Here is a 210,113-nt window from a genome sequence, read left to right on the forward strand (position 1 = left end):
TGTAAACAATCATATATTAATATTTAAACAGCCCCAAAATGAAGACATTTTAAATCAAAAACATTATATTATTGTGGCATATTTGTAAAGCATTGAATATCTAAAGCTGGCAAATCTGTAGACATTTAAATTAATCCGAATTAATGTGTTACATTTGACTACATCTGACAACAAGCTGGGGTGGCCACTAGCCAGGCATTCTTTAAGGGTGGCAGCTGCCACCCCATGGCACCCCTCTGGATCTGCCCCTGGTAGGTAGCTGGTAGCTTCTAATTTACCATATAGACATGAAAAATGCTATTACTCTTCTCATCTAACTCTCAACAAGAAAGCAAATAAGTATATTTCCCAAAAAACTATTTGTAAAAAAAAAAAAAAAAGTTAATTTGGTGAAAAACAGATTTGAAATTATTAAAGCGTCTAACAAGCCAGTTTGTTACTTTATAATGATAAGGTGGTAAGTTAATTAATCAGGTTTATTAGCGGTTTAGCAGTCCACCATAACCCATTACATTCAGTCTGACAGGGAGAGTTAGAGGCCACCAGAGTGTAATGTATTTCAACCACATCATCACTGGTCTGTTATGGAGTAGCTATGGGGGCGGGGGTCACCCCACAGCATTCTTGATAAACATCCTGTCACTTTCTAACCCTGCACATCTGCCATACACACCTTCCTCTCTCATCTGTCAGCTTCATTTTTTTTTTTCCACGGGAGAGCATCCACTCCAGCAGGCAGACCTCTTTGTGAAACATGGCTCAGTTCAGCCAAAGAGTGCAGCCCATGTGAGCAGACAGACCAGCCCTGGAGGGATTGTTTTTTATCAATCGTGCATCTCTTTTACCACATCATTTCCTTTGCTTTCACTCCCTTTGGGTCATGTCAGTAGAGTTTGCTTACAAAGCAATTACGTGATCAGTGTTGTGCCATGTAATAATATCCTTTATACTTATTATAAAGAAGAAAAACATGACTTCTGCTGTGGTTATTTATAGAGCAACCAGATACCAGCATCCTGTCATGAGAGCAGGATTTATAAACAAGCGCAAGAGCCATAAACATGGGTACGGTTGGAACAAAGAGAAACTGAGAATGACAGAAAGAAAACAAAATCATACTTTTATTAAGTTGCGGTGTCTAGATTAGGAACTATGTCTGGTTTGGTATCTTCCCCTCCTGCCCACGTGGACAGACATGAGGTAGCGAGGCTGGGACTGGAGCCCAGTCCCTGTGCTCTCACCACAGCACTCACTGGCATCTCTGAGAAAACAGCTATAAAACAGAAAATATCCCCAACACAGATGCTGACATTCCTCACCACCATCAAACCCCCCCTGGAAAAAAGGGGTCTATTCTATTCTCTGCCATACCACTGATGCATGTGCGTCTGCAAGAGTTTCCTTAATTCAGCAGGGATAGGTTTTAGTGAGGAAAAAATGTGATGGTTTCTGTTTCGCCCAGTAAGGCCGTGCAACTGAAAGCAATCATCAGGCCTAAACACATCAAGCTGGGGAGACTCAGAAGATTTTGAAGGCTTATATAACCAACTTTAGGGGCTTTGACTTCTGGGTACATTTTCATCCACCATTGTGCGATAATGCCTGTTTATTTTTCAGCCTTCACCAAGGCTGTGTGTTTCGCCTCATTCAACGGAGAGACCAGAGGAAAATAATTTATCATTTTAATCGCAGGGGAAACACAATAGAAGGAATCTGACATTTACTCAGCTTGTAGGTAAGTATATTGAAATCTGGATAACATTAGGTGTTATATTGTAACACACTGTTATATAAGGTTACAAGGTAGGAACTTTAAAGAAAACGCCTGTTTATTTTTCTAATCTTTTCCCTATTTTCTCCCCCTGTTCACTTCCTGCTCCTTCTGCATGGCATTTCGGCTTCCCTCTAACCTTGACCCAGCCGAAGAAGCAGCTCAGCTCGATACAAAAAGGGAAACGCAGGCTCTGTGATATACTGTGACCTTTCACCTCAGAGCCAGGTCCTAACCATGATTCAGCCCGAGCCCTTGTCTTGCCTGGTTTATCCTTCCTAATGAAGGATAACATTAGGGAAGCTGTGCCCCCCCCAGTGAAGTCACTGCTGAGGTCTTGTGACCACTTGACCATAAAATCTAGGATTTATCATTTGATGTTGAGTCTGGTCAGGCTGTTATGCAATTTTTCTAATGCTTTCAACCTTATGGTGAGCTCACCTGCAAGGAATCATAAAGACACACACAGTGTGAACATGGGCCTCTGGTTTTCCTTACGATAAGATAAGATCAACTATATTAATCCCACGCCTGGAAAAAGAAACTGAGCATACGGACAGACAGCAGAGAAGTGGATTATACAAACAACATGTTTGAGAAATTCCTGTGGGTGTTTTGATACTTTTTTTTCCAGCATGAAAGCTTGTCACCATTGGAATCCATTTTAACAGAATGAATTCAAGCTGCTGTTTTCTGTCTGTGAGGAAAGCATTTAACAGCCACCTTTCAAACCCACAGGGGGTGAGAGCTTGATACTCAAAAGATAGAATTTAGGTGGAGCACCAGTTTTAGAGCATTCACAGCCTTATATAGTGTGCTTTTGGCACCACGTTTACTGTTTTGTGACTGCTTTCTTAATGGCAAATATGTAGACTGCAGAGGTCCAGAATTAGGGAAATTTGTCCTACGAAAGCAAATAGAAGCACCAACAGAAACTCAGAATTACTGTAAGTGAGTAAGTCTTTAGAAGCCCCTGTAAGTAATGAAAGATAGGACAGAGGGAGATCTCAATTAATTTGTTTTAGGAATATTTAAAGATATCTTCCTTGTATTGACACACCCTGTAAGTTTTATGAGCAGCAGTGGATGATTTGTGGACGGTTTTTGCCTGAGGTTAGAGGAAGATTTGCAGGAAAGATTTAGAATTAAGAAAAAGTACTTCCACCTCATCTGCATATTTTGAAAAAAAAAGTTGAATCCATATTTATTTATTATTTTACAGTTGATATTTCATAAAAACAGAGTAGCATCAAAATCACATAGAGATAAGATGGAAATACAACATTATCTATTATAAGTATCAGGTTGCTATTGGGTAAACTAAACATGATTTTAATTAGGTTTAGTGCACTAAATTATTTCATATAGTTTTTGTTTTGCTACCTTTATTATGGGAAACACAATGACCAGAAGTATTTCATCATAATCTGTTATTTTAGATTGATGTAGTTAATGGCATCTTCTGTCTTCTTTTTATCAAAGACGCTCTGACTGAAGGAGGAAACTTGCTTACAAAAGTTCATCTATAATCTTATATCATATATGATATAGTCTTATATCGTCTATATCATCTTATATTTTGTAATCGTAATATGTGGGCAGAAAGGAAAATTACAACAACAATTATTGATGAGGTGAAACAATCCCATACATTTGGAAGTTTCTTGCATAAAAAAGGTTGCAGTTCAGCAGCAAAAGTCCAAGATGGAGAAGCACCTGAACAACTATGCTGATCATAGGATGACATTTTTGACAAAATGATAAGAATTACATATTGTTGCTGGAACTCTTATTAATAATAAGGTAGCTGTAACTGACCCCTCGTAGCCTCCAACTTGGTTCAGCAGCTGGCTCCTATCACTCCTTTGGGCCAGAGGGGTTTGAGTGCTCTTCGATGCTGAATTGCCTCTTTGAACATGACACACCACAACCCCACACATCAACACATCGCAGATGGACATAAAGTTGTCCTAGGAGAGGGATCGCAATCTGTGGCATGCACTCTGCGCTGCATATTCCACACAAGTCTTCAAACAGGGGGTGGATGGCTAATGAATGAGCTAATGTAAACTAAACTGCCCACCCAAACGCTGAGATAGACTCTCCCTCGGGCCCTCTGCATCTCTTTCTGTCTTTCCATTCATCTCCGCTTCCTTTCCTTTCATCCGCCCGTCTTTTCTTGCCTGTTTGTTCATTCCTCTCTTCTTCCCATGTCTTATTATTACTTCCTAAACCTCCCAATTTACATCCTTTTCTTACCCACCCAAGTTCTGGTGCCCTCAGAGCTCAGAGAGGTGGAGAATCCTCCTCAAAAGTTAACATTGGGCTCACCAGCTCCATGTGAGCCTGTGGAATTTCCTATGTAGTTTGCCTGGCAGGTCCCTCTCTCCTCCTGAAGGATCCCACAGACACGTGTGCTTCTGTATACATGTCACAAAGACCAGGGCAGAGATAGAGGAGGCTCAGGCACGTGTAAAGACAGAAAAAGGTTTGAGGGGAGAAGTGGGGCAAGTTAGACAGAAATGGGGACTGAAAACCCTGAGCTACAGTATGCACGGGCCACGTGACTCACTTTATTGGGACTACTTGACCTCCACACACATGCACCCACCCCCCAAGCCTTGCACACACACAAACAAACACTGCGCCAGACACACAAATAAAATAATACTGTGGCTGGATTGCTATAAACACAGGTATTCATTCACTAAAGCAAACAAACAGAAAACATTTCAACATGCCAAGCTTGGGAAATGATTAAGCAGCATTTCCTCTCTTTTAAATGTGGAAAATATTCTTTGAACTGGACTCATTAAAAGCTGTCAGAGTGTGTGCAAGCTGAAAAATGTGACTAAATCCATATTTGGATGCACAATTAAACAGCCGTTCCTCCTCGCTTGTGCTAAAAATGTTTCTGCCCTCATCCAGAATATCTGTCTTTTTAACAACGTCCATGACATATGTAGCCCTGTATGAGGAAACACAGACATCTGTAAACTCGCCACAGAGCAGCAGCAGCAGCAACACAGATCCAAACTGACGTCTGGAACTAAGCGAACAGTCACATGGTGAACATCACATACACATAAATACCCTGCTATGTAAAAATATAAATCTGTGTAAAGCCTGCAAACAGACATAGACAAGGACATTCAGCAAGTTGACATATTTCCACTCTCTCCTCCTGGTAAAACTCCAATCAATTTATCACAGCTGAGCCCTTGAATCTGTTTATTTGATCTCCAGCAAGGACATGACAACCCAAATTATTTGGAGAATAAACACTGTCAGTGATGATGCTCTGTCGTCGTGATTCATTTCAATTAAAACTAATGAGCTGATTTTGCTCTTACAGTGACACTGGTGGCTCTTATTTATCCAATCGGAGTTCCTACTGTGAGACAAATGAGACAAACTGAAAAGTTTCCAAGTTCATCCCTGGTAAAAATAAATAAATAAAGAAGCTCAATCTTGTGTACAAAGGAACCAAAATTAACACTCTGCAGGATGAAGGATCTCAGCAAAGACAGTGTTGATCCTTTCACCATGGTGAGATTCACAGTGATGTGCCTCCTCCAGACACATAAAATAAACACAGTTACAACTGACATTCCACTTAAGAAAGAGTGACCCAGGTCAGATCAGTGTTTGGGCATCGCTGCCATTCCACATACTCCCTCCTGAGTCTGTCTAAAGTGTATGGATGTGTGTGTGTGTGTGTGTGTGTGTGTGTGTGTGTGTGTGTGTGTGTGTGTGTGTGTGTGTATATGCAACTGTGCATGCCAGGCGTATCTGTGTGTACACACACGTGAACTCAAAGTGTGTGTGTCTTAGAAAATATGCTGCTTGAATCGAACGTGCTCTGAAAATAAACCGAAGGGTCAACAAACAAGACAGAGAGAGGGAGTCTGTCAATGTGTTGCTGTGCGTTGGAGAGGAGGGGTTGTGGGGTGAAAAAAAATGTGCTTTCCCCTCTGTTTTCCTGTCTTCCGCGGGAACAGAACTCGCTGACTTTTCGGTGAACTATCCACTGTGTCTGTATCATGGGGAGGACACGACACGCACCCAGGGTTTGGTTTGGAGGAGCTCAAGCCCAGGAAGGAAGCTTGCCCTTGGGGTAGATGCCCTTGGGAGTCAAGGATCTGGAGGTCACTCAAGACAAGCCTGTTAAATTCAACATCCACCAATGGAGAATGTATGTGGAGGAATGAGCAGAATCTAAAAGCAAACAGGCATTCTGCAAGAATGTTTAAACATTTATTACAAGAAGTCATCAATCATATCGAACACAAAAATAAGGTTGTCAGTGTTAACTGCAAAACTATAAATTACTGAAACTACGATGACAGCTCATCCTTGACAGGTTTACTCTTCTGAAAGAGAATAACAGACAGGGTCTGTGGTTCTTTGAGCTAAATGATAACATGGTCCAGTGCTCATGATGACAGATATGTTTATTTTATTATGTTAATGCTGACCATGTTTACCATCTTAGTTTAGCATGTTAGCATGCTAACATTTGCTTAGTAGCAATAAAGACAAGTTAAAAGCAAAAATATATATAATTAGTTTTGCAGGTATTTGATCACAAACCAAAGAATTAGGCAAATTAAGATAATAGCATCCTTTATTAATTCAAATTTAAAATGTATCTTGCACTAGAAGAAAACCCTGGGGCTGACAAGGATCTGGTGTGATAGGATACTGGACCATGAATATCTGTATCAAATGTTTTGCCAATCCAGACAACTAGACTTATATATATATTTCACATGGTGCCAGATGAGAAGTCAGAGGATCACAAAAGCCATTAGGTTTCATCCTCTGGTGTCTCTGAATATCTGTAGTAAGTTCCATGAAAATCCATCTTATCTGTCAGGTATTTCAGTCTGTGGTGGAACAACCAACATGACTATCCCAAGAGCCACATGCAGCCTGGTCATGGCTTGTTTACTTGCTGCCACCTAGTGTTATTTTACATAAACAACAAAAACGTGAAATGCCTCCATCTGCTTTCAGTTGCAGAACAGTTTGGATATTAATATGAAACATGCAATGTTGTCATTTAAAGGGCCAGTTTAACACATGTAAGCCACTTTATGGATTAACACAGTGTGGGCTCAGAAACTACAAGTTTCAGCAGAAATCCTGTGGGAAAAACAGGAAACTGAATCATTTTAATAAACACAACCCTTTTTGATTGTTTTGTTCCATTTTTTCTTCATGTAATCCTGTTTTCTTTTTAAAGCCCATATGTGAAAATACTAAAAAAACAGCTATGAATTTTTTTTTATTATACTTCAGTATTTAGAAGATGCAGTACTATAACTTTTTAACCCTAAACAGGTGGGAGAGAACTGAAAAAAAAACAACATATGCATCATTTTCAAAGAGAATCTTTAATAATGAAAATGCACGAGTGGTTTAAGAAACATTATTTCACAAAATCATCATAGACAATGTGTTTTGTGCTACTTTAAAAATAATAATAATAATAATAATAATAATAATAATGGAACATGTAGCATTTGTTTTTGGTATGAAATCAGAATGTGAATGCTTGTGCACAACCTGCTAGGATGGATCTCGAATGATTAGCAGTATTTTTGCTATGTTGTTCTCTTAAGGCCACTGGGAGGAATAACGAGGTCAGAGCAGACATGTAACACACACACACACACACACACACACACACATGCATATTCACAAGGACGTCCCATTGATCAAATGTCTTTTAAGGACATGTAGTCACTACAGGGGATGCTACATCACAAAATAATATATTACAAAAAAATAAAAAAATACTGTCAATCAAAGTAATTCTCAGTATTTTAAATTGAGCTCTATTTGTTTCATCATTTCACAATTATGCTTATACCACTAATAGAAATGACACTCATATCCTTATTAAACAATGAATTTAACCAGGATCCGTCAATAATTTCAGTAAAATGTGTCTACTGCCATTTCTTGATTTGTAATTGATAGCAACTGGTAGGTAGTGATACAACACAAGCCTTACAACGTACATGTACAACTTGGATAAGTAACTCAAGTATTCCAACCCATAACTCCTTGATGACTTAGTTACTCATCAAACAAAGTTATTACCTGTTGTAAGGCAACTGAGCCAGCATCCTCACATGCTGAAAATGTTTGATGCTAGAGTCAGGAAGCAAGCTGGAAGGTCCAAAACACAGCAGCTTGCACTTATAAGAGAATTGTGAACTGGATCCATGGGCATTCATTAAGCCTTGTGATAAAAGAGTTTTCCCAGTTGGGGTCAAGATAAAAGACTTGTTAGTTTGTTGTGGTCCACGGGCTGCATAACCAACTCTTTGTGTCTCACAGTGAGGTTTCCTTGGATTCTGGCACAACTGGTTGGAAAGTCAAGATCTCTGTGAAGGTGTGACCTAAAAAGAGAAGAACAGCAGGACACTAATCAATAAAACACGACAGCTCATATTGTCTTCCTCCTTTCCCCTCCATCCTTCACTGACTTTATTTATGTTTCTTTGCTTTGCTTCCTAATCAACCTTACAGCTCCTCCCTTTCATCCTTACGTTTCCACTGGTTCAGAGGCAGGTCTGTGTTGTCTAGTGAGTGGTCGTACGGCTGCGCCTCCGTCTCCTCCTCTGGGTCTCTGAACTCGGAGAAGTAAGGCAGCGTGAGAGCCTCTGCAGCGCTTACCCTGCTCTCCGGATCCAGCAGCAACATGCGCTCCAGCACAGACACAGCTGAGGAAAGAGCGGAAACGGGAAATCAAATCAGAGTTTCACCTTCAAACTGATAATAGATTAAATTAAAAGGCTGAGCACATCCTACCCTGTGGTTCAGTGGTGGAAAACACCTTCTGCAGGTCCTTCTTTTCCACCTTTGGAAGACTTTTGATGTAGCTTTTGGCCTAAAAGACACAAATTATTACCATAATAGGACTGTGTGCTGATTTTGCCAAATTGTGCTTCTAGTTCAGAGGATTTGGGAACATGTTTAGGTGCTACAACAAAATTATGGAGCTTTAAGTTCTCGCTGTGAACTCACTTCCTCGGATTCTAGTTTTGTTATAAATTCCTGAGTCGGTGTTCCTGTGGTCTTCATGATCTCAGTCAGCTGATCTAGGTCTGAGGACCAGGGGTCAAGGGTCAAATGTGTCACATATACAGGGACATTTTTTCAAACAAATTCCTCCGTCTTTTAGCTCTAGGAATGTCTGTAAGGTGTCAGTGGAGGGTCACCGAGGTAGAAGGATACGGTCGCTGCCTTTAAAAAGAGGTTTTCCTTGCAGCATCTCCGCCATGATGCAGCCCACAGACCAAATGTCCACTGAGAAAGAATCAGAAAAAAAGACATTTCAGACTTTCTGTTTCTGTTGCTGTAGCCAAGTGATCAGCAGCAAAATATACATGCATTACAGCAAAGCACCTGCAAACTAAGGTAAGGTGTTAAGAGGTTGCCATCTAGTGGATAACACTTATTATTACCATCTGGTTCAAGCTAACAAGATGTGATTTGAACACCACATCCTACTGCAATGACAACGAAAATCTAACTGAACATTGTTTAAAACATTTATTTGTAGGCCCATTTTACAGTAATGAGGTGTGTTTTTTAGTGTATTTACAATTCAGTGGAGTTTGTAGTTACTGTCTAGACTCGCCATTCTCACTCCTACAGAGAAAACTGTTGCAGAAGGGGAATATTTACTAATATCTCTACTGACTGTAGCCTCAATAGACCAGAATGTGTTGCAAGCACAAGACATGTGCAAGATATCTACTAAAACAACAAGACTCTGCCTGTTCACTGAAGGTTGTAAAGGTCACTCTGGGGAACGTAGTAAATCACTCGCAGAAGCGGAAGCAGAAGTCCTGAGTTGAGGGCAAGTGAGTATACTCAAACAACTAATACATGCTACATCATAAAGTTACTTGAGGATTCGGTGCTAATGGGGAACACTGAACATGACACAGTGATGAAAGATGACGGTGTGAGAGTGGGTTTTTCCCTTTAATTAGCTCTTCATTACCAGTCTGAGTGTAGTGCATCCAGCTCAGGATGACCTCTGGGGCTCTGTACCAGCGAGTCACCACGTACCCCGTCATCTCGGTGTCAGTCTGCCGTGCCAAACCAAAGTCCAAGATCTGACGGAACATGAAATGAAACACAGTGGAATTAGAAACAAAATGTACGTCTTACTCATACTGAGGTACCAGGTGTGGTAATAAGACTTTAGGGAAATTCTGGGTAATGCATTGACGGTTTTACAGTTATAGATTTTAACTCGATAAATTAAACATCTAGGTGACATCTTGTGTTTGTTTGGGTTATCAGAGTGTACATGTGTACCTTGAGTTCGCAGTCTTGGTTGATGGCGAGATTTCCTGGTTTGAGGTCCTGCCAAAATTGATATGAATGAAGACTATGACTATATATGAAGCAAGAGGAAAAGAAGAATCCAGCCATAACAGTGTAATAAAATGGGGAGTGTAAGGTTGTACAAGAAACACCAACTACATAACAATTCGATTAACAATGTATGAACACAATCTTTATCTCACACATACAGGGTGGAAACACACACATAAAAGACAACTTACTCTGTGAATTATACCAGCAGAATGAATGTACTGTAATAAAAGAATACAACAGGGATTTAATCAACAGAACAATCAAGTGGTAATAAATGATCCACAGTGTATCATCAAAGTAGAGTTCTCCACCTTAAGCCCTTTGAGCATCTGATAAACCAAATACTGAATTTTTTCTTCTGACAGCTTCTGCAGCTTCATCAGTTTCCCCAGATCTGTCCCCATGAACGGCATCACCAGATAACTTGAGGAAGATGGAAACATTATGAGTTGGATACATTTCAACTTGACGTGAAAAATGTTTGACAAAACCTTTGTGCACAGGTAAGTTATATGTTAATATAGCACAGCATAAAAATGCACTTACAAGTCGTGGAATATGTCCAAGGAGAGGGCAGAAGTAAACACATCTAATAGGCCAATCACCTGCAGACAGAAATATACCCTGTGTTACACGAGTGGAGATCATCTTTTGTCCTTTTGGTGGATTTTATACTAAGGAATGCTGTCGTGATTACTGTAAAATTTCACTCATGTAAATAGAAATACAGTCCTTTCTGAGGGCCTGGACCCCTTTCCTATGTACTGATCATGCCGTATCTCACATTTTCATGCTTCATGTGCTTCAGAAGCCTCAGCTCCCTGTAGGCTCGCTTGGCGAAGAGCTCCGACTGGAAAGGCCTGTAGAGCTTCTTGATGGCCACTTTGGTTCCTGTTCTGGAGTCCACTGCCGAGCTGAGGGCAAGAATATACCAGCCGGTGTGAAACAAAATATACAGCAACTGTATTCCAAAGAACATCGCCTGATCTGTGACATGGCCAGTATGAGGAAATAACCAAATCTGAGAACTTCTTTGTAATGGGGGGCGGGGAAATGATCCCCCATCCTCTGATCTGACGATTTATCTACCTTCTGATCAAGAATGTTACCATCACACACACTTACACCTTCACACACACACACACACACACACACACAGCACCCTCTACTATCTTTTCCCCTCATCTGCTAGTAGTGATCTGGCTGTATGGCGGCTCCATCTCCAGCCTGTATCTGAACATATATTTTCAGAGTTGTTCATGCGTTCTTAAGCTGCATTGAGTCCGTCGGAGCAGTTTAGTAGCCGCCCACAGAGTTAATCATTGATAACAAAGGGGGCCGAATGCGTCGAGACGCACAAAGGTGCTAGAAAAGCTGCTTGTCATTGTCGAGTATCAATAAACTTGGGTGAGCGCACCCATTTCACCCAGAACCACCCCCTGCGCTCCACATAATTCAACAATGTAAGAAACGAGTAGAGATGACAGGGTGATTGTGGTGAAGCGACGGTCGGTGCAAGTGTCTCCATCATATAAGGAAGTGAAGCAGCATGTGTTCGGCGGAGCGCAGATACTTTTTCTTTTGTTCGGCTGTGGCACAGTGCGACGGCCCGTATGGCACCATCTGTTCCGTCGCTTTCTTTGTTACCGCGCTCCACATAAACCAGCAGTGCGTTCGGGGTTACAGCTTCATCCAGTTAAGCAGAGTTCACTTACCATACCGTCCCGTACGCTCCAGTCCCCACCTGCCTCAGATCCCGGTACCGCTCCGGTACTTCCCATGAGGTTTTGTTGACTTCTTGGCGGTAATAGCCGGGTCTGACTCGCTTAGACATCCTATTTTCTTTTTGAAAAAATCAAATAAGTCGTCTAGAAGAGGTTCTTCTTTGGTTGTTTTGTCTCTTACGTCGCTACACACCCATTGTCCCACCTATGCACTCACCCTCGATCATTGCGCAGCTCTGACTGTCAGCCGCTCAGGGCGCACCCTGAGGTCACCAAAAGCCACTCCCGAGTCCTGCCGGAGGACTACAATTAAAAGGTGAATAGGAGACTGGAATGTAAGTAATATGACACTGGGCTGACAGCATTACTTAAAACTGCGTTGGGAGGTGCGCACTCAACCTGAAAGTCGGCAAATCTGGCCAGGTTTAATGGCAACACTCATGGACACGCTCATCAGTGCTGTGCTGTTTTGTTCAGGAGTAGAAGCTTGAGACTTGCTGGGACATGAGTGTAAGTGACGCCGTGGGGTGTAGACACACAGCTACGTAGGCAAGCAGTTTCATGCATCCAGGAAACAGAACAAGGAAATCACAATAATATAAATGAAGTGGAAATGACTTTATATACATATTAAAAGTTTAAATGTTTGCCTCTAACGGTATAGAGTCATTTCATGTAAAGGTCATTTAAATGTTATGTTACACAGAAAAAAAAGAACAAGGAGGTCCTAAAATGAGAAGACAGGTATGGCAGGTATGCATTTAGTGCAAAGGAAAAAAAAAAAAAGGAGAAAAAAAGACACAATTTCTAGTGACTGCTCTGTTTATTGGAACTGAACAAGACCTGAAGCATATTCATTCATATTTATTAAGGAAAATATAACTCATACATTATCTAATTGCATGTCAATTTCTGTCATTTTTTGTGTGGAAGTCCAGCGTTAGTGGTCTGATTGTGATAAACAAATCTTGAATTAATTTGTCAAACCAACAAACTGATTCTGGTTCAAATAGAGCAAGTTATAATCAGTGCTCATTAACTGTGGTGAAGATTTTTGTTTTTCCCCTTTCAAAAAACCCATGCCTGATAGCATCACATCTGTGGCACAATCGACAATAAACTTCCCCAAATACATTTGTATGGTTCTGACTAAAACAGACAAATTTAACACGTAGTTCCCATTTTTTCCTTTGCTGGACTCTAGATCCACTGTAGTTTTGTTCCGTAGTTTCGTGTCTATGCTCACTGAACACATTAAGTAGCAAAAAAGGTAAGTTATGTTTGTGGCTCTGTGCCTATAAAGTGGTGCTATAACAGTGGTAAAAGGCAATGTTTTCTATTACAGGTCAATATATTGTGCGTGTTTATCTACTGCGGCTTATTGAATCAAGTTTCACTTTCAACCACATGCATGCCCCAAAACATAAAAATATAATCTCTCGCTCTCGCTCTCTCTCAAGAACACCCACACACACACACACTATATTATTTGGTATATGTTGAGTTGACACCCCACAGTTTGTCAGAGTCAGACAGGTCACAGTAGAACTTGTTGTCTGAGTCGTCATTAACAACCGGTCAAACACTAAACGGACAGGGAAAGAGCTGACTTTGTTGGATGTATTTTTCTGCTGTCTTTTGTTGTGTGCCTGATATCTTTCATACACTGCATTATTCTTTGCATTCGGGGAGCATCCACAAAAATCCCACCCTGTCACCATTGTTTTATAGATGACCTAGCCAGCCCCTCATCTTTCAAATTCAGTCACTTCTAAAAGTAAAAGCAAGCTGCTTGAAACCATAAAAGCAAATAATCACGTCAAAGCCATTTACTGGCATATATGGTAAGCTTAAAAGCTTTTTTACCAGATAGTGTTGTCATATTGTAACTATATGGATTTGCAACACAAAACTCAACTCATTCCCAGTCTGCTTTGATTAACATCGGTAGCCTGTGGGGTGTCGTATCTCATGCTAACTTCCCTGATGCTGCCTGCCAAAGTAATAGAGAGTTGCACAGTGACTGGAAGAAGGGGGGGGGGCATAAAAGGTAAAATCAATGAACTCTCTGATCACTTTAGACAGGAAAGCAAACAATCAAGGAAGTTATTACGAAGATCATGTGACACAGATTTCATTGGCCCAAGCTGGGGGCTTGCTGTCATAGGGAACAGGAGTTCTGGCTGTAGATGTAGATGCCTGCTGTTGCTCCTCTCCCTCATCCCTCTCTCCCTGTTCGGTGGCCTCGCCTCCGCCCACCCATGCAGGGAGCTCCAGACCTGGCTGCGAAGAGAAAGGCTTCTCCAGAACCTTGAGGACCCGCTGGACCTGCAGCACAGAGGAAGTGAGAGCAGGTAAACACCCTGAAAGTGAAACACTAAAGGCTAAAGTGAGCAACAGGGAACTGAGTGTAATTTAAGTGCTTTCTAATCATCATCTTGCTGCTTTGACATCACTCTTAATGGAAAAATTTAGTGCTGTAGAAACACTTTTTCCAGTAACATTTTAATTCATTTTCTGACTCAGATGCAGTGACTGAAATGGGTTAGCCCACTTCTGATTTTTGTCCACATGAGTACCATTACTTCTTATTGAGTACTGCCACCTCTGGTGAGCATGGCCCACCACTGAGATTGAGGAGGTATGAGCCTTCCCCCCCGAGTGGTATACAATAAAAGTTGTGAAATAATTGCCTAAAAATAACTTTGACGTGTACCCCTGGCTCTCAATTTAAACACAGCTATCTTAACACTAAGAAAACATTACTGAAAACCTTCAAAAGGTTTAGGGTTATGTTGTGTTTAATTATGCAGAATTAGGGTACAAGCCCCTTTTTGGTCCAACTCAGGCGCTGCTCAGATGTACAACAGTCTAAACTAAAATAAAAGGTGCGGTAAATCAACATTTAAATTGTATGAAAGTATAAGGTATTCGAACAAAATGACAAGAGCATCCCACTGGATCCAAGCCTGACCTCAGAGAAGTCTCCATTCTCAGCAGCCTCAATTGCATTCTGGGCAATGTAGTTCCTGAGTATGACGCGAGGGTTGGTGCTGTCCATGACCCTCACCCTCTCCTCCTGCACAGCCTGCACATCGCACTGGCCTTCCAGCTCCCGAGCCAGACGCTTCCTGTGGCAGTGATAACACAAAAACACCCAAGTCAGAGAGTAACAGAGCAATGGCAGACTCAACACCCATTTCCTCCTCTTTCTCACTGCCCGCCTCCTTTATCAGTCACACTTCCACTCATCACCATCCACCCAGAAAGTCTCTTATCCGGCCCACGCAGTTCCTCCATCCTCTATTCTTGTTTTACATGCCAACTGTGTTGCTTTCTCAGATATCTGGCCTTTCTCCCTCCATCCACCTAAATCTCACCTGTAGCGTGTGATCCAGCGGCTCCACTCCTCTGCCTGTTTGATTTTCAACTCTTCCTGGCTGGTCTCCATCAGGTCTTTCAGTTTGCTGAGTCTGTCTAACTGCCTCGCAATTGTCGTCCTGTCTGAGATCATCTGGAACAGCGCTGGGTTGCTCTGTGCCATAGAGAGCAGCATCGCCAGCTCACTGTCGACAGCAGACAGAGATCGTAACAGTTATAATCTTTATTGGCATGTTGGAGAAAGCAAAGCACCAGTGCTGCCAGTGCGAGCGATTCCGGATTTATGAGGCAACAAGATGAACACAACAAACACATGATTATCTTTATGTGCCGTTCTGTACCACTGACAATGTTTACAGACACTCAGTAAAGATTAAGTTAGGCAGGAAATCAGATAACGTGTTGTTTAAATGTGTTATAACATAAGATATATAACTATATCTGGTTTAGTCAGTGATCACAAGTTTCCCTCAGTGTCTTCCAAAAAAGACCACTCATAATCAGCAGCCTTCCACACAGTAACTAATAATTTTTCTATTCTTGCAAAAACAAACACCAATTTTGTCCTATGGGTGGTGCTAAAAGACAGGCCATCAGCACATCACATGCCCTGTAAAGCATGTATGTGCTCAATTATATCATGGGCATCCTAATGTACCTCTTTTGTTCATCATATGTAAAATCTAACCAAAATGTCCAAGGTGACATTTTCTTTTCCTGGAAACCTCACACCAAATCTTATTTTTCTCGTTTTCAAGATACTGCATTTTGTCATGGACCAAACACAGTGTGGCACCCAAGTGTGAAACTATTGTGACATCACCCAGTGGTTTGTGGTGTACAGTTTTGAAGGTTCGAGTTTTTTGCAGCCAGCAGCAGTGATGAACTGCAAGTTGAGCTGTGCTCAGTAGCTGTGCTTGGTTTTACACTCCTCCACCGTAGGCAACCACAGCAGTTCGGGTGGTCACGCACGTTCTTGAATTACAGATAAACAGTACACTAAAATATGTTTCTAAACAGATATTAGGCGAGATATAGGCAATGGAGCAACATCATTTTGATTAATATTTGATCGGCAGAACCTAGTTTGAGAGTTTGATTGCAGTTTTGTGCTGTGCGCTGGACGGACTCACTGGGAATGACCTGTCAATCACAAGGTAGCTACACCTAAAAGCATATCCTGCTTTACTGTCTGTTTTACTCTAAATGGGACCATCATTTAAAACATTTTAAAATGACCTGAAACTAGCGATTAAGACCATAAACTCATTAGGAAACTGTTAACTGAGGTAATAGATCTAATGAGAAGTAGGATTAGTTCCCTATAAGACTCAATTCAATCAGACAAATTTTCTGCAGCCCATGGAGCTGCCCCCTGCTGTCCATTAGAAAGAATGCAAGTTTAAGACACTTCCATGTTGGCTTCACTTTACAGACCTGGAAGCTCTGTTTACTAATTATATACCGTCAATGATGGCACTGGACAGAAGAGGTGTCAAATAGCATTTCTAGCAGGGTTTAAACCGTGCCTATGCTAACACATTAAGTTAAGTAATTCAGTTTTTCTAACAGCATTTACGTTTTATTCGTAATCTCTCTCCCTAAAAGTTTCATTTTTACGTGTCATTTCTGTAATGGCATGACATAGACAAAAACATAGTGTGTTAGTACTGTAGGCAGCCAGCTTGGCTAGCTCACCGTGGATCCATAGTGGGTTTGTTGGCGGCCTTGAGCTCCTCTAAGTTGGCACACTGCTCCAGCAGGAGGTCTGCAGCTTTCCTGACATCCTCTTCTTCCTCACTTTCTCCCGCATTGGGACAAGAAATCTGACTCAAGCTGCGGAAGGTGTTGGTGAAGTCAGCGCCTGCAGGAGGGGGGGCAAAAGGTTATAATGGTGTGATAGGTCATGTTGGGTTCATGTTTTATATGCAGCAGTACTGTATGTGTAAACTGTATTCTCAAACTCTATCCCTCTCACATCCCCATCCCACCTGTGTTGTGCATGGTCTGCAGCAGCTCAGTGATCAGGATCTCGTCCTCAGGCTCGTCCTGATTCAGTAAGCCCAGCTTTTTCCTCATGTTCTCGAGGTAGAAGCCGTTATACAGATCCAGGTACTCGTCCATGACGGCCTCAGCCCGGTCCGGTGGCAGCTCTGGGGCAAGAGCCTCTGCTAGCTTCACCAGATTCCACCTGCAGATAGCTGGCTGGGCCTGGTAGGAGTATCGGCCGGAGTTGTCGGAGGCGTTGCAAATGAAGTCTGGGTCAAACCTGAGAGGGAGCAGGAAAGTAGTTTTCAATAGCCTGATGAGTGATGGAGACTTCATACCCACAACCTGTTTATTATGATTATTTATTTATTGTTTATTTGTGTAGCATTTAAACAAATGCCACACACAAAAACATTTATAACCTAAGCTAATCTGCAATGCCCGACCCTAGCTGGAACTCTAAAGTATTAAAATACAGTGTTATTTCTGCTGTAGCAAAATAAGAAGGCTCTTTTGTCAATCCGACCCGTTGTGTCTGACCTGTCCATAAAGCCGTATGGACCATAGTCCAGCGTGAGTCCCAGGATGCTCATGTTGTCTGTGTTCAGAACTCCGTGGCAGAAACCGACACACTGCCACTGAGCCACAAGTCGAGCCGTACGGAGCATCACCTGCAGACAGGGACCAGACAGTGATCTAACGTTAGAGTGTCGTACTGTATTTGCAAAAGTATCTGAATCGGAGTGCAACTCTTGGGATGCAATGGATGATGTGATTGGTTACTAATTAGATGAGGTAAATGTCAAAAGTCTGTATCCGAGGTTTAATGCCTGGTTAATATCTTAATCTCATACTGAACGGAGGGCACAGTGACTCAGCACATGCAGCCACTGAATCTACAGCAGCTTAACACGGTAAGAGGATCCGAATGTTCTTGGCTTCAAACTGTAACGTCAGGCCAAGATTTGACTATTTGCCCATTTTATTGGCTGAATTTGTATGTTGACGGGTGGGAAGGGAGTGTCACTCCTGTGCTCTGACCTCTCTGAAGAAAGCCACGTTCCTCTCCACCCTATCTGGGTAATTTTGCTGGATCTCGGGGTAAAACATCTCAATGACGTAATCCATCATCTGACCTCGGATCTCATCGCGTCCATAGCTGGGCCCCCGGCGGCCCGTGTGCTCGTCGGTCTCCTTGAAGATCTCAAAGGATCCAAACCTGCTCAGAGAGTGCACAGCTAAGACAAACAACTCTTATGTACACATCTGGAGAAGCGCAGGGATCCGTGATACTGTGCGCTCACCGGAGGAAGGTGGGAGCAATACGGAGGACCACAGAGCATCTCTCGTGGCGAGGGTGCCCGCTGTAGTACACATCTCGAATGACCCTGCTGTCAGAGGTCACGACGGAGCCCGCTCTGGTGGTGGGCACACCCAAGAAGTACATCACCTCGCTGCACAGGAACTCTCTTATACTGGAGCGCAAGACCTTACGGCCATCAGCTTGCCTGTGGAGGACAGAATAAAGACGGATCATACAAAGAAAGGGACATTTTCCTGATGATAGAAGATGATTTGCCTTTATTTATCCCCAATGAGGAAGCTATATTTTATGCATTCAGAGTGCTCAACGTGGTCAAAGCTGAAAAATACTAGATTGCAAAAAATGAAAAGGGGGAATTAAAGTACTTCACATCTCTGGTGCATTTCATAAAAACAGTTAAAAGAGTTGACAGTGAGTACAAACTGAGGCCCACGTGTCTCTTCTAACACCAACACATGCAAAATGATCTTGCACACAAGTCAGCAACCCCTTGTACCTGGAATAAGGAGTCAGTCCAGCTCCTTTCACCTGAATCTCCCACCGGCCGCTCGGGTTTTCCCGCAGCTGTTCGGGATCTTGACCGGGTGGCACTTTCACCTCCCCGAGGTAGCAAGCCGCCCCGTCGCCCAGCTGTCCGGCGAACTGGCCGAACTGGTGGCCGCAGTAGCAGTGAGCGGCGGGCTCGGATCCAGGCAGAAGTTTAGATCCGCTGAGATACTCTGGTCCGAGGGGATCGTTCATGACCTCCTCTCCGCTGAGCCCCAGCAGCGCCAGGGCTTCGTGCGACACAGCCACGAACCGAGGCTTGGTCAGCGGCTGCGGCTTCACCCGGGAGAAACACGCACCTTTCACCTGCCGCACCCCCGGCTCCTCGGACGAGTCCAGGGGAAGTTTTCTGAGGGCGACGTTGTCAAAATCGAGGCGCTCCAGCGGGGAACGACTCATCGATAGACCCATGTCGTCCATCCCGACCGAACCGAGGAGTCTGATCACGGACACACCGGGGAGGACGATGCGAGACGGCCCGAGCCGATGCGCTAGATAAGCCATCCAACCAAAGCCATCTGTCCGCTTGGATCCGCTGGCGCAGTTGTAATAGAAAGGTCGCTAGTCATGCTTTCATAATCCCGCAAGCTACAGCGGATGTTTGTTTCTGAGACGGGCGGTGTTACATTATTATTCGTCCGATCGGAAATAAGCAGTATAGACAGAATTACTTTGGCAGAAAGTCAAATAAATGTCAAACTAAGATAAGGGTTAGATAATAATGTGGTCATTGTTTGTTTGAATCATTACAAATATACAGCTGCGTTACTTTAATACAATAAAACAACAGGATACTGGTCCGTAGGAAACCTGTGACTGGGTGATGTAATATACTGCAACAGGTTTTGCATCACTTTTGAGGCAGAAATACTTAAAATGTTTTAATAATTCATTACAGAAGTTATGATTTGAATGTTTGGTTTGCTAACAATGACAATATCACACAAGGGTTTGGGGGAAAAACAATTTTTTACAACAAATACAGGAATTCATACAGTTTTCTCTTGGCAATTCTCAAACATACAATAGATTAAACCTTTGGAAATGATGTGGGAAGGGATACTGTATTATACTGTTGAGGGACAGAGAGGTATGACTACATATTTTCTTCACTTTCCCAATATACTTATCTCGTAAAAGAGCATAATTTTACCAATTGGAAGACTTAGACTTACTTGCTCAGGTTATCTGAGTTTATGCGTCAGATGAAATGGCACTGCGTCATTCAATAAAGTCTCAAATCAGGTCAGAAAATAACCTCCTTCTATAGCTCTTATAAATACATCTACATAATTTGACTACTGTACATTAAATCACTTAAAATTAAATTTTGGAAATACCTGGAAATGTATGTATTTTTATATATAACCTTGCAATAGTAGAATATCAATAACACGTTGGATTTATTGGGACATTTCCCAAACAACAAAGTTCCACGGATGTCATGTAGCCAATTTTTACACATGCAATTAGAAGCTTTATACTATGGACACAGGTCAATGCCTCAGCAGATCGAGGCAATCTGAGGGTCAAAGGCAGCAGTGATAGCAGTGTAAGGCTTGACCTCCCAACTCTGACCAACCTTAACTGTCGCCTTCCTTCATACTAGCCAAAAACACGTCCATAAGAAATTTCACTGGAAATTATTATGGTCAAATTCAAATCTTAAATTTGAAACTAATTTCATTTTTTTTTTTTTTTTCATCATCTCGATACCCATTTTACAATCAAACTGGTAAAATGACAATGCATATATCGTATGTAAGTACAAACAGCTGGTGCGCTGAATGACAGATGTTCCCATGTGGCGGTTTTTAGAGATTTCTGTACAAGATGCATATTTTTTGTGTCAAGCATGTTCCCCTTACTCAGAGATGGAGCCAGTTCAAGCCAAAATGTGAAGATGCCTCAAAGTAGATGTACAATCGAATATACAAATCACAAGATCAATGCTTTGCTCACCCTGAGGCACATTTAAGCCTGCCCTGCATCAGGTCTCTGTTGAATGTGTGAGTGATCAAGGGGCTATGGTACCGTTTCAATTGAAACCAAGACAACACAAACTGGAGATCTATATTCGGGGCAGCAGTATTTATAAAATAAGCCTATCATATAAATAAACTTGCATTGACCGTTTAGTTGTAGTATGTGTAAGATGCATATAACACATTTTCCCCCCCATTCCATTTAGTTCACCATTAGCCCTTACTGCTGCAATGTGAGGCACTTGTCTGTTGATGTGGGCAGGACTGCGCACACTGGAAATAAATCAATTTTGTCTTTTGCTAGTTTTGAAGAATTTTAAATTGTAGATTTTTAAAGAACAGAAAATAATAGTCAACCTTTCAATTCAGAAGTCACTCTATCCACCAACTATAACAACTGAAGGTTTTTATAGAGTTCCTACACTATATTTTTGTAATTTGTTCATTATAGTTATGACTGACTTGATGTTTTACTTTACTTTCCCTTCCCATTGGCTGCATGTACAGTACCAGACTCAACCAGTCTCTTATAAACTGCTAGACTTGAAATGGGCCATTTACTAGAAATACTGGTTGGTAGCAGAAAAAAGGACAAAGGACTAAGGAGACAACGTTAGAAAAGTGTGCATCTTGGAAGAGGCTCGGTCATATCAGGGCAGGTGACTGAAGATAACTGATGATACTTGTCAAATAAAAGCTCTGTAAGTCATTTAAAAAGGAATGGTGGTGGGGGGAAATATATTCAAAAGGAATTATTGGCATTTGAAAACCTAACAAAATGCAGGATTTGCACAAAATAAGAAAAAAAAAAGGAAAAAAAAGTACTGTCATGGTTTCTTTGGCAGTACAGCCCTGCTGTGTCTACAGGGACACCTCAATACAAGGTTGGAGGCTCTTAACTCTCTGAGGTCCTTGTTAGTTCATACTGTGGGCTGGTGACACCTTTCCTCCAGCCTCACCTCTGGGTTTATTAAGGCCATTGGTGATAGATGCATTGTTTAAATAGATCAACTGTCGGGTCATTGATGGCTTAGAGATGACCAGTGGGGTCAAGCAGGGGGTGGCCGCAGAGTTTCCAGTAAAGATTGGACTCCAGGTAAAGTCAGCAGGGTTCGGCCTAAACTCCCTCCAGCACGGTAGCAAGAGTATCCCAGCATTCCCATCATCACACCCTTTAGGACCGTGCGCAACACCCAGCCAAAACGCGAGGGAGGTGCAACACTGAGGGAAAGACAAAGACAGACTGTCAAGACACAGTTATAATACGCATATATATATATATATATATATATAGTACATCTGTAATTGTGTCAAAACAAAACAAACATACCTCATGATTTCGCTAATGTTGAGCTGCTTCTCCCAGTTTTTTTCTATGCCAGGGACATGACCCATCCCTACAACTCCTACCACCACAGCAGGCACTTCTACAGAAGAGTAAAAAATGTTCTGTTAAATAAACAGTCTACAGTTCTACAACCACATATTCTTATATATTTCTATCACTATGTATGAAACCACAGATTAACTCTCAACTTCAAAAATATTTTCTATATAAACATAAATGATCCAGAACAAAATGCACTGCTGAGAAAGTACAATATGATTCACAGAGAATGCAATCCTGTGGTCTCACTTCACTATTTCTGTGACATATAGTTTCAAACCTTTTTACATACAATATGACTAAGCATTTCTACTAACAGTCTGTAGCAGTTAAACCACGTTGACGTTGGTCGGTTGATTACGCAACAATTCAGTAGCAAATTTGATGATAGATAAACTGCACACAGGAGGTTGACGTGTCCTGTTAGAGAAATCTATATCAAGCAAGGGTATGTCTTTCTGACAATACATTTAAAACAGAATAAAATTCAAACGATAGGACTAAATTCTAATGAGTAATGTTTTTGTAGAACAACAAAATGAAATAAAACACTATTTTATGATGTGTTTAGTGATTGAAGCCATGTATCAACCCATAAATACACGGCAAAGAGGAAAGAATAGGACAAATAAGAACGATGTGATTACTAACTTATTGAACAGTGTAATACGTACTCTGGGCATCAGGGGGGGCCTCCACACAGCGTGTAGCCTGGCGGAGCGAGTGTGTGAGGTAGACGTCTCTTTCAGCCACAATGGTCTGGTGGAGAGTGGGAAACTCGCCGATCATCTCTGACATGGCCTGCTCCAGCAGGTCCTTCTGTTTGCACTTCTCCACGTCCTCTTTACTAAAACATGACACACAGTCCCAACACAGTTGCAGGTTATCAAGTAGGAAGGAGAAGACTTTTGTTTTCTGCTCACACAGTAATTTGGTTATGCACTGTATACGGTCTATACTAAAGAAAGAGGAACAAACAGCCGGATACATTTTTTCTTATCAAGTTTTTTAGGACATCCACTATTAAAAGTCTTTATAAAACAAAGCTTATTCTTAAATATGTAATTTTTGCACTGTAATGTAATTTGGAGACTTTAACAGGAGTTTCAACCTGTTACACAAAATTCAAAGGATCCAGCCCTGAATTAGGGCCTGGCTAACCTTAACAGCAATTTTAAAGTTCAATCTAAAAGATCTCAGAAGACAGACACACAATCACGTTATTCAGAAAGCTTCCAGTCAGATCTCACAGATACAGGCAGTTTAAAAAAAATTGGCAGAGTTGCATGTGCTCTGGAAAATATGTGTGGGTGCACGTTCCCAAGTTCTAAAGAAACAGCATTACCATGATGCTCACACAAATACTGAAGCTGCATTTTGTTCCACACAAAAATTGCTCAAAGCAAGCTCAACCATTGACATTTAAACTCCCTTTTAAAAACATTTGCTTATCCACAAAATGGAAACCTCTGAAGAGAGAACATTAAACTGTACGTTCAGAACCCATTCAGTTCTAACCCAGCCCCTGGTGGGGCACAGTAATCCGTCGGCCATAAACACTTCCCACTGAATCGGATCCTTTTAACGACCTCCCTTTTTAAAAACAGTTTCCCCCTCAAATTTAGTAATATCCTCGTTTTTGGGTAAGTTGTGTAGAGATAAACGGTATCAGGATGAGGGCACACCAATCATGTGGATCACTTTAGGACATCTAAATTTCAGAATCAAGTGCACAATACAGAACATCTATATTCTTTCTTCAACAGTGTCTAATAATAAATATTGAGAAAAACAGTCTCACGACGCAGTGTGGTATGACAAAAAGTGACTAAGGTGAGCTTATACCTGATGGGGTCAGACAGAAAGCAAAGACCCCATGCCAGGCGGGCCTTCTGCCACAGAGTTAGAGCAGCAATGGCCCTCTTGAATGTAACAGGGATCGGCCTGTCGCCAAGGTGGAATTTACAGAACGGCACCCGTCCTGCCTGTGTGGGCGGAAAAAAATTCCAAGATTAAAAAGAGAGAATAAAATAGACACAAAAACATAAAACTATTGCTTGCCTTTTTTTTTTTAAAAACTTCTTTTGTGAGTGTTTTACCTCTTTGAAGGCCTCCCTAAACTCTCCTCCAGGAGCCATGCCCAGCTGCTTCGTGATGTGAGCTGAGACTTTGAGCAGGAGAATCTGCATCAGGCCAGACATCCACCCATTCTGACAAACACACCGAGGGCAGAAATAAGCACTCACAAAAACACAGATTTCCCCCTCAGTGGCCATTCTTTGAGTTAAGCTTTGAAAAACCAAGAAGAGAAAACACACAAGTGCTGAACAGACTAGTAGCTCTTTACTGACACTTAATCCTGTTTATGCATCATATATCAGAGATTTTTATTTCTCCATTAACAATGAGGGTAGGATAATAGGATAAGAGACGTTTCAAATTCCAGTACACCATTACTGCCTTATTCAGATATACAGTATACAATGAAACAGTAAGCGCACTGTCTTCGTTTTATTGTTACTCTTTCTACCGCTTTCGATTCCTCTATTTCTCTTTCCATTCCCTCCTTCATCTATTTTATTGTCTCTTGCGTTTTTTCACACTACGACTACTGTTAATTACCATCACTCTGAAAGCCTGACCTGTTTGATAGCCTGCTGAACCTTATCCAGGTTGATGTCTTTGGCTTCTCTCAGCAGTGTATTCTCGTCCATCTTCAGCATAGACACCCTGTACTGGCACAGCTCCACCACCACCACGTCTGGCTGCACAGCGCGGATTATCTGTGTGAGGGAGAAAATGAGCAGTGGGTATGTAAGACAAGAGACAGAGACAGAATAAGAGAGCATAAGAGGGTGAGAGAGAGACAAAAGGCAAATGAGCAGTGAAGGAGGAAGAAAAGACAAAAAAAAAATCCATGTGGAAAAAGAAAGAAGATTATGTTTGGTAAAATAGGAATGCCATCCTAATTACAGGATATACAGACAGGCCAACTAATCATCACTTCAAGGTGCTACTCTACAGCACTTATATAATACTCCATATTTACAGAATTACTCCATTATTTCACTAACGATTTAACAGCATATCACATTTTTAAAAAGGGTGTAAGTGGTATAGAGTACTGTACAAATCCTGTTGTAAATTTTCATTGGCTCACCGTGGCCACATCCTTCTTGCTGCTGTCACTGAAGTGGGCAGTGCCCACCAGGTATAGGAGGCTGCCATCAGGGGCAGTAAGACAGGACACTGTCTCTGGGAGCTCAGAGGGCGGCTGGCGGCGCTGGGCTCGCAGCTGCCAAAGCATCTCCATTGCTTCACTATCCGCTACACAGGAGACAGTTATTAAAAAGGTCAGAAAATTCAATTCAATTCAATTCAGTTTTGTTTGTATACCACCAATTCATAACAGAAGTTATCTCAGGAGACTTTTCAAATAGAGCAGGCCTAGACCGAACTCCTTAGAAAATTATTTACAGAGACCCAACAGTTCCCACCATGAGCAAGCACTTGTCAATGGCAGCAAGAAAAAAACTTCCTTTTAAGAGGCAGAAACCTCGGACAGACCCCGACTCTAGGTCAAAATTACAAGAGGAAAACTATAGTGTCTGATGTATTACGATATCTTCTTTGATATAATAAAGGAAGGACGTATTTTCACTGTTTTGTATTTCTCTATCAGCTATAGTTAAAACAATTTACACCCCAGTCCTTTTCACATCGATATAAGCTTCACACAAGCAGCACCTCTGCGAATGATGGAGAGTTAAGTTACAGCTGGTTATACGGTTATAACTGCAAAATAAAAATCTGTGGCTCTTAGTGAGGACAGTAACAAAAACATTAAGACATCTGCATCAGGGGGAAAAAAAGAAGTATTTTGAGGTTTGATGTGTAATTATGTGGATATAATCCAACGTTGCTCCAGGAAGTGCATATCCCCTTCTTGTACAGAGCAAAGACTTTATGAGACTGTCATTATTGTGTCATGCAGACTTACTATTTAAATTAGAATCGCCACTGAAAAGGCTGCTGTAATTAACTGTCAGGTTGATAAACTATCCAGTCTCAATTTTACACATTTTAAAAATATTTTATATTAGAAAACATTTTGCATAACACAGACAATGAAATGGAAAAGGGTCACTTTCAGAAAAAGGTATTACACCATCTTTCTGATGAAATACGGCATACACACTGTATTTAAAAAAAAAAAAAAGAAACAGCTTACAGATCCCTGCAGGTAGAGCAGGCAGTCCCTCTCCTGAAGGATTCTCTGGTAGGCTGAAGGACACATTCTGTGAGACATCAAAACAGCAAACAATATCATAGTTTGCAGAAGGCATGTTTACATCAGCACAAGATTAAGAGATTATTCCCGCCCATGTCTGGCCCGCTTGAGAAAGACGGACTGATTGCACATAATTGATATGATATGCAAACTGTTGAGCAATGCATCCCATCCAAAGCTGCTGCAGTGGTTTATTTAACCATGTGTGGGGAAAAACAATAATAATTCAGGTGGCATCTAATGATGTGTGCAAGTCACATGTTTGTGACTGATAATGTTCCCACCTTTCATGTTGTATTGAAGAACTGCATGTACAAATGTACGTGTCAAAAATGCAATTGCATTGGCCTTAATAGAGCCTGCACAGTGACACATGGTACAACACTGGAATAAATCCCTGTATGTTTTAATCCCTTTGGATTTATGAGGTAAAACGAGTTTATATCTTTATGCTGTTGTCCATGTGTTGTATTTTGCGAGTATGTAACTGGTACAAACCTCTGGATTGTTGTCTTGATCCATGTTTCAATCACTGGAAGCTGAGTGTGAAAGAGGGCAGATTGCAGATTGAACAATGTGAGTTTATTCAGCTGTGCGACAGTGCAGCGTTACTGACTGCTGACGCTGCTTTAAGTTACAGGGTCAAATGCTTAAAAACAAACGGAGGGGTGACAGAAATTGATTTATTAATATTTAAAAGACGCAACGCCGTCTCCGACGAGGATATCATTACGACTAAAACACTAGCTAACGTTACACCAGAGGCTTGCGTAGCTGAAGAAGAAGTAACTTCGCCGGTGGGGTAGTCCTTTTGTTATCTAACGTTACTTCCAGGTACTGGGACTGCTCGACGTTTTGGACGGGTTTCAGCTAGCTATGATGACAACAGCTAACAGCAAGCTAACGGAGGCTAGCGAGCCTGGTGAGCAGTTCGCAAAAAAGATACACGGCGAAACGGAATCATTTCACACAAAATGTGGCCACTATCAAGTACAACACATCGGGCAATATGTGGGATAGCTGTCTTGGAACAGATATGAACAACTTACCGAGCAAGCCAGCCAGTGTATGTCAGTGTGTGCTCTTCGCCAGCGCAGCAGGACAGAGCTCTGCTGAAACCAGTGACAGTATGGCCGGTATGGCTGAAAATGACAGCCGCAGTGCATTCTGGTACATGTAGTCATTGGTGTGTTTTTTTTTTTTTTTATTATTATTTTTTTATAATGAAAATGTTTATTTGTTGTAACATTTCACACAGAACAACCAAAGTCGTCTTTCCTCCACCCTTTTCACCAGCATTAAGACTGTGGGAGATTTACCCTCCGCCACTGTCTCACTTTGAAAATCTACACAGAAAATCAGTTATAAGCAGAGCTGTGTTGAAACATATATAACATGCTCTCACACACACTCGTGCTACAAGTCTTAAAGTGCTTTTGGATGCATTTAGTGTGCTTGAATAGTCTAACATGGGGATTTTGACCCAACCAGTGTCATGACAACGAGATGGATCGATTTGTTATTTCCACCAAAAGATAACTGGAAGTCCACAAGTGTGTGTGTTTACTGACTGCCCCAGAAGAAAAGATGAGTATGCATAGGTCTGCCTGTACTGTAGGTAGGCCCCTGACAACAGCACTAATGTCTTCTACAGTAGATGTCATATTGGCGTGAAAGTCAGTGCAGACAGTTCCTTTATTGAAGTTCCTGTAATCATGTATGCAGCTGCAAGAAATGTGTATGGAGAGGTTGTGGTAAGCACCCATCCCCTTGTCACACTCACTCATTCCCTGTAAAAAGTGCTAACATACCTTATATGCTTGGTTTTACTACAAATAACAGACCAACTATTCTACCTATTCGTTCCTTCGTAGCGAATGTTAGCACAATGTGAGACAGGGCAGAACTACTTTTAACGAAATTTAGATTGTGTCGGAGGCAGCAGATGACAATCAAAAGCCTAGTCATCATGTAATAAACCATCCAGTGAGGAACGATTTAACATCTACTCATCACTTCACATCACAGCACTCCCACAAGAAGCCAGCAGAACACAAAAGTCACACACTTTACCAGTGAGACCAGTTCCATTCATCATATTGGAGCTGGTAGTAAAGTCTTCAAGTACCAAACACCCACATCACTGCCTTTTTACTAGATATCATAGATATCTGGATCCTAGTAGACACATCTGAACAATATTGTAGTTATTCATCACCTCACAATGCAACAGTCATTGTAGAGTCTGTTCTTTTGCTGTTCCTTTATATAATATGCCAAATTACCTATTATTAATGACATGCAAATATGGTCGAGTCAAGATCTGATACAAATTCCTAATTAATGGTGAAATGGCAACGATAAAGCCATGAACGTGTGTCATATTTTAAACACCCCACAAACACTGAGTCATATACAGTGTCTATACATGTATAGCATTTTGTGAAATATGATGCTTCAAGCGCATACATTATTGCCACAAATATATTGTGATCTTTTGCATATTAATTGTGCAGATCTCAACAACTGTATTGCGTGAGCTACCTTTCTACTTGGCTATTGGGATAAAGGGACTAAGCGTTATCATATGTGATAAATACATTTTGTTTGAAGCCATAAAACAGTCCTCTTTGCAGATATGCATCTCTAAGGTGTGTGTCTTTTTTTTTTTTTTGAGCTAACTCATTGCCGCTCATTCTTTAATTAGGCCTTTTCAATAAAGCTGACTGTTTGACCCTGCACTATAGCACCCTGTTGAATATCACTGCTGGTTTCATTGGAGGGTGTTAAGCTGTACACAGTCACCCTGAGACATGAATGTGACATCATTTCCTACAGTAATACTCTAATCAGTACTCTCAAATACACAAGCTTTTGTCTTAACCTCTTTAAATCACATTCCCATCTAAAATGCCTACTAGAGTCCAACTTAATTTTTCTCAGTGTCCAATTTCTGCTCGTCAGTCAGCCCAAGCCACCCATCACAGGAGTGCGTGAGTTAATTAAAAGAGTAGAGGTGACTGTTGATAGGAGGTGATTGACATGGTGGTTGTGTGCGCAGAGTGTAGTGTCGGGGAAGGAAATCTCGGTCAGCATTCCCCCTTCTTCAACATTCCCCAGCGGCAATGAGCTCCCCAGGTCTCTGTGCCAGTCTGTCTCTACGGTTTTCTTCATCCTCCTCTTCCTCAAAGAGAGTGTGATGTATACTCAGCAGCTGGTGCGTAGGGGCTCTGGTCAGGGGGGGTGGCGGACACTCAGGATTTTCCGTCTGGGTGTGGGGCTCCCTTTGAGCAGGAGAGGACTTGGGACTGAGGGGGTCCTCGCTGGAGGGAGGGTTCGGGCTCACGCCGTTTACGTAAGTAGAGGTGGGCAGGGTCACTGTAGAAAAGGCAGTGTTGGTCACTTCTGGAGAACAAACCTTAGTTTCTGAAGAGAAAAGAAGGAAATATCACACAGGGTAGAGAAAGAGAGGGAAAAGTCAGCGTGTCCCCCATTTTGAAGAAAACCTACTCTTTCAGGGGTCAGCAATAATTGCGCAGGGAGACTCTGAGAATGTCATGGTGTAGCCTAACAAGCTGGAGCTCACATTCAGCTGTAACCGAAAGCTAACACTGTTTTATTGTGTTTCATTCTCAAAACAGAGCAGAGCAGAATTCTTCTTTTTATTTGGAATGTGCTCACCTTTTGCATGCTAAGACTGATGGCAGCATTAGCAATTTTTTTTTAAGAAATGGAAATTTACCAGATATATGTAGCAACATGTCGTAAATAACCGTGCCCACTGCTTGGACCAAGCTGTGGTTACAGGCATTGGATACTGCTTTTCTCTGTTAGCTAATACTGGTAAATTCCTTGAATATTTGACCCACATGGGTTAGAGAAACGTGAAGTTGAAGTTCTACCCTGAAACAGAAAGAGCAGGAGCGAAGGAGAGATTGGGGTTACCTGTAATTGCGCCAGACACATGAACAATAGTGTGTGTGCCTTCAAGGTAGACTGCATCCATGTTGTGCTCTGTGGGTGCGATTGTGGTCTCCACCTTGGGCTTACGAATGGTCAGCATGTATGGGTGCACATCCAGAGAGAAGTTGCGAGTGTGCTTTTTCTCCATCCCACTTACATCTGTGATTGCAAATTAAAAATGCCTTAAACTGAGGAAGAACATTACAGCAAATAAACAGGTTGTGCATCCGAAGTATGCTTTAACCTACCATGACTGATCATATCTGGATTTTTATATTTCTATATTATCAATGTACAAAGTTCCTAAAGCACATCCAGCAGAAACACAGCAACATAAGCATTCATTTGGAGTCGTGTTTCTTCCTACCCGGCAACTTTTTAGTCAAATAATCACTCTGCTTTTAGCTCTGTTTTGGTCTCCACTAACTCCTGAGAAAATGAGCTATCTCTTTAGCAGCTAAATGCTCCATTATGTTCACCAGCTCGTTGCATAGTGATCCAGCAGTGTTTACTGGGCAAATCAAAGTATCTTCCCTGAACAGCTGCCTGCTTGATGAAAAGCTGTGAAAGTGAATCAAAAGAGTAAAGTTGTGGGCTGTAAAACCAAAAACGATCAATGCTGACAGATGCAAAAGAATTTAAATAAAACTGAAGGAAACTGCAGAGTTGGGTGATAATTGTTACTACAAGCAATCCCTTTAACATAACACGAAGTCATTTGATCCATTGTTAATAAAAGAATATAGATTAGCACAGCTTTAAATCATGTCACAGACTTACTGGTCATAGTACTTCATACCTTTTGTTGCAGGATATTGTGTGCTCTTGGTATCCAGAAGTGGTGCAATGAAGTTGTCTGCCTTTCGTCTGACTGGTTTGGGTTTTTCAGACTTGGTGTTATTTTCCAGACGTGTCAGGGTAGAAGGTTCCTTTACAGGGGACAGAAAACACAAAAAGAAATAATAAATATAAATCCAGGCAGTCAAAGGCACTTAATGTAATGCAATTAATGCACAATTGAAGAATTCTACATATATTGGAAGTGCTAAATGAGGACCACTTCCTTCGCAGAAAGATCTCATCGAGAACTGATATGGCTAATTTGGAGGCATCTTGAACAGACACGTTAGTGCACGGTAATGTGAACTGCTGCGCTCTAATGAACAAGTTCGTAGTAAGTATTCTGTTTCTAGAGGACAGTGGGGTTAGATATTTTTCTTCTGCTGTCATTGATGCTGAATAAATGTTGATGTATTACAACTGAAGACATGGAAATTGCTCTCAGGCAGCTGCCTCACCTTGAACGGCTGAGGAAGAGGATTTGAGCTTGGGATCCATTTAATTTTCTTGCGGGGCCGTTTGATGACTAGCGGCTCACCCATCTCTCCCACTCCAAGATCCATATTGGGATCAAGTGTTTGTATCCCAGAGTCCCTCACAGTGGGTGTAGCATCATGGTTGGACTGTGCAAGCGCAGCCAACAGCTGCCTGACCACATTGTCATACATGAGGTCACTTTCATTGGTGATGAAGTCCAGCCTGTTGAGTGACTTGATGTGGTCCCTGTTCTCATTGCAGAACATGGCCAGTATGTTGATATCACAGAACTGGGACTTCTGCCAGCGACGCCGTGTTTTAATACCAACTTTATGCAGTTTATCAAATACAAAGTTGGACTTCCGCACCACAAACAAGTGCAACAAATTAACCAGGATGATAAGGTTCATGGTGCAAAGCAGAGAAATATCTACTGCTGCCATGATGCGCTGTAGCTGCACTGCAGGCAGCTTACAGTTGACCCTGAGCTTCAGCTCTGCATAGCTGCTAATGTCTGGGGGTTCACCCAGCGCACAGGTGAACTCATTTTGCCTTTGGCGGGCATAGTAGGCGCTCAGGTAGGAAATGGGGATGGAACTGAGGCAGATTATCGCCAGGTGGCGTGCCAGGTAAAGCTTAGCCAGAAAGTTACTTTGACCTCGTCTCTCCAAATATTTCTCAAACAAGTTCTGCTCGGGGCTTTTCTCCTTCTCTGCATTCTCTATGATCTCCCTCCTCTCCTGCTCAGTTATGCCAGGTCCTTTGGATTGGATCTGCTTCTCGATCTTTGGGGCTCGGCCCTCAGCAGCACGATGATAGCAGTTATCTATCTCTTGAAGCAGGAAATTGAGCTCTGAAGTGAGCCGTGTAGAGGCCATGAACTCCCAGCCCAAAGCAGGAATGTACATGATTCCAGCAAAGGCCAGCAGGGCGTAGGGCAGGAACTTGTGTTCAAATAGTGAAGGCCAAAGGTGAGACTCCACGCCAGGTAAAGCATCCCGAAGTTCTGTCCAGCAGTAGCCTCTTGCATACAGTGCCTGGTCTCTGGTGAAGTTGTGTGGTGTGTAACAGTATATGGACTCCTCTGTGGAAAGTACACATAGAAAGACTGATATTAATCATGATTTCAATAAAGTATATTAGCTACATCGTGGATCTTATCAGCTGTGCTAGATTTTACAACATGTGAGCAGTCAGACAAAGTGACAGGTTTAGAAAAAATCTCAGGTTTAACAATTTTATCTAAACCACTTATTTGAAAGTGGAAAAAGGTAAACATACCTGAAGTATCTGTTGTAATCATCCATTGTACTGTTAAACTGCATGTGCACACAACTACACTGAGTACTGTGAAATAGACTCTAACTATTCAATAGCTTCAGTCAGATGTTTAAAACACACACTATAGGTAATATCTTAAATGCTCACTTTCATTTCACTTCCAAATAAGTGAATATAGTTAAACTGGGGATTTGGTGTCCCCTTGTATTTATTGCAGAAACTTTGCAACTTTAGGAAATATCTTGCACCTATCTGACCTCTGTTTCATTTTTATTTGTACTGTATCTCTGAGGATCTTTCACAATAATTCATCTGCTCAGCACAAAGTGCTGCGTGTCTATATAATACTCATTGCTTTTTGAAGTGTCTGCCTGGCTCAGATAGAGGAAGGAAAGAGGAACTCTTTCCTGTCAAAGTTGTTCTCTTATCACTTCTGTATTCATTAAGTACAAATATAAGTGGGCTGCAGCAAGTCCACTTTTAATCTTTGGAAGTAAGTGACACCTGATATTATAGATGGTTGCTATATAAATAAACTTTATCATTTTTAATAAAAACTACTGGAAAAAGTCATATTTAAAGCCAGCATGTATTCTTTTATGTTACTGGTAATAAAGGCAATATGTGCAGTAACATGACTTTGTTACAGTCACAGAGGGCAGGATGCTGTCCTTGTGCTGAGTCATGTAAAAAAATGTTTGGCAGTGGCCTAAATATCATTATAAAACACACACAGTGAGGGAATACTGGGGAACTTGTCTAAACACCCACATCTTTCTGCTGCTAAAGTTAAACGCTCAGTCTCAGATGCTTAATGCTGCTATGCAGAGAGTCTGACTCAGCAATGAACTAACATCTCTCCCATCCATCGCTTCCGCTCTTTCCTTCTACCCAAACACCTTTCTCTTCCCCCTCCCTATAATCCATCCCCTTGTGTCTCTAGAATCTCTCTCGCCTCTCTATAGCCTTTCTGCCTCTCTTTGTGTACTCCTCTAATGCACTTGGCAGTGTTTCCTGCCTTGCCTAATCTCACAGAAGACACAAAGCACTGCATGGCTAACTAAAAATATACTGGGTATAACTAATTTGGATCAACTTGACCTTTATCACATTCTTGTGGAGAGATTTTAGGTGTCTTTATTGTTGCTTTAAAAGAAACAGCATGCACCCTTTGCAGACCAGTGTTAGATGCTGTCACAAATTAAACTTGTTCAAAAGTTATATGAAGGGTAACAGCTGATGTTGTAACTTAGGCATCCTAGCTTTGGCAGTTAACTGTGTCAATGAACCCCCTCTAGTGGCATAAGTCTCACCTGCAAAGTTCCTTGTGAAGACAAGGGTGACCAACAGGATGGGGATGATGACAGTCCCTATAGTAACAACACGATCAAAGGGCAGCTCCAGTTTTAGCTGCACCATGAGACTGGCCAGTACCCCGGCCTTCTCATCCTGAGAGGAGCCGGGCAGGATCAGCTCCTTCAGCTTCTCGCCGGCGAGTAGAGCTGTGGCCATGTCTAAGTTTTGATCGAGGATGTTCTGCATCCGGAACACGAAGGGCACACAAACCACAGCCTCCCTCTAGGCTGGAGGGGAGACCAGACACTCCCTGCTGTAGGTAAATACTCCTCAACACAGTGTGATACACAGGCCCACACACACACACACAAAAATGTGTGGCCAACTTCAGCCCCTGTCACCATGCGTAGGAAAGTGGCGGGTCATACTTTGTGGCCTGTGTTCTTCGGAGCTTTGAGTTTTCTACACTTTCCCGCAGCTTTTCTCTTTTAGAAGAGCAGACATAACATTCAGAAGCACACCACTTGCTCGGTCTCTTCTGTGTGCATCTCCGTGTTTCGTCCCATCTCTACAGTGCCTGGCCACGCACTCTGTGTGGCAGGTTGAGGAATGAGCTGAGTTTAGGAGGCGTCCTCACAATCCCCAGGGAGGGTGACTGCTGGCTGAAGAGTTGTTACGTGAGCTTCGGTCAGGAGAATCTCTGACCAGTCTTTTCCTGAAAGACAGAGGACAAGATAGGGCATTACAGTGTGTGCATTTCTATAAAAGTACAGTGAGGTACAAGATGCCATTTCTGGGAACATATTTATAATAGATAATTTTGCAAGCCATAGTGTTCCTCAGGTAACAGCTCTCTGTTCCTATCCACCGTCCTTTATAATGCACTCGTGTGGCTGAGGACTAATCCTCACTCTGTGGCCAGTGGAGTGTGTCAATGTGGTTACCTCTGAGGGGACATTTGCCTTTGATCGAGCAAGGACATTAAAGGGCATATTTATTCTCTGGAGAGTATGCTAAACTAAATTGATTAAAGGCAGAATTTATTCAGTGATTTAGACAAATGTTCTATTTGTCTTGAGAAATGAACAACCTTATCTTTTTGGACACTGAGTCTGCTCCTCTCTCAGGACTCCTTGCTGGTCATTATCTCTGTGGAACAGCATGTTCATGCTGGGATGTCAGGTGAACCCAGACACTTGTCAGTAGGATATCTTGTCGTGTGTGTGTGTGTTTGGATGTGTGACTAAGTGAGTGAGTGTACATGTATGCATACATACATCAGGATACATAGGCTTGTAGGTTTGAATTGGCGCCTGCTGCATGCCTGTTTCACTTGAAGGTTATGTGAATGTCCTTCCAGAGGAGTGTGAATGCATCAACAATTCTTACCCTCTTGTTCTCCCTCTTCCTCATATTCTTTCTTTCTCCATTACTCCCTCTGTTCTCCTCTCACTTTGCCCTCATTATGCAAACACACAGCTCATCTCTGAAATCCTTCAAAGCCCAGTCCTCTAGTCCAGGGCTCCAAAGTATACTTAATATCTCAGAGAGTGGAACCTTGAGACTGCGGTTTCACAAGTACAATTAGCTTACCCTGGTCCACTTTATAGCACTCTCACCTGCATGGTGAGATAGATCATAAGGGGAGGATTTCTTTGAAATATTATTAGAGAACATTATTCAAGGCTGCATATGTTAATGCTGACATCATGCAGAAGAACAGGATGTCCCTAATGGGATAAGATAACCTACAGTACAGATTTAACACTGTCCACATACTGCCCGGTGACAAATCAGGGCAACTTTATCCATATCCTCAAACACTGTTTCAAGTAACAGGAAAAAACTTTACATAATTTAAATTTAAAGGGGCAGCATCCCATTTTCAGCACTCACTTAGAGGCTGCACTGCTGTCTGTGAGACTCTGGCACCGCTCCAATCCAACAGATAATTCCTTTCAGTTGGGCAATGCTACCAGTGTTTAGAGAGGGAAATCCCACACTTTGGCTACTACAACATCCCGCTTGGCTGTGACCAGTGCAGCCGGCTACAAAGAGACAGAGCTAAGCTGAAAGAGAAGAGCCCCATTCATTCATTATGGATTAGATAATGGCTGGAGAGGGAAGAACTTTCAGGGTGTATAGATCTGACACTTGTTCTCAGACATTCACAAAAACAAACCTGACCCGATAACTATAGCAGACTAATGATACATTTTAGACACATGTGAAGGAATACAGTTTTACACTAATACTGACATAGAAAAACACGCAAAGTATCCCCCACTGTTTTCTCACTTTTGACTCATCAGTAAGTCCCTATGGAAACACTGCAGGAACATCTCATCAGGGTGAGGAGATCATTATGTCCTAGTTAGCTGGTGTTGAGCTAGATTGCCTCTCTCACTGCTGTCTCCTAACAGGTCTGTGAGTCCAGGACACTGGTTAGAATCGAAAACCAGTGGGACCACACTTCCATCAGAGGCATTGCATTGCAGTGAACTGCAGCTGCCTGCAGATGACGAGCCGTTTCAGCACCCGAAACAGCGGATAGCTCCCGAATAGCCAGCCAGAGACGAGCTGCTAAACATCAACTGTAGCGACTGAGTTTGTGAGTGTGTGTGCTGCTCTGCATCTGTGTGTGTGTGTGTGTGTGTGAGAGAGAGAGAGAGAGGAGAGAGTCTCTAAGATGCTCAATACCTGCATCCGCTGCCTACCTGTCCAAACTGGAAAACAGAGACCGGAGAAGCCACCCTCCCGCGCCATGTGCATGCACTGGGGTAAAAAAATAACCAAACAAATCCACTCACCATGTCTCGCTGCATCTCCCGGCACGGTAAGAGTTAATCTGCAGTGCGGGCGAGCAGCTACAGCATGTATCCGAGCACACCGGTTTGTTCCGCCTTTTCTCCCCCCCCCACCCCACCACCCAGCTCCCCTCCCATCCAACCCCTCTCCTCTCCCCTCCCTGCCCTGCCTCCTCCTCGGAAACAAGGGACGATGAGATAACGCATTAAGATCCTCTAGTTCATCACATCACGCGTTCATCCCCGCCGTTAACCGAATGAACGCAGACTTGCTGACAGGGGTTGTGTAAGCTGAGATGCTGAAATATGAATTCAATGATGTTGCCGAAATTGATTAATTCTGTCATCATTTGTTTTAGAGGTTCACCATTGGAATATTACAGATCTAAATTATGAATGTTATATACACAGTGATATTAAAATACCACAGATATTCTTTGTATGTTAAACTCACATTGAGAGCACTAAGGAACTGGCTAAATAGTCTAGGTGGACCACTACCGACCGGCTACCGGCTATTCCTGTTCAACCTAACTACAAGACACTGACTGGTTTTTGCTTCCTCATTGATAGGTTTATCCGGCCTGCCCATCATCTTTGACTTGCCAGAAACACGTTCAGACAACGAATTGGAAACACGTCTGTCATTCATATTCACTGGGTGTGGCGATCATCTTCTATATTAAAGACAGCACCAGTTAGTAGTGGATCATACAGTGGAGGGTAACCCGACTCAAAGTTTGAAGTAAAGTAGAGCCCCCTGCAGCTGCTGATGGAGGAGCCCTCGTTTGATTGCATGGGCAGCTTGTGCTGGTAACTGTGATGTGATCCAGATCTAGAAAGCGGAGCAACCAAACTGAACGGCTTTATTGCAATATATGACTGAGCGATTGTTTTTTTCAAATGTCCCCACAGGATCACTGCCGAACAGGGACAGCGTTACAGCAGCTTGTTAAGTTTGTTTGTAGCCTCCAGCAGCCTTTGACTCTCTGCTGGGATTCTTGTGGTGATGCGAGTGCGCGCTCCCGATGCGAGTGCGCGCTCCCGATGTTCGTCAGCTGGACCCAGCCACAAGTCAGTGTTCCTCAAGCCGGTTTCCGCCGGTTAGGGAAGCCGCACCTCACTACGTCTGCTTCCAAATATAGTCACTTTCTCTTTCTCTCTCTCTTTCTCTCTCTCTCTTTCTCTCTCTCTCTCTCACACACACACACACACGCACACGCACACACAGCATCGTTGCAGAGATCTTGGTGATGTTCATGTCTTAAGATGTGATGCAGCTCCCTCCTTCCTCTTGCGGTGATGCGAAGAATGCAACAGTCACAGTGGGGAAGACAAAAAACACAGCATGTCCTTAATGCATTATATGCCAGTGGCCACTTTATGTACTCCTGCACAATCTGTAAATTCAGCTGTATGTTGAGGTCATAGTTTAAGGTGGTGTTGTAGTGGATTACATTATATTGAGAGCTATTTCTAATGGATTGTTCACATGAGAGGGCTGGATATTAGAAACACCTCTAAATATAATGCAGTGCTGATACTCTAACCTCAGTGCTAAAATATAATTGAATTCACACCTCTATGACAGTGACAAACTCATAGGCTTCATAAAAGTAGACTTTATAGCAGAGCAGTTGTATTGGATTTCACAGGCATTAAAGTCTTAGCCTGTATGTGTAATATTTCCAGTGAATAACATGTTTGTTTAATGTTTTATTGACCTTTTGAGGCTTAATCTTAAATGTCTAAACTATTAATCTTGAATAGTCTTATATATATATCACGTTTCTGGTAAACATACTGTAAATATAAATCACCTATTCTAAACTTCACAGACTGACATCTAAAAATAGTATTATGACCAAACAGTGTTTCCTGGAAAGTTATACTAGGATGCAGGTAAGTTTAAGTGTCATATGTATTTATTGCCTAGTGTACCAACCAATAAACACTGTGCTACAGTTGATGACACACATTTTATTTTTTCTAAATATGACAAATTTTCAGTTAAAACTCTTTACATCAGTCAATAATGTATTTGCAGTGGCCAACTGTATCAATTATCTTGTAATAAACTGTAATAAACAACCTCTATCACACCACTGTGAGAACACACACATACAAAATACAACTCACAGTCAAGAGTGCTAAGATAAGTCAGTGTTCTCTAGTTGGGAAGAAGATCTGCAGTGAATTAAGTCTGCTGCTGATTTAAAAAAGTGTAATTTGTTGTCTTATTTTGGCGTCTATGCAAAGAACTTTCCTATAAATGTGGCTGATTGAGGTTTATACCTTAGAATAAACTGAGCCACTGCCAGGTGATAGATAAGCCAACATGCGTTTCTCATTTTAGACTCTCCGTGCATTGAGTTGGATGTCTCGGATGTATTTTTGTACATATTGACATCCTTTTCATCCTACAGTACAACAATTATACTGACAAAACTTCATCATCCATTAAATCTAGGATGAATTCAGTTGTATGCTTCTACTTTATAGAACAAAGTTAGATATTTTGAGACGTCATAAAACTTTGTGTTTAAGTCTAAAGCATTTTTATACTACTTAACATTGAATCACGCGATTGTTCATTGTACTTAAATGATGTCAATGTAAAAATACTTGTGCTTGTTAAAATACAGAGAATGGTTCAATTCCAACAATTAAAAAACCCCAGAAAACAGACATCAAAGCAAAGTGGTCAAAGCATTATCTATGACAATATCAAAAACCTTACATTCTTTCAAACGTCTCTCTTTATCTTTTATTTCTTTCTCAATCCTTCCTCTATGTCCCTGTCGCCATGTCTGAATACATATTTACTGCTTTTTCTTTCTTCCAGTGTGTTCTGTCTCGGGATTGTACTCTTGTAGCTTGCAGCTTAGAGTTTGTTTTATTCCTCTGTTTTTCACTTCGCATCATCAACTTCTCTGTGTACTGTAGGAGTGTTCATTGGGCCATTTGGACCACAACTGCCTTCCAAGCTCTGTCTTTGTCAAAATCCTGCAGTGTTCCATTGGATGCTTGCTGCTGAGGGAGCAAAAAGGGAAGAGGGAGAAGGAGAGAGAGAGAGAGAGAGAGAGAGAGAGAGAGAGAGAGAGAGAGAGAGAGAGAGATTGGAAAGAAATGAAATGTGGAAGGGGAAAGGTGACAAAAACAGATAATGATGAGATAAATGATGTGTGAAGGATGAGCAACACAATATAATTTTTGCATGTATGACTAGCTCATTGATTTTTATGTTATCCTATTTAACTGCCATTAACATGAGCTATAGCTGCTGAGTCCAACAACTGGAACAGAATTAAATGCATAATTCTCCACATTCTCAAATGTCTATTGTTGGAAGTGGAGAGACAAACAAAGAGAGAAAAAGACAGACTTGTCAATTTGTGCCCACGACTCCTGCTTTTACCAGCCTTACCTCACAGTAATGGGTTGCAGGGTGCATGCTATCACTGCACTCTGGAGCCCCCATGCGGAGCTGACTCTTGTAGGAGGCACAGTGCACCACAGTGGCTGAAGTTAGAACTGCCTGCACAAGCAGCAACACCATCAGAATCAGCAGCAGGATGTCGTAGGATTGCTGGACCACACAGACATGCACGCGGACACAAAGGTGAATTAGATGATTCTCAATGAGATTTGTCAATGAATCAGTTTCCCTAAAATCTATTTCTGTGTTTCTGATGCAAAAGGACCTCAAGGCTGGATAGGTAATGCTCACTAGGAAATCTGCACATTGCATACTATGGGTGAATCTTCACTTCATTGAACTCACCTTGGCTGTAGGCACTTCATGCAGGAAAATTTCAATAAAGCTGATCACACTGCATGAGAGGAAGCCGGAGGCTGAAAAGAGCAGGGGAGACGTCACGCTGCTGATGGCAATCAGAACCTCCACCTGAGGAACACCAGGAAGAGAAAAAAAGTTTATAGAAGTTTAAAGAAAAAGGGAATAGTCCCAGTTTGTTTAACTGAAAAAAATAGTAATGAAGTAATGATACCCATGTTAGGGACCATGTGCAGGAAAACATTAATTTCATAAAAGAAGAGTATTGTACCAGCAGATTAAGCGACTGGCTGATTTCCATCTGTAGTCGTTGGGCAGTTAGAAACAAACACTAATACAACTTATGCAATTAATACAAAAACAAGTTCAAAATACAATAAATACTATATTCAGTCATAAAACCAAACACATATACAAATTTAAATCATTACACCCAGCGCTATGCAATAATGTAGGCAGGTGCCTGGACATGCAGTGCCCTGTACTTGATGACAAGAACCTTGAATCTGACAGGAAGCCAATGAAGACAAAAAGGAAGAGAAGGGGAAAGAACCTAGATTATCCATTATTGAAGGGACAAGACTGAAGCAGCAATAAGAACCTCTGTTTTGTCATCACTGAGTTCAGTTTCTCATAGAGTTTAAGCAAACTATTACAACTGTTACAACAATTTTGGTACATTTTAAGGCTTGAATTATATATATATATATATATATATATATATATATATATATATATATAATTGAATATCATCTGCATAGCATTGATAGAAGATACCTTTAAAGTGAAGAGGGGGGACATATGTAAGTCCAACAGAATGGTACCCATGACCACATCTTGGGGAACACCACAATTCAGAGTGGCAGATAAAGACATATAGTTACCAAAGCAACTGAGAAACTCCTATCAGAGAGGTAGGAGGAGAGCCACTCCAGGGCTCACCCAGAAATACCACTGCCCAAGTTGATCAGCACACTATGGCCCAAAAACACCAGAGATCCAACAATACCAAAACAGAGCATTTTCTGCATCACCATCACCATCCTCATGCATCAAAATATCATTTAAGATACAGCGAAAGCTGTTTTACCACAAGGAAAAGGGAAAAAGTATTAGTTTGGTTCCCAAAACGGATCAGTATTTAAATTCTAACAAATACGGACAGTTCCAAATACATTACTTTAATTGATGTCCACCCTTTAAAACACATTAAGCCCTTATTTAGTGTATTAAACATCTATAGGACTGGAGTCCAATAATATAATATTGTCTTGTACTCACCAGACATTTATTGGGGTATTCTGACACAACGTGACTGGCAATTGCACTGGGAAAACACTGCAAAAGATTAAAGATCAGACACAGAGTTATGTGATTAGGCCAGTAATGGACAGCATCTTTCTTATCCTTCAGAGCTGCAATCTCTGTCATAATTAAAAGTATGATTTATTAAGAAAAACTCACAGCCACAAGAATCCAGAAAAATGTGACAGACAAGTAGGGGCCGGGTAGCAAAGCATCCATGTTGAGTGCAATAATTCCTCCAAATACAGCAGAGATTCCAACGATTATTTCGATCACCTATTGGAGATATTCTTCAGTGATTGATTAGCATTGACCAGACAGACATATCAAAGGGACAAAACTGAAACTGACTCACAGAATATGCCTTAAGGAGTCGAGTGGGGAACACTGCAGGGGTTATAACCACAGGTCTGTCATATGTCACCGGCTAAAAGATGGACCGAAAGATTGAGAGGAGTTAGGATGAAAGATTGAAAGCAATAGGGAGAGACATCAGTTGGGGAAATAGAAACGATCACTCATGCACACACACTCACACACACACACCTTCCTGTGGCAGCAGCAGTCTTCTGCAGAGCGGGCTGACAGGATGACGGTACTGGCCATCAACACCTCCAGCAAAATCATCAGAATGAGGTTAAAGTTGATCTGAAAACAGACAGTGTAGGAGGGAGATCAGAGACACAATAGCAGATGGAAAAGTAAGAAAGAAAAAAATGCTTTATTCTGCACAGTAACATGATAGGTTGACGGATTTACATTGACAGCAGAAGGGTTCACGACCAGTTTACATCCAAACCAAACCAAGCAAGTAGTCGTCACAGCAAATGTTGACACATAGACCACCTGAAAATCTGACACCTTGAAAAAACAAGAAAACATGGGGCCTTCATTAGTATCAAGTATGAATTGTCTTGTGGAAAATTCAATTAAAAATCCATTAAAACATAATTTTCTCTTTTGCCTTTGGTGTGTTCATTGTTTACTCACTGCAACATGTCTGTTCTTGGCAATGGCAAAACTGGCTATGGCTGCAGGGAGGCCCTGTGAAGAACAGCAAGAAATGAGCTGCTGCATTCATCTATTTAGCAGAAATAATGTCTAAAAATGATGTGTCACTGGCATTATGACATCAGTCTAGTCTAAACAATGTGTATAAACTCATTAAGGTAGAGATGTATGTGAATGTGACTGTGATTATGATGGTCACTTACAGAGCCTGCAGCACAGCGTAGGTAGTCCATGGCAACAGGAAACACATTTCCCAGGTACAGAGAGAAACCCGATGTGATGAGCAGACTGCCCTAAGGACACACACAAACACACACACAGGAATGCATTCATACAAATACAGGCACTCATAAATGCAATAAACTGGCTTTGCAAGAAGGCTGACATTCTCTCACATATTCAGACACATGCACACACATATTTAACAAAAAATAATGAATCTTATGTGTCTTGTTAACAAAATATATAAGACAAACTGTTGACATTTAAAAGGCTGACAGGGAGCAACCCCATCATGTCCATCCATATCTATATTTTGTAAAGAACCATTTCAACTCCTCAACTAAATGTGGAAGCACAAAACAAGATTTCATGTTGCCATCCCACCCAAAATTTCTGGATTGGGATACTCATCAGAAAATAGAGTACCCCAACCATTAAAATTTGTGTGTCATGGACTAAATAGATACACCCTGTAATGTGCCTCCCATGTACCTCTCCCTGACCAGCTTTCCTCTCACCCCTATGAGGACACTGTAGAGCCAGGCCCTGTAGCTGAAGCAGGGGTGCTTTACAGGCTCCGGCTGGGCCAGCTGCAGGTCACTGGCTCTCACGTCCACTGTGTAGCTGTCCCGCTCGGGCCTATACCGCTCCCCCCTGTCTGGCCTTCTCTCTGCTCCCCTGTCGCCCCGTCGTCCCAACGTCCCGCTGTCCCTCTCCAGAGTGGACATGTGACTGTAGGTGAACTCCTCTCTGGCTGAGAGCTCGTCGCACTGCATCATTGAAACAGCTGGTGACTAACTTCAATGATGGGGTGGGAAATTACAGCCTCTGGGAAAGGGGGAAGAAAAATTATTTGTGACTGCTGCATGAATACAGGGTCTACCGTATGTCTTTTGACCAGTTTTTAACATGTTTCAGCAATAAGTTTATTTTCAAAATGAAGATTTTGAACCGGAGTACTCCAACAGGGAAATTCCGGAAACAAAAATGTATTAAAAGTGCATTAGACTAAAATAAATGAGCCGTTCAATAATCATGCAGGATCCCCAAAACAACCCCTTGCTTTGTGTCTGCCTGAGCCACCAGGGCACCACTTATTTCATCTTCCTCTTTTATACTGCATCTTTTTCACATATTGCTCTTTCAACACTCACCTGTTGTTGAGTCTCTGGCAGAATCTCCTCAAATATTGTCCAACAAAGGTATCCTCCAACAGCTGAGATCAAATCACCACATGGAAGACAGCTTGTTTTTGTCTGCAGCTCCTTCTGCTCCCCATTTCTCTCCCTCACTTTTACACTCTCTTTCACCCCCTTCTCCTCCTCTTTTTCCCCTCTCTCTCTCCCTCTTTCTCCCTCTCTCTCCCTCCCTTTACACGACGTTTCTCAGAAACAGTTCTGAAAACGTTTTTTTGAGTGCTTCAAAGCGTGGAGCTAAAACACATGGCTGTTGTGCTGCCAGCCTACTTTGTGCCAAAGGGAGAGCGCCTGTGCATGACAACAAGGGGAGGATGAAGGGGCTCGCACTGGGGGCAGAGTTAGTAGGGCAAACACCCTTTTTACACTCCCATTTGCTCATGCACACACATGCACATCAACCCACACACAAAAGTGAACAATAGACACTCAGAAATGAGTTCATGGCAACACAGAAAGTTATGCGTTTAGAAATTCCAGCTCATTGAAAGAAAAATGAAGCAGCCACAGAGAGAAATTCACATAAACTCCATCTTGTACAGTGTCAAACAATTGTTTTCTGGCTAAATAATTGAATGTGTCTCCCTGTGGAGTTCCCCTCCTGACTTCCCTTGGTGTTACTTATAGTGCTCTACTTGCAGCCCAGTAAATTAAGATGCCCAGCAGTGCTTTAGAAAAGAGGCAACAGAGACATTTCCATGGCTTAATCACATGGTCTCTTGCTTGACACAGCTAATCTGATGACGGACAATTTCTGTTTAAAATAAGATTCTCCTAACTACTCCTTCAGGAGTAAATCCTGTTGGATGACGGCATCTCGTGAGTGTTTTCATTGTGTCTATAAGCATATACATGTATGTGCACCTCAGGATTCCATTCAGTCTCTAACACAGTGGAGCATTCTCAGTTCAACATTGTTCTTGGGCGACGGTAACCATGGTAACTCCTTAACAACTGCTGTCACCCCGTCCCTCGCCATTCTAATGTCTCCGCCCAACACACACACACACACACACACACACACACACACACACACACACACACACACACACACACACAAGCTGAAAGAGAGAGAAGTATTTTGCAACAGTTCTTTGGAGACATTTAAGAGGATCTGAGGAACACTGATAAGATGAGACACAATTCAATGTCTGGGAATGTAAAACAAATAATAATAATACAAAAAGCCAGTTTGGACTGGATTGTTTACTCACAGTAATTTGATTGTGAAAGTTTACAAATTCATAAACGTCTAAAACATCATGGAGCCAAACAAACCGTGAAGATCCTGCTGCCCCTGACATTTAAGTCACCAAAGAAAAATGAATATCACTATGATGTTTGCACGTTTCACTGTAGCAGGCTGATACAAAGCCTGGGACAGTTGTTTACAGTTGGTAACACGCATTTCAGTTCACTTTTTCAAAACTCTTCACACATCAATGTGGACGAAATTGTTCTTAAATTCATAAACTGTGAGTATTTACACTCCATTTTGCATGTTTATGTATTATTGTAAAAACATAACACAAAATGACTGTAAATTAGAATGCAATTTGCTATATTCTGCTACATCTACATCTAAAAAAGGAATAAAAGTGCACAAACTCCTAACTAGGAGTGCCATTTCACCATTTTCTTCCAGTCAGATTTCACTTGCAGGGTGGTGTCACTTTTCCTTCCACATTACGCTCCTTTCCTCTACCGCATGATGGATAAATTGTTTCCCTCATGATAAGTTTATGTGCACTGTCCACGTGAGCGTGTCCCTCTTGGATAAATGGTGGATTTCTGGACATAGAAGATTGCCAGGAATGAGTCAGACATGCAAAAAAGATTATTTCACGTGTATTGCGACAGAAGAGGACAGAATGAGAACTCGCTAGATATCCTCTACATGTATTTATAGTGAATATGTATAGCTTTATTGGAATTGCTTTAGTTTGAATTTGGAATTACTACTACAAAAATGCCAAAAAATACCTTTTTGAGCATATTGCAGAATTTCTGCAGGAATTTGACAGAAAGCACTGAATTCAAACTTCTCCTATGCCATGTTTAATGTGCTACATGATGTGAAAAAATGACTCTAAAACTGTCAGATGATGAGAATTAGTTAGTTTCCAAAATCGCTTACTGCTCACTATAAAGGAAACTAGTCTAGTGAATGTCTATTGAGCAGTGGTGAATCAGTGAATGAATGAGTGACTTTAAACAAAACCAAAGTTAGCTTGCTGGGGCTAATTGGAAGTTTTGTTTCACATTAAGAAAAGAAGACATTAAATGAATGAATTGATAAATAAACTTTCAAAGATGACACAATTAAGAGGAAGACAAAAGCCATGCACTTTAAGATGAAGATAATTATTAAGATTGTGTCTAGGAAATTCTAAGTAGCATTAGAATGCCTACTCTATTGTTGTTATTTAGCTGCTTTAGCCATGTTAGAGGAGTTTACAGCAATATATTACAGTATTATGAATTATTAACATTATACACTGGTTGATGTAGTTTTATTACAACATTTTGTCAGTTTTGGAGTGCCATTGAAGGAACTTATTTAAAGGTTTTTCTTTTCTTTTTTTGTCATTGATTTTAGGCGATTTATTCAAGATGGAATTGGCTTGTGTGCAGTTGGGTGCCAAATTAAACCACCTTCCAGCTGAGATCTAACCTTTTGGCTACTGAGAACAAAATAACAGCCTTCAAAATTTTACATCAAACAGAATAATGGATGTCCCCTTGCGGTTGTTTTGGAGCCAGAGACTGCACCAGAAAAATCTAAGAGTGGATTCATAGTATTCTTTATATTAATCTTTATAGAGGAAAGATATATCAAGTCACACATATACAAGTCATGTGTTGTCAGCTGACAGCATCATGTTCCCGGTTCAGGACTACACAGGCCTTGAGCCTCTCACACACGAAATGACGACACCAATTGACTGTTACACATTTAGTGACCCATGCTGATGACGAAAATATTCTCTCCCAACTTTCAGTCGTACAAGTGTGAAAGCAGTTCCTCAATGCAGTCTTCAAACAGAAAAACCAAAAACACAGTCATCCTTCTGACATGCAACATTTAAACATAGATATTTAAAAGATGAGCTTTATGTTTTTACAGCGATATCCAACAATAAGACACATGAGAAAACATCTGCAGCTATATATACATTAACTTACATTATCAATAGCTCTGTTTTTATGAACAATATTTACACAGTAGTGGAGGAAGGAAAAGTCCTCTTTCCCATCCAGTTGCCCGGAGTCACATCATGAAACTTCCTCTTTTGCATCAGTCACATTACAGGTATCTTGTCAGTTGTTTGTCTTGTTTGGCTTTAAAGAGTAATCAGCACAGATAATTCTAAGAGAAAATATACAAATGAATTACTCTGTACAGGTCCACATGTTTAAGCAAATAATCACAACATGAGGCAGAAGTTCTTCCATGCAGCCAGGAAGAGATACACTGATGGCTTATCACATTACGCTGAGGTTGGTTATTGTCTCAACACACTGAGCCATGTATGCAGATGTTCTCACTGTTGCAGTTTTTTGCAACCCTTCCTCCGTAGTCCCACCCGATCCATTCAGTGCAACATGAAACACACAGAGTGTACTACTCAGAAATTCTTGCTGAATGAGGGACATTGTTACAGTAATGTAGCCTATGTTCTTGGCAAATTGTGGCATAATGCAACTATCTTATGACAGTCATTGTATGTTACTGTAATTCATCGTTGACAGATATCAACAAGGCAGACAGACAGACAGACTTGTAACCATCTGTGCTAAGATAAGAAGCATATTAGCAACGGATGAGCTTGACAGAGACAAAGATCTTAACTGGACAGTCCTTCAAGTCTTATTTTTCTCTTTCACTTGTAATGACCTGTTATTCAGATACATTGCAATACAGTGTAGTGTCTCTGGTGTGTCTCTGATAAATATTATCTGCTCAGAAAGGTCAGGAGATCAAACAATGGATCCCTTGGAGGAGGACAGATGGATGGACTGGATGCGAATGGCCAGAGTTTTCTCCAGGTCCTGCAGGATGTCACAGCCGGGGCTGTCTGGAGGCGCATCGTACAATAGCTGTTTGAATGGCTCCAACTCGATCAGGATTACCATGTTCTTTAGAAAGTAACCCTCTATATAGGACGCCAAGTCTGGAGCATCAAGAAACTGTGAAAAAAGGGGGAAAACATGGTTGTTTATCTGTGAATCTTAACACATTTTCAATAAATTAAAGATACATTTTCTGTCTATTTTTGCACCTTAGTGTGGTTGTAGATCTCCACACACGTTTCAGTGTTAATGTTCTTGGAGCAGATCATCTCACAGTGCCTCTGCAGAGCCTCCAACTGGAAGAACTTGGCTGCAGACAGAAGCTGGAAAATAAAATCAACTCAAATTAAAATTTAGAATCTGTTTTACATTTGATAATAAACATTACTGTAATATTTGAACAGTGCAATATCCATAGGTGACCTTGAGATTCTAAAGTGGTTCATACTACAGTATAAAGGTATGTTATAGTACATAACACAGCTGGCAGTGAAAGCTATAATATGGCCTAACCTCCATAATATCAGTGTTCCTGATGTGCAGCGCATCTGTCCCTCCAAAGTAGAGATACTGCATCACCAGCTGAAAGGAAGAAACACACATTGCACTGCTCTTATACAAAGATAAATACAGTATGAATTTCTGAAAGAAGGAATAGAAATGTGTGGTTCAAGTGTAATTCAAAAGTGGCTCACCTGAAAAATATGATATTTTACATTGCTGATTTCAATGCATGTGTTTTCACCACACGGCCTGTTTGCTAGAAGAGTTTTAAACCTTGAGAGAAATAAAGAGGCAGAGAGAGCACGAGAGAAATCACTAGAAAGAGGATTTTTCAGCATTTTATTAATGTTTTTACCACTGAATAGCATGTAGGGAAAGCACGATAAGCCTTGAATTATTTTACAGTAATGGGGTCGTTTTGAAATGAGTTTTCTCCGAGGAAGTTGTGTCAACAACACTTTTGATTGATGTGTCATTTCTATTCAGTCACTTTATGACAGGATTGATTGGTTATCATCAACATGACATGAGAGTGAAATGGAGGTCCTGTCAAGATCCCGGGGGCCAGGAAAAATGAATTTATGGATCAGCAGGAAGAACTGTACAGTACTGCCATCACATCTCAACAGCATATAACACAGTATGTTAAACATTTGGTCACTGTTGTATGAATTAATCTATCCTTTCATACTAAAATGTAATTGATGTTTAAATAAGTGTACCTGTTGGAAGCTGTGAAGAGTAGGACTTTGTGGGCGTAAAAAGGCTTCCCCTCCACCAAAAAGGTCACATCTGACATCTCCTTATTGTTCAGGAAGTGAGGATCTGAAAAAAACATGACCAGAAAAACTTGATGTTTTTCTGATTATCATAAAAAACTAAAAACAAATAGGATGTACAACTTAGCCTCACTAGCCATTCTAGATACATTTCTGCTATTTTTCTATTCTAATCTCTGAACACTAGATGGCGTTATGTGCACTTCTCATTTTCCTGCATTATGCATTCACTAGTAACAGCTGAAAATAAATCAAAACAGTCTTAATTCTGTATTTTTACATTGTTAAACAACAGATTTTACAGTTATAAGACAGGCCCCCACCCAGACGTGACGACTGCTTCCTCTTGATCTCTGCCAGTTTGGGGATAGGGTAAGGGCCATAACACTGGGTGAAGATTGCAGACAGCTGCTGGCTGATCACCTCATTCTGAAAAAAGCACAGAGTAACAAAACATCAGAGGGTGAGGAAAGCTGCTTGGGCGGGCAGTGCTCAGTCAACATCCCAGGAGTTGATGTTATGCAAGAACACAAGCACTTACTGTAATGATCCTCTCCTACACAAACATCCCCAACACAATTACCAGCACAGTGAGAGAGGTTCAACTGCAGCCTTCTATCATCCTATCATGTTCAGCATTCACTTTATTCAAGCAATTGCTCCAATAGACCGCATATTCATGGCTGTCTCACACCTTTGACAGGGGATCAGATGGAAATCAAGCTCATTTCTTACACCCTCTGTTCCTCAGAGATTACTATAATGGGGAACACGATGACAGGTTGAGCTGGAGTAGGAGTGTGAGAAACAGAAAGCCAGGAGAGTTAGGTCTCCTTACCCTTACACCTAACTTTTTCACTTGTCTGTGTGTGGTGCTAAAACTGGGGGAGAAGGAGGGGCAGTGCCATTCAGCTGCAGCAGTGGTGCGCAACACTACAAGCCCCATATGTGCAGTCAGGCTGCTTGCTCTTACTGAAGCATGACGCCAACAAACAGCTATTACATAACAGCCACCTATTCCACCAGGTACAAATATACATTTCACTAACTTCCCCCACAGATAGAACTGAACTGAAAGTAACTGGCCTCAGTTGAACTGAAATGAACTGAATTGTAGAGAACTGTATTTCACTAAAAGGCTGAATGAAGGTTTACGTGGGCCGAGGCAGCAGACTATCTAAAAGATGAATGGCCACTACCTTGATGTCTCTGGTCCTCACAGTGGAGCCGGGGTCCCTGAGCCCCTCATAGAGATGAGGAGATGAGGGTCACTGGCCCCACCATATATCAACCAAGACAGAGAATAGGACTGAAAATGCAGCAATCCACTAAAGGCTAGGATGGCCTGAGTGTACGAGTGTGTGTGTGTGTGTGTGTGTGTGTGTGTGTGTGTGTGTGTTTTGTGTGTGTGTGTATGTGTGAGTGTGTGTGTGTGTGTTTGCGTGAGAGAAGAAATACTGTGGGTATGGAATTGCACACGCATGCGAGTCTATGCAGGTTTGCTTGGCTGTTTCAATTTATGTGTGTGTGTGTTTGTGCATTGCAGTGTTTTTTTTTTCATATCAGCAATGACAGCAAAGCTCATCTCACCGGCAGGCCAATACTAAGCCCAAGACAAAGTAGACAAAACAAACAGAGGTGCTAGACAGGACAATGATGTGCTGGTTTAAATCTAATATGGCCTACCAAGGGGATCATGAGCTTAAGTAATGAGACAGGGCCCCGATCTAATGAGCAGCAACAGAGAGGAGTGGGGGAGCTTGTCATAAATCATTATCACTTTAAGTAATTGATATTGAGTAGGCCTCTGGGGCTGTGTCAGTCTTTGTGAAGCTGATGACCTGACTATGATAATCATATAAAAAAGATGAGCTCACAAAACAGAGCAGATATATTTGAAAGTAAAGAAAGACATTTTTAAAGACTGAAATCAGAATGTAGCTTTGGAGGAAGTTCTATTGATCCTACAACTATGATGCCATACAAGGCGAGTCAAACAACTGAAATCCAAAGTGACTTAACATGTGATGCAGACAGTACCTTGCTGGCTCTGAGGATCTGGAACATGAGAGGCAAGCCGTGCGTAATGAGCTCCTCAGTGTACTCCTCTTCCTCGATGCAGCTGAACTCTTTCAGGAGACCCTGGATCAGAGGCCGGCGGTGCTGATGGAAACATGTGCGCAGAGACTCGAGCCAAGTGTGCAAAGTCCATGGAACCCCTGGGAAATAGTTACATATGAAAACACACTTGAAACATATAAAATGGACACATGCACAAGGAAGGTACAAATGTGGCACACAGAATGTGAACAAACCGAGGCTCCGTATATCTATGGTGATGTCTACATGCCCATGTTCTGAACTGTGGTACATGGCTTCTTTCAGGGCTTTAAGTTTGGCCTTCCCAGTTCGGATCAGGTCAATCTGGGATGGACTTCTACCCTCCAGCTCCGAACCCTCTGCCAGAATCTCTTCCAGGGATAAGACGTCCCCTTTTCCTTTCTCTGTATGGGACAGCAGCTTACGAAATACATTTCTAGAATAACAGAAACACAAAAACAAAAAAGGAATTTAATTTGATTGGTCAGTACAGATTGTAAGACTCTATTTAATTGCTTTTTATTGCATGAGTTTGTGTTTCCTGTCCAATATTTTTGTATTGCATTTGTAATATAAACTACACAGTCACTGAGTGGTGGTCATTACAGATAAAGGGAAATCTGAAAAAAACTGTCTCACAGCTTGGATTGTTATTGCTGCATATAGCTCAGTTTTAATTAACAAGTAGGGTAAGACAAACAAATGCTCATTCATCACTCATAAATTATAGCTGCCCAACCCAATGTAGCTGGTGTGCCAAATACAGTTAGATGCACTTGTGCTGTGTACCAGGTTTGGTGAAAATTAGACAACAAACAAAAAAAAAAGAAACTCTGTAATGCTCTATTTTATTTCAGAATAAATTCCTCATTTGCAAAACATTCACTAAAAAGAGTTATGTAATCTCTTACTAATTATAGGAGAAACATAAATGGCACATTGGCACTCTTGCAATTAATTACTATTAATTAAAGTTTAGAGAGTCTTAGTAAGTGTACACACAGAGAAATAGGGATATCATTTCTGTATCTAAAGGTATAATTGTCAGAAAAGTACCCTGTAAGGTACAAAAAAGGTCCTTAAGGTGATAACTGTGGACCTAATTTCAAAGATACAAAATCACGGTTAAAAGAAAGGAGTACATAATTTTACATTTAACAAGCTTAAGGTTCAAGAAAATGTGACAGCAAATCAGTGATCACAAAATATTGATTTAAATAGAGAGTTGGGTTTATTGAAATAAAAGCAGCACTGGCATTTCGGGCAAGATGCCCTTCTTCAGCGCGTATTGACAAGTGTTGCAGAGGGAAATGCTTCCACTAGCCATTACCATTACTCCAAATTCAATTTAGCTTAATTATCACTGTTTCTAATACTCTGACTTGTTTTTTCTGTATTTATTTAACTTTATTTTATATTGTTGATTTCTTAGTGTGCACAGCAGGACAGCTGGAATGCAAAATGTAAAATGTATACAGGCAAGAGGAAATTAAGGCCCTGTGAAAAAAAGCATTAATAAAACCATAATACTTGAATTGGTAACATTGATAATAATTGGTAATTATATTTTATAAGTCTATATTTTCATTCATTTAAAATGGTTGTGCTGTATCAAGCAACATTGTGAAGAGGTACAGCAAAAAGACAAACAGGAATTTAGTCATGCAGAATAGTATAGTAAATGCTCTGTTGAGATTGTGCTTTTGCATGAACAAAATTGTATGCTAAATTCACCGTATGAGCAGAGTGTGCGTGTGTAATCTGTTTATTCAGTCGAAAGCATGTACTTGTGACTGAATATGTGTGTGTGTTACCTACCTGTGTCCGTGAGCTGCTGCCAGACTGTAGGAGTTCATGTCTCCCTGCGGCGCGGTGGAGATGCCATTACGGTACATGGTTCCCACCATGGGGTCCGCCCCCCGCTCCAGCAACAAACTCACCAGCTCAAAGTTACCTGTGCATGAAAAACGATTGACAGAGCTTATAATATGCATACGCGCACAGTAAGATTTAACAAGAATGAGACACAGGAAATGCAAACATTTGATCATTCTTCTGCATGCACGCCCCACGCTGACATTCAGGTGTTGTTATCAGCTGGTTAAAGAAGGCCAGCTGGTGTTGTCAGCATGCAACTGTACAGTTGGACAGGAGGAAGAGGATGGGAATCACACTGTGTCTCTGTACCTGCAGCAGCCGCCAGCTGCAGCGGGGTATCTGTGTAGTTCTCCATCCCGTCTTGTAAGGACCCTTCCACGTTGGCTTTGGCATCCAACAGCAGCTGCAGAGGTGGTCGGGTGGCGACATAGAGGGAGGTGATGGGAGAAAGAAAGGTTGACAGAGAGAGGAGGGTAAAAGATGGAGAGTCAGTTGGCTGCTGATAATGATTGAGAATGATTAGAAGTCAGTCTGGTAGCTTAGTATTCAGCTTCTCTCATCTGCTGACTGGTTTACATGTATAATAAATCTGTACAGGGAATAGTGGATAATTAATGTTTACGCTGCTAGTTTACAGCACTTCATGCTTCCATTATTTAAAGGAATAGTTCAACATTTTGGGAAAAACAGTAATTAGATTTCTTGCTAGTTAGATGAGAAGGCTGATATTACTCTCTTACATCTTATGTTATATAGCAGCCAGTTAGCTTTGCAAGAAATAGTCCAAACAGTCCAACCAAAACGTCTCATTTACATTTAGTTTTTTGTATGGATTAAACAAACAAGATATCATATGTTAATTAGTTACCTTTAGAAGTGCTGATTCTTTTAACTATTCTTTAAACTATTCTCTGTCAATACTTTTACATTTAAATGCAGCAGTAACAAAAAAGAGCCAAATTGTGGTAGCACTCTAAATATAATATAGTCTCACAGATCTGTTTTACTTTTTTTTATTGATTTGTTATTATTATTTTAACTGTATTTTGTTGCCTATTGTATACTTAAAGTTGTCCTTGTTCCAGTACATAGGCCTGCTCATACAACAGCTGAAAACGATGCTGCAGATTTATCTGGGGGAACAATATGTTGAATATGAGAATGATCCAAGTCTCTCATAACTTTATGTCATCTAATAAGATGAAAATTTATATCCCGGAAAATTGAATGTGAAATGATAATATACCTAATGACAATACACTTTACTCTGAATTTAATCTTTTTAAATAAATTCTTCCTTTTAACTGATGTCCTCAGATATCAGTTGTGTTGTCACATGGCTAAAAACATTTTCCATTCGAATTTAATGATTCAAAATCCAATGGACAGATCATTTAGAGGACAAACTGAATTAGGTAAATGAGTTCGATAACAATTAGACTGCTGTGTTTCCACTTTCGACTCGCTAAATGCAGACTGATCCATTAGCTCAAAAATGCAAATTGACAGGAAACCATGTTGTTCAGACTCAGTGACCGGGTAAATGCCCTCTATGAGATAAAAAGATCAAACTATACATCACAAAACAGCATCTCAATCATTTTGAAAAAGGAAAAATAAAAAAGAGAGACAGGAGAAAACTCGTGGTGGAGAACCACTATCATCATCACCACCAAGAAGCTTTGATGACAAAAATGACAATGATGACCAACCATGAGCTGAAGCACAACGAGAGGTCATGATGAGAGAATCACAGGTGAGAAAGTACCTGCACCACAGGCACATGTCCGTGTAACACAGCGAAAGTGAGGGGCGTCGCCTGCCGGGTTTCGGGAAAGACTGAGGGGTGCTTGTGAACTGAGTTTGGCACCTGGGGAAGGGATACAGGTGGGTGGGTTGGGTGGGTAGGAGGGAGAAAGGTGAGGGAGAGAGATACGAAGCCATTAAAACTACTACATGGCCTACGGAGCACAAGACAAGCAACTGCGGGGAGGAGAATGGGGACAGGAAGCTCTACAGGAGAAACTAGAGTAATTAACTAGAAACCCTAGGGCTGCAGAGGACATCCTGTCACTGTGTTCGCTGTCTAATGAACACCATGGATTGATCTGTCTAGTTAGTCCTCTGATCTTTCCACCCTCCACTGCGCGTTTTTTTGACAGGGCTCTGACCCGGCCTCTTTAAGGCTCATCTCTCTGGTCAGGCAGCAATGAAAACCTATACTACTTCCCAAATGAAAGCGTGACATACATGACACACACATGAGACACATTGTCACATGAACAAAGCACAAAGGCACCTATCTTCCTTGTGCATTAATGTTTGTTAATGAGCAATACACTGAGTGTGTATTTTGTGTTCTTTAAGGTTTGTTGTAGCTACATTGTCAACGGAAATAAAAGCTGGTCAGGGTCTTTCTCTATAACAACTGTATTTGTTTAGTAGTTTTTGGCAGACGGACACCTGATTTTCTGTTGGGGCAACCATATCTAATAATTGCCATGAACAAAAGGGAAGACAATTTTTTTATTGCACACATCCATTACTATAAGGAACAGAAGCTACACTGTAGTCACTCCAAATAATGTAAGCTGGTTTTACCTAACATGTTAAGTCCCCTATAAGTACATTGCTCTGTAAATGGTTGAGCCTAACATCCTAAAACTGCATGGCAGTACACCAGCATTGGTGAATTTTCTTGTCAGCATTCTGGGAACTTACTTAGTTATCTTACCTAACGTCTGTACTGTGGCAATTTTGGTAGCATATCATTACTGTGACATCCATTATATTGCAATTGCTGTAGAGGTTTCTGCAGCATATTGTTGTTAACACCATCTCCCAGTACAGTACTGTAGGTTCCCAGTATTTACAGACATACTCAGAGTATAAGTTATTTCTCTTGTTCTCTCGAAGGCCCAGTTTACTCCCTTATTCCACATAGTCATTGTTTTCTTTCACTGTTCGTACATTTAAGTACCAGTCGGAACTGGTAAGTATCTTATTGGTACCTGAGGCTGCTCAGCTGGTGAAAGAAACATGTTTGCACACATCAGAGGCAAACAACATTTGTCTTTAACTGTTCAAATGTTCACCAGGTTCAAAACCAAAATGCATAAGATGAATCTGAAAGTGGGTCTTTATATTTTAGTCGACAGTGCTTTGTGCTTTGTCCAGGGGTGATGAACGCAGCGGACTGCAAATCAACTCTGACACAATGGCTGATGGGACATGTTGCTGAGGTGACTAATGAAGACCATGAGGATCATGAGATCATGAGGCCTTAACTGAACAACCTCTCTGAAGTCTGCACAGTGTCAAAGCATGCCATCTCGATTCTCTGCACACTGTGAGGAATTCAGGTTGCTTAAAGTCAGGCGATATTTATCACTTCTTTCCCTGACAGGGAAAAAAAATGACTCAGCAACAAACCTCTGCGTCATGTTTTATGCTCTAAATACTCAAATGCAGTTTCATTTCACATAAACTTTCAATCTGATTGTACACTGCTACAGTCAGTCAGTGCCTCATGATCTTCAGCTCTTATACATTTAGCACAATGACATGTCGGACAGCACAAAGAAAAGGGAGATGAGGGACAACATGATTGGTTTTCTCCAATTCAATATCACACATAGTTTTCAATACTTACAGTAGAAACAGTGTTGAATTACTTTGGGACTACCAGAATACAAAGGTCCTCTCGATACCTCTCACCTGTCTTAAAAAACACTCCACCTTGATATATACAATGCTGATACTTCAAACTAGAAAGTCATTTAAAAAACACTGGGTAGATCAGTTTCTTATTTTAAAAAGTTATTTATATTTATCTGAGGAGGGCTATGTGTACTCCATTTTATCTGTGTTATTTGAATCTTTCCTTCATGTGACTTTCATTTGACTTCTTTCGGCTTTTTTATGTTAAACCAGAATAGCAGTAAAAACTTCATCAGCACTGACCTCGCTGTTAATATCAGCCCCCGCATCCAGCAGCATCTGCACCATGGCCTCGTCTCCGCGGACACAAGCGTACATCAGCGGGGTCATCCCCTACACAAGCACAGGTACAGAGAACAAGGGCAATCGCAGAAGTTAAAGATACACTACACTGAAATGGCCTCATCAAATCCCAAATCTTCTTCCCTGCTTCCTGTTTTGAAACACAACATTTCCTGATTTTTATATTTGAAATCGAGCATTTTATCTTATTGCGGAAGTGCCATGTCACCCATTTGACAGTTTAACTTAAACCATTTTTTTTTACAATATACTGCAGAACAAGGTTGAACTTTTGATCTGCTATAAACTTGTATCCTTGACAGTTACACTCCTGGCACCTCAAGTCAGATGAGAGTAATATTCTATTATTGATCGTTTTGAAGGATACCATATGAATCAAACCTTACCCTCTGAGCCATCAGGGACTTCAGCAGACCTTGTCTGACAGAAACATACAGTACTAGACTGTTTGAAAGTTTCTGCTTAGGTCAGCCCCAAACTAAATGTTGATTTTGCCGTGGGAAATCATTAGCTACACTTGCAGTGTTCCCCTGATGATTTACTATAGTGGAGGTGGTAGTCGTGATATAATGCAGAGCACCTTGGCAGGAAAGCTGCAGGAAAAATATATGTCAGAATAAGCTTTAATATTCATGACTGCTTCTCTGCTCACAAGTCTGCACGCTGCTCAAAGGTGAAGGAGCCACAGTTTACCAAGCAAACAAAGATTTTCTGTTCCACAGGCTGTACTGATTGTGCGTGTGTGTATCAGTGTAAATGTTTCTGCATATGCATTATTTAATGTGCTGACTGTGTCTCTAACCTGCTCACTCATGCTGTTGATACCATCGGGCCCCAGCAGGTTGACAGCCTGCTTCACCAGGTCTGTTCGTCCACAACTGAGCATACGGAAGCCCAGGTCCTGCAGGAACTTTGCTTCAGTAGAGGCAGCATCCAGTTTCCTCGAGGCACAGAAGCAGTCATCCGTTCTGAAGGGTAAAGCACACAGAGTGATTCACAGTGCATGCAAGAACGTTTGGACCGTTTGCAATGTGCCATATTTTCCCTGAACACCTGACAAGCTTTATTTTTCAACAGCACATGAGTGGAATGGATGAGTTCATGGGAAAAACGCATATATTTTCTTGCTCATATCACTGATGTGCAAGTGTGTTTGCAAGTTCACACATGTGCCTGCTGGTGTTTTTTCATTTGCAGATGAAGGGGTTGAATGCACACACACTCTGCAGCCTAACGGCGAGTACACTGCTTACAGCCATACCGGAGCTGACGGGGCTCGCAGTCCACTCCAGGCAGCAGCAGTCTGGCAGCCTGCCGCACATCATCGCTGTCCACAGAGAAGCTGCGTCTGTGTTCGGCGTGAACCACAGACACGCGCACCCACTCCATCAGAGGCGGCAGCACCATGAACGGCCTGTAGGAGGAGATAGAGGCACATGCTGTGGCCACCAGAGACTCATGCTGAACTTCAGTCATACTCAGTAGTACTTAGTGTGCGCAAGCACTTGCAAGGAAAATCCACCTAATACAGAATTTGCATATGTTATTTTGAAGATCTTGCCCAGTATAGCAGATGCTTGAGAACAGGATGAACTCCGTCTAGAAGATGGAATCAAAGACCTAAAACTAGTATGTCACTGAGACATAACTTTGATGCGAGAACATTTAAACTGAAACAAGATCATAGCATAGATTATAGACCCTACATCATAGCACTAAAACAAGCAAATTCTGTTTGAAATATGTTCAGAGTCTGTCAGCTATGAAAGTTTGTATCCGCTATGTCTTAAGCCTCAGCTGGTTACACTGAATAAGCCTCTATAATGTGCTATAAAACCAGACACCATGCATTGGAACATGTGCGTAATGCATTATAGTTTCTATATGCCTTAAAATGCATTGTGATGCTAAAAAAGTCATAAGACATTACATACATCAGCATAGTACTTTAAAGTGAAAACACTGCAATTGCTCTACTTCTAATCTATTTTGCATGACGTTATTTTATAATAAATGAAGAATGTGATTATTGCATGCTAACATATAGTATTCATGATAGCTCACTATCTGTTTAAGCTAACCTAAGGGTTTATTTGCATTTTTCAAACCTACTGTACTGTAGAGCATAGACAGGGGCAGGAAATCATACAGTTGATCCAGACACGAGAACTAACGGTGAACAGCTTGAGAGAGAAAATTGAATGTGTGGTTGCAGGGAGACAACACAACCACAGTCTCATAGAAAGAAAATCCCAAAGTACGAACTCCGGCTCTGCAGGACCAACAGCCCTGATGTTCTCGGATGTAAATATGGAGTCTAAATGAATTAAATAACTTGTCTTCCTGGCCGCCTGTCTACCGCTTTCCTCCACTCATCTATGTCATTGTTTACTGCAGCCACATGATGAAATCCATATGCATAAAGATAATTATGCATGATGTCACATTTTGACCTTTGTTACTGTACTCATGAATACATTATGAAAAACACAACCACACTCTCCATATTGTATGGCTGCAGAAAGGACCGTGTTGTTCATCAGACTTTGTTGAGTTATGATGAGACAAGTAATGCTGGTGTATTATAATGCATTACACATGTGTATATCCAGGTATAAAATAATTCAAGATATGGGCTTTTTTTTTTTTTTTTAGGTCCAACATGTAACATTTAGGAAGTCCGTAAAGAAAGTTTGAATGATTAGTTATCAATTTTTAAACAAATCCATTTAACTAACATGTGTCAAATCAGACAATTTAATATTTATTTTATAGTACGTATCTTTTTAATTATATAAAACAGTATGATGATCATAGAGAAAAAAAAAGATGTTGATTCTCAATACAGTTTGTTTGAATGCTGCTGAAGAAATAAGCTCATCATGTGTTTTGTATGAGCTGTCACATATCTATGCTGTGTGTATTTAATGAAATTTGATCTAGTCCCCTGGGATTTACTGTTCAATACATCACTTTACAAAGGATGTCTTAACGCCTGGACTGTCCTTGACACTCGGCCCACATCTGTCACTCATTGTTAATTAGTCTCAATCAATGCTACTCTGAGTTGTTGCAAGGATCTTTTAATAATAGTTTGATCTTCTGAGAAATGCAAACCCTTATTCACTTCAAAGGAGCCTCACCTACAGCCACATGACGTCACTGGTTCGACAGACTTCATTAAAGTAGCACACAACACCTAATCAATAGGCAAGGAACGTATAATAGCAATATGTTCCCTCAAAAGCCCAACGGAAACACTAGTTCACAAGAAGTTCAAGGTCTTGCTGTTTCCAAGCAAACCGCTTTCAAGAATCGCAATAAAGCTGAGACCTTCCTGAGGTGGTTGTTGCAATCTCAAGGCTTTCCCTAATTTGGGCTCTGGCTTGAATACGTCTAAAGAAAACATACATAAATGTAATTTTTATAAAAAAATGGTGATTAGAGCTAAAGCAGGCATGAGTTGGACGCCTGGGACACACATTAGCTGATAACTTGCTCCACTGCAGGCGATAAAGTCTGGAGCCCCAGAGGAGGACTGCTCAGGCTCAACTGTCAGCATTGTTTCCCACCTCTGCCGCAAGCTGACAGGGGTTTCCACCAAACTGTAGGAAATACAGAACATGTCGAGGTATAAATGCTACAGTGGAATATGATGGCTGAAAAAAGAAATAGCTCATAAACTCAGCAGCAGCATTTCATGAGTAAAAACAGCAAGGATTGTGAAGGCTGTTCTGTTCTTTCCTGACTTGTGGGAAAACTATGAAGTGCCCAAAAGCTACATGATGAAGGATCAAGGGAATTAACACCATGGAAACATTGCCTAATCCTTATGTCATTCACGCATAAGTCACCAACACAGTCCTACAGCTGCCGGCTGATAATGTTCCTCTATGTCAGTGGCAGTAATTGTAAATACTAACTGAGCACATGTCCGCACACGCCTGCTTCCACAGCTCCTTCCTGGCCTGTTCAGGTCACCCAGAGGGCTCACTCAAGTAGCCAATAAGTTAACAATTCGCTTATATAAAACTGTACTTTCCTTCCAGAGGAAAACATCTGGTGTGCCATTTCGGGCAGGAGTGTAAAAAGCGGATAACTAAAGGGAGTTTCCACTTTTTCTCACGATGGTCTCTTGGTGTTCTTTTACTATCGCCCCAGTGAACATTAAAGGTGCAATATTTTTACTGTCCTGCAGTACAAAATGAGGTGAAGGGGTCTGATGGATTAATCAATACCAGACAATTATATCACTATACTCTATCATTCTGCTTTAAAAAAAACCTCACTGTATAAAAATGTAATTTTTCACAGCTCAAATATGATGGGAGGTGCAAATAAACATCTAGACAACTTTATTTCTCTACAAAATACAGCTTATAAATGTTTTATATTTCTACTGTATTGTACATTGTGCTATTGATTCTTCATTAGATGTTCCTGTTACATCTTTTCTCTTGCTTGATTCTCGCTCTATTGTCAAAATGTAAGTTTTTATATTTCTATCAATTATTGGCTTATTACTGCCACAAACATGTTGGTGAGCATCTTCTCAGTTCCTAATGGAGGTTGATTGAAGCCATAATTTGTGCTTTTTCCTCAGCGATGTTCAAATAAAACTGAATGTTTACCCTGCAATAAGTGATTTTTTTTACCGCTTGGGGAGAGCTAAAGACGGTGAATACTAGACTTACAATTGTCAGCTGAATAAATACTAACATTGCTTTGTATTTGCTGTGTAAGTATAGGAAATTGTAATTAGCTAATAAGTTTGCCATATGAACTCAAAAGGTGATAAATATGTCATATTGTGTTTAAACTGCTGGCTCTATGTTCACCTGTTAGTTGCGAACTTTGTCTGTCTGTTAAGTGCACCTCTGTATTTAACAGTGGGTTTTTAGAGCCTTTTTTTGGAAGCTTTGAAGACTGATGAGAGCGGTGAGAGTGAACCAGAACAGTTAAGTTGTCGGCAAGAAACCCAAAACAACGAGCCGAAAGATGCAAAATCAGAAGAGCTGAGGGAACTGCAGATTGAGGTAATAATCTGTGGGTTCATCATTCATCAACACTTTTCACATACAAGTAGTCATGTCATCCATTGTTAGTGCAAAAAATATTGAGTATAGCTGCTTTAAAACCACTGTGTGTAAATTATATGTGATTAAAGCATTTTTCCAGTGATTGCAGTATTAAATTCTGTTTGTGAAAATTAGAAAATTGTCTGTTTATTGCTTTCAGCCCTTTATTCCTAAGCTGAAGGGTCAAACCCTTTGTGTTACTCTATATTTTTCTTTTTTTGAATATGAAATTACCAGAAACAACAATGTATTAGACTCAACACATTTCCACTTCCTAAACCTGTCTACGGCTCCCATCCCCAAGCTCATCTGTTTCTGATGAAGTAAAAAAAGGGCCACAGTATCTAGTTTCATTTTCAAAAAAGGCTCAGCATAATTTCCTAAAACAGCAAGGGACTGTAGGTTTTAGAAAACATTAACCAAACAACAGTAAGTAGTACATTTATTGGGGACTATTTTCAGCCGTGGATTACATTTTTCCCACTGGTAAGTAGACATACAGAGTGTATGTGGGACTATATTATAAGAAATAATATAACCAGTCTTATCCTCAAGGACAGTTGAGATTTTTAGATAACTAGTTTGTTTTTAACTAGTCTGTGCTGTTTAGGTTTAGAGGTTTTTGGTGCTCTTTATTTTCTATCTACATGTTTACTTCTTACCTCTCTGTTTGTAAGGTAACCTTGGAGGGCTCAACATTTGGGTTCTCCCACTCCATCTGAGGGCAATGCATGAAGTAACAGAGCGTGTAGATCGCCTCAGGCTCCCAGTGAATTACACTGCTCTTCTGGTGGATCGGTGTCCCATTGTTGTGGTTCTTCATATACAGTGGCTGTAGGTAGTGCATGGCCCGGGACACCAGGTCACCTACACACACACACACGGACATAACATACAGGAAAACACAAAAAGAACACAAGTAGTGAGAGAGGAATTCACGTGCAGAGATGAGAGTGAAAAGACAGGAATATTTCGAGCGCACGGCCTTTAAAAAGACGTCAGGGAATCATCCTCATTCCTTCGAGCCCCCTTAGAGCTGACTCTGTCAGGGGAAATCGAGAGTTTCCACACACCACAGTCTGGAAAAAGACAGGGTTCATCCCAGTCCTTTCTGTGCAGCTCACAGAGGGAGAGCAGGAGATGCTCAGGACTGCACTGTGTGAAGAATGAATATTTATGGATAAACATTAGCTACTCCAAGCTATTTCCTCTGCATAATTTGTCAGTACTTTAAGGTCATCCAGTTGGGCTTGAAAAATCAAAGCTTGAGAGGACTCTGCTAATAAAAATTTGAATATTCTCTAGGTGGGTTTAAAAGAAAGTAAACAGTTCTTGGAAAAGCATGTTCAGCCCCCCCTTTTTTTTAATACTTTAGGGACAAGACAGATAGCCTTTTAGTGCAGCAAATTTAATTAATCAGAAATATAAGTTAGAAGACCACCATCCACTTCAAGAAAACATTATGACTGTGGCACCTTAGTTATTGAGTGGCAGAGTGTGTTTACAGCCCAGTATTATTACAGCACGGACTCAAATCCCATTTCTCTGAATGCTGTCAGATTTCTGTCGCTTCTCCTTCCTGTCTAGCCCCACTGCACTATGAGAAAATGTAATGAAATTTTGAAGTGGGCACGATCTGAAAAAACACCCTCTGTGTCATATTGTTCTGGCCAATTTGATGCTATTCAAGACAAAATAGTAATAGAGCACGATGGCACTTTATTCCCTGGTCTAAATGAGCTATACTGTATGTGTGCCTATACAATGGGCTACAGAGCGGGAACAAACAGTCATTCCCATGGACAAAAGGGTTTGTTTAGCATTAAAATTGTGCTATTTGGCGCTTGCCAAGATTCCATTTAGCCTGGACAATGTGAGAGGAGAGTGTGAAAAGGATGCCTGAATGAGGGAAGAGCATTCATGCAATAAAACAGTCAATCTCTCAGCTGTCCTTTGGGAATAGTGGGGCCATGCTGATAGAGAAATGTCCTGGACAACATCTACTGACGCAATGAGCAGGAAATATTATGACAGGAACGACCACCTCTTATACAAACTTTAAGGCCCTGCAGTTTCTCTCTGTCGCTATCTGTTACTTCTCCTGTGTCTTTCTCTTAATGGTACTAACAGGAATACAGATAAGCTTGTAACAGTGCCCTCTTAAGATTGGTAAGGGGAGCTGAGGTGGTCAGTAACAGCCAGTTCTCATGTCTTATTTATGCTGGCCTGTGACATTTCCTATGCCAGCAGGTGGAGGCTGGCAGGTCTGAGGAGGAAGACTATTTCTAACACGAGAAGAGTGCAACAGTGGAGTAGCAGCAGCTTAACACATAAAGTGAGATTACTGCTGCTCCTTCAGCAGGTGTACGCAGAAGTAACTGCTGAAAACTGATTAACTTGATGTTTTCAGTGACCGTATACCAGCACAGAAATGTGAGGATTCTTTGTTTTGGCCAAAGAAAAGGAAGAATGGACGGAAGTACAGCAGTATAAGCTAAAACATCAATAGCCTTTTCATTATAAGATTCACGCCTTTAATCAATACCTCATCCTGGGTAATTAATTCTTTATGCTAACAAGAAGAGGAGAGGTGGAGGACACACATAGAAGATCCTGCTCCTCAGGTATCTCAGTGATTACCTCTTAGCAGTGAGGCAATGCTCTCTCTTTGTTTTCAAAGCTTTAAAATCCCCTTAGAGGACCAAAATCACACAAATATGCCAGTTTTCAGAGTGTAATGGTACTGCTCTGATTTACAAGGGATTTTATGAGAGTTGGCACCTTTAAGGTCAGTTACCGGCAATGCAGCACCCACATAACAACCAAACTGCTCATTACTTCAGAGAGTGTGAAGGCTGTTTAATGTTTAATGGTGAGAGAAAGTATACTCCTTGGAGATGTAAAAATTAACTCTCCTGTCTGATGGAGCAATTATATTCAAGCTTTTATAGGTAAATAAATATGCAGTAACCAGCTTTCCTTTGGGTCTTGATGCATGTGTCTTAGCTGCCCTGTGCAGCTGCTTCCATCATCACAGTTCCTGTGTTTCAATTATTTGCTGCTATGCGGCCATGATTACATTTAATGGTCGCCTGTGGCCATCCTGACTCAACAAGATGGTAAGCTATTCTTCCTGCTATTACTTTTGTCCATTTGAATACAGCCACCAAATACCATGCATATCAGAAAACATGGAGAGCATAAACACTTTTTTTATTCTAAGTCTAGCGAAGTTAATGCAAAAAGATTCACTGAGAATGAGAGAAAAATTACCAAGAAAGAAAGGCAACAACTTAACAGCTTTCTTTGAAAATAAATATTCCATTTCTGTCATGAAGAAGGTCTTTCCTCATCATTACCCATCTCAACTTTAACTTTCACTGAGGAGTCATACATTATAATCTGTGATAAGAACAAGCACACAGCGTCCCTGCAGTAAAGTGTCTGTGAGCTCAAGAATAAGGACAGGTTAATTTGCAAAAGATGGCACACAAAGTAGCATCACGTGACGACTCTCTTACTGTCAGAGGTCTCTGGAGTCTTTATTAGAGGAGGACGTGTGTTCTCAGAGGAGTGAGGATGTGATGTACATTGTTGTTACATTAATTACATGTGTGTATACTTCACTCTTCACCAGCATACTGTTAAAGAAAAGGCTACTACTGTTGAATCAAAGCAAAAAAAATCACATTGAAAAATGACACTAATTTGCCACCACTGATCTGCACATTGCTTTTGTCATGTGAAACCCCTCTAACTTTGGTGAATTTCATGTTGTAACCTCTGCAACATTATGTCATTTATCTACCTTAACATAACAGCTTCACTCACTAGCACTTTTGATGCTACACTGACTTGTTATAGGGTGAATGGTGCCTCTGTCCTCCCCATTCTGCTACCCGTAGGCTATACCTGTTCTCGCACTGTGTAACTCTAGTCTCTGGGTCGGGACGAGCATGTAACGCTTTACAGCAGTAGACACCCACCACCTATGGAGAAAAAGGTTTTCTGGTTTTTCCTCTAATTTCCTCAGGCGGCTCCGCCTTTGCTCTTGTTGATTTACAGTTTTCTGATGGACAGTAAAGTAACTGCTGCAAAATGTAACTGCTGATAGCTAGTTAGCTTAGCACCAAGCTGCAAGGCTCATGGCTTGCAAATTAAGCCAACAAGGAAGTATCAACAACTACAGAACCTCAACAGGCCACTTGAGGCTGACTTACAGAAAGGAGTCACTGCCAGAGAGCAGCGCCTGCTGAGAGGGCAATATAGCCGGGCTCAGCAGCTACTGTGGACACTGGCAGAGGCAAAGAGACCCATGAGGGTGATGTGGGACTGTGTTTTAGTTGTTGTTGAGAGCTTTGTGAAATAAAAGGCTGCAGACAGACGGCAAGTTGGCCTTCTTGCTGTTGGATTAGAAAGTAATATTAGCTGGTTTGCTTTGTCTTGTGTGTTGCACTTGCTTGATGTTTGGCTTTTTGGCCATAAGTAATGTAATCATAATAAATGCATGTGTACAGCTGTCAATATTTACATACTCTGCCTCTGACTGCCTTACCCTTATATTCTTGTCCCAGTTCTAATGAATCTTACTCCTAAACCTAATCTACCAAACCACTGAAGGCAAAGAGTATTAGCCAATCAGAGGTAGAGTATCATGACTTTGCCACCCTGGGGAAAACATTTGACCCCCTGTAGCTGACAGTACTTCCTCAAAAGACACTGATTTGTGTGGAACTACTGTAACGGCCACAAGATTTTGCTACTTTCATCCGATAAATGACCCCACTTTGGTATTAAAAGTAAGCACTGTCTTCAGAGCAGAGAAAAACAAAACATCTATACACTCTGACTGCTCCCACAACAAAATGATATTTGAAAGGCACTACTGAGAGTACTGACAGCCATTAGCAGCATCTTCTGTTAGTTCTCAGCTGAAACATTCACACCTGATTCCATCACACTAGACCAGAAAATAAAGCAAAAGATGAAAAGATTTCTGGAACGATTTCTCCAAAAGTCTTTTCCTTGCTGTTGCAAAATGTGTTTTGAGCTCCATTTCCAACGACAATGAATAATGATGTTTTTTTTATATCAGCATTAATAACTAATATGGCAAAGTACCTACTAGGGGATGTAAGGCTAAACATGAATTATTGATACCGGCATTATTATTGTAGCGCCAAATATAGTTGCAGGTAATACAATTTGTGTACGTGACAAAGAAGTCAAGTATAACATCGAGCCACAAGTGTCTGTTGTTGACTTAAAGCTTTCTGTTTTAACCATCCCCAGGCTGTAGCTTCATATTTAGCATACAGGCAGGAGATCAATATAAATCTTCTCAGCTAACTCTTCGGAGTATATATTCCCAAATGTTGACGGTGACTGTTTCTTCAAAGTAAGAGAGGTAGGTTGAGTGCATGATGCTGCTGGTGTGGTTGTGTGATTTGAGGCCAACAGAGAACTCAACCCGGTCTCACTCCCAAGTCGTCCAATACTGCAGCTTGGTCAGTTTCAGCAGTATAGATTAACATATATATGGAGAATGCCTACACCTATTTTGCACACCCCATGCATCGGCAACACTGTGTGGGAAATATATGAAGCAAGATTTTGTGTGAATCATGAGTGATGATGACACACCAAGAGTCCTAGTAATTGCTGTATTTGTGGGTCTGTCATTTTAAATATGCTAATATGGCATTTTGGCAGAGGAGAAAATGAGGAAATACAAAGAGGTAAATCAGTGGCAAACCTCTAAAATTGAGTCTAAATGCCACTGTAAAAAAATGTCCCTGCATAGGATGCAAATTTTACTGCTGGAGCAGCCAATGTTATTTTATTCCATGGAATTTATTTTTAAAAAACTCTCATCTGTCTTTCTCTCTACCTGTCCCATCTTTTATTCTTTTTCTGTTTCCCAGCTTCCTCTCTTTCAATGTGACAGCCTGATAGTGCAATCATTGCCGGCTATTCTGCTTTTCTCAATTATTTTTTTTTTTTTTTATCTAGCTTGAGCTGTGTGTCTGTTTGCAAATCCTATAGTTATTTACAGAATCCCTCTCCAGAGCTGATAACATTACCACTGGACTAAGCTCTGCTATTATCCATCGGCTGCTCTGTTGTCTCAGAGTGTTTGCAGTGTCAACATAACAGAATGAGTCCTTGCTTGACCTCATCAATACAACATGGACAGAGGACTGGTGATCTGCCTCCCCACCCCTCCCACCTCGGTCCTGAGAAAACATACAGTGAGGAGAATTGGCTCACTGTTTGTTCTGATGATAAATGTTAAACATACTGATGCCATGACAACAGAAACTGACCCCTTCCCCATTATTTGGCTTCAGGATTTTTTAATATTGTCATGCACATTAATAAATAATCCATACTTATGTGACTGAACTTGTTACTCTTCTGTCAGAGGACACTGCACGCTCAGATGTGTTTTCTGGAAAGAGCTGCAGAGTGGCATGCAATTGAGAAACAAAACTGTTCATCACTTCCAATGAGCATCTTGATTCTGTGATTATAACTGATTACATCAAATGGGAAAACATGAAGTTGTGTTCTCAGTGGTTTGCAGTGCTTGCCAGTGCAGATTTGTTTATTTGTAGGGCCTTATGAAAGTTTGTTAGAAGGTTTCTTTCAAAACAGAAAATACTTTGTCCAACTTTGGTTGCGTGTTATAACTTTTTTTGTGAGTGAGGACAAGCGCGTAAAACATCATCAGTACCCTAAGTAGAAAACCTTTTATTATTATTATTATTATTATTATTATTATTATTATTATTATTATTATTATATAAAGACAGCAGACTCCTGAGGCTTATGTGAATGACTTTGTGCTGTATAAACGTATTCTGAAAGCATTCAGATGCCCATTATTCTTTGAATAATGAGTACATTGGGAGTGGAACGACATGCAATTAACTTTTGGAAGGCTTGTCAAACTTATAAGCTAAAATCATTTTTTAATGAATGGCTGAAGTTCATTAGAATTGTTCTCTTTCCCAGTGCAACTCCCGCAGCTTCACATTCACTTATAAACCCACATACACACACACATAGCACAATTATGATACAGTGATTTAAAGATAGCATGGGACAGTGTTTGTGCCTTAATAAACATGACATTATCATATCAGCTAATAATGTAATCCAACACAAATATGAAGGAGACTTCTAGCTGACCACAGCTGCACACCTTAAAAACCCGAATAAAACCTGCAATCAAAATGTCTTGTAACGGTAAATTCATTACAGAGTCTACCTCAATGCTTGTGGCTCTGTGAGGTTGCAGCGGTCCTTTGTGCTAAATGCAAGGGTTAGCATGTTTACAATCTAAGCTAAGCATGTTTGCATGCTAACATAATGCTACTTAGCACTATGCACAGCTGAGGCTCACACGAATGCCATTAGTTTAGCAGGTATTGGATTAGAAAACCGAATATTGGACAATTAGAAATTTAGGCCAGACCAAAGTCATTACAATTCATCCTGAGGGCGACATAAATGTATGTACCAAATGTCAGTTCATACTTGTTGAGACATTTCTCACAACCTATGTCACTAGCGCATCAACATATATAAAGATGGACGACATGACAGTTCACTTCTCCAGGTAAAGGTCATAAAGCCTCCTGCTCAATGTTAGCAGATGCAATATGGGCCAAACCAAAACCAAAAACAAAGTACATGTCAAATACATTTTCCCAAAGATTGTTTCTGTCATTTTCATTATGAGGCTGATGTATATTCAAGCATTGATTTTTCTGCCAAGTTCGGTTTTAATGTATATTCAAGCATTGATTTTTCTGCCAAGTTCGGTTTTAATTATTTGAAGCTTTAAAAAGGGTGCTTTGCATCGTGATTGGCAGCTGAGCCCTGCTTGTGATTGAGTTGGCTGGGCGGGATCTCGATACCGATCCACCAACCCCATCGCCACTGCGCAGACTCTGGCTCCGAATGACGTCACCAGCGAAAGAGGTGATCCGATATTTTGTTTTAATTTTTGTACAGTGGGAGGAAGAGTAGATGCAAAATCCATCCTTTATAAGTTGAACAAAAGTCAGGGGATCACCTCTGTCATTAGGATTCATCCTCTGGGAACCAAGAACATCTGTACAAAGTGTTGTCCCAATCCATCTAGATGTTAAACTCTGAACTGTTGGTAGACCTAAAGGAAAAGTTAGAGGATAACTAAAGTCATTAGGATTTTTATTCTGAACCATGAATATTTCATCGCAATAGCTGTTGAGATAATTCTCATTTGGGCCAAAGTGGTGGACCAGCAGGCTGACCGACATACTGACACTGCCATCCCAAGAGCGATGCCGCAAACTGCGATAAAAAGCACTCTCTACCACTGAGTAAGTGTGGTGGGTCTCTCTGCCCAAGAGAGCTGCTAAAACACCAAAAATAATTTCAGCTTTTGTATCAGATGGTATATCAGAAGGATTTTCAGCAAAGAACAGAATTCTGGGGGAACCACTAAGTACTGAACATGGCATATTCCTTTGGCATGAAAATGGTCAAATTTAAAACTCTTGAATATCAGCCAAAAATAACAGGTGTCTGCAATTTCAGCTAAAAACCACGACTACTAGCTTTCAGCTATATTTATCAAACCCTGATACACACACAGACTTTTTGATGTATTTTTTCAAAGGTAGACTTCCTGACCTAAAGCGCTCACTGTCACACTGTCATTACTTACTGGAACACTTGAATAGAATGGAGACTTGTTAATGTTATTAGTTACACCTAGTGTAGTTCCTCCTATGAAAAAAGCCTATTAGTGAGGTCAGTTACTGGTATTGGGTGATATAGCCTGGCTAGCAGTTGCAACTCCAATTCTTCCCCAAGGGTGTTGGATGAGTTTGAGGTCAGGCCTTTGTACAGACAAGTCAAAGTATTCTGCACCAAACTTGAGAAACCATTTTTCTATAGGCCTCTGCACAGGAATGGGTCTTGAAAGCACAACATTGTCTAAATTATCATCACCTGACTCTGACCACTGACTACAGAGCATATTAAAGGAGGTGTCAACTTTGGCTTTCACTTCCCCACCCAGGCTTTTCCAATCATACCAACACACACAGACGACTCACTGAGTTCGGAGATACTGCCCACTCTTGTAGCCAGTAAACACTGTTCAACGGAGCGCAGGTCAGACTGACTGTAGGCGTTTCCCTCTCCGCTCTTCCCCGCTCGCTGCTGCTGCTGCTGTTGCTGCTGCTGGTCCCTGTGAAGAGTCAGACCCTCGGGCAGACTGAGCACACCTGAAAGAGAAAGGCAGAGAGAGCGGGGCATTACATCAATGTCATGGTAGCGCACAAGAAGACTTTGAAAAGTGAACATTTGAATAGTGTATCTGATTAAGTCAATGACTAAAAAGTGCAATAAAAAACATGAACCCTTTTAAATGTCAGTAATATCAAATTATTTCCTCTTTTTATATTTGTCATATAAATGTGTAATTATTTGAATAGTGAGTATCTGAATGAGAAAATAATGTAGGGTAGTAATTAGGCCTCCTAGTTGCACCTGTCAGAGACTTCTCCCAAAGGTAATAATGTGTAAATTTCAGATGTGTTTTCATTATTCACACCTCTGTGTGTTAGTTAGTCTTCCTGACTCAGAGGGTGACGAGGCAGACTGCACTCCATTTTGCTTTGCCGACAGTTTCTCATCCCTCTGCAGCTTCGTGCTGCACCCTTCTTAGTGTTTGCAGGATGTCAACTTATGAAACGGCTGAAAGCAGTCACTCTCTACTTAGCCCTTTAATCAGTGTGAAAAAAAGTAGCTTTGGCTTTAATGGCTCCTGTCTCATAATATGCTGTTAATTTAATGCACATGCTGCCTGCAGTGAAGGAGACAGTCTTCATTCAGGAGCAGACATTTGCTGTTTATTTCACTTTTCTCCATTGAGACAGTAAAACATGCAAGGGGACTGTAAAAAAGTTGGGGAGTTGTCTTTCTTTTCAGTGTTGTCTGAATTGTTTTGGGAAGTGGTCTTGGTTCATAAATACATTTTGCTTAATCCGTATAAGTATTTAGCATTGCACTCAAAAACATTATCAGACTTATGATGGACGGTAAAAAAATAAATCAAAATCGATCCAGCAGAAGCAGATATTGCCTTTTTTATTACACTTATTCTTCTTCCTTGTCAAAACCTGATCCCTACATTACCCATAACACAACTTGACCCTCAACAGTTTTGTAGGAGATCAGGTGTGTTGTGCTTGTAGCGGCTAATGTGGTGACATCACTTGAGCCAATTTTTTTGATTTTGTGTAGATCCCTCTGGAGCCACAAAAGACAAAATACTTTTTTTTCCTTCACATATGCAGTAGTACTCGCCAAGACCTGTAAACAGACTTTGATGTTTAAAGGTTAATTGTGTAGGATTTAGTGGCATCTAGCAGTATAGTTGCAGATTGCAACTCCCTCGCTTCACCCTCTGCTTCCAAGTGTGAAGGAGAAACTATGGTGGCCCTGAAACGCACAGGGAAAAAAATGAACAGCCATATCTTAAGCCGGTGTTTGGTTCGTCCGCTCTGGGCTACTGTAGAAACATGGCGGTTCAACGTGGCGGACTCCATGGAATGTGATCCGCAACGACTGTAGATATAAAAACATAACGACTCTTATTTTGAAGTGATTACACACTAATGAAAACATAGTCAATTTATGAACCTCCTAAATGTTACACACTGGACCATTCAATTGGAGTATTTTAATTGTACCAATTCAATTGTGTATTACTTTGAGATATTTTGGGCTGGGTGTTAAAATGTTTCTTAGTCAAGGGAAGGGTTAAAAAAGTGAAACATCATTTTTAGCCCTCTTCCCTTCGCCAATAATGTTCTTACAGTCGCTAACGATAGAGAAAATGTGGTTAATTAGAATAAACACTCTAATATTTCCTTTAGACCTACAGCAACTAAATCCACAGTTCTTCAATGTGCTGAATTTAAGAGGCATGCTTCTGATTATAAGCTACTCTACTCTATTGCTATTCACCATGCAGCATTTAAGTAATAAAAACTGTGTGGCAGAAACATCTGGAAGCAGATTCCATGGTAATAAGTCACAGCTATTTAGCTAATAAACCTACAGAGCAGCAGCCGTGGAACCGTCTCATCTACATTTTATTTCAGGTCAGGTAAGAGAGCCACTGACAACCTGCACAACTCTGGAACAAAGACCAGGAGACACCACCATCTGCTGCACCAGTGTCAGGTGTCCTGTACTGATGCAGTTTTCAGCCAAAGCTCCAGACAAGCCAACAAGATCAATTATGAAGAAAGGAAACCTTCTTTCTGTTTCTGCAGAATCTTGCTTGCAGGGATTACTCTGAAACACCTCCTTTATTGCTTTTATTGCTCACAATGTGCCCTCTTTGGCAAGCAGTTGCGCAAACTGCAGGAAATTCATCTTAAACCATTTAAAGCAGCAGGAGGGCTAGCCTGGCACCTTTCTCACTCCCACTTTCTTCTCAAACAATTATATTCCAAAGTAAATAGCCCACTCAGAGCATGACCACAAGACTCATGACCCACCTCTTTTGATGTGCACAGAATAAAGGCCCCCAGGTGTGAGTCCACTGAATATTGCACAGCAGGCGCTATAATTTTCATAATGAGCTATAGCAGTGGTTCCCAGTCTTTTTCTCTAATGTACCTCCAAAGCCCTGTCAGATGAACTATAGTACCCCTTCATCGACACCACTGTCATGTCATTCTGTGTTCATTTGAACTGTTTTAAAAATGATTAAATATATTTCTTTTAATACAGTGGAACTGTGAAGTTTACATTTGCACTGCCACTTGGAGTGGTAGAAACTGCACATTTCAGTATTTATGTTCATTACTTTGAGCTTTTTCATCATTTTTTACAAAGGCTTTTAGCTATTTCAACTGTTTATCAATTAATTAATGAATTAATTCATGAAATTTTCTAATATGTTTAGCTTAAGAATGCAAAATGTCAACTATTTATTCATTGCTTTTAACAACTTGAATGATTTATCAACTGTTTTCACCTTTTAAATACTTTGAACTATAACTGTTAACCATTACATTAAGCTAATTTCAACCATTTACCAGTTACTTCTAGCTTTGTATTTAAGCATGGTATTGGTAACTGTAGAAGTACCCACAGTTGGGAAGTCTCTTTCACTGAAACCCTGATCCTCATCCTCTCTGTATCTTATTTATTTAAACGTCTTTGTGTATGTGAACTGATTTGATTTTCTGTTGTTGAGTAGATCTAGGACTTATTGCTCTTCTATAAAAACATAAATAAAAACACCTTACTGTTACACTTGAGCTTTAACTGTCCAGCTCCTTAACCTTGGTTCAGGGGAATAACAGGACCAGCTGACAGTGAAGTGCTGAATGCTCTCAGGATGGACTGAGGCAAGGTGACTCACTGGCTCTCTGCGTCCTAATGCAAGGCACTGTCTACCCTAAGGGAGGAACTGATGGAGCTCTTACATGCCACCGACTGTAGCTGCTCCCTCTCTCTCTCTCTCTCTCTCTCTCTCTCTCTCTGAGTGTGCTTGCGTGATGAGAGCTCTTGTCACTATCTTCCTCCTGATTGTCACTGTACTAGAAATCTCCCTGGAAATTTAAAGTTTTCAGGTTTAAAACTACAGTATGACTGCAAAAGATTATTTAAGTTGTTTACTAGCTATAATTATAATGTAAATTATTATTATTGTTTTAGGATGTATAGTCGCAAGAGATGATAATGGGCACCTGTCACTCTTTAAGTGGACCAGTCCGGTTTGCCATATGGCAGCTATTCAGTGTCGCAGAGGAGGAGAAGAGGCTGAATGATGCTCCAGGCTTGACACTGTCACTGGAGGAGAAGTAATGAGTATAGGAGTTCCCATTAAGATGTCACTGAATGCACCTTAGTCATATTCTGTGATAGGCAGGGGCACAGAAGAGATCCAGTGCATGGGCAAACACATATTCCACATTCACTGCAGGAAAAACCTTCCATAACAAAACCCTCAAGCCAAAATATTACCACTAATTCAACTTCACGAGACTCCGTCATCTTTGTTTTTTCTTGATTTTACTCTTACTGTTTCTACTGTTCGTGTCAGTACAGTAAATAAGCTACAGCAGCCAGTTAGTTTAGTTTAGCTTAAAGACTGGGAACAGCTAGCCTTGCTCCGTCAAGAAAATCTGTCCACAGTGACGTTGGCGTTGATTTGCCCCAAACAGCCAATGTATCTACTGTATAGATACTAGCTGTAAGCTATAGCTTGCAAGTAAGCAACAGACGTACCAACAGTGTGTTTGGGTGTTTGTGTTCAGCTCAGCCTCTGACTGATCTCAGTACACACAGAGACTCCAGTTCTTTCCGTTATTTCCCTCCAGTATCTTTCCAATAAACAGATTTATAAAACCCAGGGAAAAGCAAGAATTTAAAAGAAGTTAAAAAGCTTTCAACTTGGGCGGACGCTTCTCCATGTCAGTTTGCACTGGGAGATTAAGCCTCTAACTGCATCTTTCCATTGACTTTGTATGCAATTTGCACATTCTGTTTGAACAAGTTGATGCTTTCCAAAGACTTATAGTAGCTATGTGCATTGAATATCTGGAATATTTTTTTGTCCTATTGTCACAGTGAATTGCTTCATACCTTGGTTTTTGCTAGCTGTTTCTCTTGTTTAAAGTAACTGCACAGGCCTACCTGTGTGTTTGTTTCTGTATAATCACCTGAAGATAAGAATTGTCTGGCTTTTTTTATCTAAGACTGAGCGGAACTAAAAACTGGCTCTAGATAGGCCCATTCCCATTTTTTTCGTGTTTTGAGGCTACTGTAGTTTGTCCTTTCTTCTTGGAAGGGGAGGGTGAAGCGAGGGAGTTGCTGTCTGCAGCTGCACCACTAGATGCCACTAAATCATACTCACTGGTCCTTTAAATGCTTTTTTTAAAGCTATACTAAGTTTTTTTCTCTGGGTCTGTCTATCAGACGGTAGACAGCTGTAGTTTGGATCCACTCTAACTTGTCTCAGGGTTGACTAGAGCAGTGGGGCAGGAATGCTGACCTCGATGTGGCTCCTACCCTGCACTTAAATCTATTTTGGAGGGACACACAGTGAAGTGTACTTCCCTAAACACACTGCATCTCTGCAGGAGCACTGGCTTTGGGTTTCAAAGACAGATAAGACAGCAGCATCTAGCTTTGGTCAAGCAAATCATGAATGTACTGTACAAACAGGTACACTTGAGCTGTACATGGATGAATGAAATGCAATGGCTGACTCCACTGTAGTATGTGACAGGCTGAGTGACAGAATGAAAGAAAAGCAGAAACTCATACACACAGCACAATCAAAACACACTTAAAGATCAGAAAGCATAAGCTAGAGACTGCCTTTAGTGCACCATTCTGGCTCTAAAGGGTTAATCTTGTTGTTACTGTACATGGATCACAGTAGTGCTGGCCCACTCTGGGCTCCGGCTCTGTTCTGCCAGGCCAGATGGCTACCATATGTAGGCCTATACAGAGCGAGTGATCATAGAGGGATACATAGTGAGATGGAAAGCGGGAAACAGAGTAGTGACGTGTGTTAAGATGTGTTAGAATGTGTTAGAATGCCTTTCCTTGGCTAAATGGCTGCTTTAAACATTCTGGATATTATTCACTGTGTGTAAATATTAAGCTGTGTTTTTTCGAAGGAGTGTTGTTATGCCTAGATAGACTGTAAACCTCCAGAGGTACAGTCTCGGTTTAGGCTCTCAGGTGACCACAGTATGGTCTGAGTTAGCCACAAGTCTTTAATGGGTTAGTCCTGTGCCAGCTTCAGCGGTATAAAGGCGGACTGTGCAACCACGACTCCTGTGAGAAAAATACATGTACACGTGCAAATGTCTGTTTAAATTAGGAAACTAGAGGGAGAAGGCATGTGAACACCGGATGAACCACAAACACATGCACACACAATAACAAAGCCATGTTGTATACAACACCGATCTGCATGCACACAGAAGCAGCCAGACACACACAGATAATTATTAGTAATTAAAAAGTCTTAATCCCAGGCACTTCATGTCTGGTTGAAATGGGATGCGCTCTGCAGAGAGAACAATGTGTTCAACTAAATCCAAACTGAATATTTCCTTTCGCTGGGCACCCACATTCAGGATACAGTCTGTTGAAGATCCTCTTGTTGTCCCTAATTCAGAGGGCTGAAAAAGCACCCAAGTTTGCATCATGTGTCGCTCTGAAAGAAACACACAAACCTCATGATGTGTTCTAACACAAGTATGAGTAAACTGCCAGAGGAAATACATTCAGACGCTAGGTTTATTTTTGCATTCAGACCATCAATAAGAAGAGCCCACTGTAAGCACATAAAACCTCTTCCCTTGTTTTAAATGATGTGTTAGAACCAATGCAAAAATGAGAGTGTTTCTGTATTGATCCTTTATTGACAGCCTTCCTTCAAGCAGAGGTCAGAGGTCAGGGTCAGATACACAACAGTGCCTCTTGGAGCTGATAGGGAGTCACTGTCTCACATCTACTTCAAGGGCACTTCTCTAAGTTTATGCTTGCAGGAGGCTTAAACAATCCAATTAATCATTTCGTCACCCAGCTGCCCTCCTCTGTGTTTCTGTTTCTGTTGTGAGAATGGTGTGTACCATCTTGTATTAGATTAGATTTTCTTGATTGAAGTCACACCTCATCATTGACACTCTTGGAAGGAGCTGTTCATTAGACACAAAGAAATCAAAAAGCGATGTGCTCACAGTCTGATGTAGTCGATCCAGTTTTTAATACGGAAACTACCCTCTGTTGGCAGCACTTAAATTAGAGAGCTGTTAAGTACAATTTTGCAAAGAGGTATCTTTTTCATTTGTAAAATGAATTCTTAAAGCCGTGCTAATCAATATTTTCACATTAACAATGGACAACGTGTAACGTGAAAGGGGGCTCTTGTGGTGACGAACCCACAGAGAGTTATAGCCCAACTCCGCACTCGGCCTCAGCTGCTTTTTAGCTCGTTATTTTTGATTTACGACTCACACTTTTAATCTTTTGGTTCAGTGTCTCCGCACTCATCAACCTCCAGCAGCAGGCTCACTTCTTCTCACTAACAATATGCCAACTTTCTAGTTGAAAATATGAGCTTATTGTGTTTACAGCTGGTTCTGCTGATCCCAGGTTTCCAAAAATATCAATGCAACAATTAAGTAATTTCTTAGGGTTTAAGATATAAGTCTGGGGTCGAAAATGAGTAGATTTTAATTGGAATTCTGCAAATGGATGTGCACTTCCATGCACTACTGTTTTGCGAATATTTGGAAGTTGTAGCTTTGAGATAAACAGTTAGTGGTTTTAATTCTGCAGTTTGGTGCCATTGAACGATAGCAAAATAGGAGGGTGGCCCCCTTTTGAGCTTAAGTAATTAAAAGAGCACCAATCAAACATGAAATGGTGTAAATATGGCATTTATGTTTGCTTTATCTAGTCCTTCGAGGAACATTTTAGTCTCTTTTTTAATATATACATTTATTCCGGGTTTTGCCTTTATTGGATAGGACAGCTGAAAGGAAAGGAGGGGACAGAAAGGGGATGACACGCAGCAAAGGGCCACAGGTCAGACTAGCACCCATGGCTGCCGCAGCAAGGACTCAGCCTTGGTGCATGGGGCCCACATTTTAGTTTGGTCTGCACAGATGTCACGTTTCATATGCTGAAATGTTTAGTCTCTTCAGTAGATATGAAGAAAATGCATCAACTTATTAGCTAGCATCAATTAGCTAATGCTAAGAAAGATAATAGTGAGATAGATAATAAAGAGATGAGAGTCGAGCTGAGTGGTGACTGTGGCCATTGAATCATTGCAGGCAGCTTGGAAATAGTAACACACAGGAACTAAGAGCTAAAAAAAGACATGAATAAGCTGAGCACAAATAAACACAAGTTCATACTATACAAGTCATCAACACACAATAGACCATACACTCAAACACACACTACACACAGATGGAGGACTGACGGGTGACCGGCGCACTACAAGGACACAACTAGAATTACGCAATCTTCTCCAATCAGAGGGAAACCAGCCTTCCTGCAGGCTGTGTGTTATTCCACCCTGAGGTAGCAGCTCTTTCGCTATTATTTCTCTCTTTTCATCTCATTTCTTCTGTCAAGGGTAATAAGTCTGTGTGTAATATCCATGAGTCGAACGCTTCCCGCAGGATGCTTTCCAGACAATACTGGCAATCAGCAGCAGCAGCAGGGAAAAATCTGAAGTCACTGAGCCGTAATCTCTCCGCTCACCCTACACTACCTCTATGAGCTTTTGGGAGAGTCCTAAAAAGCAGTGCTACGGTATTTTCTTCCTTACAATCATCTCATATAATCTGATATGGGGGGAGGTGTGTGTGTGTGTGTGTGTGTGTGTGTATGTGTGTGTGTGTGTAGTCTGTCGCATTAAAGTAAAATCAAGGTAGGGGCTGTGAATTATGGCTCTGAAAAGCTATGAAAAGCCTCTGAACTTTTGACAAACAGACACAGCAATCCTGCTAAATGCAACAATGTTCTGAAGTAATTGCTCATTTAGCATTGAGGGCACTGAACTAATTAAAGGATATGACTAATGTCATAAAATGAGATTTGCTGCAAGGGGATATTTTCCTCTGGGTCATTTAAGTGGTGACATCATATCGAGCTGCTTGTAAACACTGGGAGCTTTTAAGAGAAAACGCTCTTAGACGTGAAAAGACAGCATCATAAATATGAAGCAATGTGCCAAGTAGATAAGATGGTAAATCACTGTCAATGGGCAATGTGTGCATGTTTGAATGTCCCTCTCTCTCTCTCTCTCTCTCTCTCTCTCTTTCTGTGTGTGTGTGTGTGTGAGAGAGAGAGAGAGAGAGAGAGAGAGTGAGTGATGATATTCCCAGGAAGTGTGTGGCTGATCAAAATAGAAACAAACACAGCTCTCATGCACTATTAATGGTGTTTACCAACATTTTTACAGTAGCTTAATGAACATTTCCTCACTGCACACTTCTGTAACCCTGAATCTACACTGTATACACCCTGCACTGCCTTTTCTCATGAGACAACCTTCTGTAGCAGCTACTCTTCCAACTCCTCCTCTTTGAATTAATACTGTTATGTCATTTCTTTAAAGCAAAAGATTCACATTAAAAGAGTAAACATGCAAGACATTTACAGCAAGAGGGAAGGGAAGATGATTCAAAGTACTGGATGTAAGGAGTGATGACGAATGACTACATCAGGATTTGTAATCTCATAATGACACAGTTAAAGGATAATTGATATTCTATTTTTTCTTATTTTCAATCTCAAATCCCACAAGAAGACCAAAACCAGCAATGAAATGACCCTGCAATGGGTGCATCCGCTCAGCTTAAACCAGGTTGCTCAATCACACACAAGCGCTGGTTTATATCCACTGTTACCGTACAGAGATCCTTGCAAACATTTGTCTATACAGATATGGCCCACTTCATGGAAGAGATGTCCACGCTTAAACATAAATTTTCTCAAGCAGGCAAGAAACGTCTAGGCTGTTAAAAGTCACAGGTGGAAGTTCGTCTAACTGACGGGATACAGAGCCAGGGATGTTTTCACCAGCCTCATTAAGTCATTTCAGACAGCTATTTATGTCATCTATGTATTTTTGGGGCCCTATATGTGCTACAAAGCATTGAGAAGAGATGGGCAGTTCAAAAAGAACTTTCTTTCTCTTTCGATCCACTCCGACCCGAAGTGGTTCACAGCCAGTAAAGTAATGTTGTCTTGGCTCAGAGCCTTCATTTTAAAGACTAGGAAGTCACTTCATCTTCCACAATAATTTTGCCATCAACAGTCATGTAGATCTGTGGTTTTATCCAAGAGTTACCAAGAGTACCTGCCTCTGCCATGTTTCATATTCATGCAAAAGACTGTCGCCTGTGACCAAGACCTCCATCGTTTGATTAAAAAAACCTTATTTTTAAAACTACAGTGCCCAGCTGTTTTAGGAAATTGCTGATCCTTTTCTGAAAACTGATACTATTTATTTATTATGTTTACAGTAGGGACAAATGGGCTTGAGAGTCACGGTTAAGGGAAGTTAGAAAGTAGATGGATTAACATACTGTTGGTTTTGGTCTTGTAACACCAGCCTTATCCTTTAAAATGTGATTATGCTTTAGGTCGATCTATGTTTAATTCCAGTGGCTCCTGTGGTGCACAGCAACCACTCACACAGACCACAATCTACATTAAAAATAGCACTTTTCTGCTTTCCAAACAGGCCCCTTTCTCATTTACATTCAACTGTTTTGTAGGTTTCCATCTCTTCTTATGACCCTTTCCTTTATGTCTTGGTGCACACACACATTCACACATCTAAGTTGCTTTATGTATAATATCCATTTAGTATCAACACCTGACTGCCAGCCACAGACTTTATCTCCATTTTCCCTCTGCTCCTCCCAAGAGTCCCATGTCTGCAAACTGGCGGAAATAATCTGATAACTGCTGCCATCCCAGCAAACAGGCCAGACCCCTGGTGTCTTGTGCGTCACTATGGAGTCACCTCAAGCGCATGCCCTGCTCTCTCGTTCCTCATTTGCTTTCTAAATGCTGGTTTGTTGTATTCACAGTGGGAAGACGAGTCAGTTATCAGTCACCTGCATGATAACACCCTGCACAGTGTGGAACTATGACGCTCGCTTTACTGCACTCCTGTTCATATGAGGATAATAACATTTATGGGTTTCCTATTAAACCTTCCAGTGCAGTAACAGTACAGAATAACAGCACAGCAGTGAGTCTTTGACAGTCAACAAAACAGCCCTCTTTCCCCTAATATTGCTATTATAAACATCAAAGCATTTGCTCGAGCGGTTTATCCGAGTTTCTTTTTCGAATGTTGATTCATTACTCTTCCCTGAGTTGTTTCAGGATGGGGGACCAGCAACTTATGAGGCATAGAGCTCAAAATTGCTCCGTAATTGTTTAACTCACCTTGCGTAATCTATCATTCTGACTTTCTAAAGTGGCTGCGTGTAGCACAGACACTGACTGGAAGTGGGCCATGCCTGGCAGAGAGTGATGAGGCCTGGGGCTGTGTGCCGCTCCCTGTTGCTTCCCCCATACCCCAAAACCTCCTGGGGGATGACCCTCACTATCGAGGGCCTCCCTTAGCAAATACCCCTGTCATTTTGATAATGTGAGAGCATGCGTATCAGAACTGTGATCATTCAGTTTTGAACAATGCTCAAAACCTCAAGGGAGGAGCCCTGGTGACCTCAACTGTATTGCTTATTATGTAAAATGTGGAAAGTCTGACAAAAAAAACAATGTCCTCTTTGTTAAGTCTCGAGAATGAATGATTGCTCTCATGCTTAGCGGTGAACATTTTGCCAAGGTGTAATTGAGCAATTTGCAATATCACTCTCTAAATCAGTCATGCAAGCTCACCATTAAAAAAAAAAACATGTCTTCTTACACTTCTTACCCATAAAACTCTGGAGACAGAAACAGTGCTACTACTGCATCATAAACAGAAATGATGTGCATGCAACGCACAAGGTTTCAAACAAGGATACGTTTCCAAAGCAGGATTGTTATTGCAGGTTAAAAATGTCACTGCCCATGCCAACAGTACATCCTTTAACGAAACACACAAAGTGAGCCAAAGCAAATATTGAAGGTATCGTATTTTGGGTGTCTGCCCTGCACCAACTGACTCCAGTCAGCTGCAGGCAGCAGGTAGGCTGGGTCTCCCTCCTGCTCCTCCGGGCTCTCCCCCACATGTTTTCCCAGCCTCTCCCCCAGGCACACTGGCTCTGCTGTGAGAAGCACAGGGGGCGGAGGAGGCTGGCTGGCAGGGAGCAGCCACTTCAAATCCAAATACACAGGCATCGAGCTGGAATACACATGCAAATCCCTGCACACACCCAGACGTCCACATCTGTGGTATGTGCACACACACACACACACACACACACACACACACACACACACACACACACACACACACACACACACACACACACACACACACACACACACAGTACCCCTCTTTTCCTCTGTTCCTGCTTCACTCTGCAGAGTTGTGAGATTCATACACACTGCTTGCCAGGAATATAAATGCAAAAAGGGAGTCATTGTTGAAACGGCCAAGTACAGTGTTCAACTCTTTGCTCAGTTCCTGAGGTGGGGTTCCCTTAAAAGTTTAAAACAGCAAAACACGGATACTGAAGTCTTTCAAAGACACAAATAGTGCCTCGACTCAAACTGTGTAGTTCAGAGATTCCTAACGTCACACAAACACAGTTTGTTCAGAAAAAAAAAAGAAATCTCTTGAGAAATGCTTCTGAACGACCTCATCCCCAAGCCCGATAAATCAAGAAACTAGCACTTCTCTTCATCATGTTTATGCTCTTCTTCCCTCAGTGATTATTTATCTTCACCATCAAAATGCATCTCTTCTGCTACACCCCTCTAACCAGCATAGCCACATTTCCCAACATTTCCCATCACAGTGTTGTATCCCGATCCTTCCCGAGCTCACGAAGGGGATGTACAGTCCATCATCATCAGGTCACTCATGCTCAACTCATTAGTGGTAATTAATGGTGGCCAAGTCCCAGCCCACCCCAGGCACTATGGAGTCCAAACCTAACCCGGGTTGGCTCCACCCCGCCCAGTGGAGGCAGGCACAAGTTGTTTTTCTGCTTGGTTGGTCTGTGCAGCTTAATGCACTTGGCTGCATAGCCAGAGCTGGAAATTGGCCAACCCCAGAAAGCTTAGACTTTTTAAAAAAAAAGACCTTTTTATAAAAGTGAAGTCAAATCGTCTGTGTATATATGAGTTCCTCCATGGAGAATGATAGTCTGACTTTGATGTCAAGTGGCCTTTGAGAGGGCCGCACATGTGATGTTTTGCTTTGAAAATCATGACTGTTCGCATGAGATTCTGTGAAGTGTGTCCGCTTGCATTAACACCTCAACCGTATCAACAGAAAGCACTCTCTCTTATTTAACAGTATCATTTATCCTTCTCAAGGTACTTCCAAGAAGCTATGAATGAAGGCTGCAGATGAAGTACTTCAGCCCATTATCCCTTAATGTTAACTTGTTTTCCAAATGTTCTGCTTGCCTCATTTCTCCACTGGAGGCTGGCAACCTCTCTGGTCCCAAAGTTAGTGAGGCATAAATACAAGTCAAGTACAGAGAACTTCAGTAAAGATTAGCACAAAGATGCCAGTGACCGGCATTATTGAATGCATGATTGGTTGACTGCTAGTGCACAATAACTCTTTCTCATTAATAACTGCAGAGAGCGGGCAAATGACATGAGAATTTGTGGATTTATAAGCCTTGTGCCAGGCTTATAAGTCTTGTATCTTGTACAGTAAAATGAGAGCAGTAACACCCAGAGGCCTGTCACAGTTTAATATGATGCTGTCAACAGTCGTGTGGTAAAAAGTCTAAATTTCCACACTGGTAGTATTAATAAACTTGTGATTTTTGATCAAACTGCCATCCATTCTTCATTCATGTCTTGCTGTTGCTTTGCCAGCAAGTAATAGTTTGTTCCACAATTGATTTTCTCTGTTTGCATGACTTAGTGCCTTTAAGCCATTAATAGCAGTCTCTTCTGTTTTCACAATAGAAACTCTCATATGCATTATATAATGCTGACTTTGCCTGCCAGGGGTATTACAGCCATGGTCTTGATGGAGGGTTTGAGTATGAATAGAGGGCCTACGCCTCCAACTGAAATCTGCCTTCTAGAGTTTTCCAAAACACTCGACTGCCTGTTCTAATCAGAGGAGCGATCAAAGTTGGACTTCAGCTAACCATTTGACTTGCCGTCCTCTCTATTTTCTTTTAATTTTCTCCAACAATGCCCCCTCTTGGACTGAACCCATGAGTGACCCTTGTGTGTGTGTGTGTTTGGTATTAATGCATGTTTGAGCTAAATGACAGCAAAGCGTGCCGATGCGATGAAGTGCCTCAGAGCATGGATGTGTTTTTTGCCTTACTAGAGATTAGCCTGCGTGTCTGCACACAAGGTCGCTCATCGTCCTTTGACTCTTTTCACGTAAGATTATTTGAAAGTGTGGTAGTAGTCTATATGAATCAACCAATGCCATGTCACATTAGCTACCTTTATGTTATCCATGCAGGGGCTGTGCAGTCGTCTCATTCCCCCAGCCATGTCAAAGTGAAGGATGAATGACAGTGACACAGGCTTCAAATATGTCAGGGGCCATCATCCACATGTTTCCACCATATAGATAGGCAGCAAGGACGTGTAAAAGGCCGAGCTAAAGTTGCTTGAGCAACAATCCATTTACCCTCTTCAGCTGAGTTACCGCTCTAGATGGAATTAATAAGATAAATTATTGTTTTATTTTTGCAGTTGTAGCTGCATAAACACGAGTAGCCCATAATTGCTAAAGTTAGACCAAATTAAATCCCAATATCATCCAAACTTACTCAAAATTACTTTTTGATAGACATTTGCATCACGTTGTGCAGTACTGCCGTAATGATATTACATGAACAAATCTTAGCTAGCTAGCTAGCTGGCTAAGATATAAGCAGCAGGGTTGTTTTCAGTGTGTGCTCGTCCCTGATGTGTGGCATTAAATCATATCAGCTATTTATAGAAGACTATCATCAGTGTGAGTCACTACAACTTCCACAAAGTGACCAAAGCCTTAAAATTACCTAAAGCTATGAGTATCTAGAGATAAATTCTTCTTTAATAAAAATGAAAAGGACTAAGCTATAAAGGTCTCTACTTAGCATTCAGGCCTTGAAGGTGAATAACCAGACTAAACCAACAGAGTAACAAATTTAGGCCAACTGTGAGGACTGTAGTGTTACAGTTAACCTTCATTAGTGTTGGTCATGTCTTCATCTGTTAGATGAATAGATACCGTAGGATTTTTGGGGCTGAACACACACATCTGATAACAATCTTTGTTTTAATTACTGTTCCCATCAAGACCATTAAAGGACCAGTGTGTAGGGTTTTGTGGCATCTAGTGGTGAAAGTTGCAGATTGCAACAAACTGAAATCTGCTCGTGTCTGCATTTGACAACCTGGGAGTTGTGTGTAGGAGAAACTATGGTGCCTGTCCTCTTTACAGTCAGTGTTTTGATTGTCCACTCTGGGCCATTGTAGAAACATGGCTGTTCAACATGGTGGACTCTGAATATTATATTCTATTTCTGCCAACAGCTCCTCCTAAATGTTAAACACTGGAGCTTTATGTGACTTCACCACACACATACAAATTCAGATTTTCAGTACTCTTAGTGGAAAAAGTCTGCTCAGTTACATTTCTTCAACAGCTTCTTTGACTTTCTTTCTTTTATTCATCATTCGAGGTTCAACCTGAACCTCAGCAGGGACCCGTCAGGTCCAAACTGATTGATGTGGAAACAGAACACAGAAGACAGAGAGAAAAATGTGTTCTCAACAGAAGTGTGTCTACATCCAGTGATAAAGCTGCCTTGAAAACCCAGCAAAATAATTTATATTGAGAGCTGCACACTGACATCTTAACAATCAAATATCACACTGCAGTTTGCTTTGAGGGCATTATGGGAGCTGCTGTGTGGCAGCCATGTTGGTTTGCATGTCCTGGTAGCAATGCAAACTTTTCTCTTAACACAAAAAGTGAAGGAATTATGTCATTGATACAGGTTCCTTTTAGGAGTAATATGAACATTTAGGAAATACACGGATGTTTTGTTTGTTTTTTTGTATATTTTTGGGGGGCCTTTTATTGCCTTTAATTGATAATGACAGCTGAAGAGTGACAGGAAAGGGGATTTGCTATCTTGCCGAGAATTAGATGGAAGGATCTATGCCACTCTAAAATAGAAACTACAGACAGAAGGCGGTTGTTAGCTTAGCTTGGCAAAAAGGCCGGAAACAGGGGGATGCAGCTTACTTACTGTAGCTCTGTCCAAAGATAACAATCACAAAACATATGGTCTTGTGGAGGCAATTTTATAGGCTACTTACCAGGTAACCATTAGAGACTCTTGACGTTTCTAAGTAAGTGTTGGAAGGCAGATTATGTCAAAATAATAATAATAATCCACATTATCTAGCTATTCAGGTGCAAAAATATGTGATATTATATGTGAAATTGTTGATTTCACATGTTATGTCTTTAATTTAAACATACATGGATGGAGAAAGAGGGAGAATCCTGGGATTTGAGGCAAGGCAAAAGAGATTATCAACTATGATTTGCTACCGTCTCCCAGTCCCAGTGAAAAGATATGAGGTGAGGACTCTTGTTCTGGTGTAGTTACATTTAGACATATTTAGTCTCTCCCAGTACACCTGGCAACATCACCAAAATTAATTTATTATCGCAAAAAGATATTACTTTTATCACGTAGGCGGAAAGAGGCAGCGCATTTTTGAGCCAGGTAGTTGGCTAGGGAAATGGGAATCTGTTTGTGGATAGAGCTGCCAGTCCTGGAGAAAATTGTACCTTAAAGTCAGAGTCATGTTGTGGTCAGACAGCACAGCAGGTTGTGTATTCTGAGGGGTTCACGGTGTAATGGGGGGATGCAGCAGATGAGGCGTATGAAAGGAAAATGCTTAGGTATACTGAGTTGGCAGCAAAGGTGAAGCAGCAGGTCTTGAAAGCTTGTGTGGAAGCTTAATGGCAACAGTTTGTTGCAAAGTCAACCTTAAAAGTAATCGTATAAAACTCCCGAGCAGAGGTCAAAGCAGATGATGATGCCTTTGAGCAGTCGTTGCCGGGGGGAAAGCCACTAGAGAAACGTCCCTTAAGGCATAATAGAGTAGGAACTGCTTGCTTATCAGGAGTCAGCTTGTTTACGTACGTTTGCAAGTAAAATATGTAGTACACTATGTCTTCCAGTCAAGTTAGGATTCGATTGTTTGTTGCTTGCATGGAGCACAATGGGTGGAGACCACAATTACATTGCAGGTGATTAGATCAGCCTTAAAAAAATACATGCAACAATTAGGGGGAACATGCTTATTCACTTTCTTGCCGAGAGTCAGATGAGAAGATTGGTGCTCTCATATTTGTACGGCAAATATAAAGCTATAGAGACAGCAGCTGGTTAGCTTAGCTTAGCACAAAGACCGGAAACGGGTAAACTGTAATACAGTACTCTCATGCACATTCAGTTCATGCACACTTTTTGGTCAATACTCCTCTCTATACAGGCTATGAAAAGCTGCTTGACTGGTGGAATTATTTGAAATGGGATGACACACAGCAAAGGGCCAAAGGTTGGATTAAACCCATGGCCAATGGAGCAAGGACATGGGGCCACAGCTCTACCAGGTGAGCTACTAGGGCGCACCAGACTGTACGCTTTGTCCTCCTGAGAAGGGATTTCACGGCTGAAAGGAAATAATGATTTCAGTGGCCAATAAATCTTTAATTGAACATAATATATGGTCATTTGAGTATTGTATTAAAACTTAAAATCTGAACCTGTCCCTTTCCCCACGGGGACCACGCCCTGAACCTGTATATATGCTAAAACTTGAACTGCAGTAGTGGTTCTCTTTGTTTTTTAAGTTTTTTCGTCTTTAATATGAAACTGGATGATATATATTCTGGAAATATCAAACTTCACCTAAATCTACTAAAATTGGATTATAAACAAATTTGAAGACAACTAAACCACTACCCATATTTTGCTGATTGGTGTGGCTTCCAGCTCCTAATCAAATCTCGGTGTATGTTTACCACTCTAATATCTCATACTGTTGTACTATCAGTATAAAATCCAGTTGAGAGATTATCTGCTAATGTGGGAAGCAGGAATAATGATACATATTTTACAATAATTTTCTGTTATTTTCTCTTTGGTTCAATGAAGCATTTTCAAAGACGCTGTTCTCTCTCTGTTTTTGCTGCACTCGCACACTGAAATGTTTACATTTGGCGGCTGGTAAATGATGCTTCCTGTCGCATGTTCTAAGAGTTATGACTAGAGCATCTGAATGCTGCATTTTATGAACAATAACAATGATGTATGGCACAAGTTAAAGGTTTCTTTATCCTGCTTTTGGTAAATCATTGAACTATTAGTATTATGCAGTATCTGCCTGAATTTCTTTTTAGGCAGTAATTAATACCTCAACTCATTCCAAACGAGAAGCTCCTGCGTGCTGAAATAAAGAGCTATTGTTTGTGAAAATTAAGTAATTCATTGATCCTTTCTTTGCATCCTCTTCCCTCTGCCCACTCCCGATAAAAAACGGATTATGTGGACAGGATGGCACCATTACAAAGAAAACAAATGAAACCCTATTGATTTGCAGCATAAAGTGACGTCTCAGACAAAAAGTGGCAGAATTAAGGGTGAGTGACTGGATAAATGCTTTGCTGGCTTGCAGGAAGTTGTCACCTTATACAGTATACATTTTGCCTTAATATTGTGCAGAAGATGCACTCTTTAGCAAAAAGGTAATAGATTTGATGGAGGTTAAATCTATGCTAACATGGAAATCTTGACATGTTCAGTGTTTCTCAACAAAGTTTGATGAAGATGAACCCTTTTACTGCAAGAAATGCTAGGACAGGAACAAAAATTACGCTCAAGTTTCTTTAAATTATACATAATGTGAGTCATATTTAAATAATTTCATACTTGCTCATCAATTTTTTATTCTAAAGCTAAAACTTAAAATATGAAAATACATTCCAGTGGACATTCAAATGCTACATATTCAGTACACTTTTAGCTTAAGTTATCACACCACGTACACTCACACATAAACACGTGTGTGTCTTGACCTGTCATAAGACAAACCCTGAACACTGGTTATGTACAGTATGTAATAATGAATGATGACTGCTTGACAAGAGGAGCATTATTAACCAACTATTGTAGCTACTGACCACTACATAAAGAACCTGCAGGGATCATAATGTAGTCTTTCTTACAACTTATATTATTTAGGAAGCTATTTAGGAACCTTCAGAGTATATGATTGCGATAAATCATCAAACAAGAAGAAGAAGAAGAAGAAGAAGAAAAAGGAGAAGAAGAAGCCATTTAGGATACATGGTTCATGGTGTCCCACAATTGGTCTATTAATGCTTTACATTTAACTAATCAAAGAGAAAAAACGAGTGAAACTTAAGTTCCTTAAACTCTTAGGCACTTTGTTTTTAATTAAGTTTCGATCTTGGTTAAGTGAGGATGAAAACTATCGACACACACTTACACACACACACAAGGAAGGAAAACACAATGAGTCCTTGCGTGGAAAACAAATTAGGACAAAAATACTGCACAAGAATTACACTGTTAATCATCCATCTGTGTGACTGAAATGGCAAAACAGCATCAAAGGCAGTGGTGATGTGTAAGGATGCTTGACTAATGTCTCTAAGAGTGCTGTCCAGCTCAAATGATCAATAAAGTTAATTTAGATGAAATGTGGTGCCCTAAATTAACGAGGGAACAATGTGCCAGTGTCTGATCTTTAAAGCACTCGTTTATACATTGTGAGTATTGTGAATAAAAGGACAAGTCAGTGGGGTAATTACAGTCGGTTGGTTTACTGAATGTATCAAAGAATGAAGAGGAGCTTCAGTGGGCATTAGCTTGTGAATGGAAAGGAAGTCAGTGGACGTGTGTCAAAATAGCAGCTTGTGCCACACCGGTGCCACTCGGCCCCTACAGGGAATTTATATTTGCCAGAGACTTTTTATTTGCCAATGGATGACTGGCAAGCCATTCATATCCTCCCTAAGGAGATGGTGTTGGCGATCCATTTATTTACTCTAGGTCAAAACAGAAGAAAATCACTGATAGAGTCACTATAACACTGTTAGGCTGGGGAGATGGGGGGGGGGTTTCGTTGCTTTATCTGTCACATGCAAGAAAACACCTTGGGCTCACAAGAAGAAAATAACACTCAATGTTTTGTGTTTGCCACTGTAACAGGATTCAGCTTCTCATCAGACATGGCAACCTCCTGAACGGCAGGTAATCTGACTCCGCAGAAGTCGCCTCTGCACCAGACGGCAGCCACACTCCATGAGGGGTTTCATGTGTGTGGGTGCACATGAACAAAAAAGAGATGTGTGTGTGTGTGTTTTTTTCTCTCCTGAAGCCCTGGTGAAACTACAGTTGTGAATAATTCACCCTAACCGGATGAAAGTGACTCTATGGTTCCAAAGGACATTAAGATATCCAGTGCTGCTTAATATTGTATTGTGCTACATACTCCCTGCGTTTACATTTAAACATTCACATACACTGTTTGTATAGGCTTACTCACAGTTATATGCCGTCATATCCTTTGCGGTTTGGGCGAGCATGGTATAAAGTCTTGGCAGGGTCAGGGGTTTACCTCACATACATAAAATATATTAAAAAAAAGGGACTATAAGAAAATTACTAGAGGGGGAAGCTATATTATGTGTTTTACTTAAGGAAAAGTATATTAACTTTTTTTGGGAGAGCACAGGGTCTTTCAACTTTTTCTCATCCCAGATTCATTCAAAGATGGTTCAGGTTTTGCTCTTTAATGCTCTGCTATTTAAAACGCCTGTCTGGAAGAAACACAATCAGCATTACTTGATCTAATGCATATATTTTTATTAAGCAGTATCCATGGGAAAGGGGAAAATACTGCATTGTTCAAGTCCATCAGAAGCTGGACTGGCTATATACCATTCTGTTACGTTGCCATAAATATATTTTTTAGTGATATTGGAGGGGAGGGGATGCTAGGCTCTCCCTCTTCTTCCCCATAGCAATAATTTCCATACAGTCCTAAAATTAATTTGAATTCAAGCATGAATAAAAAGGCCATCCTACGTGTATGGACTACTACAGAACAGACAATGTGCTGAATGTTAATGTACTTCACCTACAAATTCAGGTCAAAACAATTAGAATGATTTAGAATAAAAGTTAGTTTTTTTTCCCTTTTTGGCAAGAGGTGTTTAAAATGAGGGCATCATAGTCTCTGCTCACTCTAGACAGTGACTCATATTTACCTTCAGGGGAACCAGGAGAGACCTAGATGGCAGATGTAATGTGTGGAGAAAAAAAGACTGAGGAGTGATGAGTTAGGTGCAGGAAGAGTGGGGAGTGAAAGTCAAAAGAGAAAATCAATGAAAACTAGGAGACAGTGATGGACAGTCAATAGACTTGAGAGGATTTGGAGACGACACGGCCAGCAACTGACAGTCCCTTCCCCGGTCGTCAAATATTATGGAGATACAACCTGCCAAGATGTGAAGATCAGTCAGCTGCAAAAAGGCTTCTGCTGTCTCTTGCGGTGACCTTGTGACACGCGAGCCCAGATGCAGAAGAGACAAAAATATAATCTGAAGGTTGGAGCGCAGTAGCTGATGCCCTTTGGTAGAAAATGTGATAGTGTGTCTGCCTCTGGGCTGTGCGAGCAGGACAGAACAGCCTGCAGGAGCATGTGAAACACAATCATTCCCCGTCAGCTCCAGGTCAGCAACTTTTACAGCACAAAAATAGGCCTTTGTTGTCGACCCCTGTAATCACTGTTTAAGAGCTCCGCCACGTTACAGTTCATCTAGCTCTTGTCTCCCATTTAGCTTCACTTATGTTTAGCGAACAGCGGCTAGACGCGGGCTAAAATAAGGACACAGGAACAAAGGAAGCCTTTAAAAATGCTTGGATGGTATTGCGACTTGCTGTTGTCCTACAGAAACAAACAACCACGGCTGAGCACACATCCTGAGGGTGTTGATACCAGAAAAGCCACGATGACATCAATAGCTGGAGGCTGTCCTAGCCACTGGCCTGCAGCCATCCAGTTAAGGGCTCCAAGATGAAGAGCTCCACCCACCCTCATGTTGCCTCGATGAACTGTACGGCCTCAACCAGAGGGTTGACAGACCGCTGGCTCACCCATCCAGAACATTGCACTGATTGACCAGAAACGTCCATAGACATAACAGTTGTACATGAAACTGTCAGAGGAGAGGGAGCGAGGGCAGCAGAGTAAATTGTTGGATTGACTTAACACGAGTGGGAAGCAATAAAGCTCCTCACCACACAAACTAATGACTACAGCATGCGGACTGCAGGGCGCAGTCCTCTCACTGTCCCTCCTTCTATTTTTCTTCCTCTCCCAATCGTTCTGCAAAGACCTTGAGAAAAACCTCATCTCTCATTAAAAACAGAGGACAAAGATGTCATTTTATATAAGTAACAGTGAACACAAAGTCATTCAGTTTGCACTATTCTGAAATTGATCCAACCTTTACAGAGGGCGCAATGTTAATGTCCCTGTTATACCAAAGACAACAGAATTATGCTAATACAGATTTAGCTGCTACTCTGGCTAATGAATAGGCATGACCTTTTCTGGCCAACCACTTTTAACTTGTGAAATTAACTGAGTGGTTTGTCTAAACTCCCCAGCAGGCAGAATGATATCTGATACCGGCCATAACACCTGCCAGGCTGCGTTCGCCGTGTGCAAACAGGTACAGACAAAAAGCAATAACACTGTCAGAGCGGGAGGAATGCAGTGGATGACCACAGGGGGCAATGAACTAGTTCAAAGGGTTACGCACTGACTCTCTTTGTAGGTGTGTACGGTTTCTGACCTGCAGGTGTCCAAGGCCGTAAAAAGCAGCTCTTGCCATGAATCAAACATAAAAGGGAAAATGTCCTGCAGGCCTTGGCTGTGGAAGAGGGAAGGGTGATGCAGCAAGTGTTTGAAATAGGTGAGAGCTTTCACCGTCTTTGTTAAAATACATCATCACCATTACATAATCAGGGATAATTAACATAGAATGAAGAAGTATCTCTTGCCACCTATATTCTGTGTGGTGTGATTGTAAATTAAGTTATATGCTTTGTGCAGTTTTCCTCGCATAAACTTGTTCCAACAGAGCTGGCAATATTCAGAAATGTGAGGGAAAATACACAAACTCTCATGCAGTGAATAAATCATAACAAAACGGGTTATCCCCATTATATAACGACCACTTGCAAGATACCAAAATGTAGAAAAATTCATGGAAAATATTTACTGTCACAATCTTTGTGAACCTTGGCAAAGCCTTGCAGCTACTGACCACTACATTAAAGCATCTGGTTATGAAAGGTTAAAGATAATGCACAATTTGCCTAATCAAAAATAAGTATTTTCTGCACTGGATACTTCTTCCCAGCATCATTTGAATAAGATAGTTGTAACACTTCAATAGTACTTTTGTTGTAATCAGAAAAGAACAAATCAGCGTGTGTGTGTGTGTGTATATATATATATATATATATATATATATATATATGCTGATTTGTTCTTTTCTAATTACCTTGCATATATGATATATATATATCATACATGCAAGGTAGGCAGTTGTATAGGGGCCTGCAGTAGTCCAGGGCCTGTAACTGACAACTCGTATCTGCACCGCTGCTATAATCTTGATTAATGTGAGCTGAACCTACATCATATGTAGCCAATCAATTTATATGTTGTCGCAGTAGGTATTTATAGTAGTCAGTGAGCTAAGCTTACTGAGTGGTGTCTCTGTCTCACACTTCACATTTATTAACAATACAATAACACAAAACCCTTTTACATAGATTTTATTGGCTCACACCTCTACAGTAGGTAAGTTTATGTTGTATAATAATGAATCTACGCAGATGTGTTTTGTGTTTATAACGCCTGTGCGCAGACATGAAACAGTAATGTCAATGTGGTCACTGATTGGATCACAGTTTCATATGTGTGAAGGTGGGTTTTAATCTGTTATGGCTATTTGTTTTCATTGAATTCAGGTGTCAACTGTGCGCTGCATTTTGCTGTTACTGGTCATCTCAAAGCTGCATGCTTTCCCTTCTTTAGATCTCCTATCTTGTTATATCTGATTGTGATGTGAAGGCCCGCTTTGATCGTCTTGCATTAGGGCCCGGCGTCATTACGCCACCAACCGATAGTTTCAAACACCCACTAGTTCCAGCATTAAATGCTGAATTTCAGTGTTTCCCAAGCATGCTCGCTGGTAAGCTCATGAAATTACTGAATTTTTGGACAATTCAACGCATTAGCTGACCTCTTAATTCTTATTGTAAGATTATAGCTAGTTAAATTCTAATTTCAGCTAGGTAAAATAAGCAACACTTCGCCAGCTAGAGCTAACCTGCTTCACTTTTCCAGCACTTGGGACACAGACAACCGAAACTCAATAGTAGCCCAGTGGTATTAATGATTGTGGTCAATTTTAGGGGCGGCTGCTCATAAATTTGCACCACTGTGTAGCCAACTGTTGCTTGACTCGTTTAACTCTATTGATCATGGATTGATTTCTTTTTGATTCCGACGTGTTTTGGCTGGCCTCCAGCTGTATTAGTGGTTTAAGGAGATGACAGTTTACAATTGCAGGAGAGGCACAGAGGGCCATTAGCCATCTGGATGGTGTGCAGCAGCCACAGATATCATACATCTCCCTGCACTGTAGAGGCATGTGTCTCCCATAAGTCCTCTCTTTCTCTTTTTTTCTCAAACTCCTCCTGCAACAATGGACTCCCAACCAAACAAACAGGGCTTTTTCACTGATTATTCGTTCATCCTAAACTGCTCCCTGATGCTTCAGCCAAATTACTCCCTCATGGGACACAAACAATGAGGAGACTGTCAGTGTGAGTGACTGTTTCAGTGTTTAACAGCAAATATTTTATTTGAAATGTCGAAAAAGTGATGCAGCTTTTTTTGTATTCTTATTTCAGTGCTGTTTCGTGCTAGCTGAGCCCAGTCAAAAGCTGGATCAAACCGAGGATGTGGGCAAAGTCGACACAGCAGAGAGTGTAATGAGTGCACACAGGGTGAGAGATCAGAGACACAGTACGACATATTAATCTCCTTCCCCCCAGGGAACCTGACACTACCAGAACACAACAGGTAAGAGAGGAAATTCAGTTTGCAGTTGTCAGCACAGGCTTTGGTGCCCAATCTCTGATTACAGACCTTTCTCATTCTCTACCATTATTTTCAATAGAGATTAGACAAGCTATGTAAATAACGCAAATGATCAGCACAGACGTAAATGTATGTACAAAGTTTAATTATTGTGACAGAATCTGTTAGCATTTGGTCTGTAGCCTTGTCGTTACTTCTGGACTCAGGACAGGATTAGCTGGGTTAACTTTTCTTTGCACGAAGGCTGGAGACATCTAGCCTAGATCTGTCCAAAGCTGAAAACTCTGCCTATCGATACCTCTAAAGCTGACTGAAACACACTGTATTTCATTAATTTAACCTGTACACAAACAGATGTGTAAAAACGATAATTGGTGGTTTTATGGGGAGTAACATGCTGGAACTATTTCTTTGTAAACAACAGCTGGATGCGGTCTCTGGGAGTCTCGTCACAGCATTGCCAGGATTGTTACCACTGCGTCTGTGCTGAGACACAATGGTTTTAGGGTATAGCCCCCTAAAACCACAAATTGTAAATTTCTCTTTATGAACAAATAAAATATGCAAGACACACTGTTTCAACAAGAAAGCTTCAGAGGTGCCACTTTAGCTGTTCCCCCTGCTTCTAGTCTTTATGCTAAGCTAGGCTAACAACGTCCTGACTGTAGGTCCATTTTTAAAGAAATAATTTGGCATTTTTGGAATGACGCTTAGGCTATTTGATTTCTTTCCAGGAGTTAAAGACAGTCAATATCACTCCTATGTCAATATGCAATAGATAAAACTACAACCAGCAGCTAATTAGCTTAGCATAAAGACTTGAAGTAGAGGGAAACAGCTAGCCTTCAACTGCCTGTCCAAAAAAATTTGTTGAATCCCCCTGCTTCCAGTCTTCATGCTAAGCTATGCTTCTTGTAGTCAACTCTATTCATCAATGTGCAACAAATGCTGAACTATTCCTTTAAGAAAAAGATCTTTCCAATATTTTTGGTTTAATTTGCTAATTGTTTACATGTCTCAATAACCACTAGAATTAGAGAAATAAAAGACCACCGTATATTGATTCTTCTTTCAGTTCTTGTCTTCATTTGCCCTCCATCAGCAAATTGAATGTTGTCATCACAAAGTATGCCCGGGGGCTTCTTACTTATGGATCAGGGAATGCTGCTCTCATAATAGACTTTTTCTTCATGTGGCTCTCTGCCATCTTTCCTTCATTACACCATGGGCCTAAAAACCCCAAAACCAACGTGACCACAACCCAAGCATGTGGGTCCCCTCTGCTCAGTACGCTGTCTCATCCAAATGGTTCCAGCGAGGCGCTGTGTAGTGTGATGTCATGGGGCAATTTTCATTACCAAAGCTTCCCGTGAACATAAGAAATTCATGCAAGTTCAGACAGAGATGAGCAATTAACGATTATAAATGAACACTGTCCCCTGCAGCCAGCACTGATACTGTGAAGGAGCAGCTCCGTGTGTGTACTGCTACGTTTGCAAGGACAGAAATGACTAATTAAGAGGAGTTCATTTCATAAACACTGATCAGATAATCTTATGTGACACACTTGTGTAAAAGTGAGGGTGCTTTAAAGCTCCACTCCTCTTGATCTACATCCACAGTGATATCACAGTGGTGGTTGGGCCCCCAGAGATGAGCTGAGTTATACACTGTTAAAGACCCATCATTATGGTCTGCAGAGCCATCTACAACAAAATCAAAAGCACATTCAATGAGTTTGTAAATCTACATACAACTCTTGTAGAACAGCTAACATTCCCAGTGAATAAAAAACAGGACACAGCGAGGGCTTAAAGGTGGCCTCCGTGTCTGTGATATTAAATGATGAATTCTTTGCCTTACACAATGACTGTGGATGATTTTCACTGCTGAACTCAAGTTGTCTTGTCTTGGTATACAGTGTATGGTAAGTATTAGACCACACTAGAACAAGACACCTTATAATTTCTGTCAGAGCAGCTCCAGCTCAACATATGCTCCCGTGTTGAATGCGGAAAGCTCGACAAAGCTGAGCATGAGATCCAGCTACATTATGTAGTTTCCATGCGAACAGAAAAAAGGATTTCAAAGTAAAGCATATCTTAATGGGTCCTTAATGATGCTTAAATTCCACTGAGGCCCTGCCAGAGGCACAGAGTGAATCCAAGAGAAAATAAAGAGCTTCTTAGATCCAATGCATGTATTTTGAGTCATTTCTCCCTCATATGAGATTTGTGCTTATGATGTATGAAAATCATATGACTTAAGAGACAACCTGCACTGAGATCCTTCTTATTTGTACAAGCAACGGTACAGCCTCTGTGGGCTTTGCCTTAAAAATGATGAATTAGACACAACAGTATAGACAATGACATTACATAAAAAGAAGATAGTGGAGCCTGTTTTTTAATATTAAACTCGGTGTTCTGTGCTGAGTTCACAACTTTCTCTCAGAAACTGAGGCATTAATGCCAAATAAACACGATATGACAGCATTCACATATATAAAAACAGCTATGATTATTTTCCGGAGACAAGAAGAGGTCAAAAGAGCTATGAGATACAACATTAATGTAAATGTATGGTAAAACTTACAGGAAACTTGTCCCAATCTTCTGATAAATGCCAAAGCTGAGATATGCCAACAAGGTTTTCCTCAAAGAATTACATTGCAGGAAAACGTACTGTCTTTTGTTTCATATGACAATAAACATCTTGAACTTGAACTTGAACTCATCAAAAACTATTGGACTTCAAACTCCAAACAGAAAGTTTTACTGACGCTGCACTTAAGTTTCTTTAAAAATAATTTTAAACTGTCAGCTACTCAATATAAGTGCTAATAACATCCCACTATTTGAGCTGCTTTCAAATGTCAACATTTCTGGTAAGAAAAAAGAAATCTTGAATATGTGACTTTGTCAGCTTGAGGTGACTGAATGATTTATCTGTCCCAGATCCCTGAGCAGATCAAAATCATCCTCGCTATGTTCTCATTTTTCTCCTGCTGACAATCAGGCCTTGAGAGGCATGGCTCATGTGATAAGTCAGACATGATTTATTTGCTTGAGTCTGCATCACAAAGAGGAGACATTTCAAATTTCCCCACACAAATTTCACAGCTCATGGTTCCCCAACTTCGATTATACATAAAATGATCCTCTCTGTCAAGCATCAATCCCTACATATTCACTCTTAACCTTCACAACGTCTGCCCTATATAAGAATCGGAGTACAAGCAATTCTGTTATCCCTCAAATCAGAAATCCAATATGCCTTTTGATGGAAGCAGATTGGATGGGGCAGGTTAGCTCTTATCCTGCCAGAATGAATATGCAAATGACTTATATCTGTTTTTAATCTTGAGTAGTAATCCTTGTCCATGGAGAAAATCAAATCATGCTGCACCTTCAAACACACTATCTCCTTGGCTGGTTTCAAGAACCTTGACATTAGAGCAGCAGTGAATGTGTTTCTTGAGGACAACATGCTGTGCTATTACCAATATCAGTCATTGTGAGGCAAGGGTTGGCCTCAGGGCGGCAAACAACATGACAGACAGGAAGACATTTCCCTTCCCAATAGAGGACAGATGACATATGTTTAAAGTGTCTTCATAAGTACATATACACTGCCACTCTCTTCCTCTGTCTTCTAACTTTAACTTTCTAGAAGTGACAAGAGGAATGCAGTCAGGCTGAATATGACCCCATCATTTCATCCATTAAAGCTGAAATCAGCCTGAAAATCAATGCAATAGCTTCATATTGTCTGCTCAGCACTTTGATGACGGCGTGGCAAAAAGCGACGAAGAGGAAGAGCAGAGTGCACTGCCTCTGATGCTGTGGATGAAATGTCGAATCTTTGTCTGTATGGATTTAGTCATTTCCTGAGGCTCCCTCTGTTACTCAACACCCCCCTCAGCTCCTCTCAGCTGCAGCCGCTGAAACGGACACTGCAATGTCTACGTGATAATCTTTTTGCCCTCACAAGGGGGTAACACTTGGGTCAACATCACTGATCTGCCCTGAGGAGCCCTCTCTCTGCCTGTGTACATTTTTTTAATAAAACAGCCAGAAGTGATGGGAGGGGGCAAAGGGCAGGGTCTGTATCTTAACACCCCCCCAACCCGTTTTTTTACAGTGGAATCTGCCCGAAAACATCACCCAGCAGAGAGCTGCAGTCAGAAGCCATCATCAGTCAGGATGAAAAAAGGCATGACAGCACTGGCACTCAGAGAAAAGTAGGAAAAGTTTTGGGAAGGCCATTAAGTTGAACTCATTTCAGATGATCTAAGGCCCTCGATATGTGACCAGCAGGAGCTGTGCTTCTCACGAGGTGCAGCTTCCAGAGAACAGAGTGTAGTGTAGGTTGATGAGCAACCTACGCTACAGGTAGTAGATAGACGGATACATACTTTATTGATCCCAAAGTAAATTTAGGCATCCAGGAGCTTATACACAAAAGATACAGAAAACAGATTGTTGAGTCTAAGTGTCAGAGACATTCTGTCAAGACTGAATCATCCCATATAGATAGATAGATTGAAGATAAATATGTGAACAAATACAAATGCAGATTGTGCATAAGGAAAACATAGCCTTGCAGACCAGCAAATGCACACAGGATGAAAATATTAAGGCAAACTATAGAGTAAGCTACAAAATGAAGATAAATACATAAATATAATATACATCCAAATTGTGCAAATGGCTAACATAGCCATTAACTGCCTGTCGGTCCAGAAGCCTATTGACAGAATACAGATGGGCATTCAATCAATTTCACCCTGCCATCACTTGGAGCAGTTGAAAAGTCGTATGGCCTGGGGGACAAAAGACTTCCTCAGTTTGTCTGTTGAGCAGGACTGAGACTTAACATGCTCCTCAGCCTGGTGAATGTGCTGTGCAGAAGGTGGCGGGCATCGTCTATGATGGACAGTTAATCAGTTTATTTAAGGTCCTTGTCTCTACCATTGACATGAGGGAATTCAGCTCCATGCCTACCACAGAGCCAGCTCCGAACTGCTCCTGTATTCGCCCTCCTGTCCACCCCGAATACGCCCCACAACTTCTGCATGTGGCATGAATCAGAGTTGTACTTCACATCAGAGGTTTAAAGGGGGAACAAGACAGTGGAGAGCACAGTCCCCTGTGGTGCACCAATGCCACTGACCACAGTCTCAGAGAAGCAGTCCCTCAGTCTGAAATACTGTGGTCTCTCTGTGAGGGACTCTGTGATCCAGGTCACCATATATAGTCCACCATCATCTCTGTCAGCTTGTCTCTCAGTAAGAGCACCACTCCCCTTGTCCAGGTAAGAGTAAGCCCTATTTAGTAGATAGAGGAGGGCATCTTCCACACCCACCACACCCCACGAGTGCGTTGTGGATCTGGATCCTAAGGAGATGGAGCAGCAGCCGTTTCCTGTGGAAAACTGTCAAACTAGGCAGAAAAATATGGTCAAGTATGAATCAAGATTCTATTACGGCATTGCTTATTTCTCACTTCAAATGTTTTCAGAAACATATTTTATGGTACTGTTTGTCTGTAGAACTTGTGTGACCAGGCAAGCTGCCATTGTTTCCTGCTACGGAGGGGTGGAAACCAAGCACAGCCAATGATTGCAGCTCAACTCGCAGTATGTCACCGCTGCTGGCTCCAAAAAAACAACATGACGACAGGGTTAATGCCAAACTTGAGGATTCAAAACTGTACTCCACAACCAATGGGTGACGTCGCGCTTGATGTCCATACTACGTCAACCGGTTGGTGATTGTTGGAACAGTGGAAACACTAACAAAAACTATTTTGGTGAGGTTTTATTTTGTTTCTGTCCACTTTCAATTAAGTTATGATGTTACAAATATATGCAAGATAAAATGACCATTTGTCTGGTGGTGAGTGATTTTTCTGGTTAAACAAAAGGTCTATCTCTGTAGGGATCCTTCCAATAGGTTTTCAGACACTATAATAACAATCTGAGTGTCAGCAGCACTTTTGGTGGATATACTCTGATTGTCCCCAAGGATTAGCAAACATTACATGTCTGTTTCCCATTGATCTTCTCATTTAAATTGGTATATTTATTTTGAACAAACAAGTGTTGGTGATTGTTTGACAGGCTTCGTTTTTTGTTGAATTTTATTTTGCTTTTGCCGCATTGTTTTGGTCTGAGATGCTGGTGCTCTAGTGCAACATCCAGTGGCAAGTTTGTATAGCTATATAACCCTTTATGTACAGTACTTGAGTAAATGTTCTAATGATCTTGCATCATAAACGTAATTTTACAAATCTAATCTTTGTATCAAGTTTAAGTTTTAAAAGAAAATTCCTCTTTCGGCAGACAGGTATATACAGCTGTCTTTTTTTTGACTCAACCTCCTGTTTACCAACCCCCCCACCACATACCTCACCCATCAGAAGTTCAGTGCACTGCTGCCTCTCCTGCCTCCCTCTCGTTGTCATCCATCTTCTCAGGTGTTGGACTGTACAGTCACTGTGGCAGTGCTGCTTTTAGGTGCTGCTTAGCCTACCTGGTTCAAGCCACTGACAGGCAAGCAAATAGACCAAATTGGATAGATGCAGCTTCCCCTGCCAGCAGAGGCAACCCTAATAGTTCACTTCAGATCTCGGCTCAGCCCTCTCTCATCTGTCACACACACACACACACACACACACACACACACACACACACACACACACACACACACACACACACACACACACACACAGAATCAAAATGTGCAGTCTCTTGTTTTCAAGCTATCAGTCCCAATGTTTTTCACCTTGTTTTCATATTCTGCCCTCCATCTGCTTCTCTTTACTCTCCCTCTTTTTCTGTCTCAATAACTCAGTCTGTGTGATTGCATACAGCACACTGCACGTGTTCCAACACAAAATGCACCATGGGTCTCTGTGGGAGTGCAGCAGAGGTTGAATTTATCATTTAATTCACTATGTAAGTTCTGCAGGTGTGCAAAAGGTTACAATAGCAGAAATCGGTTTTGCAATCAGTCATCATCGCCTGGAGACAATCAATAATTTATATCCTGGATGAGGAATGAGCCTGAATTTGACATTTTCAGAGATGGGACTGAGAGGAAAAGGTGTGTTGCTGCACTTCATTTCACCACTCTCTGGTGGTCTTCCTCCTCTCAGAAAGAAATTTGTAGGGAAGGTTAATGATTGTAATGGGGCACTGGGACAAGATATATAGAGGTGCAACTGGTGAATGAATCTCCTTCCACCCAAGAGATAAATGTCAGATTTTAAAATAAGATTCAGGTATTAAACAGTATTTGGTCCACCTCCAGCAGGGGTTGGGACTTAGTTAAAGTGGTTTAATATAGATTCATGATCTTGAAATCTGAAAACAGGAGCCTACAGGCACCAAATGACACAACATGAAAGATACTATTCCTTCTCTCCGGGAAAAACTAATCAAAAACGATTCAATCCCATATGCTTGAATAAACTATATTTGAGTTCCTTGCTTCATGCATTTTTCAGTGGATCTGGAGATTATCTGAAAGTGAACAGCCCTTCCTCCCAGCATGCAGTAACTCATCCTCCCGGTGCTCGTCCTGTCCTTTACAAAACAGACTTCCAGCTGTGAGCGAGACTGTGTGGATCAGAGCCGTGTGGCCGAGCTGATGCAACATCATGCCAGGTATAAAACTGAAAGACATACCTTTTTCACCATAAGTGTATCATCCTCTCAACTCCTCTCTATCTTGTGAGTCAGAGAGAGCTTTGAACTTCTGTCTGTCCAAGAGAGACACTGACTGAACTAAAAGAATAGTCAGAGCATACTGACAAGGCTGACTCATTTATAGTGGCCTTTAATCACTATTGTGCTATGGCAGCGGTGTGGGAGTTTTCCTAGAAATTAGCGCTGGTTATTAAAAATAAAACAAACATAGCTTTTAACTTTCAATGCTTTTCACTAAAAGGCACTGTGTGTGTCCATTAGGCCTGCTGAACATGCTGAATGTGTTTCTTAATCTAATTTTTATGTTTTGAAACAGTTTAGCCATTGGATGGGTTGACATGAAATTTGACATTCAAAGCCCCCAGAGGATTATGGATGCAGATATCTAAGGTGCCCAGAGGATGTATGCTAAAGACTTTGATGATCCCCTGGCTTCACCAGCATCACCATAAGGTTGGAAGTTTTTATTTTTATTATTAACTATTGGGATGGACTGCCATGAAATTTGGCACAGACACTCGTGTTGCCATCAGGATGAATTGTAACTTCAGTGTCCCCCTGATCTTTCAACTAGCGCCACCATCTGGTCAGAATTGTAAGTGCTTATGGCTAATTAGCAATTGTTAGTGTGCTAACATGCTAAATTAAGATAGTGAAAATGGTGTAACATTATACTTGCATCAGCACATTAGCGTTGTCTCACGGTCATATTAGCATGCTGATGTAGGTATTTAGGTCAAAGCACCACACTATGCCTAAGTACAGCCTTGCAAAAATGCTAGCATGGCTGTATAATTTGAGTGATTGTCTGCTAACTGCTTCCACCACCATCTGACCAGTGCTGGGCAGCACACACACACACACACACACACACACACACACACACACACACACACACACACACACACACACACACACACACACACACAGTGACATTTCACCAATGACAAAAGAAAGTAAAAGACATACAGAAACAAATGTGCATGCTCATTTTGACACATAGGTCACATTAATCCAGATTAATCAGGAAAAATCACATCCCTGCCCAAACCTCCAGCCCATGAACAAAGCTGGCCTGTACCAGACTCTCAGTCCCTTCACAGCTGTTTTGTTTTTGATCACTGTGACATGTTACTATAATGTGTTACGAACACTGCCTCTGACCTCTGAAATATGTTTCATCTCTGTGATTGTGCATCCTTGTGCACCAATTGCCCTATATTGAATTATTTTATATAGTTAAGAATTTGGTTTACAGGCAGACCTAAACAGAAACTGTGGTGCCACTAGAGTAACACCAACAAGGTAAAGTTTTAGGGTATTTAACTTTTACTTACTTAAATACTTTTCCACTTAGCCTTTTCTCTAAATCCTACTGTCAGAAATCATTTTGGAAATATCAACTTTGTCATGTGTGTCATGATCTCCTTCAAAAACTTAAATCCTATCAAATATACCAAATAAACATAATTTCCCCAAAGGAAAGTTAGAGGAATTGATACTATATGCAGTACCCACTACTATTAAATTCCTCCAATGTAACATTTATCCTTTGTGTTTAAGATAATACACTGCTATAGCTGTCATAACAAAATATACAGTGAAATATCTGAGTGATTTTCTAAATGAAAAAGTGAAGGGCAGAAGTTGCTGCTTGCATGTGTCTTTTCACAGTATGGTTGTTATTCTGCCAGTCATCCACTTAAAAAAAAGAAATGGGACTAAAGCTGGAACCAGCATATGTTAGTAATAAAACATGTCATGAACAAAATAGACATATACCTTCTCCTGTGGTAATCTGTACCATATGCTGCTAGTTCAGCTGGGGGTTGAGTAAATTCACTCAGTCAGAGTGAAGGATTGAGAAGGGGTCCAACATTCAACTGTTTAAGTGCAGAGTTTGGGAAAAGCCGTTTGGCACTGGATATGTGGACCTAATGTAAAAATGTTGATTGATACTCAAGCAAAGTCTTGTCGTCTGACACATTTCTCATTGACTTTCTCTCACATCGCTCACACGCTCCGTAGTACAAACTACAGTTACAGATTGTAGTTCGATCTGGGGGAGATCTGTCATGGTTCAGACACATGTGTCTGTCTATAGTGTGAGCTCGGCGGAGGTTACCCAGCAGGGCCTTCCAAGTCTGGATTGACAGAACTATTAGAGCGCCGCCAGATATGTAGGACGGGACAAGGTTACCTCAACTCGACACTTACTCTCCATCAAGGCAATGGCAGAATGTGGACTCAAACAGATGGAGGGAAATGAAGATGCAAGACAAAGAGAATGAGAAAAGAGCAGCAGAAATTAAACAGAAGGGCAAAGTCAGAGAGGGAGTGAGGGGAGACAAATAGAAGATTTATTCACATCTTGATTAGTCTTATTAAGATCATCTGGCTACATTTTTCAGGTCACAAGCTCTGATTGAGGCAATTTGAGAGTGGAAAATGGAAAGAGGAATGGCGTAGTCACTTTACTCACACATGCATACAGTATATATGCAATGACACACAAAAAGTCCGAAGGTCAGTGCTCTGAGATCTCATGGGAGGTAATTGGATACCGGTCCATTGCAACAGAATCAGTTAGTGCATCAGCAGATTCGACGCCTCCTAGAATGCTACTAAGCCCCAGTATGTGCTTTTCTTCATGTCGTTTAATTGTTCACAAGCAAGCCTACATGCTTCAAAGACAACAATTAAAATGACAAATACAACCATAAACTCAGCAAATCTTTCTCTGACTGAATACACTAGATAGAATGTGTTGTCTCAAAAATAATCTTCATTTTTAATTACTTTTTAATTAGGTGTTTCTAAAGCTCAGTCCATTGTGTACAGTATAATAATTTACCTCAACACACCTCAACAGGCCAGAATGTATTGAAGTCGCAACTAGAAAAACTTGCTTTCTTGGTGTTTCTGTCACTATCACCTTCGCTACTGATCACTCCACCTGCAAGTTAATAAAACAAGTCCAGGCACATCCAGGAGATTATTGAAAGACATCCTGGGAAATGTGGGAAAACAGTTAGATGAGGCAGACTGAGAGGCCGTTGGTATATTCAGGTTGGTGTAATAATGTTTAAAGTTAAATTTTAAGGGTTGAAGCTTCACTTTGACTCCAAACCACTGAGCAGCTTGTAAAAGATTCAGTAATGAAACAACAGACGGGCATCAGTGATCAGCACAAACCAGTGATTATAACCATACATTCAAGCATAATTATGTTCTCCAGTGAAAGTATGTTTATTCCATGGGAATGCTGGCATGTCAGAAGCAGAGTGTGTTTACTTCTGTCACATGAACTAGATCTGCTCTGTGTTTATACAGCTGATGACTCTGTATTCGTCATGTGCAGAGGAAACACGTATAAAGTGGTTTATAGAAGACTGGAATAATAAAGGTCAGCTACCCACGATCACTTCAGAAATGTCACACATGTTTGCACCGCTACGGCTTACTGTATGCCATGTGGATTTGTGAAAACTGCAAGAGAGGTGAACATTGGCAGCTCAGAGGGGATATAGGAGCACATTTTCTTCACTCTCTACGGCCTTTTGTGTTTTTTGTGACCACCCTAATTTCGTTGAGCTGTATTCAAATGGTTGCAGTCTGCAACTTCACCACTAGATGCCACTAAATCCTACACACTGGTCCTTTAAACAAACAAGATATAACATGTTAGTTAGTTATTAGTGAGTGTGAAAGGTGCTGCTAGGTGGAGTGTGTTACATTTGGACAGAGCCAGGCTTGCTGTTTTCCCATTTTCAAGTCTTTATGCTAGCCAAGGTAACCGTCTCTTGGCTGTAGCTTGATATTTAATGTACAGACATGAGAATTTTCTCGTTTATCTCTTTGTAGAAAAGTGAAAATGTCAAATTATGCCTTTAACTCTGCCCACTCAATATTATTTCAAAAGTGGGAGCTTTCTGATGAGTGTCTCCATTCATCCCAAAGAACTGGTCTAAGCTGTTCTCAAATAGATCTCAATTGGTGCTCTGGGCAGATAAGAGCCCCTCTTCACATGGATTTCTGGACTGACTGGCTCTGTGTGGGGTTGGACTGCTGGTTGATTTGGAGAAATGATGTCCTGATATGACAGTATTATCAGCTGAGGATTAGCATTCACACCCAGAGGAGGCTAACTGTCACTGCAGATGGTTTTCTCACAAGTAATGAACTTATCAGCAACATTGCTGCCGGCTGGTCCTCTGACTGTCATATTTGTGTTACTGTGATTAAACAACAGCAGGTGAGATGATGCAGGCAAAACTGGATTAGCATAGCGCTGCTTGTGACTGGTGCTGCATGGCCACAGCATGAGATGGCATTGTATATTTGCTGAAAAACCTGCTTTGTTCACAACAGACAGCAGACACATTTGGCCCATAGTTCATCAACTGTGAATCTAGAGGTGTCTTGACGTGTCCTGAAATGCCACTTTGTCTATCAGCCATATCACTTTTCTAAAGAAGACAAGTCCTCTGAATTTTGCTCAGCTCACATCAAAGAGGGAAGAAAAAGCTTGTTTACCAGTATCTTCTTCATAATTTCCAGCCAGACTGGCTGTTATTTAAACTGGATCATTTCCCTCTATACAACAATAGGAATTCAGAGCTGCAAAAAAACTGTGCAGTAGATACTGATGCTTCACCAAACTAATCCACTTGCTGGTACTTGTTTGCCCATGAGTCTTCTTCCTGCTATAATAAGAAGTAGTCATTGCTTGTCTGGGTCTCATCTGTCACCCACAGCTTCTCTTATGGATTTTCCTGTTTTGATCCTTGCCATCTGTGCCTCTTTCTCTCCCTCTGCTTTTCTTCCAAAGTTGACATCATGAACAATTCCTTCTTAGCCACAGCTTCACTGGATTTGGCGCCGGAGTGCAGAGTAATTGTTCAACTATTCTGGTCTAGCATTGGTATATTTGCTTTGTCTGGAGCTAATGCAGAATACTGAGAAAGGTGAATTTCCTACCTGTGCACTTGGAAAATTAAAAAAATCAGTCATCCCAGAAGATTTAGTCCAGAGGGAAACAAATCCCTCCCAAAGAAATAAAGTGAAGTAAAGTGGCTAAACCTTAAAGCACACTTTCTGGGTTGACTTTGTCAGGGCTATAAATTAGTAAATCGCATTTCAGTGTAAAAGGCCAAGCATGAAAAGTAGGGGAAAAAACCTCAAAATTAGTCCTGCTGCAGCAGCTTCACTTTTACAGAATACCACTGTGGTTTTTTGCCTTCAAAATCATAAATACTGGTTAAATTGGCCCAGACTGCAATATTTTGTTCCTTTTCTTTAGAAGCTAAAAAATATGATGTCTGCATTGAATGACCACTGAAAGTGTCCTCAATAGGATACATTTTTTTTCTCTGTGTCTGTTAATTGCTCAAAATGGCTGCAGTCACATTCATATAGTGGCTGGCTGACACTGAGCTTAATGCCAGTCCACCAGCTGCATGTATCAGCACGCACAGAAATGAGTGACGTTGTGCTACTAAAACTTTTTATACAACCCTCTGAGGTGCATGAGGGAAAAAAAGATGGTAACAAAAGAGAAAAAGACACCCTCACTGGTGCTGCCAGCTTAGCGCAGAATTAACTGTATTCAATCACCTGTCTCCTCTTAATCAACTGAAGTAAACTTGGCTGGAGCTCTCCCTCGCCGTACCAGACTCCATGTCACATCAGCATTCCTCATTCCCCTCCTAAACTTGCAATTAATACCAGATCTCCTCCTGGGCCATGTGTGACTCTCTGTGTGTGTGTGTGTGTATGTGTGTGTGTCCCTCTCTGTGTGTATGAATCAGTCTGTGTGTATGCTGCTGCCTTATATGCCCACGGGTGTGCTGCTGTGTAAGGGTTTCCCTTCCACAGATATGTTATATCTCACTCCCAGACATAATGGGGACTGGTCTCCACTGGTACAGAGTGGTACCCCTGCCGCAAGCAGTCATTCCTGTCTGCCTGCCTTCCCCACAGCATGTGTGCACCAGGCACCAACCTCACACTGCAACGCCGACTATTGGATGAGGAACAAAAGACCTGTGAATAGCATGGGACCTGCACTCCCTCACCCCTGTTAAGTGATACTAAATCAGCACAAAACTACCTTGAAGATGAGCAGTAAAGTGTCACTATTCTAATAGCATACACATCATACCCTCAACAAATACCCAATTTCTTCTGGTTTTCACACAGGATGTCTGTGTGGGAAATTTTAAAAAGTGAGGTCTCACTTTTGAATGTTAAATGCTAAGTGTAGGGTCAACCAGATCATATTGTGCTGTTAGAACATAACACTTTATAAGGAAAATTGCACCTCGGGTACACATTTCACACTGTAATGGTCCAATGATTTCCAGGAGATGTGCTACAGTGCTATAATTTACTATTTTTGTGTACCCACTTTCCCCAAATTTGCCTTTTCAGTTGATTTTCCACATTTCGCAGAGTGCCTTCTGACAAGACTCAGAGATGACTGTCTGTTAGGGATAGTCATAGTGAAGAATGCTTTCCAGGCAAGAAACAGTAAGAGTGAAGACAGAACAATGCCACAGAGCAGCATGCCCGGTTGTTCAAATTACCTCAAATTACCCCTCAACAGGGTTTATATTACACATGCAACTGACAACAGCTCCAGGTTGTGGCTGCATTGAATTTCTACTGAGGCTGCCATTGGTAGAGAAGTATCTTTGACTGCCCTACAATGATTGTCCGATGTCACTGCAAAAATAATAAGCGAGAATGAACCAAAACAGTATATTTTGTGGGTCCGAAAACCAAAACAATGAGCTATAATGCTTAAATGCTCCATAAAGCTGAGGGGGAACTGCAAAGTCGGATGATAATCCTCTATGGGTTGGCCGCTATGAGGGAACCCCCTTTCACTTCACAGATTCCTCAATATAAAAATACTGAGTATAGCAGCATCAAATATGTCATATTTACCCACCAGATTAAGGCTACCTAGCATGGGGTTCCTGAAATGTTCCACTTTGTACATAAAAAAAGTATACTCTTGATGATTTAGTTTGCTAAAAGAATTCCTGTCAACTGTAGCTGCACTGGAAGTATTTCAACATCACGTTGTGCGTGTTTAGCCACCTGTGTATGTGAATAAAAAAAAGCGCCACCATAAAACAAAATGGGCCATGAATTGCAAGGTAAATTACCTACACTTGTTTTAGATGACTTTAGGGTAAAAATTTCCTTAAAATCTTTCAACCAAACCAGCTCTGCCCAGACTTGAAAGTCATCTCACACCTAAAGTGTGATTAGAAACTCGTCCTCAGGGTGGTACATATCCCTGAGCGATGGATATCATGTTCCACTAAACTTTTTCTGTGACATGCACACATCGTTAAGGAAATCAAAGAATCACTGTGTTCCTGTGTCTAGTGGGAGCCATAAGAAATATCCCACCATATAGAGTAGTTTCCTGTTCAGACAGGATACCACAGCCGGAGAAGGGAAATCCAACACCCACCTGCAAATAACACTGAGTCAGACATGGTGAGAGGAGCCCCTGACATCTTGATGTATGTGTATGTGTGTGAGAGTGTGTGTTTTGGGCTTGTGTGTGGGAGGCCTGCCATATGCTAGATGTGCCAGTGCAGAACTGTGAGGTGAGGTAGGTGAGAACAGACATTATAGCATAGGGTAATTATGGATCTTGTGTTGAGGCCTGACATATCAATTCATGAAACAACCAAGAACATTTTTTTCCCCTTGTGCATACAAACTGATGAGCTTCAAAGATCTGAATCCATACACACCGATACACTATATAGCCTACGGTATAACTACAGAGCCTTCTATTATGGATCACTCTTGGGGGTTTAAAGGAATAGTTCAACATTTTGGGGAAACCCAGGTATTCACATTCTTATCAAGAGTTATATGAAAAGATTGATACCACTTGCATATCTCACATCATAGTACATTTATGGCTACAGCCAGCAGCCTGTTAGCTTAGCTCAGACTTAGAACATTTCTTGCAGAAGCCTCATCGTCACCATGCGGTTACCAGGCAACCAGTGTTGAAACATGAGGGAAGTTAGTTCTCCTGGCCAAGAAATGATCTGCCACATAGCCCCATAACACCACAAAGTATTGTTTTTATACTCCGGTTTTTAAAAAATCCCTTTTCCACACTTTATGCTAAGCTAAGCTAACTGCCCGCTGGCTGTAGCTTTCTAATTACTATACAGATATGAATCTTCTCATCTAACTTGTGGCAGGAAAGCCTTTTCCAAAATGCCAAACTATTGCTTTAAGAGTACAAGCACCCCAATTTGTATAGCTCATTACTAACGTACCTGACAGAGGCAAAAAAGTTCCAAACGGAAAACACCCTACAAAGTCAATACCTTATTTAATTGAATTTGTGACAGCACAAAAAAAGGAAATTATCTTTGGTGGAAGAGATGCAATAAAGATATTCATAAAGGCCTCCTGACAAAGCTGGGTTACTAGCGTTAGCATAATGTGGAAAAATCACCTCAATTACACCTACTTGGCACAGAGAGACGGAGAGAATGGATGGAGCGATACGGAGGTTCAATTTGGCAGGCAGTGGCTCGGTTAAGGTCAACCCACCCTCGGATTGACTGGCTGTTTGATTTTACTGCGAAGACAACAAATGATGTGGCTGTGTCTCGGCCTTATCTGTCACTGCAGATAGAGGACATCTTAAGGTTTAGAGGTCCTGCAGTGTCACAGTAAGAAATGTGGTGGAGGACGAAATCTTCCACAATACTGGAATTTCCCATATTAACCAGTCATCCTCTGAAGTCTTAAAGCTGCAATGACTGACTTTTTAGCCACTTGGGGGCAGCAGGGACAAGCTGTGAACACACTGACATACTATCACTTTAAGTTTAATTTGGATGGCAAACTTGGAGGGTGGCTGTGTTAATTACCAAACAATAGCAGAAAAGGGCAAATACATAGATTTATAACTGTGCTTATTTAGCATGCATCTTAAAATCTGCCAAAATATTGAATACAGCCTTGAACAGTTTGGTACTATACAGTCAGAGAGCGGTGAGAGTGAACCAAAGCAATGACGTGTGCTGGAAAAACCAAACTGAGAAAAATGACATCCTAAAGCTCTCTCCACATTACACATGATCATCTGATGCATTGTTATTATAAAAATGTAGATTTTAGCAGCTTTCAGAGACATTTTCATTCAATTACTACTCAGTGAACTACACACACCATGGACTTCATGCACAATGCCACTTTTCTAGCCTTGGTCATTACTCTAGCCTTGATGTGGTTTTTTTTGCATCTCATCGTATTCACTGGTCCAATGCACCACTGAACACTCACCACACCTCTTCTACAGCTGTAGCCTCACTGCATGCCAAGTGGCCTGAGAGTGCTGAGTGACTGAATATTGACACTTAATACTGTATGGTATGAGCTGCTCATACTGTAAACTCTGATGGCATACTGCAGTTTCTGTGGACTGTCTTGGCATTTTTGCACAATGTGTCAAGATACACAGTGAGTAAATGCATATTTATGTGAATTTAATTCTGACTGTGCAGCTGAAGCCTTACAGTTATGTACTAATGTAAGCAACCAGACATAAAAAGGGTAAACAAACTGACAAAACTGTTTCACTGTAAGAGGTACAGTAAAATAAAGTGCTCTTCTCGTGATGCCAGGCTTCTGTTGGTGATTCATCAATACAGTCACAGAGTCTCTCTTAAGTTTCTCTCTCTGTGTGCCTGTCTGTCTCTCTTTCTCTCCCTCACTCTATAACTCAGTTTTATTCACATCACTCTGCATAATGCATGATAGCACATAGGTCCCCCAAGGCCTTTTATTACGTAAACCTGTTGCAAGAGGAGCCACAGCAGCACTTTTACAACATCCATCAAAACAGGGGCAAGCATGTGTTGGAGTGGTTTGTGATGTATTACTGGTTAAGCGGCAGTGAGGTTTGAATACAATTACTTTCAAAGCACACACCAAAAGGTATTTCTTAGCACTTTGGAGGTTTATGTGAAAACTACTGGGGAAGGTATTGTGTACACCAGAATCAGCAAATGTACACAGGGATGAAAGACTGCCTTCCTCTTTGGGTGAAAAGAATAAAACTCATCTCTGCAGGGCATCATTGTAGGAAACCAACAGGGAGAGCTCACTGAAAGCTCTCAAAGTGAGGCATTAAGCCCGTGGATATCGGGCCCTGCTTTATAATTTTCTGCATCAGCACAACAGCCACAAATAGTATAAGAAGGGTATCAGAGAATAACATTTGCAATGTAACACTGCACAGGCGACAGAAGAGGAAAGCTGGCCTTAAGAAGACTGCTCTCTCCTATCCGGATCTCAGCCGTCACCTGCCTGCAGCTTCCGCAGCTCCCTTGCACTATTTCAGCACACTTACACTGATGTATCTGACTTAAAGTTCACAATTCCTCACCAAGAGAGAGATTGAGAGATTTAACTGTTTTATATCAGAGATCTGGTAGGAACTGAATCCAGGGGACCTCATTGTATAAATCCTCATGCAGATTTGTTTGGATGACCTACCTTGTTACATTAATATATTACTGTTTGGAGTATATCCATCATTACCCTGTTAATGATGTTAAAATCTCTTGTGAGATGAGAGGGGGACTCATACAGGTGACACATTACGCATAGAGATTTAAAATCTGTGGCTGTAAGGATATGAAGTGGAGAAGGACCCTGTTGCATGGACATACAGTATTCGTAACTCACCGCTTGCATTCTTCCCACAGATCAGGTGTTGCCAGGACAGCAGAGACCCCCATATTTCTGCATCACTGTTGACGGCCTGCTCCAGGATCTCCACAGTGAACTTGGGGATCCCGTTATCCCGCTCCAGCAGCGCACTGCGCAGCACCCGCGCGTACACATCGCGGAAGAGGCTCTCCATGCACGCAGCCAGGTAGATCGCGGCGTGCTCGTGGATCCTGACCGCAACCCTGCTGTCGACCATCCACCTGAAGAACTTCCCCACGTTGAAGATGAGTCCGCAGCGCAGCGACTTACCGCGGCTGAACTTGTCTTCCTCCGTGCTCATGTTGTACAGGGACAAGGCACTGAGGGCCGCGCTGATGCAGTTCATGGAGACGGTCCACGACAGGACGATCTTTATGGCACTTTGTATCTCATATTTGGTGCATTTGGCGTAGCGCAGGCTCAGGCGCTGCGCCTCCTTGGCGACCCTGACCAGGGCCCGGCTGACCAGCACCGAGAGCCTGAGTAGGACGTCCTGCGGGGGGGTCGGCAGGCTCATCTCCTCGTCCCTGCTCAGTGCGCTCGCCACTTCCCCGAGGCTCCACGGCACATCCTCAAGCTCGGGTAGTTTAGCGCACTGCCCGGTGCTCTCCAGGATCTCGCCGTCTTCGACCAGGACCGTGTTAACAGTGTCCAGACTGTTGTGTCGACTGTGCATCGAGTCGGTTAAATGCCAGTGATTCCCCCCATGTGCCTCTGAGCAGCACAACGACGCACTGGAAGATCTGAAGGAGTCGGCGGCTCCACCATAACCCGAGTCTAGCGTCAAATCCTCCAGGGTCCTCGCTACTGTCTTGCTACTCCTTGCCATAACTGCACTTCATACTGTAAAGGAGGGCTTGGGAAAGTGGAGGAAAATATTCAAGACGATGGAGTTTGAATACGCACGCGCCTTGCGCGAGCTCTGCTGACAATTATTATTCTGTTTTTTTAGGAAAAGTCCACCCAGGGCTGTCGCGTAAAGTTAAAGAGTAGTATCTCACTACAGTGCATCAACAGTCGCACAGTGCTGTACCAGCGCAGTGCCTGACACCTGGGGGCGGGCCGGTGGAGGACCGAGAACAGCTGTCAGCCAATGGACTCTCGGGATGAAGCAGCAAAGAGTTTTAATTGGATCGCTTTAGAGGATCAATAAAAAGTCATTGATCCAGCCCATGATAAGGCTTATTAATAAAAAGCGATGTAAACAGTGATCACAGTGCTTGTTTTATTGTCTACAGCCTAGTTTAAATGTGGGAAAACTCTATGTATCCAAACTTTGGAAGAGCTTTGATGCATAAATGCTGTCAAATGTTTCATGTCAACGACATGAGTTGTGGTGAATAATAAATCACTTAATGTAGAAGGAGGTACTTTTATATAATCATGTTTAGAGGACAAGTCCACCAGAGGATCAGGCTTTTCAGATATTTTCTGAGGGCTCATGTCTGATCGTAACATGACTCAAGACCATTAATAATAGATTGCATGCATAATGTATCCTTCTCTGTTCCTCTGGCGGGGAACTCATTGAAAAGATCTGAATTACTTTCAAGGTCATTTAGCTGGGATCACTCACAGGGTCTGACCTAGCCATTTAGATTTTTTCTTCTAAACCCACAGGCTCAGTGTAATCTTCATGAACCCTACTCCACCTTAAAGGAGATCCAAGAAAGATACAAGTACAGTTTAAGATATTAATAAGAATATTCTTTATTCTCCATCAACAACAGTGAGGTATTTGGTTTAAGTTAATGTACTGAAAATAACTGCAGTCACACTGTAATATTGACAAAACCAGTTCAGTGCAAATAACTGTAAAATGTCGAGGTCTACTGCAAATATTGGGTGGGAAAAAATCTAATGTGTTGGTAAAAAAAAACATACTCCATGAACTGGAGAGTGCTCACAGATCTGTGGGACTGTGGCTGCTTTACATCTAAGATGTAGTGAGGCTGTAGCTTCTGCATCTGACAGCAGGTTGGATGTCTCTGGAGCAACAGTGATCCCTGGTGTTGTGCAGTCAAACTTCAGTTTATTTGTTAGGGCACGAGGCTTAAATGGCTTTGTGGCATAGAATTTCAACGAATAACAAAATATAAATTCTTTTTGTTCAGGGAACATTTCTGACAACTAAAATCATATATTCTCCACTGCGGAGAGATCTTTTTATACAGGAGATAATTTGCCATCTTACAAGTCTTCAATCCAAAACTGCATCAGTTCAGCGCACAGTAAGATACAGGGCAATGCCAGAATGTAATTCACTACCAAAACATATTACATAACATCATATATATGGTTTTTAAAGAGAAGCAAAACTTTAGTAATTAAGTAAAGTAATATTTGGTGTATCAGGTTTCCATAGTTGATCTGTGTGAAATCATATTTAATGTTAAATCATGATATATTCTGTTGGAGCTGGTCTAAATGTTGTTGTTGTTTGATTTATTTATTTTTTGTATGTTTGTCTTATCTAAATTGTGTCAATTGTTGTGTTTCATTTACAGTAGAGATACATTACAATGTGTTGTGTTAGTGTATTGTGATGAGCAATGTGAATGTGTATATTTGTATTGTATTGTCACCATGTAAACTGTGTGGGCCCCAGGAAGAATAGCTAATGTTATGCATAAACTAATAGGGATCTTAATGAGTAAACAAACAAATAAACAAAATCATTGTTGGCTGAATTCAATTTGGCTGCATCAGTTTGATGGTGTTGTTCATGCTGGCTCTCTGCCACACTATCACTTTTACTGGGAATAGAACAGAGTCACAGTCAGTGTTTTTAGTTACACCTGCCCTTATCCTACGGCGACAAGTCAACGTGTCTGCGGTGAAAAGGCCTGTCCGTATCTACATTACAAGCATGTGAATACTGTAGATATCCATTACATATAAAGGACACACTAATGTTCAGTCTGTCAAGGTCATACAAAGGACAGTGCTGGATGTGTGACAGAAAAAACATGTATCTCCAAATCAACCTCATATTGATATTAAGTTTTAGGAGGTTCTCTCTCTGCTCTGAATGTGAGCGGTGTAAATGATTATCCCCATACATTACTGCAAGGTTCACAGGAAGGTCTCCACAGCACCAAAGGATGCAGTGGGATGAGAAAGGTCAGCGACACATTGGACAACAGAGGTGAAAGGGGACTGAGATATTTAAGTAGGATGTCGAGTATTCATGAGAAATCTTGGGCAATTTAGTAGATTATCATTGAGGATTACTTAGTAAGCATGTCCTCATCACCTGGTATTGTCACACAATCTGGGACATTGTCACACACGTTACTGTTATTAAATCAGATCTTATCCTATAATTTAAAAGGAAAAAAACACAGAAAAATTGAGACAGATCTGTCTTCATAACAGTAATGCCCTCTTTCTACAGGTTCAGACAGAGAGATTGATTTTAATCATTTTAATTCAGTAACATCACTGAATCCCCATAACACCTTGATCCTTTGAGGATAAAAATGCTACGATGTTGGGCACCAAATAATTTTGGAGAATCAGTTCTTGTAAAAATGAAAGCAGCTAAATTGGGTTATAAAACTCACCCTGAAGGTCATTTATATAGTCCTGGAGGATAATTTAATATAACCGTTTCATGTCTATGTTGGGGCGCAAATTAGCCTTTCTAGCCAAGGGAGTGCTTTAATCAAACTTAATTTAGAAGGAGCAGCATGTCAGAGGCAGCACAACTCCAAATGAGGTAATTAAAAAAGGTGATTTTGTGGCAAAAGCCTTTTTCTAGTTAAAACCCATCAGAAGCCTAAGGACAAACCAAGTGACCTGTTTTCAAGCCAACTGATGGTCTGTTGGTCTGTCCACCACACTGGTCCAGACTTAAATATCTTAACAACTATTGGATGAATTGCCATGGAATTTGGTACAGATATTAATGGTGCCCAGTGGAGGTATCCTTAGGTGGACTTTTCCTGGATTGATTGGCACTTTTGTACAGTCATTCATGGCTCCCAGACAATGCATGTCGCCATCAGGTTTACATTACATTTGTGAGTGAAATGTCTTAACAACTATTGAATGGATTGCCATAACATTTGGTTGGCTATATATGTCCCCTTAGGATGGACTGTAATAACTCTGGCAATCCCTTCTAGTCATCAGACCAAATTTTTGTGCAATATTTTGTTGACTTGACTATAACGGAAGACAAGAACGGCCATCCTTAGAATTATTTTTGAATATCGTTGTCTCCCAAGATAACAAGATAATCATTTCCTCTTGCTTATAATATTTATCATAGAGCCAGCATGCAAGGCTCAATATAGATGAAACATTGGTTCAAAATAACGGACAATGCATGAAAGAATGCATTCAATTAAATTAACTCTCAGAGGTCCATTCCGGTAACAACTCTTGTCTTTTTGTTTATTAGTTATGAATCTACCCCAGGACAGTCATGACAGTGATCTTGAAGGCTGAAATCAGGTGTGATCAAATCAGGATCAGAATCAGGTTTATTGCCAAGAAGGGTTTCACATATGTGGTGCATGACAATAAACATAGAACAAGAAACATATAAATAAAGACGAAAGACCGTACTGTAGCTCAAGAAGCATAAATAGAAAATTCACAATAACATACGAAAATTATTATAAAGACAATAAGAAACAATATTTGCAATATGATTGTTATTTTTATGTTGTTATTTTAAATGGAAGCTGTTAGTGCAGAATATAGTATGTGCAAAAGATCACAGTGTTAAGTACAGAGAATAAATGCAATGCAAATAATGAACTAGATGCTTATTTTTCGAGTTCTTCACAATTACCCCATGATTTCGAGGATACAAAAGTCGTTATCTTGTGATAAATTATCTAATTTCCTACAGAAATCTGCCTTTTGTTATTCCAAGATAACGCCATTAGAAAATAATTGCAAGCACAGCCGTTCTAGGCTTCCACAAGCCTCAAATGTACTTTGTGTTTAGAGCTAATTATGTTAGCATGCTATAATACTTAACTAAGTTGGTGAACATTATAGACATTATAGGCTATCCACTAAACATGAGCATGCTGATATTAACATTTTTACACTCTTTTACACAGCACTGTGCTAATTGTATTGTCAATCAACTTGAGACATTGACTGAACACATGCTGGGCAGAATAACTGCAAACTACTCTTTGTGTCAAACATTGGCCAGAGCTGAGACAGCTGAATCCAAAGCAAATAAAAACCTGAAGGCCTTTCCAAAAACAATTCCTGGTTAATACTGCCATCTAGTGTCCACTTACATAGCTACATGTAATTATTGCATGTTTTTCTACTGTTTTTTTTTTATTATTTCACAGTATTATTTCACAACTATTAGCTCTGATTACAAGCACCTAAAAGAATAATGCAGCATACTTTCACTCAGCACAAACTATTTCAAAACGTTGTTTACGGTGCAACTAGGTGTAGCCAAGTCATTGACAGGAGCAATCAGAGAAATCACCACAATTCAACTGTTAGGAGAGTTAGAACCACGGTTGGCTTTTGGAAAAAGTAAGGAAGTCAGGAAAGGTTGATCACTGAGTAGGAAAATGCCACCATACAACAATAGTTGCACCAAAGACAATCAGCACAAACCCAGAAGCTGATCCCCTGCAGTGTCGTGGTCCATCACCCCTCTTATCATCTACACTAAGATGGCCTGAGTGAGCAACTTGGAGTATGAGATGCTGGGGAGCCAATATGCCCTGAGAAACAGCATGCTGTGGGTTTATAGGTACACCCACTATAATTTACTCTGGAAGTGAGGGATCTGTGGCCCAGGAACTAGGTCACCAATAGAGTTTCTGGAGCAGCTAAAGGAACTCATCTCGTGACAGTGCAGACTTTACAGTTTACTGTTAGACCTCAGTTACTGCTCAGACCTCGGTTACTGCATGGAGCTCAGTTTCTGAATCACTGAGCAGGGTGTTAAAAGCAAAGCTGTTTTCCTCTTAGTCTATTCTAGATGACTACAACAGAAATAGAAATTGTCAGCTGTAATGTTCTGAAGAAGTTAAAAGCCTCTAAAGACAGATACTTACTATAGCCTAATAGCAGATATACTGTACAGCTCCACAGGCCTGGGTCTGTAGCAATAATATTTTGTGACACCCTGCTCCAGGGTGATAAAATAGGCCTACGTTCTTCTTACTTAGTACAGTGCATTCTCTTTCCTCTTTCAGTGGGTTTTCTTTGTGATATTAAGCAGCAGAAACAGATTATATAATTCTGCAAAAGTATTAGCATTACCCCTTTTAAATAACAATGGTATTTTGATTAATAGTGTAATTAAAATCAAACATTTATTGTGGAGTAGAGAGACGTGTGGGTTAAAAATGCTTTTAAGCTATTTAAGTTATACCCTAAAAATGCAATAACCTATTCAGCAACACACAAAACAAAATGTAAATTAAAAATTGCCCGATTTGCCATGCATGCTTACAATGTTATATAAAGGGGAAATCCAACCTACATTAGACATATAGTCTTCTCTCCAGCTTAGCTTTAATTTTCTTAATGTTTACATAATCACACAAATCTCTCATTATAAAATATAGACATTTTAACTCATAAAATTACATTATTGTGGCACATTAGTGAAACATTGACCAGATTACATGTCTTTTTTCATTGAATTTAAGCCTACCGCGTATTTGGCAATAACAAATCATTAAATTGGGATATAGCCTGTTTTTAACATGTTATTTTGTAATATAAATGCATCTAAACTAATTTGACAGCATTTGACATGAAACAGCTGTGGTGGCCAGGCGTTTTACAGGGGTACCACCCCATGCCACCCATTTAGAGCCACCCCTGTAGCAGAGGCATGCTTTTATGAAACCTCTGGAAACACAATGGGACCTCCTTTCCTGGCTGCACTAGTCTCTGCAAGCTGACTTCAATTAAACTCCTTTAAATCATCTCTAACAATTAAATTATTAGGCCCTATGAGGTCATAGATACTAATTTATATGGACGAACTCAATAAATGACACTAGAAACATCATTTAGGTTAACGCTTTATTTCAGAGATACTGTGTTTGTTGAAAGTGTCCCCCTAAAATAATAATAATAATAATAATAATAGAATGAATATTTTTTTAATATCTTTTAATATGCTGGTGTGTGTCCTCATTAGACAACGCACAGTTGTAGTGTGAGCGGTGCGCCCGCTGTTGTAAATCGAGCACACCCTAATATGTCCCAGGCCTCGCCGCGCTGCATGTGCTCATCCGGGTACTTCAGAGTGTACACATAACTCACTCCCAAACGCCTCCGATTAGCTGCTTTTATCAGAAACTTTTACAGGTTGTTGGGTTTAATTTGTTTTGTTTTACTTCTTCTCCCCCCCCGCCGCCAAAAAAATTATGTAAAGTTGACACAAAATGTCCGGATAATACGACGGATTGTTTCATAACAACCGCAGACCAAGAGCACGTTATGGAAACGTGACAGAGGAGCCGTTGTATAACGGTCGCTCCTGACCAATCAGAGCGCTCCATTCCGTCCTGCGTATTCCCTGTGGGTGGAGACTGTCGATACGGAAAGCACATCTTCCGTGTTAGTATTTGTACCAGGCGTTACAGTTTATGCACAACATTTGAGGGGATGGTCGAGGTAGAGAGTGCGTTAACTTGATTGTAGACGTTACATGTGGAAAACAACCTGGAAATATTCGCGCGTTTTCTGCTTTGTTTTTATTTTGTGGAGCTTTTCCCGCGTCTGCTGCGGTCACCTGCTGTCCACACATGCAGCCACCGCTGGTCAACAGGCTCAACTCTGTGGATGAATTCATGGAGCAAGGTTAAGGACAGACTATTTGAACGCATCCCCTATCTATCACTAACGGGGTGAAAAGAAAAAGAAAAGGAAAAAAAAGACACTTTGCTATTTTTGCTTTTCAAAACAACACAGGAGGGCATCTTTGTGGTTGCCCCTCATCTTTTTTCTAATCCCCTACCAGGGGTAAATAAAGAAGGCAGGTGACATGGTGGTCAACACCATCCACTGGTTCAGGAAGGGACTGCGGCTGCACGACAACCCGTCTCTGAGGGACTCTATCCGGGGAGCGGACTCCCTGCGCTGCGTTTACATACTGGACCCCTGGTTTGCAGGGTCCTCCAACGTGGGCATCAACAGGTGGAGGTAAGGGGGTTGGGGACAGGGTGTCATCACTGGACCTTTAACCTCTAATGATCTCCCACTTCCATTGACTTTTGTCATAACCTTTTATCCTTCTGTCCAAATGTGCCATATGTTTGCAGTTTGGTTAAATGCTGAGCAGGCTTTATGTGTAAATACTGTGCAATTAGGTGTTTGTGCTGTTTAATGGTACTGGAAGTGAGCTATATCTAATTGGAAATAACACTTTAACACTGGAAGCAACAGTGCCTAAATTACAAACATTATTTCACCATACATAAGGAATTATATCTTTACACTAGATGGTGCATTTTTCCAGGATAACATCAGAATAATATGCACACCATTCAGCTCATCTGTAATGCACGATTGCACTTATTTTTATGTGGCATTTTAGGGAAATCTAAATCCATTACATACTGTTAGGACATAATTATCACTGGAGAATCTGGAGTTGGTGAATCTTACCATCCCGAACACACATGGGATGTTGCCATATGGAAGTTGGCATGGTCACTCCACCCTGAGTTTTGCAAACATGCCACAAAACATGGTGAAAAAATCATGTAAAAACCTGCTGAAAAACCTGCTGAACACATGTTTTCAGACTGTAAAAAAAAAAAAAAATGCATCCATAAGGAACCAGAATTAATTCATTTGGGGTTAGGGTCCATGTGCTTTTGATTAGACTGAGGAATTCTGCTTCCAGATAGGAATGTGCCTTCAGGCGTTGTTTAGTGTTTTTGGTGTCAGTGTATCTAGACAGCATCAACAAACTCAATCCGGCCACTGTTCGACATCCGCTGTTATCCCTATCACTGTTGATTCTGGTGGCCATTTTTCAAGATACTTGTTTGCTTTCCGCCTGATATCAAAGCTCTTTCCATTTATAGCAGCCATATCAGGTTTGTTTGCCCACCCAGCTGTGGTGTACGGGCTACCACGAGAAAAACCCTCAATTAATGTACAGTCTGTTGTCTGTTGTAGGATAATCATTAGTGATAATGACCTTGGCTAGTTCCAAATAGTTGGAGGTAATGGTCTTTTTTTAAGCTTGTTTTGGCTTTTACAATAATTGTACTTTGGTTGTTGAGTGAGTGTTTAAGATGTGCTAAATTTAATTCTGATGATTGAGAATTCACAGAGCTTGATAAGCATTTGTTTTTCCTTTTTACTGTCTCTTTGAATTCATCCTTTGCTATTAATTATATCAGTTAGCCTCTCGATAGCTTTAGAAAATGGTTGCAGACAAAGAGCCGCTCCTTTGACAATTTAATTAAATGTATACAGAGACATATGCAAGAGTATATACAAAAAAATACAAAATAGTCTGACATTTTCCCTGAATATATTTTTTGTTTTTGTTCAGAATAGCACATTATATCTTGTCTATAGCCACTCTACAGCTCTATATCTTCTTTGAATTCAGTCTATAGTCCATAATTTTATTCAATTCTGGACGAATTTCTTTGCTAAAGCGAAAAGGAAATTGATTTTGACCTTCATGTCGACGCTGTATGAACCGCTGTGACGATGCAAGTCATTTTTCCCGCTTAATAACCCTGCTGCTCAGCCCTGAATGGAGAGCTGAGAAACTGGGTCAGTGTGTTGTTGCAGTCATTACATCATCATCATCATCATCATCATGCCCCTTCGGAGCTTTGACCTACATTTAAAACACACTCACCAGACCCTCACTCCACCCTCTTCACTCATATTTACTTTGTGCACTCTGTTTATCACATATATCCACATTGTTCACATTTTTCCAACATCACTGTGGGCCGCTTTTCATTTAGTTTAGTTTACTGGTGGTCAATATAACTGCTGAGCCTCTGTATACAGTAACACCACTTGTATATTTAACTGTATCGGATCCATTTTTTATGGCCTTTCCTCATCTCAGTTCTCTCCATTTTAATTCCTACATGCGTGCCTAAGCATTGTAAACTGGTCAGAGCTTTGACGCTCCTGCTACTGTTAGCACTGTATTAATGTAGTGCATGTTGGTGGAAAAATTATGTAATGATAAGAAACCCCAGGACAAGAGAATGATAGTTTGACAAACTATTCAAACTTCAGGTTAGGCCTGGGCAATAAAACAATGGCAATATCTGCAATAGACACTTCATTAATAGCAATAGAAAGATAATTGTTCAATATAATAAGTGGAAATTAGCAATAGTAGTCGTTCTGGCCTTTTGGTTTTTAGGTCTAAACTTGTGTTTAGGAACGAATAACATACAGTATCAAAAGGCAGATTTGTTAACAAATCCTTGGTGTGATGAATTTGGAACTGATTCTTGATTGAAAAAATGAAAAGAAAATGGTCCATTAAAAGATAATAATCCATTAATTAATGGTCCAATACTAATAAAAAGGCAAATGAATGAGTTATTGGGCATTGGGTGTGAATAAAAAGGAATTTCATACTTTCACATAATATGCATAAACAGTATGAGGGTGCTGTGTTTGTCTCTTCTTGGCAAGTTATGTTTTTTTTTGTCATTGTGCTGGTTGCATTAGAGGAGAAAAGTTCAATTTAAAAGCTGAAGCATCATTCTATGTTTTCTGCCTCTCACTGTAATAAATGTTAAGAAATGACGTTGATTATAGACAATGCAGTCTCTGCTGTGTTATTGTAGTTGTCTGTTAAGTGCAGTGTATGGTGGATTGTGTGTCTACAAAGATTTCACCAGAAGAGGGCTCCCTGTTCACACTCAAAACACTGGACTCTTCATTACATAAACTCATATACTTTTGTCTCTCTATATAAATATATAGTCTGTATCACATGATAATTAAATGATGGTCATCTTCTGGCTTTCTTGTGTTGGTGCTAGTGGATGACCACATATATATGTTCACATTTGTGAAATACCTTTTAGTTTAGTTCAATTCATTAAAGTTAAATTAATTGTAAGGTTAGTATTTAATATTTAATAACTGTAACTCACAGTTTCAGTTGTATGGCCTTTGCCGTGTTGAACCTTATGATTATGTCTTTACATTTTTGATAAACAAATAGGCAAAGTGATGGTTTCTCTAAATGGTATGTTGTGAAAATAATAGTGACAATAGCTATTATTGGCTGCTATAATGCTACTGATAGCTTGGTCATTAATTCAGTTACTTTGTGAAATGAAGTGTTATAGTTGCACAGTGCCACTAACATGGCCATAAACCTTTAGTATTGTTGTTCTAGTTATCTGTGTTTATGAAGTTAAGGCAGAATTAATTTTAACTGCCACACATGCTAAGCAACAGTATGCAGCACGGACTCTTATTAAAGCAACAGCTGCATATCTAACGAGCTTAATCGAGATGGTCCACACATCCTTTACTGTTCCCCATGTGACACACACACACACACACACACACACACACACACACACACACACACACACACACACACCCCTTCCCCTCAGTCTACTGTAAGGCATAATATTAGTTTATGAAAAAAAAAAAACACTGATATTCCCCAAAGCTGTATTTCTAAACTATCGCACACATTCAGGCTATTCTGTGAGATCTCCTTTTTGATAACTAAAGTAATAACCCATGTAATATTTTTCACTTCCATTCACCGTCAACCTCTGGTGTGGATCATCAGATATTATTGTTCTTGTGACTAAAATCAGTGTAAGGAGGTAATCTCAGCTGTATAATCCATTATAAATGATCCTTCACCCTCTTTGGTTCCAGGTTTTTGTTGCATTGTTTAGAGGACTTGGACAACAGCCTGCGCAAACTCAACTCACGCTTGTATGTCATCAGAGGCCAGCCTACAGATGTCTTCCCTCGTCTTTTTAAGGTATGAGAGATGAAACAAAAATAGTATTATAGCTCATCAAACAGTTTTCAGATTTTAAAACTTAAATGAACTGAAAAAATAGAAAATTAAATCACTTATGACCCCAGTAACATATCAAACAACCTCACACCACGCAGTTATAAGTTTAATCACTCAGAACCAGTTTGTTGTAATGGACCAATCAACCATTGACATTGTGGTCTCTGTTACTCTATAGGTCTTTTTGTTATTTTATTTTTTTATTTTTTTTACATGCATTCATTTATAAAACAAAACAATACATTATATAATATAATTGTTTGTATTACTTTGTTCCCCAGGAATGGCAGATCAACCGTTTATCTTATGAATACGACTCTGAGCCATTTGGCAAGGAACGTGATGCTGCCATCCAAAAACTGGCCTGTGAGGCTGGGGTGGAGGTCATGGTGCAGGTTTCACACACCCTCTACAATCTGGTCAAGTGAGTATATGTTATTAGTTGAAACAAATGATCTTACAGTGATGAACCTGTTTGAAACAATGCGGATTGTCCCTGCCTGCTTCTTGTTTGTGTTTGTGTGAAGATTTATATTGATTTGTGTTTCCTTATATTATTTTCTTTTCTAAAGGATCATAGAGCTCAATGATGGTCACCCTCCTCTTACATACAAGCGCTTCCAGGCTCTCATCAACCGTATGGATGCTGTGGAGCTCCCTGCAGAGACGATCACACTTGAGGTTATCAGAAATTGTGCCACACCCATCAGTGAAGACCATGATGACAAGTTTGGGGTTCCCTCTCTGGAAGAGCTTGGTAAGTTTTTATTTTTATTTTTTATTCGTAACTATCTGTATGTTGTGTGCATGAATACACTGGTTGTGGTGTATATAAACAAACACTATCCAGCATATATTTCACTGTCGGTTTTTGAGTCTATACTTCTATATTTTGCTTTTTCAGGCTTTGAAACAGAGGGTCTGACCACAGCAATATGGCCAGGTGGAGAAACAGAAGCCCTCATGAGGCTAGAGCGGCATCTGGAGAGGAAGGTAAAAAGACGGTTACCACATTGTATATGCACAAGTTAAGAAACAAATATAGTTATTAACTCTGGCTTTAGCTGATTGACCTCTCACCAAGCTCAAGTCATATCATTTAACACTATGACCCATTTTGTAATAGAAATAGATACAGGTAAAGCACGATGACGATCATATAACACATCTTGCACACATTTGGTCTTCCTTCTCAGTTTAGTTGCTGTACTTGAAAAAAAATGTTTTTTTTTCCCTTTTTCAATAGTTTCTAGTTTTTTTTATGTGCAAAGATTGGAATTAGCTAAATTTGTCTGGTTTTGAGGCTGACTGACCATCTCTTTTGCAGGCATGGGTGGCAAACTTTGAGCGTCCACGTATGAACGCCAACTCCCTGCTGGCCAGTCCCACAGGTCTCAGCCCCTACCTGCGCTTTGGATGTCTCTCCTGTCGGCTCTTCTACTTCAGACTCACTGACCTGTACAGGAAGGTACGAATGACCAAAGACGAGACAGGAAGCAACACAAACAAATTATATTCGGAATAAGCTATTTTACGTTTATATTTGTTTTTACTGAAAAACAAATCTAATTTAATTTAAATGTCTACACTTTTTTCTTTTGAAATCCTGATTACTTACCAGTCCATCCTGCAACTTCATTTTGTATCCTGTTGTTTTTTATGTGTCAGGTCAAGAAAAACAACAGCCCACCGCTTTCCTTGTATGGCCAGCTGTTGTGGAGGGAGTTCTTCTATACGACTGCCACCAACAACTCCTGCTTTGACAAGATGGAGGGAAACCCTGTGTGTGTCCAGATCCCCTGGGACCGGAACCCAGAGGCACTGGCCAAGTGGGCAGAGGGACAAACAGGCTTTCCCTGGATAGATGCCATCATGACCCAGCTGAGGCAGGAGGGGTGGATCCATCATTTGGCGAGGCATGCTGTGGCCTGCTTCCTCACCAGGGGAGACCTCTGGATCAGCTGGGAAGAAGGCATGAAGGTAAGGATGGAGAAAAGGGGATCATATATACAAGTTCATCACAGTTTGAAAGGAGGTTAAAAGGAAAGTTAAGAGTAAATGAAGGTGTCCAGCCGCTGCCCTGATGCTTAAAATGACTAACATGCATTGTCTCGACTGTCCACTGTCTGTGTCTCGTGCAGGTGTTTGAAGAGCTGCTTATAGATGTGGACTGGAGCGTAAATGCAGGCAGCTGGATGTGGCTCTCTTGCAGCTCGTTTTTCCAGCAGTTCTTCCACTGCTACTGTCCTGTGGGATTCGGACGACGCACGGATCCCAACGGAGACTATATACGGTAAGTCAGTACTTTCATCTGCATCCCATTAATATAAACACTGGCCTTTCATAAGCCGACAGTGTTGTGGGTATCTGTGCCCCCTGCAGTCATGTCAAATGGGGAAATAAAATCTCATGCTTAACTTGTGCTCTTTTGCAGCCTCACATGGGGGAAATGATTTGTCATGCTTACGTCATGAATATAAACAAATAGTTTCAAACTTCATATCATTTTTGTATTAGTATTAGTGTAATCTCTCTGCATCACACCACAGACATCCTCCGAAATGTGAAATGTGATACAATGATGTGTCTTTTCTTTCTCTTTTCCCAGGCGTTATTTGCCTATATTGAGAGGCTTTCCAGCCAAATACATCTATGATCCTTGGAATGCCCCAGAGGAAGTGCAGAAGGCAGCCAAGTGTATCATAGGAGTTCACTACCCCAAGCCCATGGTGAACCATGCTGAAGCCAGCCGCGTCAACATAGAGCGGATGAAGCAAATTTACCAGCAGCTTTCCAGCTACAGAGGACTGGGTAAGAACATGACCCATATTACCTCAAACTCACACTTTTATGCAGTCTTTTTAATGTATTTTTAAATATCTGGAATGCTACCTATTTTTATAAAGATAGAAAGATCTCAAAGAAAATTGAATATACTATCAGGTTTAAGTCATTTTTAGTCATTCCTGCAATCCAGGATTCCTTATGAAATCAACCCTACACACTATGATGTTGGGCTGTAGATCTAAAAGCTAACCTGCTGTTTGCTTCAGAGCAATCCCTTTGGCTAACAAATGTGCATTACACAATACTGCCGTAGAAGACGCCACAACTAGATAAATGCTACTGCAGTGTGATCGATAAGGGCCAGGTGAAAGGTATCCCTGTAACAGCTCTGCTGTTTTCTTATAGCTACATAATATAAAACCATAAATAAAGAGCCTAAAAGGGCTCAGAAGGTTAATTTGACAATTCTAATTTTCACATTTTCTCCCCCGCAAATAATATCCATTCACATCTGTGTCAACTTGTCTTTGTCAAACCCCAGTTTTGCATGTTTCACATGCTACGGTGTTAAAACCTTGGTGTTCAACTGGTGTCAGATGATTCTGTGACCTCAGAGCAGAGATTAGAAAATTAGACTCACTTGTCATAGAAATGTCACCAACAATCTCATCAGCTGCTGTGGATGCTTTCAGTTCCAGGTGTAAAAGCCAGGATTTTTATAATTGTTATAATTTTATAAATGTACAGCATTGTGGTAACTGTGAATGTCCACTTATCAATTAGCTTTGCTTAAAGAAGGAATATACTGATGTTTGTGGAGTCTGCCAGATGCTGCGGGGGCTCTTGGGAAAAATAACACACTGTCAAAGAAGAAATGAATGTTTCTTTATCATTGTCACAAACAAGTGTTGTCTTGTTGGTAAATCAATCCTCTGGTGCCGTTGCAGGCCTGCTGGCAACAGTACCTGTCCATATCAACAATGGAGGAAATGGCAAGAGAGTTGACGCAGGGACCAGACAAGGCTCAGCAGGGTCCTGTGAAACCCCGTCCATACAGGAAGGAATGTCTTCAGCAGGTACGTAGGCTGGATGGTCAACATGGTCATTATTTAAAATACAGTTCTTTCTATGTTAATACATACAAACACTTGTACAATTTGTTCAATACAGAAAAGATACTCACATGTTATTTACTCAAAGTCATCAGACTCATAGCTAAAATTAATACCCATGAGACTTGGGTGAGTTGGCAGCGTATCCCTGCCTGCAGGTTGCTCAAGGCCTTTGTGGACTGAAAACTGAATATTTGGCTTCTTTACAGAGCATAGCAACTGTTGTTCTGCCAAAACAAGCCAGAAATATAGAAAAATAATCAAATGCCCTGAGCCAAGTTGCTACTCTGCAAACAACTGCACTGTTGAATTTATGATTTGTGAGTTTGTTCTGTCCAATTAACAAAATATAATGTAAGTTGATACCAGTTACATTTGAAATCATCTCCTGATGTATGCTCCGTGTCTCATGTTTTAATGCAGAAAGAGGACAGTTCACACTGAAGCGGCGTCGTGAAGAGGTTCCACTCGAAAGCAGCTCTAAATCCTGGAGGCACAGCAAATAGCGTGCAAAAGGTCCCTCAGTCCGCCCTATCATCTGGATAGCATCCTCTCCTCAGGATCTGAGGATCTCAGGAACAGAGGAAGGAATTGAGAGAAAATACTAATATTGAAGAGAGAGAACCGTGCAACTGCAGGGTTTAAACAGCAAAAAAAAAAATCAATAACGTCCTCACTTAAGGGTGCTGTGAGGCCACCTGTTGTCTTCCACTACAGTATGTCACTGTACAAGTGATAAAACCACTAAGCGTTAGTACCCACACCCTTTTCTCTCAATACCCAACATCAGTCAGGTCAGGATTACATTGGTCAGCTGGATGTGCTGGATGTGCATGCTTCGGCCTCTACACCTGGATCTGAAAGTGTCAAAATCTGAATTCTCACTCACGTCTGAGTAAAAGGGAACTGATAAACCAGTCAGGAGCCTGTGGAGGATTTGTTGTGTGCAGCGGACCCCCCTCACCTACAGTAGTCTCTTTTCTCAAAAACAAGCCCCTAGATATTTCACACCAAGAATATCACACTGTCATGAATGTAAATAATGTTTAAAGCTTTTTGAAGATTTAGAACACAAAAGGTCTGATGTACAGTAGTAAGGAATATTAGAAGCAAAACAGGCCTTACAACAACAACAAAAATGTATATATTGTTTTTGATTTCCACCTTTTTGTATATTTGGTCATGGGTGGTTTTTACAACTCCTTTTTTGTAAAGAATGTCTTACCAAAACTCTAAAGTTCTTCTGTGAATGCACGTGCTTTTGTCTCCCATGTGACTGTAAATTCTATTATTTTTGTACAAAGAATGACCAAATTCTAACTGTATTAAAAAAGGTAATAAAAGACAATCATTGTTGTACCCTCTTGAGTTATTTGCACTATAATGCCACCTGTCTCTTTACAAAAAGAATGTCATGGTATGACATTTATGTAAATCCTGCATGACTTCTTGAGATTTGATCTCAGCTGGCCATGTGATGCTTCAGTTACAGTTCAAACATTCCCATTAAATGCCACGATTCCCACATCCGTTGTCCTACTTCATTGTTGTTCAAAAACCCTGTGACTGCTGCGCTAATTGATCTGCTGGAACAGAAGTCTGTCTTACGTCTTTTAAATAATTTGCAATCTCAATGGGCTTGTGTTTCCCTTACAGTAATGTTATTTTGTGTTTTATATATTTTTTAAATTTTTTATATTTGATTAATTTATAGAGATTTGTTCTCACTTTGATATTAAGAGTTGTTACTGTTAATCAGTGTCAGAAATATCATCCACTGTGATTAAAAGCTGTTAAAAAATAAAACCAGGGTAGTGCTTCTGCCTTTTATCAGCATTCTGTGAACTTTGAGCCATAGTTTGTTGTTTATCACATCATTTTTCCATGTAGGTGTTGATCTTTTATCCTGTTTTTCTAAAAGGTACAGACTTTTATACCAATTTGTAAGTATAGTAGGGAAATTATCTATGTATCTTACATGTGTTCATTGCCAAACATATTGGAGGGAGACTTTATTTTTGCATGTTTTCACTGTTTTAAATCTTTTTTTGTGTTAGGAGGTTTATTTTTGGGAATGTCAGTGTCCTAAAGGCGCAACTCATTGGAATTTTTACGCTTTGCAAACTGTATAAAAGTAATACAGTATACCTTAATTAAAATACTATTGGTAAACAATGGTTGTTTAATGATAGGGGAGCCCTCTCATGAGTGAGTCACGTTGCTGTGTGATCACGCAGGCCCCCGGGGTGGGGACAAACTCCACCGTGTCAAATAGCAGCTGCCGGTCGGTGGGCGGTGATAGCGGAGCTCAGACCCCGATCAATAAAGGGGCTCCGGCACACTGACTCCATCAGAACCTTCTGCGGGTCTTCAGCTTCCTGTGTGGTTTGTTTTCCTTTGAGCGCCTGTAGAAGATGGAAACCGTGCAGAGGAAACCTATTCGCCTCATCGTAGCAGTTTGCAATGGCAATGGGATCGCGAAAGATGGGCAGTTGCCCTGGAATCTACCGTAAGTGTGAACCTATTTGTGATGAGGACTTCAAATGCTCTATTCAGACTAGTTACTAAAGATTGTAGCTTGTGCATGCAATTATCCTGATATTATACATGTAAATCAGTGTATGCTGTGTGCAATAGGACTGCTCATTAGGCAGTCAGTAATCATTCTATAATCTGCAAACCTCTATGTCAAGTTTTAAGGAAAAGTTTATTCAGCCTCTTAGATAAGCTGCAAAGACTCTTTCCAATATGGATTATTTCTAATGAATCAACGGATCTATAAAGGTAGACCAGAAGAGCCCAAAATGATGGATGATAAGTATAAGATAAGATAAGAAAGACTTTATTGATCCCTCACTGGGGAAATTGACTTGTTACAGCAGCTCCAGATATAATTTAGCAGACAAGAAAAAGAGAAATACACATTAAATAACACAATAAAATAGGAAAATACAAGATATCAAGAAATAAATAGAATTAGGGTTGTATGTACACTATATGCAGTATTTTTATACAGATGTGATTTAAGTAAAAAAAAAGAATATTGCACAGGTTACAGCATATTGTAGAAGTAAATAATACTATTATGATAATAAATATTACTTTACTGCCTCAAAAGCCAAAAACTGAGAGAAAATTACGTCATGATAAAATGAAAAGCAGCTGTGATCAGAGGAGAAGCTGTAAAAAAGGAAAAGTTGGGTATATTTAACAGACAAATTACAAAAGTTGGCAGTTTCCTGTTGATAATGTAATTGATTGCAATAAAGCTTAAGAACAGAGAGTTTTAGTGGCACTGACAACAGCACTAGTTGCGATGGTACAAGCAGCATGCTGAAGTTGTAGCAGTGGCATCAGGAGCATTAGTAGTGGTACAGTGAGCAAACAGCAGTAGTAGTAGCAGTTGGAGCTGCTAGTAGTAGACAGTAAGAGCAGTAAGTGGTGCCTCATGGGAAGCTTATACAGTAAAATAAAAGGAAGATACTGTGTGTTTTGATGTGTTATAACTACTACTATATAGGTCTTATCCACCAGGGTGTTCTCTGCTCGGGAGCGAACCTATGTTCCCCGGGTCCTGTGTTTTCCGGGTTCTATGTTCCCCGCTTTGTATGGGACCGGGGAACCCTAACCCTAACCTTAGCTGGGAACATAGGGATGACCCCCTCTGCTCCATGTAGAAACTACACGCAGCAATACTTACTGACTGTTTTCTGCTTAATTTAATATTGAAAATGTGACTCTTTCAGATCTGAATTCCAGTTCTTTTTGAAGACTGTGACGACGGTGTCAAGACCAGGTAATATTGCCTCATATTATAGCCACCTCATACATTAAAAACTTTACAACTTTGGAGCCAAAATCACGCCTTTATTTTGGTACTTATACCAAGTTTAACTGACTGGAATAGTCATAAAGGGACACTTTAGTTATTTTCTCCGTAAATTAAGAATATTATGATATAAAATTAAATTTTGAAACCCAGTCCTGTGCTTTGTGCCATAAGAAAAGATGTGAGAGCTGCAGTAGTTGAGGTGTGGGGTTTAGTGTCAGACATTTTATTGTATCTGTTTCAGGAAAGATGAACTTCTTGGTCTGGGGCAAACGGACCTGGCAGTCTCACCCAGAAACTACACTCCCGCTGGCCAATACTCTGCATGTGGTTCTGAGTACAGAACTGAAGTGAGTGCTCTCACGCACAAGCATCTGCACCACCAAGGGGAGATTTGGGGTTATCCAGAAAACAGTCCTGGGTTTTCATTGTTGTTGATCTTTTTTTATCTGCTGGGCATTCCTCCTCTCATAGGACGGTTCCAGATCACGCCCATTTCTTGAGCCAAGACTTTGAGAGTGCTGTCCACCTGGCTTCACAGCCCCCTCTCGCTGACCTGATTGAGACCATCTGGATTATTGGTGGGACGCAGGTCTACGAGGTAAACTAGCAAAACTGGTGAAGCAGTTTGTGTACAAACTGTGCATGACTTACATCTACTTCTCTTTTAGTATTCTTGCTTCTGTTAGAATGGGACCTACACCTTTATGCATTATTTGTATTAGTACATTTAGTTGGTGGCCTGCTGTGATTCCCAGCTCTGCCTAACAGCAGCCTGGAGTTCAGTGTTGCTTTAACTTTTAAAATGATCCCACAGCAGCAGGGCTGGAAAGGAAATTCCAGTACCATTTGGAGCCACTAATATGCAAAGACGTCTTGTCCAGCTTAGATTTCTTCTGTGTTAATACTGTGCTAAATTACACACGGAAAATCCTGCTTGTTAATACTGTAAATGTGACCAGAATCTCTGTTGCTTCTTGTTTTTTTGATCAGGATGCGTTGAAGCACCCGTGGTGTGACTTGGTTTACCTGACAGACGTCATGGCAGACTTTGAGTGCGATGTTTTCTTCCCTGAGTTTGACAGAGGACTGTTTAAACTACTAGAAAAGTATGTGTTTATGTTATGTTTTATGTCATGTGTTTTACAAAAGATGTGCGACGAATAACAAAAGACGTGTTGCGTGAAACTCGCAAAAATACACAAAAGGCCCTATCTAGAGCAGTGTTTGGTTTGACTGGTAAAAACAGCTCATTCTAAGGTAAATAAAACACAATCAATCTTAGTGATAATAAACTAATACCAACCACTGGACTATGAATGTGGTTATTAAAGTCTGGCTAGAAAGCAAAACAGTGGCTACATAGATTTTGCCTGATAATGGCTTCCGCATGAGTCTAAATATAAAACCCGGTCACGAAGAGAGGCACGAGTGGCTCTTCTTTTGTTACAAAGCAAACATCAGCACTATCTGTGTACAGACTGTATTGTCATTGGTTTAAATAGTTCAGCTCAGAAGGACTTGCTGACATCACCATTGATGGTTGCTATGATATTAGCAAGTTTACTTTAATTGCACTACATTTGAATAGTAAATGAATAAATGATGTTCACTAAAGGTTGCCTGTTCTTGGTATTATGCAGATTTTTATCATTACAGGCACAATAAAAGCTCATTTATATCCTATTTCATGGTTTTAAAGATCATTAGGGTCTACTAGTGTTGTGATTGTTTCATTAAATTGTTCATACATTATATATGCATTATATTTTTGTCTTTAAATGAACTCACAAAACTTTTCTTTTGTTTCCAAACAAGTTTCCCCGGGGTACCGAGTGGAATTCAAGAGGAGAACGGCACCAAGTACAAATGCCAAGTATTCAAGAGAGAGACTGGTGACACAGTGTAAACAACTAATAGAGTAAATCAATGCATCCTCAGAAAACACTTGCAAACATTCTTTGCTGAGTCAACTCCTGGATAGACTGTAGAGTCATGCTAAAACCCAAACCCAAAGTGTATCATTGTATTTTTATAAAAGCAAGCAAAGGCAACACTTTCTCTTGTCAACACTCTGTAATACAGTCATTGAGCATTCCAGCTAGTGTAAATATGACCTTTGTAATCCATGAAGCATTTGAACCATTTGACATGAAAACACTGTGAGCACAGACACTTTCACCACATTCCAGTTTTATCTCCAAGTATTTATGTGTATTTACTCTTTATTTTATAGAATTATTTTCATTGCTGTTTGATTGTGATCGGTTCTGGTATGTGAAAAACCTCCTGCCACCTACTGCTGTCACCTTGTCACTCGTCAGCGTTCCCATCTCGTCCTCCTCCTCAGTAATATTGCAGCTGCTCGGAGAATATGCTTGTCAGTGAGTCAGTCAGCGGCCTACGTCAATGACAGCCTGTGCTCTGGGTACCACAGCGGATCTGGTCTTTTCTAAGCCAACATGACAGATGCCAGTTTATAAAGTGACAAGTAAATGACCCTTCTGGTTTGCTTTGATAATATAATGGCTATCTTGTTATTTAAATAAATATGGAGAAATGTTACAGCTTGTAATTCTTTTGTGGTTAGCAATGGAATTTGTTTGTTTTTATAAATAACAATAAACAAATGGTACATTTTTAATAGAGAACAAATGCCGTTTTGTGACTTTATTTTTCATTTTGAAAGTTACCCGTATTCCTCTGGTTGTATGTGATCCTTTCTGCCACTAGATGGAGGTATATCAATGAGACAAGGGACAGAAAGCCTCCTTTAATGCTGCCAGTGACTGATTATCAATAGATTTCCCCAGCTTCTATCCAAAGGCATTTCTTGAAGTTTGTTAACACTATCAGAAAGCTATCTTTTGGATTACATGTAAACTTACCAAATATCCGAACAATATAAGTAGATAATAAAAACAAATATAGTTAGCCTATGACAGCTTATAGAGGGATTTCACAGACTGTCTATAGTTAGATCTGAGGTGAAAAATATGAAAGCTTCAAGTAAAAACACAAGTTTTAACTTTAGTTTTCTGGAAGTTTCCTATTGCCTCCCTTTTTCCCCTCAAATCATCATTATAATTACACAGACTTATGAGAACTAGACAGACAGCATTCACCTGCTCCAAAATCTGAACACATAATAAAGGTATGTGACTGTTTTGCATGTCAGCAACATTCCCAGCCTCTGTCTGAGTATCATTTAAGGTCATGTCTTCAGCTTTCTGAGCTGAGAAACTGGGTCAGTGTGTTGTTGCGGTCATTACATCATCATCATCATCATCATCATCATCATCATGCCCCTTCACAGCTTTGACCTACATTTAAAACACACTCACCAGACCCTCACTCCACCCTCTTCACTCATATTTACTTTGTGCACTCTGTTTATCACATATATCCACATTGTTCACATTTTCCAACATCACTGTGGGCCGCTTTTCATTTAGTTTAGTTTACTGGCGGTCAATATAACTGCTGAGCCTCTGTATACAGTAACATCACTTGTATATTTAACTGTATCTGATCCATTTTTTATGGCAGTGCCTTTCCTCATCTCAGTTCTCTCCATTTTAACCCAGGACAAGAGAATCATAGTTTGACAAACTATTCAAACTTCAGGTTAGGCCTGGGCAATAAAACAATGGCAATATCTGCAATAGACACTTCATTAATAGCAATAGAAAGATAATTGTTCAATATAATAAGTAGAAATTAGCAATAGTAGTCGTTCTGGCCTTTTGGTTTTTAGGTCTAAACTTGTCTTTAGGAACGAATAACATACAGTATCAAAAGGCAGATTTGTTAACAAATCCTCAGTGTGATGAATTTGGAACTGATTCTTGATTGAAAAAATGAAAAGAAAATGGTTAAAAGATAATAATCCATTAATTAATGGTCCAATACTAATAAAAAGGCAAATTAATGAGTTATTGGGCATTGGGTGTGAATTACTTTCACATAATATGCATAAACAGTATGAGGGTGCTGTGTTTGTCTCTTCTTGGCAAGTTGTGTTTTTTTTTGTCATTGTGCTGGTTGCATTAGAGGAGAAAGGTTCAATTTAAAAGCTGAAGCATCATTCTATGTTTTCTGCCTCTCACTGTAATAAATGTTAAGAAATGACGTTGATTATAGACAATGCAGTCTCTGCTGTGTTATTGTAGTTGTCTGTTAAGTGCAGTGTATGGTGGATTGTGTGTCTACAAAGATTTCACCAGAAGAGGGCTCCCTGTTCACACTCATATACACTCATATACTTTTGTCTCTCTATATAAATATATAGTCTGTATCACATGATAATTAAATGATGGTCATCTTCTGGCTTTCTTGTGTTGGTGCTAGTGGATGACCACATATATATGTTCACATTTGTGAAATACCTTTTAGTTTTATACATTTAAGTTAAAGTTGTCAGTGATGACATGTATAGCCGCATGTCGTCATTCCACCTCTGGCTGTCGAGGTGGTGTCCAGAAAACGATGTGGGCTTCATAGATAACTGGCAGCCTTTTTGGGGAAAACCTGGTCTGATTAGGAGAGACGGCATCCATCCCACTTTGGATGGAGCGGCTCTCTTGTCTAGGAATATGGCAAAGTTTATTTCTAAAACCTGACAGTCCAGAGCTGGGACCAGGAAGCAGAGCTGCTGTCTTACACACTTCTCTGCTCTTCCATTAGAACAGTCACCCACCCAAACCCCATAGAGACTGTGTCTGTCCCCCGACCACCTAATTTATTTAAAGAAATCAAAACAAGAGGAATTAAACATAAAAACCTAATAAAAATTAAAACCAACTCCTCAGTAGCACAAAATAAAAGAATGAAATGTGGACTGTTAAATATCAGTTCTCCGTCCTCTAAAGCTGTTTCAGTGAATATCAGATTATAATATTGATTTACTTTGTATTACTGAGACCTGGTTGTCCCACAAGGAATATGTTAGCCTAAATGAGTCCTAAAATCAGATAAAGTAATTATTGTAGGTGATTTTAATATTCATGTGGATGTTGACAATGACAGCCTTAGTAATGCATTCATCTCATTAATACTCAATTGGCTTCTGTCAGAGTGTATATAAACCAGCTCATTGTTTTAATCACACTCTTGACCTTGTTCGATCATATGGCATTGATATTGAACATTTAATAGTCTTCCCACATAATCCTTTTCTATCTGACCATTATTTAATAACTTTTGAATTTCTATTATTAGATTATAAGCCATTAGGCAAAACTTCCTACAGCAGATGTCTATCTGACAGTGCTGTAGCTAAATGTAAGGAGGAGATTCCATCAGTGTTTAATTCAATGCCATGTCTGAATATAACAGTCCTATAATAACTTTAGTCCCTCCGAAATTGACAATCTAGTTGATAGTGCTGCAGGCTCACTACGATCAACATTAGACTCTATCACTCCTATAAAAAGGAAATTATTAAAACATAGGAGACTAGCACCGTGGTACAACCACCAAACCCGCCAACTGAAGCAAAAAACAAATCTGAAAGGAAATGGCGCTCTTCCAAATTATTAGAATATCGCTCAATTTGAGATTTTTTAGATAATCTTAAAATTTATAGAAAGGCCCTCCATAATGCCAGAGGAGCCTATTATTCAGCACTAACAGAAAAAAATAAGAACAACCCCAGGTTTCTCTTCAGCACTGCAGCCAGGCTGACAGAGAATCACAACTCTACTGAGCCACATATCCCCATAACCTTAAGTAGCAATGACTTCATGAGCTTCTTTTATAATAAAATTATTACTTTTAGAGAGAAAATTAGTCACCAAATGCCAACAACAGTTATCAGTGGCTCTCCAAGTTTAGGAACTTTAACTAATATAAACTATTTAGAATGTTTTTCTGCTGTCAATCTTCATCAGTTAACTGCAATAATTTCTTCAAAGCCATCAACCTGTACAGTGAAAACAGGGATTCACCCGTGAAGAGAACACCTCTCCAAAGTGCCAGACGGCATTGAATGTGAGCATTTGCCCACTCAAGTCGGTTACGACGACGAACTGCAGTCAGGTTGAGACCCCGATGAGGACGACGACCATGCAGATGAGCTTCCCTGAGACGGTTCCTGACAGTTTGTGCAGAAATTCTTTGGTTATGCAAACGGATTGTTGCAGCAGCTGTCCAGTAGACTGGTCTCAGACGATCTTGGAGGTGAAGATGCTGGATGTGGTGGTCCTGGGCTGGTGTGGTTACACATGGTCTGCGGTGGTGGGGCGGGTTGGATGAAATACCAAAAAAAATAAAAAACCTTTTATAAAAAATAAAGTAAAAAAAAAAAAAAATAAATAAAACAGAAACAACACTGGAGGTAATACCTTCAGTAAGAAAGCAAACCAAAACCCCCCACAAAAAAAAAAAAAAAAAATATAATGTTGTTGGAAGAAAAAAAAAATCAAAAATTTTATTTTTTTTTTTGTTAAGGCAAGCCAAACCCACACAAAAAAAACCCTATCTTCTCAATATTTTTTGATATGCCACACCTGTGAGGTGGATGGATTATCTCGGCAAAGGAGAAGTGCTCACTAACACAGATTTTGACAGATTTGTGAACAATATTTGAGAGAAATAGGCCTTTTGTGTACATAGAGAAAGTCTTAGATCTTTGAATTCAGCTCATGATGAATGGGGGCAAAAACAAAAGTGTTGCGTTTATAATTTTGTTCAGTGTACCTTATTCTGAATATAATTTGTTTGTGTTGCTTCCTGTCTCGTCTTTGGTCATTCGTACCTTCCTGTACAGGTCAGTGAGTCTGAAGTAGAAGAGCCGACAGGAGAGACATCCAAAGCGCAGGTAGGGGCTGAGACCTGTGGGACTGGCCAGCAGGGAGTTGCCGTTCATACGTGGACGCTCAAAGTTTGCCACCCATGCCTGCAAAAGAGATGGTCAGTCAGCCTCAAAACCAGACAAATTTTGCTAATTCCAATCTTTGCACATAAAAAAACTAGAAACTATTGAAGAAGTAAAGCAACTAAACTGAGAAGGAAGACCAAATGTGTGCAAGATGTGTTATATGATCGTCATCGTGCTTTACCTGTATCTATTTCTATTACAAAATGGGTCATAGTGTTAAATGATATGACTTGAGCTTGGTGAGAGGTCAATTAGCTAAAGCCAGAGTTAATAACTATATTTGTTTCTTAACTTGTGCATATACAATGTGGTAACCGTCTTTTTACCTTCCTCTCCAGATGCCGCTCTAGCCGCATGAGGGCTTCTGTTTCTCCACCTGGCCATATTGCTGTGGTCAGACCCTCTGTTTGCCTGAAAAAGCAAAATATAGAAGTAAGACTCAAGAACCGACAGTGAAATATATGCTGGATAGTGTTTGTTTATATACACCACAACCAGTGTATTCATGCACACAACATACAGATAGTTACAAATAAAAAATTAAAATAAAAACTTACCAAGCTCTTCCAGAGAGGGTACCCCAAACTTGTCATCATGGTCTTCACTGATGGGTGTGGCACAATTTCTGATAACCTCAAGTGTGATCGTCTCTGCAGGGATCTCCACAGCATCCATACGGTTGATGAGAGCCTGGAAGCGCTTGTATGTAAGAGGAGGGTGACCATCATTGAGCTCTATGATCCTTTAGAAAAGAAAATAATATAAGGAAACACAAATCAATATAAATCTTCACACAAACACAAACAAGAAGCAGGTAGGGACAATCCGCATTGTTTCAAACAGGTTCATCACTGTAAGATCATTTGTTTCAACTAATAACATATACTCACTCGACCAGATTGTAGAGGGTGTGTGAAACCTGCACCATGACCTCCACCTCAGCCTCGCAGGCCAGTTTTTGGATGGCAGCATCACGTTCCTTGCCAAATGGCTCAGAGTCGTATTCATAAGATAAACAGTTGATCTGCCATTCCTGGGGAACAAAGTAATACAAACAATTATATTATATATGTGTTGTTTTATTTTATAAATGAATGCATGTAAAAAAATAAAAAAATAAAATAAAAAAAAAGACCTATAGAGTAACAGTGATCACAATGTCAATGGTTGATTGGTCCATTACAACAAACTGGTTCTGAGTGATTAAACTTATAACTGCGTGGTGTGAGGTTGTTTGATATGTTACTGGGGTCATAAGTGATTTAATTTTCTTTTTTTCACAAGTTTACTTAAGTATCAAAATCTGAAAACCGTTTGATGAGCTATAATACTATTTTAAATGATCAAAAAGTAGAAGACGCCATCTTCTACTCTGTTTCATCTCTCATACCTTAAAAAGACATGGGAAGACATCTGTAGGCTGGCCTCTGATGACAAACAAGCGTGAGTTGAGTTTGCGCAGGCTGTTGTCCAAGTCCTCTAAACAATGCAACAAAAACCTGGAACCAAAGAGGGTGAAGGATCATTTATAATGGGTTATACAGCTGAGATTACCTCCTTACACTGATTTCAGTCACAAGACCAATAATAACAAGCGTAGCTGATCAGATTATCCACACCAGAGGTTGACGGTGAATGGAAGTGAAAAATATTACATGGGTTATTACATTAGTTATCAAAAAGGAGATCTCACAGAATAGCCTGAATGTGTGCGATAGTTTAGAAATACAGCTTTGGGGAATATCAATGTTTTTTTTTTCCGAGAATCATAAACTAATATTATTTTATTTGGATAGTGCCAATTCATAACAGAAGTTATCTCAGGACATATTTTTCAAATGGAGCAGGTCTAGACTGAACTCCTTATAACATTTACAGAGACCCAACAGTACCACCATGAGCAAGCACTTGGCGACGGGGGCAAGGAAAAACTGCCTGTTAAGAGGCAGAAACCTAGGACAGACCCTTCGGCTGTAGGTGGGTGGTCGTCTGCCTCGACCAGTTGGGGTGAGAGAGAGAGAGAGAGAGAGAGAGAGAGAGACAGAGACAGACAGACAGACAGACAGACAGACAGACAGTTGGACAGCAACAACAGTAGCAACAACTACACTAATAGTAGTGACTGATGATGATGAACATGAAGAAGATGATGACGACGACAACAGCAACGATGGAGGACAATGGTCAGTGACAATAGTAATAATAGTAACTGTAGTAATAATAATAATAACAATAATATCAGTGATATTAGCAATAGCAGTAAAGCAGGACTATGGCAGGAGGCACTACCAGGATCCATGAGAACCTGCAAAACGAGAAAGCACAAGAACTCCGGGGAAAAAGTTAGTAACATGCATTACTGGGACATGAATGAGTGCAGAAAGAGAGAGAGGAAGAGAGGAGCTCAGTGCTCCATGGGAAATCCCCCGATAGTCTAGGCCTATAGCAGCATAACTAAGGGATGGTTCAGGACTCACCTGATCCAGCCCTAACTATACGCTTTATCAAAGAGGAATGTCTTAAGCCTACTCTTGAATGTGGAGAGGGTGTCTGCCTCCCGAACCACAACTGGAAGCTGGTTCCACAGGAGAGGAGCTTGGTAACTGAACGCTCTGGCTCCTGTTCTACTTTCAGAGACTATAGGAACCACAAGTAGCCCAGCATTCAGAGAATGCAGTGTTCTAGTGGGGTAATAGGGTGCTATGAGCTCTTTAAGATATGGAGGGGCCTGACCATGAAGAGCCTTGTAGATGAGGAGATTTAGATAATTGATTAATTTCATCGGGCTTGAACGATAGATATAACTGCGTATCATCTGCATAGCAATGAAAGTTAATGGAGTGATTCCTAATAATGTTGTCTAAAGGGAGTATATATAAAGTAAATAGTATTGGTCCAAGTACAAAACCTTGTGGAACTCCATGACTAACTGTAGTATTTATTGAAGATTCATTGTTAACATGTACAAACTGCAAACGATCTGATAAGTATGACGTAAACCAGCTTAATGCAGTTCCTTTAATGACATCTATGATCCTTGGAATGCCCCATAGGAAGTGCAGAAGGCAGCCAAGTGAAGTTCACTACCCCAAGCCCATGGTGAACCATGCTGAAGCCAGCCGCGTCAACATAGAGCGGATGAAGCAAATTTACCAGCAGCTTTCCAGCTACAGAGGACTGGGTAAGAACATGACCCATATTACCTCAAACTCACACTTTTATGCAGTCTTTTTAATGTATTTTTAAATATCTGGAATGCTACCTATTTTTATACAGATAGAAAGATCTCAAAGAAAATTGAATATACCATCAGGTTTAAGTCATTTTTAGTCATTCCTGCAATCCAGGATTCCTTATGAAATCAACCCTACACACTATGATGTTGGGCTGTAGATCTAAAAGCTAACCTGCTGTTTGCTTCAGAGCAATCCCTTTGGCTAACAAATGTGCATTACACAATACTGCCGTAGAAGACGCCACAACTAGATAAATGCTACTGCAGTGTGATCGATAAGGGCCAGGTGAAAGGTATCCCTGTAACAGCTCTGCTGCTTTCTTATAGCTACATAGATAGATAGATAGATAGATAGATAGATAGATAGATAGATAGATAGATAGATAGATAGATAGATAGACTGTATTAATCCCCAGAGGGAAATTGGGGCATCATAGCAGCCAGGTACATTAAAATACAATAAAATACAACAATAGATAATAATAATATATACAATATTAATATAATATAATATATATAATAATAGCTATAATCAAACAAGCAGAAAAACTGGCTGACTGAAACAAGCTCATAAACCCATAAATAAAGAGCCTAAAAGGGCTCAGAAGGTTCATTTGACAACTCTAATAGTCACATTTTCTCCCCCGCAAATAATATCCATGCACATCTGTGTCAACTTGTCTTTGTCAAACCCCAGTATTAACAGCTAGATGTTGGCATTGTTGGCCTGCAGTATTTATAGGTTTCACATGCTACGGTGTTAAAACCTTGGTGTTCAACTGGTGTCAGATGATTTTGTTATAATTCTATAAATGTACAGCATTGTGAATGTCCACTTATCCATTAGCTTTGCTTAAAGACAGAACATACTGATGTTTGTCAGTCTGCCAGATGCTGCAGGGGCTCTTTTGAAAAATGACACCCTGTCAAAGAAGAAATGAATGTTTCTTTATCATTGTCACAAACAACCGTGTCTTGTTGGTAAATCAATGCTCTGGTGTCATTGCAGGCCTGCTGGCAACAGTACCTTACAAAGAATGACCAAATTCTAACTGTATTAAAAAAGGTAATAAAAGACAATCATTGTTGTACCCTCTTGAGTTATTTGCACTATAATGCCACCTGTCTCTTTACAAAAAGAATGCCATGGTATGACATTTATGTAAATCCTGCATGACTTCTTGAGATTTGATCTCAGCTGGCCATGTGATGCTTCAGTTACAGTTCAAACATTCCCATTAAATGCCACGATTCCCACATCCGTTGTCCTACTTCATTGTTGTTCAAAAACCCTGTGATTGCTGTGCTAATTGATCTGCTGGAACAGAAGTCTGTCTTATGTCTTTTAAATAATTTGCAATCTCAATGGGCTTGTGTTTCCCTTACAGTAATGTAATATAAAACACAAAATAACATTTTGTGTTTTATATTTTTACTAAATTGATTAATTTATAGAGATTTGTTTTCACTTTGATATTAAGAGTTGTTACTGTTAATCAGTGTCAGAAATATCATCCACTGTGATTAAAAGCTGTTAAATAATAAAACCAGGGTAGTGCTTCTGCCTTTTATCAGCATTCTGTGAACTTTGAGCCATAGTTTGTTGTTTATCACATCATTTTTCCATGTAGGTGTTGATCTTTTATCCTGTTTTCCTAAAAGGTACAGACTTTTATACCAATTTGTAAGTATAGTAGGGATATTATCTATGTATCTTACATGTGTTCATTGCCAAACATATTGGAGGGAGACTTTATTTTTGCATGTTTTCACTGTTTTAAATCTTTTTTTGTGTTAGGAGGTTTATTTTTGGGAATGTCAGTGTCCTAAAGGCGCAACTTATTGGAATTTTTACGCTTTGCAAACTGTATAAAAATAATACAGTATACCTTAATTAAAATACTATTGGTAAACAATGGTTGTTTAATGATAGGGGAGCCCTCTCATGAGTGAGTCACGTTGCTGTGTGATCACGCAGGCCCCCGGGGTGGGGACAAACTCCACCGTGTCAAATAGCAGCTGCCGGTCGGTGGGCGGTGATAGCGGAGCTCAGACCCCGATCAATAAAGGGGCTCCGGCACACTGACTCCATCAGAACCTTCTGCGGGTCTTCAGCTTCCTGTGTGGTTTGTTTTCCTTTGAGCGCCTGTAGAAGATGGAAACCGTGCAGAGGAAACCTATTCGCCTCATCGTAGCAGTTTGCAATGGCAATGGGATCGCGAAAGATGGGCAGTTGCCCTGGAATCTACCGTAAGAGTGAACCTATATGTGATGAGGACTTCAAATGCTCTATTCAGACTAGTTACTAAAGATTGTAGCTTGTGCATGCAATTATCCTGATATTATACATGTAAACTCATTAGGCAGTCAGTAATCATTCTATAATCTGCAAACCTCTATGTCAAGTTTTAAGGAAAAGTTTATTCAGCCTCTTAGATAAACTGCAAAGACTCTTTCCAATATGGATTATTTCTAATGAATCAACGGATCTATAAAGGTAGACCAGAAGAGCCCAAAATGATGGATGATAAGTATAAGATAAGATAAGATAGACTTTATTGATCCCACACTGGGGAAATTGACTTGTTACAGCAGCTCCAGATATAATTTAGCAGACAAGAAAAAAAGAAATACACATTAAATAACACAATAAAATAGGAAAATACAAGATATCAAGAAAGAAATAGAATTAGGGTTGTGTATACACTATATGCAGTATTTTTATACAGATGTGATTTAAGTAAAAAAAAAAGAATATTGCACAGGTTACAGCACATTGTAGAAGTAAATAATACTATTATGATAATAAATATTACTTTACTGCCTCAAAAGCCAAAAACTGAGAGAAAATTACATCATGATAAAATGAAAAGCAGCTGTGATCAGAGGAGAAGCTGTAAAAAAGGAAAAGTTGGGTATATTTAACAGACAAATTACAAAAGCAACAGCACTAGTTGCGAAGGTACAAGCAGCATGCTGAAAATAAAAGGAAGATACTGTGTGTTTTGATGTGTTATAACTACTACTATATAGGTCTTATCCACCAGGGTGTTCTCTGCTCCATGTAGAAACTACACGCAGCAATACTTACTGACTGTTTTCTGCTTAATTTAATATTGAAAATGTGACTCTTACAGATCTGAATTCCAGTTCTTTTTGAAGACTTTGACGACGGTGTCAAGACCAGGTAATATTGCGTCGTATTATAGCCACCTCATACAGGCCTGGGTTTCATTAAAAACTTTACAACTTTGGAGCCAAAATCACACCTTTATTTTAGTATGTAGTTCAAGTATCAAGTATCAAGTTTAACTGACTGGAATAGTCATAAAGGGACACTCTCCGTAAAATAAGAATATTATGATATAAAATGAAATTTTGAAACCCAGTCCTGTGCTTTGTGCCATAAGAAAAGATGTGAGAGCTGCAGTAGTTGAGGTGTGGGGTTTAGTGTCAGACATTTTATTGTATCTGTTTCAGGAAAGATGAACTTCTTGGTCTGGGGCAAACGGACCTGGCAGTCTCACCCAGAAACTACACTCCCGCTGGCCAATACTCTGCATGTGGTTCTGAGTACAGAACTGAAGTGAGTGCTCTCACGCACAAGCATCTGCATCACCAAGGGGAAAAAGATATTTGGGGTTATCCAGAAAACAGTCCTGGGTTTTCATTGTTGTTAATCTTTTTTTATCTGCTGGGCATTCCTCCTCTCACAGGACGGTTCCAGATCACGCCCATTTCTTGAGCCAAGACTTTGAGAGTGCTGTCCGCCTGGCTTCACAGCCCCCTCTCGCTGACCTGATTGAGACCATCTGGATTATTGGTGGGACGCAGGTCTTCGAGGTAAACTAGCAAAACTGGTGAAGCATGTTTGACTCAAAAATATGGGGGTTCTCATGTGGGATGTGTTGACCCATGAGACCCATCTCTGAATGAAGACTAGAAGATAGTACTGACATAGAAATCCAGTTTAAAGTACACCTCCACAGGTGTTTTCACTTATGCCTAATTAGTTCCAGGCCTGTTTTAAGTTTTGGGTTTGTGTACAAACTGTGCTTGACTTACATCTACTTCTCTTTTAGTATTCTTGCTTCTGTTAGAATGGGACCTACACCTTTATGCATTATTTGTATTAGTACATTTAGTTGGTGGCCTGCTGTGATTCCCAGCTCTGCCTAACAGCAGCCTGGAGTTCAGTGTTGCTTTAACTTTTAAAATGATCCCACAGCAGCAGGGCTGGAAAGGAAACAGTTAAATTCCAGTACCATTTGGAGCCACTAATATGCAAAGACGTTTTGTCCAGCTTAGATTTCTTCTGTGTTAATACTGTGCTAGATTACACATGGAAAATCCTGCTTGTTAATACTGTAAATGTGACCAGAATCTCTGTTGCTTCTTGTTTTTTTGATCAGGATGCGTTGAAGCACCCGTGGTGTGACTTGGTTTACCTGACAGATGTCATGGCAGACTTTGAGTGCGATGTTTTCTTCCCTGCGTTTGACAGAGGACTGTGTAAACTACTAGAAAAGTATGTGTTTATGTCATGTGTTTTACAAAAGATGTGCGATGAATAACAAAAAAGCCCTTTCTGGTCAGTCTTGGCTGTTTTAAAGGACCAGTGTGTAGGATTAAGTGGCATCTAGCAGTGAAGTTGCAAACACCTGAATACCGCTCGCGTTACAAGAGTTAGGAAAAACCACAGTGGCCGTGAAACTCGCAAAAATACACAAAAGGCCCTATCTAGAGCAGTGTTTGGTTTGACTGGTAAAAACAGCTCATTCTAAGGTAAATAAAACACAATCAATCTTAGTGATTATAAACTAATACCAACCACTGGACTATGAATGTGGTTATTAAAGTCTGGCTAGAAAGCAAAACAGTGGCTACATAGATTTTGCCTGATAATGGCTTCCGCATGAGTCTAAATATAAAACCCGGTCACGAAGAGAGGCACGAGTGGCTCTTCTTTTGTTACAAAGCAAACATCAGCACTGACTGTGTACAGACTGTATTGTCATTGGTTTAAATAGTTCAGCTCAGAAGGACTTGCTGACATCACCATCGCTGGTTGCTATGATATTAGCAAGTTTACTTTAATTGCACTACATTTGAATAGTAAATGAATAAATGATGTTCACTAAAGGTTGCCTGTTCTTGGTATTATGCAGATTTTTATCATTACAGGCACAATAAAAGCTCATTTATATCCTATTTCATGGTTTTAAAGATCATTAGGGTCTACTAGTGTTGGGATTGTTTCATTAAATTGTTCATACATTATATATGCATTATATTTTTGTCTTTAAATGAACTCACAAAACTTTTCTTTTGTTTCCAAACAAGTTTCCCCGGGGTACCGAGTGGAATTCAAGAGGAGAACGGCATCAAGTACAAATGCCAAGTATTCAAGAGAGAGACTGGTGACACAGTGTAAACAACTAACAGAGAAAATCAATGCATCCTCAGAAAACACTTGCAAACATTCTTTGCTGAGTCAACTCCTGGATAGACTGTAGAGTCATGCTAAAACCCAAACCCAAAGTGTATCACTGTATTTTTATAAAAGCAAGCAAAGGCGACAACTCTGTAATATAGTCATTGAGCTTTGTAATCCATGAAGCATTTGAACCATTTGACATGAAAACATTGTGAGCACAGACACTTTAACAGCATTCCATTTGATTGTGATCGGTTCTGGTATGTGAAAAACCTCCTGCCACCTACTGCTGTCACCTTGTCACTCGTCAGCGTTCCCATCTCGTTCTCCTCCTCAGTAATATTGCAGCTGCTCGGAGAATATGCTTGTCAGTGAGTCAGTCAGCGGCCTACGTCAATGACAGCCTGTGCTCTGGGTACCACAGCGGATCTGGTCTTTTCTAAGCCAACATGACAGATGCCAGTTTATAAAGTGACAAGTAAATTAGCCTTCTGGTCTGTTTGATAATATAATGGCTATCTTGTTATTTAAATAAATATGGAGAAATGTTACAGCTTGTAATTCTTTTGTGGTTAGCAATGGAATTTGTTGATGATGGTTTTCACTGTTTTGGGGTTTTTTTGGGTGAAATTATGAATAAAAATAAACAAATGGTACATTTTTAATAGAGAACAAATGCAGTTTTGTGACTTTATTTTTCATTTTGAAAGTTACCCATATTCCTCTGGTTGTATGTGATCCTTTCTTCCACTAGATGGAGGTATATCAATGAGACAAGGGACAGAAAGCCTCCTTTAATGCTGCCAGTGACTGATTATCAATAGATTTCCCCAGCTTCTATCCAAAGGCATTTCTGGAAGTTTGTTAACACTATCAGAAAGCTATCTTTTGGATTACATGTTAACTTACTAAATATCCGAACAATATAAGTAGATAATAAAAACAAATATAGTTAGCCTATGACAGCTTATAGAGGGATTTCACAGACTGTCTATAGTTAGATCTGAGGTGAAAAGGTTTTAACTTTAGTTTTCTGGAAGTTTCCTATTGCCTCCCTTTTTCCCCTCAAATCATCATTATAATTACACTGACTTATGAGAACTAGACAGACAGCATTCACCTTTGTCAGCTCCAAAATCTGAACACATGATAAAGGTATGTGACTGTATTGCATGTCAGCAACATTCCCAGCCTCTGTCTGAGTATCATTTAAGATCATGTCTTTAGCCTTCTGTGTTTTCTCATCCTTGCCACTGCATAACATGCAGCAAAAACATCCTTATGATCACATGGAGTTTGGTGGTTCACAGCATAGCTCCCACCCAACATTAACATGAGCAGAGGTCAGTGGAGTATTGTAGTCCGTCTAAAGGATTTTTTTAAACACGTTTGTGCTTTTCAAACTCACTCTAATACAGAAACTCATCAACTCATAATGCACCCAAACATAAAAGGAGCATAGTTATGTAAAAAGTCCAATACAATGAGTAATAAACAGAGCTGTATACAGCAGAGTTTGACTTTTGACAGTAGGAAAAGCACACCAGTAAGACATGACAGTGTGACAGTAAGCCAGCATGCACAATACCAGGACCCTTAATCTGAAGCAGCTAAATGGAATACATTTTTATTCGTGACACCTGTGCTTTTCCTACCGTGACAGTGCATTTCAATAGATTTCAAAAGGAGGCTGCTTTAAATGGTCAGTGACATTATAAAATCCGACATGAATGACTCACAAGATGGAGTGACACACGATCCCAGTGGACTGCACCTCACAACAGGCCAAATTACCTGTACTGACAGAGGAGCCCATGTTTCAAAGTTGTGAAGCTCAGAAGCAACGTTCAATATAGAAAGTTATTTACCTTTTGTGCATTGAACGTCCATCAATGTGACATTTATTTTCCTCCCGCAGCATGTACTGTATATTCATGTTGTCTCATTGGAGTGCAGATTGAAGTCACTTTTGGGAGATGAGTAATGACAGAAAATAAACTTTCCGGTGTCGGTGGGGAGAGAAAAGTTGTGTACACGGAATAACTAGACTGGGATTTCTGAATAGATTTATTTGTCTATTTTAGAATAACTGGTTATTGCTCTGGTGTTTCTTCCCTTCACTATATCATGTTATTGGTGCTCCTTCATTGGCTTCTTATATATATAAATAAACAAATAAATATGTCTGAATCTTAATAAAAATTCAAGGACTTAAGCTTAAAGGACCAGTGTGTAGGATTTAGTGGCATCTAGCCGTGAAGTTGCACATTGCAACCATATGAATACAGTGCAGTCTTCCAATTGTGTAGGAGATACTACTACAGTGTTTGGTTTGTCCTTTCAGGGCTACTGTAGAAACACGGCGGACTTTGGACCCGCTCCCTTGTGTAGTAAAAAACGGCTCATTCTACGGTAACAAAAACACAACGGTTCTTCTTTTCAGGTGATTATACACTGATAAAACATACCAATTAATATAATATTCCATTTCTGATCCAACAGATGTTACTAAATGTTACACACTGGACCTTTAACTCACACTCACAATATCTTCTGCAGCAGTGCTCGTCCATGCTCTGGCTTAAGGTGGAAATCATAGTTTTTAATTGCAGATGTCATCTGTTTCTGGCGAGATAGGACCCATAAAAGCAATATGTTAAGCATGGCTAATATCAACCAGTGTCATGTTTGAAATGAAAGAGGACAATTTATACTCCTTCTTATTAACCTCTCTGGCTTTGCTGTGTAACTCAAGAGCACAGCGCGGAACGATACAGCCGTCGACAGAGGACAAGAGGACAGTGGGTAAGAAATAGAGGTGACCTGCATTTATACACCCGAGGCCTTGCCTTATCTGCAACATCCTGATTAACTCCTTGTATTTATTACTCAGCATCACTGAAAGACACAGCCTTGCAATATGATTAAAGAAATCCTCACTGATGTCTGTAGTAAAATTAGTACCCTTCAGTACATCAGCTGCAATACTTGAGGTACTGTTGTAGCCCCTCAGGGGTTCCAAGTTGTGAATGGTTCGAAAATGAACACTAGTCAAGCATCCATCTGCTGAGCTCAAATTCATTACCAGATGCACTCACTTTCGCATCATCTGCCCAGTGGCTATCGCCATGACTACAGAGCCGTGCTGAGTGATGCAGACGGCAGCAGATGGGAAGTGGAAGTTGTTAACGTATATGACCCCCCCCCCATCCTTCCATCCCCTCCCTCTGGACACACAAGTCCTCTTTCTCTTCCTTTGTTGTGACCCCCATCGTCCACATTACGAGAGCGAGGGAACCTTGAGGCATAAAGTCATGGCTTCATTAGCTGGGAAGCTCACTCCCATTAAAAAGCAAAAAAAAAAAAAAAAAAAAAGCATGTTTCAAGGGCTTTGCTGGCTTTGAAACTTTAAGACATATTCAAAATGAGACAGGGGCACATTTTAAAATGCCCTCTCTTGGTTTAGACAATGCTTAGTAAGATTGTATATTGATTTTGTGGCTTATACTAAAATAAATATGGGCACTAACCCAAATGTAGTCTTTTTTACCTCCATATCACATATAGACATGAATACCTTATTAATAAAGCCAAACATAATGGAACATCTATTTTGCATAAATCAACTTCTTTTTAAATAAAGATTGCAGAGTGCGTTCAAATAAACCACTTCCAATTCAGATGAAAGGGACTTCATTTTCCTTCCTTTTTTATCGCATTGTGTGGGTACATTTGAATTCATTTGAAATTATAATAAAGTGACATTTCAGCAGTGAAATAGCCTATAATAAAGTGTCTCCATCTGTAAAGTAACAATAAAAATCTGAGACACAGTTAGATTTCCTCCCTGAGGGGAACAGTTTGCTGCCAAGAACACTGCGAAAATGAGACACTTGCACAGGCTGTAAATAAAATGGTTTGCAAAGCCTTGTTTGTCCTCGCTTGTACTATATAGTATTACATTTGATAGACGAGTCAGCATGTCTGTCATTACACAGTTATGTCATGAAGTGTATTATGGAAAGTTATTGTGATTAGGTAACTTGTAAATAAGCTATAATAAATTCTTTATTTGGCAAGGGACAACATCAAAGCATGACACATTAAGACGCCATTGCATTTGTCTCACTTCCTGATATCACTCTGGGAAGTCATTACATAACCACCCTCATCTCTTAAGACATGAATTTACAGCAGCATAAAAGTGTGCCGCTTTTCATTTGAAATGCCATCAGACTGACTGATAAATAGGGTTTGTGTTGGTCTGAACTACAAGTGAATAATTTAATTTGATACATTTTTGCATTTGCCAAATTAGAGGAAAACCGGGGCTTGAAAAAATAAGTGTGATCCCTCATATCAGTTTTGAGCACATGGGGAGGAAAACTGTATTTAAGCCCTTATTTACATCCATTAAAGCTAGCATTTTGAGTTTGTTTTCTGTAGCACTCTCAGGCATCTACACTGTCAAGTTCAAATGGCAAAATTGTAATTTGTCTAATTAAACTACAGAAATGAACACATATATCTGATTATAAATAAAGAAGTGGGTGCACCCTTTAGGTTTTAGACACTTTAATCTGATATTGATATCATAAAGATATAAATAATCCCAAGAACAGAATACATCCAGTTAATTATTTAATACATTTGCATTCGTCCATACAGCTTCGGTCAGTCATCCGCCTTTAAAGGGGCAACAGGGTTGAAAATTGGTCTCTCTCTACGTAGTTGTAATTTTTCATAGCTTTTTTCAAAGTCCTTCTTAGTGCCATTCAGGACATCCAGACTACCTGTCCTTACCTCATAACCATGCGTCCTCAGTTGGTGGATGCGGTAGTTCACTATCTGTGTAGTCAGCTCCATAACGGTCGGAGTCTCTACGATTTGAGACATGCTGATGCCGGCACTGAGGAGACCCTTAAAGCGCTCAGCCAGAATAACTTCAGGGTAGTAAAGCAGAGCCGGGCAGTTGAGGATGATGTGCCGCAGGTCCTCCTCGGAGCAGCCCATCGTGTCCTGGGAGTACGCCAGGGTGCGACGCATGCTGTCCGGGTTCAGCTCGGTGACAAAGCCCTTAAGTTTAGAGAGGAGGCGGAGGAGCTCTGCCGTGCTGAAGCCCTTGTCTCTCAGGAACAGCAGGTTCTGCCTCAGCACCTCGGGAGGCTTGAGGAGGACAAAAGGGTTCTGGCTCAGCAGCTTCTGAAGCCAGATCTTCATGTTGGCCTCCTCTCCACCAAGCTCCTGGTAGGCCTGCTGGAGGGTGCGCACCATCACCTCGTTGTCCTCTACTGGCCGACTGAAGCTCTGAGGAGCGCTGGCCATGAGCTTGGTGATGATTCGCTTGTTGAGGTTTAAGCTCTGGAAGTAAGCGATGTTGTTCTGCTGGTTGTCATGGTGGCTGGAGGAAGTGAAGAAGGAGGCTGGGAATTTCTCAATGATGCCAACCAGGTCTTTCTGGTTTGGGCACACGGACATCCACAGCTCTCTCTGAGCCTGCATCTGCTCTGGGTGACAGAGGACCGCTTCAGGGTGAACCGCTAGGATCCCAGCAATGATGGAACCCGAGGCTCCCATGTCCTTCAGCAGATCTGCTACCTCTTTAGTGTAGGCTGGTCTCTGATGCAGAACCCAGCCCTTAAGTTTCCGGACCTTCTGGATGTCAACAGAGAGATTATAGAGCTCCTCCACTGTCTGCTGGTTCTCTGCCGAGCTCAGTGTTGCACATGGCCTTAGGTTCAAAGGCAGAGCTGTGACGCGTTGGCACCGAAGGCACAACGATGTTGCTATCAAGCGCAACATTGACGCAAAGTCCTGAAGCTGGTCACCTAAAGGCGGCGAGAGAAGAAGAAGCTGTAGTGGGTGACAACCAAGCAGGCAGCTAAAATAACTACTTACTAAAAATACAGGCTTCACCTTCTGAAGTAGCAGAGGGAGTTAGATAACGACAGGTTGAGCGGGGACTTGCAGGGAGGCACGGTAACACAATTCTAACATTAATCCAACAATACGGTAGCCGTGGTGATGCTCTGTATGGTCAGAGGTATGGCGTGGAGGGTCATGTGCTTCTATGAGGACAGGAGACTGACAATCAGGACTACTATTTACATCATTATTATGCAGTACAACAATATCTACCTGACATTATGCACAGCCGGGGGATATTTCTGGAGCTTCCTGTTAACATGTCACTGACTCACACAGACAAAAAAAAAAAAAAAAGTTCATTCTCAACAAACTCAGTAGAGCTACTCATATGAACTTCCACCTTCCAAGTATTGACCGAATACTAACAGAAATGTACCTCCATTATTCATTTTCCACCTGAAAGCCTTAAAACTACAACCTGTATTATTTTTAATTTAACACACTGGTTATGTAAACTGATAAAAAATCTAGTAAAAGCACGTTGTAATTGAATCTCCCTGCTTTGACCTGGTTGTTGTTGTTGTTTTAATGCCACTCTTTAAAGCCCTTGTATGGTTTCCATGCACAGCTGGTGCCAGATGTTTCATAGGGGAAAGTGGAAAAGCATCAGTCACAGTTAATGACCAGCTGTCAATCACGACACTAAACGAAACTACGACAAAGAACCATAGTGTGACGTGAGGCCCTTTATTGTCACAATTAAGCCAATTAAGGCACATTTAGTCCACGATTTCAAAATAAAAGTGCTGTGTGTTTTAGCTTCGGTCAGCTAATTGCTAAAAAGAAAGAAGAGCTGCGCCGCTGCGTCACCGACATCACGTGATTCAACCCCGTGATTTTAAAATTGATAATATCGTTGTCGACAGTGGTGTGTAAATATGTTTAGCGAGCATATCGATAGTGTTTAATTAAAAAGAGTTAAGTTACCTTTAGCAGCGGTCAGAGGAAGTGACGTTTGTTATGAAACGGATTTCTTCTTCTACGGTCGGTCTGCGTTGTCTTTCGCACCACAGCGCCACGCAGGTGCGGGGACGGGTACTGCAGCACAAAGCAGCACAAACTAAATCTTTATATATTCAAAAGTGATTCTGAAATAGTTTTTTCTTTTTTCTTTCTCTCTTTTATTTTAAAAATTATGTGGAATGTATAAAAGTCCTTAACGCTGTCGAAATGTGTGTTATTTGATTTTATACTCCCATTGCCCCTATTTCTTTCCTCTTTTCAAAGCCCGGCTCTTTTATTGCAGCCCATATGTCCAGTGATTAAATAATTTTGGCAAAAATCTTTATCTCAAACAGCAGTTGGTGCGCCTCCAAACCCTGCAGCATACGGGGCCCTGATGAGTGTAATCAGCGCAGGGCTGAATTGGACTGAACACACGGAGAGTTTTCTCGCAGTTGGTGCTTAATCATGATGCTTGATCACCAGCTCTGCAAGCTGTTCCCTCAGCGGCACGGAAGCTGCTGCTGCTGAGTGGGTAGCTGGGTTCATTATAGTTTATGTACTAGTAAACAGATGATGAGCCTCAAAGGAAAACAGGTTGGTGCTTCTTTCTTTTTTAATACCCAATATGTTGACAGGAGTGAGCTGGTCATCAGAGTGCACCAACAGTCTTGTTAGTAACACTTTGTGTCTCTCAGACAGATCGTGTCCAAGCAGCACAAACACAGATAAGAGAGACACAGAGTTGTTTTTGCATGTGTTTTCATCGGAAAGCAGGTGTATAAAATAACATGTGGGCCTGGAGAGTAAACAGTTTCATTCACTCTTCTTCTATTTGCAGTCAACCTGTTAACTGTTTCCCAGGCTTTTATCCAAGATTTGAGCAAAGTCACGCAATCAGTATCCACCCTCTCTGCTGCAGTGCTCATTGGTTTCTGCAGGAATGTCGAACTAATTAATTTAAAGGTCCAGTGTGGATGATTTAGTGGCATCTAGCAATGGAGTTACAGATCGCAACTCCCTCGCTTCACCCTCCCATTCCAAGTGCAAACTGCGGTGGCGAAAACCGTTTGAAAAATGTGAATGCCCCTTCCTAGAGCCAGTGTTTGGTCTGTACCTTCTGGGGTAATTTAGAAACATAGTGATTCAACATGGCGGACTCCATGGAAGGCGACCGTGTAGATATAAACAGCTCATTCTATTTATTTTTTATTTCTTGTTTGCCTTTAATCTGCAGTGACAGCTGAAGAATGACAGGAGGGGGGAAAGAGAGAGAGGGGAAGACATGCAGCAAAAAGCTGCAGGTCGGAGCCGAACCCATGTCCGCTGCAGCAAGGACCCAGCCTGGGCTGATTTTACACTAAGGAAAACATACCTATGAATATTATTGTCAATTTCTAAGTAGAATCCTCCAATTTAGGCTCTATGATGTGTTTATGATACAGTATGACCCTCTCCATACTGAAGACAGTCTCTGAGTCAGTCTGATAAATGTATAGCTGGTGTGAGATATGTAACTTGCCTAAACATGAAAATCTTAACTGCTACATACTTACTGTGAACATGTTGTGGTAACACTCAACGCTGCGGGGGGTGCACAACAATTAAAGACACCGCTGTCACCAAAACACAGAGAATACTACCATTATCAAAAAAAAAAAAAAAAACAATAAGGGAGATGTTAGCAGCACATAGATGTAACCAAAGTTTCATCTGTGTGTTGGTGACATCTTTCAAATACATCATCTCACTGTCTCCCCTTCAGCTATAGACGTCACAGTGTTTCCCCACAGTCCATTAATATCACCCATGTTTTTAAATCTGGCTATACATCTCCTCATAAAGCAAATAGTGTAATTTCCCCAACATGATTCCAAAACCACCACCTGACCAAGCGCCTGGGCAGGTGGCTGTAAAGTACGGGACTTTCCCAGACAATGTACTTGTCCTCTGTCACCAAAATACACCCTTCAGGACTTAACAAACCGAAAGAGAGAGATAGAGTGTCTGCTTTATCAAGAGGTTATTTCCCTGTTGTGCAATGTAGACACAGGCATTTAACCTTGACTGCAGTCGTACAGTTATAGTGTCCTATTTATTAACTAGAAAGAGCTGTTACATCAGGCTTAAAAGAGTGCAAGAGTCGAGTAATATGACTAGTTATTCTAATATCTGTGTGAAAGGTTGTGCTTGAGCTCTTGTGAGTCTGTGTAGTCTGTCCTTTTCAGGTATCAATGGTGGAGAGGAGGTTCTGTGTCCATGTTCTTCCTATATGTTCACAATGAATCTATACTTTTGTCTTCCTGATTGTCCATATACTGTAATTTTACTTTGTTGGTCTATAAAATACACACATCTATTTCCTGTCTGTCCATCTTGGGAGAAGGATTCCTCCTCTGTTGTTCCATTTTTTCCAGTTTTTCCTCGTCTGAAACAAGGGTGAAACAAACAGTAGCTGTTTAGTATCAACTGATTATACAACCTCCCCCCACTATGTTGTGTGATTAAAAACCAGATTACACATCAGCAATGAGAGTTATGATTTCGAAACTTAACATAATATGATCAATATGAAACACATTTGTTATTAGTGCACCATTATGAGCCTGCTAGACGAAGTGTTGATGAGCACAAATGTTTCTATTTCTTAATATTGTTTACTTGAGGGTGTCATAATGCAGCAGGACACATTTTAATTTAACAGCTTTTTGCTGACTATCATGTTACTCAACTCTTGCTCATTGTGTAATGTGAAACCAAGATAAATAGTTCCTTCCATCTGATAAAAAGCACAAAAATTAATGTGCAAAAGCTATTCTGTTTCCTCATGGTGCAAAACAAATAACACGATGGTAACTGCCAGGCATCAGAGATCTGATACAGGTTACTTCATACTCTTAGATTTAGTTCAGATTAGGTGCTGACTGAATAAGAGCACTGTTTCATGCATTTGCACATATGCAATCATGCTTGCTTGCACGGAATTCCCACAAAAAACACATGTGCAACACTCCCTCCAACTGCTGTCTAGTGACCTTGTGTGGCGACCGACCACACCCACAGCTGTGAGAAAACCTGTTCAACTGCCCATCAACAGAGTAAATGTACAACCAAGATCATAAGGATCATAATTTTATTTTTATGGTCTATCTCTTGGCTTTTGTTTAGTCTTATTGGTTGTCTTAGACTAGTCACAATTGCGTAGATGACTTTAATTACTTTAGTACCCTCCCCTGTCACTCATTAACTTGAGTACGTATGTGTGTGTGTGTGTGTGTGTGTGTGTGTGTGTGTGTGTGTGTGTGTGTGTGTGTGTGTGTGTGTGTGTGTGTGTGTGTGTGTGTGCGTGTGTGTGTGTAGGTGTGTGTCTGCATGCCAGTGTGGATGCCTTTATGTCTGTGTGTACCTGCGCCTGTCACTCTTTGTGTAGTTCTGTGGAAGAATGTGGAAGAGGAGGAAACTGATATTAGTTGGAGGCGGAACGAAAGTGACAAACCAAAGTACTGTAAGCACACTTCCCAGTGTGTGATAAACACATGGCCCGGGAAAGACGGACAACATGACCTCCATCAGATTTCTGGAGTTTCTGCTTTTCCTGCTCCTCCACCAGGTCCACAGTGAGGAGGCAGAGCCTGTCTTCAAAGCAGAGGGCAGCAATATTGAGATGGGGTATTGTTTCGGAGTGGATTATATTGTTGTTTATAGAACTACTCAAGAGGGAGACCAGCTGCTTGGCAACTCTTCAGCCAACAACATGCCGATCACACCTTCTACAGACTTCCAGGATCGTATCAACATCAGCCATCAACAGCACCTGCTCGGGCTGCAGATCAGTCACCTCACATACATGGACTCAGGGATTTATAGGAGGGAATGCTGGCAGAACCAAACACGAGTCAACCAGCAGACACAAGAGGTCTTTGTGTGCACTGAGGAGATTCAATCTGAAGAGATCATTGTCAAGAAAGACGGGGGAGTGGCTGAGCTTCTCTGCAACAGCACTTCCATTGGTCTGGAGGGAGTCCATGTGCGCTGGTACCATGAAATGGCTCCGTCTCATAAGGTCACACTCTTCCTGGACAGCAGTGTGTCACTGGACCCACTGGTGGAGGATCTGCAGGGTGTTGTGGAGGTCAGGGAAAGAGGGGCGTTGCTCTTGATTAATAACAGCATGATAAAGAATAGCCAGGAGTTTTACTGTCTTGTGATCAAAGGTAAGGATTGTCTAGGTTTCCAAAACATGTACCTACCAGACCTCAGTGACACCAGGGACATTTTTGTCTCTGAAGGGGACAGACTGGTACTAAACTGCCCCTCTGATAGTAACAAGCAGGAATGGAATACACCACTGGGGATAATCAATGGTAGCAATATAAATAACAGTGGGATGTACTTGTCGTTTGGTGAAAATCTGGAGGACTTCTCCTTGATAATTCCTGCAGTCTCTGATGAACATTGGGGGGACTATTCATGCATCTCCTCTTCTCTTTACGTTGAGTACTCGCTATTTCATTGCCCCAAAACGCAATTCCAAGAAGAAATTGTTGTTGAAGGCAGGGACGTCTTGCTGGGTTGTGATGCTGGCAAATATGACTCCCACAGTGTGCAGTGGTATCGCCTGGAACCATCAGGTGAACATGAACTTATCCATGACTCAAACGACAAGACTGTTCCCATCCCAGAGGATCTGAGGGGTAGACTGACTGAGAATGGCCACACGCTGACAATCTCCCACCTGGAAAAGGACAATCTAGGGCTGTACTGGTGTGTTGTTTTAGAATTCACTAAATTCCTGGAGGGGGATGAAGATTATGAAGATGATTATGATGAGGATGATACTGAGGACGATGAATATAGTGATGACCAAGCCTGGTCTGACACACCCAGGTGCGTCTCTAAACAAGAAACCTTTTTGAGCTTTATCAAGACAACCAAAACAGGGCCTGTGACTCCAAGGATCAAAATCCCTGAAACTGGCACCACAGATGACCCGTCCACAGCGCCAAATGTTACAATATATGCCGTGGGGGCAGGGCTGGTGGTGCTGGTGGTTGGAGTGATTGTTGCAGTGGTTGCAATAAAGAGGAGGGTAAATGCCTCTCACACTCAGCAAAACGGTATAATCTGAGAGTTTAACTCATAATGATGAATATGGTGCTTAACAGCTTTTGTAAAATAGCTCCAAGGCAGTTTATATGCAGCTGACACAAACTGTGCTATGAAACCTGCCTGTAAATCATCTTCAGATCCAACTGAGAGATGATTTCACTGGTCTTATTTATACTTTCAGTTTCATGTTTATGCTGTCTTTCTTTCTCCCCTCCTCTTCTTAGGTGCTAATAACTAATACTGGATTTTATATAGTAGAATCTGATGAAAAGCTATTTCTTCTTTTAAAATCTCATTTTGGTTTTTGACTGAAAAGACAGAAATGTCAATGCTGTCACAAAGTCTGTCCTTGGTTTTTTATAGCTCAATGTGTATTTCACTGCACAAACCAAATAGTCAGTAGGTTGCAGTGTAAAAAGATGACACTTTGCTTTGAACTTATCTGATAGCCTGACAAGGTGGTATGGCTGTAATGTGACATTATATGATGACTAAAAACCAGTCAAGCTGCTCTCCTGTCAACAGATTGCTTGGTGCCAATAAGGCAGAGCGTAACGGCCAAAAAGTACCTGAAGCTTCCTTGTTGAAAGAATAGCAAACAAGAGAAAGTCATTTCACTGTGACACTGACAGTCGTGCTGTTACTATAACTGCAGGCACCTGTGTAACTGACCAGGTTTTCTTTCCTATACTCGCTGAGTTTATGGCTTCAAACCTTTAAAATATTTAGCCTTAAACCTTTTTTTTTTTTTTTTTTATGATTTAAAAAAAAAAAGTTTTAAGCAATAATAGATTTTTGTCATTTAGGGGCAGTGCAACAAGCTGAAAACACAATGCTGACATACTATTATGATATGGCCAACATGCTAGCAAACAGTAATCCAGCAAACTTTATCATTCGCTTGTGTGTTTCTGGCCACGTGATGAATGTAAGTCCAGTATTCAGCTCCTGAGGGAAATATCTGCCTCTTTAGCTGCTTTACGCTCCACTAAATTCACCAGCTAGTTGCTAACTGTGTCTGTCTGCTGTTTGGTGCTGAGCAGGTAGTGTACAGCTGTTTTTTAGAGGCTTTCACTGGAAACAGCTGCTGCTGGAAACGAGATTGATGAAAGATGACGGTGAACTGAAACATTAAAGCTGCAGGGCTTGAAATGAAAACAATGAGTTAAAATACGGTAAAACACTGTGGGTTGATCATTCAGAGTGAGACCTTTCACGTTGTAATCAATTGATACTTTGTTATTATGGAAGTATTGATCAGTGCAGCTTTAAAGGTCCAGTGTCTAACACTTAGGGGGATCTACTGGCAGCAATGGAATATAATATGTATAGTTACGTTTTCATCAGTGTATAATCACCTGAAACTATGAATCCTTGTGGTTTGTTACCTTAGAATAAGCTGTATTTATCTACAGACGGCATGGGTCACTTTCCACGGTGGCCGCCATGTTAAAGCACGATGTTTCTACTTTAGCCCAGAATGGACAATGCAAACGATGGCTGCAGAAAGGAGCCGTTCACATTTTTTGTTTGTTTCTTGGCCACCGTAGTTTCTCCCTTGTGCTTGGAACTGCAGGTTGCAGAAAGGAAGCTAGTTGCCACCTAATCCTACACACTGCACCTTTAAAGAAGAAACAGCCTTTTGCCACAGAGGAATGATTGACTATTACCGTCATGACAATCATGCAAAATTGTTGTTTTTGGAAAAGATCAACCAACAGGTTTTTTGCTTATTATTGTGTATTTTGTATAATGTAGTTTAAATGTATTCCTCAGAAAATTTAAATGAACCAGGCACTTTTGCTGCATATATAAATTAGATTTACAGTGTAGGAAAAAAAACCCAAAGAGAATGAAAGGATTAGACTCAAGACTCGAGCACCAGTACTTTGATGTTTCCAAAAGACTGGGATGTGAAAGGCAAGCAGAACAAACAAACAAACAAACAGCATACTTGACAAATGCACATGTTTAAGTATCTTGCATTTCTATGTGCTAGTTCTCCTATCTTTGATCAAACTATACCTTAGGCTATCTCATCGAAGACTACACACATAAACTGCAATATTGAATCAATGTGTGATGTAACTCCTGAGTACTGAGCAGGTTTAGCAGCACACAGCTGCAGAGTGAACATCACTATTGATCCAATATTGCAGTTTGTGTTTGCAAAACACAAAATGATATACAGTACATAAAGTGATCATATGTAATATTTACTAGCTGACTGTGTTTGTATTGATTAAATTATGCATTTTATTATACACTGTAATATATAATGGAATGTGCGGTTTATATTTTTTATAAAATATGAGAAGCTGCTGCGGTCTCTGTGTGTCATGGTGTCATGCTCGGAAAACTGAGATACTAAGTCCTGTTTGTAACAAACTCATTAATTTTAATAAATGCTTTCAAACTGGGATCTGGAAAATGGATCATCATCATGTAGTCTGACTGTGATTTCTTTAATTAGAAGAACTTCCAAACTGAGAGAACAAATGCTTCCATTATCCATTTAATCAATAATGTGTTTAGAGTTATTACGCAGCAGTTAACAGGTTGTTTAGCTACTGAAAGAACACCCTGAGCTCCTCTGCAGCAAGGCCACTAAAACACATCCACTTACCTTCCTGGTGTGAGGGGCACTCGCTCCTGTTCTCCCTTCACAACAAGCATCAATAAGTATGAGGCACTGTGCTGCTCCCGCTAATCTCACCTTGGGGAAAGCCATACAGCGTGTATCGTGTAGGTTTAGACACCATGAAATCATGATAAAAGTGTAAAAATTATTTTATTATTGACACTGTATGAGTGCACATTACCAGCTGCCGTCTGTCTCAGAGAGCTGCAGGTTGCTACACTGATCAATACAATTGGTTTGCAGTTATACATGTAAATAACATATAGCCGTAAGAGTTTCATTCATTAAACCTTAAATCTTAAAAATTGGATCTTTACCACATAGTAAAGTTGAAGGGTTTATGAAATGCTTTTAATATGATGTTTAATCTCTTTATCAGTATTTACACGGTCAATAAATCTTAAAAGTTGGCACAGTAATAATTGCTGTTGCTAGATGTCAGTTGTTTCACTACCTGGAGGGAGAGGTTATCTAATTGGAACAGAAAAAATAGTAAATAACAGAGAGTTGATTAACAATTTGATACATTTGGCAATTTTATGTTACACTACCTCAGCAGATAATCAAATACTTTAAAGGAATAATTGACATTATGGGAACTGCACTAATTTGCTTTCTTGCCAAGAGCTAGAAAAGAGAATCAATACCACTCTCATGTCAGTACAATACATGTGAAACTACCACCAACAGCAATAGCTTAGTACATTGTGGTTACCTTTAGCAAGATTAACTATTTATAGTCTTTATTGTAAGCTTGTACAGTAGCTGAATGGTATCAATCTTCACTTCTAACTCTCAGCAGGAAAGTAAATAAGTGAAGCATATTTCCAAAAATGTCAAACTACTCCTTTAAAATGGGGCGAAAGACAATAATGATAATTGACCTCCGCCTCCGCTATCTTGAATCAACCACATTACTTCTAATGGCAGTAGGCCTACTGTAATACTATGGTGATACATTATGTTTGACATGCATGAGGTCAAATCAGTCTGTTCCAAAATTCAAACAATGAGGCAGCAACAAGCTGCAATACTGATGAGGCTTATTGTGCTAAACATTTTTGCATTATGAGCCCAAAAAACCTTTTTAGTGATGTTTGGTGATGCAAAGGCTATTAAGCAGCACTGGTGTGTTCTTGAAGCTTTCCATCTTGCAAAACAATCTGGAGATGTTGTGTTTCAGCAATATTTTCAGCTGCCAGATTCTATTACTCCCACACACTTAACCTTTTTGAGCCCTGATAAATATTTATGCTCCACAGCAGTGCCAGTACATTTGAAAAAGAAATATGGTTTCTGTTAGGAAATATTTGCTCAGCTGGTATATATAAAACACTACATTTTATTTCATCTTTATTCTTAATTTGATATTGGGCCAATATCTCATAATGCAGCTGCAGGTTGACTCTGGAGGCTAGAGCAGAAAATCCTAAAGCAATTGTTTACCTGTTTATAATATTTTCTGTTCTTTCTGTATTATTGCGATAAAATAGATTCTGTACTCTCTGCTAACATAATCTCCCAGCCCAGTTTTACAACCCTGAGATGATGCACTTCTCTTAAAAGTGTTAAAAATGCATGGGCTGAAAATCAACCAATTTTATGAAGAGTGTGATATTTGGAGTTGAGCTCTGACCACAAGGTCATACTTTGTTTTCAAAAATAACTTTATCATGACAACTGTGATCATGAATACTCTCAGCATAAGGTGAGCAATGTCTGTGGGCAGAGGAAAAAAGCAGGCTTTCACAGACATGTATTTCTACTTGTGAAACACAGAGGAATCAGATGAGTGAAAGAGAGAGAGGGTCTTACATATTTGCTTCACATAAGGCCCTACACAGGCTTGATTGATGGAGACACAGATGTGGAAGAGGAGCAGCTGTTTGCTGCTCTCAGGTGTAATTAAGAAAGGACTCGGTCACACAGAAAGGCCCCGGGAGGCCCAATGGAGCGCAGAGGAATCAGCACGCCTCAGAGAACAGCAAGATCCAGCAGCAGGCTTCCTTCGGCTTGTTACAGTGAGAGACTTTAAATGGATCAGCTTAATTGTCGAGGCATCTCTCAGACCATCTGTGTGTGTGGGAGGGCGTGTTTGAGCTGCGAGTGCGTGTCTGTCTCTGTCTGTGTTGCATGCGTGTTTGAGTTTAAGCAAACTGTGAGCCATCGCAGTGACAGAGCAGAACTAAAGTTAGAAAAATAATCAATGAAATCAGCCAGGAAATTGTGTTTAGACAAGTTGTTACTCGGAGTCTCTTGTGTTCACTTGGGCTCATACAACTTCAGCAGAACACACCGAGATGTGTGACTAGACTCCCAATTTGAAGATTATCTAAGTTTTCTCTCTCTCTCACACACACACACACATACACACTAGTCAATTTCTCAAAGCAATGAAACAATCAAAATCACAGCCTGCGGATGTTAGCATGATCCCTTCTTGGCTATCCCCCTCGCCCCCAGCCTCCACCCCTCCCAGGGCACCTCTTTCTGTCCGATCAGGAGGCCATGTTCTGTAGAATCAGCACGTCTGCTCAGTCCTCCCTGGCGGCTGCCAGGCTGAGCCTGCTGTGGCCCGATCTGCTGTAATTTGCCAGGCCCATTACTCCCACAAATGTGATGGCTGTGAGTCCTGTGAGTGTGAAACAGTTGGTGGGATAAAGAGCAGGAGAGATAGAAAGAGAAAGAGAGAGAGCAGGGTACCTTGCTATTGCTGCCGTCCAGCCACAGTGCCTGAGAGCGTGTGATGCGTCGTGCTAATGGTGCCAATTATGCAGCAGAGAGCACTGCTGATGGGCTGGTTTAAGAGCGAAAGTGCAGAGGAAAAAACTGTTGCAGAGGGAGGCTTTTGGCTCCAGAAACAAACCAGAAAAAAAACAGAAAACAGACAGGAGGGAGACAAGCCTCTTGGGGCTTTTCTTTCCTAATAGCAGTCTGCTCGCTACCCAGACATGTGGAGGTGTCTGGTTGGACTGCAGCCATGAAGGAATTTATGTCTGTTATTTTCAGAGGGGCAATCCGAGCGAGACCAGGACCAATCAAACGCTCTCAATAAAACTGACTTCCCTCTTGAAGTCTCAAAGGCTTTCAGTAGGTTTGATTTGAAGTCTATAACCTAGAAACTAGTGGGCGTGAGGCTGAGATGTTGTGATACTCGTTCTCTGTCAGATTGTAAAACTTCATCTCCCCTGTGTGATGAAACTGTGGGAGAGCAGAAAGTCCATCAGCCGCGATTGTGCTCAATGTGTGATGTTTACAAGCAAAAGGTAATTTAACTGCCTTTTTATGAGTTGGTGTGAAGCATCATAAGGGAACATTCTGTGACGAGAATCTTCTTGCAAGTAAAAAGAGCAACAGGCTAGACTAGAAAATTCTGACTCATGTAATTGGCTATTCAGGTGAAAGAGTCATCTACGAAAGTCTTGATGGGTGCCAAGAGACAACGTTAAAGCCAGGAAAAAGTTTTAATTTCATTGAATGGCACTGAGCTATCAGCATGCATACAGCAGATGATTACAATAATTTTTTTTTAACACAGCAAAGTTCACCAACACAACAGCAGAGCCGACTTGTTCACTCGTGCAGATTAAATAAAAAAAATGGGAGATCTCGGTAGACAGGGGAGTGAAAATGAGACCATCTATATTCAAGAGATCTCTCGTTCAAAAACAATCACACAGACGTGCATCGTGAATGCAAGCCAGCACAGCCACACCTTTGATGCACAGATGGTGTGTGTAAACTTTCTCATTCTCCCTCCTACTCTTCCTCTCCTCCTCTCTGCTATAATCTCTCGCTCTCATGTCCCACATTCTTCTTTCCTCTCATCTCGTGTGTCACTCAAAGGATTCCTCTCACTCTGCCAGCAGCGAAGCACCTCGACTTGCAACCCTAAATTTAATAAATGAAGCCTTTGTGAAATTGGCAAGCAGGGTGGGAACACCACGGCTAGGTAAATGTTATCTGAAAGATTTGCTTTATAAAAACGGTCCGCTCCCTCTGTAATTTGGAGTTTTCATAGAAAACAGCCAGCGACAGCATTGTCTTCGGGACAAACTTATGCCAGATGAACCTTGTCTCCCTAAATGGCAGAACACAAACACTGAACTGACGCAAGGCTGGTCAGTAGATCAGTGGGCTTCGGTATAACAAGCAATCAAACAGACTGAGACACAAGTCTGATTGGGGTCAGCATCTGTGAATTCAATCATAAACTCCCATTAACAGTCAGGAAATATCAGGCAAAAAGAAAAACCCTCTGTAAAAAGAATGATGAAAAATGAGAGCAGAAATTACATAAAAAGTCCCACTCTGTATATTTTTCAGTGATTTCATTACTGAGTTAAATAGTTTGGCATTTTGGGAAATATGCATTCACTCTCTCTGGAGTATACCGATAACCACTCTAAAGTCTGAAGCTGCAGCCAGCAGTCAGCTAACCTTAGCATGGAGATAAAAAAACACATATTGCATAACCCCCTGTGAAAACACAACTTGTAATAGTTAATTCCCTCTGTCTTTGTGCTAAGCTAAGCTAACGTGCTTGCCAGCATTGAGACTGCAGCAGGGTAGAACAGCTACCCTGGCTCTGTCTTTTCACCGGCTGTAGCCATATTTACCCATGGTATCGATCTTCTCATCTAACTCTCAGCAAGAAAGCAAATAAACGTATTTACCAAAATGTCAAAATTCTTCCTTTAAATTAAGTAAGTGTGTCCACGTGATGTTATTACTGTCAAAGCCACAATACATTTGGAAAAGTTCTTCGACGTTGGCAATGCAATACCAGTGATAAATAGAGAAAGTGTGCTGGTGTGCTCTGTGCTGGTTGTTTGCTGAATTAAATTTAGCTGTCTCTGCTGGCATAGTAGTGGGTGCAATGAGATTTCTTTTCACCTGCTTATTACACTTATAGCGAGGGAGGGCTGAATAAAGGGGCTGCTTTTTTTTCACTCCGTCAAATGAGACCGAGTGTATAAAAACACTAGCTTTCCTCCACAGGCAAAACTCCTCCGTTAGATAACTTTTGTGGGACCTGCTTTCCCTTGTGACAAGCTGACTGACAGATAATCTGACAGACGGAAACGCGTCTTTAAAAGAAAGTGGAAGGTGTAGATGTTGCCAAGCAAACCCAGATATAGAAAATCAGTCAGTGAGCTAAGGAGACAAGGTTATCCCGAACAGTAGAGAGATTTCAGCTGAGCATTTCCATCCACTTTATGATGAAAGACTGCTGTCATGTTAAAGATCAGATATGGGCTGGATCATAGAGATATTTGGAAGAAAGAGTGCAGATTGGTGAGGCATTTGTTAAGAGCCGGATAACTCTGGAAAAGAAAAATGAAAGGCACTCCAAATCTCTAATGCACATCTGATTGTGTGCGCTTTGCATGTGTGCGTGGAGAGAAGCAAGTGTGGGTATAACTAAACAGGGAGGCCTATGGAGGATTCAGCTCTCGCTCACGGAAAATTCAACTTTTTCTTATTGCCTGTTTCAAATCTCACCAAGAAGATGTGGGGGCGTTTGGCTGCTCAGAGCCGGGAGAATCGATGCTGTAGGCAGGCAGAGCGAGGGATCAGCGCAGAGAGGTGCGGAGGACAGGACACTCTTGTATCACTCACCAGTCGTTCTTGGCAGCTTGTCGTCCTTCATGTGTGCTTGTACAGTGAGCCGGTAATGTCCCCCAGCCCCGTATCACCAAAAAAGCTTGTTCTGTATCTGTGTAGGTAGACTTCCAGCCCCTCCAGTTCCCATTTCTGATATCATTTCTGCCTGCTTTGCTTTGGTGTGTTTAGTTGTACTGCCTGAAAGGTTTAAACACAGGCAAGATATGAGCAGAAAAGTTGGAGCAACTAATCTCCCGCTGATAGAAGGTTTAAGGCAATTCCTCCAACAGCAGAAATTATGCAAGCAAGAAGTGAGAGGCAGCAGAGACATTATTAACATTATATCACCAATCTCTCTGTGAATCACAGTAAAGACAAACTTTAGCCAGTGTGACTCTGCCTCAGCGGGAGATAAATCTGAAAGACGGCAAACAGAATCGACCCCCATTCACAGGAGTAATGGAGCTGTCACTGGCTAAATCTGACCCCACGGTAACCCCCCCGGGGGCAGTGATATGGCACCCATCCCTTCACACCGGGGAGTCAGCAGCAGAGTGAGGATGAGGGGGGCCACATCCGATGATAACAGTCCATACTGGAATGAGGAAAAATAGAGGTCATTGTGCCACTGTAATTTCGTGGGAGAGGTATGTTTGTGTGGTGGTGCTCCATTTGAGGTATAGTGAGCATCCCTGCAGAGAGCATGACAGTGACAAAGAAGGAGCAATGACACTCTGATGTTCATGGTGGGATGCTGAAGTGATTGTTGATGCCTGGGTGGAGATGATGAAACCTGCCTCCATGAAATATGGGAGATTTCTGAGCGTGCAAACAAATTAGATCATGATGGCAAACAGAAACAGGATCACATTTTAGCTGCACTTAGTGATATCTCACTGTGGAGGTTTCTGCCTGTTAAGATCACAAGACGTAATGAAACGTACCCTACGGCATCAAAGCGTAATGCACGGCAAGGCAATCTTGCATCCAATCTAGAGACTCCGCTCCAGTAGCCTGTGTGGTCTCTGGAGGGGTTAGACATGCCTCCTCACTCAGCCTCTCGCCGCTCTCCACCCATGGCGCATCTCCAGCTCTGAATCCACTTCGGCTCTGGACACCGGCGGCAGCGCTCGATCCATCCATCCTCCGCACGCACGCACACACACACACTCACACACACTTACAAATGCAGCGCAGAGGACTGGACCGACTGGAGAAATCCCATCTGATCGAGTGCGTTGATGGTAAGGCAACCTTTTATTTTCCGCTGTGCATTTTACGCGCAGCGAGCCGCAGCCGAACTGTTAAATAACAAACAAGATGCTCTAATCTGACATAGAGTAGCACCATATTGAGGAAATGAGGAGTAAATATGCCAATTATTTCTCCACAGCGACTTAAAGTGCGTCCGAGGTGCTCAATAGTGAGTTTATAGTGGTGTGGTCTTACTTTGTGTGTTTTACTTCACATGGGTTTATGTAGTAATGCTATCCGATTATTTTAATAATCTAACATTTATTAAAAGAATACAACAGTTGAGTTTAAAATGAAAACCCGAGGGGGGAGGGCTCTAGACTGAGTTTATATTATATTATTACACTGTATTATATGTATTATGTTATTTTAAGTCTTTTCATATGTACATTTATGCTCTTAATCACTAAAACTTGTACTACATGAAGATGCAGATTGACCTCATGAATTGCAGTTATTTTCTTCTTAATCCACCTATTTTATCATCAATTCCTTAATTTCATCATCACTAAACTTTACATAATTTTTTCACTTCACTTCCATTTAATTTAACACTGAAACAACCCCCACTCACCTATCTTCGTCTCTGTTTGTGAATGAACCACTCAGTGTGAACTACTTACAGTCAGCATCCCCATAAGGGAAATATATTCACCACGGACAAAATCAGATGAGGAGTTGACCTTTTTTTTCTTTCGTCATCCTTCTTTCCTCCAGTCTCAGTGCCTTTGCTCCACATGTTTGTGTGCAAGAGGAATCATGTAGGACACGATTCATCCTTTCTCATATCACAGAGCTCCTCTCCGTAGCCCGGGGTCAGATGCAGCTCCTCTGTGCGCTGCAGCGCTCTGCTCTCTGCCTGTGGTACTGTGTGTGTGTGTGTGTGTGTGTGTGTGTGTGTGTGTGTGTGTGTGTCTGTCTGTCTGTGTGTGTGTCTGTGTGTGTGGTGTTGTTTTAGAGAGACACAGAGAAGGGAAAGGATGCACAGATAGATGGAGAACAGAGCGATAAAGACTAACTAGAGACTTGAAGCTCCTCCTGGTGTTGCACTGTTGCTCAGCTCTCTGTGTTTTCCAGGATTGATTAGCTGGCTTTGCCAATCAACAGCCTCACTCAGAGGATCTGTGAACACACCGTGGTGCCTTAATAGAAAAATCTTTGGCACTGTCACATCCCTCAATCACTTGCATCCCAAATCCCTCAGTCCCATCCTCATCACTAACTTCTAACCTCATTTGTTGCCTTTATTTTCCACAGTGGCAATTGCCTTTCCTGCACCATGCACAAATGTCATTATCTCCAACACTTTTGCTGCTAGCTATGTTATCTCGGCAGCAGCAACGCCTGTGCTCACTAAATTTACAACTCAAACCTGCCAGAGGAGCGTGCACCGCACAGTGTAATCTTTGGTTGATCCTGTCCCCGAGGCTTTTATCCCCTGTAAGCACTGTTATTGTATGAGGGATACAAAAGCTGAGACCATCTGAAGCTTGAAGTCCCCTTCCAGCTGTTGACAGAGTGTCTATTATTCCTGGTGTGAGTCCCGGTGTGGGAGGACTTATAAGCCAGGGAGAAAGGAGGACTTGCAAATCAAATTGCTTTAATCCATTGAAGCATCTGTCTTCATTCTCCACAGGGCAGCAGGGTGTGTAGCAGAGGGGCTCTGAGCCCTGATCATGACTGGAAAGGAAAACAAAACCTGTCGCAGAGGAATCATATGATGTGCCTCGGTCAGCCAGCTGTGCAGTACATAGGGTGTAGATAGCAGGACTGTCAAATTCACAGATTTTTTCCATGTTTTCTTAAGTGTCAGAGATGGTAAGAAGCTTGGTCAAAAGTTTCTCATTATTTGCAGTCATTCATGCTTATATTTCTCTGCTTTTTCATCCGTCTCTCCTGTCCTTCAACAAACACACAAACAGAACAAGCAGCTTTAAAGCTGTTCTGAAACAAGAAACAAACCGTAGTGTTTCCATTTCTGTCATTCTGTCTGCAACTACCAGTCTAAGAAACAAAGTTTCTCCCCCTGTTGAGTTCATTCTGCGATTGCTGTTTTTAGCTGTATTCAAACAGAATGGCTCATGATGTCAGCTCGATTTCTTTTCCCGTCACCCACAGAGTAAATGTCTTTGGTTTTGCGCTGTTTGTGATTAATGGAACATCAAAAGCCGATCTCAGCTCAGTGTGATGCATTCCTGAGGACATGAGTCTGCCAGGGACACATAAACATCATTAATGAACAAGAGGCAGACTGGAGAGAGACAGAGTGACAGAAAGAGGGTGAGGAAGCAAACTGGAAGGCAATATTTATTTTTGTCAGTAATATGATGTATATTTACCTGTGGCTTTGATGATGATTGCCTCCACTCGGCCACTTTGAGTGATGGAGACACAGTTTGCGCCCAGGCATGTCATGTGATTACCTACCATCCATTTGGTGCATAGGTACAAATGGATGGCAGCACCTTTTTTTTCGAAAATCCATTTCGAAAATCGCATCTCCCTTTGCTCTTTCATGCCCAGTGGCAAAGAACTCAGAAGTGTACAAAGGAAACTTCTCCACTCATGTATGTGAATAGCTATATTTATCTGGGTATGTAGTTCTCTGCTGGGCTTAGGGCTTAATTACCCAGAAGAGAGGAAGCAAAATTGAAATGCAATTATGCAACTGAGTACCTGCTATCCTGAATAGTGGAGTTGCAGATAGGGACATTACCGCTACCATTTCCCAGTGAAGGTCTAACCTGAGTCGTGTTTTTCTGCAGAACAAATCTGTGAATCCTTTAGGAGACAAATCCCAAACCTTTAAACTGTTTATTCAAAGTGTTTAAGCTACTTATGTTAGAAATGCTAAAAGGTGCTGTCTGTTTGCTCTGCTTGGAGAGAGAGAACTAACTTTTCTTGAATATGTATTTCTTAAGCAACACTGCATATGTGATTTGAAGGAATAGTTTTTGGTAAATACTCTCCTTTACTTCCTTGCTAATTTGAAAACTACAAGCTGCAGCTGGTTAGCTTAGCTTAGCACAAAGACTGGGAACAAGGAGAAACAGCTAGCCTGGTCTGAAGTTAAACCTTGTTTGTTTAAACCTGCACCAACCAAATTGGCATTTTTACATCTTCAATGCTACCTTTAGTCAAAACCAGGCCAATTGTTTCCCCCTTATGCACAGCTAAGCGAACTGGCTGCTGCCTTTATAGCTTCATATTTAATGTAGAGACATAAGAGCGGTACCAATCTACTCATCTCGCAGGTTCTTGTCGTTCCTGGTGGAGCCTCCTGCCATGGTCCTGCTAGATTGCCATTGCCAATACTGTTGTTGCTGTGCACCTGTCTGTCTGTCTCTCTCTCTCTCTCTCTCTCTGTCTCTCTCTCTCTCTCTCTCACCCCAACTGGTCGCGACAGACGACCGCCCACCTAGAGCCGGAGGATCTGTCCTAGGTTTCTGCCTTTTAACAGGCAGTTTTTCCTTGACCTTGTCGCCAAGTGCTTGCTCATGGTGGTACTGTTGGGTTAATGTTTTAAAGAGTTCGGTCTAGACCTGCTCTATTTGAAAAGTGTCCTGAGATAACTTCTGTTATGAATTGGCGCTATACAAATAAAATTGAATTGAATTGAATTGAATTGAATTGAATCTAACTCTTGGGAAGAAAACAAATACACTTATTTACCAAGATGTTGAACTATTCCTTTATTAACTCAAATTACTGTTTTACATCTCTGGAAAAATGCTCTTACACAAATTGTAGGACAAAGGTTCACATATTGAACAGGCAGGGGAAATCTGGATGGGAAATGTTAATTGTGATGTTACTATTTCACCCTCTACTGTTGAAGTGCCCTTGAGCAAGAATCATCCCTGCTAAAGCAAGAGCTGCTCATTGGCCATCAGTGGAGAGCTGCGGGTGTAAAATGAGTGGGAGCGACACATGTATGAAGCTGGAAAAATGCATCAAAATGAAATCTCATTGTGTCCCTGTGCCTCCCTGGCAGCGTCAGCGTGAAGGATGTAGAGCCAGAGGGGGGGGCAGGATGGAGTGCTCCTGGAAGACGGTGTTGCTGCTGGTGTGTGCGTCTCTGGGGGTCCAGTACACGGCCATCCGCACCCTGAGGGACTCGCTGTCTGGACCCTGTCAGGGAGCCTACCGCTGCCAGACGAGACATTACAGAGGTAGCCAAGTCAAGACTGTCCCACATATTGTTCTACTTCGCTACAAGACAGCATAAAGGGTGTATCGCTGTTGGCGTGTATAGATATATGCTCATATTTATTGCAAAAATAACATAAGTAACATAAAAGGTATGTATTGTTACAGACCAGCAGAGGACACATACAAACACACGGAACACTTGATTGGTAATATAAGTAACGTTAATAATATTACCTTACTTTTAGCAGTTTGAAGGAAAGCTTCATGCAAAGATATTCAGCAAAGAAAGACGCATCATCAAAACTGTGACTGAAGTAAAAGAAAAAGGAAAGCAGATCATTAAATGAGGGAATTCCCAAGAAGTGGGGAGGATAGAGAAATGAAATATCTGTGATTCGCTTTACAATTATCCTCCAATTTATCTCCATTAATCCCCTCTCATAGCGCAGCTGTAGCTTCCCGGCGCTGAGCTCCTGTATACAAAAGTAACGTCCCCTTTGCAATCAACTCCTCATCAGCAGTAATTACACGTTAGCTATTTGCGCTATATTTAGAGATCCGCCATTTCATAAACCCCCTTGGTAACCACCGGCAGACAAGCAACTTACTCATGCGTGTTTACCCTCTAAATTATTTAAGCTTTATTGGCTTTATTCAGCCATTTACTTTCTCCTGGCTTGAAGTTATGACGAAAACAGACTCACTTTCACTCTTACGAACTGCAGTAACTCTTCTGAAATAACCCCTCTTTTAAATGAACAGGTAAAACAGATTGTGTCATTTTTCAAAGCTGTAATTTAGCCCATTGTAAGAGGCCTTGATGCAGCTGATGTCATTATTATATAAGTTAAAAAACACATGACTTTGTTGTTTCTTTCTTGAAGACTCCAGGTGGAGAGCCTTGTGTGATGACAGTTGGATGCCTGTCGAGTTGCCTCGGAAGCACATCCTGCTGTTTGCCACGACACGCAGCGGCTCCTCCTTCACCGGGCAGCTCCTCAACCAGCACCCAGGGATCTTCTATGTGTTTGAACCTCTCTACCACGTCCAGCAAGCCTTCACTAACTCCAGCAGCCGGCTGCGTCGCACCCTGGACCGCCGGGCCTTACTGGGAGCATACAGGGACCTCCTCCTCAACCTGTACACCTGCGACCTTCACTTCATTGAGAATTACATCCGTCCAGAGCCCCAGGACCACGTCACAAGCTCCTTCTTTCGCCGAAGCTCCAGCCACGCCCTCTGTTCCCCTCCCGTGTGCTTGGAAGGAGGGGATGGAGCGGCCTCTGATCCACCTGATGAAACCTGGTGTCCTAAGAAGTGTGGGGCCTTGAACCTCACCCTAGCCTCTATGTCATGTCTGTCAAGGGGACACATAGCCATAAAGACTGTGCGAGTCCCTGAGGTGGGGGACCTACGCACCCTGACAGAAGATCCGCGTCTGGACCTGAAGATCATCCACCTGGTGAGAGACCCCAGAGCCATCCTCGCCTCACGCATTATGGCGTTCTCTGATCAGTTCCGGGCTTGGAAAATATGGAACGCGACAGGAAGGCAGCCTCGCTACGTGGACTTGTCTCAGATCACCAGCACCTGTAAGGACATGGCGGCCTCTGCAGAAACTAGCCTGCAAAGACCGGCATGGCTGCGGGGGCGCTACCTGCTGGTGCGGTATGAGGACCTGGCTTTCAATCCGAAAGACAAGGCCAATGAGATCTACAGGTTTGTGGGGCTGGAGATGGAGGACAGGGTGCGGATGTGGATTGCAAAGAACACCAACAGTAACGTGTCATCTCCGTCTGAGTGGAACTACAGGTACTCCACCACCAGAGACTCCAGAGCGACAGCCGAGAGCTGGAGGCTTCGTCTCGGCTTTGACATCGTGAGGACTGTGCAGAATCTGTGCAATGACACTCTGGCTCTGCTGGGATACAAACAGGTTCACTCTGCAGCTGAACTCAGAAACTTGTCCCATAGTTTAGTGGAACACAGGACCTTTCAGCCAGTCACATAGTAGATTTGATTAAAAGTTTAAAAACATCTTACTGTTATTTATTTCTGCTGACTTTCCTCTCTGTCATGATGCTGATGAAATGAATGTAATTTATTTTACTTTTGAATAATGCCTAAAGTAATTTAATATCAGTTGACTTTTCACTTTTTATGGTTTTGTTAAAGATATTAAAAGTGCCAAATTCCGAGGATGTGTAACGCTGGAAAGGGTATTAATCCAAAATAAAGTCTATACTGCTGTATGTGCTAATTGAAAACTCGTCTTGACTTATATGTTGATGTGATTAAGTTATTATGCTTTTTTTTTTCACGATTCAGTGTTCTCATATTTTCAGTGTTAGCAGAGATTAAACGAGAAAAACAGACACTTTAAAGAGTCCAGGTACCATTTAAGAGGAAATCTGACCTTAAGTCAGACAAAAATGTTCCTGAAGGTGAGACGCAGGAAGAGAGGGGGAAGAAAATCCAGAAATGATAGGGCTTGCCTTCCAAGTGTTGCTAATGCATTTTGGGAAAGGATTAAAATGTCACTGGTGCAATCTTCTGCAACTGTGAAAATGTCGTGAATATGAGAATAATATATTTGTTTTTTCTTTACTATAAATACTTAAATCCTGTAAATACTGATTAACTGTTGCAATGCAAGTGCAAGTGTTATGTGCTGGGTGTGTTTGGACATTTTTGTCAGTGTAATACTGTTTATATTTTTTAAGACTTTTTAAAATAAATTATTCATATGTAAGTAATACATATCTACCATGCAGCTGAAATCTTCTTGCAACCATTTGTTTGATGTGGGTTTTTTTTTATTTCTTCAAACCTGAGGAAAGTGGATAAGTGCTTGAGTTTTAGTGCTGAAAACAGTGCAAATTCCTTGTCTTTTATCTTGTAATCCCCCTGTAGTTTTAGTTTTAGGTTTGTCTTTCAGCCAAATTTCAATCCTGCTGTGTCTGTCACAGATATGTTTCTCACCCAAAAGAACACTGCATGTTCTGTGTTTCATTTTGAGTTAACTTTGAACCTAAAAAGAATAATACCAGGATCATTCAGCGGTACCAGCTGCCTGCAGTAGGATATAGTCAGAGATGAGACAGCTGCAGGTTGTCTGCCAGTTCCACCATTTGAAGTCGGTCTTTGTTTCTAAATAGAGAAAGAAAGTGTGCCATCTACAGACACCAGTCCCTTTATTTCCATGTTGTGCTGCTCTCTTGAGATAAATGCTGGAAGTAGTTTGTGAGAAAGAACTCATTGCATGAATCATAGCTGAACCACTGATTGACTGCTATTTTCTTGCCTTCCAAAGGCTAGCATTACATTTCCTATGGAAGCTGCAATTGGAGCCCACTGGGAGCTATGAGCTTGAATGCTTATGCCATCGAAGAAAGCCACTTCAGAGTGCAGGAAAGTATGCAATTTCAGTGGAACGGCCATGCAGTTCTGTGAACACTATTAAATCTGAGGTGAAATTGTCCCTTTGATAATGTATTTTTAGACACCCAGTCCTTCCTATCCTTCCTGTAGCTGCCCTATTGCTGCTGACACCAGGGATATCTGAGCGCAGCCCAAAGAATTGATCTTCAGATCCAGCTAAGGAGAAACAGGATTTAAGATGCATGGAGAAAAGAGTGGCCGTCTTTCTTTGAACTTAATCTGCAAGGCTACACAAACTGGCCATAAAGCAAAGCCTTATGACACCCGAGGAGATGCGTTTCATTGGTTTTTCCATCTCCACCCTGACACACAAAGCTGCAAGTGGCCTGAGTCAGCCGTCAGCTAATTACCCATTTCTTTGCACTCAATACCGCCAACCCCTTTTCTGTCTCCTTAACTGTGCTGACAAATTTAGGTCTTATCAATACTGGTAACCAGAATGAGGTGCATGCTGACATTGGGAAATGCAAAAAAGCACACTGTTAATCTACCACTGGTATTTTGATAGTACCCCTTCATTGACACCACTATTTATTACCATTATTCATTACTTTTAGATAATTATAAGATAATTGTGACCTAATTGTGAATTTAGCTAACTGTTTCAGCTGTTTATCCATCCCTTTAAGCTAGTTATTTACCTTTAGCTATCTATTTTAACCATGCATCTATGTTAAAGGTCCAGTGTGTAAGATTTAGGGGAATCTATTGGCTGAAATTGAATATAATATTTAATTAGTGTATAATTACCTGAGTAATAAGAATTGTGTTTTTGTTATCTTAGAAAGAACGAGAACTATCTACTCTATGGAGACTGCCATGTTGCATCACCATGTTTCTACAGTAGCCCAGAATGGACAGAATGTAGGCTATGTACATTTCCCTAAAATCTGAGCTTTAAATGCACACTGCCAATGCCACTGACAAAGAAACCTGAGACCTCCAGCGCACAGAGGACCTGTCAGTACAGAGAGCGAGAGTTTGCATTAACATGGAGTTTGGATGTAAACCAGACCCTGGAGCCTCCTTCCACTATACACAACATTATAACAATGTGACAGTCTCAACGCTCTGTAACACTGCAGCAGATGTGTTGTGTTTCACAGCCACTATTGTGGTCAGCCACCTTCACTAGCTACCTGGCTAACAAACAACATGAACAAATACAATATGCTGTGAATTATGCAATTTTACCTTTAGCTTTCTATTTTAACAATGTATCTGTTACTTTAAACTAACATGTCATCTGTTTATCTTGAGATGTTAGCTAAAAGTAGGCTTTAATAGTTAGTCTTTTTTTGTTTTAACAGTTTATCCATTTATTATTCCTAACTTCACACTTGCTCAGTGTTACAGCTATTCTATTCTGTTTTATTTATTAGTTGCATTAATCCACAGTCTTTCCATATATCCTCGGGCAACTGCAGGAATACCCCTGGGGAATCACTGATCTACCCTATCTTGGCTGGACACACAAAACAGAGGTGCAGAGGTCAGAGTGGATGCAATGCAAGAGGATGTCAAACACATTCATGAAATAAAAAACATGACCAAGCCAAGATGTTAAAAGGTGAAGTAAATTTTTATTCTGTAAATGGTTTAGGGTCATGTGGAGAGGGGGCATACTGGCATCTGTCACGCTGACAGCTCCTGGGGAGCAGGGCAACACTGTGGCTTCCTTCTTTCAGCTGATTTTGGAATCATTTATGTGTTGTGATGTGTTTTCCCTTTTATATGCAAGTGCAAGCTTGTCTTGCAATAGTGATTTGCATGTGTGTTGATAACAGAAAAAAATATATTATAAGATATTATTTATATTTTTTATCTCTCTCTCTCTCTCTCTCTCTCTCTCTCTTTTTTTTTTTTTTTACCAGCGTAGTAAAATAAAATAGCCTGATAAATTATAAATTCTGTGAAGATGGAGGCTTACTAGTTGGATGAGGAGGAAGATCACCCTCAAGCGGAGAGGTTTAAGGTTCAAAGCCTGAGTAGGCAAGAATTTCCATCCTCAGTGCAAACAGCAGCCAGAGAAATGAGAGTTTTCCTGCAGGGATCAATAAAGAATCACATTAATATACAGTAGCAGCTAATATTGTGTTTATTAGACTCAAACACAACAGACACATGATTCGTCCTGATTATTTCCTTTGCTTGGTGCTCTGGTAGGAAATAGTAACAAACCTGTGAAACAAACCTCATCTGTTATTAAGATTCAAGACAGATGAATATTAACTTCAGGTCAAAGTCATCAAGGATCATGGACACAGCATGAACCAGCTTCCAACAATGTTTTGATAAGCATCTTCTTGACCTTACAGCACCACTGTTGTGTCAGTGGAATAAGCTCTGTCTGTAATCAGCAGCCTTAACCATTCGCTGCTCATAATGAGATGTGGGTATGAAGGAGGTCATGAGACGTCCTTGGAGTTGTTCCTCCAGCTGCAGGTGTGTCATACAGGTTCATTATCCCACAGTCGATTCTTTATGGGCCTTATCTGGGCGAGCAGCCAGAAAGTCTGCAAATTACGAGCGCTCTTGCTGTCACACTGACACATAACCACATGCTTTGATCAAAATCAATGTCAGCCTGTGTGCATGCAAGCATACATAAACATGCATGTGCCTGTATGTACATGCACTATAGTGTCAATATGGCTATGACAAAAAGTGACATCCAGTAGCAGAGAGGTAGGGAACGCTTTCTGCCCTTCTGTGTGCACCACAAATTGCGCTCCTTATAGAAAAGCATTGATTTAAAAAAGGTCAGAGCCTGGTGAGAGCAGAATAGACAGCGTATTGACAATCCAGTTAAAATGACTTGTGAAAAGTGCAGTTGATGACCAGAGAAACAACACAAGGAAAAGGCTACTCCTATTTTGTATCCAACTTACTGCAGCACTTAGAGATACGTCGCTTTTCACAGCACACTGTATTTATAATTTTTTTCTTCCACTTAAGTGCTGAGAGCTACAATTGTAGGCTGTAATTTCCACAAGCTAAGTACAGGCAGTGTATCATATCTGAATGTTTTATACATAAATGTTGAAATGAAAATACATTGAGCTCTTCGGACATTTAAGCTCAGCAGCTTTTTCTCTATTGACATGACCATTAAAATCCCAGTGGTACTGGCACAAACAGTTTGCATTTTTCACTCTCCTTACTGGGAGCCAAATATGTCATTTATGGAGAGATTAAGGAGCATTTAAGACAGAATGAAATCACTTTGAGCCACAGTATCTTTATTACTGGAGCCACACGGGCCCTGAGCAGACATCAGCCTCTGTCACAACCATCATTCAAATGCTGTTATTTCCCCCCATGCGCTCAGATACACACACAAGACCCCCATATGCACCCTGCTCTTCATTAGTCATCCATACCTCTCTGTCTTTTGCTGGTTTGCTCTCTGTCTCTCTTTCTAAGCATCTGGACATGCTTATTCTTTTACAAAAAGACTTGCGTGATATCTTTTGTAGTGGGAGTTTTTATGACATCTCTCCCCGGCATTTGTTTCCAGCATGAGTTCACTCACAGATTATTTATTTTGTTTTCCACTGATCCTAATAAGGGGCTTTCATTGGCAACATCAAAAGCCCAGCTGGCGGAGCTGCATCTCTGGTAGAGCTCCTCAAGGTAAATGTAACTCAAACTTAGCACCGTCAGCAGTATCACACACACACACACACACACACACACACACACACACACTGAGCACCAGTGAATCTCAACAAGTATTCCATATATCAGCAAATAAACTTCAATAACAGCAATACAGTTAAAGCACCATGTGCATGTATTATGAGGGCTGGAGTCCTCTCTTAACTGTCAGCAGGATCTAAATCATGGGTTTACATCTTTACAATAATTAAATGCTCAATTGATCTCATCCTTTATTGCCCTATTGGGTGGAAAACACACTCCATGAGGGCATATGGTGATTGCTTAACTGCTGTGATACCGCAAAGGGTAATTAGGCATTTTACTATCTGAGGTAATAGGCATTAGAAATTTCTAATTTTAAGAAGCGTCTAGCTTATGAAATTCTGGGGCTATTTTGAGCTTTTCTTCATTATGTGCAATTAAGCAGTCATATGAGCTTTGGTGAGGGAGAGGGCTCATCTACAGAGAGAGAAAATGAGAACTAACACAGTGTCGAGCATGAGGCGAGTAACAACAGGCTACTACTGTGGCTCCTCAGTGGGTAAATAACTGAATAGTCAGTCTGTTTGTGATACAGTCTTGCTCTTACTGAGCCTAATAAAAGGCTGTGGTGGAAGAAATACTCAGATCCTATAATAGAGTAACAGTACCAATACAATAATGTAAAAGTATTTAATTACAAGTAAGATTCCTGTGTTAAAATCCCACTTAAATGTGCAATATGTAAGAATCTAAGAGATTTGAATCTAAAATTAACTAAAATTATCATGTGAAGAAATAATGTCAAATGTATTGTGTTGCAGAGATATCTACTAAAGTTAGCATGCTAACAGACTTATTTCAGTCCAGTATGTCTTGTAATACCACTTTGTACCTCAAGAAAATCCTTATAATATATAATATATTAATATATTCAGTAGGATATTATATAATACAATACCTTCTGAATTCAAGTGTCTGTCTTTATCAGTAAGGCTACCTTAATTGCCTTGTTAACTCATCATAAAACACACAGAAACAAAGTAACCAGAACCATCTTAGCTAGTCTTACAACAATCACCGACTCTGGTTCCATCAAAATAAACCTTCACAGAGTTAGATCTGTGTCTACAATACTGTTTTTCCTCATAACCTCTCTGATGCCTGATGCTTTCACTCTTCTCCCGCTTGATGCCTCTCCTGTCCCCGGTACTGAGGGGGAAGTACTCAAAGTGTTATACTTGGTGCATCTATAAAGCTCTGTAAAGCAGATGAGAGCTTCAGATTCAAGTGATAATTCTCTGTAGGTTCATCCCTACTACTGACCCCTTTAACATGATTGTTTTTTAATAGAATTATTGACAGTGCTTCAGCTATTTTATTCTGTTGGGTAGTTTAGTCCAAATAAATCTGAGAGGTTGTGAGTAGATAGATAGATAGATAGATAGATAGATAGATAGATAGATAGATAGATAGATAGATAGATAGATAGATAGATAGATAGATAGATAGATAGATAGATAGATAGATACTTTATTTATCCCAAGGGAAATTCAAGAAATTCAAGTATATGTGTGTATATGCAAATTTATATTCAGCTATAAGCTCTACCGGTTACCCTAAATTAACAATACAGACTAGAAACTATATTTAATTTGATTCAGTTAAATATTTTCTTATTATTTATGCATATTTAATCTCTGGGACTTTTAATATTTTTGCATTATTTTAATTTTGTTATTTTTTTATGTTAAATGTGTATTTTCTGTTTGAATTAACAAATTAATTTCATTCATTGATTTTGCTAATTGTTGCTTTCTTTGTAAAATATTGAATAATTTTTACCTCTCTGGATGGGAAAGGATCTGAGAAGTGTCTCAACTGCTTTTTTGTAAGGGGTCACAAGTACAAGTTCATCATAATCGGAAAAATAATTACACTAGAACAATAAAACAGTTGTAGTTGTAGTGGAGTAGAAATTTAAAGTAGCCCAAAATGGAAATACCCTACTCAATCAAAGCACAAGCACCCCGTAATCGTACTTGAGCTTAGATTTTGGTGAAAAGGCTTAGCAACCCAATGAATAGATGTCTAAATAAAAAGACAGAGCGAGTGAAATCATTGCTGGTGCTTTAGCTCGGAGCAAAGCGCTGGTTTTGTATCTCCTGGCCTCTACAGGAGGCTCTCAGTAGAATACAGTAGATCAGTGTATCTACTGGCGTTCAATCACACACCCAGCTGAAGCCTCTCACCAGCCAGAGCCAGGCTCTTCTAAAGGATCTTGCCCCGAGGAGAGTCTTTCTTCCGGATGGTTTTGGAAAACCCAGTCCAAATCTTTTTCAAGTGAGCAATACTCAGATGGTTTAGATGTGTGGTATTGGTCTGCTGCCCCCTCCCTCCCTACCCCACATGCCTCCATTCTCCCACCCTCCTCCTCCCCTGTTTGGCATCTCTTTCTTCCTCTTATTCCCAGCTCTACTTTCAGAAAACAGTAGGTGTGAAAATGTCTGTGGGATTTTTATTTTCATTTATTTTCTCTTCTCGCTTATGGAAGTCTTTTACACAAGGAGGACTAAAGCGCAGTATGAGGCGTGGGCTGCAGTATCACAGAGGCAGTAGGAGGAAGGTGTGATCACCACCCTGCAGGCTCAGATCGGATCACACGTCATGCATTTCAGCCTTGGTCTCTGAGTTTGGTTTGGCCTCAGCGTTTTCAGCCCACTCATCCCAGCTTGTGGCATGCTGAATGTTTCGGGGGAAGTTTGAAACACAAAGACTCATGCGGTTTCTCCTCTTTCTTTGTCTTTTCTTTTTGCGTAACATGCTTTGAATTGAACTGGCATCCCTTTCTGTTTTCGTTTACCTGCTCCCACCCACAGCTCCAACAGTCTAGATAAAGGTATACCAACACTGTCAGCAGTTCCTCAATGAATTCCCGACAAGCTTTAATTTTCAAACTCATCCATAATTCACCAACAGAGGGCACCGAACAGAGCGGCATCTAGCTGGATTAAAGGCCCAAGTACTGTATCTTTTCCTTTCAGTTTAATTTGAATAGATTTCATATTCATTGAAACGGCATATGAGACATCCAATTTCAATATGTTGAAAAGGAAAAGAAACAGACAGGATGGAAAAGAGACGATGAGGAGACGGACCCTGACTACAAAAACATCAGCATGGATGGCTGTAAGTTTTTAAGACTATTCTGTTTTTGGTATAGATAGTTCATCTTAAAGTGGAAATAAAGTTGTGCACCAGACGCTGAGATATCCTGACTTTTAGTCCCTTTTATGCATCAAGCTTCAGAAATGCTGGTTCCTACATTTCCCACAATGCAATTCCATAGCATTTTTCATTGGAAACTTATGTGCCTGTTAAATGTCAGTATCATGAGCATGAACCTAACTCATGACTGATGACAACAACATTTTATATCTTGTTTGTTTAATCTGTACAAAAATGTCAGTGTAGAAATGAAACATTGGGATGTTGAATGGAGGAGTGTCTTCTTGACCAGAAGCAGTGACTTCCTTGAGTCTGTGAGGCTGCCAGTTTGAATCCGGTAGGTATCTGATGCCTGTGTAACTAGCTCCTAAAACCAATAACTGTCTTTTTTACATCTCTGATCATTTATGGGTAAAACAAACAAGATAAATCATTAATATATATCAGAGGAGAAATCTGGTCTGGTCAGTGCTGATGTTTGGCCCAGTTTATCTGGTAATGTGAGGGATTTACAGCTCCATCGTGAAGCTCCGGACCTGCTCACAGAATCATAGAGGCTGCCCCAATCATTTTGTGGTGTATTTTCGTGGCTGCCAAAAGTTAGTCTGTGGATGACTGAAAAAGAAAAGGTCCGTCACTCTTCTTGCTTTGATTTAGGACTTTATTAAACAAAAACATGTGAGTGTGTCAGATGCATCTTCTGGCCGAATTCTCTCCACTCTCTCCCGTTCAGCCCTTATATACTAGCATGTAAACATTCTATAGGCTACAAACCTGAGAGAATTTCCTGTTATGAACATAGCTGTCTTTTTACCTACACATAACATAAGCAGATGTTTCCTAAACACACTTCCTAATCTAAAGTGTCCCTGCACACATAGAGTGTGAGGCCCCAGATACCATCATATGAACATCCTGTTTTTCACACAGAGGGAGAGAGGTTTAATGTATGTATGTTCAGGAGAAAATATAAACGTAGGAGTTAAAATCTGAGTGATTATGTCAGTACAGAAGTAAATGAGGGGTGTTGCCAACCATTTTGTCATCCAGACTCAGACCCTCTGCTTTTAATTTTTCTTACTGCAAATCATAAAGTTACTACAGTAAGTTGTTCCACTCTCTCAGTCTCCATGTTGTTTACATTAGCTTCCCCATGAGATAGGTGGAGGTGGTCCATTGCTCCCTCTGGCACGAGTGTTAGTTGGCAATATCTTGTAGTAAGTCTCTTGTTATGTGTGTGGTGCAATCCGATAGGATTTTAAAACTCCTATAGTCTAGTCCTGCAGTCTGAGGCTGCCTTAAGCTTGCCTTATCCTGACAGAAATGATGTCAATAGCAAACTTTTCATCTTACTCTCTGAAAGAAAGTAAACACTGACTATTCCTTTAAATTACTGCAAGCTCTTCGGGGCTACACTATGTCGGCCGACTTGTAAACGTCGATCACTGGGTCTCCGCTTACTCTCCTCAGTCTCTCTCTCTCCCCTTCTCTTTCTGTCCCTCCCTTCTTTTGTTTCCAGTCACACAGTCTCGGTCCCATCAGTACCTCAGGGCTGACATGTCCGCTGATGCTAACAAATGACGAGCGTCCCCACTGACAGCAAGTCCATCTGTCTGTGTCAGAGTAATTGAATTTCATAAATATAATCAGAGGGGTCTGTTATGAAGGGACCTCTAGTGTAGTCTGGTCTCCTCTGCATCATGGCTGTGTATTATTCCACACACAACAGACTGTCTGCAGCCATTAACAAGAGCGAGCACAAGTGTGATTACAGCAAAACGCAGATAGACGTTAGTTTGGTATCTGACGAATAATGAACAGAGAACCTGCTGCATTTGTCTTGAAATCTAATAGGAAGAGGAAGTTGCCAGTGACATGCTGTCTTGATTGATTGGGTAATGGAGGGACAATTGATGTTACACCGTTGTGTCATGATGATTTGCTCTTGTTTGAAAAGGAATTGTGCTTAAAAACTCCCCCAGACAGTTTGACATTACTCAAGTGAATGCATATAACCTACTGCAGGCAATTTGCCACTATTGATCAAAACAGAAATAAAACAGAAAACTCTGCAGCTACTGAAGGCGAATTAAAACCATAGATCCCATATATTATTAGCCAAGGCAGGGCCACAACATTCCCACTGACCAGCATGTGCAAATTCAGCGTATGTTCTGTTGAAACAGAGACTTCACAAGAACCATATGCTCAATAGAAAGCATCTAATTAGCTGTTAAATGAGCCGAGCTTTGACCTGAGAAGCTCCCTCAGAGGAGTAGTTAATCCCTGTTGAAGCAGTTTGAGGAATTATTGATCCAAAGGCCCATCAAGATTTGCTCCATGAGAATGCTATCGACCAAAGTACCCACTCCAACTACAAACTAAAACAACTACAGAGAATAAAAAATAAATAAAATAAAAGAAACTTCATGTGATGATCACAAAAAAAGAGTAAGCTGACAGGGCCTTCAGGGGTTCTCAAAGAGGCCGATCTAATTAGTGGCAATAAAGACTTCGAAAACTCCTTTGACGATGGTGCTCTCGACAGAGATTATCCCTCTCCCAAGCTGAAGAGAGCAGAGCAGCAGGCCTAGATCAGGACTCTCTTGATTCCACTGTAAGTAGACTGTGAGCCACAACATTGTGTGAAATTACTTCATTCAGAGACCAAATAAAAACTTGTAAGCATCCATCTGAAGTTATCTTTGCTCCATCTGATCCATCTGAGGCCCACATGGCTTTAATTAACATTCAAAAGGAAAAACAGTTTCTGAAACACCATCGCTTTATAATATTTTCATGTGGAGCAATATTGTAACACAAAGATCAAAGCAAGAAATAACAGGACAGATGACCACGTGTAACTAGCTCCCTTTGGCGAGCGTTTCGATGGACGACTGCGATTTCTGCCAAGCTGCAAAAGCTGTCTGGAAGAGGACCGAATGCAGCAATTGGCTGATTCACTCGCTCTCTCATGTTCAAGCCCTGATAGATTTCACTTCCAAAACAATTGATAGTTTGTCGCATCTGCTGTGCTGTGGGACATGCAGCCCGGGATGTCAAGAGAGAGCCAACATATGGCAGATTTAATTAATGTGAACCATCTCGTCATCTGCTTCCCTGCAGACAGTTTAGGCCTGGTAGACCCCGCAGACCTCCTGTGTTGTTGGGATTCACAGGCGTTTCCAGACCAATTCACTCTGTTGGGTTCACCTTACTGAATTAATTAGTATGCAATCTGCCCACCTGAGCTTGGGGTTCACCTGCTCCCACTCAAAGCTGCCAACTTGGCTAAAGTTGCAAGAAAAAAATTTCAAAATTGTATTTGAAAGTTGCCTGTGTGATATATATTCCCTGACTTGCATAAAAAACAACTCACTGACATTCAGTCGAGATGCAGAAGCTTATTTCTTGGATCCCCCAGATCAATGAGCATCTTTCGAGACGCTGTTTCCACACAGTCATTTTTTCCCTCTGTTCTGCTAAGGAGAGTGCTCCTTTAATGGATTTGAACACTAAACTGATGAAGGAGCATTTATTGGCTTATCGGGACAAATCACATTTTTGAGCAGGCTCTTAGAATCAGAGCTCCTGTCTGTAATGGGATAAACAAAATGGCCTCGTCTCAAAGCAGAGAGTGTGTGAATCTACCGTTGCCAAGAGAAAATATATATTCCAAAAGAGATACCAAGAAGCGTTGGCTAATGCACATGGTTTTGTGAAAATTTGATTAAAATGATTGAGCCCTGTGCCTGCTGGCAAGTTGACTCCCTCACTGAATGTTAACCCTTTACTTATATACATCAAAGAAATAAACTGTGCTCTGTACAAAGTGCAACAAAACATAATTTTAAAAAGAGAAATGTAATCTGTTTGGGTAAATGCGATTAAAATACTCAAATAATGCATGTCCAGGGTTTATAATCTGAGCCAAAACACATCCAAAGCTTGAAGCTTTAACTTGGAAGCCTTTGGTGTGAACTGAACTGTCAGAATATACAAAATACCTAAAATAGAAAAGCAATGAAATATTGAGATTTTATGGAGAAAAAAAAAAGTTTAATATAATTTTGTTCCTCCCTCTGGTGCTCCAGTGTTTCATCTGTGCACCAAATCAGTCTACAAAAGATGAGAGTCGATGTAGTGAGAACAAAAACACAAATATCATCACTCACCATCTGACAACATGACAGCTATATTTAACAGCACAATCTAATATGCAACATCTTTGAGTTATCAAATCAGCTCGCCCCAAGGAAATGTAAGGAAAACGGCATTGATTGGAGGGCCAACACAGTGCTCTGTCATTATCGACTGACCCCGCTGTCAGGAGACAACCTGATAAGCTATTCGCTCTGGAAACGCAAAGAGCAAAACTGAATAATCCAGCCATCAAAAGAGTGTCAGTTTCAGATCATTCATGTGTGATTTTTTTAAACAGATGATGCTAATGTAGTTCAAATAGATATTCATTCAACTTACACATTCAGAATCATATTCATTTGCAATCCAGGTGAAGAAAAGAGCAAAAAGAACTCACTATGTATTTCCTTCATCTTTTATTCAGTATATAGTCCATTCTCTGCTCTGTCAATAAGAAATAATGAATTCACACACATCAGATAAACAGAATCCAGGATGGTCAGGCAGGCTTTGACCATTTCCATAGCTTCATAATAATATATGGGGTTTTTAGAAAGATGGATAGAACCATAAAAAATCTCTTGTTCATTCACCCTGAAAGATGAATACCGACTGTGTCAGCCATGCAGCACATGAAATACTTTTCATTATTTTGATAAACACCAAAAACCCATCATAAATTGACTGAACGGGAGGCTCATGTTGACTGGTGAGAGTGGGGTTCTAAGGTACACAGCCATGCTGTGAAATCTTATATAAAAAAATTATCTTTTTCATGCAGAGATGGAGCCTAGTTCTAAGGAAGGCGAAAAAATTTGGAAAATAAACTGGTGCAGAAATAATGTGATTCTACGTAACATTTATGAAATCGAGAGGCCAGCGTTTGAGGGGAGGAAAATCCATACACAGCACAGCACAGCACACACACACACACACACACACACACACGCACACACACACACACACACACACACACACACACACACACACACACACACACGTGTACATCCAAACAAAACAAGTCAGTTTTGCTTGAAAGGTTGCTTCACCAGGCGTGAATTTTAAAATCTGCTTAAGTACTTAAGTACAGCTGAGACTTAAAGCTGTGTTAACGTCCAAGTAATGTTTTTTTTTTCTACAGCAGGCAGCACAAACTGGCATAATTTCACCTTAGGTAGTTATGGTCATAGTTGGGAGTAACGTGTTGATATATTATTGATTATTCTGGTTTATGATCTAATCACCGTGTTGCTGCCCTCTGGTGGTCAGGAGTATTAATAACTAGATGATTTAGCAACACTAAAAAAATATAGCTGACAGCTGTGTGCATTAATACATTTATTGCAGATCTACATATCCATCTAGCATTCTTTAGGCCACCTGAAGAAGTCCAATATTTACTCTTCTTTTATCTCTGTTTTTGGTCTCCACCATCTAAAGTATCTGGCTACTCTGTGAGCTAATTGCTCATCAAAACAGGAAAATTGCAGACCCTAAAACCATAACAATGAGGGAGAGGACACTGAAGAGTAACTCAGGTGATCATGACCTGTGGTTTCATCACTACTTATGATCCCTTTCACGTCTTTTTACATCAGTAATTTGATCTGTTTAATATGAAAATGTTGATTATAGCAGAAAATGTAACAAAAGGTGTTTAAATCTAAAACTAAAATAAGAAAGTATGATTGATCTCACCAGCCTCTTGTTGTTGCCCTGTCTTCCCTTGAATTGTTTTGAGGCCTGTTATTTGTTCAGTGTGCTCACTGCTCAGGGTTTACTCAGGGTAATGAATAGCATGCTAGTGTGCAACCGACCACCAGGGAGGCTGTGACTTTGCTAGAGGGGATTCCTGCTGCTCTCCACCAATTAGAGCCACCCAGTCCATCCGGCCACCTGCTGATCCACGGAGAAACCTCATGATTGCAGCAGCTAGTGGCTAATCCAGACGAGTGAAGAGAAGACAGGAGGACAGGAAGACAGGCAGACTGCAAGTCCTGAAGCTAGCATGGCGAAGCCTGTTGCAACACATAATATGTTCTCTCTCCATTTTCATCACTATAAAAGCATTAAGACACATGTCATGTCCAAGCACGTCCTGTATGAGAGTAGAGCGTCCAGGAAACATGTAGGCAATGTATGACTACCAACAAACTCAAAGGGACTCCAGAGAGCATCCAGGATATGAGGGATGTGTGAAGTAGTGACCGTATGTGGTACAGTTTTCTGCTACTCACTCGCTTCAACCTCTCTTTCCAAACATGAGGGAGAAACTACAGTGGTCACAATGCCTCTGAATATAATCATGACATTTCCTGACTTGGACTATAGTTTCCAAAGCTGCACACACTCCAGGAGGCCCTTTCTTGCGGCCAGCCTAGCAGGCATTACTATTTGCTGTACAATAAATGACCTGGATGTGACAGAGACTGACAGCGTGCAGGCGAAGGGTTGTTCCCTTGCTTATTTGTAGCTGTTGAGTGGGCCAAACACTTCACTGACACACATGTACTCTGAACATTGTGAGCACAAAAACAACACTGTTTCTCCTAACTCTGCACAAAAACAATGTGAGACGAGTGTGAGCGTCTGGGCTTGACTTGTTAATTTTCTTGGGTGAATGCTCGACCAAGGTTTAATAACTGTGCACACTGATAATGAGGCCTCTCTCGGTTTGACCCTGTGGGTTGAGAGAGTCTGATTACTGGGAGGCTTCGGTTATTGTGTGTGACCGTCCAGATCAGGGTAGGAAACCTGTGGCCCCCGAAGCTGTGTAGCCATTTTGCATTATGCGCCTTTTCCTTAACCTCAATAGCAGGAGCTACCAGTCTTAAATCTCCCAAGCTAGGCCAGCTATGGATTCCAAATTCAAAACAGAAATAAGTCTCAAAGTAAAACAGAGAATTTAGTAGAGCGTGAACAGGTTTGTTTGCTTCCTTGTATGTTTGATCTGCAGCGAGAAATTAGCATTATAAGGTCAAATATGTTTTGCAGCTCCAGACAGATTTTATTTTTTTTATTGTGAAGCTTGGCTTATGGGTCAACAAACCCATTGTGTTGTGTGGCTCGCTGATTTGTTTCCCATTTACCATAGACCTATAACAATCAACTATCTTTCTCCAGAATGACTGAGCCCACCTTTAAAGGTACAGTGTGTAACATTTAGGAGGATCTATTGTCAGAAATGGAATGTAATATTCATAGGTATGTTTTCATTTGTGTATAATCACCCGAAAATAAAAATCGTTGTGTTTTTGTTACCTTAGAATGAGCTGGTTTTATCTACAGAGGGAGCTGGTTCTCTTCTACAGAGTCCGCCATGTACAGTAGCCCAGAACAGACAAACCAGTCGTAGGCTGTAGGGCCAGTGATTGGTTTGTCAGTTTAACTTTTCATGTTTTTTACAACTTCCATGGCACATGGTTGGAAGATGAGCTGTGTTCAAACTTCACCACTAGAAGCCGCTAAATCCTACACAACTCCATTAGCATTCTGTTTCCTACACCAGTCGTTTGAATAGCAGTTAATAATACAAAGATGTTTTTGAGTTAGATAATATCAAACACCACCACAGCATTTATCTGATCCATACATCCTGTCCAATTGCTAGTGCACATGTGCAGCTCTCATGAGAAGGAGGCCACATGACTCCATCATCAGCTCTGGAAGAAAATATGTGTTTAATTCATAATGTTGTAGATTAAGATGGTTTTTTTTCATATTTAATGTATTCTGGATGCAGTCTGGTGAGGAGTAGCTTATATATGGTGAATATGTAAATCACACAGTATGTCTCTCACTCTTTTCTCAGAACTGAGAAGTCTTCACATTCATTGTTTACAGGGTCTAATGTCATGGCCAATGGGTACTCCGCAATCTCATAACTAAAGAGCTGGATGCCATTCATAACCTGAAAGCATTAGTAATCTTCCTACATTAGAGGAGCGAAGGCTCTTTTTCAGAAAAGAGACATAATGCAAGAGACATGCAATGTGTTTCTGAAGGGTTCTTGCTTTATCCTTGATTCTGGAAACCCCATTAGTCTACTCTTCTTGGAGTCCACTCACAACAAAACATACACACATAAGACATCTCAAAGGGTTTATATATGATATGTTAAATAATATAACAGAGAACAAAAGGTGGCCATAAGCATGTGAAGAATGCTATATTATCCCCCAAAATATACTTTAAATATACAATTTAATTTAGTTTTAGGGTTCAAAAGACAATGTGTTTCTAAATGTAAATAAAACAAACTCACAAACCAATTTTAATAGATTAGCTTAGCTTAGCAAAGATTTGACACAGGGGTGAATAAGTCATCTGGCTCTGTGCAAACCCCCGCTGGAAAAAGTCCAAAACAAATGAGAGATAATGTGTTAATTGATGAGCTTTAGAGGTGATCGGAGGTTGGACATTGTGATCTTCGGACAGAGCCATGCTAGCTTTTTCTTCCACTATGAGTTTTGATGCTAAGCTAACCACCTCCTAGCTCTAGCTGTAGCTCTAGCTCTATATTTAGCTGCACAGACATTGAGAGGGCTATCAATCTTCTCATCTAACTCTCAGTAAGAAGGCGAATAAATGCATTTCACAAAATGCCAAAATATGAAACTCAGACTGTTATTTATGTTATGAAGCAGTTGACTCACTCTGTTTTGTGAATAAAACAACTTAAGCAGTCTGATGCTTTAATTTAGATCATGAACGCTGTCATAGAGAGAGAGAAAAAGAGAGCAACAGAACAAGTATGGCTTCATCAATCTCTGCCTGTCTCTGAATCTTGGGCACAGTCACTGTAGGCCACAGGGTCAAGGTTAAATACTTATCAGTTTAGGTGTTACTCTTTAGTACTCTGATGTGTGACAACTGCGTCCTCATTTCAGGCTGGGGACCACATATCCTTGGATCCTTCACCTTTTAAATCCCGACCAATCCTTTGCATGTCGACCTTGTTGTGCATATTTTTACTTTGCATCATTATTAAATACGAGACCTACTTTTTGCTTCAGAAAGAGTGAACAAACACAGCGTCTCTGCCTTTGGTGTTGTAAGGGCTCCGAGTGTGAATTACAGTAGAACCTAAAGCCCTGTTTACACGACAACAATTATAACGGAAAAGTTTTCAATTTGTGGTTTAAAAAAGCTCATATTAAAACATTCAGAAAACAATCCTTGTGCACACAGACATTATAGAAAACACTGAAGTATTCACACCAGGCCTGTAGGCGGAGGTATAACTTTGCAACTGAACACCATGACAGAAACCGACCCGCCTGCGTACAAATGCTTTTCTCTGCAGTGTTGTGAGTATAAACAGGAAGAGAAGATGACGAATGCACGCTTGGAAATTGTGTATGGACGGATGAAGAAGTAGGTGTTGTTAATCAAGGTGATACAGAACTATAAAGCATCAAAATGTATCTGTTTGACTGAAATGTAATAGTCATACCCAAGTGGGGGCGTGTTGACGGTAAGACTGGGTTTCCAGAAGATTGCACTCTGCAGCCCGGTTTTATTTCAATTAAATACAATTTATTTTAATTCAGTCTAAATCTGAACACAAAGAAACTGTCAGCAGCGCCTCTCTTTATTTTGGCTTGTGGAACAAAAAATTGAAATTAGTTTTTACTATTTGTGCACTGTGTGAGCAGTTATTAATAGTGTCTGATATCAAGAAACAATGTAGGAATGACTTCAATGAGAATTAAACAATGCAACACCAGTTGTCCTAAAGTATCTGAAGGGCTGCATCCATGGCACAAATTCAGCAGACATTATTAAATGGCATGAGGCTCAGTGAGTAATGGACAAGAGGTGGATCTATGTTTGAACTGTGGTAATGAATGAGCTGATGCAGAGCTGTGTGATGATGTGAGCTCTTCAGAATGATCAGAGCAAAAACTGACACACATGCAGGATTCATGTAATGGAAGACATGAGTCAGCAAGCAAACCAGCGATGAAAGCACTAACACTACCGTTAATGGCTGTATTATTAACAAAACACAGAGAGAGCTGCGATGAAGTACATGAAGTATATATATGCGATGTGGTAATGGGATTAGGGCGATGCATGTGACATATAAATGTTGTCTAGTTAATAATTCAGATGACCTACAGCTATAAGCAGCGAAGGTAAGTCCACAAGATACGTTTCTTTCTTGATCCGAAGGATGAGCCATGTATATTTTCTATTTCATGATGCCATGCTGTGTGATGCATTTCACTGTTGGTAAAATCCGTTGACGTGTGCACAAATCTGTGGATTATTTAGAGGAACCCGGAAAGACACGCTGCTTTTGAGCGTTTCAAATCCAATGTTTAATGCTTCCAAATTGTATTCAGCTCTGCTGTATTAGGGTGGCAGCAACAATTCTCAGAGACATATATTTGAAAACCATGGCACATTAAACCAATGATATTGATTATCTGTTCCTTTAATTTACACACATTTATTTGCAAGTACAGGTACCCATTATTAACAACACGTCCAAGACAGAAGAAAAACAACAAATATTGACAATGGAATAAATTGTTGTTCCAGTGAACCCTGAGAAATCACATTCACATATTGTAGCAGCCATTTGAAAATACCAATTTGGGGACAGAATTGACAAAAGCCTAAACAATCGGATAACTTCAAGATCTATGTGTGATCATTATTTCCATTTGTCGCTACAGCCCCGTCACTTTGGTTTGCTGGAGGTTCTGGGTAGTCAGCTGGAGCTCAGTCAAATGAGAACAACCAAACATGACATTGGTAAACCAAATGGTGATCACAGCCTTATAGCCACTGGCATCAATAAAACTATTAATGATTACCAGGGGTTTGTTATCTTCGTATACTTCAACGGTGAGAAATGTCTTATAGGCTATGTAATAATTAAACCTTGATTCTATAAAGCTGCAATGCTCTCAAAAGCCTTAATTACATTCACACATCAAAATGCATAACAGACAAGTTAAAGAAAGCTATAGAAAGAATATAATTATTCTTCAGTTTGTGATCTTGCCCTCTGCCACCGTGAGATGTGTGCACATTTCATTAGCCTTCTCTTGAGTGGATTTTAAGCTTCTGTTTGTTGAGTGAAATGGTCCAGTTTCTCTTTTGGACCATAAACTTTACTGCAGAGGAAAAGCTTCAAGCTGGTTGGAACATCCTGTGCTTTGGGGTCAATCTGAAGTTGGTTTTTCTTGTCCCTGTCTTGAGTCTCTTAAGCCATAAAACTTTGTTGTTCTTTCACTGAACAGAGACTGAATATCCAGCGCTAGTAAACTGCATGCTCTGATCCTGGACAAGATGTGATTCCTTACAGGATCTGAGGATCTGCTGCAGGACTCTGAAAGTCAGTGTTATTGTCTGGGATCAGAAATGGAGGTCTGTTATCTTGATAAGGACTTCTGTGGGATTGTGCTGTGCTCTCACACTCAGACCTGGTCCTACAGTAACATGTGCTGATCACCTCTGTCCTCATTGTGGTCTACTGCATATTGCTAATCTCCTCCATCAAAAATTGTCTCATTCCCAACCCTCCTGGATCAACCTCCGTCTGACACGACATCGAAGTGGTTGATTCCACTGTATTAAATGTCATTCACATATTATTAGCCTTATTTGTCATCATGTCTAGACCACACAGTAATCACCCGACTACCTAACCTTAAAAAACCTGTATAAATGCAATCTGTTGTGGGAACGCATTCATTTGTTGTCCCCCAATTACAATGAATGTAGAAGAGGAACAGAGCAAAAGGCTACATAACTGCAAATCATTTAAACAGAGCAATTTAGGTTACATGTCTGTATTTTTTCTAAGTTGGAAAGCTTAAATGGTGTACCAGGCATAACTGATGGGTACAAAGATCCACACCACACAAATCACATCCCAAAATATGGGTGTAACTCATTAAAGAGGTTGTTTGTCAAAAAAATGTTAAAACAGTGTGGTATCTGAAGGCTTATAAATTTAAATTACATTCTGTTATAAGTTCAAAGGATATTTTGTCAACATATGCAGTTTTAGTAGTTCATAAGGTTAAATGACATAATTCTTACTATGGAATATTCACGGCTTCTCAATGGCCTCTAACCTCTACCCCCATCTCCCCAAATCACCTCACATATCTGGGTTTGAATGATTCTTTCGATCTTTTGGAGTAAAAAACCGACATATATAAACCTGTGTTTGAGTTGAAGAGTTGTTCATTTGGCTGGATGCTCTCCAAGCTCCCGCGGTGCTTGTATTGATGCTGAACGTTTTGTAATAAACCTTTTTTATATACAATCAAGACGGTGTCAGTGGACTTCTCTTCAACACATCTTCACATCATCGCTACTTACAGCAGCTATAATCAAAATTTGTGTAATAGCAATTGTTGTCAATGTTTGGACCTGTACCAACTGTAAGCTTTGTTATACCTACACCTATTATGAACATCTCTATAGTTCTTTGTAGTTTTCAGGGTTGACCCATACGTTTGCTGCGACCAGGGCTCAGCTGTCAAGCATGACGTGAAACCCACTTTTTATATATCAAGTAATTCATTACAACCAAACCTATCAGAAAAATGACCACTTGAACAAACATCAGCGTGATAAGAACTACCTAAGATGACATAAATCATCTTTGGGAATACTTTTTTAGTTTGGCCCATGTCCCATCTGCTAACATGGAGGCAGCAGGCTTCATTTTTGGGGAGCTGTTGTCCATCTCACATAAAAGCTAAAGCTGTAATCTGTGCAAGTGTGCAGAGCCTCTAATGTACACAATGATGACAAAGATGTATACTGTGGCTCATTACAAATGTAATTGTTTTGTTGTGATGTGATATAAGATAAATATGACACCCACATAAATTCCCACAACAAATTAATGATGAGAGGAGCGTGTTCGGAGGACATTAATACTGTAACCGAAAGAAGGTAGATGAGGAGCATTCACATGGTAGATAGTGTACACATAATAAAGAGCTAGTCAGGCGATAACTATGTAGTGACAGCTTTGGTGTAATTATATAAACATATCACTTATAGATGATTTTGTTACGCCTGGTCAGCAAAGAAACCAATAATAGATAAGGTACTGACGCATGCAGAGAAGAAGTCTATTATTAATTCAGAGGTAAATGTTCTAGACATAAGAGTTAATGGTTATCACCAGCATATCCAGACACTCAGTTCGACCCTCAAATGTTAGCTTGTAAATTAGTTCAGCAAAAAGCATTCTGACGTCAACCACTCAATATTTCTGGTATGGATGAAAGGTCAAAGGTCGAAGCCATCCTGTGAACATAATGGGCATCCTCATAACACATTGCATGCTGGTGCTTTTACAGCCTGCTGGGGCTTCTGCTTCCACAAGCCTCCCAGTACAGGAGGATCTTTAAGACAATCCCTGAGTTACAGTGTGCCGGAAGTAATAAGCGAAGAGTTCTCACTTAAGTACAGCTAACATCATCCCCTGCCAGCATCTCCACAGTATATGATATTTTAAAATGCAGCACAGAAGATGGAATACATATTGCCTCGCTGCAGAAGAGGCCAGCTAACAGAGAGCATTCATATACACAATAAATAGTTCCTCTGCTACAGTCACACAGTGGCGGTGGTCCTTTATCACTTCAGAGGGAATGAAAACCTAAATAAAGCCCATGCATATTGTTGAGATTAATGACATATATAAAGGGTGGGTCACTGGGAAGTGTAATATCCCTCTGACAGTAAAAAGGCTTATTAAAATCACAAAGCAATGACTGGAAGAAATTTCCCTCTTGAGTTTCTAATTACAATGTCAACACTCCCAGACTTTCTCAGCAGCTCACATTCCTTGTCGCAACACAACAGAAGCCTGCGCTCTCCGTAGTCACATCTCAGCGTGTCATCTGCACACGAGCTGTTGTACTGATGAGAGTTCTGCTTTAACCTTGAACTACCTGGAAATCCTCCCCACCGTGCTCCATCTATTCTCTCTTTCAGTACAAACAATCCTTTCAGATCAAGCAGCGCAGCGAGTAGTGACCCGCTCTCCAACTGCTCTCTGGGGACATTAAACATGGTCGCCTGCTGGTGATCCAAACTGGTTGACGCAGGGAGTATTTAGAGAGACGAGTCTGCCGCATGTACACCCCCTCCTCCCCGTTATCTTCTGTGAGCGTTATCCACCAGGGAGCCCTGCTGCCTCCTCCAGCTTCACATCTTACAACTGGCTTTGAAACCCAAGTCTTTTCAGGGGAAACTGCCTATTTTGTTCTGTTTTGTGGTGACATTTTTTATGTGTGCAACTCCCAGGGGACTGACAGCTTCAGCTCAGTGTATTGTGCCAAAAACTTTGTGATAGAGGTGGGTTTTCATATCACAGATGAGAAATAAAGACACTCTGCTCCTTTCTGTGCGTGTGTGTTTCTCTCAATAACTCTTGAAAGTCTCTTCTCTCCCCCTGTCACTCTCCACTCTCTGTCTGTTTAGTCCCATTTCTTTCAATTTGCCTGTGAGCTGTGTGTCACTGAGGCACACACACACACACACACACACTCACTGCTCCACTTGGACTCTACTTCCATCTTACAACTTAACGACTGGTAGCCATATGTTAAAAAACAAAAAACACTGAATAAAAACCATGACAAACTGCACTTCAGTAAAGAATATTTAATTGATTTTAACTGTGAAGACATGAAGAGGTACTACTTTCTTTGGCACTACAAAGACAGCTAATTAAACAGATAATGGGGGTTTTATCTGTGGCTGTCTTCTCCCAGCTGGGCCTTTTTTCTTTTTTTTTATAGACAAGGGCACAGATGAGAGGGACAATTGTCTCTCTACTTGAAGACTGTACTCCTGTTGTTTGGAAATCTGTCAGTTGTCAATCAGCACTTGTATAACCTGATTTAATGAGATTTGTGCCCTGTGTATTATGCATTATACTTATTGCTGCAATCTCCCTGTCAGTTAGTCTGGTAAATGCATATGCATATGCAGCTGCACTGACACAAACACAAACAAGCACATGCAGCTACACGGTGTGTGTGTGTGTGTGTGTGTGTGTGTGTGTGTGTGTGTGTGTGTGTGTGTATGTGTGTGAGGGTGTGAGGGTGTGAATATCGCTCATCTGGTGCTGTTCCCATGGTTCCCCTCTTTAAAAATAATCTCCTGATTCAGACAACTGTTGACACTTGACATGGACTTCATTTGCTTATTTGTATGGGTGCCCTGATGGAGGGGTGGGGGGCAGGTGAATTGTATTTTCTTTTGCTTAATGAATCAGAAAATAAACACTGAACATATGGATGTGTCATGTTTGGAGCAGATTGTGTGTTTATTTCACCATATGTTGTGACTACATGCATGTGCTATCAATATATATCTATCTATACATGTATTTATATATTCCATATACATATTGCAATGTATGTAACAGTCAACCTACATATGTATTTCATCATCAGTCTGTTATAAACGCGTTTCCAACCCATCCCCTGCTCCAGATGCTTGCACTTCACTCCAACAAGAATAACACATTTCACAATTTCAACAAATTACTTAATTTCACTCCGACTTCACTCTGCAAATGGTGGAAGTCATTTCAAAGGCACACAAAAAGAGAGGGAACAAACACAGAGAAAATCAGTGAACATCAGAAGTAATTGTTTCTTGTTACTGTGAATCTTTGTCAACAAAATCATGAGCGAGAGAAAACATTATGCGCTGAGAGTTCTTCTCCCCCCTCCTTCTTTTTTTATATGAAAACAGAAGTACCACTCTTTCTTCTGAGGATATTACTGAGCTCACTCTTGCACAAAGCTTTATTCCCCAGAAGCATATTAATTGGGGTATTTGCATAACTGGAGAAATGAGTTGCGAGCAATACGAGAATAGCTAAGAGATACCATTGTGTCATTTTTTATCAGTTTCCTTTGACGGTGAAGCATATCGTTCTGTTAACACGATCAGTCCTGTGGCAACGCCTGCGAATGCAACTTCCAACTCCAGCATATTGTTTGATTACTTTACTGTTCCCCCAATCACATGCAGAAATAATTAAAAGGAGGAAAATCAATTCAGTACAGCTCATTGTTTTGATCTGTATTAATCAAAGAGTAAGCTTTCTAAATAAATGATGTATTCTGAATTTCCTGGCAAGAGTTTCCACTGGCACCCTGCTGTGCATATTTGTCAACTGAGCCAAACATGAAGCCGCTTTTCTCAAAACAATCATGTTGTGTGGGTATAGGATGAATTAATTTAGTATATTTCATGTATAGCTGTATGTATTATTTAAGCAGGTGGTCATACTGAGTCAAAACTGCAGGGGTTAAGCTATCATTGTGGACACTGAGGTGGATATCTGGGGTTTTATGTAACCTTGGAGGAGTTTTAAATTGTATACATTTTGTAAGGCGGATTCCAGTATTTTAAGACTCAGGAGACTAAAATGTGACTTTAATTCCTGGCATTATGGAGGGAGCTTTTAAATATCTGGACCTTTGTGTTGAGAAATAAAGCAGTCATGCTTTATTTTACAGGTTTATAATTTCCTAATAATTTTGTAGTGTTATGAAAATAAATACAGTATGTAATCTGGTACTTATATGCATATTTCAAATGGAGACAAAGATTCCGAGACAGTTTAATTTTGTTGACTTTAACGCAGAAATGCTCCATTTAAATAAAACTGCAGAAAATATGTACTGAATAGCTAATCACATGAATAATATATGAGAAATCGAAATAATAAAAGATATTTGTTTTGGGGTGTGGGAGTGAACATAAACAAGAAGAAGAAGAAGAAGAAACTAATGTAAATGTTTCTTGACATTGATGTAAAGCCTGGATTCTCCGTATTTGTTAGAAATTATCATAAGCATTGTGTGAAAGTGAGAGTGCTTGCTGTACATTTTCATGAGCTCGGGCTTTTGCTTCAGGTTACCTGACAAAGAATATCATCTTGTGGTGAAAAGAGGCTGTGGGAGGATGAAGGTAGACTAATCTTTCTGAACAGGAATAAGTGTTGTGTGAGGGGACGTATGCAGCTCCTGTTTGTTTTGAAGTGGTCCACTCTGTACATTTGCTCGAGGGCTGCATTTAAGCACAAGTCTGAAGTACTTGTACTTTACTTGAATATGTCCACTTTGTGTCACTTTATACTTCTGCTCCACAACATTTCAGAGGGAGAAATTTACTTTTTACTCTTCTTACACTACATTTATCCTACAACTAATTTGGCAAATTATGATTTTACACACAGAAAGCTTGTCAAATTCGATGTACAGGTTAAACTACCCAATAGTTACATAATATAAAATAATTAAAATTAGCTCCCTAACAGCCAAGTCTACTTACACACTGATGCATCAGTATTAATCATATAAAATATAACAGTATGACAGCTATAATATGTGACATTTCCACATTAAAATGTCTATAAACACTACACATATTGTTATATGTTTTGTTGAATTGTGTACCTACATCATCCCAAATGTTTCCAACAATGTTTAAACTCTGTAATTATATTAAAGTAAAGGTGCATTTCACCAGTTGCCTGTCAGTGGCGTCATATTCCCTTTACACATGCATCAGCGTTGTGGTTGTCTGTCTGAGCTGTCATAAATTTACTTTTTGTCCAGTTTTAAGCCATATCTTTACGATTCACTTGTTAGATCTTTTGTATTTAACTATATATTTGAACTAAATGAAGGATTTTAGACATTGGATCTCTGGATCTTATCAGAGAAACAAACTGTTAGCAGCATCTCCTCCAGGACGTCCTTTGTTACCAGACAGCGTTGGTGAAACACTGATTTTTAAGGTGAAACTGCTTTATTCTGGTATTAATCACCGGGTCCATTTGTTTTGGAGAGGAGGAGACCTTTGCTGATGATTCATTCCTGGTAAAAAAAACCAAAACCTCTTAAACGAAGAACACAGAAGGAATCCTACACTGTAAAATCTGATGAGTTAGTTCAACTTAAGTTGTTTGAGGAAACCAATTGCCTTAAAATGTTTAAATGTATTGCCTCCAACAATTTAAACATGAAAATATTTTTATATTTCTTGCAACAAGACTTGCAACTGAGTATTTTTACAGTGTGGAATTGCTACTTTTACATCAGTAAATGATCTGAATACTTCCTACACCATTGAGGTTTTAGCCAAAACTTTATGACATAAAATTGTTCCTAATTCTCTCAGTGTGGATGTAGATTGTTTCGGTGTTTTTAATGTTGAAAGTGATGCAGATACAAACTCACAAAAGTCTTCGTCTGACATGCCTGGAGGGTTCGTTAAGCTGGACTCTAGCCAGACATCATACTGCTGTAAGGGTCTTCACATGTGGAACAGGAAAAAAAAGACAAGCTGAGAGGGAATTTTGCATGATGAAACTTAGACGCGCCAAGATGAAAAGAGGGCACATTAATTAGATTATCACATCTCCAAAGATGCCTTTTAAGATCATGACTTTGTTCCGCTCATCTTGCACTCGCACACACACACACACACACACACACACACACACACACACAGGACACACACAATGATCCTGTTTGAATAAAACATCCGGGAATTATTCTCAATTCTTTAACAGATTGACCAACAGGGGGTGCTACAGCATTTGTTTACTTACTAGTTGGTCCACTTTGACTATTTAACTGCTCATGATATTGAATTATGAGGCATCAAGTGAAACATACTGTCTTTTCTCAAAGGTCACACAATATATATATATATATATATATATATATATATATATATATATATATATATATATATATATATATTAATAAGACTGCACATTCCTTAAGATCCTGTTGTTCATTCTACAACTCAGTTTCCAAACTGTTTTTATATAAAGAACTATCCAAACTAAATTACACCACTGACCCCTTTTAAAAAAAAAAAAAAAAGATGTCACAATCTTGACCTCCAGAGTAAAATTAAACTACTTCTCAGATTTTGTGCTTGCCCCTAGGAATCCTTTAAGGACTCCAACATGTCCCTGGCAATATTCTGAGAAGTACTGTACTATATCACTTCAATTATCTCTGTAAGTAAAAAAATTGTTTCGGGCTCTAAGAGGTGAAAGGCAGTAAGTGCTATATCTCTGCAGCTTGCATTAAGGCCCAGGATATGACATGGAAGGACAAAGAATGTTATGTTTAAGAGAAACACTCCCCCACACCCTTTTACTCCAGTGTTTGGCCATTTATCAGGAGAGAGGAGGGGAGAAAGGGGGAGATAATGTACGCATGCTGGGCAGGGCAAATACCACATACTAATATGCATTTAACATGCTCAGAACAGCTTAAAGGCTTGATTTTCATATTAAATGAGGTCAGCTGTTTGTCTGAGAGAGATGATGTGACACAGAAAGACATGTGGAACATCAACTCATGCCAGGAGATATGTATAAAGCAAATTTTATGCACAATCATGACTAATTCGATCAATCAAAAGGAAACCAAACATTGTGCTACAACAAAGTGGTGACTAGACGAAAGTCTGACAATGTCTGACAATTTACATTGCTCTGTTTTATTCTTTTTGTATCTTTATCAGCTCTGTTTTTTGTGCTACAACCCTTGATTTCCCCTTGAGGGTCAATGAAGCCTTGTCTTATTTAGATTGATATTGTAAATAATAAACTTGCTGGGAAAGGATGAACTATTAACATTCTTAAAATAATCACCAAATAGTGTCATTCTGTACGACTGATGAGAAAAATCCTTGTTAGAAAGAGACACATTTTCTGAATGCTTAATCTCTTATACAGTCATGTATCATTTATTACTACTTTCATGCTCTCAAATCTCTGAAAATAGTTATCTTCTTGTCTCAGCAGTCTGAACATGAAATTGCTTTTGAAGTGTTACAGGCTTGTGTAATGAGCAAATCATATGTGCCACTATAACAAAAAGAGGAGGACAAAGGTCTGTGTGTATCTGAGCTCCTTCATCTGTGAACACAGTGTTGCCTTCTTGCCACACTGACGGATAGACCGGGGGCTCAAGGTTGTAATTCCCATATGAAATCAAGTCACTAAACCTGCTGGCCCTGATAGACAGCAGCCATCTATAAAAACAATCCCCAAGCAGATCTGCAGGTGTGCTGGTCCTGGCCACCGGGGTCAGCTCCGGGTAACTTCAATGACAGGAAGAAAACGATCCATTACGACTCCTCCACCTCCTCCATCAAAAAGCAATATCTTTACACGAGATGAGAACATAAAGGGTGCTGTAATTACAGCCTCAGGCTCAGGTCCCCACTGCCATGGGATAAACAGTACATGGCGTGTGCCTCTGACTCTGTGAACTATATGCTCACACACAAACACACACACATACACACATACACACACAGTGGCATTTTCACATTTAAAAACCTACAGCAGATTCTTCATTGTGTCATTTGTGTTCAACACTATCATGTTTCAGTTTGATGCTGTAATGCAAAGTGTGTTAAGTCAGACCCTTGTATGATACTGTGGTATCTGAAGGGTTAAAAGGTCATATGACACTAAAATATGCCGGGTCCCCTCGAACCCTTTGACCTTTCCCTTTTTGCATAAACATTTCAGCAGAGCTGTATTAGAACCAGATGTTCTTCCCTACTTTTCTCACTAACAACAGACCTATAAAAGTCTAGGTTCGACGCAGATAGACAGAGTTGTTCATGTGGCTGGATGCTCTCCAAGCTCTCGAGTGCTTGTTTTGATGCTGGACTTTTTTGTAATAAACCTTTATATACAATCAAGACGGTGTCAGCGGACTTCTCTTCAATACATCTTCACATCGTCGCTACTTAGTATACAACAATACCCTTGTTTTCTAAGCCTGACCTTTGTGTAACATTTCGCACTTTCAAAATCACCTGTATGGGTTCAGGCGTAGGGACACTGTCTACGTCTAGTTTCAAAACTCTCTCCAACCAGCTCAACTCAACCTTGTTCCTTCTCTTAAGAGGAAGTGTTAACCACATGCTTGTTCATGCAGTAGTATAAAAAAAACACAAAATCACTCTCCTCCGTGACTGTTTGCACTCTGTACGACTGTTTGACCTTCCTTGCCAGGAATGTGAAAGACAATCTGCTTCTCAAGTCTTTTATTTCAGATCTCACCGATTAAAATAAATGCTATTTTCTTGTCTTTGCAGGTCCACTTCCTTTGTTGTTGTACTGTGAATTTTCAGACAAAAATGTCACATGTAGCTCGTTAATGAAACAATTAAAATCATATTTGGGTCATAAAATATAATAATCTCACATTTATAGACTGGTCGCACTGCGCTGATAAAGAGTGTGAAATAAAATGAATTTAAGTCTTTATTGATCACACTGTTTTAGTAAATAGGGAGGGGCCTGCTTCTTTTCACAATAAATATAAAATAAACATTAAAATGGCCATATTGGGCCTATCCTAACATGTTCCATTAATCATTTTATACGAACAGCTGAAAAAGAAGAAAAATGTTTCCAGTTAACAGATTTAGACGTTATGTTTAAATTGTATATTGACTTTACTCAACTTTATTTATATAGCAACTTTTATAGAAACATGCAGCCCAAAGTACTTCACATAACAAACACATAAAAATAAAAATGAACAACATTAAGACTAAAAACTAATACAATAAAAACAAATAAAAAATAAAAGCAGACATAAAATTAAACACCAGGGAGACAAATCATGAAAAACCAATAATTAAAACCTGAAACTGAGGCTATAACATTTCTCCAAAGTAAAAGCCAGATTAAAAAGATTGATCTTTAATTTCCTTTTAAAAAATATTGAGAGAGCTCGAATATCCGGAGGCAGCGAGTTCCACAGTTTAGAGGCATAAAAACAGAAGACACTCTCGCAGGACTTTTATGGGACACATAAGGAGCATTTAAAATAAAAGCAGTGGAGGACCTCGGTGATCTGGCTGGAACATAAAACAAAAAGAAAGTCTCATACGTATAAAGAAGCAAGGTCATTTAAAGCTTTATAAACAAGTAAAATAACTTTGATGTGATCCATTGGACTAGTTTTAGATCAGACTCGGACTGCAGCAACCTGAACTAACTGTGGCTTTCTTGTGGACTTTTTTAGGTAATCCAGTAAAAAGGGAATTAAAGTAATCTAAACGACTGGTAATAAAAGCGTGAGTGAGTATTTCAGCATCCTCCTGACTTTAAACAAGTCTGACTTTGGGCAATATCCCAAAGATGAAAAAAAAACATGTTTATATTTACCTTCTTAAAATGAGAATTAAATATTATTTTTGGTGTTTTAATCCGTTTATTGCAAATATATATATATATAAGAGCTGATAATCATTTTTCCATGTATTCATATCATAAAATAGATAGACAGAAAAAATAAATCAACACATTACTATATAGGAACCTTTTTTCAGCGGAACGTTAGTCGTGTGTCCCGTTTCCCAGAAAGTCGATGGAGGCTTTGTTCCGACACTGTTTTGCGTCCGTGTGGAACCGGCAGCAGCAGCTATGTGTTTCCCCCCCCCCCCCCACAGACGATATGACCATGTTGTGTCCGGTAACGCCTCTGAAATATACTCGTTATGTGCAAACACTCGTCAGAGCATTTAAACAGACAAGCAGACAGAGGTGTGCGCAGTCTGAGGAGTTCATCAGGAGATTTATTTCAGACAACACGGAGATAGTTGGAGAGCGGACTCTGACTCCAGAGATCAAACTGAGGCTGTTCACCCCGAACTGCACATTCTGGCGAGAGAGGCCAGAGTTTTGGCCTTTCGACGACCCGTACTGGGCCATATACTGGCCCGGAGGACAGGCGCTCTCAAGGTAACGTGATAGCCTCCCAATAAACAGCTGGCACCGTGT

The 210,113-nt window shown here is 40.6% G+C and overlaps 13 protein-coding genes and 1 long non-coding RNA gene across 20 annotated transcripts in view; 6 read left to right on the forward strand and 8 right to left on the reverse strand.

Moving 5' to 3' along the window:
* Positions 1-7,151: 7,151 nt before the first annotated feature.
* Positions 7,152-12,387, reverse strand: mapk12a (mitogen-activated protein kinase 12a). The gene is made up of 12 exons (XM_051381161.1): positions 11,896-12,387; positions 10,965-11,094; positions 10,727-10,785; positions 10,492-10,603; positions 10,369-10,398; positions 10,118-10,165; positions 9,798-9,912; positions 9,023-9,094; positions 8,813-8,892; positions 8,597-8,675; positions 8,335-8,508; positions 7,152-8,184 (listed from the first exon to the last, which is right to left on the reverse strand). The coding sequence occupies exons 1-12, from the start codon at positions 12,012-12,014 to the stop codon at positions 8,117-8,119; spliced, it is 1,086 nt and encodes a 361-aa protein (XP_051237121.1). The 5' UTR covers positions 12,015-12,387; the 3' UTR covers positions 7,152-8,116.
* Positions 12,388-12,708: 321 nt separating this feature from the next.
* Positions 12,709-19,765, reverse strand: selenoo1 (selenoprotein O1). Its single transcript, XM_051381155.1, has 9 exons — positions 19,095-19,765; positions 18,579-18,782; positions 18,316-18,493; positions 17,815-17,945; positions 17,277-17,554; positions 16,984-17,149; positions 15,285-15,470; positions 14,879-15,035; positions 12,709-14,232 (listed from the first exon to the last, which is right to left on the reverse strand). Exons 1-9 carry the CDS (start codon positions 19,646-19,648, stop codon positions 14,014-14,016), a joined length of 2,073 nt encoding a protein of 690 aa, XP_051237115.1. The 5' UTR covers positions 19,649-19,765; the 3' UTR covers positions 12,709-14,013.
* A 247-nt stretch (positions 19,766-20,012) lies between these two features.
* trabd (TraB domain containing) lies at positions 20,013-27,961 on the reverse strand. The gene is made up of 10 exons (XM_051381160.1): positions 27,857-27,961; positions 27,306-27,346; positions 26,748-26,814; positions 25,677-25,843; positions 25,159-25,299; positions 24,616-24,726; positions 24,362-24,501; positions 23,191-23,363; positions 22,460-22,556; positions 20,013-22,350 (listed from the first exon to the last, which is right to left on the reverse strand). Exons 2-10 carry the CDS (start codon positions 27,327-27,329, stop codon positions 22,179-22,181), a joined length of 1,092 nt encoding a protein of 363 aa, XP_051237120.1. The 5' UTR covers positions 27,330-27,346; positions 27,857-27,961; the 3' UTR covers positions 20,013-22,178.
* Positions 27,962-28,238: 277 nt separating this feature from the next.
* panx2 (pannexin 2) lies at positions 28,239-37,591 on the reverse strand. Its single transcript, XM_051381156.1, has 6 exons — positions 37,475-37,591; positions 34,682-35,379; positions 32,069-33,171; positions 31,570-31,699; positions 30,753-30,929; positions 28,239-30,233 (listed from the first exon to the last, which is right to left on the reverse strand). Exons 2-6 carry the CDS (start codon positions 34,908-34,910, stop codon positions 29,914-29,916), a joined length of 1,959 nt encoding a protein of 652 aa, XP_051237116.1. The 5' UTR covers positions 34,911-35,379; positions 37,475-37,591; the 3' UTR covers positions 28,239-29,913.
* Positions 37,592-39,436: 1,845 nt separating this feature from the next.
* mlc1 (modulator of VRAC current 1) lies at positions 39,437-45,283 on the reverse strand. 3 transcript variants are annotated; one of them, XM_051381158.1, is made up of 12 exons: positions 44,960-45,283; positions 44,324-44,633; positions 43,787-43,876; positions 43,563-43,616; positions 43,332-43,433; positions 43,119-43,220; positions 42,928-42,999; positions 42,732-42,848; positions 42,549-42,605; positions 41,256-41,378; positions 40,899-41,060; positions 39,437-40,501 (listed from the first exon to the last, which is right to left on the reverse strand). In XM_051381158.1, the coding sequence occupies exons 2-12, from the start codon at positions 44,582-44,584 to the stop codon at positions 40,424-40,426; spliced, it is 1,218 nt and encodes a 405-aa protein (XP_051237118.1). In that variant the 5' UTR covers positions 44,585-44,633; positions 44,960-45,283; the 3' UTR covers positions 39,437-40,423. The 3 variants fall into 3 exon arrangements, with proteins under 3 accessions (XP_051237118.1, XP_051237117.1, XP_051237119.1); XM_051381157.1 differs by having other exon boundaries at positions 39,437-40,504; positions 44,960-45,282; XM_051381159.1 differs by lacking the exon at positions 44,324-44,633 and having other exon boundaries at positions 39,437-40,504; positions 44,960-45,281.
* Positions 45,284-47,800: 2,517 nt separating this feature from the next.
* On the reverse strand, positions 47,801-116,897 carry btbd11b (BTB (POZ) domain containing 11b). Of its 2 annotated transcripts, XM_051382238.1 has the most exons (17): positions 115,863-116,897; positions 72,551-72,721; positions 64,100-64,304; positions 59,621-59,773; positions 59,162-59,327; positions 58,300-58,389; positions 56,105-56,206; positions 54,646-54,739; positions 54,277-54,412; positions 52,674-52,894; positions 52,399-52,577; positions 50,682-50,787; positions 50,302-50,404; positions 49,771-49,852; positions 49,589-49,657; positions 49,285-49,398; positions 47,801-49,192 (listed from the first exon to the last, which is right to left on the reverse strand). In XM_051382238.1, exons 1-17 carry the CDS (start codon positions 116,713-116,715, stop codon positions 48,983-48,985), a joined length of 3,054 nt encoding a protein of 1,017 aa, XP_051238198.1. In that variant the 5' UTR covers positions 116,716-116,897; the 3' UTR covers positions 47,801-48,982. The 2 variants fall into 2 exon arrangements, with proteins under 2 accessions (XP_051238198.1, XP_051238199.1); XM_051382239.1 differs by lacking the exon at positions 56,105-56,206.
* Positions 116,898-123,428: 6,531 nt separating this feature from the next.
* On the forward strand, positions 123,429-133,143 carry LOC127353087 (cryptochrome-1). The gene is made up of 11 exons (XM_051382069.1): positions 123,429-124,046; positions 127,749-127,857; positions 128,178-128,320; positions 128,469-128,653; positions 128,801-128,889; positions 129,224-129,364; positions 129,565-129,876; positions 130,038-130,189; positions 130,505-130,707; positions 131,631-131,759; positions 132,219-133,143. Exons 1-11 carry the CDS (start codon positions 123,889-123,891, stop codon positions 132,299-132,301), a joined length of 1,704 nt encoding a protein of 567 aa, XP_051238029.1. The 5' UTR covers positions 123,429-123,888; the 3' UTR covers positions 132,302-133,143.
* A 928-nt stretch (positions 133,144-134,071) lies between these two features.
* LOC127353088 (dihydrofolate reductase) lies at positions 134,072-138,189 on the forward strand. The gene is made up of 6 exons (XM_051382070.1): positions 134,072-134,304; positions 135,542-135,591; positions 135,869-135,974; positions 136,099-136,225; positions 136,618-136,733; positions 137,443-138,189. The coding sequence occupies exons 1-6, from the start codon at positions 134,210-134,212 to the stop codon at positions 137,531-137,533; spliced, it is 585 nt and encodes a 194-aa protein (XP_051238030.1). The 5' UTR covers positions 134,072-134,209; the 3' UTR covers positions 137,534-138,189.
* Positions 138,190-143,044: 4,855 nt separating this feature from the next.
* On the reverse strand, positions 143,045-143,549 carry LOC127353919 (cryptochrome-1-like; the record flags this gene model as incomplete). The annotated part of the gene is made up of 2 exons (XM_051383525.1): positions 143,045-143,246; positions 143,395-143,549. Coding segments are annotated over 2 exons (357 nt in total), but the record flags the coding sequence as incomplete, so codon positions are not given.
* A 1,818-nt stretch (positions 143,550-145,367) lies between these two features.
* LOC127353091 (uncharacterized) lies at positions 145,368-146,998 on the forward strand. Its single transcript, XR_007881228.1, has 2 exons — positions 145,368-145,685; positions 146,749-146,998. It is a non-coding gene; the product is annotated as an uncharacterized LOC127353091 (long non-coding RNA).
* Positions 146,999-147,777: 779 nt separating this feature from the next.
* On the forward strand, positions 147,778-151,852 carry LOC127353089 (dihydrofolate reductase-like). The gene is made up of 6 exons (XM_051382071.1): positions 147,778-147,989; positions 148,877-148,926; positions 149,220-149,325; positions 149,456-149,582; positions 150,152-150,267; positions 151,083-151,852. Exons 1-6 carry the CDS (start codon positions 147,895-147,897, stop codon positions 151,171-151,173), a joined length of 585 nt encoding a protein of 194 aa, XP_051238031.1. The 5' UTR covers positions 147,778-147,894; the 3' UTR covers positions 151,174-151,852.
* A 3,882-nt stretch (positions 151,853-155,734) lies between these two features.
* mterf2 (mitochondrial transcription termination factor 2) lies at positions 155,735-158,080 on the reverse strand. Of its 3 annotated transcripts, XM_051382244.1 has the most exons (3): positions 158,032-158,071; positions 157,093-157,244; positions 155,735-157,004 (listed from the first exon to the last, which is right to left on the reverse strand). In XM_051382244.1, exon 3 carries the CDS (start codon positions 156,976-156,978, stop codon positions 155,851-155,853), a length of 1,128 nt encoding a protein of 375 aa, XP_051238204.1. In that variant the 5' UTR covers positions 156,979-157,004; positions 157,093-157,244; positions 158,032-158,071; the 3' UTR covers positions 155,735-155,850. The 3 variants fall into 3 exon arrangements, with proteins under 3 accessions (XP_051238204.1, XP_051238203.1, XP_051238202.1); XM_051382243.1 differs by lacking the exon at positions 157,093-157,244 and having other exon boundaries at positions 158,032-158,080; XM_051382242.1 differs by lacking the exons at positions 157,093-157,244; positions 158,032-158,071 and adding an exon at positions 157,315-158,022.
* Positions 158,081-172,370: 14,290 nt separating this feature from the next.
* Positions 172,371-179,569, forward strand: si:ch73-62b13.1 (Carbohydrate sulfotransferase 1-like). Of its 2 annotated transcripts, XM_051382241.1 has the most exons (3): positions 172,372-172,647; positions 176,652-176,829; positions 177,694-179,569. In XM_051382241.1, the coding sequence occupies exons 1-3, from the start codon at positions 172,645-172,647 to the stop codon at positions 178,818-178,820; spliced, it is 1,308 nt and encodes a 435-aa protein (XP_051238201.1). In that variant the 5' UTR covers positions 172,372-172,644; the 3' UTR covers positions 178,821-179,569. The 2 variants fall into 2 exon arrangements, with proteins under 2 accessions (XP_051238200.1, XP_051238201.1); XM_051382240.1 differs by having other exon boundaries at positions 172,371-176,829.
* A 30,174-nt stretch (positions 179,570-209,743) lies between these two features.
* The window catches only part of etfbkmt (electron transfer flavoprotein subunit beta lysine methyltransferase), a 14,735-nt gene continuing 14,365 nt past the window's right edge, over positions 209,744-210,113 (forward strand). Inside the window, exon 1 of the mRNA XM_051382540.1 lies at positions 209,744-210,074. Within this exon, the coding sequence (XP_051238500.1) occupies positions 209,788-210,074 (287 nt within the window). The 5' untranslated portion in view covers positions 209,744-209,787. The remainder of the gene's footprint in view (positions 210,075-210,113) is intronic.

This window comes from Dicentrarchus labrax, unplaced genomic scaffold (genome assembly GCF_905237075.1).
Source record: "Dicentrarchus labrax unplaced genomic scaffold, dlabrax2021, whole genome shotgun sequence".
NCBI classification, from domain to species: Eukaryota; Metazoa; Chordata; class Actinopteri; family Moronidae; genus Dicentrarchus; species Dicentrarchus labrax.

Coding starts and splice junctions, on each gene's coding strand:
- mapk12a (XM_051381161.1), bottom strand. CDS start 12,014: ATGTCTAAGCGAGTCAGACCCGGCTATTACCGCCAAGAAGTCAACAAA. Junction 10,399..10,491: donor AGATGCTCAAAGGGCTTAAG/GTGGAGAACTCT, acceptor CTTTTATTACAG/TACATTCATTCTGCTGGTAT. Junction 8,185..8,334: donor GCCTCTGAACCAGTGGAAAC/GTAAGGATGAAA, acceptor TTCTCTTTTTAG/GTCACACCTTCACAGAGATC.
- trabd (XM_051381160.1), bottom strand. CDS start 27,329: ATGGATCAAGACAACAATCCAGAG. Junction 25,844..26,747: donor TGCTCTACCTGCAGGGATCT/GTAAGCTGTTTC, acceptor TCTCCTGTGTAG/CGGATAGTGAAGCAATGGAG. Junction 23,364..24,361: donor TTTCTGTCTGACCCCATCAG/GTATAAGCTCAC, acceptor GTCATGTTTTAG/TAAAGAGGACGTGGAGAAGT.
- panx2 (XM_051381156.1), bottom strand. CDS start 34,910: ATGCAGAACATCCTCGATCAAAACTTAGACATGGCCACAGCTCTACTC. Junction 33,172..34,681: donor CTTCACAAGGAACTTTGCAG/GTGAGACTTATG, acceptor TACTTTCCACAG/AGGAGTCCATATACTGTTAC. Junction 30,234..30,752: donor TGTGTCTGGCGCAATTACAG/GTAACCCCAATC, acceptor TTTTCTCTTCAG/AAACTAAGGTTTGTTCTCCA.
- mlc1 (XM_051381157.1), bottom strand. CDS start 44,584: ATGATGCAGTGCGACGAGCTCTCAGCCAGAGAGGAGTTCACCTACAGT. Junction 43,000..43,118: donor ACTGCTGCTGCCACAGGAAG/GTGTGTGTGTGT, acceptor TCCATCTTTTAG/CCGGTGACATATGACAGACC. Junction 42,849..42,927: donor GACTCCTTAAGGCATATTCT/GTGAGTCAGTTT, acceptor TATCTCCAATAG/GTGATCGAAATAATCGTTGG.
- btbd11b (XM_051382238.1), bottom strand. CDS start 116,715: ATGGCAAGGAGTAGCAAGACAGTAGCGAGGACCCTGGAGGATTTGACG. Junction 54,413..54,645: donor GCAGCTGGCGGCTGCTGCAG/GTACAGAGACAC, acceptor TTTCATGCACAG/GTAACTTTGAGCTGGTGAGT. Junction 50,405..50,681: donor GAAGCAGTCGTCACGTCTGG/GTGGGGGCCTGT, acceptor TGTTTTTTTCAG/ATCCTCACTTCCTGAACAAT.
- LOC127353087 (XM_051382069.1), top strand. CDS start 123,889: ATGGTGGTCAACACCATCCACTGGTTCAGGAAGGGACTGCGGCTGCAC. Junction 129,877..130,037: donor GCTGGGAAGAAGGCATGAAG/GTAAGGATGGAG, acceptor TGTCTCGTGCAG/GTGTTTGAAGAGCTGCTTAT. Junction 131,760..132,218: donor GGAAGGAATGTCTTCAGCAG/GTACGTAGGCTG, acceptor GTTTTAATGCAG/AAAGAGGACAGTTCACACTG.
- LOC127353088 (XM_051382070.1), top strand. CDS start 134,210: ATGGAAACCGTGCAGAGGAAACCTATTCGCCTCATCGTAGCAGTTTGC. Junction 135,592..135,868: donor GACGACGGTGTCAAGACCAG/GTAATATTGCCT, acceptor TATCTGTTTCAG/GAAAGATGAACTTCTTGGTC. Junction 135,975..136,098: donor GTTCTGAGTACAGAACTGAA/GTGAGTGCTCTC, acceptor CTCCTCTCATAG/GACGGTTCCAGATCACGCCC.
- LOC127353089 (XM_051382071.1), top strand. CDS start 147,895: ATGGAAACCGTGCAGAGGAAACCTATTCGCCTCATCGTAGCAGTTTGC. Junction 147,990..148,876: donor CAGTTGCCCTGGAATCTACC/GTAAGAGTGAAC, acceptor TGACTCTTACAG/ATCTGAATTCCAGTTCTTTT. Junction 148,927..149,219: donor GACGACGGTGTCAAGACCAG/GTAATATTGCGT, acceptor TATCTGTTTCAG/GAAAGATGAACTTCTTGGTC.
- mterf2 (XM_051382242.1), bottom strand. CDS start 157,363: ATGTTAACAGGAAGCTCCAGAAATATCCCCCGGCTGTGCATAATGTCA. Junction 157,005..157,314: donor CCGGCTGTGCATAATGTCAG/GTAGATATTGTT, acceptor CGCCGCCTTTAG/GTGACCAGCTTCAGGACTTT.
- si:ch73-62b13.1 (XM_051382240.1), top strand. CDS start 176,571: ATGAGTGGGAGCGACACATGTATGAAGCTGGAAAAATGCATCAAAATG. Junction 176,830..177,693: donor CCAGACGAGACATTACAGAG/GTAGCCAAGTCA, acceptor TCTTTCTTGAAG/ACTCCAGGTGGAGAGCCTTG.